Source organism: Chrysemys picta, chromosome 8 (genome assembly GCF_011386835.1).
Source record: "Chrysemys picta bellii isolate R12L10 chromosome 8, ASM1138683v2, whole genome shotgun sequence".
Lineage (NCBI taxonomy): Eukaryota > Metazoa > Chordata > Testudines > Emydidae > Chrysemys > Chrysemys picta.
The window spans coordinates 91011763-91300120 of NC_088798.1; the positions used below are offsets into that span (position 1 = coordinate 91011763).

The 288358-nt window shown below is 42.4% G+C and overlaps 3 protein-coding genes and 1 long non-coding RNA gene across 9 annotated transcripts; 3 read left to right on the forward strand and 1 right to left on the reverse strand.

The window, feature by feature from the left end:
* The first annotated feature begins 41464 nt into the window (after nt 1-41464).
* Nucleotides 41465-98453, forward strand: CPEB4 (cytoplasmic polyadenylation element binding protein 4). Of its 2 annotated transcripts, XM_005298066.5 has the most exons (9): nt 41465-42589; nt 54659-54740; nt 82662-82685; nt 84781-84954; nt 87996-88085; nt 88834-88952; nt 89622-89736; nt 90891-91072; nt 94000-98453. In XM_005298066.5, exons 1-9 carry the CDS (start codon nt 41465-41467, stop codon nt 94225-94227), a joined length of 2139 nt encoding a protein of 712 aa, XP_005298123.1. In that variant the 3' UTR covers nt 94228-98453. The 2 variants fall into 2 exon arrangements, with proteins under 2 accessions (XP_005298123.1, XP_005298124.1); XM_005298067.5 differs by lacking the exon at nt 82662-82685.
* On the forward strand, nt 42535-174879 carry NSG2 (neuronal vesicle trafficking associated 2). 2 transcript variants are annotated; one of them, XM_042850841.2, is made up of 6 exons: nt 42535-42589; nt 54659-54740; nt 132549-132699; nt 144900-145019; nt 171251-171361; nt 172936-174879. In XM_042850841.2, exons 3-6 carry the CDS (start codon nt 132571-132573, stop codon nt 173125-173127), a joined length of 552 nt encoding a protein of 183 aa, XP_042706775.1. In that variant the 5' UTR covers nt 42535-42589; nt 54659-54740; nt 132549-132570; the 3' UTR covers nt 173128-174879. The 2 variants fall into 2 exon arrangements, with proteins under 2 accessions (XP_042706775.1, XP_005298126.1); XM_005298069.5 differs by lacking the exons at nt 42535-42589; nt 54659-54740 and adding an exon at nt 131468-131720.
* On the reverse strand, nt 63405-68581 carry LOC135973179 (uncharacterized). Its single transcript, XR_010589883.1, has 2 exons — nt 65172-68581; nt 63405-64916 (listed from the first exon to the last, which is right to left on the reverse strand). It is a non-coding gene; the product is annotated as an uncharacterized LOC135973179 (long non-coding RNA).
* Nucleotides 109927-131583, forward strand: C8H5orf47 (chromosome 8 C5orf47 homolog). 4 transcript variants are annotated; one of them, XM_065554949.1, is made up of 5 exons: nt 109931-110771; nt 112174-112262; nt 114443-114545; nt 116710-116759; nt 122590-124476. In XM_065554949.1, exons 1-5 carry the CDS (start codon nt 109961-109963, stop codon nt 122671-122673), a joined length of 1137 nt encoding a protein of 378 aa, XP_065411021.1. In that variant the 5' UTR covers nt 109931-109960; the 3' UTR covers nt 122674-124476. The 4 variants fall into 4 exon arrangements, with proteins under 4 accessions (XP_065411023.1, XP_065411024.1, XP_065411022.1 ...); XM_065554951.1 differs by lacking the exons at nt 116710-116759; nt 122590-124476 and adding an exon at nt 131463-131583 and having other exon boundaries at nt 109927-110771; XM_065554952.1 differs by lacking the exon at nt 122590-124476 and having other exon boundaries at nt 109928-110771; nt 116631-116757.
* Nucleotides 174880-288358: the final 113479 nt, after the last annotated feature.

Consider the following 288358-nt stretch of genomic DNA (forward strand, 5'->3'; position numbering starts at 1 on the left):
TTTGCGGGAAAGATAAACTGAGCACTGGATCAAACACTGCCACTGAATTTATTAATACTTGCTATTGAAAAAGAATTAAAACCAACAGTGACTCTGTAGCACTTGATTTCTGCTTCCCTCTGTAGCATTTATTTCTAGTCTGTTTCAAATGCACTGAAATGGGCATATGAGATAAGAGGCAGAGCCTAGGATTCTTCAATAGGACAATTCCTACAGCACTCATATTTGTAGGGTCCCAGACACAATGGATGGGCTTACATGGAACCTAACCTGTCTGGGTGTTTGGTCCATTGGGTTTATTTATAGTCAGACCACTGCAAAAGTTTTTGGCACAAACAAAAATCCATACCAGTTAAAACTGTTGTGGTTTGTAAAATTCAGAACAGAAATAAACCCAAGTATTGTTAGAGCTTTTATTTAGTTTGATTTGGGCTGTGTTGTTCTTTTCTAGTCATACTAAGACCTTCTTAGAAACCTTTGCAGTGACATGTGGGAGGGTTTCCACTCTCAAAAGAGTAGAAGGCATTTACATGACAACTCTGACATTCAGAATGACTATATTACGAAACTGACCCAAGGAAACCAAAACGGATCTGGAGAGGGTGGGAAGACACTGACAGAAGAGCTGACACTGATTATTTTATCCCAAGCAGTCTTGGTCTTACGGCTGTTTCACCTCTCATATTTGAGTATCTTTTGTTGTGTAATGGTTAAATTTGGAGATGGGACAGAACTGGACCTTGGATATTGACCTCTCCCAATTTGGGAACAAGGGGACATATTTAAGGTTGAAATCCTGGGATCTGAGTCTGCCCTTATGTTTTCAGTTCTGGACCAGATCCCAAACCAGAAGGGGCCTATTTCCTGGACCTGGTTCAGACATGGCTGAAATCTCGCAAGAACAGAAATTTCTATGAGAGTTTGGCACAAGATATCGGAAGTCTCACAAGGCCAGTTATACACATGAGATTTCCATCATCTTGTGAGACTACTTCAAGAACAGCTTTTGAGATTTTGACACCATCAAATCTGAACCTGAATCACAGCCCAGATTTGGTTTCAGATTGAACTCCAAACCCCATCCTAAAATTAATCTGGACCTGAACCCCACTTCTCCAGCCACCATCTACTTAAAATATTCGGGAAGAAATAGAAGAGACAGAGAGAAGGAGAAAGACATAACATTTTAACTTCCAATGAAGAGTATTGTGTTCATGTGATCTTATATGTGTTCTTCGGCTTGCAAAGATGAACTCAAAGTCCATTGGGTGGAATTTAAACCACTGTTGCTGAGCTAACCGTAGGCATACGGCGTTACTATGGAAAATTCCTGATTAAAGTCTGCAAAGAATTTCCTATGCAGAGGCTGTTTATTAATAGGTACCTCAGCCTCGCATCTGACATTGACAGTTCTGCCCTTTAAACACATCATTTTGCAAGCAGCATGATAAAATGCTGCACTTTTTTTGCCGACGGAGAGATTGTCCCTTCCCTTCCCCCATGCCTCTCTCAGCTCTAACCCCTACAGTTTGCTTTGCTAAGCACAGGAACAAAAACTGCAACCATGAAATTATTTTAACTAGACCATAAAAAAAAATTTGCACAAGTGATGCTTGGAAAAAAAATCCTGGCTCTAAACTAACTAAACAGCACTATGTGTCCTTGTGTAGTTCCTGGTGTTTTTCTGGTTCACTCAGTTTCAATAGATACATAAGGACTGGAGCCAGGGCTCCTGAATGACTAGCTCAGAACAAAAGCAGGTCTCCTGAGTATTCTTGAGCAGCCAGCAAATTGAGGGAAAGTTATTTTGGGTTAATCAATGTACTTCAGTTGCAATCACATTTAGCCTCTAACAGAGAAGGCTGCAAACAAGGAATTACTGTTCCGGGCTCAACGATGGATTAGGACTGGGAAGTGTCACTGGCCAGACTATGCTCTCCTCAGTGCTTGTTTAAAATGTGTCCTGAATTCAGTTGTGTAATTTCAAGTATCCTCTTCATTGGCATTTTTCTCCTGCTTATTTATTTATTTATTTGTACTGGGAGTCTGGGAAATTATTGGCAGTTGGTTGGAAGTCCCAAGGGGGGAGAATTCTAGCCATGTCCTAGCTGGGACTGCCATATGGAGCCAGAGTAATTATGATCAATATTCAGTTTTCTGATAGTAAAACTTTGGATTATGCGGGAGAGGTCTCTAAATGCTTGTCGTTTAAATCACTTGGGGAAGGCAACATCATGAGCAGAACCTCCTGAGGGACAGGCATAATGGTAGTTTGAGTACTTTGGGCCAGATTTTCAGAAGAACTGGTCAGCACGTTGACTGATCAGCTCTTTTGAAAATCTGCCTCCAGATGAGGACGCTGAGCACTGGAAGATCTGGTCCTGAGCTCCTTTGCAAATCTGGTCCATGTACTAAGTTTAAAGGGGTCCTACTGCCTGCTGTTTCTGCCCCCATCACAAGATGTCTATGCAAATGCTATATAGTCCCGGAAGCCCCCCCCGCCTGTCATATTGGTTCCTAAACTGCTGCTTCTACTGTAGTGTCGTATCTGCTTCAACTCCTCCTTGCCATCCAAATATGTGCTATTCTACCACAAAACATGCCAGATAATGTAAACCCAAGCATACTGGCTGTACTACAAGCACAGGCCCAGCAGATATGTCTCCATCCCCATGCAAATCTGCATCTCCACCCTTTTAGACTGCTAACCATCCTTCTCTCTAGTGAAGATCTGGCCTCTTTAAACTTCCAGTCAACTTCTTGGTCCTGATGGGGGACAAACAGCCTGTTTCCACTCCCTCTTTCAAAGCCCAATCCTGCATGATCCTGAGAACTCTCAATTCCTGCTGAACTCAGGGAGCTGTTTGGGCTCTACGGAGCACCATGAATGAGCATTTCTTTACCTGAGCTGCTGCAATTTAAAATGGGATGTGTATATTTTAAGTGCTTTGCTGGAGCAAAGCCAAAGAGCTCACACCTTGCAGGTTCGAGCCCAAGGAGAATAAGGCTCCTGACCTCTGGTCTTGTGACTTACAATCTGCTGAAGGTGAGTGAAAACACATGCACCCCTCTCCCTCCCCCCCCCCCCCAGTTAAAATGTTGCTATCGTTATTTTGTTGTCTCTAGTACTCTAAAGATGGATAGGAACTTCTGTAGGCGAGGCCTTCTGTTTCAGAGATTTATAATCCATCTGTTCTGGGATTGTATGTGCTGTTTCCATAGTTCAGTTCCTTCTGTTAATTGTGTGTCGAGTAGCTGTTCAAAAATGTCTTTATCTGGATTTGCTTATGCAGTACTTGTAGAATTCTTGGGTGGACGCCATCACTCAGAATCCCATTACTTTCTCAAGCATGGCTTTCTCTGCTTATTGCATTCTGCAAGGGTTGCTTCAGCTCCTCTAATTCTGCGCTTAGAAGAGAATTAATTTTGTTATCTGTTCTCCCCCTTTCCTCCTCTTGCCTCAGCTTCTCCTTAAGTAGTTTCCTTTCAGTTTCTTTGGTAACAGTCCATTCAGATTTACCATTTTTTAGAGAAGAACCTGAACTAAAATTCCAGACCTTGAGCCTGTGCTACAGTTTGCTTTGGCTCTGACGTTCAAGTCTTCAAGTGTTGCTTTGTTGAGCCCGCATCAAAATGAGAAACAGAGATGAGTCTTGGACCTGATAAGTTTGATAGCCTTGCTCACTTAATTACAAGTGGTTTTTGAAGGCCAGTCCATATATATTTGAAACATGGAATGGTTTTGTGCATGGATAGAATGGCTTCCAGGTTGCTGAACGTTTGTCTGGTTTGTGGTGTCATGTTGCATGTGAAAGATTTTCTGGACTCAGAGAAACTCAGTCCTTCAACACCCAAATTTCCACAACATTTAGCTTTAGAAGCACCTATAAGGAAGCAGGGAAGAACACAGGCAAACCTGTCAGGTCCAAAGATTCAACTTGGCTTTTCCCTCTGATGTTATTGGTGTTACTCTGCCAACACTGAAAGACTTGACCCATTAAAGCAATGTCAAGCCCTGAACATTCAAAGCATTTCATAGGGTTGTTAGCTATGTGATTCCTTATAACCAATGGGAATACTGTATGCAATGATTTGAAAGTCTAGGGGATTAAAGTCTAACTTTAACTGAGATGAGACATAATATGCACTTCTGAGAACTGTTGCTCTGTCTTTAACTCCCCTTCCCCTCCCCTTCTATGAAAGTATAATGCATGGTGGTTAGAGCAAGGAACTGGAAATGCCAGAACTCCTTGGCTCTGTTCCCTGCTCTGCCACTGACTCACTGTGTGACCTTGGTGTTTGTCTCTTTACCTCTCCATGCCAAAATTTCCCCATCAGTAAAATGGGGATAATAATACTTACCACAGAGGGATTTTGTGAGGTCTAAATAACCAATGTTATAATAATAATTAATTTATTAATAATATAAGGATGCAATACAGCAGAGGTCCCCAAACTAGGGGGCACAGAGGAACATCATGGGGGGGGCGTGGCTGAGGCTCGGGCCAGTCCCCACAGGTGGCGGGGAGGGAGTGCCACCCAGCTCTGCTCCTGGCCCCAGCGCTGGCTGCCAGCCCCATGCCTGGGGACCCCGCTGCTGGCCCCGCACCCGGGGCTCCGCTCCCAGCCCCTTGCCCGAGGCCCTGGCAGCCGGCCCCACACCCAGGGCTCCACTCTCGGCCCTGCCCCCAGCTGTGACCCCAGCAGTGATCCCCTTACCTCTGTCTGCGTCCCCTCCCCGGCCCTGGCTCGGGGAGGGGGATGCAGACAGAGGTAAAGGGGGGCACGACTCTCAAAAGTTTGGGGACCTCTGCAATACAGAGTTAGCTGCAGATGATGTCCTGGGTGTGACCCTGGATTTTCTAGCTTTTAGCAATTTAGATCATGCATCTCTCTCCCCTTCATGTTATCTTAACACAGTTGTTTATGATTCTTAATACAATGAGCATTTTATTTTATTCCGATAGGTAGCTCTAATTAGATTAAGCTGCTTCAGATTAAGCCAGTCAGATTTCTCAACTGAAATTGACACGTTCATTCTTATTTTGTCTTCGTTATCGGATTAAATCTTGATCAAGGGGAATCATTTCCCGAGGCAGTTTTATAACAGGCACAAAACAAAGCTCTGTGCACTGTTCTCTGCCACTCATGTGGGAGGCATTGCATATTATAGCATGACACAGATGTTTACTGCAGTCATCTGCAAACTTGCTAGCCAGTGGTCAACAACAGCTCCCCATGACAGAAAGCTGTTGCCATCAAAATGTATTTTTAGACTTGTATATTCTGAACACCTCACAAACATTCATGAATCTAGCCTCGCTGTTCCACCCACAATTTTCTTACTTTTTGTCAGAAGAAAGGCTCAGGGGTGACTATGTAGAGAAACTGAACTCTCCCCACAGACTTTAAGGTGATCTCTTCAGGTCAGAGTTAAAGTATGTTCTCTACTGCCAACCCTCAAGCCTTTAAAAGTCATGAATGAGGCCTCCCAAAATCATGAGGTTGGCCTAAAAGTCATGAGATTTAAAAAAAAAAAAAAAAAGTTCGGGGTTCTTTTTATTTGCCTTCTGATTTTAAAGCTTTAGGGTGCACATAGGCCATGCTTTCAAGGTATTCCTGGTAATCATGAGTAAGGCTACGATTGTGTCACGAAAGTCACGGAAATTACGGAATCTGTGACTTCCATTGACCTCCGTGACATTTTCTATCCCGGGGCTGTAGTTCCCAGTCAGTCTTGCCCCCGCAGCTCCCAGCCCCCGCCCTGACGGGGGGACCCTACCCACAGCTGCCCAGTCATGGCAGGTGGCGGAGGGCTGGCAGACCTTGCAGCTGCCCCACTGCGGGGAGGGGCTGGCGGACCCTACAGCTGTCCAGCCGCGGTGGGCAGCCGATGGACCCTGCAGCTGCCCAGCCACAGCGGGCGGCAGGGGTTCTCCACGGCCTGCAGCTGGGGGACCCTGAGGCTTCCAGGGGCGAGGGGATCTCAAAGCAGCCCAGCCCCGCGGACAGTGGGACCCCAGAGCTCCCACGCACTGCAGCAGTGGGGGACCCGGGAGCCCCAGCAGCAGTGGGTCCTGAACTCGCCTACCCCTTTTGGCAGGGATCTATTTAGTTAAAGTCAGGGACAGGTCATGGGCTTCTGTGAAGTTTTGTTTATTGCCCGTAACCTGTCCATGACTTTTACTAAAAATATCTGTGACAGAAACTTAGCCTTAATCATGAAGGCTAGAAACTCCCCCCTCCCCCCCTTTTTTTTTAAAGGAAAGCTGAGACTCAGTTAGTTAGAAACATCCAGGAGCTGGGGCTTCAAGAGGAGCTCCAAATATCCCAAGTGCCAGGGTAAAACCACAAATTGCTGATGCTGCAGGTTGGTGGGGCATGTAGGGAAACATGCACTTCTGCCGGGGCTGTCTCCTCCTCAGAGTTCCTACTAGATTTTCAAAGGCACAAATGGGAGTTAGGTGCCCAAATTGTGCCGCTACCTCCCCTCTGCACCTTTGAAAATCTCTCCATAAAGCAGCTCATATTACTAACTCCAGCTGGTTATAATCCCATTTCAGATAGCCCTGCTCAGCATTGGTGCCCATGACAGCCAAAGTTCAAAGCCAGCATTGTAGGTTGGCAGTTGGCCAGAAGCATAACTTTCTCCCACCTCTGCTGAGGAAAGGGAAAAGCAGCTTGGTATTTAAAGTCCCCATGCCCCTCCTTCCACATCACTTCGTGCCTAGACACTCCCATATATTTGAGAGAGGGGTACCAGAGCCCCAAACTGCTCATTTGAGGCCTATTCCTTGGACAGCACAAGGAGAACCATGTTTCACTCCTCAGTCAAACATCTATGGGTTTTATCAGGGTTCAGTGTGACACACAACACTCACCACAGAGTGCAGGATTGGGGCCTAAAACAACATTCAGTGGCCTAGATACTGATATAACCATCCTCAGCACATCATAGGCTTGCTGCAGAGTGTTAAAAACACCCCCTCCCCAGCCCCCTTTTAAGGGCTATAATGCAGAGGAAACAAATAGGTGGGCCATGGACTTTCTCTGAATTATGTATTCTGAGAACAAAAGGTGCAGGAGGCTTTCCTGCTCCGTGCCATATCTGTGGCAGGCAAAATATGTTGAGCTTCTTATTGGGACTGTGCAGGAGGAGGAGAAGGTGACAGCTCTGTCACTAATGGACTGGTTTACCCAGATCTTTATTGTTTTGGATACACTCAGGGATGCTGCAGTGACTCAGACTAAATTGCTGCTTTGTCTGAGAGACATGTTTTCTCTGGGTAATGAGTCGATCTTAGCTCTGATTAGATTTCACTGCAGTAATAATAACCAATGAGTGTTGGCAGCAGTGGGGGTGGTAGGAGGGTTAGTTCAACATAAAACATGGAGAAGAACTTGCACTACAAAGGGATAGTAGGAGAAAATGAATTAATCACTACTCCAGCTGATCATACAGAGTTGCACTGTTCTTCCTTCAGTCAGACAATTCCTTCAGTCTCAGGCAGACTGGCCCCCAGCAGCACTGGGGATCAGAGGAAAGTACAAGTGATTTATACAGCCACATTTGCCCCGCCTCCTTACTCCAGCTGTGCCAGGCAAGGCTCTAATACAGCTGGGGGTCTGAGCCATAATATGAAACTCACCCAAGTGTGGAGGACTGGTGCAAGGCCCCCGGCATTAGTTAAACCCTGCATAGGGGCTGTCTGAGATGTCCGCCTACCGAACGCACATCAGTACAAAAGACCTCATTGAGGCTGGACCAGCATCAGGTCAGGATCTTTGGATCTGTGCTTAAGCAGATTCAGGAGCCCTAGTATCTTGTACAACCAGCATGATATGACTGTGATTGCTATTTAAGCCCACAGGGAATAGCAGGTACAGCAGAGACTGTCAACATCCCACAGCATGGCCCTGGGTTGAGAAATTGGTGAGGTGGATTTCACCCTCCGCTCTCCAACGTATAAAAGCCCAAGTTAATTTCATCCTCAGTTCTATATTCATTTTACATGTTATGGTTCACTAAAGTACAAGAGAAAACTCTGTCTCAGGCAAGCGTGACGTAAGAGTACAGCTGGGCAAATAATACGAGCGACATTTTCTGCTGCTATAAATTCAAATCGAAATCCCTCTTCAATCCAGCCATCTTCAGAACCCTTCTGTGATCACTCCCACACGATTGCATTGTGCTAGCACAGACGCTGGCAGAAAGTGAACATTAAGGTCACACAATTAAGTACTTGAGGAAAAGTCATCTTTAGTATGCTTTCCACAGGCATTCGCACTAGAAAACTGTTTCCAATAATTTTACTCAGCTAATCACAGAACAGAAGCAACAGCACATGAGTGATGTGGGCAGTCGCAACTTGAATACTGAATATCAGAAAGCAAGCCACAGTGTGAAGAAAATGCACTTTGTCACTATTTTGAATAATAAATATATCTGATTAAAACGTCATCTATCCATAGAGGTTCTTCAAACAGAGCTTGATCCTTGTTCACCCAGTGTGCCTGTGGGGGCTGCCCATCTCACAAGTTGCATTCTCTCTGGGACTCTGAAAACGAGAGGTCTAGCTCCAGCCCAGTGCCAAGATCAAGTCTATTTCAGGCCCATGCTTCAGGGCACAATTTACTGTTGAAACACACCCCTCAGGAGTAACACCAAAACAAAGCAATTCCTCTGACCAACAAGGCCAGGACCTCCTTGCTTTGCTTACAGCAAATGCCCATGAGAGGAGCCAAGTGTCAGCTCTCCAACTCTCTGTCAATATAATACTTTTGCCTCTCTCTATCCCTGGAAAGAGCATCCTTCCTTTAAATCCCCTGCTCAACCATGTGACTGGCAGGGAGCCCTTAACCCTTACCTGTCACATACCCTGTCCCAGGCTACTTGTCCCTTTCCTGTGCACATAGGGAACGGATGGAGTCTTGACTTCATATCCCCAATGCACTGACTAGCTCATTTGAGCAGGCACAGAGGCGGAGGTAAACTGATAGTCTGACCCTGTCTCTGGGTCACAGTTCAACCCTTCTGCTCCAGCGCCAGCACAACTACATGCTGCCTCCTACTCAGGGCACACTGTATTCTTACAGCCTGGCCCCAAAAGAAGTGAAATTTGTTTAATAAATGATTTGTTACAAATGATTTGCTCAGCTCTACAAAGGAGCCTGATGTGACATAGTAACTCCTCGCCCCAGCAAATATCTAGGAAAAGAACCCAATGTCACTTCTCCTTGTTCCCATAAACCATCTGGTGACTGTGCATAACTACCTCCTTTCTAAGCCTTAAACAAACATTTGGTCAAGGAGGCCAGGGCCTCCTTGCTTTGCTTACAGCAAATGCCCATGAGAGGAGCCAAGTGCTAGCTCTCCAACTCTCTGTCAATATAATATTTTCCACATCAGCCTCACCAGCTCCTGACAGGTCAGCACGTAGCATGAGTCACACAATGTGCAATGGCAGTTGGTGCTATCATTTAATGTTTTAAACTATGTTTAGTATCTCAAGCTTTCTGTGGCTTTGTGCATCTCCGTCTTGAAACAGATACAGGGATCAATTTTCTGGCTCATTTCTTGGCTTGTTGCTTCAGCCACACTGCCTCTCTCTTTGCAACCCTCTCCTGGCTCCCTGTTCGCCATAGAATCAAACATAAACTACTTGTCTTCAATTTTAAGGCCCTTCATGGCCTATTCCTCCCTACTAGTCATCTCTTATATGCTATTAAGATGCTGAATCCCATCTTTGCTTTGCCATAGATGCCAGTCTTCATCACCAGTTTGTTAAATTTTCAAACAAACACCTGGATGCTCTCGCTCATGCCGCACCTTATGCATGAGGAACCCCCTGTAGACATTTGCAGAACCACCTCATTATCCTCCTTCAAAGCCTTCCTTAAAATTCTCCTCTGCCAAAAAGCCTGCAAAATACTCAACAATGGTTAGGCAGCTGGTGTGCTATCAGGATAACCAGTATTGTCTCACCGTGTCCTTGTGCTTCTCCTGTCTGTTTGTATCCCCCGTTATCTCATATCTTACACTTAGATTGTAAGATCTTTGAGGCACCATCTTTTTGTTGTGGGTATGTAAAGTCCCTAGCACAACAGGGCCCTACTGCATTGTTGAGGCCCCTAGGCAACTACTGCAATATAAATATTAAGTAAGGGTCTGATCAAACTCCCACTGAAATCAATAGAAGTCCAACCAAGTGTTTCTTTCTCTTTCAGGTCACATCATAAAAGATCCCAAAAGCCAGTTTGTTACTATTGCCATCTTGCTTTTACCCATGTGAGCTCTGTCATGGTTTCATAGATAGAGGTTAATGCTGGCCATATGGAAGCTAGAATGCCAAGCTCTTACATGGTTTTGGTTTCTACTAATTTCTATACATTGTGATTTCTAGTCGTGTGTTTGGTTTCTTGTAGTTCTTTAGATTGTAACCTAGCCATTTCAGACTTTCTCAGGACTAGTCATTTAAGATACCAACCCTTGAAATTGTTACTGGACCTTCTGCTGAGAAGGAAGTTTCTTCTTTTGACACTTTCCTAAGACTGAATCTAGTAAGTTCCAGACCATTATCTCTGCCCCCCCCCCCCCAAAAAAAAGATAAAACCAAAAGCTAAACTAGTGTTAAGCTATCAGGGACCACTCCTCCATATCTCAGAGAGCTTTATTTGTTAGTCTGGAAGCAAATCAGTGCTTTCCCTAAAGGGAGAACATTGTTGTGACTTCATGTAATTGTTTTTGAGCCACTGCTCTTTAATTTAGCTGAGCTGCAGCCATGGGAACTCCACCACGCCTTCGCTCTAAGGGTATGTTTTAACTGTCAGCTCAGGAGGTCTAGGAGGTAGAGGGGTGTTTGTACATTCCCTCTCCTTGTGTTTGTTACCCACATAACCTAAGTGTTTCTCCTTGGCAGCTACTAACCTGGCACCCCACCCGTTCTTTGTAAGTGATTTTAGTGTGAGAGCACAGAGCAATGTGTTTTTGTATTTATCAGACTGCAGACTAACAGATCTGGGAATTAATCAACCTTTCATTTCTAACACTGCCTGAGGAAACCTGCAAACTTTAAACAGTTTTTTTGATCTGATATTTCAAATTCTAGAGAGTATTTTCACACATTTCTGAGGGCTTTGGTTTAGTTGGTGGGTAGTTTCATGTTTTAGCGTTACCAGCTATTGCTATTTTGGCAAAGTATCAATCGCATTTTCCATTGTGAATTCCCCCATTTTTTGCTGGGGTTCATTTGTGAGACAGTCAGGAAGCAATATCTTCTATCCTACAGAAAATCTCTTTAAGGCTGATATTTTCAGTACTGCTTAGGAAATCTAGATGTACAATTCCCATTGAAATTAATGGGAGAAGTGCATCTAAATCCTTTAGGCAGCTTTGAAAAAATCTCACTTTTTTGTAATAAAGGAATAATAATTTTTGGGTGGCTTCAGAAGCCCAATTTTAAGTCTAGAATTTTGTTGACTCTTGACCCTTGGTATAGTTTGGTGCCATCAAAAAACAGAGTACAGATAGGCTTGAGTAGCAAAATTTGGTTCCAGTTCTGGGTTTCAGACCCATCCCTCCTTCAAAATTCAGGAGTGGTCACATCTGGAGTTTTGGTTTAGCCCATTACACAGATGGGGCCAATAAAAAAATTGGCTTCAGATTTAGGTTTGAATTATGATTTTGAAGTTTGAGGGTAGTAGACTTGGGGTCTTGGTTTGAGCCCATCTCGAAAATAAACTAAGCCAAGGAGCTGTCAAACTGAAAAGCAAATGCTGTGGGGATGGGAGGGAAAGGTGAGGATTTTCCTCCCAATCTCATACTTCTAACTGTGAAAGGCTCTTCTCAGGACCTGTCAGTGGCTCTTTAACTAGGTACAGGAAGATCTTCCTTCCCCATCCAACCAGGAGATGAGTGGACCAGGTAGAGCAGGACAATTTTTTCAATAAATATTTTACTGGCCAAAAAATATAGTTTTGAGACATCCCAAACTGTTCACAATACAGGTCAAATTTGTCAAATGTTTTCAGACGAATAAAAATGGGGACGGGGGAATTTTGAAAAAGTCAAAATGGGTCGTTTTGACTTTTCATTTTGAAATGATTGTTTCCAAATTTAGCTGATTTATCTTTTTTTAAAAAAAGTTAAAAACATCCAGAAATGAAACACAATGTTTCATTTTGTTCAATCCTAAACTAAACTTTTTTGGGGGGGAGGGTTTCGTTAGCCTCTGAATTGAAAAAATCAATTATTTGCCCTGCTCTAGTGCCAGGCCTCTGCCAGTCTATGGAGTAAGAGTGCAGAATAGGGTTCTGTTGAGCAAGCAGGCAAGGCATGGAAACTCAAAAGGCAGGGGATGCTGCAGGTAAGGACAGAGGTTCACAAGCACACAGTGTGAATAAGGCCAAGGACAGGAATAGCAGAGGGTGCTATTATGCGTGACAGAGATGTTCTGGCAGAGCTGCATGGAGCCTTAGAACTGGAAAAGCAGGTTGAGTTGGGTGGGAGTTCCAGGACTGGAATGGTAGAAGGTGCTGCAGCTCAAGATTGAGGTACAGCAGCTAAACTGTGTTGGGAAGGAGTTCATAGAGCCTGCCTGTGCAGTGCCTATGATGATTTGCACAAGTACAATCCATTCCTCACTGCTCTGAGCACTAAATTTCATTGCTCAATCATCACATCCCAACCCCTTGTGTGCCACCCACCTTTTATGTCTTGCCTTTTACATTGTAAGCTCTGTTATTATTTAACATCTATATTGCATTAGTACCTAAATGCCACAGTTTGTGTTTGATGCAGTGGAAGGGAGCCAGTGAAGGGACTTAAAGAGACAGTGACATAGTCAGAACAACAAGACAAGGAGATGATCTTAGCAGCAGCATTTTGAATGGATATGAAAGGGGTGAGGTTGCAGGCACAAAAGCCAGAGAGGAGAAGATAGCTTAGTCAAGGCATGAGATGATCAGAGCTTGCATAAGAGTTTTAGCAATGTGGGCAGAGAGTTAAAATTGAAGCTTGGAGATGTTGTGCAAGAATAAATGGTAAGAATTAGACACAGCCTGGATCTGTGGGTCAAAGTAAAGGGCTGAGTCAAAGATGAAGCCAAGATTATGGGCTTGAGCAATGGGGAGGATGGTGGTGTCCTCTGAAAGAGAAAGGCGGAAAAGCATAGGGTTTGGGACGAAAGGTCAGGAACTTGGTTTTGGCCATGCTGAATTTCAATGGAAAGTTGGCCAGGAACTGTCATTTGTTATACCTGTGTACAGTTCCTAGAACATTTGGGCCGCGACCTGTTTGAAGCTAGGTGCTACTGGGGTGTTGTTGATAAGGGTAAGAACCACAGTGTGAGCCCTCCCAAACTTGGGGGCAGGGGAGTATTTAAAATGAAACCCAGAACTGAACCACCCCTCCTTATAATTACACAAAACCTCCCCAGTGCTTTTTTTCCCCGTGCTCAAGCCATCTGTTTCCCCATTTCACCAGAAAAAAGCTTACCCAAGGAAAGTATCACAGTACATGCTCACTCCAGTTACATTTACACTGCAAGTACAAGGAGTATACGTGACTTGGGTTAGCTCACCTGCATAAAATAGCAGTGAAGACACAGTAACTCAGCTTTTAATTCAGGTTAGCAGCTCGAGTTCAACCCCAGGTTCCCCTATAGGCTTGAACCCAAGCTAAAAGCAGAGTCTCCACTGCTATTTTAACCCAAGTTAGCTCACACAGGTTAGCTAACCTGAGTTAAGAACACATCTCTTTTTGCAGTGTAGACACACCTACACAAATGGGGTGGCTAGGTGGGAAAGTGAGCAGCTATTTAACATCCCCAGATTTTACTCTTCTCTGCGGTTAATATGTGAAAAAGGTTACTCAGTCCATCAGAGTTTTGCAATATTTTCACCCAAACCAGCGAAACCAACAGAAATCAAATTGGTGCCATCCCATTGCAGAATAGGAGTCCTGGCGACTGAACAGCGCGTAACCATGTTGGAAATCATTAAAGAACAAGGTTGCATGTGAGTGGTTTTAAATGATAAAGCTGTGAGGTCAGTCTCAGCCTAAAAGGGATCCAGGCACACATTGTACTGGGAAGAGAGAAAACTGAGCTAGCTACATGAGCATTCCGTACCTCATCATCACCCCAAGATGACTAGTGAGACTGGGGACAGTTTGAAGAGACCGAGGGGCATGGGAGCGGCAAAGAGGAAAAGCAGTCCTGTAAAATCAAAACAGATTAGGAGGTTGCTAAACCTCTTCGTTTGCACAGCTGTGCCAGGCCCATCAAAGACAAAGCTTGGCTCAGAAGAGAGGGCGTTGCTCTTGGTTAAACAGCCAGTTGATTTTTCAACCCTGAAATTTCCACAAAAAAATGACAGAACTTTTTTTTCAACATGAATTTTTTATTTGGCAAGCTTTTGATTAGTTCCTGATCTGTCACATCTCAAGACTTCAGTTCAAATTCTTCCACTGGATATACCAAGTGAAAATTAGTTAGTAGTGTCAGTATAGTTGTCCATCTATGCACATCACAAACTCACCATATACACATGGCTCAGTTGATAGTCTCCACTCAAGAAAGACCCAGGTCTGAAATAGCAGGATCTCCAGGGATATGTTGCAGGTCAGAGCTGACATGCACTGATCGAATGCTATTGAGTTTGCAGGCACAGGCTAGGAACAGCAATGAAAGTGCCAGTCTAGAGAAATGGCTCTTATTTCTTATGTACTTATACACCTGAGCACTTCAATCTTTAATGCAGTCATCTTTCCAACACCTTGTGAGGTAGGGCAGTGCTATTATCCCCACTTTACAGATCAGGAACCGAGGCACAGAGAAATGAAGTGACTTGCTCAAGGTCACACAGGGAGTCTGTGGCAGAGTAAAGAATTGAACCTGAATCTCCCAAGTCCCACATAGCACCCTAGCCACTAAACCATGCATGTTGTGGGCCAGGATTAAAACAATAAATTAAAACTATAATGCAGTCCTTATATATTCATTCATAGATTTCAAAGTGCTTTACAAAGGAGGTCAGTGTCATTTTACAGATGAGGAAGCTGAGGTGACATGACTTGCCCAAAGCCATCCAGGAGGCCAGCGGTAGAGCTGGGAATAGAACCCAGGTCTCCGGGTTCACTGCTGTATCCACTAGGCAACACTTCCCCCTGTTTTGTTTTAACTGTGTGCTATATGGGAAGACATGAGCGCACGACCATTGAAGCAGTGAGTACTTTGGGTCAAGGCAGAAGATCATCTTGTCCAGGTATTTATAGAGCACCCATTGACTGAGCTGCGAGTGTGGGAAAGCATACACAACACTAGGTCCTGTTAGCTTTAGCCTGTGCAAAAAGCCCCTTGCTTTTAGGAACATTAAATTAACTACAAAGTAAATAAATGAAAATGAAGAGTTCTCTCTTGCTATTGTGTTGCAGGCATCGTTTGTTAGATGCTGCTGTACTGTGGAGTCCTTATCTCTCCCTCCAGATAAACTAAATCAGGACTCCCGAGGCTGACTCTCCTAGAGTGTTCTCATCTGCCAGAGATTTAGCTGCCCTTTTCTTGTATGTTTTGCTAGAGAGTGATTTTTTTTAAATTTTACTTTAACCCCCAGCACACTCATCATTCACTTACACACTCAGGACATAAAGGACTGAGGAGGGATGCTCCAAGGTTTTTTGTTCATGTTGATGAACTTTACTTTCCATAGGCAGTGACAGGATCTCTGTTAAACACAGATGCTTCAGCCATGCTAAAAAAGTAGTGCCTTGTGTAGGGTAGAACCTTGAAAAGCTCATAGACAGATTGGTCACTCCCACCTCTTCCCATAGCATTACAGTAATTAGACTTAGCTCCCTCATCACTCTTGCTTTCAGTATTCTTGTAATGGGGCTTAATGAGCATTCAGCTGTTGAAACATGAATCAAACATACAAATTACACTTGAAGTCACTGGGGAAAATCAGCTGACTGTTATTTCGAGCCCCAGTGACTTTTCTCACTCTGCAGGGGTATTTGGTCCAGAGACATGGAAAAGGCAGGTCCCAGGTGGATAAATGAGGCTTGGATTTTCAGTTCAGCTGGAGGAAGATTTGGTGAGACACCATTGCTTTTTTAGCTTAAAGACATTATCTACTCATCCTGCTGATTTATTCTGTAAAGGGGGCTGAAATCTACTTTTAATTAAAGCCTATGGGCCAGAGCATAAATGTAGGACGTATGTTATCTTCTATGCACAATGGATCTCACTGATGCTAATGGGACATTTCCACAAAAAGCAAGGGTCAAATATGGCCTTTCTGTGATAACTCAGCTTTTAGATATTATTTAAGTACCTCACTGTCACATTCAGCATCACTCAGTAGGAAAATACACTCCACTTTTAGGACCACCACTATTTCTGCCCTTTATTTCTCTTCCTTTCCCACCTTCCTTTCAATGCTTCTCTTCTGCTTCCCTGTCTTTGTGTCCTGCTGTCTTGCTACCCTCTGCTTTTCTCTCTCTGCAGTCCCTCCAGCCCTGCCACGTGGCTTCCCTCTTGTCTCTTCCATAATTTATCTGCTGAAATGGTCAACGTTGAAATAATTTATACCAGGGTAAAAACTATAGTGCCTTCTCTCCAACTAGGATTTTACATTGTTAGCTTCCTCAGTATAAAAGCACACTTTTTTTTGCAGTGAAGAAAAAGCCTTAGTTCTATTCCTCCCTCCAACAGGGTTCTTCTTGAGTAAATCAGTTAATTGCTCCGTGCCTCAGTTTGCCTACCTGTAAAATGGGGATAGTACCCAAGTTCTACTGTTTTATTAGAAGAATGGAGAGAAAATATGTGAGACCAAACAAATGCAAATAAATGTTGAATGACAATAAATGATCTAAATTGTTGAACAGATATTTTAAAGTTTATATTAATAATATATATCTACTTTTTTTGATTGGTGACCAAGGACTATACAAAACAAAGTGACACCCAGCTATATGACATGTTGGTATATGTCCAGACTGCTGAAGAAAAATAATGTGTATATATCATGTACGTGTATATATACAGAAATGTCTAAATATGAATACTCATATACAAATACATACACTGTGGATTTGGGTAATCTATTCAAATGTTAAATAGTAGCAAAAATCCCGTATTCATTTTTGAATTTTCCAAAAACATATTCAGCTGTTCCATCCACCAGAAAACATCTGTCTCGGGAACTGGAAATTGGGGATTAACAAAATCCAGTTCCTTTCGAGGGTGATTTTGATCCAGCTGCACCCAGTTATGAAAGTTAAAACAAAAAAATCACAACAAAACAGCCATCACTTTAGGATGACTTTAGAAAGCAGCTCTGAAACCTCCTAGCAACAACTGCCTAATTATCTCTGCAGGTTGGTGTTCCTGTTCTAAGCTGCAATAAAGCACCCTGTCACCAGACCTAACTTTTACTGCTGTAATTCACAAGTGGGTATCTGCTACGCAGCAGGGGCTGACGGTTAACATACATTTTGCACAGAAAGTAGAGTTTGTTTTCAAGATCTACAGAACCTTGAACCTATTTCAGCACCCAACCTATGATGGTAATCAGTATTGTATGTAAACCTGTGGACATTTCATGAATCAAGATCACTACTGGAATTAACTGGGCCTTGGTCATTTACGAAGGAACAGCCTGGTGGATCTCTCCTGGCCCTATATGCCCTGTATTCCAGTCATGTGTACAGGTTTTAATTTCCTGAAGAATCATTTATGTTCTGCAGAAGATGGGGAAGGATGGTCGGGTGGTTAGGGTGCTAGCCTGGACTTAGGAGATCTGTCTTCGTTTCATTGCTCTGCCACAGACTTCTTGTGTGACCGTGGAACAAGTCACTTGGTCTCTCTGTGCCTCAGTTCCCTGTCTGTAAAATGGGCACAATAGTACTTCCTTATCTTACAAGGCTGTTGTGGGATTAAAGATTGTGAGGCATGCAGATACTACATAGAAAGAAGGCCATGCAAATATCATGGCTAGAGAGGAGGGCATTTTGTTCATCAGGCCTTTTATTAATAAATTGTGAGTTCTCTAAATTAAGGGTTGAAGTGGGCTGGCTCATGACAGCTTGGAATGTTGCTACTCTTCCTTTGTGTTTGCAGGGAGCCTGAGAAGCATATCTGAGAGAGGAGTGAATTGCTTCAATCCATGCCAATTAATGTTAACTCTGAATAGTAATGAAGACATTTTCAATATTGTCAGCATGATCAGGCTTTCCTATAAATTGTCACATCCTACAACTAAATTGTTAAACATCAAAGGCTACAGACAATTTTCTGCGTAGGTGATGAATTAACAATATTCCGACACTGGATAATGGGGAAAAATGGTTTGAGTACAAAAGTCAACAGAGTCTGCTGTCTGTAATTTAACCTGGAAACACAATACATCATACAAAGGAAATTGTATGGTTTAATGGATATGAATCTTTTATCTCTATTCAACGATGAGCCCGAGCTGCAAAGTTCACATCTAGATCTAGAACTTTTATAGAGTTTGGGGTTATCCAGACCCAGGAGTTTGATTGCACCAATTATACGGTGAGGGGCTATGTCAGAAGGTTTTTTTGTTTTTGTGGGGGGAGCAGATTTTTCTTGCAGTTACTGTGGTGTAAATCAGAAGTAATTCACTAGAACCAGCTGAGCAACACCAGTGTAAAACTGGCATAAATGAGAAGAGAATTGGGCCTGGATCTGAAAGTCATGGTGAGCATCTCATGACTTCTTGGAGGTCTCAGTCTAGTTCCTAGCAGGTCTACACTAATTTCACTTTCTCAATTATTTAAATTATTATTATGTTGGTTATTATTAATTTGTCTTCCAGTGGTAAATTGGGCCCCAACCAGAATTGTGGCCCCATTATGCTAGGCGTTGTACAAACACAGAGTAAGACTTAGTCCCTGCCTTGAAGAGCTCACAGGCTAAATATGGCAGGAGTGGGTGAGAAGGGAAGGCAGAAGGGGATTAGTTAAAAGAAAAGGAAGGGAGGTGGTCAGGGAGGAAAGCAGTGCTGGATTAAAGAATTTTGGGGCCTGTTGCTATGGAATTTGGGGGGGCCTCCACTTTCCTTAAACTAGACAGAGCATATGGGGGGCAGATATTCTGACTAGGCACCAAACCTGAGCGCTGCTGTGACCCCAAGCACCAGGTCACAATGCCACCCACTCAAATTTGGCCTGGTCGTTCCCCCATTATGATGGAGGGGCTACTGGGACAAACCTGAATGAGTGGAGCTGCAACCTGGTGCTTGTCCCCCACCCCATAACCATGTTTATGTGTATTGTTGATTTGGGTTGTGTGTTTTTGTTTTGTTTTCTGGTGGTTGGGGCCCTATGCAAGTGAATTTAGGGCACATTGGTTAATCCGGGCCTGGAGAAAAACATGGAGAGGTGTGTAGAAGGAGACTGAAGTGAGGTGCCTGTGAAGGAAGAGGAGCAAAACCCCACATCCCTGAGATCTCATAGCTGGAGACGTAACCATTCCAGAGGGATTAGGATTCTTTCACTCTATTTCAGTTTGGTGGAATAGCTTCCATTTGCTCATGTGGTGCTCCTAGAATTTCGGAGTTAAACCAAAAATTCTCCTTCCTCTATCTCCCTCTTTATTTCATAGAATCATAGGACTGGAAGTGACCTTGAGAGGTCATCTACTCCAGTCCCCTGCACTCATGGCTAGATTAAGTATTATCTAGACCACCCCTGACAGGTGTTTGTCCAACCTGCTCTTAAAAACCTCCAACGATGGAGATTCCACAACCTCCCTGGGCAATTTATTCCAGTGCTTAACCACCCTGACAGGAAGTTTTTCCTAATATCTAACCTAAACTGCCCTTGCTGCAATTTAAACCCATTGCTTCTTGTCCTATCCTCAGAGGGTAAGGAAAATAATTCCCCCCCCTCCTCCTTGTAACAACCTTTTATGTATTTGCTTTGCATCCCTGAGATTCCTCACTGAGAGTTGAAATGCCCACTGGCAGAAATTAGAGCATCCCTGGAAATGTCCAAATTTATAGTAGCCTCCCAAGAGTTGCCTAGTCTGGAGCAGCCAAGAATCTCCATAGTGGCATTCTCTATAGAGACTCCTCCTGCCCCCAAAATACTGACGCCTTCCCTCACCCCCAGCATAGCCCCTATGCTTGGATTTGGGTGGGAGCAATGTAGTACCACTTACAGCAGCCGAACTTTACGCTTGAACTGGCAGAATGCTCCTTGATCCGTTGGAGCACAGTTCCGTCCCATATATGCCATCAGAACAGCACGTAGGGGCTGGAGCAGGGAATTGAATCTCTCCTAATGAATCTGTTGCTAGGAGAGCACAGTATTCAGTTTATTAAAGTCTGTGGGTGTGTGTGGAAGGGATGAAATGTGTGGAAGGGGGGGGTGAAGCATTTTTAAGTGAGGTTGGGGATATCCTTCCCATCGAATATTAATTTAAATATCTGGCCTTTGTTGCAATCTGTTCTGTTGCTAAAGGCTGATATATTCTCATGAGCCCTAGGGATAAGTGATCTCTGCCAGGAATGATTCAGGAGCACTGAAAGAGACTGCAGAATCACCTGGACTCTCCCAAGCATTGGATGGCAGAATTTTAACAAGGAATTCCTGACAACTCCCCTCCAGCACATCTAAGTTTTTATACAATGCTCATTGCCTTGGTATCTGGGTGCCATGGTATCACCACTGCTTCCCAATCCTAAACCTTATGAAAATGATGAGATGAGACTCTCAACTCCATCTTTTATCCATCTCATAGGAAGGTCAGTGGTGAGGATCTAAGTGGACATCAGAGAGCCCAACCTCTCCCTGCTGGGATTGAATCTCTGCACCACTCTCAGGCTCACTCCCTTTCTGAAAAGGTCCCCATTTCAAGTCTGTGATGCTTTCAAGTGCAACAACGTGTGGGTGGGAAGCTCTGTATCAGCTACACCACTAGCACAGTCCTCAGGTATATGAGCCTGCAGAATAAAGAAATAGCACAACAATGCCTCATTGGAGAACAGCTTTTCCTGGAACATTAAACTAAAGAGAGAATGCTCAGGCTATGGTCTCTGTAGATTGTGTTCCTGGAAAAGCTGTTCAATTATTGATAAAGGTCCTACTGACATCACCAAAAGACAATGAGGCTCTTGCTTCCCTTTAGTAACTTCTTACTCAGCAGATATCACTTTTACAACTCGGCAGAATCAGGAATGCAGAGACATCAGCTGAAATACAATATTCATACTGCAGAGAAAGGACACTGTACAGCCTTTTTATTTTTAAACTGTAAAGAAAGAAATGTGCCGGCATAACACAGAGTGAACATTATTTTGCAAAATGCTATTACTCTGACCCTTCCTGGAGCTTTTATATAATGCTGTTAACAGCAAATTGTTGTTTTATTTTATCATTTATGGTTGATCTCGGGTTCCATCCACCTCCTTGCCCAGTATAGGTAAAGGAAGACCGATGCAAATACACTTGGCCTAATTCAATTTAGCAGGCACCATTCTAGCTAGTAAAGTTTGTCCCTGTTTTACTCAGGGTACAGTTCTGACATCTCTTGCGGGGGAGGGGCACTAGCCCTATGTGATCCCATTCCAGTCCTAGTTGACCAAAGTTAGCACCTTGAATTCAAACCTCTTTGAAGGGGTAGGGAACAGCAGGATCTCCAAACATGTCCCTCTAGATTCAGTTCCAGGCTGGATCTAGACTGGAATTTCAAAAGAACTTTGTGAGATTCTGGCACCATTGAACCTGAGTCCTGAGGCTAATTTGTCCCCAAACCTCAACTGTGAATGGCAGCCTAAAGTAAATCCACATACAGAGTGCCTTCTCAATCCACTTGTAGTATTCATTCACATCTCTGAGCCTGCTGGTGGCTGCCATACCACTAACAAATGTGATCACTGGCACCACTATGGAGCCTAATGACTGAGGGCTTGCCTACACAGTGGGGTAATGTGCTCTACGGGAGTATGATTTCTAAAGCACACTAATGTGTTGCACATTAATTGATCCATGTAGACCCTGCTGGTGCACTTCAACATAGTACTGTTAAAAACAATACTATGTTAAAGCATGCTATTTTAAAGCATGCTACGGAACTTTTAGTGCACACGGAACTTTTAGGGTCTGTATGGACTAATTAATTTGCAGCACAATAATATGCTTTAGAAATCACACCCCCATACAGTGCATTACTCCCCTGTGTACACAAGCCATGAGTCTCATTACAGAAGCAAGACATATGCTCCCATGCAGGCAGTGCTGAATGTCATGTAGGGCTTTTGTGTCAACTTGAAATCACTAGGCCTGAAGCCTTCCATAAGTTTCACATGTTGTTGCATCGTCAAGACAGCACAATAGTGTGCTCCAGCAGGGAGGGTCATCTTGGTCATGGAGTTTCACACCATGACTTCCCTTCTGCTTGAGAGAGCTGCAAAGTCAGAGGCTGCCAAACCAGCTGCTCTCCCACTTCCATTCAGGTTTAATAGCCAAAAGAATGTCTGCGTTTAAGCAACCTGTTTGCTGTTCGAAGAGTAAACAGCAAGGTTCTCCTGTTAGTGATTGCTCCTGTATTAAAAGTAGATGTAAACATAGCGTTGCCAATAATACTAGTCACAGGCTTCAGACCTTTTCCAGCAGAAAGGTGGATGCCATTGGGAGAAATGATTTTAAATAAAAAATATGGGCCGGATCCTCAGCTGATGTAAATTGGCAGGATCTGAGATTCTGGCCTAATATTTGTCAACACATATGATAACCTGTTAATATTAATATGTTCTGTTTTCCTAGCACCTTGCATCCCAAAGCATTTCACAAATGATATTCATTCAACCCCACTGAAATGCAGCCAGCTTTGGGGTGGATGAACGAAGTCAGGCAGATGACTCTCTGGTAGGGAGGGGGGGAAGGAAATTTTGGCCACAGACACTTGAACATTCTTGATTTTTCTCTCAGTGGTTTGGGATCTTTAATCTATGTGCAAAGAAGTCAGCACTTTGATTTCAGTTCTTATCTGAAAATATGCAAACAATAAAACAGCAGAGTACTCTATGTTGGAAAGATAAAGGGCTGAATCATGCCTGCCAGGATTTTGAACCTGTGTTCCAGTGAGCCTAGTTATTTGAAATCTGCTGTTCAGACCACTGAGCGTCCCTTCCAAGAATATTCAGTAGTGATGGTTGAAGCAGAAAAATATTCAGATGAACATTCAGATATTTTGATAAATGTTAGCCAAATTTATCTGAATCTTACTTTGAGAAACCTAGCAAGAACAAGCTTTTCTATGGCATCTCCAGCCGTAGAATCCAAGTTGGATCAGAACTTCAGTCAGAATAGTGCAGAAAATTAGAATGTCCCTGATGTTCCCAACTGAGAAGATCCATAAAAACTACAGGAAAAAGTTAGCCAATATTTTTAATCTCAAAAGAGAGACAGATGCATTTTATTTCACTCATTACAGCAGGGATCGGCAACCTTTGGCACGCGGCTCACCAGGATAAGCACCCTAGCGGGCCAGGCCGGTTTGTTTACCTGCCGCGTCTGCAGGTTCAGCCGATTGCGGCTCCCACTGGCCAATGGAGGCAGCGGGAAGTGCGGCCAGCACATCCCTCGGCCCGCACCACTTCCCACAGCCCCCATTGGCCTGGAGTGGCGAACCGCGGCCAGTGGGAGCCGTGATCGGCTGAACCTGCAGACGCGGCAGGTAAACAAACTGGCCCGGCCCGCCAGGGTGCTTACCCTGGCGAGCCGCATGCCAAAGGTTGCCAATCCCTGCAATACAGGTAAAATTAGGGTCAGTTTCTTTTATTCCAACAGATTTATCTGTCCCTAATGCTACCCAGGTTTTTCTCTCTATATGAACTTTCAGGTCATATCTACTGATATTTTTTTAAGTGCCCATTGCCATGGCAATCCCTTCAATCTCTGTACAATTCCAACAAATCAATATCCATCCTTGCATTATACCTACCAACCAACCAACAATAACTTAGCGATGGGCCATCTTCTAACATACATTTGACAAAAAAATTGTCTTATATCATGCCCTGAGGGTGACAAACTAAGTTTCATAGCCAAATGCTTTCCCCTGAAACTCTAGTCCCTCAAGGATACATAAGAGAGACCTATTGAACACTCAGCAGAATGGAGATAACTTGATCTGAAGCAGTGGAGATCTGATATGGGACAAGTAAACTGATTTTGTTAAAGTTTTTTTCCCCTGCTTACAAAACTAAAGCAGCTGCCAGGAACACATGGATGAACCACTGCACAGCTCTGAGCTTTGAGAATAAGGAATTTAGAGTCTGTGACGTTGTTTTCCTCTGTGTCATTCTTAGCTGACAAGTAGTAGCAGTTACCAGAAACCATCCTGCACTTTGTACTAAAATATAAACTGTGCTGAATACTTGTCATAGTCCTTTGAGCTTGCTCCTGACTACTGCAGAGTTTAATACTGAAAATGGCAGCACTAACCTGTCTGATGTAATCCATTCCATTACAGATAGTTACCGCATGCCATATTACAGTATAAAGGCTGAGGCTTAGATGCTATAAAGATGAGACAAGCCGACAAAACCAATGTGTTCAAAATGAAGGCTGATGCTGTGGGGTTCATTCCCCGGACTATACAGTCACATAACTCCTTTTGATGCCAGTGGGAGTATGTATAAAGCAAAATTCAGATGTAGTGTAAGCAGGAAGTCAATGAAGTTACTTTTGTTTGCAACATGACTGAATTTGGACATAAGTCTCTAACTTATGCTAGAGGTGCATAATTACAAATGTTCAGCATCCAAAGCCAGCTCTAGGATTCACATAAGGGGGGAGGAGGGAGTCTGCAAAAATGCTGACAAGGGCATCCTCTTCTCTTGCCTCACTGTTAGAAGGGGGGGCTCTACTCTCTGCCCTATGGGGAGGTGAGCATATAAGAAAGTCTCTCTTCCCTACTCCCCATCCTGTACTGTCCTTTCACCAGGGCCAGCAAGCAGCCTAGAAGAAGATTGTGGTCTGTGAGTGACTCAAAGTCTGAAACTCGTGTGCAACTGAGTAACATGTTAAGACACTTATTTTTCTCCTGGAGAGATCCTCACCCCCATTTCCCTCTCTCTGAGTCTTGGCCAGAAAGTGTTGTTTGAGAGCCATACTGAGCAGTTTTTTAATATTTAATGGTGTGACTTGACTAGATGAATTCCTAAATGTTTCCAGAGCCCAGTTATTTTCTCCAATCCACCCTCTATTGTGGTCTCTATCGTGTATTCTGCACTAATCCTGCTAGAATTTTCACTTATCTCAGTAGGTGCTCTGCCTGCAGAATGTGCCATAGAAACCTGCCTTTTAAATTATAGGTTTCCATTGAAGTTCACAGAGGATAAATTTGCCTCAGAACTTCAGGTTCTTGTGACTTGGAGTAAAAAACCACCCACCAACCCACCCAAACCAACCAACCAACTCCAGATAATGAGATCTAAATGCAGTGCTGTGTATTGGACAGAAACAGACCTAAGACAAGAAGTTTATTTCCCCAAAGTCTTTGAGAAGTTGGAGCTGAGGTTCTCATTTGGATCTATTTCTAATTTTGCATTTAGTTTATACTGGAAGTTTAAAATGGAGAAAACATGCATGGCATTATACATCCATTATTTACCTAATAAAGCAGGATCCAAACTGGCTTCTAGCTTTTTGCATTGGCTTCCATAGTGCTGTTGTCACAAATAATGTTGCTTTTCCAGTATATCAGGTAAGCTGATTTCAACTGCAGTTTCCCCTCTCCTGACCACCGTATAGCTGGCATTTGAAAAGATTCATTTCATGTACCTATTGATTACCTGACATGTTACTCTAATCTCTAGGAAATACAAACATACCTCCTATATCATACAGATGCCTTCAGATCCATTTAATTTGCTTGGGTAAATAAAGCATATTTTGCCAGGTTTTGTAAGTGTATTAGAAATGGGCCTGATTCTAATATCACACAGGCTTTACACTTGTGCAGTTCCAATGACCTTAGTGATATTACTTGTGAGCACATAAACAGAACCAGAATATCTATATATATTTTTATTTTTTTCAGGGACTAGATGCCTTAAAAGCACTCAGCTATCATGATCCCATTACCAGTCTACTGTAGGTGCCTAGATAGAAGACTGGTAATGGTTTAGGGAGTTTTTAACCATTAGGTCATTGTGTCAGCTCCTTCATAGTGATTGAAAGTCATTTCTTTCTGCTGCCTGTTCAGTGGTTTATGAAGTTGGTGGTCTCAGTCACTTCTCTGTATAGCATTCACTGACCTACAAAAGGCCTTCAACACAGTTAGCAGGAATGGCATATACAAGATCCTGTTGAAAATTGGCTGTCTGCAAAAAGTGCTCTCCCTATTTAAGGAGTTCCATGAGGGAATGAAGGCAACTATCCAGTATGAAAATGAAACATCGTCTGAGTTTAGCATTGATACTAGCAGGCTGTGTCTTAGCACCTATTGGTTTTGGCATCTTCTTTTCTATTCTTCTTAAGTACGCTTTTGGAAATAATCAATCTGGCATACTAATTGAATTGAGGACGGATGGCAGCTTGTTCAAACATCAGATGATTTCAGAGCAAAAGGCACGTCACCCAGTTCATTATTTGGGATCTGCTCTTTGCAGATGACACTGCATTCATCTCTAACTCACCTGATGAATTGCAGATCATGATGAATAAGTTCTCTGATGCAAGTATCAAGTTCGGCCCGGTAATCAGTATCAAGAAAACAGTTCTCAAGTCACAAGGCACCAACATCCCACCTAAAGTCTACATTAATAATGAAGCTCTGGACAACATGGATCACTTCTGCTATGCTGGCTCAACTCTGACCAGCTCACATAGCCTGGATAGAGAACTTGATGTGAGAATTGGCAAAGCCTCTGTCACCTTTGGCAAATTTACCTCATGTTTGGAACAGCAAACTGCTAACCCTGAACACAAATGTGTCCGTTTATCGGGCTTGTGTCCTGCGTAGCCTCCTTTTCAGCTGTGAAAGCTGGGTCACGTACGCCAAGCCGGAGCAGCTTCCAACTTTGCTGTCTCAGAAAAATCTTTGAAGTCATTTGGGACCAGTGGATCACTAATAACGAGATCCTTGAGAGAACCAAACAGCAGTCTGTGTAGACTATGCTGGATGCTTGCAGGCTTCGGTGGCTGGGACACATGGAGTGCATGCCTCAAGATCGTCTGCCAAAGGCTGTGCTCTGTGGCCAACTCAAGAACTGCTCGCAACACAGAGGAAGGCCAAAGCTCTGATACAGCGAAAGGTCAATCAAGGTCTCAAGAAATTCAGCATTCCCACTGACAACTGGGAGAACCCTGCCCTCAACTGCTCACAATGGAGAAGCCAAGTCAAGGCTGGTGCAGTCATTGTGGAGAGCCATCAGAGAGCCCAGGCTGAGGCCTGCAGGTGAGCTAGGAAGTAGAGTGTGCTCCAAACTCCATCTGGTGAGTGGACCTGTAGCCACTGTGGGAAGGTCTGCCGCTCATGCATTGGACTCTTCTCCCACACTCACTATCAAGCATCATTGTCTGACTGACTTCATTGTGTTTCCTTTCATCTGTCAAGATGTTGGATGGCCGTAGTAGTGGTCTCAATCAGTTCCTCATGGAGCGGTGTCTGTATCACAAATGCTAACAGCACAATGGCCCCCTTGTTGGCAGCATGAAAGGAGAGAGAATGGAGTATGTAGCCTACACTATTCTTAGTTGTTGTCAGTCCAGCTCAGAGAAATAATAATACTGATAGTTGCAGAGGTACCTGCCCACGTTCTATCTGTCATGTGGGTAGGTAGAAGATTCCATTCTTTAGGGTTTTCAATCCAGTACTTTTCCACCCACACAAAATTCAATTAGAAAAACCAAAACAACCCCTCAAAATGTATATCGCTCCGCTCCTTTGAAGCTTCTACTCCCTGCTAGTTAAAAATTCATTTGTAAAACTGTTTATAAAAGTACACTATTTACCTAGGCCAGAATCATCATGGTCTAATGTGTAAATGCTAAGGCTCATGTTCCATCAGAGCCATGTCTAACGCCCACATTGTGAAAACTTGCTGGAAGTTACAGTCACTTCCAAAATAGAGCTGCATCTATGCTAGGATAGTTGAGACCCATAATTTTCCACTAGTATAGCTCCACAGCTGGGAACAATAGCAGAGACAGTAGCATAGACAAAATTCAGTCATTTTTTACCACTGTGTTGTCTAATTCTGTGCTGGTAAAAAAATGCCTGTGTGCTGTCAACACTGTATCCTACCACCAATGAAACTATACCAGTGGGTATTTATGAGTCCTGGTTATTATAGTGTGAGCAAACTCTAGGTGAGCTAAGCATGGCAGATTCAGCCTCATAAATGTCTTAGGCCCCAATTCAGGAGAGCATCTTTATTCAGGACAGCACTTAAGGATGTGCTTAACTTTAGACACATGCTTAAATCCTATTGACTTTACTCAGACTTAAACCATGTGCTTAATTCCTTTCCTGAACTGGAGCCTTAAAGAATAATGTTGATACAGGGCTTATTTTTTGTTTTGTTTTAAGAAAGAATAAATCATTTGAAAAGGCTGCTTATGGGTATCACTATTCAAAAGAGAAAAACAATCCTTTTGTAATTCCCACTCCATAGCTAGAATGAAAAGATGTTTAAATGCGAGTTACGTAATAAGCAGCTAAACAGAGAAATATTCTCAGTCAATATAAGCAATGAATGGGCAATCATCACTCTTCTTTATGGCTAGCTGGCTAAAAAGATTGATTCAAAAAATTGTAGTTACAGTTTATGAGCCAGATCCTGATCTTGTTACACCATTGTAAATGAAGTTACTCCAGTTTTACACTGCTGCAACTGAGATTAGAATCTGGCCCTATGTAGATATTCATCTTATCTAGTTCTAAAAATAACATTACATTTCAACCGAAAGAGCAAAGAAAGAAAATAAATCCACTGACACCATAATTTGTCTCACTAGATCATTTTTATACTTGTGTTCCATTTAAAAGAATAATCTGTAAATTACTTATCAAGAAAAGTTATTTGTTTGCACTAATCAAGCCTTAAACTTAGAGGCATAATATGGAACTAATTATTTTTAACTAACTAATCAACATGCTTCATTCATAAGTTGGGATTTATCAATATAGCACATGAAAGGAGAGAACATATTATTATTTCAATTTAGATAATATGCAAAAAACAGTGTGTTTGTAATGACCTGCTTTCACTGAATATAATCAAGCTGCAAAGCTCTATTACAGGCTGGAAATAGCAGCAGCTTACTTTAATGAGATTTCTGGCTCTGGGCCCCAGCTGTTCTACGCAAGGCTCTCCCCTTGCTCTATGACCTACCAATATGTGCTGTCACCAGTAATGAGACAGGACCTATTTCCTAACATGGGGAAAAATTGGAAAGTGTGTGGTCAATCGACTACTCTGGCAGATACACACACCCTTTTCCCAAGCATGGAAGAAAGAGGGGAACATTTAATATGCAACATCTTTATCGGACCCCACCGCTTCAACTTGCATTAAGATAACGTTAAACCCATAAGCCAGAGAATTCAGTGTTCATGCTGAAACTCTATTCTTAACTCATCCCTGTTGCACATAGGTATTGCTGTTCATTAGGTACACACAGTATATGCCCCTCCCCTATGAAAGTCCCCTGACAGAGGACTCAAGTCTGCAAGGCATGGGGAAGAGAGGATGATTATCGTCGTAGCCTTAACTCGGAATTTTCTGGATTTGGTGGAATTATGTTAGAACAAGGACTGGGAACATGCCAGGAGCTAAAGTGCTTCATCTAATTTGCATAAAATGAGCAGATTGCCACTGCTTTTGTTTTTAATATGGAGATGAAGCCTGGAGACTACAGGTTCCAGCAAGCAATGCTGCATCTCTATCTGAGCAGCCTAGTCACTGAGCTCAAGCTAGAGCACTGCATCCTGGGACCTGACATCTCTGAAGGCTGTACCTCTGAAACAAAACACTGGGCTAGCCTCAGGTTCCACTGTAAACTCTGTGAACTGCATTTTGGTCATCCTTAATACTATTTTCACTGTTCTTTTTACGAGAGTTTCTTTATCATGTTCAAAGAAAAAAAATCCCTCTCCTGAAAGTGTTTGATAGTTTCAGATTTTTATTTTTTAAACATATATGTACCTCAAGGCCATAGCACCTCATTTGGAATCATTCAGGCCTTTCACTTGAATCCGTTGTTTAGGGACAAGAAGCTATCATATGTCAGTATTTCAAGCATCTAAAACCCAGAAATTATTCTATTGCCCTGCATACAATCCTCCTAGGAAAAAGCTGATGAACATTTTAGTCAGCACACGGGAAGGTGTGTGGATAACTGCACTTTGAAATTAAATGACTTGCTGCTTTTTAATTTGTCTTTTCACCCTTCCAAAATACCCAAAGGCTCTAGCCCATATTATAAACGAATGGGCTTTGAAATCTTACTTTGAAAAAGGAAGATGTTACTGAAGCTATGTCTACACTGCAATTGAAGATGTTATTGCATCGTGGGTAGACATATCTATGCTAGCTTTGATCTGTCTAGCAGAGCTAAAAGTAGCAGTGAAGATGTGACGGTGGAGACTTCAGTGCAGGCTTGACATGTAAGTATGGACCCAGGGTTCTGAAGTCCATGCCACTGAGTCTTCACTGCTATTTTTAGCCATGCTAGATAGATTAAAGTTAGCATAAGGTATGCCTATCTGAGCTGCAATCACACCTCTGATTGCAGTTCAGTTGTGGTGTAGATACAGCCTGCATTACATTGATGATAATACTTGGCACTTATACACTGTTGCTCTTTACAGGCATTGACTAATGACCCTCACAACACCCATGATGTATTCCTATTTCATTAATTATTCCTCTTTTATAGAAAGGTAAACAGAAACATTGAGGATCTAATTCTCCACTAGCATAAATGGGCTCAACTTCCATTGATTACACTGAACTGAATTTGGTTAAGAATACACACATTACTCTTGTCTACACTGAGCTTTTTTCTTGTCTACCCTGTTGCTCCCCCAATGGTAGTAATGCTGTGTCAGAGCTAGGATTTCTAGGATTAGGACTCAGGAATTCCTTCCTGTGGGGACCCTGCCCAATCCATAATGGTTAGATACCACAGTAATATGGCAGGTGCTGTATAAAACTTATGATTGGTAGAGCACAAGCTGCTGCATTTTTGGAAATTAAATGGCAAAACAGATTTTATTTCAAATTTTCTTTTAAAATATGTATTTTTGTTGGAATTGTTCTATGCCCAGTGTTATCCCAGAGAGAATTGTTATGACTGAGTGAAAATAAGAGTTTTCAACAGTCAGGTTGCTAATCTTTTAAGTGTAGTTGCATAAAGAACCCCACTGTCCTAATACTACCTATTTCCTCTTTTAAATTATTTATATATTTATTATATTTTACATGAGCTGTGGAACCTGGAGGCATTTTTGCAGTGTCAGGTCATTCTGAAGCACATTACATACAAAGAATCTACTCCATTACATTACAGGGCTAGCAAATGCAGTTGTATGTGATATTGTTCATTAATAGTGCATAATTACTGTATGTGAAATAGTTCTTTGGGCAGTGATGACATTTTTTCATAAGGACTTAAAGCTCCAAGGCAATGTTCTCTATTAAGGGGCTGTTTCACATATGAGGGTATATCAATATACAGTACCTTAATGCAATTGCAGAAAAATAGTGAAGGCTGCTTAGCCAAATGAAGCTATTAACATGTATAATGTATTTTCCACAAGATTTAAATCGTTTACTGAGTTTATAAAAATCACATTTCATATCTCAGCTCTGTCATTGTAATACCTAGTGAATATCTAGTGAATAGCAGTTGCAGCTACATCAGTTTCAGACAAATACTAATTTCCTATGTAGAGATGAATTTTTGTTTTTTCTCTGAAGCCTAAAAAATACTTGTGCACTCTTTGAAAATTGCTATAAAACCAGAATTTTCTCTAGATCTTGGATAATATTAGCTATTCCTAGCATGCCTGAAGATTTTAGCTCAGTCATCCTGGAGCGATGGTTGAGGACAAAACATTTTCTTTCAAATCTGTCAGTTGCCTTTAGCACTGTTGAACATGAGCAGTGCCCTATGTACTGTGTGGCACGTTAAACCTAAGCTATTTAGCGGAGACACCAGAACTATGCCCCCCACAAATCCTCTTACCTTCAATTATTCCTTCCACCCTCTGCAATCCAGTCCAATATGTACTGTATTCCTGATACTGTAAGTATAATTTTAATCTTGACACTTCATTCAATTAATTTCATGTCACCCCTAATATTTAAATGTTTAATGGGTTGCAGGCTCCTCTATGGTAAGGCATAACTGCCCCACAGAAGTTGCCAGAGGGGAAAGCTGGTGGTTTGGGCACATGGGTGGGGATTTTGACACCCAAGAAGCAAGAACATACGTGAGCTGTTTTTGGTACCTCGGATATAGTTGTGGCATCTGGTTCTGGGAAGGGGTTGCATCTCCTCTTTCCACTCCCTCTTTTGGACAGGGCCTTTAAATCTATGGGGAAACTGGAGATTTGAATTCCTTGTCACTCCACCCCAATGTCAGCTAATACATCCCACAATGATAAATGAGCATGTCAGCCTGATGTTTTCCTAATATTATTGGCAATAGTACACAATGCTAGCATTTAAAGTTTGTGTCCTTATTAACTGAGGGTTCACCTTTCTATCCAGATGTTACCATGGTATCTGCACTCAGTGGAGGCACTAGAATTTACAGTCCCCTGATTTAAAAGAGGGGACTGCTGATAGGGCATTTTCCATAAGGGGCGGGGTGGGGGAAGGAGTCTTTTGGCTTGAGAGGGCCCTGATTTTTTAACATCCAGGGCATACTGCAAAGCACATCTGTTCTCCTGGGCTTTTCTGGAAAGAGAGAGGTGAAGGATTTAAGGATTGTGAGTTGTAGGTACTGGGGTTTTTGGGCGGGGGGGAGGGTTGTGGTTTTTAGGAGGACCTACCACATTATGTTATGGCTTATTATGCCATTAAGTTGGTTGTGTCATATTCGATATTGTTATTTGGGGTATATGGCTTGGTTGGCAGAGTTCTTCTATTTTGCATTGAGAATATTTACTCTTTGTTGTGTTTTATCATTTGTACAGCACTAAAACTTTGGACAGGTGCTTTATTAAATCCAAATAAACCACAATCAAGGTTGTTTCTGAGTCATTAAAGTAAGTGAACAGATTTTTCTGCACCACTGCAGCTTTTCTCAATTTTTACTGTGACCCAAGTCACAATCTAACATTTATTGGGTGATGTGTTGCAGTCAGAATTGTCAGGATAAGGTTTGTACAAAGCAGGCTAGGAAATCTAATCCTCTAAGAGAGCAATACATTCCCCCTCATGAGTTAGCCTTGCAGTGAGGAGCTGGTCAAGGAGCTTGTGCCCCTGAAAAACTATTGTAGGAGGGTCCAACTCAGTGGTTAGCGCCATTGAAGACCCATCAACTAGAACTGTCTAATAATGCCAGTAGAAATGGTCTGTAGAATTCCCCCATATAAGTCAATAGAAACTGAACCCATTAGATAGTGGTAATACAGTAATTTGTTATGATACCTTACGGTTAAATAATATTTTAAAAATACTTCATTTCTAAAGCTCTTTCAGGAGAGAGGTGCTAGCTTCATACATCACCACTGAATTGCAGCCTCCTCTTTGATGGAGAGTGGCCGCAAACTTGCACATTGCATCTTACACAGTCTTGATGGTGGGGAAGGAAAATTTTAAAATATACTAGAGCAAACCTCCACTCTTGTGGTCATGGGATCTTTAATGTCCAGGAGGACCAGACAGGAACTTAGGGTCAGATTTTTTTAAAAGTTATTATGGTACCTAAAGATACAGATAGGTGCCTAGGTGCTTTTGAAAGTCCCAGTAAGCGCCTTTCTGCAGTTTTAGGTGCCTAAATACCTTTAAAAAAATCTGACTTTGTTTTTAAGGTTCCACCCAAAAGAGACCCATGTAATAAGTGTCAGGGAACTCTACAGGAGGAGGATGACGGACTGACTTGACCCTGCAAGTGTTTGGGTTTGTGGTTTGAGTGAGTCTAGATATTACAAAGGTCCTGCTTAGACTTCTAAGCAAATATTTAATTAGAGCAATAAGAATATGTATATATTGAAGGTTTTTAGAAATAACTGTCACTGTTTTAATATGTCCATCACTGCAGAAACTAGTAATAATATCTTTAGCTCTCAGTGGAGGCTGCTGCTCTTCTGATATTTCCCAGCAGGAACTACAGGCTGGTGATGTAGCATGTGATTTGGAAAATGCAAGCTCCTATTTTAACATTTGGGAAAGCAGGAGACTTTCAGAGTTGTTTCAAATTCTATAGCTGTTAAATGTGATTGATTTCAAAGTATTTATATAGCGTCTAAATTAATCAGTTAAAAAAACTCCACACAACTTATGTGGCAAATCATAATTCCTCCTGTTTGTTCATGCATTCCAAATAAAGCTCAGCTGCATTTCCTGAGCTTTTCTTACTTTACATCATCAAACCATCAATGCGGCAGCTTCCTTTCTGGTTGCTGATATTTATAGACACTACTAATTTTCTTTAGTGATTTATTCTTCTTTGCAATTACATGTCATGACTGCAATCTCTTCTATATCATTGTGCAGTTTTCCTTCAAGAGATTGTATAAAATGACGCAAATCCTGCTGGGAAGCCGATGCCATCAAAATATCACCCGTTGAGAAGCCTCCATCAGGTAGCTAGTGCCAGGAAACCGTGTTTTTCATGCAAGGTGATTAGCATCAGAGTTTGGAAGTTCTACTTGTATCACTAGTTGATCAGCACTTTGCTAATGCATTGCACGGGTGTGCCTGAATTTAAATGAAGGCCAGCCATGCAGTCCTTTTCCAACTGTTTATTCAACAATACATTGTTGGAGCCAGGTTCATTGCTTCTTGACAGAAGTGCTTGTTAACTCTGAATCTATGATGATGATGATAATAATAACCGAGTGACTGGAAAGTATAGAGAAAAATAGTGTTTAAAATTCAGACAGGCTTGCATAGGTTGCAAAACAGTAAACAAAAGGGGAAATTGTAACCCAGTAATTAGATGTTTGAAAACAATGATGCTTTTCATTGTATGTAAACAAATATATTTTCAGAAACAGGGTGTATACAATTGCAGAAAAAAGGGCTTGCTTAATAAAATGCATGAACAATACTGGATTTGTTGAAAATATCATGTCACAATTGGGTGACAGAACAAGTTCAAAACGGCCTTGGAGTAGGTGGTGGTGGATACCCCACTACTGAGTGAAACTCTTTGAGAAGTGTTTCTATGTGGTGATTTCCATCTTTTCCTCTAGAATATACATAACATCTTAATTTCTTTTTCCCTTTTTTGTTACTTAACTCTGAAAAATGTTTGTATTTATTTATTTTGATTTATAGACATGATGAAAAAGAACGCCTATCGCTAGATGCCCTTGACGTAACTCAAAGTATCAGTGTAGTACTTTAAGATCACTCATCACAATCCTCCACCCCATTATTTCCCCATCTCTCCAATTACAATCCTGTCCCCCACCCATTTTCTAATATCTGGTGGGAGGGAGGGAAAATGAGTCTATGGCAAGCACTGAAGTTCATCAACTTTGGACTATTTCAGACCATGATGGAGCAAATTCCAAAGTTGTGAACCCGTCACAGAGAATACCCTGCTAGCAGTCCCTATTATTTATAGCTCATCTGATCTCAACTGTAGCAGTGAGGCATGGGGACAGAAGTGATCTTTCAGGAACAGGTAGGTAGTTTTGTGATGGATATCCAGCTGCCCTGTAATAATTTGTGAATATTGTATACTAACCTGGTTATTGGGATACTTATTGTATTAATATATTGGTTTAGTTTAACTGTGGGCTGTAAGGAAAACAAGCAGGAAGGGAAGAAGAATAGCTCAGGATAAATCACTCCTCAGCAAACATTTGAGGATTGATATGGGCTCTGTTGCGTCTGGCTCGACCTCCTGTTAAGCCTACTGAACTGATTTTGTCCAGAAGCCGAAGAACTGACAAGAACAAGGGACTCTAGCTGGACTAAAAGGGGCTCTCTCTATCTTGAGTTGTTAAGGAGCTGGTCAGGGAAACCAGACTGATGCAGGCACCCACAAGGGTGTCTGAGGAATCTAGGCCTAGGATTATCACAGGATGATAGTGCGTTAGGTAAGACAGATGTGCACGTAGACTGTTGTTTTAAAATCCTTTTTATGCAGAAGGAAAAAAACACAGGTGCCAAACCCAGTTGGACCTGCTGAGTAAGCACAGTCAATACACAAGATTCTGTAGCCCAAGACTAGGCTAAGTATGGGAGAGTCACAGGATTGCACTCTAGAGGAGATAAAGGCATGAGGCCTATGACCTGAGAGGGTGCCCTCATAGAGATTATGAAGGGGGGAAGCCTAGCTAGCCCTGTAACCAGCACAGATTTGTTTATTTTTCATTTAGAAAATGCAACCAATACAGTCTTTATGCCGCATGTGTAATATTTAACATAAGATGACTTTTAAAAGACAGATATGGGAACAAAAGATTCCCTTCCCCCCTCCTCAGGATAAACTACACACCAAATTCCACCCAAGGAAGGCAAAAGCAATGAGCCCTGCATCCATACAGTCCATACACTGTTGCAGGGACAGATTTTCAAACATGTGAGGTATGCAAATATGTGTCTATTGTGTGCATGCAGACCAGGTAACTGCACTCAAATTAAGCACGGAATTTCACTTTGCATACTTAATGGCCTTGAAAAGCAGGCTCACTGTATGGAGGTTGCTATACAAGGTACAAGAATAATAACTAAACTTTTAATAAACATATAGGTATATCATAAAGTATGCTTAATTACTATTATAATATATATATATATATTGCCTTTCATCCCTAAGCTTCCTAAAGTGCTTTAGACACCAAGGACCTGATCCCGTAGTACTTACTCAGTAAAAACTCTTCACTAAAGTCAGTTAGATCCTAGGTTCTACTATATCTACTTCATACCAGTGCTGGTATTCAGGCTTAATAATGCTGTGGCCTGGGCATGGTAGTTCAAGAAGAAATTACAATAATGCTCATGAGGGCAGACTAAATTAAAATGGTTCTTTCCTTCCACCACTCCAACTTAGACAGTTGAATTCCAGCACTGGTATACAGTGGTATGAACATGGCTCAGTATTTTTTCTATCCCTGTATAAACACCCCTATTTTTAGCTCTCATGTTATAATGTCCTCATCTCATCATCCTGAAAGATCAGATTTATTGGATATTGCAATTTAAACCTCCACTTCCTTCCTCTACAAATGTAGCTAAGAATCACAACCCCTTTAAATTAGCCAATGCATGCACGGTGATTTCCATTTGCATTGATACAAGAACATCTGATCTGACTTCTGTATTTTCTTTATGGGTTTATAGGTTGATGGGGCAAGGGAGGGGAGGAGGGGGAAACACTTGCAGATGAAAGATTCCAGCTGACCTTTGAAGTCATCCCGAATAGGCACCGCTCACGTGCCCAAATGACTTCGTTATATGTTCTCAATGACATCTATGGATAGAGTTAGTGCCAGAAGGACAACACCATGGTGAACTGAAGGGGAGAGGACTGAACAATATGTGCTACAATGGGTTGCCATCTTTAATGAGAGCAAAATATGGCTTCTTGGGTCTCATTTTATACTGAAACTCTTTCCCTATTTTCATTCTAGTTTATTTGTAACTTATTTGCTTTCAGTGGGAGTAGTTGTGGTGAACATTTATTTTAAACCCTTCATCCTTAAATGTAATGTTTTTGTTGGCTTTTTGATTCTGAGGGGCCTGTGCAATTCCTAGTACCTGCAATCAAATTTATTGTACCTTCCTTTGTTTATATTCATGTTTATATCTTTCACTTGCAACTTTTGCCTCAGGGAGAAAATTCTAGTGCCAAAACACCACAAATTCTTGGATAAATTTTCAAAAATACTTAAGTGACTCAGGAACCTAAGTCCCAGGCTCATAAGTGGCTACGTCCCTTTTGAAAATGGGACTTAGACTCTTAAGCCAATGTAGCCAACTTTGAAAATTTGACACCTTGTCTTCGTATGCTATTTCTGCCATATAGAAACTAAAATGTTGAGATCAGATCTGATGGTATTTTGTCTGAATATATAACTCCTTGAAGCATTAAAGGCAGTGAGAAAAACACAAATATAACACCAGTGTCTACAGTGGGGTTTGTTTCCTGTGGAAGATGCATGTTCAGTCCTGTAAATTATTTCCTTTACCTTTTAAAAACACATATATTCTTCTGTAATAATACAACCCCCCACTCCTTCAAGCAGTGATATTGTAATGTTTGTGATGATTAGATACTGCAGATATGGGGCAGATAGATTCTAGAACAGAGCTTCTCAAAGCCGGTCCGCTGCTTGTTCAGGGAAAGCCCCTGGTGGGCCGGGCCAGTTTGTTTACCTGCCGCGTCTGCAGGTTCGGCCGATTGCAGCTCCCACTGGCCGCGGTTCGCCGCTCCAGGCCAATGGGGGCTGTGGGAAGGGCGGCCAGCACATCCCTCGGCCCGCGCCGCTTCACGCAGCCCCCATTGGCCTGGAGCAGCGAACCGCAGCCAGTGGGAGCTGCAATCGGCCGAACCTGCGGACGTGGCAGGTAAACAAACCGGCCCGGCCCACCAGGAGCTTTCCCTGAACAAGCGGCGGCCCAACTTTAAGAAGCACTGTTCTAGAATATACTTTAGTATTTATTTTTATGGGTTCTTTGTTGCCTTGTTCTTTCTCTTGTTTTATTCCATTCTTATTCACTTATCATCATGTCTGTGCCCTGCAATCCACTCTTGCGATGACGTGGTTTTGATTACAGGGAGGTAGAGTTGCAATGGGCCTGTTCACAGGGTGATGAAGTCCTATAGCAAAGTAGGTTTTGTAACGTACATCAGTCCACGGGGTGATAGGGTAGTGCAGGCAGGGAGGGATTGCTATATTGCTCAGCCCCTGTGGTTTCAGGGTTTGCAAAAGGCTTCTGCCCTCGGCAATGTGGGGAGGGAGATGGGGCTTGTAATGGGCCTGAGCTTTCAGGGTGTGGGTGTTACAATGAGGTGTGGTTTGCAGTGAGCCGAAACCCTCAGGGCATTACTGGGAGGTGGAATTTGCCGTGGCCAGAGCCCTCCGGGCATATAGTGAGACAGGGTTGGCAGCGGGTGTTACGTGCTCCCCAGGTTTTCCCCATGCAGTTCTATATCTTACTGGTTTCAGGCCTTTTGCCCCTTCGCCTCCCCCATTTAACAATGGAGTTTTGCCCAGGGACGTGCCCCCTGCTCGTTCTCATCCATGCAGGACAACAGAGAACCAGCAGTTACCGAGCGCTGCCATATTCAAAGATGGCTGCTCAAGGAGTACCTGCTTTCTTCAGTCCAAGATGGCCGTCCTGCTGGCAGCTAGCAGATGCTTGCCCCAATCCATGATGGCCACCAAGCAGGGAAGAATGCCCACCACAAAGATGGCGGTCGGAGTGGCACCTCTGTGCCCCTACCAAAAATGGCCGCCGCCCCTCCTTGAATCTCATGACGTCGCCAGGACGAGGCTTGTAAAGCAGGCGGGGGCGGGGCCTCCGCCTGAGGAGACGCGAGGGAGGCGGGGCTGGAGGTGTGTCCTCCCCAAACCGGAAGTGCCGCGCTGCCTCCCTCCAGCTGGTTGTCATTTCGCTCAGCGGCTCTGTCCTGAGGAGACGGGACTCGGCGGCGGCCGGGAGGGGAGGGAGGTACCGGCTGCGGCAGCGAGCAGGAGGCGGCCGGGGACAAGAGATTCCGTAATATCCAGACTCGCCGATTACTGAAACGCCTCCCGACTCCTCGGAGCCGGTCTCGCGCCCCCTCCCCCCGCGATAATCGATTGTTTTACATGAGGGGTAAGGGCAATCGCCTGCAGCTGCGAGGACGCGAAGCAAGGAAAGGACGCTTCGGAGCCGCCGCCGCAGGACCCCACCCCCCTGGTGACTCCAGCGGTCTCCCTCCCCTGCAGTCCTAATCGATCGTGACCCTGTCCCGTAATCTGCGGGCGATTTGGGAGAGCCGGTTAAACACCTTCCATGGGGGAGAGAGGAGCCTGGCCCCTCGCCGCCTGCACCATCCCCTCCCCGCTGGAGGCGGCTGCTCTCCTGAGGTAAAATCCCTCCTGCCTTCCCAGACGCCAGGACTTCTGAAGGGGGGGTGAGGGGGTACCCCATAGAGAACGGGGGCCTGGCGAGTCAGCCTCCCTGCACCAGCCTCTCGTCCCCTGCCGCATGCCGAGTCCCTGAGGTAAAATCCACCCTCCCTTGCAGACAAGGGCTCCCGCAGCTGAAGGAAGCCTACCTAGCTCAGTAAAAGGAGGCGAGCCCAGTACCAGAAACCACCCTTCCAGAAGCAGCAGCAAGACACCTCCCTCACCCTCCTCCTGCACAAGTCATTGCCTGCTCTCACCCCCTCCCCCGAATGCTGAATGCAGATTTCTAAGATGAAACTCTTCTTCGGACAGCCAGGACTCATCTAAAGGACACAAATATCTGATCATAAATAGGAGGCGAGCCTGGCGAGCTCAGAAACCCAGACCAACAGGAGCAGCATCAAGAATCTACCCTTCTCCTGCACAGCTCACTCCCCTCTCATTTCCAGAATACTGACTTTCTGAGATAAAAATCTTACCCCTTCAGTAAGCCAAGACTCCTCTAAAGGACACATACAAAATAGTATATATTATTATTATACACAATAAAGGCTTACCGAGCAGCAGCAGGGGGGAAAAAAGCCTCCTGCACAATTCACTCCCCCACTGAATGCTAAAATCCTGAGGTAAAATCTTCCCATATTCACAGCAAGGACTCTTTTGAACAGGAAACAAATATATATTAGATTATATAGAATTTATTAAATTATTCCAGACTTAATTTTTTTTTTCAGCCAAGAGGTGGAGGGACCAGACGTCATTGTTTCTCTTTTCCTCTTAACTCATTTATGGCCGAGTCAAGGCTGTTGAGGAGGAAAAAACAGGATAGTTAAAATCTCTTTGTATCTCTCCCCAGAAGATTTTTCTCTTATTGCTGTGCATTTCCTTTAGGAAAAGGAAACCTCTTATTTTGCTAACCAAAGATTTATTTTTCTTTTCCTTCTAATCAGAGAAAGGAAACAAACATAAATTGACACACATTAAATATTTAAAGAGATTTATCTTTGAAAGAATCAGAATTTATATCCAAATCAGAAATATCTAAGGAGTGTGTGGAGGAAGAAACTGGAATATCTAGATTAAAACAAGATATTTGCTAGTTCCTCTTTGGTGGAGGAGGAGAGAAACACTAAACGTTGTTTTTTACAGGAGAAAATCAATCCTAACTATAATAAATGGGGGATTACGGGTTTGGAGTGTTAGTGCAAAACAACACTGGGAATAAGTCAGCTTTTCCAGTGAGATTTCATCCACATCTGCAGCCTCCACACCATCATCAAAATGCAGCCCCCAGCCCTGCTGCTTTTATAAATAACAACACAGCTGCCAATGGCAGTAGTGCTGGGTCAGCTTGGCTCTTTCCTGCTCCAGCTGCCCATAACATTCAGGATGAGATTCTGGGGTCAGAAAAATCTAAAACTCAGCAACAGGAAAAGCAAGAGTCTCTAGAAAAACAGCAGCTTTCCCCTAGTCAAAGTCAGGAAGCAGGCATGCTGCCTGAACCTGAGAAAGCTAAATCTGAGGAAAATCAGGGAGACAATTCTTCAGAGAATGGCAACGGGAAAGAGAAAATAAGAATAGAATCACCAGTGTTAACAGGATTTGATTATCAAGAGGCTTCAGGGCTAGGTACTTCAACTCAGCCCTTAACATCCACTGCATCTTCTCTGACTGGTTTTAGTAACTGGTCAGCAGCTATAGCTCCTTCTTCTTCTACAATAATCAATGAAGATGCCAGTTTTTTTCACCAGGGAGGGGTCCCTGCTGCCTCAGCTAATAATGGTGCTCTGCTGTTTCAGAATTTTCCACATCATGTCAGCCCTGGCTTTGGAGGTAGCTTTTCCCCTCAGATTGGACCCCTCTCTCAACACCACCCTCATCACCCCCATTTTCAGCATCATCACAATCAGCATCAGCAACAGAGAAGATCACCTGCAAGCCCTCATCCACCTCCATTTACACATAGAAATGCTGCTTTTAATCAACTGCCTCATTTGGCTAATAATCTTAACAAACCACCTTCTCCATGGAGCAGCTACCAAAGCCCATCACCTACACCATCTTCTTCATGGAGCCCCGGTGGCGGTGGATATGGTGGGTGGGGAGGGTCCCAAGGGCGAGACCACCGCAGGGGACTGAATGGAGGGATAACACCCCTGAACTCCATCTCACCCCTGAAGAAGAATTTTGCAAGTAATCATATCCAGTTGCAGAAGTATGCTAGGCCCAGCTCGGCCTTTGCTCCGAAATCTTGGATGGAAGATAGTTTGAACAGAGCCGACAACATATTTCCTTTTCAGGTGAGATTCTACTCTGCTAATATACATGGAAAAAATGATTTGATTTAATTTTTATAGAAACGATAAGGGTTTTTTTTGTTTTTTACAATATAATTCAATTATCAGACTTGCATGGTTGAAAATGAATTTAATTGAAATAAAGTGAACATGTTTAACTTGTAATTCACCCTGTGACTTTTCAGTCTTCATGATCTCTGAGCTGTGAATCATGTATTTTTTTTCAATAGTGCTTGTCAGATAAATATCTATTTATAGCCCAGCGGGACATCTATTAAAGTTCAGTTCCATCGTGGTAATTAACATTACACGCAGTAAGCAATAACAGTTGGTGAACAAATGTTTCTGCTTTTTTAAAAATAACATAAAAAGGAGTGAAAAAATGAAATATTTTTTTTACTTTAACACTTATATCATTTCCAAATAGTTAAAATCTTGCACTATACCTTGAGAACAAGCATTCAGTAATCCTTAAATCTGTCGTCTGCCTTGCGTTGCAAAATAGTTCATGGATTTGCATTGTGACATGACTTAAATATTTTTTTTAGATTTTTTTTCCCCCCTGTACAATCGAAATTACTAATCTGATTTATTTTATTTTTTTGTAGTGAACTGCATAACGTTTTTTTCACCAGCAATGGTAACAAATATTGGTTAAACAATATTAAATCTTTACTAAAAATAGATCTGGACTGGTCAGTTGTTGGCCTGCACTGTGCTACACCTTATACTGTCAGGAGGCAGGTTGTCTGACTTTTCAGATTCATGAGAAACATATCTAGTTTGTGGAGGTTAAAATTAGCTATCTGATATTGATCCAGATATACAATCAACATTTGGATGGTAATAGTTGTCTCTGTATCTGACCACTAGTTAAGACCTAGCTTGGTAGCTTTCATATGTTTAAAAAAGACCTCATAAGGTGGATCCATAACACAAGGTTCCTTAATGTCTAGTGGCTTGTTTTTCAGGATCTTCAGACAAGGGCAAAAGTAAAGATTGCAAAATGATTGCAGTATTTCTAGCCATGGTGTAAGAAGCAGGATGACCTACTTTTACGTAATTTGGGGATGAAAGATCAGTAGATTAGAAGAACCTCAGAACATTTGTCATGGTAACTACAAACCCACAAAGAAAATATATTTAGATCTATAATGACCTTGTAGAATCAGAGGGAGGATCAATTCATTTCCCCTTGGTAAATTATTCAGTTTGTTTGGTTTACAGGGCCTATGCAGCCTTCTGAAAACAGCAGCAGCTGCTGGCAATACCTTTCATTAAGGATTTCTTTTTACTGCAGAATCACTAGCAGTTTAAACATCAGGTAGAGTCCGTACCCTTGGACTGCATGGCAATAATAGATCTTAATTTTAAGAGTTGGAAATAATATAAAGAACTGGTGTCCAATATACCAAATTCATACACTCAGACCATTAGCAAAGAGACACAGCTGGAGTTGGTCTTTTTTCAGCCTCACTGCAGCAAGACTTGGCTTGCTGTTTAATTCATTCTGTACCCTGACACGTAGCTGATGTACAGAGTGACAGAATGAGATCAAGTGTGTACTTGGTGCCGCATTTAAGGCCCAAATGTATATGTACTGATAGAAATGTGCTCCTTTTGGTATTGAGGAAATTAACAAAGCTAAATGATTCCTGAGTGTGGCTTTTGTATTATGTTCTAAATCTCAAAATATGTCTGATATTTTATCATGGCTAAATATAATTTCTACACAACATACTGGTGTCTGTTTATGTAAACAGTAAGATGAAGGTATATATGTCAAGACCATGTCTGACACTTCTTCATGCCAGGAAAAGGAAAGTGTTGGAGTGAAATGCTTTCCAGTCTCTTACTATCAGTTATGTTCTGTGATGAACAAGAAAAGGGCAGGGCAGCAAAACAGGACTCCAGCACTGCAGATCCAGAAAAGATGTTGATGATTTTCCTGACCATTTTGGGTAATTGCTTTTTATAACATTTGTGGTGTGAAATCCTTAATACCTTTGTGATCATTTTAAAAGGTGACTTCAGTTCTGAGAACACTGGGGAAAAAATTATGTAAAATTTGGCCATAGGTTTTTGTTATGCTGGATGTAGGGTTCAGATTGTATTCTTGTGTCAAATCAGTCATGAGGATTTTTGCTTATGATGGAATACGTGAATGTAGTTGCACATATATGTAGTGTCCTTGAGGAGGCAATCATGTTTTGTCTGAGACTTTCGTTACCAGAATCTTCTTAGATTGGTACCAAAATCTACCTTTGCTGCTGAAACAGAATGGAGGTATTTGATTAACTGTGACTGTTCCTGGTTCTCCCTTTCATTTAACATTTATTTTCTTATTTAAATCTGTTCATGAGTGTTGCTCTCATATTATGAGAATTAGCTTATTTAGAATGCAAGAGTATGGAAGAAGAAACACGAATCTTTGAGAATGTGATTTTTAGAAAAGGTATCTTTACTCAAAAGCTTAGTGAAATACAAAAGTACATATTGGAGCATATCTTGTGACAGAGATCCTATAGCAGCCGTACCTAAATGCTCATTTTTTATTGACGAGTGTTGCATATGTCTGTGTAAATAACTTACGTGAACAAATGTTGATTTTAATTGTTTTTCCCTCATGACTCTTAATGACTTGCCATGAGACAAAAATCCCTAATTTTTGTAGATAAAAATAGGGATGATTTCTTGTGTTGATTCGCTTGGTATTTTTGTAACAGCAAAGGTAGCTCATTCGGTATTGTGGTGGCCATGTACAAATTGGTTTGGTGTTTGTGATGCCTAGTAGTTCTATAGTACTACTCGTTTGAGGGTCTCAAAGTCTCAGAGCACAACTTGGGAGTAGACAAGATCCTCTTCTTACAGTTGGGGGATCCAAGGCACAGGAGGTTGAGTGACTTGCCCAAGATCAGCTGGTAGAGCAGTAAACAAAACCTAGATATTTTTACTCCTCATCTTGTGCTTTTACTACTATACAAAGCTTCCTCTCAATTAAAGCAGTTAAATCTGTTGTTTAAAAAAATTAACTAATTCCTTATTTTTTTTTTTTTAGCTTTTCAGAATTACAGACTTACAAGAGATCTGTTTCAAAAGAGCAAAGCCACAATTTGTCGTCATCCTTTGACCTCTCATTTGGAAAGTTGCTAGTTTTCAAAAGAATAAACTGTGCTCTTGAAAAGGGAAATGGCAGGTTCTTAGTTATAGTAACCTTCCATAGACATCTGATCAAATGAGTGAGTGGACCTACCTTGTAATATGAGGGATTTTCAAAAAACAATTGCTCTCAATTTTCCTCCCTGCGACACTGAAAGTTTAGCAGCTCAATGGGATGGTGAATTGTCAGTAATTGAACTGCGCACTGCAGCATTGTCCTCAGGATTGTACAGACTTTCCTCTTGCTACATACTTGCACGTTTAAAAAGACGAGCACTCTGCTTGTTAGGCAATCTATAAATCTTGCTTTGATAGGCATTTCCAGGTTTCAAGCGCTCATCTTCAAACATGTGAGGATGTTTGTAGAATCAGTCCTTGAAGGCACTAACAAGTTGAGCAATAGTGCTCAGCTTTCTGTAAAAAGTACTCAGACAAATTTCTGCATAGCTTCTTTGACTAGGACATGAAAATAAAAATTCAAATTGCCCATTTCATATAACTTTACACTTGTGGGCAGTTCACTGAATTCACTTGCTCAAAATGTTTTTTTTCTCCCCAGAGAAAGGCCTCCAGACATTTAACCCCATCCCAATCCATGGAGGTTCTGTGCCAAGGGGGCTTTCTCTTCCCCAAGGTAGATGTGGAATGTTTGTGAAAACACACATGATTACTGTAGTGTAAAATTAAAACTCCCTTCTGTAATCTGTTTGTACACAAAAATCCTGACTATATTGATAAGTGTATTAAAACAGTCCCATTCATAAAGCATTTTAGAACTAAAAATATTCTGTTACATGCATTTGTCAACCTTTCATCATAAAGGAATCTTGCTAATCTAATGGTCTTTAGTTTGCTCACTTCAGGATTTTGATTTATATATTTTTTTTATTGTTCTGAAGGAGCCTCTTGAGAGACTGAGAGCTGGTTGCATAAAATGATGAGGCAACCTGTTTTGTTGAAAAGGTTTACTTTTATTCTATCAGTAGGTTTTATTCCATAAAGTTAATATTTTAGATTAAAATACATGTATTTGGGTTTTTTAAATACCTGCTTACCCATTTTCTATAACTATATCCACTGCATAGTAACTAGTGTTTTGTATGCCATCCCCCAACTGATTTAGCTATTGGTCTGTGGAATTAAAAGCAGTATAATGTGGTATGACATACACAATTTAAGTACTGTGGAAGTTAACACTGTTCTTGTTTTATAAACTTACTACTGACGTTTATACTTAGGCTTCAGCCCTCCTGCATATTTCTGACCTCAGGGATTTTTTAAAAAGAGGGCCTTTGTTAGGAAGCTATTTGAATTATGTTTCCTAAGATTAAAAGAAGGAATCTTATTAAGCATTTTTCTTTGAAAATGAATTGCGTACACAGCAGGGTAGCACGGAGCAGAGAACATTGGGTAGTGTACAGTAGTAGACGCATAAAGAGGTTTATGTGCAGCAGAAGTGGGCTCAGGCATGTTATTTGAAATTTATAGACAGGACAGTGACTCTTCTTGATATTTAAAAACTCTTTCAGTTTGACAGAGCTTAAGAGCTTTTGTGGGAGTGAGCACTTTTGATTCACTTGAGTTTTCCAGCTTTCATCTTACTCTTCCTGGTGAAGCTATAAAAAATGATCAGATCAGCATACAGAAACATCCGTTCAGGAAAAACCTGTTTATTCAGTGCCTTGTTAATTCAGCGGTTACTGGATTGGGAGTTGGAAGACACCACTTACTGGGAGGGCTGGGTGGGGTGTATATAGCAGCTGAGTTAAGCTTCATCATTCTACTTCAGTATGAAATAAAAATGTGGAATTAATGTCCACTGCCTAAGGCTACCAAGACACTTGACTAAGTGTTAGGGACTCCTGGATATAGAGTTACTAGAAACTATAAAGGCAAACATAAAGAAATAAACAGGCTTTGGTTTATAATAGTAAATATTTACTTTACAGCTATGACACCAGTTATTTAAATTATGGTAACTAGGACAAGTTTTCAGAAAGCTTCAAACCTCCAAAGCACATACAGTGAATAGGAATTAGAGCCAATCTTTCTACAATTATAGTATGCAGCAATTCTGCAAAGGAAGGTTCTCCAAAGAACTAAACCATATATATTGAATAGAATTGATAGTAAAGTATGATATATGCAACTATGCTTGCCCCATAAATACTGCTTAATCATCATCTTCAATAAATTGCTTAAATCAACAGTTTACTTTGCATCATTATAGATGCCTGACTCTTCAAAAAATTCACATTTTGTAATATTGGGCACAGCCTTTGCTACAAGCAAATTGTCACACCCAGGCAGGCTTTGATTTTATACTGTTTGGCTTTCATAGCATTGGCAGACTATGGCTGTGATTGCCTCATCTTGGGACGCATTGAATAGAAACTCTCAGTTTCTGGAGTCTTAATTGGTCAGGCGATACTGATGGCATGGGTACAGATTAAATGTAGTTAGGCCTGTACTTCAGTGGTTGAATCCAGATCAACTGTCTGTGAAGCTCAGGAGAGTTTAGATCTAAGGTTTTGGTTCAGCTCCATGCTGAACATTCTCTTCCATGGCATCAAGTTTTCATGTTCAATTTCCAGTGCATATAGTTTCACAATATGAACTATACATAATTTATTCTAAATGTTTTTATTTTGTATGGGTCCCTTTGGACTTCAAGAAGGGAAGAAGATGGATCTTATGGAATCAGAATTGTATGACTTAATGGTTTCCTACTTATAAGCATCTCCATTTTAAACTTTGTCCTTACATAGTACCTGTCAACCATAGATTTCAAATTACTTAAAATATTCTTTATAGATAGATGTGGGGAGAACACGGGACACAGAGGTTAAGTGACTTGCCCAAATTCACATGAGTCAGTGGCAGAGTTGAGACTAGAATCCGGGAGTTCATCTCTCAATCCTTAACCACTAGATCACATGATCATGGTTACAGTATGTATTTTGAAATTATTTCTAGGCAGCATGAAGGAAACAGACCAGCAATTCCATTTCCTTTTTAGAGTGATTTGGCCAGATCTTTGCATAAAGTTCACTGGTATAGAATATCAGCGCTGTATTAATTGGGTGTGGCCTGCTAAATATTACCTTTCTATAATTAGTCTTCTAAGCAATGCTGTTTTTATATAAATTCCACTATTTCTTACAGCATGTAAATGTTGATACCTTAAAAGCAGCCTTTTGTATTGGGACTATAATTTGATTCTCATTAGGATCTTATTTCTCAAAGTCCTTTTTTGCCAAAGGTAAATATGCTTGTCCTTTGAGCCCTCCTACAAAGCAAAAGTTCAGATACCCTAATACAAACTCTTGAAATGCAAAGTTCTTCTTGGGATCAATTTAGGTAAGCAATATCAGCCACCAGCTAACATGTCTATAGCTATATAGACATTTTACTTTCTTTTGGGTGATCATTATCCCTATATCCATTCTTTCTCATTCATATATTTATTACACACAGATCACTAGTAGGATTCCCCTGGGGCCACTGCCAATGTCACTCAGTGAATTGGGCCATTTAGAAAACAACACCATGCTGTGGGATGAATCTCCCTCCCCACTGTATGCTTGAAAGAAGAACTACTCATTTTTGCTGATCACAGCATAGTGAACATTCATATGCTTCTCAAAGACCAACTTTTCCCCATATTTGGTTACCGAGTTAAAAATCAGTGCTTAATATTTACATGTTACAGCAGTAATGTTAAAGCAGTATTCAGTGTACAGTTACATGTCTCTTTGGCAAGATGGCCACCAATGCTAGTCTCACATGTTAATTTTTATCATTTTCAGATAAAGTACTTCTTGGTTTGTTTGCTGACCACCATGTGAACTTTTAGAACACTGCTCTGAGCAAAACTGGTGCTGTTTTCTTTTAAGTAATTGAGGATCGAATATCTTAATAGAGAAATTCTACTAAAAATAAAAATGTGTTCATGGTGCTTGTCTCTCTTCAGGCCATTGTACTATCCTGATACTTAGCCTGACAAATTGTTAATGGACCTCTCTGCACAGTGAACCAAATTTGCTGATATAAACACTGTGCAAGCTCACTGAAAATTGATGAGGTTTCAGAGTAGTCAGCACAGATTTAGGTCTCTATTCAGGAATCTGGGAGCCCTGTGATATCTGTTCTTTTCAGAATAGGCACCATCTACAATTGATTGAATAAACAAAGTACTGGGATTCACCCAGTAGTTCCAAAAAGTAAGTAAATCAATAAAATATTTGCTCTATCCACTTCAGGGATAAATCTGCTTTTCTGGTTTTATGCCTTGTTGCTGCCCTCTGGGTTCAAGGTGCTATGTGTATTTCTAGGCTAGTCTATCCTACCCAATGTACGGTAAATAATACATAATACAGGGTGGACAAAATGCTCATAATTGTGCAAACTGGCAAATGACATGCTGCGTTTTGAATGTCTTGCAGGTGATTGAGAAGTCATGCTGAAAGAAAATTGCAATTAAATAGCACTCAGGAAACATGGGTTGCTGTTGTGAGTGTGTCATAGTATAAATAGGGACATAGTCTGCTTAAATTCTGCAATTGGACAATAGCATCAGATGTCATGAAATAAAGTATTTGTACTGGGCTTGCCACCATAGTAACTGAGCAACTTAGATTATGATAACTAGAGTAGAGTATTGGTCTAGCTTCTACATTTTCACTAATAAGTGGTGCTTTGTGGCAGGCACATGATGCTAAGATGCATATTAACTTGGTTTGTGGCCTTTTAATGAATGCCCTCAATAAGCAGGGACCCCGAGGAGCAAATTTTTTCAAATGTCCCAGTAGCAAGACTTGTGTTTTCCCAGGATTGAGGCTCAGGCAACTCAATGCCTTAAGCTGACTAGGCCATTAGGCATTCCCTCAGGCCTGAGAAAAAAATTGCTTATCAGTTGTATATTGAGAATGCTCTAGATTGTTTAGAAATCTCATCGTGACATATGACTGAATGTGGAGGATAAGGGCCTCTTGGAATTCAGCATTTTGTATCACCCAGACTCTTCCGTCATCTAGGTACGACTGGAACCACGAGAGGGTGGCGAGGATGAGGCTCTGAACGTTTCAGAATCGTCTGCACCCTTCCATTGTGAATAATCCATTAATGGTGGCTACCAATGGGAACACAGCCACGTAACTTTATTTGGTAATCAAGATGAGCATGGTTTAGAACTGCGGGTGGGGAACCTTGGGAAGCTGAGCTTATAAGACATGGATATCCTCATTAAAAAATCATGTATCGTAAAGGGGGAGAATAAATGGGGCATGTCATTAAAAATGGAACAGGTAGAAAGTGAGCAGGCTCAGGGAAAATTTCCATTAAAGAATCTAGTTGTCCCTTTGAGGGAATTTCCAGTTTATTCCCTCTTTCTTCTCCCTTATATATGATTAAATACTGTCTCTGTTCTGAATGCCAAACACTGCCCCCCCCCCCCACTCACATTCCAACTGATGAATGCAAATCCCTCTCTGTGACATTCAATAATATAACATAATCTCAGCACAACACTAAAAATTTAGGGGAGAGAAGTTATTTTGGGGCTGACCCTACGGTTTGTTGGCAGCATTGCATGCAAAATAACATACAGAAGCTGCCTGGCAGTATTCTTCCCATTAAATGTTTGCCAGATAACTGAGATGTCATTGACAGCGTGGCAGCTGAAGGGTCTGCAAGCTCCTGAAATTCCATGCTCCCCCTGTTGTGAGATAGGAGCAGTGGCAGATGCACACAAGGGAGCTTCCAGCTGCTTCAATATTGGTGAGGCTGAGTTCTAGATCTATTGCTAAAGAGAGATTCAAAAAACGAAATAAGGTACAGAACAGAAAGAAATACATAGTGAGAAATGTTGAGAGATTGGAAAGTGCTACAATACATTTAAAAACAAAGAGTCCCCCTCCCCCTAAAAAAGACCCCACCCCCACACAAACAAAAACAGTCCTGAATGGAAGCAATACAGACAGTTTGAAAATTTAGAGATAATGTCTGCCTTTAGTCATTTCTGACTTGCATGGATTATACCTATTCCCATTCAAGTCAATAAGGATAAGGAACACCTTTTTACCTCTGTAAACTATTCAAATTGATTTCATGGAAATGTAAGGCTTATCTAGTATCTTATCTATATAGTGCTGCAGTGGCACAACTGCACCAGTGCAGCTGCACTGCTGTAGTGCTTAGTGAAGAGGCTGACGGGAAAGCTTTTCTTGTCGGCCTAGGTACTCCACATCCCTGAGAGGGAGAAGAGCTGGAAGAAGCCCTCCTGATGATATGGCACGTCTACACCAGGAGTTAGGTCAGTGTAACTGTCACTCACGGGTGTGGATTTTCTACACTGTTGAGTGCTGTAATTATACCAACATAAGTTTGTAGTGCAGACCAGGGCTTGGAGGAGTTAGAATTATAACTAGACTTTGAAATCTATAGGAACCAGGGGCAAAAATATCAAATCAAGAAACTAAAAGAACCAGTGAGGAAAGAAACAAGTGGGAGAAGAAACAAATGTGAAGCTGGAGGGAAAAAGTGTAAGGAACCAAATGTTCCTAAATTAGTATTTTTTGGTAGATACATGTGCTGTCTTGTAATACAGGTTAGTGAGAAAAATAAACACTGAAAAGATGAGGCAGATACACAGCAAATTGAATTTTGGCCATATTAGTATGGTAAATGTTTCTGTCCTGTTAGTGACCGGAGTACAGCTAACTTCGCCTTTTTGCCATACTTTCTGTAAGGATCATCTACATGCTACTGTAATGAGCTGCCTCTGGAGAGGAGTACTTGAACCATTCTGTGGCAGCAACACACAAAGTTGTGGGTTTTGGGGGTGGTTTTTATTTTGAGGGGGAAGTGAAAAATAAATTCCCAGTTAAAATTACTATTTTGTTTTTGGTAGGAATGTGACTTACTAAATAGGAATTAGGCTAGGACACCAGAGCCAACCACTTCTACTCTTAAAATACCACGGAGTATTTAATGACCACAAAAGGCCATGACCAGTTTCTCATTTAAAGATTGACTCTCCTGCAATATAGTGCCCAGCCAAAATGGCAGCAGTATTTCAATATTGAGGCAAATGAAAATATCAGTTATTGAATATACAGCACCATATTATGCGTTTTTTTTTTTAAACTTCTCATCCAAATACTGAGCAAATCTGGCTCTACTTACTTTGCAAAAGTTTAGCTTCGCATCTAGATGTAAAGAGAAACCTACATTGGTGGGTAATAATTGATATAGTTGTATACAAGTTTACTCTAATCTCCTATCTAGAGTTGCTTATAACTTTTCTTGTTTCTTTATGGGCAGAAACTTTCCGCACTTGGTCTTGGTTTTGGGTTAAAGGTGAATCTCTCTTGGAAAGTGAACAAAATATAACACTTGGGATTAGAGGTGGTCTCCTTTTTGAACACAGAAATTAAATGCAATGTCTGTTAATGCAGTTTAGCAAAATTCTACTTGCCTGTTTCCTTGGGAGGGGGTGATTGTGGGGAAACTTTTTTTGGTGATGACTCAATTATTTAATCATGGGGCAATATATGTTGTGCCTGGACTAGTGAACACTTGTAATTTTGCAAGACTCTATTATTGAAACATGAAAGTTAAATATAGACACTAAAATCAAGAAATTGAGAACCATAATGCTTGGCCAAAGTGTTTGGTGTTGGTTTGTTACTACGTAAATGACATACATTACTTTTAACTTGGATAACCAGAGAGGTGGCTTTGATGTGTGAACTTTGATCTTCTCGTCAGTTGAGCATTGGCTGTTTTAGTCAAGAAAGGGTGACCTATGAAATATGCTAAAGGATGATGCTAAGGAGAAATCCTTGGTAAATTTACTTCAAATGGATCAAGATGATGTGATGGTAATGTATACAAGTCAACTTGTCTCTAAAGTTTGTCTAGTGCTTTGTTTTTAAGTGTTCGTTTAAAATTGCAAAGTTCTGGGTGTAGAGAGTGAAATTTTAAAGTACAAAATGTTAACTTTTTACCAAAAAACGAGGCTGTTTGGCACCAATATTTGCAGTAAATGGAATTCTGTGAACTTCAATTTTAATTGTGCAGACTCTGAAATGACAAATAACTGTATAGCACTGGATTAACATCCATTGTATTGTAATAGCATAGTTTAAACTGGTAAGTGCTTTCCTTAACAAGGATGCTTTCTTGAACTGGGGTCTTAAATTGCAATTCGTTTCATTGCTTCAAACAGGATTTATTTGAGGGTGGAGAGTATTAAACTTGGCAAATTTTTTGGAGTAGTTCAGCCTCCAGACTTCAGCTGGCCTGAAAACGTCAATGGAAACTAAATTGATGAAGAAGGAAAACAAACTTTTGTGTTATTTGTTTTTCCATTTTCCAGCCAACTCTAAAATATACCTGAACACTCCTATCTTACATTACTTTTCTTTCGTAAAACAAACATAAAGCAACCCAAATTTTCTTGGCCTCTTAACAGTATCAGTTCTGACTGTATTTCTATGGCTGGCAAAATAAATGCTCAGTGTCCGTACGATAAACGTATTGTTTTTTTGTTTTTTAAAAAAGAGATTGCTTTGCAGTGAGCTTTAATACAGGCTGTCTTATTTTAATTAAATGTTTTAAAAACTACTTTTTGCAATGAGGCTTTTTTAGGAGTAAAACTGTACTTTGATTTGTTATCAGATATTTTGTTCATGGTGTTGCTAATGCAAAACTGAAACTTCAGATATGTATTTACTGTTACTCAATAAAAGCCCAAGAGTCTTGTAGTTTTACTTTAAATATAATTTCATTGTATATGTTTAATTCTGATCTAATGACGTAGGGTGGAGTTGAAACTTCTGCATATTTGAGGTAGCCTTGGATAGCATTTTGCTGTCTAAATTGACTGACTTTGTTTGTGTTTACTTGCAGGATCGCGCAAGAACTTTTGACATGCATTCACTGGAGAACTCGCTGATTGACATAATGAGAGCTGAAAATGATTCACTGAAAGGTAAATTTAGAAGGTGACTGTTTCCTGCAGTAAATAATTAGGATGATGTGCTTGGGCAGGATACAAAACTTGTCTTTTGTTAGAACAACTAAGTATGATTTGCATATTGCATGTTGGTCAACTCATCTAGGCCTCATTTTCCTTCTCTGTCAAGAGACGAAGGTGTCAATGCAAGTGAGCACCTTTGTGTGTCTAATGTCTTGATCAAGGACACTACAAAATGGAAGCACAAGGCATTCTTTTGTGTAATTGGCTTGAATTGTGTTGATTTTTTTTTTTTTAAATGCGCAGCATGTAAAAATTAAATTCCCAGTTTCTGGAATCTTATTCAGATAGGTAAAACATACCAACCTACTTGACAGTGTTTTCCCTCTTCAGCCACATATGCTCTTCTGTCTCTGCAAAAAATACGTCTTCGGTACTTATTTAACTAACCCAGTGTCTAATATGAGTACTAAGCTATTTCATCACAACTCTTTGTCTCAAGTAGTCTTTCCATTGACTATGCAACACACTTGCGTAATTATGTCCATTTCCCTTTTGAATTATAAGGTTCTCCTGATGCAATACTTTCTCCAGAGTAAAGATTGAACATTCTTGTGCTGTCTCTCAGGAATGAGAGATGCTTACATATATAGGAACAGTATACTTTGCAAGTGAAAGATTTAAAAAGAAATGAGTTTTAAGCTTCCCATGAAAGTGTTCTGAAAATATCGACTAAAGAAACAACTGTCTTCTGAAAATGCTTTTAATACACATTAATATATTGCTTAATAGAAGCAGCACATGCTGTAAAACCCTGAAGTTTAGTTCATTGCAGGTCAGTGCTAAACACTAATCTTACAATTTCAGTCTCAGGGTTACAGTTGTCTGAGTACTCTTATTTATCCACCGCAAGGTTTTTGCACATTTTTTTTGTTATTGACCTGAGGCCACTAACACAGATTTATGGTAGTCTTTAAAAATAAATTTCCCTGAACACCAAGGTTTGTGTTATTAATTGAAGTGACTTGCATTTTAGTAGTGCTTCTCATCTAATACATCTGTTAAGTACTTTGGGATTGTATACTAAAAGTCCTTGCATCCAGCTCTGGGGTGAAATGCAGCTACATGACAATTCAGTGCAGGAAATAACTTTCCAACTGAAACTACAAGGGAGTGCTAAGTAGGCAAAACTCCCACTGAGTTTAAAAATAAAAACAAAAAACTTTCCCCGTGGGGAGAAGGGTACCAGTGCCATTGGCTCTTTAATAAGGTTGCCAATTTTGGCTGGATATATTCCTGGAGGTTTCATTACATGACATAATCTTCAATTAAACACTCCAGGATAATCCTTGAGGTTTGCTACTCTTTAATAACAGCAAGTTGCAAGGGCCTTGTTGGTTTTGTTGTTGTTGTTGTTGGGTTTTTTTTTCCCCCCACAGGCCATCAGAGCACAGTACCCTGTGTATACCTTAGCATCATAATGGTGCCTTAGTTCAGTACTGAGTCAAAAGTCAAGTGTCCCACTTAAATTAAGCACCTGGAGTTTGCTTGGAGGCCTTTCATCCAGCTATGAGGTGGGCCCAATCCAACTTGTAGCTGATTAAATCTGACAAGCTCACAGTGATGTGGCTGCAGACCAAATTCAGCTTTTAAGGGAAATTTAGTTTTCTAACAAAGTAAGGTTGCTATATTGTCATGTTCGGTAATTAAGGGCAGTTTTATACAGTACTGTGATTGATTGGTTTAACTGCTTTGAAAAAGTCCTTTGGTTTTCAAATGGCTCTTTACTTTAAAGTGAAAAGTGTTCAAAGAGTGGAATAAATGTCAGCAAAGAATAGTGTATATTTCTGATGCTTACAAATTCTTGCTTGAGCTTGATTTGTTAATCCCCAGTGCACAGTCATCTATATTTGGTATAAAGCTCTGTGTATTGTTGCATAATCAGAACACAGCAACATCAATCAGATATTATTCTGGGAAATTTTCTACTGTATTTTCGTTAGTTGCTAGACATTATATTACTCTAAACTATAATATTCCTTTTTGATGTTTTAAGGTTAATAGCCCTAAAAATATACTTGCCTTAACAATGCTTCCATTTTATAGTACTTCCTGGGCTACGTTTTTAAGTTACTTACATGAAACTTGTGGTACATAAATCCCTGTTCTCTGCTATTATAGCTTAGCAGGCTTGTGCAGTGGTTTATTTGCTGTAGTATTTTAAGGAATGTGCCTTTTAAAAAAGAATTAGCTTGAATAATGTTGAAAAGAATCAGCAGAAGGTAAGAATCTTAAAATATGACTTGTGGTTGCCATTTTATAGTCTTGCTGTCCTTTTTTTAATACCTGCAGTTATGTAAGTTGATCCATAAAAATAGCTACGCAGTTTGTTTTTATATGGGTTACTTTTCATGGGCAGTGTTTTTAAACTAATTTGGATTGGCCTTCCATGTGAAGTGATGGAAGTTCCATTGCTTGAGACTTTAAAAATAGACTGGACAGAGCACTAGCAAACATACTGTAGGAAACAATCTGGGATTGGCAGGGAGATGGACCGGATGATCTAATAGGTCTCGTTGCTAACTTCTGACTCTTTGATAAAATTTAACAATGATTTACGTGTCGGTATTCTAAATCAGGTTACTTCTTCCCTTCATAGCACAATGCACTCCAGAAATAAGGAAAAATATTAAAATACACCAAGTGAGCCTTTTAAAGTCTTCAGACCTGGGGGGAAATATGTTTAGGGATTGGGAATCATAGTGTTGGGACCATTGTCTCAAGGTTTTGACAGAAACGCCTGTATGGTTAAGTGATAGCCTGACTTCATATTGGGATGTACAGGATAGTGGTAGTTTTTTGGTTTGGAAGTCTACAGCATAACAATCACAAAAACTAAACAAAAAATCTATATTCTGTTATGACTACTTAGTGATTGAGTCTTACATTTACTAATCTTGGGTTTCTTTATGAATAAGTGTAACAATTGTTCTTTGCTTGCAATATTAAGCATACAAACAAGGCAATGCTTTGTATTTTTGGTGGATCCTTGAGAAGCATTTTGAAAATAGCATTGATTCACTATTAGATTCAGTGTTAAAATCCTGATGAGATTTTTGTAAAATGTGATAACAAATATTTTTATTTGTGGCTGTTTCATTTTTTTTCTTCCTTGAATCCTATCCCCATTTCCTTTCCTGAACAGCTGCCATTTCAGTATGTTATTTTTATCCACGAGGGTGAGCGTGCTGACTTCTACATAGCCAATGACAATCTGCAGAAGCCTTTCCCTAGAGACTAATTGCATCTTCTTTATATTGTACTCGGCCTTCAGCTGAGCCGGAGATCCAGAGACTGATTTTTGAATCTGGGTCTTCCAGATTGCAGTTTGAGCATTGGTGTAACACTAGACGGCTGACTAAATATTTCCCTCTTTCATCTAGAATGAAATGTCTTTAAATGCTGTGTAGTGGCAGACTTGCTGCTTTAGTGACTATCCTGAACCTCTGTTCTTTCCAGGCTATGGGACTGGCGCTTATTGCCTGGAAGTGGTGCAAAGTGAAAGGGATTAGAGAAGCAGGCTGGCACGCATGCTTCCAGCACTGCAAAGCACTGTTGTAAAAGAGTCTGTCTAGAAACAGCCAAAGGAAAAGATGTGAATCCGCTCTAAAGCTGCATGAGAGAGATACATTGGAAAAATTAGGCTAAAGATGGCTAGGGTGAGAAAAAGCTAGGCTTTGGATAGAGTAGACTAAAACTGAAAAGGATTGGGTGCATGGGGGCGGGCGGGGAGGTAGATGTGAAGATGGTGTGCACATTGCCTGAAAATCGGATGGGGGGGGGGAAGGCAACCTGATGAAAATGGAATTCATAGACCTGATGTTTCTCAAAATGGATTATTTTGGGTTAACTGCTACATGTAGTAATATTTCTAGAACAATCATCAGCCTCTTCAAGTCCTGAAAAACTACTAGATTTTTAAAAATGGGTGACGATCCATAATGATCCTATGGAAAAGATATTTGTGTCAAAGGGTTGGGATGACTTGTACAGAGATTTTTCTGAATGGGAAGGAAGAAATTAACTGGCATTTTCTTGTGCAGTGTTTGGAATGTGGTTTGTTTTTGTGACATCCTATCTGGCTCCTCAAATATATGCTCAGATAATATATTTGACACAGAGTCATGTGTTAATGATCGCACAATGGTCCCCAATCCTGGTTGAGGCCTATAGATCCCACGGTAATATAAATAACTAATAATAATATATAAGGCTATCGTTCTGGCCAGATAAGTGAGTGACCATGCATAATCAGTTAAAAAAAAAAAAAAAAACACCCTAAGGTTTGATTTTTTTTTTGTCAGTATTCTAAAGGGATCTACAAAAACAGAAGTATACATATTTTTATGCTGAGCAGGGGTGTTAAACTTAATAGCCAAAAACAACTCATCTTTTCCTCCCTTGTTTTGCTTTGGGAGTGCTACACAGTACCCTTCTGGGATCCTGAGGGTATTCAGACCCATGCGTTAAGACCTGCACTTAATATAGCTTTATAATCAGTGAAGCCTTTTGTATTATATATTAGTTTGGGTGAAAGAGGAGCTGCAGAATGCCTGTCAATTTTTTTATAAAAAAGCTGAACTGATGATCCAATCTGTGCACCCTCTTCTCTGAGCAATTTATAGAAAAAAAGATCATTACTCATTTGAAACTGAAATACATAAAACTTAATATAAAATGCTGAAAAACTAACTGCCTCTTCCCCTCGTGTGGTATACTGGCCCAGTTTGTCCTAACCATGATTAGGAAGTACTTGTGAGTTATGCATTAAATGACTGCAGCCTGTAGGTCACTGGTGGTCATCCTGCAAGTTCACTTTGTCATAATAAAAATGAAGAACCCATGGGATTTCTGAGTTAATAGATAATATAATTTTGATTATAAGCAGATGAATTATTCACTTTTAAAATGGAAGTGAATGTAATACCTATAAGTTAGGGTCTAATAGACAAGTTAAGAAACAGGATAGACCTGACACTACATTGGTTTTCCCCTCACCATGACTCTGCCAATCCTGACCTGGGAACAAAGGATTCCAGTCCTATAACTGTCCATTGCAAATGGGTTAGGATGCTACTGCCGGACTCTTCATTTGTGACAGTCAAGGATTTGTACTCTTGCCAAATGTTGTTAATGTACTAACTCATCATTTGACGTAGTCCTTGAATTATTTACAAGCCTTTATTTTAAGTCCCTTTAGCTATTTCTAGTTTACATGTTTATTTCTACAACTTGTGTGGGTGTGTACATATTGTATGTATATATAAAATGAAGTGTTTCCTATACCTGTGTGTTGGTTCTCCCCAACCTCTCCTGTATATCTTATTGGCTCTTCCCAGAGCATTTAATTTAAAAATAGCTAAATTATAATCTCTTAAGAAGTAATTTTCTGTTTTGGTTTTTAACAAAATGAAATAAACAGACACGCTAACAGAAATCAAGGCCATGTCGGAGGTTTGATTTTAAACTAATAAAGGAAAAGTAATGACCAATCATCAGGTCTTGGCTTTCACGATACTTATGCCTATTATCTGGCCAATTTTTGACCACTCTTCTATTTAAAAAACAAACCCGAATCACCTTAGATTGTGATCATTTCACTTTTTTAAATATGGAAGAACTCAAAATTCATAGCAAGCAGAAAGAACAGAGTAGACAGGTGGAAGAAATAATGTTGGTACTCTGGTAAATGAAAGACTAAAATGGACAGCGCAAGGACTTTCTCTTTTTGACACTGGTTTAATATATTGATTGTTCCTGGTCCTCCTTTGAGACTGGTAGTCACGTGTGTATGACCCATATATAAACTGCCCTAAGATTTAGAAATCAAGAGGGAATTTGTTTTGCGCTCCTAAACAGATCCGAGATGAACTTCTTAGGGCATTTTTGCAGGATGGGGGAAAAAGGAGAAAGATAACCAAACCCCACTCCAAATTTTGCAATTTGACCTAATCTCGAATTATTGTAGATTAAAAAATAGGAAGACTGATGATTGCAAGTGATCTTTTGTCTTGATGTAGCTAGCTGTCACGGAATTTGGTCTCAATCTGAACTCGGGGTAGATTTGCACTGAAGAGATACTTAGCATGATGTACCATATGTAGAAAAAATAGAAATGGCATTGATTTTAATAGTTTTAGCAAGAAAAAATTCGTTATGCATCAGATCAGCTCTGGAAAAATATGCATGAGGCGGGTGAAGCTCACGGTGTACACTTAAAAAACAAAATCCACTCCCACTTTGTGAACCTACAGTGTGTAAAGTCATTACCCTAAAATTTCTATGAAGAAATAAACTGAAAGATTACTTAGGGCTTGCTTGTCTTTCTGGAAAGTGCTCAGTCTCCTGAGGTGGCTGGATGATACCAAGTACTGTGAACTGCAGGTGAGAGCACATTTTAATCCCAGAAAGAATTGGAGCAGCTTGTATAAGTGTTACAGTACCCCGAAATACAGTTTGTTATTTGAAAGCAAAGGGTTTTTTGTGTGTGGTGGTGGGTATGGGAGGGCGCAAAGACTTGGTGGGGAGTGTAGGAAGGAAGAAAATGATCTTGACTCCCCTGCAGTTACTGCTGTTATGGTATGTCCCAAATACTTGTTTCTTTCTGTGCCTGGTCTGTTGTGTTTGTGTTGCTGCTATTTTCTTAAGTGCCTGTAATACAAGGAGCAGTCCTAATTTGCGTATGAAGATTGTACAGCACAAGGTAACTTCTCTCTTGGGATGCAGGAAGAGGGTGTACTTGTGGGGTTGTGGTATCCCATGCAGTCACTGCAAAGCTTAATAATGAAACTGCAAATGTAACATTAGCTAGCTCTCTCTGGCTTGCTTTCAAACTGCTGCCAACTCGGAAGATTCCTGTTGGAGCATGGGTGGGGGCGCACACGTTGGCTTGTATGTGTAGTGAATAGCTCACTGTAATGCTACTTAAAGCACATCCCTTTTTGAAGTCCATCGTTAAAGGTGATCATTTGTTTTGTACTTCCTGGTGGCATGCTGGATTGTGGATTGCTATCATGTCAGTTTATGTAATGTAAACCTTAAGTAAAAATGGAGAAGCTTTTAAAAATGGCTGGAGTCTTGAAGTCACGTGCAAGCCCCATGATTATTTTTTTTCATAATGTTAGTCTCACTCATAACATACATGCACAACTGGCATTTCCACTAAACTATAAAACATACAGGAGATTAGAGAGAGGAGGTGAGTGAGGTAATAGCTCTTATTGGACCAACTTCTGTTAGTGAAAGAAACAAGTTTTCAAGTTTACACAGAGCTCTTCTTCAGGTCAGGAGAATAGTTTAAAGGGTCATCTTCCCCATATTCTAATTCAGGACTGAAAAAAACAAAAAATATTTAAGGTTGAAATTGATCTCTAATGTACGTAGTGATTACCTTTGTTTGGTGCCAGCACAGAATGAGACATTTGTCTCCAAAGAAAACAGGGCAAAATTCTGCTCTCATTTATAATGATGTAACTGTGAAGTCAGTGGAGTTAACTCTGAGTCTACATTGGTGTAAACTAACTCAGAAATTGTCCCTTAGTCTAAAAGATAGTTATGTGGACTAGAAGACAAGATGCTCTGGGAAAACCCATAGGACCTGACCTAGGTCAAGACTTTCAGAAGTGACAATGATTTTGAGTGCCTAACTTGAGACAAAATATAGGGACTGGATTTCAGAAAATGGTGAGCCTCACCCTCTGAAGATCAGGCTCCTTCATGGTATCTCAGATTAGGCACCAGATATTGAGTTAGGCCAGGGGTCGGCAACCTTTCAGAAGTGGTGTGCTGAGTCTTCATTTATTCACTCTAATTTAAGGTTTCGCGTGCTGGTAATACATGCTAAAATGCCCCATGTGCCCCCCCGGCTCCCCCCTCGCCTAGGGTTACCATATTTCAACAATCAAAAGAGAGGACGGGGGGGAGCCCCGCCCCCATCCCCTCCCTCCTACTTCACACCCCCTGACTGCCCCCCTCAGGACTGCCAACCTTGTTCCTTGTCCCCTGACTGCCCCCTCCTGAAACCCCCCCCCACCCTAACTGCCCCCCAGGACTCTACCCATCCCTTGACTGTCCCGACCCTTATCCACACCCTCACCCCCAGACAGACCCCCAGGACTCCCAAGCCCCATCCAACCACTCTCTGCTCCCTGACTGCCCCCTAGGACTCCCCTTACCATGCTCATGCCGGTCAGACGCTGGCTCCACGTGGAGGCAAAACACGCTGCCGGGCTGCTGCGCGCACAGCCTCTCCCCCGCAGAGTGCTGAGGCAGCGGGAGGGGGGGAGCTCCGGGAGGGGCAGCGGCTCACACTTCCGGGAGCCGCAGAACCCAGGCGCGGTGAGGGGGGCGCCGGGAGGAGGGCCTGCCCGGGCTGCGGCCTGGTCCCCGGGCTCTTCCCTCGCTGCACTCGGGCGCTGCTGCTCCCAGGAGTGTGAGCCGCCGCCGCCCCTCCCGGAGCAGGCTCAGGGCCCTGTGCCCCGGCGGCTCACACTTCCGGGAGCCGCAGAACCCAAGCACGGTGAGGGGGAACTGGGGGGGTGCGACTGCCGCCGGTCTGGGGTCCCAGCCGCCGGCCCCACTCAGCCTCCTGCCGGCCTGGGGTTCCCTTCACTCAGCCGGCAGTGGGTTGGGCGGGGCTGGCGGTCAGGACCCGGGCTGGCAGCCGCGTGCCAGGCAAAAACAGCTCGCGTGCCACCTTTGGCATGCGTGCCGTAGGTTGCTGACCCCTGAGTTAGGCTTTTAAAAGGCTAGCCATCATAGTGATATCTGAGCCTCCTTTCTACAGTGTCACACATGACCCCATGACCACTGTAAAAACAAAAAAAAACAAAAAAAACCCGGAACCTGACATTTAAGATGTTACCTTTGAGTAAAATTGTTTTGTATTTAGCAGACCTAATGAATCAGGATCATAACACAGGCCAAATTAACAAACTGAAAATGTAGGAGTTAAATTTTGGTTCATGTTTAAAAACACTATAGTAATTGTAAGAGGTAAATTACCTTTTATGCTAAGTTGATTCCTGAGTGTTCTTTGATGCTTAAAATACAGTTTTTGAGGTACAGTAGATCACTTGGGAGGAATTATTATTTTAATATGAGAGTTTATTCCCCCCTGTTGGCATTTTGCCTCTGACATTGAGAGTTTTGTTTGGCTCGTGCCAAACGTGTGTCCTTCATTTTCTTACCTTAATTTCTTCTTGAAATAATGTTGATTGGCAGCATTTGCTGTGCTGTTTTTAACAGAAATAAGTAATTTAAACTTTCCTTTTGACTACATCTGTGTTTTTAGAGCAATGGTCCTTGATGAATGCAAGTTTTAAACCAACCAGAGATTTATTCTCATGGCAGAATGTCTCCGTGAAAGTGTTTGAGCGTTTGTTAACTTGCTGCCTCAGGATAGACCAGATTAATGACCTTCTGCTTTTGAGTGAGAATAACACCTGCATTTATGCCATCTGATCAAAAAATTAGGAATGATCAAATCACATACTTCAGAGTGGGGGGAGGGATAGCTTAGTGGTTTGAGCATTGGCCTGCTAAACCCAGGGTTGTGAGTTCAATCCTTGAGGGGGTCACTTAGGGACCTGGGGCAAAATCAGTACTTGGTCCTGCTAGTGAAGGCAGGGGGCTGGACTCAATGACCTTTCAGGGTCCCTTCCAGTTCTAGGAGATAGAGCAAAAACTGATTAGTATTTGAGACCTGGAAATTCCTGACACCACCATGGGGCATTCCTGCACAACTGCCCGGTGGCTTTTTGGGCTTGATCTTGCTCTCACTGATATCGGTGTAAAGACTATTGACTTCACTGGTGGAAGATCGGGTCTTGTGTGTTTATTTCACCTTCTCCTGAAGCATCTAGTATAGTTACTGTTTTACTTAAGATCCGGGGTGAAAATTAAATGTACCCATTGGTTTGTTCAGATATGGCATGTGTACATAATATGTAAATTATCTTGATAATAAGCATCCATTGTGGTTAGTGGGAGCAGTTTTGTAAATCTTTGGTTAAGATCTTCTCCTGGCCACTTTTAGTCAGGTCTTTTAACTTGTTGAACCATGATTTTCAAACACTTTCCTTCTGTTTTTAAGGGCAAACCACACTTTCTCCTTTTTAAGACTCTGCTTAACTTCGGCCTGGTCCCCACTTAGTCCGGACTTCGGACTAAGGTACGCAAATTCAGCTACGTTAATAACGTAGCTGAATTCGAAGTACCTTAGTCCGAACTTACCGCGGTCCAGACGCGGCCGGAAGTCTCCCCCCGTCGACGCCGCGTACTCCTCTCGGCGAGCTGGAGTACCGGCGCCGACTGTGAGCACTTCCGGGATCGATCCCAGAACATCGATGGCGTGCCGCCGGACCAGCCAGTAAGTGAAGACTAGGCCTTCCTCTCCTATGTTTTGCCTAATCTCCTCCTGCTTCACCAAGTTTCTCTTGTGACTTCTTCCTTGATGGCCATTTCCCATTCTGGGTCATCTTTCAAGACACTCTAAGTTTGGAGCAGCACTCGCAGGTAATATTTGCCAGTCTCTGCTTTCAAAGAAACTATCAGACCACCTGTTTTGTAAAGATTTCAAATTTTCTCCACTCATTTTTGTTGAATTTTTCCACTTCTTTCTATGCTCATTCTGCATTTCTCATCTCTTGCCTTTAGACAGTAAACTCTTCAAGAGAGGGGCTAACATGTTTGACATGTTTTACTTACTCCACAACACTGTATACATCTGCAGTGCCATATATAAATTGGGTAGAAATAAAAAATAGAATTAAGACTAAAACAGTTGCATCAGATACATAGACCTGAAAATGAAGAGGAAATTGCAGAAAAAAATGAAAAAAGGGACAAATATTGAGATGAGAGACGATAGTAAGGACTAAGACAAAAATGCATGGGTTGCTACAATATTAGCAACGCATGTAAGAGAACAAGAGTCTGAAATATGCAAGTGATGGACTTGCACTTTCCTTTGTGCTCTTGTCAACTGAGAGAAAAGTCTAGGGACACAAAGCTGAAATGACTGTCTTGTTTCAAACTTCACGGACCGTGAAATCTGCATAGTATAAGGTAAAGCACACAAAAGACCAGATTTCACGGGGAAGACCAGTGTATCTCAAACTGGTGGTCCTGACCCAAAAGGGGTTGCAAGGTTATTTCAGGAGGGTCACAGTATTGCCACCTTTACTTCTGCATTGTCTTCGGAGCCGGGTGGCCGGAGAGTGGCAGCTGCTGACCAAGGGCCCAGCTCTGAAGGCAGCAGCACAGAAATAAGGGTGGCGATACCACACCATGCCAGCCTTACTTTTGCACTGCTGCTGGCGGCATCTCTGCATTCAGAGCTGGGCTCCCGGCCAGCAGCTGCCACCTTCCGGACACCCAGCTATGAAGGTATCGCCACCGCCAGCAGCAGTGCAGAAGTAATGATAGCAGTACAATAACCATGCAACACACCTCTTCCCTCTTCCCCCCCACCCCCCACTCCTTTTTGGGTCAGGACCCCTACAATTACAACACTGTGAAATTTCAGTAGGGTGGAAGCAAGGATGCATAGGGGAGCAAATGGTTGATTATAGTATAGGAGGCTGTTTGCTTAATATTAGCATAACCAGATGTCCCGATTTTATAGGGACAATCCTGATTTTTGGGTCTTTTTCTTATATAGGCTCCTATTACCCCCCACCTCCTGTCCCGATTTTTCACACTTGCTGTCTGGTCACCCTATGTAGTATGCATAGGGGCTTCTGGCTACCTAATTCTCTGCACAATTTTTTCCTCCCAATTTTATGTGGTGATCATGTAATTAAAGACTGCATCATAATGCGTTTGCGCAAGGGGGCCAAATTAAGGTTGCACCGGCAACTATAAATGTGCACTTTTACTTTTGAATTCTTGACTTTGCAACCTAAATAATGTTTTTTTTAATACATTTCCTAAAATTTTAAAAAGGAAGCAGGCAACAGTAGTTTGGAAACAGCAGTGATGTGTTTTGGGACCGCATGCCTATGATGTTTGTCAGGGGATAACTGGCTAAAATCCATTGCTTGTTGAGACGCTTACATTTCCTACAAGTTGTCTTCTCTGGTTAACTGAAAGAATAAACAAACTTATGCATTAGTGCACGTACACTTATCAGGTCACTTTTCGTTGTGTTTTGACTCATGATTTGAGTACTCTGATACCTGCTTTAGAAATTGAACAGTTTTAGTGATATTGGGGTCGGTTTAATTATACAAATGCTTACAAATCAATACCATTCATTCATTTAGTTTAAAAAGATGTAGACCTTGATGAACCTGGACCAGTATTCCACTTCTTAAAAGCCAACGGCATGTATACAGTTAAACCAATGGCTAAATCTTCTGGCATCTTTTTATGGCTACACTTCTTATCTCTAAAAATATAGTGTAAACTAGTTGTGATAGCACTCTTAGAAAGACCATATAAATATAATTTCAGTATTGGGTGATCTGTGTTTATATGCAAAGGAGTTACTATTCAGCAGATTGAAATCTTACATATGGTTCATTTATTTATGATCTCTTGTAATTTTAAGATTCCAGAAAATTCAGATCTTGAATTTGAGCATGTGTAGTGCCAAACTTAATTTTTTAGCCACTGAGGACATTTGTTATAAAGCTAAGATAATAATTTTTAATTAGGTGAATATGAACATGCAGTTTAAATTTTAAATGACATATTAAGAAATAGCTATCATCCTAGTGTGGTTTGTTTCATTGTTTGTGGAATACAAGTTGATTAGCTGTAATGCTGTGTTTTTATTAAATCTACCACCAACGGCTTGACTTCCAGATGTGTGGAGCACCCACATCTCCAGTTGAAGTCCAGTGAGAGTTGCAGATGCTCAGCACCTTTGTAAAGTAGACCATAGAAATAAGGAGACAAATTCTCTTTGGCTTATACCCTTGAAATTCCACTGACGATAATGAGGCCATGTAGGTATTTGTAAGAATGATTTGGTCCTTGGAACATGTGGAATTTTTGTGATCAAATAAGTTAAGGTATTTAAGTTGGGTATAAAACCTTGTCCCAGTAACATCTAAGAGTAGTAATGTTTCATGGAAATTTCCAAGCTGTGGTAAATGTTCCAGGACAAAGGTTTGGGCAGATAAAGCCCTGTACTGGGTTAAAACTGCAGTTTGTGGAAAGAGAGACACTCAACTGGATATCATGCTTGTCCTCAGTAGAATTAAATTGTTGGGAAAATTTTGGTGGTATCCAAGCCTCTCTCCACTTGCCCTGTCAAGGTTTTGAATGGTTGCCTGCATGGAAGAGTCTCTTTTATTTAAAAAAAAAAAAAAAAAATTATTCCAGTTTTGTGATGCAATTTACATGTGATGAGGAATGTGTGGTACAGCCAGTTTCTACATGAATTACTGCTTGTAAAATAACAGCCCTCTTGTCGTTGCTCGTTATTGTGAAAATGAGAAATGGGGAAACTTTGGCTGCAAACAGCTGGGGTATGTTTGCTGCTGCTTTTGCTGGGACTACCATTTACTTGTTGCTTTGGGAGTGAAATAAGAGGAAGCTGTAAAAAAAAAAACAGAAAAAAAAAAAAAAAAAACAGAAAAACCTCATGTAAAATTCCAAACTGCCCTGTGAGCATTCCTTCTACAGACAAAAGTAAGTGTATTTGAACCTACCAGTATTAACCATAAAAAATCCACGCTAGTTTAAATCCTGCAGCATGCTAGTACATGCCAACGTAAATCCAACTCTTGCTGTGAATCATGTGCATGAATTGCACTTCCAGTTATTCATTAAATTATAGGAAGGGTACCGCCTGCCCATCTATTTAAATTGTTTATTTGTTAGTATGGGAATAGACCAGCATCTGCTTGAGGAGAAATGCTTATATAGACTCCAGGAATAGTGAATGTGATCTAGGAGTTTGAATGGGAGGTTTGGGAAGAAGCTTTACAGCTTTTCCAAATGCCACTGGGGAACGGGTCTGGGGCTTGCCCTGCTCCAGCTGGGGAGCAGAGTCGAGGGCTGCTCTGCAGCTCCTGGAAGCAGCAACATGTCTCCCTTCCAGTTCCTACATTTAGGGGCAGCCAGGGGGCTCTGCCTTGTCTGCAGGCAGCATCCCTGCAGCTCCCATTGGTTGGGAACTGCGGCCAATGGGAGCTGCAGGGGCGGTGCCTGCGGATGGGGCAGTGCGCAGAGCTACTTGGCCGCGCCAGAGCCGGCGGGGGGACGTGCCGTTGCTTCCGGGAGCTGCTTGAGGTAAGCGCCGCTCAGAGCCTGCACCCCTAATTCCCTCCTGTGCCCCAACCCCCTGCCCCAGCCCTGATCCCCTCTGAACCCCTGAGCACCCTCCTGCACCCAAAACCTCTCATCCCCAGCTCCACCCCAGAACCCGCACCCCCTGCTGAAGTCCTCAATCCCTCCCCCCCCGCCCGCACCTCAACCCAGAGCCTCCTCCTGCATCCTGAACTTCTCTTTTCTGGCCCCACCCCAGAGCCTGCACCCCCAGCCAGAGCCCTCACCCCCTCCTGAACCCCAACCCCAATTTTGTGAGCATTCATGGCCCGCCATACAATTTGCATACCCAGATGTGACCCTCGGGCTAAAAAGTTTGCCCACCCCTGCTGTAGATCATATTCTCAATTATGAAACCATTTTTAAATAAGTGCATATATTCGTTCTAAAAGGTGTGATAATCTTTCTCTTCTCCCCCCTGTGTCATAAACCCAACCCCTTGAATCTCTGTATTTAAAAAAAAAAGTGGATATAGCAATAACACTTCACCTTCACATCATCTAACCCGTTCAAATCCAAAATTTTGTAGCATTCCGCCAATATGTGTGTTGTTTGATTTTATCACTTGGAACCACCACGGAAGTGTAAAGATAAGATCTACTTGAAATTATGTTCCCCTTCAGTCAATTGAAATAACTGGTATAATGTCACGAATTGTGAAATGATAGTGGTACACTTTGGATAACGTGATACATTATATTTTTAGGATGTACAGCAGATTTAAAAACTGGAGATGAAACTTCAGAAGAGTATTGAAGTGTACACCTCAGTTTGACACCAAAGAACAATGTAAAGTGCATTATAGCCTAGTCCCATGGTAGTCAATGTGACCAAGATTTGGCTCATGATCTCTGGTAGTTGTGCGGTGGCTGCAGTGCATGCAGACATCTTTTGGGGTTCAGTCCATAAAATCACATTTTAATATCAAGAAGCAGGATGTCATAATGCTAGTAATCTGGTGTTGTGAGGGACGGAGGGGGAATAAATGGTAGGTTCATTTATGTAAATGGCTAAGACGTTTATTTCTCTCTGTTTAGATCCCAATGGTATACTGAAATATAACATTACAAAATCTGCTCGGTATTGAGAAACTTTGAATAGGCAGACCAAAGCCCTAACAAATGAGAGCCATTTATTTCAACTTCAGTTTTCTAGAGCATTCCCAATTAATGTTAAATATGTTAAACTATAAGGTTTTCCCCAAAATTTATGTCCAAAGATCTTCTTTAGAAAATATTATTAAAATGCCGTTGTTCTGATCTGTGCCAAACAGTGAGGATCTCTTTCCCCTACTCCACAAAGCCAATCTAAATCAGACAAACAATTCAGCATATACTGGTAGAAAACAATGTTAGACAGTGCTGATGTTTTCAGAAGGATCAACCTTGACAGGCTTTGTGGAAGAAGTTTATATTCAGCAGGGATTTGGAAGACAGAGGTTGCTTAATGTTGAAATATAAAATAGACTATAGTGTGATGATAACTTTGAATTTAAAACCAAATAAGGCCCTCGCCCTAGTACCATTAAAATAAATATATATATATATATATATATATATAAAAACCCAGAAACTATTACAATATGATCTTGTCTGCTTAACACACTGGTTTTATAATACCTGTACAAGTTTGATCTCCAGCATGCTTGCCCCAAGAAAGATCTAGGATGGGATCTGATTAAAACTTATGGCACAGTCTTTCTTACATTTGGAGGTATTCAGAATCTCATGCCCGTTTATTCCATTCAAACCACCGACATATGACCTGGCATTTCCTCTTCAATGTATACGAAGAATTAGTAAAAACAATGAGGAATCCTTGTGGCACCTTAGAGACTAACAAATTTATTTGGTCATAAGCTTTCATGGGATATAACCCACTTCATCAGATGCATAGAGTAGAAAATACAGTAAGCAGGTATAAATATACAGAACATGAAAAGATGGGAGTTGCCTTACCAAGTGGAGGATCAGTGCTAACGAGGCCAATTCAATTAGAGTGGATGTAGCCCATTCCCAACAATTGACAAGTTGAAGAGGCAGTCCATGTGTTACTGTGTGACTCATCTAATTAGTTGCATTCAACTTTCCATAGGAAAAATATCCAGAAATATCTTAAACCCAAGACCTACTCAATCCAAGTGTTGTCTGTCTCCACAGTGACTATAATATTGTATTGTGCTCTTCCATAATAAAACAAGAGAGAAATTTCAAAACACCTTTTTCTCCTAGGGTTCTGCAGGATCAACAGCAGTATATGTGAAGGGCACTCTGCTGTTTATTCTGGAGCCAAACAAGCCCTACTTTTGTATTTATGGTACCTTTTTGGAGTTGCATATAGTGCTTCATATTATGAGTTTCCTGTAGGTATACATGGGTTTTCTTGCATTCTTAGAATTTGATGCCAATATTTATTTTACAAAACAATATGCACATCTTTCTCCAGTGTCCTAAGTTTGAAGACTTGTATGAGAAATCCATGTCATGTAAAGTCTCCTACGTGTTCCCTTTCAGCATTTCATGTGTCATCACTATTCAAACTAAGTCTTCCAGCCTTCTAAGTTAAGAACAAAAATCTAGGAATGCATGAAAATGACATTTTCATTTTGCCTTATGACAATTTATGAAATTTTCTATCCTAAATCCGATTAAAAATTTCATGTAAATAAGCATTCCATTGTAATGCCCATTTTATCAAATAGTGCACAAATTTATGAAAAAGTGTAACTTCCATGACAATCCCAGTTTGAGCATGCCTATGTATGTGTACACATGAATATCTGACCTGGAATATGAATGGCTGCTACAAATATCCAGAATAACTTCAAATATAGTTATAATGGAATATACAAATACTCAGAATAACTTCATTGGTCACACCGCATGATCCTGTCATTACAAAACTGAAGCAATATTTTACAAACATGGCATGTCAAGAAGTACATTAATACTAGGTTGGCCACAGTGTTTTGCAGCTTGCTTTTAGCCTTGAGCTGAGGTGGGCTGGTATAGCAGCATACCTGTTTCCATGGGTGTGTTTTTGCTTGCATAAGCAGAATCCCCTTCTCTCACTATTTCAGAAAGATTGGATTCATTATCCAAATCTTTTCCTCTGAAGTCCTGGTAGTAAACTCAGCTCAAGTTAAAATACTTAAGCTTGCAATATTAATAATTTTAAGTACAATCTTATCTGACTCATGCTTGCTGTTTCCCATGCCAGCTTTAAGGGAGTCTTCAGGGCCACCTGTTAACATAAAATATTGTTTTCAGTGATGCTGCAGTACATAGAATATGCATTTAGAGAGCAAATCCAAGGATTCATAGTAGATCAGGATGTATTCATCACATCTTGAGGCATTAAAACGCTATTTTCTGTACAGATAGCAAAATATCACTGAGGGATACATACTTGTCTTTCACGGTAACTTCAGTGGTAATTATTCATTTTTGATTGTGTAATTAAAAGGGATCTTCTGATTTTAAAAACAGACAACCAAATACAGCTTAAAAAGCATGTGTATACAGACCAAGACAGGAACTTTCAGCTGACATACACAGTGCTGTGTAAAAGGGAAGTGGTTGCCTCTTATTTGATGAGAGTTGAATGTAGATACTGTGAATTAAATAATTCTTCTAATCAGTGGAAAACTTACTTCCACTGACTAGTACTTTACTTCACAAGTTGCCTCTTGACTTCTGTGGAACTCCTCATGGTATAAGGTACTATTTAACATGAGTAGGAATATCATCGTAATCTGGCTCTTTAAAGATAATAGAACTACTCATGGAGTAAGTTGCTATGCAACGTGAATGAGTGGTAGAATCTGGCTCTCAGATTGTAATCTTTCTTCTTCCTCAGAAAACAACAGATAAGTTAAATAGAAATAAGAGTCTAGTCATTTTAGCACACTAAAACTTTTCTGGGTAATCAGTCAGGGCCCAAGTCCAACAACAAGAAGATCCTTGTTCAAATAGAAAACAAACTGTCCAGCCAATGCAGTGAATCTTCATATCTTCTCCCCCCCCCCCCCCAAAAAAAAACCTATTCAGAGAAGTAACTGAAAGCGAATTGAAATAAATGTACAGTATATTTTTTTCTAGAGGCAACCTTCCTATCCCCTGCTCTGACTTTCCATTTTAAAGCTTGTTCATACCTCTAATATTTTTTTGAGTGACGGCTGATTTTGAGGTGGGTCCTTGTTCTCTTTGAGTGATCTTCTGTCCCCAGGCTTTCACCTGCAAGTGGTGCAACCTATGTCTTATGTAATAAAGGACAGATTCAAACACTTCAGTGTAACATCAAGTTCTTATTTGCTGAGAAATTAGTAGCAAAATATCACTGCATTAAACAGAACTTACAAACGACGAGTCATTTGGGCAGCCCAGCTTGGTCACTCTTAAATGTTGAATTTTAGGGCCTGCATTAACAGTATAGTACTAAACATTCAGTTTAGTATAGTGCTTAGGATAGTATAGTACTAAGCATATGTAGGGTGGCCTTTAAGTACAAGCTTTCCAGTTTCTGAGATTTCTGCAGTAGTTCTAGGTAGTACAGGAGGTAATAAGCAGGGTTTTTTTGGGTGCTTGTTTTTGGGGTCACGTGGCAGGGAAGTGGTGTTACTTTTCCATACTCTTACCTACAAATAAATGCCCATGTGAGTTGCCAAAATTAGTCACAACTCATTGTAGATTGTACAGATGTTCAAATTATGTGTGCTCTGAGCTCCACTGGGGTCTTTGAGCTTTGCTCCTCCTTGGTGGGGCTTCAGAGGAGAGAATGATTAAAGTATTGGAAACATGCTTTATAGCGATCGACTCAAGGAGCTCAACCTGTTTAACTGGACAAAAAGAAGGCTAAGGGATAATCTGATCAGTTTATAAATCCCCACTGGAGGAAAATATTTGTGTTCTTCAGTCTAACAGCAAGATCCTGAGGCTGGAAGTTGAAGACAGACCAATTCAGACTGGAAATAGGGCATAAATATATAACAATGAGGGTAATTTAACCATTGGAACAATTTACCACGGCTTGTGGTGGATTCTCAATCACCAGCATTTTAAAATCGAGACTGGATGTTTGTGTAAAAGATATACTCTAGTTCAAACAGAAATTATTTTGGGGCAGTTCTATGGTTTGTGTCAAGCAGGAGGTCAGACTAAGTCAGTGGTTCCTTCAGGCCATAGAATTTTTGAATATGCCTGTGGATTCTGCTGTAGGTTCCTTGGACTTGGCTCTTTGATTTAAGGAGGAGGAGTGGTGGTATATCCCAAATGTTACCCACTGGTGGCACCAAAATGACATTTCACTCAGTAAACTACAGATCTGTAATCCTCTCTCTCCTTTCTTACGTGACGAATAAAATGATTAACAATGTTGACACTTAACTCAGATGTCCAGTGATAGTAATTTAATTCTTTAGTGAGGTAGATGGGGGCAGTTCACACTTCTCTGAGCTGTTGTTCCAGGCTCTTTGCAGATTCACACAGGCATATCTGTATCCGATTACATAAAAACTATAAACAGAGAACTTCATAATAACAGCTAGAGACTGTAATTTTTTTTAAATGAAAACTAAGATTCAGGAGAACAAGGCTTCAGAGCGGTGCCTCTAGGCCGATATGTTTCTGAACCCTGGGTGTTTAGTCTTTGCATGATACACTTCATATCTTTGTCTTTTGTTTTTAATTATATATTTACTCATTAAAAAAATAAATCATGGGGGCACCATTCGCAAAATCCTTACATTTTGACAGGATAAATTTGATTTAAATCAAATTGATTTAAATGATGATTGATTTAAATCACTAGTCAGGAAGACTCGATTTAATCATGGATTTCTACATAAAAGTGCGTTCTTGTTGTTATAACCAGTGGTTCTCAAAGCTGGTCTGCTGCTTGTTCAGGGAAAGCCTGCGGGAAGGGCGGCCAGCACATCCCTCGGCCCGTGCTGCTTCCCGCAGCCCCCATTGGCCTGGAGTGGCAAACCGCGGCCAGTGGGAGCCGCGATCGGCCAAACCTGCGGACGCAGCAGGTAAACAAACCAGCCCGGCCCGCCCTGAGCTTTCCCTGAACAAGTGGTGGACTGGCTTTGAGAACCACTGGTTATACCCTTAATACATATTCTTCACAACACAGATCGATGTAGGTTTCATTTTTAGAAAATAATCACTATACATTTTTAAGTGATTTATTTTGAAAAGTTTTCTGATTAGTTTTACAGCTATGTCAGATAATGAATGATTGGTTATTTAATTTACCAAAGGTAATTGAAGCAGATCTTTATGAAGTCACTGGGAGGTGAACTATCTCCAGTTCAACAAGTTAATCATTAATATTTGGAGGATTTTCTTGCCATGCTGTATTAGGAGGAGAACATCACCAGACAGACATTTAAATTGTGGTGTTTAACTAAAACAAAAACGTTATGTATTCTGGATTTTTTTCTTCAACAGCAAACATATAATATTTTATTAAAACAAGCATATGAATTTTTGAATTTAGTTAAACATTTAAGTTTTTTAAAATCAGGTTTATTTTTGTTAAAATTGTTTAACTAAAATAGTTAAATGAAATTTAAAAAGAAAGACTGTCAGCCGGGTCAACATGAGAAACTTAAAATATTGGCTTCTGCAACTAACTCAGTCGTCTTCACCTTCATTTTCCTGTTTGTTCATAATCTGGAAAAGAAAAATAAGCTTTCCTGCTTTTTCAGGTCCCAAATGATTTCCTAATTTGGAATGAATTAGTCCAAAGGAAGAAAATATTCTTTCTATACTGACAGAAGAAGTTACTGCTGTTAAGTGAGATTATCACTTCAACAGTTTCTGAATCCAAGTGCTTAAGTGACTTCCAGTTCAGTGGTGTGACTTTCTTTAAAACGTCATCAGCAAACATATTTCTTAAATGGTTCACCCTTAGCTCTGAAGTTTATTATAGTTGGCATTATGAAGGGATTGCTGGATGTCCATGTCAAAGCCAACTCCTCTTCAGCAGTTAAGGTTTGACCCTGGTATCGAGTATTGAGAATATTTGCAAGAAAGTGAACTGGAGATAGTGCTTGTCCCATTTGTTTTTTTTTTTTTAATGCTTGTAATTTAACTCTGTCATTGCATATTTCTCTTTAAGATCTTACTCAATTCCTTTCAAATTTCAACAGTAAAACAGCTATTTCCCTGCATTTTGTTCAAGGCCACAGATATAGGCTTCTGGGTACTCAGTATGTGTTCAACATTTCTCTTAAACCCAATGTTGAGAACTTTGGCTGTGACAGTGCCATCTATTTTTTCACTATTTTGTTCACAAACTGTCATCAGATTAGGCCAGTCCTTGATATAGTGTTCAAAACAGTCCACTACTGAGTTCCATCCCACGTCTCGTGGGAGAGTTAGCTTGATTCCTCTGACTTTTTTCAGAGCAACTGCTGCAAAGTGGTGGTTACGGAAGTTTTTTGCAATTTCAGCAGCATTAGCCTTTATTTCTGGAACACTGAAGTCTTTGGCTAGGAGGTGAATCAAATGAGCACTGCAACCGTATGTTATTAGCTTGGGACTCTTCTAAATTTCTTCTCATCTTGGATACATTTGCAGCATTGTCTGTGACCAAGCTGCGTACTAGACATTTGAATTTTTTTTCAGTTTGTTATAGCTTTTACTGCTGCTTCTTGTAAGTATTCTGCTTATGTGCATTTCTTGATGTATCAGTTGTTTCTGTAAGGAAGACAGTACCTTCTTCTGTTGTCCCACAAGCACATACAACAGGATCGTTGTGGACATTGCTCCATCTATCAAGACTCAGGTTAACAATTTTACCTTCTAGACCTTTTGCACACTACTCAATTTCTCTTTCATACACTTTATCCAGCAATTTTCCTGCGACATCTGCTCTGTTGGGTGGACTGTATCCTGGTCTTAATGACTGAACCATGTTAATGAAGCGTGGGTTCCCAATCATACGGCAAGGAGTTTGTTGCATAAACAAACTGGGCAATTTTTTCATCAATTACCTCCTTTTGTAATCTGCTGGTTCTTATCACAAACTTATCTATGGTTGATTCTGGATGATGTAGGGTTTTTTTGTTTTGTTTTTTGGCTGCAGGTGATATACTATGGCTATGTGACCAACATGATGTGACTGAAACACTATCATTGGCAGATAATTCTGAAACTATAGAAAATAATGGTGATCTTGAAGGTGGATAGTCTTCAGAATCCTGTATGTTGAGGATGGATTCTCCTAAACAAAATAAGTCAATGCAGTTACTTAATTATTACCATACTGCTCATTTAGTATTACTCATTGCATTCACTGACACTCAGTGCTACTTTAAAGGTGAAATTGTAAAAGGAAGATCTGCCCATTTCAGCTATTTATTTTTTTTATCATTTATGACCTATTATTTTTCTTAGTAATAGAAATGATTCTTGTTAAACAGATGCTGTTGGGTCACATTTGCCACTGTAGTCAGGTTGTGTAAAAACTTGATTATAAATCTAAGCTCAATGGGAATGTTTATCCTTTTTATTTTTAAAATAAGCATTTCTTTGCAGCCTCAGCATTATCCTAGTGCGTCAAGACCTCAAATTAACTAGAAACTTACTAATGAAGCAGATTTATTTCAGTGTCAGAACTAAAAAATGAAAAAGAAAGCATATTATGGACCAATATATATAGTAGAAAGTGGCAAGTGCCTTACGTTGGCTGGTGTGCTAGGCAACGAATAGAATCGCTGTCTTAAGGAGCTTTCAGACTGAAGACATGCGTGGGTACAGTACTCCTACAAGATAGAATAGTGTCATTTAGGTCTTGGCTAGAAAAAAAGTGTTGTGTTTTTTTTAACATGCCAGCTGACGCTTATTAAAATCCTAATGAAGACAAGGCAATTGTGAACTTTTTTTAAACGTGTGTTGGTCAATGTAAATCTTAGGCTGCCCCCTCAGGGTTTGTTTTGACCAGCTAACATACAGTTTCCTGTCTAAATTAGGATTTTAATTAGTTAGAGGACGTGTATAAAAATATATATTTTGTTTTCCTAGTGTAGATGTAGTGTTAAGCAGACAGGGTGGTGTGTGATCAATGAGGTTGGTGTGCTAAATGGAGCTTGTGTGTCAGTCCAACTCCCATCTTTGTGCTACCTTACATGTTGCCTCTTTTGCATGGAACAGCCTCCCAATGCTAGGCTGCCAGCCTTCTCATTCAGATCCTCATTCAGCCCACACATAAAACCAAATTCATTAGGGCCCCAATCTTGCAAGTTGTTCCGTATGAGTGTATATCTTTTAGGAGCCCCACAAAAATCACGAGGGGCTCTGCATGGGCTCAGGGCTTCTCCCGCACAGTGTTTGTTGCAGGTTTGGGATTTAAGGAACTTTAAATCCAAGGTGACCCTTTTATCTAGATTCTCCAGTGTATCTTCTCCTTTAGGGCTGTCTTCTAGATTGAGATCTCTGAGGCAACGACTATGTGTGCCTTATACAGGGCTGAGCACATTGGTAGCACATAATGTAATACCACATACTCATCTTGTTGGCGCTTCTAAAAGAAGATGGAAGGAGCTTGACATATGTTAATTGGGAGACTATACTAGGCATGACAGGTGGCATGGAGATGCCAGTAGACAAGAGGAACCATTGAAAGTCTCACGTGGGCTTGAGGGAGTGGAGGTGGGAGATATATGTGGAAACAAGGATCTAAGTGGACTCATTGAGGAGTGCTTTGAAGATGAGGAAGTGCAAAAATCATACTGTACTCAAATTGAAGGGAGGTGATTGGGGATATTGAGGGGGCCAAAGAACGGAAATGACTGGTTTTAGATTAAGTTGCTCACCCCTTACTTTCTTGGGGAAAAAAAATTGAGGCTAATAACAGTAAAAAAAATATTATATTAACTAGATCAGTGGTCCCCAAACTGTAGTATGTACTCCCCATAGGTGGAGTAGAGGAACATTCCCGGGGGGGGGGGGGTGTGTGGAGGAATATTTTGGGGGTATGTGGAGAACCCCAAGGCCAGCCCCCACATGGGACAGGGAGGGAGCACCACCTGACTCTGCTCCCGGCCATGGCCCCAGCCTGCCTGCAGCTCCCAACCATGGCTCCATTCCTGCTCCCAGCAGGAGCCCCATCTCATGGTCCCAGGAGGGAGTGCCACCTAGCTCTGTTCCATCCCCGTTCCAGGCCCCATCTCACGGTCCCGGCCGCAGCCCTGGCTCAGCTTCTGGCCTGGGCCAGCCCCCACGGGGGGCAGGGAGGAAATGCCCCCCAGCTCCATTCCAGCCCCATCTCGCCGCCGCGGCCCAGCTGAGACAGACAGATTACATTACAGGGAACAGTGACATAAAAAGTTTGAGCACCACTGGTCTAGGTGATACAGATGTTATGGCCCTCTTATTCAGAGCAGTGGGTGACCTTACATGCAATATAACAGTATATTGCAATTTTCTGGCAAAATGAAATGAGTTAAGGATGAAGTTTCAGCCTTCACTCAATTTTCTTGGGTATGAGCCAAGTCCTTGATGTTGTTTTTAACTTAAATTTTAGAGGAATTCGAGAAAAACTAGGGTAATCAGTGAAGAGGAAGCTGTACAAAGTAACACTGAAGTGGTCTTACTTTTTAGTGCTAACTATATAGACAGATCTCCTTTTATCCAAGAACTAGGAGACAGATTTTGCACCACTGGTAACTGTTTCCTTAAAGAAGGCTTTATTTGAGCTGAATCTTAGCTAGTACAGTTGCAAAGCACAGATTTCTCTAAAGCAAATAATGAAAGTCATGTACCGAATAAGGCTTTAGTAAGTTTTAGTCAGGCATTTTTTCAGTCTCCCCAAAACACAGCACTTCCCCCCCAAACATCCCAGAAAGTGCACAAAATACTGGGACATGGGCTCTGAGCCCAACAGGCAGACATGGTTTGTGTCTGCATTTCATTGGAATATCTTTATGAAATAAAATAAAATCTGTGGCTCCTAAGGAATATTTTGAAATGTCAAAAATAGAGTGGATTAGATTAAATAAATGTGGAAAACTACAAAGGAAAACTGCCATACTTTTAATTAAAAAAAAAAAAAAAACCAAAACAAAAAAAACCAAAACACAGAATCCAGGCATAGTGCTGAGTGATTTTTGAATGTATCTTGTATTTTCTTTTTTGGGGGGGGGGGGGGAGCAGCTTGCTGTCTGAAAAATACGGTTGGGTCTCAAAATCTGCTCAACAATATTCTGTACTGGAAATACCAACAGCTAGTTGCTGAACTGCATTTTTATAGTGGTAATGCTGAGAAAACGTGGCTTGTAATGATACAGGTGGCAAAGCAACAAGGAATCTGCTGATCTACACATCTCTGTGTCACGTAGACCCGTCTCAGGAATTACAGCTATGTTGAATAGCTAATTTTCAGGAGTCAGTGCACGAGATAAGTGAGTTTGTGTATATTTTGGTTTTGTTAGCAATTTACAGACCACAGGATTTTATGGTTTTATAGACAGAGTACACTTTGAAACCACTTTAGGTTCTTAAATGCATAAAAGCTTCTGAACTCTCTGTCCTATGCAAAGCAACTGGCAAGGTCATTGCATGGAAAAAAGCTTATCATAGCTTTTCACTCATTTGGGAACTATAGAAGCACCTTAGATTTCTTACTTCAAAAAAACAGTATTAATTACTATACAGAAATTATACTTGTAAAGACCCCAAAATGTAAGCTACCATTTTTAGCAGGAAATGTGTGCCAAGCACTTGTGGCTATATTCTCAACTGAGGACCAATGCTTAGCTATACTTTCTCATTGGGATTGTGTGTGTCGACTGTCCCCATCAAAAAAGGATCAGTGAAGTAAATGTAAAATAAACACCTAAGTAAACTGATTGATATGCTTTCTTGCACCTGGGTTAAATACCCATGACTTGTAGGGGGGTTAAAACGTTTAGATGCTGTAGCAAACTACGGCGGGCCCACGGGACCGTCCTTCCTGGCCTGGGAGGCTAGCCCCCAGCCCCTCCCCCCCGCAGCTTCAGCCTGCTCGCTCCGGCGCAATGCTCTGGGCGGCGGGGCTGTGAGCTCCTGGGGCAGCGCAGCTGCAGAGCCCGGCCTGACCCGGTCTCTGTGCGGCGTGGCTGTAATGCTGCCAGCCACCAGTGTTCCAGGCAGCACAGTAAGGGGGCAGGGAACGTGTGTGTGTGTGTGAGGATGTTGGATAGAAGGTGGTTGGGGGGAAATGGGGTTGAATGGGGGCAGGGGTCCCGGGGGAGGGGAGAGTCAGGAAGGAGGGGGGATTGGATGGAGCAGGGGTCCGAGGGGGGCCGTCAGGAATGAGAGGAGGGGTTGGATGGGGCGGCGGGGGTCCGGGGCCGGTCAGGGGACAGGGAGCGTTCGGGGGACAGGGAGCAGGGGGTGTGTGTGGATGAGGCAGGGGTCCTAGAGGGGCCATCAGGGAACAGGGAGGGTTGGATGGGGCAGGAGTCTGGGTGGGGGGGGCAGATAGGAGGTGGGGGCCGGCCCTCCACTCCCTTCCCTAACCGGCCCTCCATACAGTTTACGAAACCCAATGCGGCCCTCAGGCCAAAAAGTTTGCCCGCCTCTGCTGTAGCTACTTGTGTGTCTGCAAGATGAATTCTGAATGAGGAAAGAAAATAAAACTGATGATATATTCAGAACTTTTTATAGTACTCTCCAGGAAATTCAGACTTTAGAACAGAGTTGTTTTCCTATCTGTTGAGGATTTGGACTACATTATTATTTTTAAGTGTAATTTTGAGTGGGGAATCAGTTATTGGGCATGTTCTGATAGATGTAGAGATCATCTTAATTATTTTGGCAGTAGAATGTTCTCCACTTTCATCCCAGAAAGGCGCGCACACAAAAATGGAGGGAGCACAGTAGTTGTAGCTACCATGTATATACATGAGTTTTAATAAGGGAGTGCAAAAGGTTCTTGAACTGTGCTCCATAGATCTCTGGAGGTGTGCAGAGGGCAGTGGCCCACGAAGCTGTTACACTTCACCACTGTGACTGTCTGTCAGTATTGCAGCAGTAAAGCTTCCTGTTAGTAGTAAGTTACTCAAGGACTCTCTTAGGATTTGTGCTGGCTTTTTGGCAACCTTAACTTACAAAACGGTGCCTGCATTTTTTTTTAAATCCTGTATGACTTTATCAAGAGTTTTCCTGTAAATTCTCATGATAAAATTTAGGAGGCACTAAAATTGGAGGGGTAGGGAACGCAGAAAATGGCAGAATCAGTGTCAAGTAATTTTTAGTGCCTAGTACAATGAGGGGTGATCCATTACAAATCAAGTCATACATCCAGGGAGAGCAGTAAAGAGCACATATACTAAATAAGGATATAACCCAGATGCTAAAAGAATTGTATTAAAAAGCAAGTCTCTTTACTATTCTTATCTCCTTTGCAGATGTAATGTTAATTTGTGTAACCAAACAGAGTGGTGCAGGGAAGGTATGGGATTGTGTGTGTGTATAATCTTGTGGACACCATTTTAAGTGGTCTGCAGTATGGAAAGGCTTGAGAACCACTAAGCTAGTATAAAGGAGAATCTTTTGGTCCTTAACAATGTTTGAAAGGCTGTTTTCTTTCTCATTTAACATGCAGCAAGGACATATGGGAGAAGGCGAGGTAACAATATTCCTCTTTAATTTTCTAATGTTGACAATGTCTCCTGGCGCACATAGCACTAAGCTGTTATTAGAAAGCAACCTAAAAAGATAAGATTTGAAACCATCACTTTAACCCAAGATGACTTACTAGTTTGTCTGCATGCTGTGGTAAACATTTTAACTGAATGAAATATCTCCCCAGAATAGTACTACCTAGATTGAGCTGTGCATAATCCTATAGCTAAGTGTCATCTACATGAATTACTACTTGGGAGAGCTAAAATGCTGCTGTTTTCCTCCTGTTTTTGTTTATGAATGACAGCTCTGTAGAAGTGATTCCTATTATTACTTGTATTTAAGTGTGACAGTTGTGTTGGGCCCTGAATATAGGCCCCGTCCCATTGGATTTATAATCAAAGGCTTGGATCCTGTAAACATGCATACTGAGTAAGTTTATGCATATTGGTTTGTGGTTGTGTTCATCATGACTACCTAGATATCCAAAGTTACTCACATGCATAATTGTCTACAGGATTTGGGTCTTAATAGACAAGACAAATGAAAATGGATAATGCAAAAAATAAGGAAAAAACCACTGTAAAGCCTTGAAAGCTATAATGGTAGAAACTTAATCATAAAAGTGGGTGTGATTCCATTTTGTCAGTTTTCAAATGGTTCCTTGAGTAAAAGACATTTAAAAAAATAGATTGTTGAATACTGAAACTAAGACTGGGTCAGTATTGAGTTCTTTAATTTTCTGAATATATTAATTCCATAGATTAAGGAAGAAAATTGGTGAAGTGTGATCTCTGTTAGACTTTGACTTTGCCTAGAAAATGTCTGAATTTCAGAGGTGGTCAAATCTGCAGTCTCTAATAATTTGATTTAATTTTAAAATCAAGTAAATGTATGTAACCTATTTGACATTGCAAATGAAGGATAACAAAAGAAGATAAATTAATCCCACTGATAACCATTTTTATAGATTGTAGTGAATTCTGAAATATCATTCCCATATAGCAAACTGTAGACAAATGAAAAATTATTCTAGAAGCCTTAACATACCTCACATCTATTCGCTTGCTTTTTCCAATGTGTGTGTTAGTGGAGGACTGGCCACATATGTTGTGACTCTAGTTATTGTATTTTGTAATAAGGAGTAATATCATTGCAGGGATCAGTTTGTGTGCATTCATATGTATTGTGTTAGACAACTGTAAGTCAAAGATCTTTCGTAAAGGAATATGTAAAAAAAAGTTACAGCAAAAGGACATGTGACTGTCTCAATAGAGGAAGAATGCTTGCAACATGTTAGAAAACGAGTTAATGAATGAATCTTCTTGTACAATATCTCAGTAAAGTTGATCTGCTCCAAGAATGACACGTTACTTAAATGAGTCTTCAGTCATTATTCAGAGGAAATTACAGTGGGTCTTACTGTTTTTATCAGTGTTCTTGTTATCTACAAATGGATGGTTTGTGTTTTAAGTGTTTTGATATTGAGTGACCTAAAAGATTAATGCATTTAGCTGGTGTGGGAATCCTTTTTTCATCTGTACTGTGAAATTACCTTGTGCATGTAAGAAGTTGTTGTTTGAGAAATGGTATGCGTCCTAGATTTTTAGTTATGTATATACAATCAGGACAGTCCCTACAAAGTAGTTATTATGGTTATATAATGTTTCTTTCTGTGGCAAGTCTTTTCAAAATATGACTTACATAAAAAACAGGCAGCAGAATTAGGCAATAGCAATTACAAAACTTCTCAAAAATGAGCTAAGATGAGTTCTGGCTATGGAAAGATTGTGGATTTTCAGGACCTTTTTAAAATGCTGTTTGTTTTGTTATAAAATTTCTCTAATAAAAGATACTGCCTCTTTCTGTAGCTGTATAATTAACAAGGTGTTTGGATTGTTGTAGAACTAGAAATGGTAAGGTTAAATGAAATAAGCAGAATATCAAAATGATAATGTTTTTAGTCTTCCCATTACTCATTAAAGGGGAAGAGTACGAGAAGATGTACTGCTAATATTGAACATTATTTCTTTAATATTTAAATGGTATGTTCTTTGTCCTATTAGTATGGGGTTTTTTCCCTTCTTTTTTTTTTTTAGGTCAGTCTTCACTGTTTCCAATGGAAGACGGGTTCTTGGATGATGGACGTGGGGATCAGACTCTTCATAGTGGCTTAGGATCACCACACTGCTTCTCTCACCAAAATGGAGAAAGAGTGGAACGGTATTCCCGCAAGGTGTTCGTAGGTGGACTGCCACCAGATATCGATGAAGGTATTTTCAGAAACAAGCTCAGTCAGAACAACTCATGTTGACTTAATGATAAACTATAGAATGGACCCTGTTGTTAACAAGCTAAAGAATGATTATAATAGGAGATTTTTTTTTACAAATTGTTGGCCAGATCCTGAGCGGCACTGAACACCTGCTGTTCCCATTAGCCCTGTCTCTACAACTGCTTTGTTACTGAAAGATAAAAATATGAGCTCTTTAAAAAGAATAGTACTTTGGTTCTGAATTTGAGAATGAGGACTTAATGTGCTATAACGTTTTGTGATAAATCTGTTCTTTCGCCAGCCCCTCCTTTTAATTGTATATAGCCCAGACCTAGACCATAAAAAGAGGCAGATCTGTTTTAGGGAGCTGGCCATGCTAAGACCTTCATGTTTATGAGATTATCATAGAAATGTTCTTTGGTCAGCAGCTGTGGTCTTGACAGATGGATGCAATGCCTCAAATGCTTAAGGCTGTTGTATCTAATCTAGATCCAAAAACTTTCAACACTGAGAAAATACAAATCTTGTGACCGAAATAAATTGGTTTCGATTAGGGCTGTAGATTAATCGCAGTTAACTCACATGATTAACTCAAAAAATTAATCACAATTGAAAAAAATTAATCTAGATTAATTGCAGTTTTAATCGCACTGTTAAAAATATTAGAATACAAGTTGAAATTTATTAAACGTTTTGGATGTTTTTCTACATTTTCAAATGTATTGATTTTAATTACAACACAGAATACAAAGTGTAGTGCTAACTTTATATTTTTATTACAAATATTTGCACTGTAAAAATAACAAAAAATACTAATTTTCAATTCCCCTCATACAAGTACTGTAGTGCAATCTCCTTATTGTGAAAGCGCAATTTACAAAAGTAGATTTTTTGTTACATAATTGAACTCAAAAACAAAATTGTGTAAAACTTTAGAGCTTATGAGTCCACTCAGTCCTACTTCTTGTTCAGCCAATCATTAAGACAAACAAGTTTGTTTACTTTTATGGGAAATAATGCTGCCCGCTTCTTATTTACATTGTCAAAAGAAAGTGAGAACAGGCGTTCGAATGTACTTTTGTAGCAGGCATTGCAAGGTATTTATGTGCCAGATATGCTAAACGTTTGTATGCCCCTTCGTGCTTCAGCCACCATTCTAGAAGACATGCTTCCATGCTGATGATGCTCGTTAAAAAAAGTGTCAATTAAATTTGTGACTGAACTCCTTGGGGGAGAATTGTATGTCTCCTGCTCTGTTTTACCCACCTTCTGCCATACATTTCATGTTATAGTAGCCTCGGATGATGACCTAGCACATGTTGTTGTTCTTTTTAAGAACACTTTCACTGCCGATCTGACAAAACGCAAAAAAAATCCCATGTGAGATTTTTTTTAAACGTGAAAATATGCAATATTGAATTGGTATTTAAATATTAAATCACTTGAATTATATGTTCAAACTGAAAAACAGCTGGAAGATAAGGAACTAAGTTATCCCTCTTCCTCATGAAACCCATTTTAAAATATTCTTCTAATGGGCTTCAGAAACTTAAGAGTAGGAGTAATATTACCAGTAGTTCTATTAGGTTTGTACAATCTTAGGTTTTGGCTCTTCATTCAGCTCCATATGTAAAGTGTTGCTCTATTCTGTGCCAGCTTTTGACAGTGGTTATGTCCAGTGGTAACCTGTCACCGCAGTGGATGGTAAGAACTGAGTCAGGAATCAATCCAGAGGCACTTAATTTTGGTGAGAAGCCAAGAGTGTTTGGTGAATTCAACATGAATATTGGGGGTTGAGGGACACTGCAGTGTTTGTGTAAAGAAACACCCATGATATGCAGCAGCACTAAGGCCATAGCTACACTACCACTTATGTCTGCAAAACTTGTGTTGCTCAGGTGTGTGAAAAAACCACCCCCCCTGAGCAACATAAATTACGTCAGCGTAAGTGGTAGTGTGCACAGTGCTATGTCAGCGGGAGAAGCCCCCAGTGAGGGAAGATTGTTTTAATGTCTTTGAGGGAAGAGATCAATAAAAGAATAGAAAATGGGGGGAATCCAAGAAGTTACCTTGTAATTGCTATGGAAAAAATTGTTTAGTGTGATGAAGGGATGAATGACAAAACACTGGGAAAACATTTGTCTAGGTATTTTTAATATATTGTAGCACCTAGGTGCTAACATAGTCTACTTAAACCTTGCAGATGCCTCTTCGGTAATAGGAAATTTTATCCCTACTTGAGCTTTGTACACAGGTGTTTCTTGTTCAGAAGCTTCTTATTACTAGCAACCGTTCTACTGAGGGGAGAAAAATTACCCAAGCTCAAAAAGAACAATGCCATAATTAATGGAACATCTTTACAGGACTAGCAAATCTAAATTATCTTAGCGGAATATTGAAGTGGAAGGAGGATTTGAAATGGGTGCTGCAGTTGCTTCCTGTCACACTACTGTATGTGTTCTCTGCATTCTTTCCAATAGCTATTACATAACTGCATTCTGCAAGCATTACTGTAAGTTAGTCTGAGGTCAAACTCAGATAATGCAGACAGATGTGGCACAAGCATGTGATGTGAACAGGCTTGACTGGGCCTTGATATTCCCTTTTCTTTTCTCCAAACCATTTGTGATTGCAAGGCAGATTGGCAGAATTAACTGCTAAGCAGTCAGTCAAGGATTCGGACTTTGAACTCTTTATGTTGGAGAATGCCTAAAGCTAGGATATGGTAGCTATTTAGATTCATTGATTTCGTTCCTGTGACTTAGTGGGCTGCAAGCCTTTATTTGTAACCATTAATAAAGAGACAAAACCTTGATCTTTGAACTGTTTTCCTCACTATTTAATGTATGTTCTGACTTGTCATGAAGAGTCCCCTTCCCTCAGTAAATGTTTTCAGTGGACTGATATTTGTTTATAGGTTAGGAAAAATATTACCTGAAATCCAGATTCTCCAGGTTTTTATGTTCAGTGGGTTTTATGTTCAGTGAATTTTAACTTCTATTCATGCTTCTTTTTATCCCTCTGTTCCTCATCCCTCAGATGAGATCACGGCTAGCTTTCGTCGCTTTGGTCCTTTGATTGTGGATTGGCCGCACAAGGCAGAAAGCAAATCCTATTTTCCTCCTAAAGGTAACGATCATGATCTTAACATTATTTTAAGAACCATTGCAGAACCAGTGACACTATTTTTCAGTGTGAGGATTTGAAGTGTAATTTTCATTATGTAAAAGATCTTCATGTTCACTGCCCCCCATACTATGCTGAAAATATTCCCTAAAATCATGCTGTAACTCAAATCCTGCAGGATGTTGCAAGTAGGTGGACTGTAGAGCAGTGCATGATAATACACATTTAAAATAATTACTCTTATTTCACTTCCTGTCTGACTCCCCTTTCTTTCTCTGTGCCTCCTTCCTTTCATTTTTCTATTCTTTACTCTGCCTGACCTCTTATTTACTACATCATATGCAAAATGTTAAAGACTAGTACTGTGTAAGGGGAATGCAGAGCTAAGCAGCCCATGGAAGAAATTGTACCTCATATTCACAACTCGCCTGTGCTGGCAGGATGGAGCCAAGGCTCTATCCGTTTCCACCTCTTTGCTTGCTTCCTCCCCACCAGTGGAGAAGAGAGTACTGAGCACATAGCTCTTGTTTTCCCTCCTGCTTTTGGAGGCATGCTGGGAGACTGCACAGGGGAGCGTTTGTGTGTGTTGGGGGGTGTTTTACTGTTAATCTCTTATGTTGCTGTGTAATCACGTGGGATCAGCGCATAGTCTGGCCCTAAATAATGACACTGAATATTATAAACTATAGAAAACTAAATCTCTTGAGAATCTCATCAGGAATCTTGCAAGTCATCTTGTTCTCTTACCTAGGATATGCGTTCTTGCTGTTTCAAGACGAAAGTTCTGTACAGGCTCTGATTGATGCATGTATTGAAGAGGATGGAAAACTCTACCTTTGTGTCTCCAGCCCCACTATCAAAGACAAACCAGTAGGTAACATTTTCAAGTACTTTAGAGTTGGTATAAAATAAGGCTATAAATTGAGCACTGCAGATGTTCTGCATATTTGCTGACTTCAGTGAAACAGATTAGTGTCCTAAGAGGATGGTATGGTTATGCATTATGTACTGGTACTGCAGTGACTATGGGCCTGATCCAAAGCCTAGTGACTCGCACTCATTTCAGAGGGCTCTGGGTCAAGACCCTCTGTCGGCAGACATTGTTGCTTAGTAAATAAACACTGCATAGCCTTGCATGCTGGAACCTGTGTTACTGTGATAGTGATTAGCCTGATGTCTACAGTACAGCTTACTTTGTCAGAACAACACACATCGTGGATACATGTGTATTTATAAAGTTTATATAGCATGATTGAATTGTGATAATGCATCACATTAACAGGAAGAACTTGTATATCTCATACCAGTTAAATAACAAGGTGAAATCTGATCTGCTTAGGTCACCATTAATGGAGCATATTGGCATTAACTCCTAATTGGTAGTTGATATACAGTTTGAAAGTGAGTTCAAAGTATAAAGTTTTTTAAAGTTTTTACCATCAGGGAGGCTATATTGTAACTGACAGTTGATATTGCTAAAATACTTACCTCAACTCTTAATCTGAATTAAGAACAGTAAAAAAGTTTTTCTGGCCATAGGTTCAGATCAGGCCTTGGAATCTCAGTGATAGTGACTTCGTGATGGATGGTTCGCAGCCTCTTGATCCACGAAAAACTATTTTTGTTGGCGGTGTTCCTCGGCCATTACGAGCAGGTATAGTATATGTGTTGCAGCCTTTGGCATGTTATGCAATCAGCCTTATTACTTTGGGAGAACACTGGGAGTTATTTCAGTAGGACATTTCAGGAGAAAAACATATATTATATATGTAGCTGTAATGGGGCTTGGCCGCGGTTCGTCCCTCAGCAGGGCTGTGAGGTATCCCGCCACTCGCTCTCATTCACTGTCAGTCCTAGTCCTGCGGTAGTGGGGGACAGCAAACCCACTGTTAGGGGCTCAGGCCCTTTAGGCCGGGGCAGAGCCGATAGTTCTATACAGACGCCCAGGCCCTAGGTCAGGGCGGGGCATCAACCAAACAGTCAGGAACTCAGGTCCTTAAGCAGGGGCTGAGTCAATAAGCAAGAGGTCCCAGTCTCTCCAGGCTAGGGAAAGGGGGAGTCTGCCACCCAAGGGGTGGGTGGCAGGGGGGATGCAGGCCCTCCCACTCCAGTGCGTCCCAGCCCGGGGCCCTAGCAGTGGCGGAAACTCTCTGCTGTCAGTGGGGATCCTGGCCGCAACACACACAGGCTCTGGCAGTGCTGCAGCCAGACTGGAGTTGGCTGCCCCCAGGCTACTTCCACACTCCCCCTCGTAGGGTACCTGGTCCTCGGCGGTCTCCAGCAGCATCTGTTCCTCCGGGTAGGTGGTGAAGGGAAGGCTCGGCTGCTCCTTGGGGTAGCTGGCACGGGGCAGGCTCAGCCAGTTCTCCTTGGGGTAGCTGGCACGGGGCAGGCTCGGCTGGCCCGGTGAGTCCTCAGGCCGGCCGCGGCCTGCTGCAATCTCCCAAGTGGGAGCACGGCCACAGACGTCTGGTCTCTCCAGCGGCTGGTTCTCAACTGAGCTCTGCAGGCGGGCTTTTATGCTTCCAGGTCTGCGCCATGACTTCTATGGGGCGGGCGCAGGACCCAGTGGCTCCACCCACGTTGGTGTTAGGGGAGGTTCGTCCCTCAGCGGGGCTGTGGGGTATCCCACCGCCTCGCTACAGTAGCATATAGACCTATATTAGTGTTTGAAAAATGTAAGTATTGCTGATGCTGTGTAACTGTAACTAGAGACAGGAGTACAAATGTGCATATTCAATGCTTAGAATGGCAGAAAGGGGATTTAGAAAGTAAAAATCTACCTAACTGAGTGTTTTTCTGCTTTAGTGGAGCTTGCAATGATAATGGACCGGCTGTATGGAGGGGTATGCTATGCTGGAATTGACACAGATCCTGAGCTGAAATACCCAAAAGGAGCTGGGCGGGTTGCATTTTCTAATCAACAAAGTTACATAGCTGCTATCAGTGCCCGCTTTGTTCAGCTGCAGCATGGAGAGATAGATAAACGGGTAAGGGTTAAAGCACATTTTGTTTGTTCAGTGTCTTGTCTAGAAATGTATTGTTTCCATGTAAATATCAGTGTTTCATTGTGAAGACTATAAATGTTACATACAGACTTTTACTGCATGCTTAGATTTAAATTGTGCCATGCAAGCACAGTCCATGGTGCACTGGGAGGTAACCTAGAGGAAAAAAGTCTCCTTGAACTCCCTGGCGCACAGGGGGTCGTGCCAGGTGCTATACCCCTTCAGAAGGGTACAGAATACTCCCACTGCGAGGCTGTCTGACTCTAAAGGCTGGGGCAGAGGGATGGACTGAAGCATTCTTCAAAGAGGGAGCAGTTCTTGTTCTTTCCCCACCTCCACTGTGCACCAGCATAAAGGGTGTGTGTGTGTGTGTGTGTGTGTGTGTGTGTGTGTGTGTAAATAGTCAGAGGCCAGAAGGGACCACCAGATCATTGAGTCTAATCCTGGCAACCCATGCGTCAAGGGAAGGCAAAATCCCTCTAAGGTCACTTTGAATCTGATCTGGGGCAAATTCCTTCCTGACCCCACATGTGAGCTAGAACCAGCTAGCCAAGCACCTGAGAGAGACTGCTCGGTGCCGCCTCAGAGCACTGACCTACCCCATCCAGTGTCCATCTCCAACGGTGACCATCTCTGGTGCTTCAGAGGAAGGAGAACCAAAAAAAAATCACCCCACCCAACCACAGCAAAAATACGTTGAGGGGAGAAAAATCCCTTCCTGACCCCAGTAGGTGACTGCTGAGGCAGGAAATTTTGGCAATGTTCCCATAGGAGCATCATAGGAGTGCACTGTACAGCATACTGTAAATATTCTGGTATAGCCTCATAACAACCCCTCCCCACCTGCCTTAGCAGTTTTTAGTATTTTGTCCTGTCAAGTTAACTTTTTAAAGGAGACAATTAAAGAAGGAGCACAGTTGTCCTCATTCTAATATACCTGAAATTAGTGTGCCAGTTGTATCAACACTGTGTGCACCTCTGCCTGTTGTCTCTGCTTCATGTGTAAGAAACCCAGTTTGGTCATCTGAAAGGCTTCAGTGTTCTGGACTATAAATGAAACAGACTTTCAGGTCATTACTGCCACTCTTTGCTCCATTTAGTGCTACATCTCCAGTTTTTCTTTCTGCAATTGGGTAGTCTCTCATTTTCTCTTTGAAAAACTTTCTCTAAAACTCCAGCAGTCTCTCACTACCGTTGGATGACAGAACTGCTCTTATAATTTTACTTCCACTCTGGGCTCAAAGTCTGTGCAGACAGGTGATAGTCTTTCAGTGATTTGAGAATGGAACTGGGAATCAGGAACTCCTTTTTCCTAATATTAGTTCTGATCTGGATTCCGTCTATGGTTTTGAACAAATCACTTATGGCCCAGTTATGCAACCTCTGCTTGCATAAGTGAGAATGTGGGTGAATAGTCCAACTGAAGCCCATGGGACTGTTCATCTGAGTAAGTCCTTGCTATTATGAATCAGGATTTTACAATCCGGTCTATCACCTCTGCCTCAGTTTCTCCATTTGTGATTAAAAAGAAATGGGGGGGATGATAATAGATGCAGGGAGGATTCATTCGAAGAACTCTTTGAATGTGCAAATGGTAAATAAACTCTGAATGGTATTGTTACTAAATAAAACTAAGCACTGCTAGACTTCAGAGATGAGCATCAAAACATTCATCTTCTTCCAGATACACAGTACTGAGTAACACTGACTGCATATTTATGACCACCTCTTGGAACCTGGAAAGGTTCTCCCCATTACTCCTTCACTTAAGAAAAAGGAAGCTACAGAGTGTCAATAGGATTTTCTTCCCCAGCTTTCTGTGTCTAACAATGAGAGTGGCAAGAATATAGTTGACATCAGTTCACATCCTCCCTTCACATCTTCAAAAGGGAGCTTGTTGGCTCTGTGCTCACTTGTACTAATTTCTCAAAATGAAACTGGCAGTTCTGCTGGCTAGTTAGATATAGATTAAATTCTTAGTGGTGACTGGCTTCCTTTGGATGCAGGTGAGAGGAGGAACCACAATAGAGCTGGATGCAGCTCCCTGAATCTGGGGCCTATTCTATCTTGGCCCAGTCCCCAGTGTACTTTTAGAGCAGCCTCTCTGTGCTACTACAAAATATGCCAGCTGGTGGGTCCCCAGTGGGTCATCTTTAGCTGGGAATTGCAAGAGTGTAGCATGCTCTGACCATGGTCCTTTCTCTACCCCTCCTTGTTCCATATATAGGGATTGGCATGGGAACTATGTGTACAGTAGTCAGAACTCTTCCATAGCAAGAGAATCCTTAGCTAGGAAGATCTGTGTTCCTTTCTGCATTTTTTTTTTTCTGTGCCAGAGTGGCACATAAGGGCTAGATTACTGCTCAGAATCTTGTCCTTGATGTCAGTTGTATAGTTGTATTGTGTAATCTATCAAGTTCTAGTCTCACTAATAGTAAACAAGTAGATTAGTTACATCTCCTACTGCTGACTGGACTAAGTTGAAGTACCAAAGGAAAACGAAACAAACTAAATGTAGCATTTGTTGTTAAAGGTGTGAATGAAACTTGCAAATAAGTGGAAATATGGACTTTGGACTTTTCAGATGTTTGAGTGCTTAAGCTGCAATTTTAATGTTGTGTAAATAATTTACATTCCTGGCTGAAAGGAAATTTTGTGAACAATAATGCCTGTAACTATATTTAAAATAAATCCCCAGCATCCTCCTTTGATTTTAATATGAATCTGTTCACACACGTTCTGGAATAAAACGAGTTGATTCACCCATGTGCTGACAACTGCTTGTGCAACATTGATTTTCAGCAGCTAGTTCTTCTCTTAAACTGACTCTCAACCAAAAACGGCAAACATTGAGAGCATCACCTGCACAGCTACTAAGTATTGTAAACTTTCTTGTTTTTTGAATGCAGGTGGAAGTTAAGCCATATGTCTTGGATGATCAACTGTGTGATGAATGTCAGGGGGCCCGTTGTGGTGGAAAATTTGCTCCATTTTTCTGTGCTAATGTTACCTGTCTGCAGTATTACTGTGAATATTGCTGGGCTGCTATCCATTCACGCGCTGGCAGGGAATTCCACAAGCCCCTGGTGAAGGAGGGAGGAGATCGCCCAAGACATATTTCATTCCGCTGGAACTAAAAGATTACTGCAGTGCTCATATGCAGGCCTCAAAATAAGTGCACTCTTCTGTTATCCTGATCCCTCCCCACAATCCCCCTTATTCAAGATAGCATGTCAATTTTGTAGTAGTCTGTAATTTAACAATAGTATAATGAAAGAATGACCTATAATATGGGTATTTTGTAGAATCTTGTCATTGAAAACTGTATTGGGAACTCCTTTTCGTATTGATAACATGTTGCATGTAAGTTACATCCTCTTGTCTTTGGTATCAAGAGGACACTTACTTCATGCAACGTTTTCATAGAGGAGAGAAAAAAATGTTAAGAAAAGAGAAATGAAATAATAGAGTATTTTGTTTTTTTAATTAAATTATTGTTAATAAAAACATAAGAATACTTTTATTAAAATAACCATGCAACAATAACACTATCAGTCTGTTCTGACACTCCCCTCCTTCGCCCCGCCAAGGGAAGCCTGGTTTTTTTTTTTTTTTTTGCCTTTTCTTACTGTTAAATTTTACAGCAATGAAAGAAGCTAGCAACTGCCTAGGAAAGCGCATGTTTAAAGCAACAAAAATGCATGAGCAAGGTTAAAGCAGCATTAGAACAATTATTTTTACTTATGTTAAGGGTTTTGAGGCTGAATTTTTAGCACAGGATATATCTCACCATGTCTCCAACTTTCAACCACATCCAAAGTACTAATCAAATAGGCAGATCTTAGTATATTTTATCAAAACAATTACCGTTTAAAGGTTCCCAAATATAAAAGTTGGGTAAAATTACTACTGAGTGGAGTGTGGGGCGGGGGGAGTGCACTTATTACTTTTCATTAAAAAGAGAGAGAACTCAATTGTCTGGTTACTGCCCTAGAAATCCTACCAAAGCTAGAGTAATAACAACTAGTAAACTGGCATTTCCTCTCCTGAAGGACAAATGTATAGATTTTATTTTTGATGGTTATATATAACTCTATATGCTAATATACTAACATTCATCAGGGGACAGCCTTTGCTCTCCATTTTGACATGAAAAATAAGATACCTCAAGGATATCACTGATTTTATCTAAGTTCTGGTATTCCACTGTATCACAGACTAAAAATTGGCTGCTAATTGGTTTTACTCTTGGATGTAAAGTCAGTTTTAATATCCTCTAACTTAGCTAGCTATAAGGTAGAAAGCATAAATAGAACAAAGCTAAGTAGTCTAAGTCTGTTTTGCACTGTTTGCTGAACTAATAAGTGTGTAAATCTGTGCAAAGAGGCATATGCCTATCTTACTCTTCCTGTAGAGAGAATCCTAACTAAGAATCCTTTTCTTCAGAACTTAGCATGGGGAAATAAAGAATTACAGGTGTCTGAAGTGCCAACTTTGCTAAGTTAATGCATGCTTTATTATAAATAAACTCCAGCTTGAGAAGCATTAACACAATACATGATAACTGAATGCTTAGGGGTGAGGTGGGGGTTTTGTTTGAAATAGTCTCTTAATCCCCTGGAAGGGGCATAGACTTCCAAACTTGATTTTAACTAATGCCCTGGTCAACTTTTAAAATGATTGTGTAGCAGTGTGCAAAACAAACCAATCCAACGGCAATCTTCTAAACTGTCTGACTGGCATGGTACCATCCTAGATTCTCTCAAACCAAAGATTTGCCTCAGCGCTGCAGAAAACATCTACTCTGTGAGCCCCCTAACCCTCAAGATTATCTTTATGAGAAGCAGTTTTTATTTTCAATACAGGCTTTAATGAACTATACCTTATTAAGTTCCAAAGGTCAAAATGGAGACATTTGCTGTCTACTAGTCAAGTAAAGAAAGGGAGCTGCTTTTAATGAAATCCCTGAAAATATTGACAACAGTAATGCAAATGGAGAGTGCTCTTGTGTAGATTGTCAGGGACTTTTTTTTCTCTGAAGTCCATAATTATAGTTGGAATGTTCCTTTTAATTTTTTTAATGCTTATTAGATGGCTTGGGGTGTGCTATTGTGCCGATCCTACCCAGTAAACAGGTGAGATGGGTTACCATTACAAGAAATAACACTGTTTGAGAACTAGCTTTGAATAATAATTTTCCCTTTGTACATGACCTGCTGAATTTCGGTACAGTGTTTTTGTAGCTAACTTATTTTGTCATGCACATAATGTATATTTGTTATGCACTACTTTTGTATATCTTGTTTTTCCAACAGTGAGCATTTTTAGGCACACTTTTCACTGACGGGATATCTCTTTATGCAATACCTCAATTTTTCATATTGCAAAGAGTAGCTTTTTGTACTTTTATTACTGAGAGATCTTCATATACTTCATTTTTTAATATAAATAATTTTAATAAATTTTATTTTCTTATATTCTGCTTTTTATACATTTCAGTGCTCTGCATACATTTTGAATTATGGATGTTGTGCACTGGCAATGCTATTTTAGAATCTGCAGAGAAAAGAAAGCATGTTGCTTAAACATCTTAGCCCAGCACCATGTATTTGGTGTACATATAATTTAAGAAATAGTATATGTAAAGTTGAGAATTAAAGAAGAAAAAAAGCATGAAAGTGACAAATGACAGTCTTTAGACCCTCAAAAATTAAATGCATAAATGTAGTGTAGAAATTTAAAAGTAAAGTAACATCAAAATTGTCTACCGCTTCTTACTAGGTTTTTAAAAATTATACACAAATGCAGATGTTTTTGGTGAATGTTTAGCCATTTTTAATATTAACAAATTGATGTTAGGTGTTTGATGCAGAAAGGTGTCTGCTCTTTTAAATTATATTTAAAGAAATAAAAGCAAGCCTGCTATGTGGCAGGCATGTAATGTTAGTATGCATGACTAATGTAAGAAATTGTTATTCTACTAATATTCACTTGTGATTGTGTGACAAGCGTGTTTACAGATTATTTGGTTACACTTCAATTTACAGGGCATAAACAATTACATATATTACTCTGTACTTAGATAGTGATTACATGTCCTTCCGATTACATGGGATTTGTAGTTGGAGTTACCATGTCACTCCAAACATAATTAACATGCAATTAGTTTACAAATCTTAGGGTATCACTTCAGTTTGCAAAAGGATTAAGCCTGTAGTTCTATCACGCTGGCATGGCACTGGCCATGTATTTACAATGTAGTTACAGAGTAATTACATGGTTATTTTTGCAGTGTAAAATAAAGTGTTTCTGATTACTTTATATGTAAAGGACCCCCTCCCACCCACCCCCCACTGCCCCGTGCTTTTTGGTATAGTATATACTTCTCCATACACAGACCTCTGCAGAATGCAAATTTAAAACTTGCAGTGAATGAATCTAGCGTTTTATAAGGATGCTGTTGGAAAGACTTGATAATTCACCCCTTTTGTTTTTGAAGAGTTAAAACCTTCTGTTAAAAGGTGATTTAAAACTTGAATGTGATGAATTGTGGCAAGTTAACTTCAAGTTATGTGCAATACTTATTTCAGACTTCTGGAAGATCTTTGCAGTGTAATTCTTTGTTTTTAATTGCAGACATTTAAAAATGTCATTTTCTACTGTTCTAGTAAATCCTCTTTCTTGCTGGTGTTTCTAAAGAAAAGAATCAGAAATCAATCTTTCTACTAATGTAAATTTGAGATTATTTTTAAAAAAAAGGAATAAGAGGTTTGGTCATTTGCTTTATTTTATTATCTTATTTTAAAGCTACTGTGATTGATAGCATTGTAAGAATTGGGACAATATTGTATTCAACTGTTTTATTTTTTATATTTTTAAATTTTAAAGTATAATTAGTTTTTATAATTTTCATCAGATTTTTTTGTTATATTTTTTGGACGTGAAACTTTTAGCAAGTGGGTGTCTAGTTTTTACTAATCCCTAATATGTTTTTCCCCCAATGTATTGCTCATATTATCAGAAGGAAAAGTTATTTAAGTATGTCAGTTAATTGTACTACTTGGCTGAATTTCCATATAGTTTTTACTGTGTATGGGGAGGTTGTAGTATTTATTATAGCATTTTAAATAAGGGTAATTCATTTTTTATTAAAGTAATTTTCACATTTAAGTTCATATTTTTGTATGTTCTACTCTAAGTTATATAACACAAGTTACTTTTTTTTAAAGAGTTCATTTGTTGAAGTGCTAGTGGAAAATTAATGTTATTAAATAGTTTGCAAATGACTATTTATACCAGTATGCATATAATTTTTAAATATTTGTAATGTGAGATGTTGAATGAATAAAACTTTTAATTCAAATTTCTTCTTAACCTTTTTATTTTAAAACACTAAAAGCAGCAGCCATTTGTGGAAACAGTGTTTTACTGTTTGGCTGGTTGAAGTCGTGAGGGCCTGGAATGTGATTTTGATGGAGTGTACAGACATATCTGTGTATACAATGTGCTACATCCTTAGGGCCAAATCCTGCAGTCCCTACTCAAGTCAAAACTTCTGGGAATTAGAGCTTGATGGTATAGGGTGGTAAAAACTGCTGGTGCCCTCAGTGAAATCCAGCATGAGTAGAGGCTGCTTAACACTACAGAATCAAGCCCATAACTTGGGAGACTTGCCTGAGGAGGACTGCAGGTGTTAGCCATTTTGGATCAGGTTATCCTCTAACAGTGTGCTGTGAGAACAGTCTTAAGAGCTGAATAGTGGTTATATTTTGTGAATTGGATGCTTGTGGAAGGGTGAGATCACTGGCTGGAATTTCATGTGACTTTGCAGTGACCCTCAAGCAGACTCAGCACCTCAGTGCTTTATTTGTGCAGTCTTCAGCATGTCAACCAGGCCAAAGAGTAGTAGCCAAATGTTCAATCTCCTGCTTCCACTTGCTGCGCTTCTGCTAGTAATTAACAGGGACAGGGACAAAGACAAGCCCAGGACAAAGCAGAAATAATGGAATGTTTGCTGAAAATTAAACCTAACTGGGCAGGACCAGGGGGGAGGGATAGCTCAGTGGTTTGAGCATTGCCCTGCTAAACCCAGGGTTGTGAGTTCAATCCTTGAGGGGGCCGCTTAGGGAACTGGGGTAAAAATCTGTCTGGGGATTGGTCCTGCTTTGAGCAGGGGGTTGGACTAGATGACCTCCTGAGGTCCCTTCCAACCCTGATATTCTATGATTCTATGATTCTATGACCTAATGAGAACAGCCCTGAGCCATTGGCAATGCAGAGCCTCAGAAGTGACTGTGCAGACCATGTCACAAAGGCTTGGTCAAATCTGGGCTAGAGCCAATCATGGAATGGACAGACAAAGGCCCCTGTAGATTCACCTCAACCCCTAACATGCTTTGAAGCTCCTTGAGGGGGAAAAAGACTAAAGCTTTTTATAAAAAGCTTCAGACACTGCAGCGATTGATCCACTGGGGGTCGATTTAGCAGGTGTAGTGAAGACCCACTACATTGACTGCAGATCGCTCTCCCATGGAATCCGGTACTCCACCAGAACGAGAAGAGTAAGGGGAGTTGACAGGAGAGCGTCTCCCGTCGGCATAGTGTAGTGTGGACCCTGCGGTAAGGAGATCTAAGCTATGTTGACTTGAGTTATGCTATTAAGGTAACTCAAATTGCGTAGCTTAGATCGACTTTTCCCCCATAGTGTAGACCTGCCCTAAAATTTAGACATGTAGGGGTATAGCTTCTATTATCTCTGTCTCACAAGGAACATTCTGAAGGAGCCTCACAAGGGATTTTAATTGGCACCACTTCAGCGCCCCGGATCCCCCAAATAGCTTAAGCATTCTTACTGTGCTAAGAATATCCAAACTTTAGAGAATCTGAATTGTCTGGTAAGGAAGTTGCTTTCCACCTGGTGGAACCATGCATTGGAATATGTGTGCATGCCTCCCAAGAAAATACATAAACTCCCCAAAATAAGAGAATATTTTGCCAGCGAAATAATCAAATCCATGCCTTTTGTGATATCTCTGTCCCCACAATCCTACTCACTGCATGTAAATGAGCTGCTCATCTGAGCAATTAATTTCCTATACCACGATCTAGGTACATAGGTTTCAATTTAAGAGGATCTGTCCTGCCAAGTGCTGAGCATCGCGTATGAGGTACTGGGTAACTTTAATTTCCATTGGCAGCTGAGGCTGCTCAACACCCTGCAGGATTGAGGTCCACTCACATTGGCTTGAGAAAATGTGTACATAGGGAAAAGTTAATGCTTGTAAGCAATGTCCTGGTTAAGCAAAGTTTTCATTAATAGACTTAATACTGAGAGTCCCTCAACTAACTGGCTTGTCACGCATCCCCTCAAAACAGATACTTTAAAGACAACAGTCAGCCGTCTAATTGGGTCATAAGCACAAATTTACAGAAAAATCTGAATGTCTCCTTAGTAATGAATTGCTCATTAGAGCATTTTGTGCCAGCCAAATAGTCCCAGACAGCATCAACCTTTCTCTGGCATGTGACTTGGCTCTTTACATAAGTATTAATTATAGCTCCTTTCCCTCTGTTACTGTTTTGTTATGGATTAGAGGTAGTTTGACTTGCACACAAAAAAATTGTTAGCACACCAGCTTAACACCCACTTTCAAGAGAAAATAATCTTTTAGGAAGTGGGGGGGGGGGGGGGGGAGAGGAATGCTTTATCTACAAGTGATTTTTTTTGTAAATGTATAATGAACTTAAAGGAAGCTTAGTCTTCTGATGCTGTATCAATAGTCTTCCTTCCCAAATAGCACCTGATTCATAGGAATTCATATGGCAAAGCCATACGCAAAAAGTTATTGACTAGAATGGAAACACTGAACTAAACTGACGGGGGGGGGGGGGAGAGAAGGTATATTTTAGTTGTGATGCTAACTTTGTCTTTAGCTCCTTCCATCTGAGCATCTTAAAGTACTTTATAAACTTATTGAACTAAACCTCATGGGACTCAGATGTGGTACATAAGCACTATTACCTCTATTATAAGGAAGCTGGCACAATGAGTTGAAGTGACTGGCCAAAGGTCATACATGTTGCAAAATGAAAGTTGTTGCTTTTGCTAGTGTGTGTGTCTGTTGCTGAAGTTGACTTGCTCAGAAGCAGCTTTCTAGGGAAGCAGATATATCAAGGTCCTTTTGAAACTGATTCTGTCCTGAAACAATTAAAATGAAATATCATGGGCAGGCATTGGAAGGTGGAGATGCACATGATAAGTAGAACTCCCAACACCACCTCAGCACATACATCTTTGGAAAGTATTTTCCTTCACACAAACTGTTCATTGAACACAACAGTAAATCACATTTTTCTCTGGGATACCACATTCACTGACTGAACTGATGTTTTTCCACATCAGTTGAGAGAGATTCATTTTGGAGGGGAAGACAAACCTATAGTATCAGAGGGGTAGCCATGTTAGTCTGAATCTAAAAAGCAACAGAGGGTCCTGTGGCACCTTTAAGACTAACAGAAGTATTGGGAGCATAAGCTTTCGTGGGTAAGAACCTCACTTCTTCAGATGCAAGTCTGAAACCTATAGTGTAGATTTTCATCAAATGGTATATTTTAAAAAGACTCTTTTTGCTGCCAGACTGATTGCTCAGAAGAAACTGTTTAGCAAATGTCTGTCATGATTCTTCAGCTGCTATTTATTCAGTGCTATGAAAGCCTGTTCAGACCACAGTCCAAAAAGCTCACCGCTGGAAAATCAAAGACAAATAGCATCAGAAAGGACAGATGAGGGAAAAACACTGACATCTCTTCCAATGTGATGATTGGTATATAAGCAGCTGATTGATATATAAGCAGCCTCCAGGGTGAGAATATATATGCAGCTGTCTTCAGTTGTAGAAATTGAATTTGAAAAAAAGACTGAATTGATTACTTAAATAGATTACATCCTAAATCCCCATTTAGAGGTGGTTCTGGAGAGAATCTATCTGAAACTCTAAACGCTCTTTAATGCTGTCAAATATTGCCTGCTTTCAAGGCAAATTGTAGCTTATGTACTTACTTTTGCTTGGAATGGGAAGTCAAATTCATCACTGAGAAGACTGAGAAACCCCAGTACCCACCATGGCTATGGAATTGATGACAATTTTGTGCTCCCCTGCTGGCTTTATGGTAGTATTCTACTAAGATGCAGGTCTACATTTATGATACTGTTTCAAATATGTTAACATAAGAGGGCAAATTTCCAGTGGGCCACTTTAGTTGTCTCTGCAAAACATGAAAATCTGTTGTTTTTCTGACAAAAAACAGGTTGATTTTTTTTTAAGTTATTTTAGTGGTTGTGAAAGATACTGGCTTAATAAACTGAGATTAAAGTCCTCTGGCCAAAGAGCAGATCCACAACACAGCTAGTGGGTGTATAATCAACATGTCTAAGGGCTGCCCTGGAGGGACAACCTCTAAGGGTATTTCAGGCTTCATGCCTATTTAATGGATGGACTTTTAGTTGGAACTGTTAATAAGGGAGCCATTGTGGTAGTGGCTTTGTGAAGTGTTTACCCCTCCATTTGGAAATGGAGTGAGACTATCAACTCACTTCATATGTGACCATTACAAATGATCAGAGTAACAATTTTTGGTAGCAACTGATTACCTGAGATTTGAATGGGTATCCAAGAGCTGAAACACTCCATGTTTCATTACCAGTTCCTTAAACCATCCAGTCCACATTTTATATTTGCTAGGCAATCTCTAATACCAATCTATTCATTGTCAGAACTTTGTGAACATGCATTTTTCCTTTTGCATTAAAACTATACATTTTGTTGGTGCAGTGTTCCCTTCTTAGACTTCTATATAAATAAAAATCAATCACTGGGCATTTCCACAGCATGGAATGGGTCAGATTGCTTTTCATGCGGCATTATGAGTGAAGAATGGTGAAACTACTTAGATGGCAGAATGATAGTCAGTATATACAGAGCTGTGGCTGTTCAGTGTGTCACGTTAACTGTGATGTAGTTTTGTAATCTCTGAGGGGTATGAATTCACATACATTGTAATGCATTTAAAAGTTGTCCCATTTCAAGACCGTTTTCAGATGTTCATTTAATCCAAATCATCCCAATCTGCTGCTGAGTCGTATAAACTAATTTCTGTTCTGCAGGTGAAATAATTAAGGCTCTGGTTTAAAAGCACCCTATTCAGGACAGTACTTAATTTTAAGCACGTGCTTAAGTGCTGTCCTGTAGATGGATCGGTGCATATGCTTTTAAGGGCTTTCTTGGATTGGGGCCTAAAAATGTCCTTTTATTGGATTTATATTTGAAACTCAAATTTTAGTTTTGCAGTGCTCGCTGTATATGTGGCACTTCTAGGAGTGTTCATAGTATAAGCAGCATAGAATTGCCCCCAGCTTTGCTTCAGCAGGACCAGCTGTTCACAGACAGATGCTGCTCTTTACACATTGGCAGAATCAACTCAGTTCTCCAATCAATAGCAAGAAAACTTGCTCAAAGGTCGGTTTTTCAAGGGGGTGTCTTTTTGACTAGATGTTGACGGCAGAACAAAGCCACGATTGCTATAATTTTCTTTGCAGAGCTAGCTCCCGAGACTGATGCTCCACTGTGTTCTCTTTTGGCATCATCCTTATGTCATCTGAGAAATATGTGACGATAAGGATTTGAAACAGTACTGGGAAGACCTTTCATGGTTAAACAAGGTGGATGGTGGTGCTAAGGAACAAGTGTACTCACTGATATTTATTACTGTAATCAAAATCATCTCGCATATCCAGTCAGATGTATTGATGGCACAGGTCTCTCTACAACATTAGCCAGCAATCAAATTTGGGGCTGTGATCACGTCAGATCTCACAAGCTAAGAAAACTCAGACTTTTAGTACTTGAACAGAAGGCCCTGGAAAACCTAGTATACTGCCAAATGTAGCGCTGGTGATTTAGTGAGTCACATTCTGAATCTATACCCAAGAACTGCTCCCAGGATAGTGTTAAGAATAGCAGTGCAGTGTTGTGCCTCCTGTAAAAATTTAATTTGACCACTTGTGAGGTCACTGAGGATCTCATCACATTTTTTCCAAGACAAACAGTAATAAATCTTAGCACTCCAGCCTCCACGGATGTAAATGGGGGAGAAAGCATCATTATCCTCACTTTAGAAATTTGGAAACTAAAGCAGAGAGAGGTTAAATACCAGTAATTTATCCAAGGTGTCACAAAGTCTATGACAAAATTGGGAACAGAACTGTAGTTCTGACTCAGTCTTCTGCTCTAACTAATGGACCACAACTACCTCCCTAAAACTGTTAACCCTGGTGTCCTAGATCAGTGTGTCTCAATGACTGGGCCATGGACCCTGAGAGCTCCCTGACAATTTAGGAAGGCAGGAAGCTGGTTCCTAGTATCAAAAAAAAAAGTTGAGAAGCACTGCCTTAGATATATTCAGTTTTGGTGATCATTTTGTCTATCTAAATTCCCCTGCAGTTTCACTTGACTTTGGTATTTTTCCCTTATTATATTACTGATAGGCAGGTTTGGCAGAATTTGATTTTTTTAAAATATCTATGTTAATTTTTAAGCATTTTACCAATTTTTATTGATTTAAATTTCCACAGTTGTGAAAAATTTATGGAGGGCTGGACAGTTATTTAATTACAGTAGATATTGTGATTCAAAAAGTTAAAGCTTTATCACCATTAAAACACAAACTGTCAACATCATATGACAAAATATACCAAGTAAATAAATAGCCTTAAATCAAACTAAGTTTTCAAGCAGCATTTTTCTTTGTCTATCTGTATGTTTAGATTAGCGATGGAAATATTTTTGTCAGTTTGTGTGTGTATGGTGAAATCGACATTTACCAATCTAATCCCTCTAAGCCTACTCAAACTTCTAAACCAGAGGTGTTAAACTTCTTGTGAGGTGAGGGCTGAATTCCAGTTTTGGTTATAGTCCATGGGCCCACTTATTTAATGGGTGATTTGTAAAAAGATCCAGGGGAGGTTTAGGCTTTTATGTTCTAAATAAATGTTGTTGTTTACTGTTTGTTCATTACCTTTGTCATGTTCAGCATCACTTAGTGGGAAAATATACCCTTACCTTCCTTTGGCCAACTGCTAGTTCTGCCCTTTGTTTCTCCTCTTTCTCTGTTTCCTCTCTGTCTTTTCTATTGTTGTCTTTCTTTTATACCCATTGCTTTTCCTTTCCCACAGCAACTCCTAATTCCTGCCCCTTTGGATTCACAGTCGCCCTTTCCCCTGTTCCATGAATAGAGTTGAAAGAGGCAAGGCTGAAAGAATCAGTGTCTTTATTAGGCGGAAGGCCTTGTCCACACACCCATTTTGTAGCAGTGCAGTTATTTTGGTTAGGGGAGTGATTTTTTTTATATATATAGTTATACCAGTAGGCCCCCTAGTGTGGATGCAATTATATTGGTATAAAGGTGCCTCATACTGGAATAGATCATTCCCCTTCCCATATGGGAATGCCATACCAGTATAAAATGTAACTGCATCTATACTAGGAGTTTGTACTGCTTTAGCTGGTATAGTTAAAATAGTACAACTTTTGCATGTAGAAAAGACGTTAGTTCATGCTGTAACAAGATAAACCAGAAAGGGTGTGTGTGTGTGCGTGCGTGCATAGGTGTGTTCTCACCTCTCAGAACTATTGTTTTAGATTGGCAACACTGCACTGGTTTACACTTGGTTCCAATATGGAAGGCTTTCTTCACAACCATGTGTGCTAGAAACTTACTTTAAAAAAAATGAAAGCTGAGATTCTCCAGAATCGGTATATAACATTATCATTATTATTTGTATTACTGAAGTGCTTAGGGGCCCTAGTAATGGACTAGGACCCCATCATGCTAGGGTCCATATAAACATGCAGTCCCTGCCCGCAACGATTTTACAATTTAAATCTAAGACGAGAGATAGCAGATGGATAGAGAGAATAGGGGAGTACAGGGGAACAAATGAGACAATATTGCCTTGGGAGTGAAATCTCCCATCACTGGAGATTTTTAAAAGCAGGTTAGACCAACACCTGTCAGGGATGGTCTAGATCAGGGGTTCTCAAACTTCATTGGACTGTGACTCCCTTCAGACAATAAAAATTACTACACAACCCCAGGAGCGAAGCCTGAGCCCCTGGTTGGGGGGTCAAAGCTGAAGCCCATGGGCTTCAGCCCCAGGCAGGGTCCCTGAGTCCTGATGCCTAGGGCTGAAGACCTCAGGCTTTGGTCCCAGGCCAGAGCAAGTCTAAGCCAATCCTGGTGACCTTATTAAAATGGGGTCCCGACCCACAGTTTGAGAACCGCTGGTCTAGATAATACTTAGTCTTACCATGAGGGAAGGGGACTGGATTAGATGACCTCTCGAGGTTCCTTCTAGTCCTAGGATTCTATTCAGATATAAATTTCCTGTGTTGGATGGGTTGATACAACACTTTCTTACATTTGTTCCTATAGAAATAACTATTAGACCAAGACCACTGACCAAGCTCAAAACTAGTGTGGCTATTGCTATTCCCTCTATGGCATACATGTAAGTGGCTGCAAGCCTAAGCCTCAGACCCTAAGCACAGCTGCATCACTGATGCTTATAAACAGCGCTCTGCTCTGCTGCTGCTTCAGCTGAGTTGATAATGCAGCCTCCAACTAAAAGAGGATGAAAGAGCTCACCAGAGCAACTGTCTCCCAGCTGGATGCAGCCATCATGCTACATGGAGTCCAGCATGGCTGCAGTTTGCATGCATGTACTAAACAACTCTCCACACCGCTATGACTCCTGCAGAAGAAAGATCCCGTAATCTCAACTGTGGGCTTTCGCCACAAACACTATCAAATGGTAAATAGTTAGATGGAAATTACTTCACTGAAATTTTTTGGCTGAGAAATAGTGATCACAAAACATGGGAGTTTGCACTGCTCCCATATACATTAGCAAAAAGGTTAGTGAAAAGCTATGCTGTACTAGAAACTTAGGAAGGAAAAACAATGGTTAAGAACTAAACACTAACAAAGCCCCTTGTGAAGGAGGAAATCTGAATATCTAAAAACAGGTTAGTGTTCCCACTTCTAGAGATATTGGGAAGCATACTCCAATTTCGCACCTGCAAAACTGTAAAGACTTTATATGGTATCAGTTTTGCCTGCAAATTACAGCAGATGCAAAATGGGGTGCTGGATAGAGGTTTTATCAAAATCAAGTTTGCTTCTGGCAACATGTTGGTGGGAAGGATGGATAGAACTTGTCACATGAAGGATATGCATTGGAATCAGTGAAGAATGAAAGAACAGCATAAAGCACAGATGCTGACCATACCATCCATTTGGCAAGCCTCTTATAACTGTCATCCACAGAGCTATTGAAGGGACCATAGGAGGGATGTTGAGTGCCAGCTGGCAAACTGAACTCACAGTCAGAAATATGCATCATCAAGTTTTCATGTTAAGTGTAAAACAGTTCTGTAATCAAAATGGGTGCTCCTAATATTTATCGGTTGGGAGAAATGCCTGCTTACATGGCTTGGGACCTTTGTATCTCAGAACCCCTCCTTATACTCTCTAACCAGACAGTCTTAGATTTGCACTCTGAGATGGGAGCATTCTTAATGGAGCAGCCCTTAAATCTGGAATTGACAGAACTCAAGTTTAACTCCTCAGGAACTTTACTAGCCCTACCTGTCTGTCTGTTTGACGTGATGGGGAGGTATTTTTTTTTATTCCTTGATAGTAGTTCAGCTGATAATTGTACTGCAAGCACATGATCTCATTTTTATTGTATGTGTATCTGGAGGCCATAATAACTGCAATTAGCATGGGAAAATAAATATTATTTTGGGCAAAATATCAGGCTGTTTTCACAGGTTGTTTCCTCTTTTTCATGCACACGTACACACACACGCACAAAATGCCCTTTATCTACAATGTATAAAATAGCAAAAAATCCTGGGTACCTTGGGGAAGGATTTATTGTCTTTAATTATTTCATCCCCTGGTTCCCACAGCAACGCTGATTTAATTTAAATGGTGTTTTTTTACATAGGTAAGGCTGCCATCTTGTGGAATATTTTTGACCAACACTTTCCTTTCAACTGCACTGTTTATTTTGAGAGTCCAGGTGCTATTAAAATGGCTTTTTACACTTAGGAATCATAGGCCTCATCCAAAATCCACTGAAGTCAATGTAATGACCTTTAACTTCAATGGGCCTTGGATCAGTCTGCAAGAAAAAACAATACATTTTCAACATATTTTACATTATAAGTCTCATGTCACATTAAAAATACTATGGGAAGAGTTTACCTAATATTTGTTCCATTTAACTTATAATTTTTTTTGTTCTTGTGACCAATTAAATGCCTCAACTCTCTAAGAAATAATATTCATTGGTATTTTCAAAATGTTTACGTGACTAAGCAAAAGTCAATGGGATTGTGCTTTTATGTGCTGTTGAAAATCCCATCTGTTCTGGGAAAGTCTGATAAATGGCAAAACCCACATCTGCATATTAGAACATTTTCAAATGTAACAGATTCAGAATTGAATGGGAATCTTCTCACTACTGCATCATGCAACCTTTTTACCGTGGTTGCACTGGGAACACCACACTTTAATACAAATTTGGGCAGAAACCTACACACACAGGTTAAATCTGTTGTAGCTAGGGCAAATGAAAACTTTGCACTAATTAACAATCACAGCAGGTTAGGGTCAAGTTGTGGAAAAATTGGAAAGAGTCCAGCAGAGGGCAACAAAAATGATTAGGGGTCTGGAGCACATGACTTATGAGGAGAGGCTGAGGGAACTGGGATTGTTTAGTCTCCAGAAGAGAAGAATGAGAGGGGACTTGATAGCAGCCTTCAACTACCTGAAGGGGGGTTCCAAAGAGGATGGAGCTCGGCTGTTCTCAGTGGTGGCAGACGACAGAACAAGGAGCAATGGTCTCAAGTTGCAGTGGGGGAGGTCCAGGTTGGATATCAGGAAAAACTATTTCACTAGGAGGGTGGTGAAACACTGGAATGCGTTACCTAGGGAGGTGGTGGAGTCTCCTTCCTTGGAGGTTTTTAAGACCCGGCTTGACAAAGCCCTGGCTGGGATGATTTAGCTGGGAATTGGTCCTGCTTTGAGCAGGGGGTTGGACTAGATGACCTCTTGAGGTCCCTTCCAACTCTGATATTCTATGATTCTATTGGATTATACTGGTGAATTTTAACATTCTATAAAAGCATCCACAGTAAAAAAAGATGTCAATTGATACTGTTATAAACCAAAATATATACATAAATCAGTATGGCTCCAGGTGGTGGTAACATAAGAACCAGACTCAAGGTGGTGATAAACTTTGAACAAAGCCTTAAATAACATATCAGATTCAACCTCGTGGGATTTGATTCTAGCAGGGTGAGCAATATTTTGACAAGCGAGTAAATTATGACTAGCTTTTCCATCAACAGCAGCATCAGGGCAGAGGTGGGTGTGTGGATTTTGTTGCTGCTCTGTCAAATTTTCATGGCAATTTTGCAATACTGCTTGCACTGAATTCTTCCCTTAGTCATCATGATTCAACTGTGACCTGTTGAATCATGACCTACACACTTGTTACCCACATACAGTTAAGAAAATGGTTTATTGTCTTGCGAATCTGCAAGCCATAGCACAGAACTTGGAATTGAGTCCTGTATGCACTTGATAAGCTGATTGATTGTCCAGTCCCCACAATACAGACTCCAGTTCACCATGTCCTACTGCAGGACACAGAGCTGAGACCTGGCTCAGCGCAGGAAGCAGCTGTAGACCACAGGTAAGTGCACAATATAGCTACCCTGCCTCTCCCCACCCATGTGAATGGGCTTTCTCAGGGGCATCCCTCAATTTCTAATGGACTCCCCAGAATTCCAGCTTCCCCCTCTGAAGGGGACACTACCACTCCCAGTGTTCTTCCTTCCCGCCCCCCCCCCGCAATTCCTAATGGGTTCTTCTAAACGAGTCAGTCCCGCGGCCTCCCCCCGCCATCCCAATGGTCTCTCTCTCCCAATCCTAGTGGGCTCTCCCAAACAGGTCTCCCTCCCAAATCCAGTGGGCTCTTCCAAGCGGATCACTCTCCCCCAACGGTCTCTCGCCCACTCTCCTCGGTTGGTTTGGCCTAGAGCTGCCCCGAGCCGTGTGTTAGAAGAGCGAGCGCCCCCGCCACAGTATCCCTCGAGGATGAAGCCCCGTTCTGGCCGGGAGCGCATGCGAATAGTTTACGTGAACAGCTTCGGCACCCACCGCTGCGGCTCCGTGATCCAATATGGCGGCGGCCACAGGCGCCGTGAGGAGAAGGCCGCCGCTTCCGGTGTCGTAGACAGAGATATGTCCTCTACTTCCGGTTTGAGCCGGAGGCGGGGGGCGCCTTGCGTGGGGCTGAGGGGCGAGGCGGGTGCGGTTTCCAGGGAAGGTCGCGGAAGCCCTAGGTGCCCAATCCCGCCTGGCACCGGTCCGAGGGGAGCTGAGTCGTGTGCTGCCGCCCAGGGACCGAGCCAGGGTGGCCAGGCAGGGGGAGCCCCCAGTCTCCGGGAGAGGGGGCCGGGGCTGCGATGCACACAGAGCAGAGCCGGCGGCAGCGCGCAGACACCCGGCAGCCCTGCCCTCGCGCCCCCCGCCAGCCAGCGATACGGTACGCGCCACGCTGGAGAAGGGACGGGCTGAGCGCAGTGCCCAGTCGGCGCTGCCCCGTGTGCCTGTGGGTTGGCCCCTCGAGTTACGTGGCGATGAGGGTCATCGCCTCTGGCTCTTTGGCTGAGTCGGGAGGTGCCAGTGTCCCCCACCCCGTTGCGTGGCTGGTAACCGCCCGGCCCTTCCACACGCACTGAGGGACCCTCACCCTGCGCCAGGAGCAACAAAACTTGGTGCTGGGGGGTGGGAGGGAGAATAACGTTCTTGGCAGGTGAACCGAAAGTGACAAACCCCAAAAGGGCTTTTGCTCCAGACCCCGTGCACTGGTGAATGGCGAAGCTCCCGCCCCGTCAGGGGTGAAGGCAGGTTTGTCCTCTCACTGTTCAGCCTTCCACATTCCTCACCCAGCAGAACAGGGACCAGAGTCACTGAAATCCATCCCTAGGAGTTGGTGTGATCTGTCTTCAGCTCCTGGATCCTCTCCGACTTTGCCTGGTAGACCCTAGATGGAATAGTGCCGTTGGAATACTCAAACTCACATCCATGCATGTCTCAGTGATATTTTTCTTTGTGTCTGGGCCCAAATGAGATGGGGATAGGTGTCCCTTTAATCACTTTTTAAAAAAAACTTTTCCTGGTGTGTTACTAAAAAGATCAGTTTTGCTGCACAAAATAAATTGGAATGAAAACTGAGAACTTGTCTCAGCTCCCACGATGAGAGCCTGGGCCTTGAGGGAGATTCTGGGGAGAACTGGGAGGCTGTTTCTTAATTTTACAGAACTGTTAACCCTAGGAAGTTTTACAATGTCCTTGTAAAAAAAATTTAAGAACCTTTAAGGATGATAGATCCAGATTATCCATTACTTTGTATTTCAGAAATAAAGACAACAGTTCTACTAGTTTATTATCTAGTCTATTATTTACTATCACTTATCACCAGTAAGAGCAGTTAATAGAATTTGTGAGAAAGCTCAAATTAGGTTGATTACCAAGGTGAAATCTTCATTGAATATATTTGTACTGGTCTGCCAAAATAGTTTTAGTACTAGGAGCAAGCAAGATATCAGACTTCAGTATCACAGTACTGATTACCATCTTCACTTCAGCTCAAACAGGATTTTAGTGGATATTATCAAGAAAAATGAGAACTAGAAACCCATGGTATGTCACCTCAATGCCTGTCTACACTTTCAATTGTTATAGAGTATTAAGCTTTTTCTTAAGCAGTTTGAGATATCGGATGCTAATAATTGTAACGGAAGAAAAAACAAGATGATAATCAGAATTATGTGATATCAAAGTCTGCCAGTGCCTAATATGAATAATACTGTTTAACATAGAAGGATGGAGAATCCTCCCTAGTTTGATACATTCAAGCTCTTTAATTTTAATTTTTCTTTTAGGTGGTCTTCAAATGAATCAGGCTGATAAGTTTGGATTCCCTTTCACTTCTAAAGTTGTTAATAAAGTAATAAAACGGAAAAAGGAAAAGGTATAAAATATGGGACTAAAATGAATGAAAGCGTTAGCATTTTAGAAGATGAACTCCTGTTTGCACTGTATATGTGTGTGTAAGAAAGAGTAGGTGTGAGAGATGCAAAAGGATGAAACAATACTCTAATCTTACAGGAAGTTTCACTTGTAGGAATGAAAAATAGCATTATCTTCACCCCTTTAGATTTAGAGTTTAAATCTGCAAGAACTGAGAATTCTGGCCCCAGTCCAGGAAAGCACTTAAGCATGTACTTAACTTGAGCACCAGTAGTTCCTTTGATTTAAATGACCCTGACCCAGCCCAGGGCAGCAGGTTTGTAGGAATTTTGGTGGTGCCCAGAATACCCAGAGCCTGCCCCCCCCCCCCCCAACTCCACCCCCAATCCTGCCTAAGGCTTTGGGAGGGAGTTTGGGGGAGGAAGGGGGTATAGAGGGAGGGGGTGCAGGCTCTGGGAGGGAGGTTTGGGGATGGAGGGGAAGGGGTGGGGAGTGCGATGCTTATCTGAGGCTCCTCTGTGGGCCAGGGGGCTTCTGTGTGCTGCTACCCCCAGGCATTGCCCCCGCAGCTTCCTATTGGCTGCAGAGGTGCTTGGGGTGGGACACACCCACCCTGCCCCGGGGGTCACAGGGAGGTTGCTGACAGCTCCATGGAGCGAGCAAGTAGGAAGCTGCTCAGTGCTGCTGGTGGTAAGTGGGGGCCCCGGGACATTTTAAATGGCCCGTGGGATGGGGGGGGAGCTCGAGGACGGAAGGCGGGGCCGAGGCCTGTGGTGCCTGGGCCCATAGAACTCGCTGCCCATGGACCCAAATTCTGTCCCTACTTATATATTTTAGGTAAAGGGGTTGCTTAGGGAACAGATAAGCGAGAGCAACATTTGGCTATTAATATTATATTAGTAGAAATACAAAATTACATTCTGTGTCACAAATGTATTTCTGGTATTGTTGACTAGTTCACCCAATGCTTGAAGTTAAAAAGACACATTTTTTTTAAATGGTAACTCATGAGATTTACCATATGTGAGGTACAAATAACCAGCTATAATATAATACAGTAATGTCACCGATACATGATTTAAAACAAGGAGAAAACAACTGACTTCAGAGGTGAAGCTAACACTTGCTACACTGTCTCTTCTAGTTCATTAAGTCGTCTCCAAGAAGAACAAGGAATGTATTTTTATATTTTAGCACTGAAGCTTGATGAAGAAGGAATTACTAGATTTAAACCAGTGTCACAATGCCTGGTCCAAATATCACCATAACTTTAGCATGTTATAGCAATTTAGATCCTGTAATCTCCTATTTTTGATGTGTTAGCATATCTGAATTTGTTAGTGCTTCAGTTTTGGTATTTGTTATTATGCCAGTTTGAAATGTGCCAGTTACAGAGGGAATTTTGTACATTTTTCAACTGAAAAGGTCAGTAGATAACATAAAAGTAATTAATATTGATATATCAGAACAGGTCAGGTCATTGCCATGCTGGAATCTGAGTGCTAGGTCTAAATTGTACTGCAGGCAAGGGACTGGAAGGGAATGTGCTTGACCCCTGCTCGGGAACGGGGGGAGGGATAGCTTAGTGGTTTGAGCATTGGCCTGCTAAACACAGGGTTGTGAGCTCAATCCTTGAGGGGGCCATTTAGGGATCTAGGACAAAAAAAAAAAACCCCAAAAAACACACACACACACAACTGTCAGGGACAATACTTGGTCCTGCTAGTGAAGACAAGGGACTGGCCTCAATGAACTTTTCAAGGTCCCTTCCATTATCTATGAGATAGGTATATCTCCATCTATTATAAAAAGGATCATCTTGCATCTCTCTCATGTATTCCTCTTCTAACTGACCCTGAAGAGACTTTAATGGCCCCAGAGGGAGTCACATCCAGTTCTTCTCCTCTGGAAGGACAGGATCACAGGTGCTGGGTAATGAGAGATCCAGGGAAGAAAGGGTGAATGAAAAATACAGAGGAATAATCCAAACACTGATTTTAGACTTGTAAAATAAATGTGGTTTATGTTCATACATCTAGTCAATTACTAGAGTTGCAAACAAAGCAGATTGACTACACTTGAATGTTCAACACTGGAAAATTCAAAATCCTACTTAAGAGGAGATTTTAAAAACAAACTTTTTGACACTGTTCATTGAGAATGTTCTTCCTTTATTTTTAGTCTGAAGTCTTTCATGGAGTGTTGAAAGTAATTTCAAAAATGCTTGAAGAAAATGAAAAGTTTAGAGGCAGACTGTTGACTTGCAGTCAGTTTAATACTGAAGGTAGGTAATGAACCAATAACATATTACATTAGAGAATACAAATAGGTTCTTAATACATATTCATTGACTTAAGAGCTCCAGATTTGGGGTCCATTAAATTGTTACTTTTGGGTGACATGCTTTCACAACTCACAAATTATGGATTTTATTGCATACTTGGTCATTGTTACCTGTGTTTGAACTTCCCTCTGGTTCCATTGAGAGTCTTGTAGTAAGTGTGTGTAATTGGAAGGGGGTGGTGGCAGTAGCTCTTTACTACACAGTACAATATGAAAAACATGAATGTAAAAGCGAGTGGAGTCTGCACATTTTTCTGACCATGTAAAATATGTAATGAAACTATTGTTCACAGATGCCTGTACTAGTTAAGGGAAATACTTGAAGATGAATAATTTTTTTCACCTGCAGTATAAAATTGGAAATAGTTTGACTCCACGTAACTCATAAGTAAATTAGCTCCCACAAATGTGAATTGTAACCTAATTTAACATAACTAACAACATTCATCCTCAAGTTGTGGCCTGACCACAGCTATTTCATTAGTGGAAAATGACACAGGAATTAAAGCTGACACACTGAATAGATGCAACTTCAATTAGAATTGTTGTAGCTGTTACTACAATTTAAGGCAATACAGTATATGCTTACAAACAAAATTGGAATTTCCAGCTTGTCAATTTGATTAGTTTTAGGAAAGAGAATTTATCAATCCATTAAATATTATCAGTTAAATTAAAAGTGGCATATTCTCTCAGTGTGTCTGCTTAGCTCACATTAGTATTAATAGAAGTTTTTCTCATGTTGTGAAGACAGGGTATATATTAAAATAGTTGTAAGCCATTGTTAGTGGCTTCTGTTAGTAAACCTTTGTATATTTTATCTATATGAATTTTACACATATATGGTTCCAAAATGCTTCCATAGGACTGTACTCAATATAAAATGCTGCCTTACCATTTATGTGATAAGACTTATTGATGTGTCTGCTTACTTGTTTGCATTAATGTAATGTACACAATAAATATACAACTTTAGGATTGTATTTGACTTATGCCCACTGTGTCTCCTCTTTGCAAACACATGTAAGTGGGCATTGAATATGGGAGTTCAACAGAGGTCAGGCATAGAATCCTCTTTTCAAGCCTTTGCATTCCCTTTCTGTGGGAGGGGGTTTGGAAGATATTTATTGTTGTTCCACTGGCCATGTCTGTGATAGCTCCATCTTCTGTAGACTTGCCATCGAGGCCAACGTAAAGTTGTGCTCCTTAGCATGTGAAAGCTGTGGACCCCATACATAGCTTTTCCACACCTTGTCCCTCCTTTCTCACCTGAATCATTGTGGGTGTTCATTTGCACAGCCCTTATTTGGGCTGAAGGATTTGGTACTTATACAAGAAAAATAACTTCCCTAGTTTAATTTTTTTTAAAAGATGTATTACATAACCAGGGAGAAGGAGAAATTGAGCATGTAGTAGAGCTTTGGGAGGCAGTCATATGTTAGAGAAAGATCTTGTTGGAGTTGGAGCCTTTTAAAATTATGGCTGCTAATTTAGTCTTCCATTTGTGAAGGGGGTGGTGCTGTGAGCTTTCCCAAGAGGCTTGTGTTTATTTCAGGAATGAATGGATATGGGCTGTTTACTTCTCACCTGTGTTTTCAGTTGCCTGTCTCTTTTATCATCCGGGATTAGAGAACATCATTTATCTTTAGGTATAATTTGCATCCACTGAAACAAACTTTATGCTATCCTCAGTCCTAACTGCAACTTGTTTTTCTTAAGCTTTAATTGTGATTCTCATTAAGCCACATTTAGCTGAAATTCCTTTACCCTAATACCTCCTTTTAAACTAGCAGATTTTGCACAATATTGCCTCAAGGTGATGTGTCTACTATTGATCTAAATTTTTCATTAAACAAATAGCAAATATACATTGAAATAACAACTCTGAATCAACTAGCTTCAGTTTTGCTTTACAATTTTTTAAACTAGATTAATACAACCAACAAATTAACCTTGCATATCTCTGTGGATAGTTTTATTGAAAGATGAAAGTCTTTTGAAGTTTTAATACTACGTATTTCTTCAGTGGAAAACTAGCAATCAAAATCAGATACAGTACAAATGAAAATGGTGTCCCTGTGCCTACACATTGTATTCTTCCACAGGCAGTGATGTGAACCAAAGCTCACAGAATGAGGCTTCCTGCATGGACAGAGTAAGTAGTCAGTTAAATGCCAAGCAAGTTCAAATGGCAAAATAAGTGTTTAGTAAAATCAAAAATATATGCATAAAGCTATTGTTAAAAGATACAAAAGTATGACATCTTTATAAAATACTGTAGTCTATTAAATATAAAGCTCAAATATGGCTTTTAAGGGTCTAAACCATGGTTGGGAAGAGGAGTACGAGCATCAGCCACCATCAACAGCAGTGCTTTATACCTCTGAAAGACTGGGAAACAGCTCTTGCTATACCTTTTACTGCCTGGTTCATTTCTGCCAGTGTGTGTGTGTGTGTGTGTGTGTCAATGGCTGTGACCCATTCTGCTCAAACCCTCTCTGGGACTTCTAGTTTGCTGGTGGTGCTTACAGCTCTCTGATGCTGTTTATACATGCCCCTGTGCAGGAGCATGGGAAAGGTTTCATTGAGCTCTTTCTCTTTTGTGCACCGATAAAGAGTTAGCTATAACATGTTTCATAAATATGGGTCATTGTACTTTTTAAAGATCCGCTGAAGCACATATTTGTAAATAGATAATTGAAGTGCAGAAGCCAGAATTGTAGACATTTTGGAATTATTTTGTTTTACATATTTAGGCTCACTAAATTAATATGAGTTGTCTCTCCAAGGAATTACCTGGTATATAAATATAAAAGTTAAACATTATCAAATGCCATAGTATGTAGTATCAGTATTTTGAATAACATAAGTGCAGTGTCATATAAAGATGTATGTTTGTTTTAGTCAGAATATTCGGGCCATCAGTTAAATAGATATAATTCTAAATACAGTGGACTAGACTGTTGGTCTGATCTAGCTCTGTGTAGTGCGGGATCTGATTGGACGGGGTGCACAATGACTTTATCCATATCACTACACCCCTCTAATAATCCATTCTTAATCCCGGGAATGCCCAGAGGTCAATTTGGCTGTGCTGCAGCTTTGAGCAGCCTCAGAGTTGTTCTAATTTGCATCTGTCTGTAATAGCTTCAAGGGGCCATTCCAGTAGCCAATGATTACAGGAGCATAGCTGCACTCTGGCCATGCTATGTTTCCCCAAACACAACCCCTAGTTTGGGGGCTGTGAAAGAGTGAAGTATAGTGACAGCTATGCTAGTTATATAGCACTGGAGGATTTTAATACCAGGGGAGACCTCAGCAGACCACTTAAACCATATTTAAATCTGCTTTGTGCTGCTGGAGCATTGCAAATGAGACTTAATGTGGCTAGGGATCAGAACCAATATGTATGTGATAAGTCTCTTTATTGAACTGCAACATTTTTAGAATTCTCAAGTGTAAATTAAAGGAATCTGAATAAAGCCTTTAGCCTTTGTCATGTACTATAAAACTAATCTAACTGTTTCACATATTTTTATATTAAAAGAAATTGCTTCAGTTTTGTCATCTTTTTTTCTTTAGGATGAGTCCATCTTTGGATGGGTGTAGCAAAGAAATAAATGAAGATCCAGTTTCACGTGTTGCATTAAATTAGTGTTCATTTTAGATCTGATCTAATATCCATCTGACATTAATGAAAAGACTGACAATGATTTCAGTGAGCGTTGGATCAGAGTATATAGTTTGTCTGTCTAGCATTTTAGCTTGAGAGCTACATTTTAATATGGGTTCAATTAAACTTTTCAGTTACAGAGTATTGTTTTGTTGAAATCCTTATTAAGCATAATATATCACTTAGTCATTGCTAATTTTTGCAGGCTTTTTAATGAACATAGTGATGGTTTGCATTCAAAAGAATAGTAATATTTTATGTTAATTATATTATGAATATATGTTTTATAATCAGCAGCTTGTCAGAATTGTTAACAAACGTTTACTGTTTAGTAAAATAAAATTTCATACAAGATATCTCTGCCTAAAATGAATGAACCACTTTCATTCAATTGATTTAAATATTTTTATTATATTATATTAAAATAACGTACAATCACCCTTCTGTTCATTCATCCATTAATACACGAATCTCAGCAATTATTTCAAATAAGAATCCAGGTGAATCCTCTCTGCCTCATCATTCATCATCAGGCACATAATGATAGTTTCATAATCAAAATTTATTGTTTATCTGGGTGCCCTTAATAGTAACATGAGGTGATTTTCTTGTGTTATAGAATCTTAAACTTGAAGTTTTGATTGACTGGTGAAGCCTTTTTAATTGGTGAATTGGGTAAATGGAACAAGGAGATTGCAAAAATAATTTTTCTGTGTGTGTATTTCCTCTCTATAGATAAAACATTTATCTGTCATTCTTAGACCTTTCTTGTTCTTATGAAAGAACAGTTTTTCATTTCAAAATGTCTCAGCATTTGCAGATATAATGACTAGAATTTCAGCAGCATGGAGCTTTAATAACATGCTAGTGGTTGTATCATCAAGCAGCAAAGCACTTGGGAGGGTTTAAGCTCAGTTTTCCTAATGATAAACTGCAAGTAAATAACTAGACTGTACCTTTTTGATTGAGTACTCTGGCATTAAAGTTCTCATTATGAACAGTGATTTGTTTTATAATAATAATTTAATGTTACTCAAAATAGTTGACATTTCAGCTTGGGGAAAGAAAAATATTCGGATAAGCACATGATCATTTTTTCAGGAAGAGTAAAAGTTTGTAAGTCCCTTGATATTTGCTAATTATGCAGTGGTGTTGTAGCTGTGTCGATCCCAGGATATTAGAGAGACAAGGTTGGTGAGGTAATACCTTTTATTGGACCAACTTCTGTTGGTGACTGAGGCAAGCTTTTGAGTTTACACAGAGCTTGAATCTTTCCTCTCTCACCAACAGAAGTTGGTCCAATAAAAGATATTATCTCACCCATCTTGTCTCTCTATTTGCTTAATAGACATGTAGGGTCAGAATTTTTTTTTTATTGTTTATGAGTTGGTCATTCTATGTCTGCAGTTCTGATAATATGAAAAGCTGTATGAAGCTTCTTTAATGTAAATAAATCCCAGATTGTGAGCTCTAGAGTTGAGGTTATTTCTGAGTAAACTACTACTAACAGTTAGCATCCTTAGTGGCACAGACTGAATGGGTCCTGGAGATTAAACCACTCTTTCACGTTTATGATTGGTCTTTCTTGGGGAGGAGAGAAATATATTAGCCTGGTAATGTGAAGGAAGAATGCCCATGCTATTCATGTTCTTTGGATAATAAATATAGGCTTCACTCTCCACAGCTGTGCTCAATTGACTTTAAAAGGAAGAAATGACACTACATAACAATGGATCTGATTCTTCATTATTTTGCACTTTGTGTAGTCATTTATACCTGCCTGAAGTGGGTGTAAATAGCTGCCATTGTTATCCCCATATTGCACTCACTGTGCACACGGGTAAATGACTACACAAGGTGCATGGTTAGGGAGAATCAGGCCCAGTGAGACAGATCGAGCCTTTTGCTGGCACAGGTGTCAATTCAGGGACCGGGGGACGGTAGTTTGAACCTGCCCTATTCAGGGGCTGTTGGGATGAGCTAGTTTAGCACCCAGTATTATATACCAGTTTTAGTGTGGCTTCTGTGGGTCTTTACAGTGACACTAAACAGCCTGGGTTCATGTTGGCTATGGCCTCTCTACCTCTGGCATGCCTGTGCTCTGCTTCCACTCTACTCCCAGATCACTCCAGAATGCCCATTATGCCCAGGGTGGTATGTGGGTGTAGAGCACCCTTGCACTGAGGGTATTCTCTGGAGCACTTTGTGCTTGTTCTACAGCCTCTTTGTGTCAGCTTGGCTAGCACAAAGGGATTGCAAGGCAGTGCTGAATATGGCCGAGTATCGGAGCAGTAATGAAGTCTAGCTTCTGACACTAGTGACCTGATTTCAAATACACTGGTGTAAACAGGAGTAATTCTACTGAAATCAAAGGAGTTAAACTTCTGAAAAACAGGTTTAAAGAAGAATCAACTCCAGTATGTAGACCCAATGCAATGTGAAATCCACACCATGAACATCAACTCAAACACCTAAAGCACAGTGAACAATATTCCAGTTATAGTATTTTATGTTTCTTAATTTGAAGTGCTAAACGTAAACTGTAGATGAGAGAATGTGTATTGTGTTGAGTAATAACATACCCATGTGAACCAGGCAAATGACATCTTCAATAAGAAAAAAGAGTTGCCACCCACAAGAAATAAATTATTTAAAATAGATTCATTAAAAGGAACAAGGAATAAACAGTGAAACCTCAGGGCAGCAGATCAGAGTTCAGAAATCAAATGACCCTCCCCTGAGATCCCTTAACAATTCCCCCAGAAAAGAGAAGCAAATGCCATTTCATCTTCTTGTTTCTGGGTAGGAATAGTATTTTTCAGTTTTCAAACTACAAATCAGTTACTTTGACTTTTTAATAAGAAATCTAGACTGGCGCGTGCGCAGTGCAAGGTGATATATGAAATTTTGGGTAATTATCCATATTTGTGTATTGAGAAGCTTGATGCTTTGTAAAAGTTAGCAATTTGTTTTAAGATGGTAAATTCAGGGGTTGGTCTGAGCAGGTACCCCTTTGCATTCAATTTATACTAGTGCAAATGATTACAATAGTTACAGAGCAATGGATCAGTCTTTTGCATTCCTGAGTGAAGTTAATGGTACATGTCTGTTCTAGCTACTAGGGTCAGTCAGCAGGATTCCTCTGAACCTCCATACATGATTCTACAGCCTGAAACCCAGTCAGGATATTAACACTTAGCAATAATGATGTTAATTAAAAATTAACATTGTTAGCTGTTTGCTGATTATTTCAGCAGAAGCATTCAGCTGTTATGGGATTTTGAGCAGACTTTAGGACTGTGAGCAGAGCTTGCGATCTTAGGCAGAGCTTGATTAGAAAATCAAGGTGATTCTCAACTACACTGGACATTAATATACAGCAGGGGTCGGCAACGTTCGGCACGCGGCTCGCCAGGGTAAGCACCCTGGCGGGCCGGGCCAGTTTTATTTACCTGCTGACGCGGCAGGTTTGGCCGATTGTGGCCCCCACTGGCCGTGGTTCACCGTCCCGGGCCAATGGGGGCAGTGAGAAGCTGTGGCCAGCACATCCCTCGCCCACGCCGCTTCTCGCTGCCCCCATTGGCCCGGGACGGTGAACCGTGGGGGCCACAATCAGCCAAACCTGCCGCATCAGCAGGTAAATAAAACTGGCCCGGCCCGCCAGGGTGCTTACCCTAGCGAGCCGTGTGCCGAACGTTGCTGACCCCGATATACAGTGAACCATGCATTTAGGGAAACCTCCGGTTGGCAACCTCCCTGTTTTAACTTTTAAGTATATCCTCAAGGTTTCCAGTACATTTTGTATGACCTCTAGTTTAGCAGGCGATTGAGTTTTGTTGCTCCTTTCGGAGGTGGCTTAAAGCTGATTTAGTAGTGTATGTAATTTTTTGTGTATGGGTAGGTCCTGTAAGTATGAAAGAAAACAGGATCCAACTATTTATAGTTCTTATAAATATATTTGCAATGACATAAACAAAGTTTGTATTTTGGCTAGTATTGTAGTTGCATAAGTATTTATGTAACTATGATGATAGGATACTGGTTGCACAGTAACCAAGACAGCATTGCCTTGATTTGCTGAGCAGAATAGGTTTTGCTATGGAACCTTATATTCTGGGGAAAAGAGAAAAATCTCTGGAACAGCATTAAACCCAGTGAGATTTTTCCATAAGTATTCACAAGCAATCACTAATCAGTTGGTGACAGTGCCATGGGGATTAGATCTGATGAAGACAATGCATGTATGACAGTTTTACTACTGCCATTGTAGCCTGTAAAAATCAATACATATGTTTACATTTTCATTTGGCAGTGGCAAAAGATAAGGACACCTCTGAGGAAAAGGGAATTATTATGCCTTGATCCTGAGAGATGCAGAGTGCCTCCTGAGGCCTAAGAAATTCTGAGTGCTTTCACCTCCTATTGATTTCAGCGCTTCTTAGAACTGGACCCTTTTGCTTCTTCCACAGTGTATGTGGCATGTCAATGAGATGCTCTGTTGTATTGCGCTAAGTGTGTCTGAGTAAAATAAGTGGTTTTGCTCAACAGTGGATGTTGCTGGGTTGATTATGAACATGGCTGATTTGTGCATGTTATTGGTGTTCATGATGAGAATAAATTATTTTAACTATGAAAGTGTGGAAATTACCGCATATTTGGCATTGTTGTACAGACAAATAATGGAGAGAGATTATAAGAACAGAACTGTTGCTCAAAGGTTCATCAAAGCACTGAGAAATGCTGCTGCTTCTCCAGAATGTTGTCATCTATATTTTAAAGTTAATAATAAATGAACATTTAAAATGGCTTTTATTTCTGCTTTGTGTTTTTCCTTGGTGTCATTGTGTGTGTGACAAGAAGTCAGCACTGTTGCTGTAATTTTGCATGCTGGATGAAATGCTCCATAGATAAGCCTTACTTAAAAACACGTATATTTACTTTTTACTTTAATTGTTACACTGCATTTAAAAACTAGTGGGGTCCCTTAAACTAATTACAAGGTAAATCTTCCCTGACTATAAAACCAAGTAGGCTGTGGAACAAGCTCCCAAGGAAAATGGTAGAAGCCCCATCAATTGGGATGGTTACACTAGACTGGACAAAACACTGGGAAATGTGCAATAGGGAACTATCTTTTAGCAAAGCTTTTTCCACCTATAACATCTGTGGTCGATGAGATCATTTTAGCAGAAACATTCAACTATTCTGGGATTATTATTTTGTTTACATGCTGAATTACCACTTATTTCAGATAGAGGGCCAATTTCATACCTGGCATAAATCTGTTGACTTCAGTGAAATCAGAACAGAGAAGGGATACATTTGGTCTATTCTGCCTCCAGAAGTTCTGTACTTCTCACCTTGTTTCACTTAGCCTCTTGAATCCCTTTCAAAATTATTCTGTGTGGATGATTTAGAAGCAAAACTAATAATTCAGAGAATGGTCTCATTTTTCCCTATGAACTGTCATGTTCTGGTTTGTCTGAAGTTGCTCTACATTTTCAAGATACTATTCTAGGCATACAGAATTGTGGTTCTTCAGCTTTCAGAGTGCTACAGTGGTTTTTCCTTTCCCTCTCAGGAATTCCTGTTGCCTGTCCACACACCTCCAAACTCTTCCATTGGTCTCTTGTGCTCCCAAATTTCCAATGTATATTTGATGGAAATAATGTTGCTACATAAAGTAGTGCGCACAACTGTGAAGAAATTGCATTTGTGCATGAAATATATTTAATGAAAGAGAAAATGTGCTTAAACATTAATATATCATAGACCATGGGGGAAGATGGAGATTGAGAGTAGAATGATTTATATCTTGGGATTCTTAAACTGTGTAGAAGTTGGGCTATTTTGTAGCTATCACAAACTTGTTGACAAGTTGCAGAAATTAAAAATGTAGTGAAATGCTACATCTGAGACCCAGTTACAAATCTTAGGCTTCCTTAGTGTTAACTGGTAATGAAAGCAGTAATTCTATTCTGATTTGTTTAGCTGGAAATAGAAAACAATAGACTCTGGGTCTCTTATTAAAGGAATAAAAAGGGGCACATTTTCTGTTGAAGGAAGAATTGTCTTGTGTACCCATGGAATTTCCTGTTGATCATATTGCTGCTTTCTCTTATTGCCAATCATTGATCTGCTTTGTGTGGGTAGAAATGTTAGACATTGTATTCACTCTGTAGTAAAATCTGTAAGTTACTGTTTGCTTTGTTGTTTTCAGTTCGCTTTCCCTTACACTGCCTTAATGGTGTCTCTCTCTTTGGATCTTGCTGACAGCTTGAAAATGTCAATTTTCTATGAAGCACCCAGTTTTATAAGCTTATTACTGCCATTTCATATCTATTTGTGAAGATCAGAGTTGCCGATTTTCAAAGAAACATTTTCAAATGAAAATGAGGCTTTTACACTTTCTAAAGTAGCCACAGAGATTTCCTCTGTCTTGTGGAGGAAATTCTGCAATTTCCCTTTATCAGGTTGCCACATTTTTCAGATGATGGCACTGCGGAATTTCATTAGATGCATTCCCTGTGTATATTCACAACCATACCTACTTATTTTTAGTGACAAAAATGTTTTTACACCTGCCAGTCCTGGAGAGCTAAGGCAGAATGAGGGGTTCTATTCTGTCTCATGTATCCTCAACATAATTCTTTATTTAGTTCCAGTCAGTTACCTATGATATTGCAAGGTATAACTTCATGGAATTTAATAAACAATACTATTGGTAAATGCACAAGAAGGAGTGGAGTACAGTGTGCTGCCCCTTATCTGTGTTGGCCCTGACGGGAGTAACAATCAGGAAAAATATTTTAATACTAAAATGTCTGAATATATAAAAAGGGTCAATATGCCGAGTAAGCAGGTTCCATTTTTGTATCTGTATTCTTCATAGCACAAGCACAGTCTCAATGGGTTTGCAGAGGTGGTGCTGAAGGCACAATTTGAAAGGCATAGATATTCACAAATGTCACTAAAGACATCATTTGAAGGCAGTGGGGATGCTCAGGTGTCACTGAGCACATAATTTGGCTTGCAGGATCTTTGCTGGTGTTGATATACAGTGGTGCTGGAACACTTTATATAGTGGGGGTGCTGAGAGCCATTGAACCAAACTGTAAACCCTGTATATGATAGAAACCACTTCAAGACAGGGGGTTTTGCCATACCCTAGTTCCCTCACCTATGCTGATATATTCAGGGCTGCCCAGAGGGGGGGGCAAGTGGGGCAATTTGCCCCGGGCCCCGCAAGGGCCCCCATGAGAATGTCGGAGGCTCTCCCCCCCCCCCGCTTTCCCCTATTCCCCCGGTGCCTCAGCGCGCCACGTCCAGGAGTCGCCCTGGACAGCACTGCAGCCATGTGGCCTGAGCTCCTCCCGCTCAGAGCCACGTGGTAAGGGGGCGGGACTCCGAGCTCCGGGCCGAGCGGTGGGAGCTCAGGTCCAATGGAGCCATGCTACTGCAGCACTGTCCAGGGCCGCTCCTGGCAGGGCCGGCTCCAGGAGTTTTGCTGCCCCAAGCAAAAACAATTTTGGCCGCCCCCCACCCCGTTTTTTTCTTACCCCACCCCCAGCCCCGCCTCAACTCCGCCCCTTCCCCAAATCCCCAGCCCTGCCTCCTCCCCCCAGGCTCTCAAGCCTAGGAGGGAGGGAGAGAGGGAGAGGGAGAGGGAGAAGCAGCGCGTGCGCCGCGGCCACTCGGGGTCTCTCCCTCCCTCCCAGGCTCTCAAACCTGGGAGATTCTGAGTGGCCATAGTGCGCGAAACAGCTGATTCACGCGCCGCTGCTCCCTCTCCCTCCCAGGCTCTCAAACCCGGGAGGGAGGGGGAGATCCCGAGTGGCCGCGGTGCACGAATCAGCTGTTTCGCGTGCTGCTGCCGCTTGGGATCTCCCCCTTCCTCCCGGGTTTGAGAGCCTGGGAGGGAGGGCGAGCAGCGGCGCGCGAGCAGCAGCAGTGGAGGTGAGTTAGGGCGGCCGGGGCACATTTTTAGGGGCGGCATGGCCCGCGCCAGAATGCTGCCCCTAAAAATGTGCCGCCCCAAGCACCAGCTTGTTTTGCTGGTGCCTAGAGCCGGCCCTGGCTCCTGGACACAGTGCGCTGAGGCTCCAGGAGAGGGGGGAGGCAGGAGTAAGCAGCATGGTAAGCCCCTCTGAGCCGGACACCCCCCTGATCTCCCCCCACAGCCCCTCTGAGCCGGACACCCCCTGACCCAACTCCCCCCACAGCCCTGACCCCCAGCTCTAAGCCCAGCCCCTCTGAGCTGGGCACCCCTGACCCCCAGCTCAGACCCCAGCCCCTCTGAGCTGGGCACCTCCCGACCTCATCCCCCCACATCCCTGACCCCCAGCTCTGAGCCCAGTCCCTGTGAGCCAGGCACCCCCCCAACCTGAGCCCAGCTCCCCATGCTGCCCTGGGCAACAGCAGGGCCACCCCCAGACAGCAACAGCCCGTTGGCACCAACCATCACCCAGCGACAGCCCATTATGTAATTGCAAATGTATACATACCATTAAAGCATTTAATATTTTTAAATAATGTATTTTCGTGTATTTTCAAATTATTAAAAATTAATTTTTGAATGTATTTCATTGATTATTTTTTACATTTCCAAATACATGTTACTATAGTATTGCAACTTTTTTTTATGGAAGGGGCCCCCAAAATTGCTTTGCCCCAGGCCCCCTGAATCCTCTGGGCGGCCCTGGATATATTTGAAAGAGAGGTTTGACTTTGAGATCACAGGGTGAATTTGCAAGCTTGGAAGTTAGAAAAACATCTGTTTGCTTCATAGTACTCTTATCTGGAAATCACTGACACACACTAAACATGGAAAGCCATGATGCCATTTTAAAGGAATTGCTTCTCATAGTAGAAGTGCACAAAAGTTGACACAAAGTGATTACATTGTTTTATAACCATTCACTTGAGTATGTGGAGTGACTCGCTGGTAGAGGAGCTGTATATTTCCAATGTGTACTCAGCAGCAGATAATTACACTAAGCATCTTTAGTAATATAATGAGATACAAGGTATCTTCTTATACGTTCAGGTCTGGAGAAAAATTTCAGTGGGCTTTGGATCAAGCCCAGATATGTAAAATAGTCAGGATTTAACATGAATTCAAAATTAAGGAAAAGAAATGGCCAATTTCTTTTTAAAAAGTATAACTCTTATTACTAGGTCAAAAGGGCATAATCTCTCAGCATGAGAGATTTTTTTTCCTTTTGCCCCATGCCTTGTTCATGCACACTATTTAAACCATGTTCTGAAGACAAAATTATTAACTTTCTCATGGGCTTGTCAGCGGTACTTATCACTATCGTATCTGAGTGCTTCACAAACAGTTTATCTTCACAAAATGCCTGTAAGAGGAGAAGGTGGTATTATCCTCATTTTACAGATGGGGTGAGGTGCAGAGAGATTAAGGAAAAAAATATTCAAATTTTGGGTATCTAATTTGAGACACCCTAGGATCTGATTTTTCAAAATACTTAGAGCATTATATAACACTTCATATGTTTGAAGCACAGCTCCCACAGACTTCAGCTGCAGCTGTGAGTTCTCAATACTTCTGCACATCAGTGCCCAAAGTCACAAGGAAAGCAAGGAAATACAGTTAGTAACCGCCCCTGAAAAGTTTGATTTAAGTGACTTAACTAAATTCACACAGGAACACTGTGGCACCGACAGGAATAGAATCCAGTTCTCCAGGAAAGCATTCAAGTTGCTTTACTTATTTCACTGTCTTCTCTTCCTGCAATCTGCCTTATTCACTATGCACCTTCCAACTTCTGCAACAGATGGAGGGGTCTCACAGACCCTAGTAGTCTTCACTACATAACCCCGATTCAGCCCCAAAGCAGGTCCATCTTGTGCACTGAATGAAGTGGGCATCCTGTGGAAAAAACAGATATGATCATGTATTTAAAACTGCATCATAATGCATATGCACAAAGGGCTGAACTGGGGTTGCACAGACAACCTAATTCTGACATTTTCTAACTGAGGAGTAGGGGTCCACCTAATTGCTGAGAAATCACACAATTTTCATAGGTTGGTCACGGCATAAATAGCATATTTCACGGATGTGTTACACAGCCGCAACATTTGCTATTTATGCCATGACCAACCCCCAAATATGTGTGATTTCTCCTCAGCGTTATTCAAAATAGGGGCTAGGCCCCAAAACAGGGTTGCAAGCCTATTAGGAGGTCATGTTATTGCCACCCTTACTTCTCCGCTGCTGGTGGGTGGCGCTGCCTTCAGAGCTGGTTGCCTGGGCATCACCTGCCACTCTCTACTCTGCCTCCACGGCTGGAGACCAGATTTCACAGTATATGATGCAATTTTCACAGCCGTGAATTTGGTGGACCCTGACTAATGAGTGCTTAACTTTGCAACCTTAATAATGTTATTTAATGTAGGGTTATGTGTGCATAGTTTCCTGTTTGTTGTTGTTGTTTTGTTTTTCCTTTAATAAAAGCAAACTGAGAAAAACAGAAATTCCATCATGTGGCATCTTATTGACTGCCACGTGGGCCATCAGCAGGTTTGGAACCTTTAGATCCACCACATAGACTTCTGACTCTTGAGTGGCTGATAGCAGTACTAGGTTGTCATCCTCTGTGTGGACCAGAACTAGATGCAAATGGGACATTGCCACTGGGTTTCACAGGTATTTGCTAACAGCAGAAGAATAGTGAGATTCAGGAATTTGGATTTCATTTCAGCATCTGGAAAGCAGAGTGCTGTAGTGGGCATCGATCTTCTCTCCTTTCCTCCCAAGCATTCCCTTTTCTGCCCACTCCCCTCCAACCTGGTCTCTGTTCCAATCCTCTCTCTTCACCACTCCTCATCCCAGTCTCTTCACCTAGCTGGCCCCAGTCTTCACTCCTTGGACTACTCATCCTTGTCTGCACCTCCTTGCTCAACAAGTCTTAGTCTCTCCCCTACATACTCTCTGCCTCAATCTCAATCTCCCCACAGCTTTCCAGTCCCAGATTCCTTCCCAGTTGCCCTAACCAGCCCTCCAGCTCTTTGTCCCAGTCTCCTTGCCCAGCCAGTCCCATTTGTCCCTTCCTGGCTTTTCATCCAATTTTTCTCTCTCTGTTGGCCTCCAGTTGGATCCCTCCTGGCCCCTGTTCCCTGACCCCACTGGCTCCCTGTCCCAATCTCCTTCTCTAGGCTCTTCACCTAATCTCAGGGTTTGTGCCTTTCTTCCTCCTCCACCCCAGCTCCTTGTCCCAATCTCTTAGTCCAGCTAATCCCAGTTTTTCCCCTGCATTCTAGTTCTTCATCAGATCCCCACTCATCTCCTTCCCCCTGCCTCACTGATTCCCAGTCTGTCTCTTTGCCCAACCAGTTCCAATCTCCCCAAAGCTCTTCATCTGATCTCAGTCTTTCCCCATCTACTGGCTCCCAGTTTCCCTCCATATTTCCTTCCCCAGCTCCCAGTCCAAGTGTCCTTGCCCAGCCAGCCCCAATTTCCCTCTCCCACCTCAGCCTCCAGTCTCAGTCTCCCTGTTCCAATCTACTCTTGCCATCTCCCCAACAGTTCTGGCTCTTGTCTTCTCTGTATTTAAATCAGGCAGTCCTGGGCTCAGCTGGGCAGGGGGCGGGGGCGGGGGGAAATCATTGATAGCACAGGTGAGACAGGCTCCCTACTCTCAGGGAAGGTGTCTGGACCCAGCAAGCCTTGCAGCCCCCCAGAGATACACTTGCAAGGAAAGTCCTGCTTAGCCCTAGGCTTGAGCATGCCCAGTGTGGATGGAATCCTCTAGGAATTTAGCTGCTAAAATCCAAGAAGTGTCGACAGAAAATGTGTGAATTATAATTTTTCAAAAACTTTTTTTTGTCATAGTTGGGTGATTTTTTTTTCACAGGGACAGCAAAAGGCACAGTTTGGACACGAAGGCCACCCCCTGTCAAATGTCAAGTCCCTGCTCCAAAGCATAGGGGCATTACAACTTTTTGACGTAAAGGAGGCCAGAATTTTTCACCATGGGCAAAATAATGTATTTTCCCTTGCATGTTTCTCAGAAACCAAAATTAAAATAAACTAGAATACAATACAAAAAATTATTCAGCCGGAAGCAGACACCCTGCATGGAAAATTTCAGCCAAAACAGTTGAAGTTTGGTAAAGTTATAAGCAACTGAAAACAGGCTCTTATGATGGGAAGTGTTGGGCACCTTAATAATAGATAATACTAACAGCCTTGTCTATAATAATTCCTCCCTCAGGGCTTCTTGCACTCAACAGCCATACTTAGCACTTGGAATGAACTCACAGAACTGTAATGAAAGACTTTGTCTTGCCTGTGCCAAGGTGTCACTTAACAGCCTTATCACAACTGGGCTCCAAAAGGCCTTCGCTACACAAACAGTTCACATCTTTTAGAAGTAAATTTAGTACTTGTAAAAGATGCCAGATTGAGAGCCCTAGAGACAAAGCTTTATATTTATAATCAATCAGATAGGGCATGTCCAGTAACAGGGTTAGATTGCCCCATGTTACTCTCTGCTCCTAAGCAAAGTGCTTCAGCCCTATCCTACAAAGGCCACTTCTTATGCTCTAAATATTGTGGTGATGGGTGTATTTGAAATGTAGATAGATAGAGTTCAGTGTCTGAGCTCAGTCAGTTCTTAGCCTTTGTGCCTGTTAGTACCAAATGAGGTGGTGGTTATGCAATATAGAAACTGAATGAGACCTCCCATCATCTCATTTCACAAAAGGTTCAACCAAAAGGCCAGCGATCGTTATAACTTTCACTCAGTTCCAGTCCTGACTGGATTCGACCCAAGCACTAGGAAGTGAGAGGCGTTTCATCCCAGCACTAGTCCCTTTCTGGTTTCTTTAGGGGGCTAAATCCTGCAATCTCCACTCAAGTTTTACTAATTGGAGCCAATAGAAGTTTCCCCTAATTAAGTCTGGAGTGAGGGCTGCAGGATTTGGCCCTGTCTAGGAAAACTCCTTATTGTTGGCGTCCAATACATGAAATCACAGTTGCACAAACAGCAGTTTCCGGGCTTAGGTACCGCCGCGCAGCATCAGGGCACAAGCTGGAATCGTTGCTAGGGCTTGTATCTAAAACCTCTCCTCTCGTTCCCTGAGCAGGCTCCAGGTGGCAGTGGTGGGTAAGCGCTTTCCCGGCTGCCCTATATGACTCCAGCGGATTTTTTTCTGCAGCACTTGTGGCCATGCACTGAAACAGCAGGTGGTGCCAGATTCCACATGGAAGCTGCTACCCTAGTATTTGTGTGTGTGCGCGCGCGCTGCAGGCTGGCGCTGCTCTCAGCACTCCACTCCCCGCTTCGCCGTCAGTAGCGTTTGGAGCCAGGCGTCTGCAGACCGAAGCGCTGTCCCTTCAGCACCACCTTCCTGCGCTGGGAAAAGCCCAGTCCTGCACAACTCGGCCCGATCCTCCCCAATAAAGCGTGGTTTGCAGTAAGTACAGGGAGATTTGTGGCTATGGGGGAGGGGAGGTGTTTGTTGCTGGTGTGTGTTGTGTGTGTGTGTTGTACAACATCCCCGGTGTGCCTGTATAGCTTCACCACCAACAGCAGACAATGAGAGCTCAGCCTGAGTTGCATTGTGCCACAGTTTGGGGGGTGTCTGTCCCGCTCTGACAGGGGCTCAAGCTTGGGCGGGGGGGGTGTATTGAAAATCAGAAACCCATTCTCATATTCATATTTTGTCTTCTTTAAACAAAAATAGCCTATAGGAGAGCAGCCTCCAGCCTGTAATAGCAGCCCCATCATCTGATTAACCACAGGACTAGGGGAAACATGCCAGTTTCAGCAGCATTCTTTTCTGTGCACTTTTTATGTTGTCTGCTAACAAGGATTTTCATAGCTCCAGACACCAACAATATACGTGATGAAACAAATATTGGGCCAAGTTTATCCCTGGTAGAAGTCCATAGGCATCAGTGGATTTACAGCAGGGATGCATTTGGCCCGTGTGCGAGGGCTTTTTGCAACGCGGTCCTGATCTGCAACAATATTTGCGGTGTTAGTGGGATTGTGAGAGGTTTTTATTTGGACTCACTTTGGGCCTTTTGAGCAGTTTTTATTTGTTTAATGTACCTTAAAGTGAAGTTGTTCCAGATTTGATATGCTTTGTCTCTAGCAATCCAGTAAAAAAGCCCAAATGAGCAATGACTGATATGCAGAATTCAATAGAGCAGTGTCAGACAGAATCCTCTTCTCCATCTCCTTTCCCCTTCGCCCATCCCCATCCCCTTGTAACATCAGTCATCTTGATTTGTTTTAGGTCTGGAAAGTGAGGTCCAAGAATGGTGAAGCTGGGGAGTAATTTGAGTGACAAGAACAGCAAACCACCATCCAATGAAGATGGTTTTCAGACAGTTCCTTTGATCACACCCTTGGAAGTAAATCATCTGCAGTTCCCAGCTCCGGAAAAGGTAACCCTCCACCCCAAACAAACACAAAAAAACCTCACAAAGAGCAACCAGGTCTCTGCTTTTCACTGCCCTGTTCCATTATTGGTCTCTAACGGACATTAAAACGCAATCCTTCTACCTTATCAATGAAACACAATAAAAAAGGGTTTTTTTTGTTGGTGTTTTTTTTTTTAACACAACAGACTGACACGTGCAAACTAGAAAATGTTTCCTTGTGATTGCAGGTTGGGAAAAGGCTTAATATATTTTTCCTAAAAATGGCATTAAAATTAAATAGGAAAAAGCTTAGAATGCATCTGAACAACAAAAGAGGCATCATGTGAGCAAGTGAGTCTGCACCTGCATTGAGAGTGATGAGATGACTCTTGTGTAATAAACAAAAGTTGAAGGGTATCTCATTTTAATTACACAAATCAAGATTTGTTTTCTTAACTGTGGCCTTTCAAGGTCCATTTGATTTTAATTCAGTTTGATTTATCTGACTAGAACAACTGATTTCCCCTACAGAAAATGTGGTAATGGGTCATTCCATGTATTCTTTTTTCCCCATTGGCTTCTGTGAGGGAGCAGCTTTTTCTCCTAGCCAATCAACACTCACAGAATTTAAGTGCTGCACTAAAATGTTCAAAAATGGGCACCAGTGATTGGATGGTTTCTTTTAAGGTACTGTATGTACTATGAAATCATTTTGTCTGTTTATATACAGTGATGATATATGTCAATAATGTTACAAGGAAATAATGTGGGATACCATTAGGATATTCACAATGAGATCAAATGTCCAAGAGATTCTACTGTCACTGCTCCTTTTGAAAAAAAAAAAAAAAAAGGCTTGCTGCAGTGTGGTGCCTAGATAGCACAGCGATAAATGCCATGTCGAGACAAAAGACAGAGTGAAGGAGTAAATCTCATGGGATAATGATAGCAGCAAAATTATATATAGAAAATACATAACAATGTGTGTGCATATATTTCTAATACATACACATATGTTACGTATTTATATTTGTGTGTTTATATACATATAAGCAGATTATTATTTATTTATTTTCTATAAAGAAATATATATATATATATATACATATATATATATATATATATATACATATATATATATATATATATATCAGAACCGAATTAATTGACACGTGTTGGTGGAAACCAGAGATCCATGCCAAAATAGGGATAATGGGCTTGATTCTCCTTCCACTTGTGCCAGGGTCAATGCACCGGTGTCAAGTAAGAGTGACATAATTGAAATCAATAAAGTGATGCTGATCTGAACTGGTGTAAATGAGAGGATAAACTGGCTCTTTACCTCTAGTGCTGATAAACAACCTGAAAATTAATAACAAAATAACTAAAAAAGATTAACGTGATTTTTCAGAAATGTCTGAGAGGCTCTAGGGGAAATCAAGGATGCATAAGAGCAACTCCTTTTGATGCTACCACAAAGCAGCCGGTCAAGTTCAGGCACTAATTGCCATACAGTGTGGGGTTTAAATCGCTTAGGTAGTGGCTACCACCTGTAAAATTAAAAAAACAACATTAAAACTGATGGATTGATAATGAAAACTCTGATGATTACCATATTAAAATGATCTGTTGGTGAAAACCCATTGTAATGTATTGGTCTAAATGGATTCCCAGGCACTCTTTCTGTTTAAATGAATGTGCCAATAATGTGTATTCATCTCCATGCACATGTAGTTATTACACTTGTTAGTTGTGGCTCATACCCCTATGTCTTTTGTCCTACCCTTGCCTGAGGGCTGGAGCACCTGCCAAAGGACAAAGGCCCTGATCCAAAGGCCATTGAAATCAATGCTATTGACTTCTATGGACCTTGAGACAGCTTTGAGGTGTATTATAGCAGGAGTTAGCAGTAACAGAAAATCTGTTATAAAAAAGGAGAAGGTGCTAAAAATCCCCAACAATCCTTGTTACTTTATTATTTATAGGACAAATCCTGAAGGGTGAAAGTCACTCCATAGCAGAGGGCCTTTGTAAGGCCCTATTAATCAGCTGAACCTAAGGTAAAGAGAGTGGGGGTTAAGTGGTGAGGGTGAATTCCACCTTACCCAGTGTTTGCGCAAGCAAAACTCTCACTGACTTCAGTGAGACATTGAGCCTGAGGAAGGACCTTGGGTTGGCCTATATTTATGTTTGAATTTGTTTTGCAATCAGGGAGCAGGAATGTTTTCGATTTTATTGTAAAGGGAATTTTATTTTCTGTCTGTAACAGACGCAGTCTTGCCAGCTGTGGATTATGGCTTCTGAGAGTCAGAACATGAGCCAGGCTGGCTTTTGATGCCTCTTAAATGAGTGGTCAAAGGGGTCAAAACTAGTGTGCAGTGGGGGCTTGTGCATCAACAGACAAAAAGTCACTGCTCTCCTCTTCTTAAATGTAAATCAGTTGCTGCGTATTTTTAATCACAAGGAGCAGTGTTCTAGACCTCTGCCTTCCTTTGTTTGCCCATCAGTGCCATTAATCACTGCTCTGTTGCCAGTGTAACAGAGAAGGATATGTTTCAGCATCTTTCCTTTAAGTGAAGTCCTGAAAAACTTCTTTGGTTAATAAGCTCGCTGCTATAAATTCTCCTTCCTGAGCTTACCTAGGGTACTACAGTTATTCTCATGTAGGGCACCACAAGTTCTTAGGCTGACCCTGAACTCAGGTCATTGTATCAGAGGGGTAGCCGTGTTAGTCTGAATCTGTAAAAAGCAACAGAGGGTCCTGTGGCACCTTTAAGACTAACAGAAGTATTGGGAGCATAAGCTTTCGTGGGTAAGAACCTCACTTCTTCAGATGCAAGTAATGGAATCTGAAAAAGTGAGGTTCTTACCCACGAAAGCTTATGCTCCCAATACTTCTGTTAGTCTTAAAGGTGCCACAGGACCCTCTGTTGCCTTTTTCAGGTTATTGTGCACAACCTGTAGGAAATTGAGGCTATTTTCAAAGCTGATGGGATTTGGGCACCCAATCCTGTTCAGACCAAGACTGGATGTCTTCCTGGAAGACATGCATTAGCCAAGCACAAGTTATTGGGCTTAATACAGGGCTAACTGGATGAAATTCTATGGCCTGTGTGACACAGGAGGTCAGATTTGATGATCTAATAGTCCCTTCTGGCCATGAATTTCTTTCCCTCCCAAATTCAAGAGGTATCATGGTTTTGTGGTACTACATAGGTCAGCTCTGATGCTGGAAGAAACCTTTCTCCTTGGCAGGAGCAGTACATTTTATTTATCTGTCTTGCCAATACCAAGGCCTCTCAGAGTGAGAGACTCTCCATTATTAATAATCCTGAGAAGTAGTATTTTAAATTTTCATGATTTGCACTTTGCACCACCTGAACTGTAATATATTACATGTGCCTTGGCAGTGAAGTGGGAATTACATGAGGGCTGTGTGTCCTTTTCTAAATGAATAATTTAAAGTTTTCACAATGCCAGTTATGTTAAATGTTATTACTCATTTCTTTGGGGAAAATGCAGAGCTTAAGCACAAATATAAAGTGGCAATAAATGATATTACATTTAGCCAGGCAAAGACAAGACTTAGAATTCATATCAATTCATTTTCTGAATCTCCTACTTCATCTTTTACAGGAAAATCAGATTTTTAAAAGTTTCAGTAATAAATGTAATGTTTTTCCTTGTTACATTTCACATTTACCCCGCTCCTGCTTAAAACAAATGGTCAAATGGTTCTTTCTTTCTTTCTTTCTTTCTTTCTTTCTTTCTTTCTTTCTTTCTTTCTTTCTTTCTTTCTTTCTTTCTTTCTCCTTCATCAATTGAACATTTGGAATTCCCAACATTCTCTCTGCTGTTTATTCCCGCCCCCACCCCAGGATGTAGGGTATAGTTTTTAACATGCACACATAGCATCTGATCTGTTGTTCCTCACCTCAATATACCCATAAGCTGCCAAAGCCAACACACCATTACGCACAAAGGGCTTGATTCTGGACTCATTGCTGACAAAGATAATTTTGCTTTTGACTCCAGTGGGATGAGGATTAGGCCCAACATAGCAGGTGCATTTAGTTATAGACCTCTGTGACTATTTTAATAAAAGACCTCATCAGCCAAAATTCTGCTTGTATTCAAGGATGAATATTACCCACAGGAAATGGAACTGCATAGCATATATGGCTCATGCCTATCTACTTTGTCACTACTTTTAAAGGCCTAATAAAAACCCATTCTAGAGGGTTATTATTGATAGGTGTCACAGAAGAAATGTGTTTTAAGGAGGGATTTGAATGAAGAGTGAGAGGGTGATTGGTATTCATGCACAGTATCCAAACAGGTATGCTTCATGAAAGGATGCACAAAGATAAGAGCAGGGAGAAGAGTCATTTAGGAAGGAGGTTTTGGCAGAACTTGAGTAGCAGAAAGAGGAGTAGGAGAAGCGGAGGGCAGAGATGTCTGTGGGAACTGTGTGTTGCAGGACAGGAGCAGGTGCAGGAGACATTGCAATGCTTCAACAAGGTGTGAAAGGTGATAGGAAACCCGAGAAAAAGAGCAGACTCTGAGGTGACCTAACAGAGGTTTCAGATTATTGAAGCAAGTGAGAGGTGACATTTTTATACTGGTCAAGATGTCAAAAATTAGGGGAAAATAATTCAAATATTAGGAAACAAGATGTAAATATGGCATTTAAGATTAACTAAATTACACAAAGGTTTCTATGGAATAATGGCCATTTGTCCTCTACCTAGAAATAGGGCCTGGAAAATCAGTGAGTTTGAGCTCACAGAATTTCCTAAACAATGTTCCATTTGAGGAGCAGAATTTATTGCTTCTGGAATGGGCAGGAAACTTGGCCTTCTGAAGACACAGACTGCTTGACATCTGCAGAGAATATCCATGGATCTTGGGACATCTTTCGAGAGAGGGGTCATTGGCATGATGTCTCAGTACCCCCCACACTGCTTCTAAGCCTTCCCCGCCACACAGAGAATAGATTCATTAGGAATTGTGATCCCATGAGCTCCAGTAACTCATATTGCTCAAGTGAGACTCTTTGTCCCCGTCTACAGGCTGATCTTTATAAGAGGCTAATGAGGATGCTGCAGCTGTCAGCCAGTGGACTTGGTTCTTTAGCTCAAGAGGCAGAGGTTCATGCTTTTAATGGGAGAGTTCCTGGGTTTAATCTCTGATGGTGATTAATGGCAGTAGCCATAATCCCACCATGTCCTTGCCATAAAATCCTCCTTTATTTCAATGTGTGGAGGGTGATCTTACACTGCAGTATCCCAATCGGCTTAAGGGGGGCCATGCTATGGAGAGCCTCCGTCTCCCTGGTCTACCTTCCTGGTTCCTGATTCCACAGCATACCAAAGGCTTCCATGTGCTCAGATGGAGTGTGCCTTGGAGCCATTGTTATCCCATAATGTGCCACTGTCCAAGCTCTGCTCCACTTAGCTTTCTGTAGTGGGGGAACCTGAGAGAACATGGAGTGTTTAGAGTAGCAGTGTGGTCAAGTAGGTAGAGCATGGGTCTGAGAGTCATGAGAGCTGGTTTCTATTCCTGTCTCAACCATTGACTTGCTGGTATGACTCAGCAAACCACTTCCCCTTCTCTGTTTCTGATTCCCAATTTGTACGATAAGGAGAATGATTTATGTGCTGTTATGTAAAGCTCTATGGATGAAGAGCATGACAGGCCTGGTAAGCATTATTATTATAAATTGCTGAGTGAAGGTGACTGAAGCAATAGTCTTAGGCTCTGGTCCATCAAAGCACTTAAGGATATGTTTAACTTTGTACATTTGAGTAACCCCATTGACGTTAATAGGACTACTTATATGTGGTAAGCACATGCTTAAGTACTTTGCTAGAGTGGGGCCTTAAAGACTGCAAGCGATAGCTAGACTTTTTTCTGGAGAAGGGGGTGGGGTGTGGCAGACGGGATCCAAAGAAAGAGAAGTGCTTCCATGTTGGGTTTGGCAGATTTCTCCTCTTCCTAAAATGTCTTACAACCTATTTACAAACTTCATTTTGGAAGCAGCTTTCACAGGACAGTTCTACCATGGACACGAAGTGAAGCAAACACAGAATACTTTATTTCTGTCCTCTTTATTGCCTTTGCTATAAACAGCATCGTTCCTGTTTAGATGAAAGGTGGGGCCTGGCTGGGAAATGTAGTAAGGGGTTTGTAAACAAGTTATAGCAGCAATAACATTTTGCCTAAAGATCCTCTGAGTTGGCATTTGTCTAGACTCCACCTAGGGCACAGAGCTTGAAAGGGTCACAAAGCCTATAGATAAAAGTATAGCCAGCACAAAAGCTACACTCTGCAAGATTTCGGTGGGATGAACACCGTGTGTGAAGTTAAGCACATTTGTAAGTCTCTGCTAGATCGGGGTCTAGGTGAACCCACACAAAGGCTGACAAGTGTTAAATGGTACTTATTCAGCAATCGCAGAGGCTAAACTGATCCCACTGATTGATAGGCTGAAAATTATTTTTCAGTATGACATCGATGTACATGTTGCTTTACAAAATGGATAAACATGGATCCTCTGCCACAAACAGCTTAAGCCCAGATCCTCAAAGGAGCTTAGGTGCCTAACTCCCATTGATTCCCATTGATTTAAATGGGAATTAAGTGCCTAAATGCCTTTGAGAATCTGGGCCTTAGACTAAGATGCTGAGCTGCAAGCACAGACCCACGTGACCATGCTGAAGCCTACTGAAGTCGAGGCCAGAATGACAGAAGGAGATGAGAACATAGGGAGGCATGTGAAAGAAAAATGAGAGACAGGACTGTGTGGCTTTATGGGTCACTCGGGAGACTAATGCACATTGACAGGGTGCAGCGAAGACATTATTTATTTCTCTAGCTAAATGAGATTTTGAGTGAATGATTTTTGTATTATAAATGCACAAAGGGCCATAGTTAAGAAACCTCCTAAAAGAGTGGTAACCCAGTGCAGGGCAATGTTCTCTAGGGAAGTTGCCTTCCTCATAACAGACCATTTCCACTGTAACTTCACCAGAAAGAAGCAAGTAGGGAGCCTGGGAATTTCTTTTGTTTCATTTTGTATTGAGATCAAATACTCTTTGGGGCCCAATTCTCTATTCCTGGTGTCAGTTAGGAGTAACTGTTGGAGTCAATGGAGTCAAACTGTTGTAAAATGAGTGAGGGAAGAATGAGGCTCTCTATATTTTCTGTGTTTCATAACAAATAACTGGTGAGATATACAGTGCCTTATTTTTAATTCAAACAATGGGATCCTGGTCTTATGATGGAACTGCTTCAAGGACATGTACAAATAAATGATCTCTGATTACTGTATTGATTGTGGAGCTTCCACTGTGGGGATTTTTTATTATTACATAGTTCTACAGCCATTCGGCTGTAGATTCTTATAGAGTCTGCTGCCATTTAGAGAGAGAGAGAGAGAGTGAGTGTGTTCAACAAACAAAAATTATAAAAAAAATCACAAAGAATTTTGAATAAACAAAAATCACTCCATTTCTAAACTGGCAGAATGAAAATGATTTTCCATTTCTTTGTGAAAAATTGGTACCATGTTTCGACCAGCTGTAGTTTAGACCTGCTCCAAAGACATCACTATAGAGATAGATGCAGAGAGAGCCATATTAGGCAGCACTTGGTATGGTCTGTGGGAGGATTTCCCTGTGACGGATTGGATCACAGAAACCCCTTTGGGGCTGCCAACTGATGTGCCAAGACTACTTCTGCCCCTGCTTTCCTGCCCTGGCAGCTTGGGACTTCAGTGCCCTGCCTGGTTTGAGCCAGACCCACTAGCCTGCTGCAAACCCAGATCCAGGTCTGAACCACGTCCCCTAACAGCTGTAGACTTAACTGAAAGCAGCTTAAGAAGTGTTCTTGTTTTTAACACTTAGATGCCCAACTCTCAATGGGATCCAAACCCCAAATAAATCCGGTTTACATTGTTTACTCATACATTGTTCGCCCTCTATAACACTGATAGAGAGATATGCACAGCTGTTTATACCCCCCCCCCCGGTATAAATACATACTCTGGGTTAATTAATAAGTAAAAAGTGATTTTATTAAATACATAAAGTAGGATTTAAGTAGTTCCAAGTAGTAATAGACAGAACAAAGTAAATTACTAAACAAAGTAAAATAAAACACTCAAGTCTAATACAGTAAGAAGACTGAATACAGATAAAACCTCACCCTCAGATGTTTCAATAAGCTTCTATCACAGACTGGATGTCTTCCTAGTCTGGGCACAATCCTTTCCCCTGGTACAGCCCTTGTTCCAGCTCAGGTGGTAGCTGGGGGATTTCTCATGATTGCAGTCCCCTTTGTGCTGTTCCACCCCCTTATATTGCTTTGGCACAAGGCGGGAATTTTGTCTCTCTGGGTCCCCCCACCCTTCTAAATGGAAAAGTACCAGGTTTAAGATGGATTTCAGTACCAGGTGACACGGTCACATGTCCTGTGAGACCCCAAGCCTTCATTCCTCCCAGCCTGACTCACAGGAAGGCTTGCCTGCCAACAGAGCCATCCACAGTCAATTGTCCTGGTTGATGGGAGCCCTCAAGATTTCAAACCACCATTAATGGCCCACACTTTGCATAATTACAATAGGTCCTCAGAGTTATAGTTCATATTTCTAGTTTCAAATACAAGAGTGATACATTTATACAAATAGGATGACCACACTCAGTAGATTATAAGCTCTGTAATGATACCTTACAAAAGACCTTTTGCATAAAGCATATTTTAGTTACATTATATTCACATTCATCAGCATACTTTCATAAAATCATATAGAGTGCAACGTCACATTCCCTACCACCTGATGGAGCTCATTTGTATTGCTGGATACTGCTAATCTAACCCCAACTGGGTGATTTTTTACCCATGTGACTGGACACTTGGTGAACAAGGTGTTAACTTCAGCTCAACGCTCAGCACCCCTTGCATTGGCTTTAAGAATGGTTTAGGACTAGAGTGGGGAGATTACCCTTACAATGATAAGATCCACACTCAGCCTCTGTCTTTTTTCTGTCTAGTCATTTCACCAGCTGCCTAATCAAGATACTTTTGGAGAGCAAATATTTGACCTTTGGAATGTACCAGGTTGTATGTAATAAAAGAGCACTCCTAAATGCCTTTGTTACAGCTCTACCTCACCCCTGCGAATTAATCTGATCAGTGGAGCAATTAGGGCCCCACCCACACAAAGGTTAACTGCTAGAGCAACTAGCAAAGGAGGCTCAAGTAGTTTCTCTGGTAATTGAGGACTGGGATTTCTTTTCTTCCTCCTCCTGAGAAGACTGTTACAAAGTGGTGCAATGGACTGTTCAGTAGGTAGTATGGGCCTGGCTAGATTTATTTTCAACATCACACTTGATTCCTGGTTGTAGCTAGCACAGTTAAACCCTTATTATGGAAAGGTCCTTGGCTGAAGTAAAGCCGTGAGTAAGAAAACCAGGATGAATAACAAATGTGCAGGAAAAAATATAAATTATACATAGAAACAAGTAAGGTTCTTAATATTTTATTTTCTAGCTTTATAGCTCTGCATTGAGGCCTACTGTCCGAGCATAAGGGAAAATCCTCTTACCTATCATTATGGAATTTATCTACACACAAAATCTACATGAAACAAGTGAAAGGAATTTGAAAGAAGTCAAAGGGATTAAATTGAAAACAAATCAGACACTATGGAAGGAAAATGAACACTGTTGCATTACTTCTGCATTGCTGTCTGCAATTACATGAAAAAATATACGCAGCTGGAAACAGCGGAGTGGAGGGGATCTGGGTATTGTGGACAGTTGGTTTAAAAATAGAACAAAAGGTATTTTCTGAGCACTGGTGTGCAGGTGCTTATAGGTAGTACTCTATAATCTACTGTAGAGGCTTTACAAAGGGTGAAAAGGAAGAGTGGGAGTTAGGGCCCAATCTGGTGTGGGTTCGAGCATTCTCAGCTCTGTTTTGGCCAAAGCCTGAGAGTCTTACTTATTTTTAACCCCATTCTTACTCAGGCACATTCACACTAACTTCAGTGGGAGTTTTGCCTGAGTGATAACTGAGTAAGGACCACACAGGATTGGACCCTTACTCTACTTAGGGTGACCAGACAGCAAGTGTGAAAAATCGGGACGGAGTGGGGGGTAATAGGCACCTATATAAGACAAAGACCCAAATATCGGGACTATCCCTATAAAATCGGGACATCTGGTCACCCTAACTCTACTCTCCACTGCATAGAAGATGCAGTGTCACTTCAAACCCGCCAGGCCAAATTCACTCCTGGTGTTGCTTCACCAATGTTCGCGTAGTGCTGCCAGGACTCAGTTTGGGCTCACTATATTCTAAAAGGCTATTTTAATATAAATGTGTTTGAATCACTTCTTCTGACTCTTTTAAAGGCTGTTGTGATTGCTACTGTAGCAAATAATATGGAAAGGGATATTATTCAAGAGTATAAATATTAGCTATTAGCTACGTGCTTTGCATTTGAACCCACAGGGTGGTTTCCTCCTTTTCCAAGTTTCACATGATTTAAGTACAGAAGGAGAATCCTAGGGACACTTCCTGGACCAAATTAGGCTTGATATTCTTCATTTTACAATTACTGGCCAACTTTCTTCAACAGCTTTTTAGGGATTGCCAAGAAATTCCCATACTTTGAATGACCAAGTTCCTCAGAGTTCCAGAATTTTGTTCCTCACATGTGTCTTTTGCCTTTTTGTGGAAGCCCTCCTTTTAGAAACTTTATGTGCCATTTCTCTCTCCAATAGTGTTTTAGGGTTTTGTTTGTTTGTTTGTTTGTTTTGTTTTGAAAGGGATGGAGATGACATCTTCTCTCAATAGCTGTCAGGTTTCAGACAGTCTCTACGCAAAAGAATTAATGGACACAAATCTGACATCAGGAATCAAAATACTCAAAAACCAGTGGGAGAACACTTTAACCTGTCTGGTCATTCAGTGACAGACCTGCGGGTGGCTATATTACAACAGAAAAACTTCAAAAACAGACTCCAACGAGAAACTGCTGAGCTAGAATTGATATGCAAACTAGACACAATCAACTCCGGTTTGAATAAGGACTGGGAATGGCTGAGCCATTACAGACATTGAATCTGTCTCCCCTTGTTAGTATTCTCACACTTGTTATCTAACTGTCTGTCTGTACTAGGCTAGCTTGATTATCACTTCAAAAGTTTTTTTTTTCTCTTAATTAATTGGCCTCTCAGAGGTGGTAAGACAACTCCCACCTGTTTATGCTCTCTGTATGTGTGTATATATATCTCCTCAATATATTTTCCATTCTATATGCATCCGAAGAAGTGGGCTGTAGTCCACGAAAGCTTATGCTCTAATAAATTTGTTAGTCTCTAAGGTGCCACAAGTCCTCCTGTTCTTCTTTTTGAGGTTTCAGAGTATGTCTGTCTGATCTTCTATTGGCCAACTCTAGGCATAGTCATGTGTTCAGTGTGTAACATTTATTTTGGTGGGTTTAGTACAAAATACTTTATCTATCTAGTTATTCTTCCTAGATTTATAAAAAGGTTCAATATATCTCAAAGTTTCAGTGTTATTAATTTGACATTGTCCCTTTAAAATCCTGTAGCTATAGCACCTTGGATTATGTCTCATCATTCTTAAAAGCTAAATAGGAACAGGATTAGTCAGCACTTTATGTGAGAACTTTTCAAGAAAAGGTGGAAAGTGATATTGGTGGCTCAGGGCCTAATTGTGAGTGCTCAGCGCCTCACAGAATTGGGCTCTTAATAAGTTATGCTCTTTCTCTAGAGGGGCTAATGGGCTGTGCTGTTGCAAGTTCTGTCATTTGGGTGGGATATAAAAATTATGTCTTTGGTTCTGTAGCTATTAAAGAGCAGAAGTGATAACCTCAATGTCCTAGCACAACGTAAGTGATAATATATAGTCCATTGGAACGCCTTTTGCAGATTCAATTGGATGCGGTATTCTTTACTGTTGTGTAGTGCTGCATTAAATAGCTAATGTTTCATCTCAGAGGTGGCTGCATTTCAGTGATGGATGAAGTTATTTTATCTAATCTAATCTATTTTACCTAGTTCTCAAATTGTATTAATGTTTGTAACACATTTGAGAGTGGCCAGTGAAATGGCATATAGAAAAGCAATTTATTTAAGATAATAAAAATGCCTGCTTTGCACTTAAAGCTTAAAAGCATTGACATTTTTCAGGTGATTGTGAAAACAAGAACAGAATATCAGCCTGACCAGAAGAACAAAGGAAAACTCAGGGTGCCAAAAATTGCTGAATTCACAGTCAGTTTCACTGATGGCGTAACAGAAAGACTAAAGGTAAGAAATGGTCATTGCCTGCTACCTTAAGATGTCAGCTTTATATATTGCAGAATAACTGATACAATTCAACAGTGAAAAATCTCAAAACTTAATGCTGTACTCACTGCTGGGGGCAAAGAGAGTTTTGCCTTTATAAGGATTAGGCTTTGCAGTGTTGTTGTAGCACGTTGATCCCAGCATATTAGAGAGACAAGGTGGGTGAGATAATATCTTTTATTGGACGAACTTCTGTTGGCGAGAGAGACAAACTTTTGGCTTACACAGAGTTCTTCTGTAGGTCTAGATTTAGGCTGTTATTTTAGGAAAGAACACAGAAATAGCCTAGAGAAAGAGTTTTACTGTCCTGGGAAAAATTTTGAGATTTCAAACATTTTTCCCCTCTTGAATCATGACCAAATGTCAAAATCTCAAAATTTTTTGCAAACTGACAACCCCAAAATGTTTTGGGTTCAGGTCAATTGAAACATTTCGGTTTTATATTTTCTAAATGTTTTGTTTCTATCTTTATCTTTTTAATTAATACTTTAAAAAACTATAACAAGCTTACATTTTGAAACAAATCACTTTGAACTGAAAAAAAATAATTTCAATGTTTCAACACTTTTGAAACTTTCCCCCCCAAATTTGGATAAACTGAGAAATTTGTCGAAACTGACCCTTTCAGCGAATTGACATTTTCCAATGTCAAAAAAAAAGTCTTTTCAAAAAATTACCAACCAGCTCTACTCACAGCCAAAAAAGAGCCCCATCTGGTGAGGTATTGAGTGCCCTCAACTTTCCTTGACTGCAGCTGAATTGGGGAGGCTTAGCTCCTCCTAAAATCAGACCCAAAATGTGGCACAAAAAACATTAGAGCTGCTCAGAGGAAATATTTGAATTAAGCAATACACAATATGGAACGCAATCTTATAAGGTCTGATCCCACGTCTAGTAAGGTCAATTACAATTTTGTCATTAACTTAAATTGGGAACAGGATCTGGCCCCAAAGGGAGAAGACTTGTGTCTGGTCCAACAGTCCTTGTCCCTGAAAAGCTAGGACTGGGCTTGTAATAATGTAAGACTTTGTTCAATTCCTTGCTGTAGATTTCTGGATGTTACGTCACATGCACTCTCTGCAGTCCATTATTTTGCCCAATTGCACTTGTTTCCATAAGACATGAGTGTCTCAGCAAAGTCTGAAACTAAGAACAATGCAGACTACAAGTAGAAACACAATTTTGTTACAGCTATCCTCACTACCTCAGGAGACAAACATCACTTTGGACATCCCGGTATGTCAAAATGTAATACACAAACACACGATCCAATACAAATCAGTTTAATTGGTCTTTATTGCAGTTTGGGACTTGATGGTTCAGCTTTCTAGAATGTTCAATTTTTTTAACAGCGTTTTTGTAAAACACTTGAATTGTTTAATTTCTGCTTTTAATCAACGCACCAAGTAGCACACCTGGGTAACTCCATTGATTTGATCTGGTACATTTAAATCCGTGACTCATTTTCAAGTGGCCTATGAATAAATGTTAGCGGTCTCATGTTTTCAGGAGGCATGTTGCGCTTTGATCTCAGTTAGTTACATGGGGCCATATCATGCTGTTGATTTTTACTGCATTGATATTATCAATGACACAATTGCCTAGAACGTTTCATACCGATTTACCACCAATGGTGCCACTGCAGTGGTCCCAGCAACAGTGTAAATGCTACTATAAACAGGGCTCAGGAGTTTAAAATCCCGGGTCATGGAAACCACAGTATACATATCCCAGTGTGCATTATGCAAACCAGCAGTAGAAATAGATACTGTACCCAGGAAACAGATTTACAGAGGAATAAAATACAGCATCCTGTTTTCAAGATGTGCATTGTGCTAGAGCAGTGGTTCTCAACCTGCGACCTGTGGGCCCCTTGCAGCCCAATCAGCACAATGCTGGGGCCCATATGACATCCTCAGGACCATACAGGTAGTATTGGATGCAGCCCACATAACACATTGTGGGCAACATATGCGGCCCACAATGGTAAATTAGTTGAGAACCATTGTGCTAGAGGCACCTAATAAATGGAATTGTTGTCATTACTGTAAGAACTATGTGCTACCATCTATTTAGAGCTCAATCCTGTAGTCCTCAATCTGGAAACAGACAGTGCAAGATCAGATTTTAATTCCATCCAAGGATCTGGCCCTATTATTTAAAAAGAAACCAAGAACATTTGATCCTTCTGTTTTACACATGTTGGAGGCCCATGATTTATTATAATATATGGTTAAAAATATAGTCCGCCTAAGTGTATAAGTCTTGTTTCATCTTCTCCTGTTATGGGTTTCTTATTTTTCCAATTACTCAGTCCCCTGGCCTGCTTCTATAGCTTAGATCCTCCTCTTGAATTTTTTGTGCTCTCATCTTTGTATATCTGGTCCATCTCTTTCCCTCCCCTTGCCATCTGCTCTTGACCTCTTCCCCACACACAACGTAAGTAGCCTGGCCAAGAGACTGGCCATGGGGAAGCAGGCTGTGATACCAAAGCCCATGTCAGACACATCAATGTAAATGTTTAAACTGGCTTTCCTTTTGCTGCACTGGAGGGTTGCTGTGGACCCACAGCTTTTCCCATGCAGCCTGGCAGTGCAACGGTTTCCTTTTAAAGCTATTTCCTTTCCCTTAAATCCATATGATTTTCATTTTGTACTTTTCACTGTCACTTATTAATCACTCAGTGGATAAGACTATAAATCTCTACCCGCCTGGTTTTCATGAGGCTTCCACGTATTGTATTAGGTTTGTGGTATTATTTCCTAACCAAAATGAGCTGAGATAATAGATTATATTTTATTGCTTTTGTACTGGATTTTTTTCTATTATGCTTCATTTTTACATGGCTGCATGTTTTAGGAAAGTTATTAAAAATACCTCCCTCTGGTTATAGGCAGGTCTATTATCTGATACTGATGAAATCATTTTGCATTTGCTTTCTGTAAGAGGAAAGCACAGTAAATGCTTAACTTTTATTATCTCAGTTTTGGCTAAATTTTTAAAAGTTTTTTTTCCTCCTTCTTCCTTCCTTTTTTTTTTTAAATACCATATAAATGAGATCATCATTTTCTGTTACTGGCTAGTTGCTCTGTACAGCATTCCAGTGAGTGATGTCTTGGAAATATCATCCACGTGTTCTCATTAATGGGCCAATTAAAATTAGAGTATTCGTATACACGTGAACCAGATCCTCAGTTGTTAAACTGGAGCAGAATCTGGCCATATGTATCCTAGGCCAAATGAGTCATCCCATTGATTTCAACAGGATGAATGGGGTGGGGAAGGTGAGCGAGCTGTGGGTCAACAGCTGATGTGTGTGAGTGGGGTGAAGGTGAGGAAACAGGCAAGAAGGTAACCAGGAGATTGATCTCCTAATGCTCATGTACATGTCATTTTGCTGTTGGATTAGGCACTCGGTAAATCAAGCGTCAACTTTAAAGGATAAGAAATGAGGTGTCTTGCTTCTTGCTTTTCCCCCTAAGGGCAGTATTATCATCAGTTCAGCCAGAAATAAATGTTTTGATAATAAGGCAAAGTGAGACTCTATCATTAATAACCATGAGTGGAAAGAAGCTGCTGGAATTCCATGTGTATGATTGTTACCCACCTGCTGCTGCTGCTGCGTCTCCCTCTGCCTGTTAATGTTCCTTATCTAGTGCAGAGGTTCTCACAACAATTTTTTTGGTGGTCTCAGAGTGCGGCCACCAACACTTGCTGCTGGCCGTGCTGACAATTTTTCCTAAAATACTAAATTAACTTTAGGAAAAACAAATAAATATGCACCTATACATGTCCAAATCATTGTAATTTATTTATGAAGGGTTTATTCAGACTCAGTAATAAAAATAATTTACAGTTGTCCCTATTCTTTACTGGACCTACACAGAATAGAAACACAAATAAGGCGCTTTGCATGTTCTTGTCTTTTTGTTGTTGTTTCTTTTGCTTTTTTGGTTGCACTTTTTTTTCTTCTAAGACTTGCTAGCTGGTAGGTCTTCTGCTGTGAAAAGTGATATTTGTATGTTTGTTCATATCACTTTTCACAGCAGACTTACTCAGCCCCGGCAAGCCCTGGGACAAGTTTAAGTCCTGAATGGGGAGGTGGGCAGGGAGGCAGCGGGGCCAGGGACAATGGCAGGGGTGGTGAGCCTGGGGCCTGAGCCTGCCAGCGCATGGACAGAGCCCAAAGCCCTGTGGCCGAAGCCTGCCTCCCCGACCCCTGGAAAAGTGGGGAATTCACCAGCTGCTTGCACCTCCAGAGTTTTTCTCTCTGGAGGGGGGCATGGCCCAACCGCTGCTGGTGGCCCTGGGAGAGGGGCCACTACTTTGCCCCCCGACCCTATCAAAGCCCAGATAACTGTGGCCGCAAGGAAAGGCCCCGGTGGCCACATGCGGCCACAGTGGTCGCATTTGAGAAACACTGATCTAGTTTGTCAACTCCTTTGTGTTAAATTCCTCTCTGCCTTTGGTCACTTTGGTACAGGAAAGTTCACAGGGAAAGGAGGAGGTTTTCTGAAGGTTTTCATTTTTTCCGAGCCATGTAGTTACATCACAGAGAACTTTTTTCCTTCTCTGGGGAAGTTTCAGGACCATATGTACATGACAGTCAAATCCTCAGATGCCCTTTATTTTGCCTTACTGGATATCTTTTATTGAAGACGCTAATAAATTTGTAGACAACCCTCTAACATGAGCCTGCCAAAGTCAGAATCGAAGCTTATATATGTGTATCTTTCATCCATCTAGAACAGTACAGATCTGATCTCTTTAATTATCATAAAGTCTGACAGCAGCAACTGTCCCCAGGCGATGATTCTTATTTCAGTCTTACCTCTTCCTGGAATTTTAGATAGTTTCTGCAGCTTGTCACTTCTAATATATGAGATTGTGTTTCTTTATAGCTCAGTACAGTGTGTCCTGGAACTTTGACCAATTAGGCTTATTCTTCAGCTAGATGAGTCATCTCATCCATAGTTTGACAAATGTTTAAATAGCTATGTGTAGACAGGTTACAAGAAAATGATGTTAAAATAGCATTAAGCTAGAGCCGTCTATACACAAAAGGAATTTCTTTCCTTATTTCATCCCTTGCCCCTCCAGAGAAGAAATGACAAAATGTTTCTAAGCCAGTTGGCAGTGGTTTATGTGTCTTATCCCTCCTGGGCTGATACACGTTTATAGAGTGCCTCTCTAGGAAGTTTTTGAACTGGCTTAGGCTGTTTTCTTCTCACTCTGTGATATTGAGGTATTCCCAGCCCTCCACGAGATCCCACAGGTCCATCAACGAGGGGCGGGATGAGGATATAGTGATTACTTTGAAATACATAGCAATTATTTGCCATGCGGTCAGAATTGTGCTTATTACTATCCCTTTGGTTAGGTAACAAAGCCATGCTGCAGTAGATAAGATCCGGTAGTTAAATGCATGATCATAGAGGTGCCTTACGGCCCTGCCAAGACAGTGTATTGCTTTCTGGATGGTCAGAATGGATCCAGGCCTAGCTATATCTGGTGAGGCTCACCTCTTCTATAGCCTATGACATTGCAGATGATGGCGTTTGAGAACAAGCTGGTGATGTGCTAATATTGTACGGTAATTCTGAAGTGGCCATGTTAGCATCTTTCTATCAAACTCAGGACATGTCAAATGCTTTTCTGGTTTCAAGGCACATTATTCTTTGAAGGTTTTTGACTATTCGGAAGGGCAGTGTCTCCAATGGTTCCCTTTGGCTTTCTACCTTTTCAACCTTCCAGTTAATATAGAAGCCTCTGATTCAGTTACTGTTTGTACCCCATCTCCTCTCTCCCTTATTACAAGCAAGTAATTTCACTGTGACCAGTGTGACTTCAGTAATCACTAAACTCTTTAAAAGCTGTGGAGTGCTGGCCTTCATAGCTGAGTGGTTTAGTGCATCAGTTGCGGGGATGGACTGTAGATACCATCTATTGCAAGACTTCCACATTTCTTTGCTTTTTATGGATCTTCCTCTTGAGAAAGCTAAATTCATTGGTCTCCGGACATTGAAGTAATAAAACCACACTCTTGTATCTAACAGAACAAGGTTGAGAGTGGATAGATAGGGGAGAAATGAAGATATTTCAGATGTTGTTTTCTTGTGAGCAATTTATCTAGCTGGAAAATCAGTTGCACGTATTGATCATTGCTTCACTAAACAAGATTGGAAACTTCACCCTTTGCTATAAGATAGCGAGATCCATTTTCAGAGTCACTGGCTGTGTAATCCTTTCCTTTTGAGAATGCAATTACAATGCATTTCTTATCACTCCAAATCAAAAAAGGTCCAGAGATTGCTTGGAGGAAGGTATTTCTAATATGCAGTGGGATTAATGATTCAACTCACTTTTCAGCAGGTTCCCAAAGTGCAATGGAACCCATTTAAATATGCCTGTTACCTGAATACACATACCAAAGCAATGAGTTTCCTCTGACCCAGAGTCAAAGAAGCGAAATGAAACCACAGAGTCTATTTCAGAGTCATGTTTATTCACTAAAAAGTAAATTGCAATAAAAGCTTTTCCCTCCAAAGGAGAGAGCCTGGGTGCCTCAAGCCAAACCCTGCAAGGCAGACGATGTAATAATCTCTTGCTAATCAAAAGCGTGCATCTATTTAATGCCTTTGGTTCAGAATTAAGACTGGCTTTATATTATGGATTGATGACGGGACAGGGCCAAACATTCTGCTAGTATAAATGGGGGCAGCTCCATTGACATCAAAGGAGTTTCATCTACTTACGCCAGCAGAACATTTGGCCCCTCCAAGGGGTAGGTAGATTTTGCAGTGCAAGCACACTCATCTTGCAGGCACAGCATTTCTTAAGGAAAGAAAGAGTGCTTGGCTCATTCTCCTATTGGAGTGAATGGGGGAGTTTTGCCATTGACTTTAGTAGAGGCACATTTGGGTCCAGAATCTTTATTTATATATTTCTGTAGCTGAAATCTGCTGAGATTCCACCAAGAGTTTCTTACACTGCGTGGTGTAAAGAATTTGCTGTGTGAATTTTTGCCTGCCGGAGGCATGTCGTCCAAATTATTGCACCTTGATTTGTATGTTGATTTTGTAACATGTTGCATGGTAACGTGGACAGATGGAGGATCAGCTACACATCTATCCATGCATTTTTAAAAGGGCACATTGCCATTGCATCTGGGATACCAAGCATGGTGCTCTATTGTTCTCCCCGGTGAAATTCTGCTCTGCTCTGCTCCCTCAGAGGTGTGGCTCTCCCACATTGCCCTCCTCCACAAGTGTGTCATTCTTCCACCTCCCCTGCTGCCGGGTGCTGTTCTGCAACACTCACAGTAAGACATTGACCTGCCATGCTCTCCAGGTGCATCTCCATAGGATGGGAATGAACGTGCTCCTCTTCTCCATACGTTGCTGTTCTCCCACGCTTGCCCACAGGGTGCTGGTCTCCCACTCTTCCATGTAAGGCACCGCTTTTCCACATTTCCCTGTAGGACTCTGCTCTGTGCTGATATTCCATTCACTAACCTGCAGACAGATAATCACTTAAAAGAAAATGGTCTGGTGTGTGTCCTTGTACCCATTCACTGTAGATCTGTATTTTTAAATAAAAAGATCCTTTAATTACTAAGTTGCCACAGGGCAGCAGTTGGATGGGGGGAAAAGCTTGTGTGCGGGAGCTCTGCAGTTTCCCCTACTTCTTTTTAATAATAATAATAATAATAATTAATAATGATAATTAATAACAAAGTTACCATAGCAACTGCCACATCACGTATCAGATATCTTTGAGATGCAGGATGCTGCTGAAAGATCATATTACAGTCCCTAATGCAAATGGTGCTTCGGGGAGGGAACATGCTCTAATAAACAGAGATTTTTCTCACTTTAGTGATAATTGTTAATGCAACTGGGTTATTCTTTCCGGGCTGCACACTACGCATGGTGCTCTAATGTTCTTTATCTTCCAGGAAAGCCAGGGGCAAAATGAAGAGTTACAAGTGGAGGTGAATGGGTAACATGGAGACAGGGGAACAGCCGGAGTGAGTGTGATAGGAGTGAAATGCAAGCTGAAGTGAAAACTTGTTGTTACTCAGGGTACATTCAGCATAGGTAGTGGCGATGTGCTTTCCTGGTTGCTCAGACTGTGTAGAATGTCCTGGGTCTCATTAAGCTTCAGGATGTTTCTTTGTTAATCTGAGGTGAAAAACTTGAAATGTTAGAAGGTTTCGCTGCTTAGTTATCCATATTCTTTGGGAGTACTCATCTACTACCAGACTTAGCTGCCTGTCTTTGCAGATAAACCTCCTTCCCCAGCAGGCTCTGACTCCCTTCTACTCTATCTGACATTGGATGGTTGCCTGTTCACTCCCTCTGGCATATTCTTTGTGATGGGGAGGCCCCCAATGAATTTGAGTCTTCTTAAGAAGGTGACTGGGTGGCCTTTTCCCCGGGGCTCCAGCCTTAGGCTTTCTTCTAGGATGCCCAGGAGGAATTCTCTTCCACTCCGGTGTGATGGAATTACAGTGCCTCCATATTGAGTTGGCTGATTCCATCGGTGTCTGATCCACTTTAAGCTAGTGCAAACTAGATCCCGTGCAGCCCTGGGATGAACTTACACTCACACTCAAGGCACATGTACAAGGAAATAAGAAATGCTGCTGACCTCCTTTTTGCCTGAGACCAGCCATCATTCTTCCCCTCCTTTGCCCCGATTGTGAGGGGGACAGAAGAAGACTGGCATATGTGTCCCAGTTAGAGCTGCCAATTTTCTAATCGCACAAAACCGAACATCCTAGCGCTGCCCCTTTCCCGAGGGCCCCCCCCCCGCAGTGGCTCACTCTTCCCCACCCTTACTCACTTTCTCTGGGCTGGGGAAGGGGATTGGAGTGCAGGAGGGGGTGAGGGCTCTAACTGGGGGTGTGGGCTTTGGGGTGGGGCCAGAAATGAGGGATTCAGGGTGTTGGAGGGGGCTCCGGGCTAGGGCAGGGGGTTGTGGTGCAGGAAGGGTCAGGGCTCTGGGCTGGGGTGCAGACTCTGGGGTGGGGCCGGGGATGAGGGGTTTGAGGTGCAGGAGAAGGCTCCGGGTTTTGGGGGGAGTTCAGGGTTGGGACTCGCGGCTGGGGCTTACTTGGGCAGCTCCTGGTGAGTGGTGCAGTGGGGCTATGGCAGGCTGCCTGCCTGCCCTTGCCCTGACACCGCGCTGTGCCCTGGAAGCAGCCAGCAGCAGGTCCGGTGCCTAGGCGGGGGGTGGAGAGGGCAGAAAGCTCCGTGAGCTAGTCTTGGCCGCAGACACTGCCCCTCCAGCTCCCATTGGCCAGGAACCGGCCAATGGGAGTGCGGAGCCAGTGCTCAGTGCGGGGGAGCCCCATAACCCTCCCCCGTCTAGGAGCCGGACATGCTGGCGTGGCGTAGTGCGGTGTAAGGACAGGTAGGAACTAGCCTGCCTTAGCCCTGCAGCACCGCCGACTGGACTTTTATTGGCCTGGTTGGCGGTGCTGACCACAGCCACCAGGGTCCCTTTTCGACTGCGTGTTCTGATCGAAAACTGGACACCTGGTCACCCTAGACCCAGTCATTCTCACACCATGCACAGAGACAGAATGGTTTAGCCAGTTGTGGCAGTGACAATTCTAAGCTTTGAAGATGAGTTGAATGGGTGTTTGTGACTCACTCACTAAAAAGTAAATAGCACCACTTTTCCTATGCTCAGATATGTTAGCCTTATATAGTACTATCAGACGGGCAACTTTCCATTTGTCTGCATATCCATTTTTCCATATGAACACTTCCAGCTAACACCTCGCTTCCTGTTACAAAAAAGCCAAGCCAGGAACACCTCCATAAAGGTTCCGAGACTAAAATACACAAAATAAACACGTTTTGATTTGACTGGATTCTTAGATAGAAATAATTGGGGGCCGCCGTACAGACAAAAGAAACATAGGTCCTTGTATCAAAAGTAAAAACCCAAACAAACACAAGAGTTTACCTCATTTTCATGCCCATATTCTGCACATAAATTCTCTTGTACCAAAGTAATACTTAAATACCTCAGATGTAATTCCTGCTTTCAGTAAACATGAACAAATTAATCAGCTGAGCAGATTTAGCTGAAGAGTTTTTTGTTTGTTTGTTTGTTAGCAGAATGCTGTGGAGGAGAATGCAATTTCTGTTCAGACAACGTGTCTGTAAATTGACAACCACTGAGATCAGTGGGACTACTCACATGAGTAAGTGCTATTTGCATGAGTAAGAATTTGCTGATTTGGTTCCCTGAATCTGCATTCTCTGCAGAAACAATGGCAATCTCAATTGACCCTTCACTACAGTGTCATAAATACAGTACAATTCCTGAATGGGTTTATGTTAAAGGCGAGGGTTTCTGAGACTGGATGGGAGCCCACACAGGGTACAAATTTTAGAACATAATAGCAGCTTCAGTTTAGTTTGAATAATTTCATTAGACGGGGTCTCTTCGTCTTTAACAACCAAATGTAATATTTCCTTCTGGTATCTTCCCCTGGTTATGGCCCCTATTTGTAGAGTAATTTTCTTGTCAGCAGCTAGGGTGGAATAAAATATGTTTGAGCCTGGCTTAGTTTTTTTTCGCTATTATAGCAAGCGAGAACTAACGTAATGAAAGGGGCAGAGATGTTTGTTGACCCGAAGCCAAGGCAAAGTTTGTTAACTCTCACAAAATGCATTTCAAGTGCTGTATCCAAACCTCAAAATGCTCAAACTTGGACAAGGGAAACACTTCACCCTAGCTTTTCTGTACAATTTCATTCTACTTATCATAAAGCAGCACAGGCTGCTGACTGAGCTTTGAATAGAACTGAGCTCCCTCCTGTTAACACTTGCAGGCATATTAAACATGTTGGCCCAGATCCTCAGTAGGTGTAAATTGGTGAAGCTCCTTCAAAGACACCAGCTGAAATTTTTTAAAGTAACATTTGTATTTTAATACAGTAATACCTTACTCATTTAAAAGAAAAGAACTTTAAATTCTCCTATTGCCCAGGGGACGCATTTGTGGCCCAGCCAATTTGTAGTAAATGCAGGAATGTCTCTACACTATGTACTTTTGTGATGTGCCCACATAATAAGCATAGTTTTGTGAGAGAAATGGGTGTATTGGACCATGAATGCTGGTGCTCTATTAGTTTTATTTCCTGACCCATGATGACACATACAGATATGGAAATACATTTTAGTACCTCAGCCTTCTCAAAGGAAAAAACTATCAATTGATTTTTTTAAACCACCAGGGCGCCCCAAACAAAAACGCTTTAAAATATGCAAGAGTGGCCTTTGATTTCATTTCAAGTGAAAAGTCCACTGGCTTGGGGTGGGGAAAGTCATCTCATGCATTTAAATGTAACAGCTCGATTGTTCCAAGGATATTTAAATCGTTAAATCAAGGCCTCTGTTGCTATGGAGGATGTGCTAAATGTCAGAGTTGCATGCAAAATGGAAATGTAAAAAGTGACGGGAGCACAAACAACAGGAAAAGAAGCTTAGAAGAATATCACTTTGTGATTCAGCCCAGTGAAACAATACTGAGGCTGCAAACCCTGCTTAGGTAATTGCACTGTCCACACATGGCTTCATCAGGTAAGCTGTGTGAGGTTGCAATTTCTCAACTCGAAAAAATGGTGCACGAAGCAGCGGAGCAGTCAGATTAAACTGATCTGAGGCATTTAGACATAGCCCCAAATAAGGGGTAGTGCTAGGTGCATTGCTCCAGGGGGCATAATCAAGCAAGGATTATGCCTCAGAGGGTTCACTTAAACTAGGGGAATTTTTAAAAACTGGTTATAGCCTTAATGTAAAACTGCTTTTAGCTAGTTTAAGGATACCTGATCAGAGCACCTTAAACTGAGTCTAAAGAGTGGGGCACGTTCAGTCTTGTGCCAGAGCTTCACTCAGTGCAGGAGAGGAGGAGGCAGCATCAGGGAGCAGGTGCTAGTGCCCAGCTCTGAGATTTGCCATTGGTGGTGGAGTGGATCTCTGCTGCTCCCCCACCAGGCTCTCTACCACTTGTATTGTACTCCTACTCCTGTAAGGGGGTGGGGGCAGAGGCACCAGGCTTGGGTATGGCTCATTTGTGTCAGTAGGGAGTTCCTCTCTGAGTAGGGCCTTCTCGGCTGGCAATTTGTGGATAGAATCCAGCCCCTTGGCATGTCTGAATTGCACAAAGGATTCAAATCTCAGGAGAGAATCTGGTTTATTGTCTCTAACCATTTTAAAAATCAGTTTAGCTGATCAGGTTTTAACAGCAGTTAGAAAACTTCCCCAGTATCGAAAGGTCCATAAAGCTCTGGCATCATCTCTCTCTGGGAACAAGACAGCTCTGCACTCTTCTAAGCCAGGCTGTCATTAAATGCATGCTCCCAGCAGTGTTGGCTAGCTACAGAACTGTGATTGTCCCTTGCCCTTTGTGCAGGGTGAGCCAGGTTGTTGTGGGGAGGCTCCTTGTGTTATCTTCCTACCCTGTGCACCTCCGCACCCAGTCCCCATGACTTTTAATCCAGTGAATGCTTCTGTATGGCTTTCCCACTTAATTATTTAGTTTAGTTTTGTTGAGTATCACCAACAAATTTGCAGGTTATGGCCTGGTTTTCAGCATTGCAGAGCTCCCAAAAATTCCATTAGGCCAGTGGGAGTTGCAGGTTCTCAGCATCTTAGAAAATCTGGACACTGCCTACTAATATCAAATCATACACACATTGGGCTGAAAGGGACCTGGAAAGGTCATCTAGCCCAGCCCCTTGCACTGAGGCAAGATCTTGTAAACCTAGACCATCCCCGACAGGTGTTTGTCCAACCAGTTCTTAAAAGCCTGCCACAACAGGGATCCCACAGCCTCCTTGGGAAGTCTATTCCAGTGCTTAAATACCCTTATAATTAGAAAGTTTTTCCTAATATCTAACCTAAATCCCCTTTCTGCAAATTAAGATGATTACTTCTTGTCCTACCTTCAGTGGACAAGGAGAATAACTGATCACTATCCTCTTTATAAGAGCCCTTAACATATTTGAAGACTGTTGTCAACATAGTCTCCATTCCATTATCCAAGTGATTAATGAAAATATAGAATAGTGACAGACCCCTGCAGAACTCCACTAGATACATTCTTCCAATTTGACAGTGAACCATTGATAACATTTCTCTTTAAGTATGATCTTTCAACCAGTTTTACACCCGCCTTATTCTAATTTCATCTAGACCACATTTCCTTAGTTTGCTTATGAAAATGTCATGTGGGACTATGTTAAAAGCCTTACTAAAATCAAGATATATCACATTTACTGCTTCCCCCCCATTCACTAGGTCAATATCCCTGTCAAAGAAGGAAATTAGGTTGGGTTGGCATGATTTGTTCTTGACAAATCCATGTTCCTTTTTACTTATGACCCTTTGTCCTCTAGGTGCACTGATTGTTTAATAGCTTGTTCCAGTATCTTTCCAGATATCGAAGTTAGACTGACTGGTCTATAATTCCCCAGATCCTCTATGTTCCCCTTTTAAAAGGTTCAATGTTTGTTCTTCTCCAGTCCTCTATGAAGTGGATCATGGTGTTTTATGGGGAGAACAAAATTCACATCCAATAGGGTTATCCCAAGGCCCAAACACCATTTAGGTGCTGTTTAGCTGTGCACGACAATCTATCTTGGGTACATATATGGTCCCACTCACTGTAGTGTCTGAGCACCTCCAATACCCCTGTGTGGTGAGAAAGTACTATTATCCATTTTACAGATGGGAAGTGGAGGCACAGAGAGGCTAAGTAACTTACCCAAGATCACACAGACCATCTATGGCAGAGTCCTAGGCTAGTGCCCTGACCACTAGACCATTCTTCCTCCATATGTGATAGCCACCATTTTGGCTGACACACTGCGGATTGAACTAAGGACCACAAAAATTAAATGCCCGAGCTGCTACAGTTTGATCTAAAAAGGCAAGACTCCCTTGATGGGGCTGTAACAGACTAAGATCCTCTGTGGATTGGGAGCAGACGGGGACCTGTTAAACATACTAACCAGTAGGTTATGTATTCATCAAACTCTTTCACTGATCAAATTAATGTTGTTCTCTTACTATTCCTCAAGTGCTAACTGGGAGGAGCTCCTTTCCGAGTGGGTTTGAAATTGAAAATGGTGATTCTGTTTTATAGACCTGATACTGCAGCCCTTATTCATGTTAGCAGATCCCTGATAGGTTTGGGTCCTCAGTGAATAAGGGTATATGAGTGGGAGTATGACCTCCATGTCTACAGTAATGAATGCTGCTGACAGCTTCACCATGCACAATCCAACACAATATAAACAGGGAAACCGGAGAGAAGATTAAATTCTTGAGAGCGTCCAGTGAGAGATTGAGTTCTGTCAATCAAAGGGTTGGGAGAGAGACATTTTGTTGGTGATGCATCACATTCTCTCTTGCCCTCCCACTGCATTTAAAAGTGCCTTTGGTGAGCTGAGGCTTCTACAGTCCAGTCCCACGTGCAATAAAGGGAATGAAATGTCATGGATGAGACATTGCACAACATGATGGGATGTTATAGGATGCTGATAATGAAAGGTCAGCAATGGAAGGAAGTGTCCTTGTACAATAGTCCATTAATTGAATAACCTACTCATATTAGTGATTTAGAAAGAAGTCACTTCCACTCTTGCTCAGCACCTTTTTCTAAAGGTCCATTTATAAAAACTGTGCGCCATGTGTTAACTGGGAATTTGGATTAGAAAATAAAGTCATTACAGTTGGCATTCCTGAGCAACCAGCATGTGAGACTGGAAAACGGAGTTAAATTTAAGAGGAGAACTTCACGGTTTGATCATTAAGAACCCTAAATCTGACCTTGGCTGCACTTGTGTAGCTTGCATTGAAATCATCCTGTCCTCTGCACGTCACCATGTAGCTTAGCAAATCAGCACTGGCACTTGACATATGGCGTAGGATATGTTACTGCGTGCTTCAGCCATATGGAAGGCCAAGATTGAAACCATCTAACAGTGACTGATAAGCTTCTGCACATCAGTGGGATTTGCAGCATCTTGGTGCCATTGCTGGGTTGATACAAGGGCAGAAAGGACTCATTTTTGTCGGAAGGAAAAAAATCAGTTATTTTCTGCCTGATGTATCTGCAGTAAGCTATTTCTTTTGGGTAACAGAGGAGGAACTTTCTAAGGCACTCAATGCAAAATCTTGTAATTAAAGTGGAAATTAATTAGCGTTCAACATTTCAAGCCTCTCCATAGAAAATGGAATTTTAGAACTTCCATAAGAAACAGGGGCTTGTAAACTGAGCAACATATTTTCCGTTCAGGGCCTTTGACTTAGCACAGAAATATGTCATACAGACCGCAGCTGGCACCATGCACATCTAAAGAGATCTGAGGCTATTAGTGCCTAAACAGGCACTAGAAATTATGTTACATGATGGAGACTAGCTAATGTAATTGAGCCAGCTAGTTATTGTGTACATAATTTAATTATTTGACAAATTGCTTGGAATCATGGCGTTCTTGTTCCAAAACCCATGCTGTGCTCACAGTATTACAAGGCACAGGGCATGGGCAGTTATTGGTGGGAACACATATCTCAGTAGATGGGTGCTTCTTTCTTAAATTACAAAATAAAGAGAGGTATGGCAGCATTAGAGATTGTGGAAACCAGAGTGGTGGAGCCAGGAAAGGAGTCAGAGAGGACTTGACTGAGATGGAAAATTGGTACAGAGATGGTTGATGTTGCTTCAAGTACATATACTTGCTATTTTAGGGGATAATGTCATGGACATAGTCTCCTCCCCTTTTGTTGGCCCCACCCCATAGGATCTCTGGAGCAGTTGCTGAGGGGCTTCCACAGGATCTCAAGGGATGTGGAAGAATGATGGAATAAGCATGGCACATTTTCCCATCCTCTTGCATAGCCCTGTGTTCTCTCTGCTCACAGAAGCCAAAGAGAAGGTAAAGATAATCAAATCTTATGTTTCATGACATAAGTTGACTGCCATAGGGGTCAAGAAGGCTATTTTCCTCCTTGCACTGAAAATTGGTTAGATTCATTTTAGGGGATTTTTCCCTTATTTGAACGAGCTGGAACCAGATCAGCTGGACCAGAGGTCTGATTCTGTATACCGAACTGTATATTCCTAAACAGCACCCAAGCAAATAGGAAGAATCAATTGTGCCCCTTCTTATTTATCTTTTTAGTCTGATCCTTTCTTCCTTTCCTTCTCAGAGGCTTCATATAAAGCAAGAGTAAAATGCAGCTTTTTAAAAATCCTGATAAATGCAGCCAGATCAGTTTTCGCTTACAGAGCCGCTCAGATCATGTGACCAAGAGCATAATTCTGGCCCTGGGGTAGGTGGTTTCTACGTGATTGGACTAGATGTTGTATTAAAATCTAATTATCGGCTTGGAGAAGTTATGGGATGAAGGGAAAAAATTACACTCCTAAATTTTTCAGCGTTGACTGTAAATCCTTGTAATGAAATCATCCTGAGTTTATAGCGAGATGTCTTCATAGCCAAAAACTTCCTACTGACTAGAAGAAGCTCTGGGGATTGGTAACAATTGATTAACAATTTTAGGTGTGTGTTTGTGCAGTGAACGAGGTTGTCAATTGACTTCATAGGTTTCCAAATGGAATGGCATTAATTTGTCCAAAACTCTCATATGGGAAGAGACTTGTTTTTTATTGGCATTATGCCCCTTCTGTTAAAATTATCTTGGCAGAAATCCTGCAGATCTAAGTGCTGAAAGTTCTCCTATATAGATTCTTTGTTCTTGCATAAAGGGAGATTCTAAAAAAAAATTAGCTTTTCACTGCTGGGATTTCATGTGAAATGTCACATTAATTGCCCAGTGCTGAGGAATGTCATATACTCAGTGTCTTGAAGAGTTGAAAGCTCTGCTTCTGAGGTGGCCTCATTCCTTGGAAAAGTGGATGTGACGAGAGAGATTCAGAGCAGGGTACAGACTAGTAATACTAGGAACTACTCTGTAAGGGATCACAAGAGGCGTGTGGCCTCCAAAACCCACTGTTCCCAAATCATTCCCACCATGGCTACCAGTACCAGGAAAAAACACGCAGAATTTTCCTTCCCACTTATCCCCCTCCCAGTGACTCTTCCATGGAGGAATAACAAGGAGTCTTAAAGACTAACAGAGGAATGTTGATCTTTCCCCAGGAACTTGAATTCTGGTCTGCTGCATAGCAACACGAAGCTCTATGCACTATGCTGGTGTTAACTCATTTATCTGTGATGCTTCAAAGGCTGATTAATTCTATAGGTGGCAATTTCTGTTAATGGCCATTGTTCCTTCCTAATCTGACTAATCTCTGGGCTTTCGTAAACACAAGTTTCTGAACATCTGGAAGGGTGTAGGGAATAGGATATCTGTTTGCAAGGTTTAGAAAAAAAGTTCTCTTGGTAAGTATATCAAATGGCAGAACAGGTGTTAATAAAGGCCATACCTTCCTCACACGAGTGGAGATGAATGAATATGTTTTTCTGCACATTTTTGTTCAGATTTAACAGTGAATTTGCTTCAACCACATTTAAGCTATGTGATCATGTTTTACTAGAGGAGCATAGGATTTGCCCTACAGATCAAACCAGTGTCCATTTAAACCAGAATACTCTTTTGGTGGCCAGTCCCAGATGCTTCTGAGGAAGGTGAAAGAAGCTCCATAATGGACAATGATATAACAACCTGAATACGGTTAATTAATGATATAACAACCTGAATACGGTTAATTACTGGTTTATGCCCTAAAACATGTTATTTTACCCATTATATTTTCTTGATCCTAGTCTATGCCATTGTGGATAGTATCCATATCAATGTCTAATCTTTTTTGAAATCTTATTAAGCGTACACCAGTGATATCTTGTGGTGTGAGTTCTATAAGTATTTACATGTTGGGTAAAAACAATTTCCTTTAGTTGTTCAAAAATTGTAGCCTTTCCATGTCACTGGACCATTAGATATTTTGTATCTCTACTCATGCTGATTAAAAAAATTATTAAAGAAAGTGCATTTGAAACATGACTATAAGAGCTGCATGCAGTGGTGTTGTAGCTGTGTTGGTCCCAGAATATTAGAGAGACAAGGTGGGGGAGGTAATACCTTTTATTGGATCAACTTCTGTTGGTGAGAGAGACAAGCTTTCAAGCTTACATAGAGCTCTTCTTCAGGTTACAAGAGGAGCTCTGTGTAAGCTCGAAAGCTTGTCTCTCATCGACAGAAGTTGGTCCAATAACAGATATTACCTTCCCCACCTTGTCTCTATAAGAGTTACCGTCATCCATTCGGGAATACAATCATTGTTACATGACGTGTGTGAAAAATCTGTAACTCCAACACAGCTTGGATGTGAAATGGTAGTAGTGAACAGTCTGTGTCCAGGGCCGGCTCCAGGCACCAGCCCAGCAAGCAGGTGCTTGGGGCGGCCAAGGGGAAGGGGCGGCACGTCAGCAATTTGGAGGCGGGTCTGTCTCGGAGGGAAGCACCTGCTACCGAATTACCGCTGAAGAAGAAAGCGGCATGGTGGAGCTGCTGCCGGAGTGCTGCTGATCGCAATTGCGATCGCCGCTTTTTTTTCTTTTTTCTGCCGCTTGGGGTGGCAAAAACCCTGGAGCCAGTCCTGTCTGTGTCCAATCCATACAGTAAAAACAACATTCAACAAATATTTGCTGGCTCAATTCAAACAGCGCATGCATTTGAGGGAAATCCATACAGAGAGAAAACTAAATTGTCTGAACAAATTCTTCGTTGTGAATATCTGCACAGCTCTACATGCTAGTAATCCTACCAGGTTCCATGAAGTTACTCACTGGAGTAAGGCGAGCAGATTTGGCCTGTACTTGGTATTTCCAGTGAGCTCAAATTTCCTAAGTCTCTAAGACCCTGATCATGCAATGAACTCCATGCAGGTGAACAGCTGTGCCCAACTGGAGCCCCATTGCCTTCAGTGGGGTGCTGCACCAGCCCAGGGGCCAATCTGCAAGAGACCATTGCAGAATCAGGGCCTATATAAGATGCCAGGATGACTCGCAAACCCCCGCGCCCATTCAAAAACAGAAGATAAGTAGCCTGATTTTCAGAGATGCTGAGCACACACAGCTCCCCTTGATCTCAGTTGGGGCTACAGGAGCTTAGCACCTCTGAAAATCAGGCCAAAAGATGGAAGAAGCCACTGAGGAAAAGGCAAGGAATAAAAATGTAAGAAATCTTGAAATGTAACTGGTTATTAACAGAATGCCCTGCTGTTTAAATCCAGCAGTATTCTGGGTTTTGCTTTTAAATAAGGCTTTTCACTGTGACTAAAGAGAGACAAAGGGAATTTTTGGTGAAAAATCATGGGCAGCCAGCCCTGGAGACCAGACACAGTACAGAGGATGTTCAGACTCATGGTATGAGAGCCAGGTTACCAGAAACACCACCACAATTAGATATCATCTCACTACAGTAAAACCAATGGAAATCTAGAACGGCTTGTTTGTATTTGGAGGCTTGGGATTCTTTAGCTTTTACACAGGATCTTGGGAAAATGAAGCATTTGTTTTGTATTTGGAAAGGGAGGAGGGAGAAAGTGAATTTAGACATTGATCCAAAGCCTATTGAAGTTGATGGGAATCCTTTCATTGATTTCAGTGGCTTTGGATTAGGCCCTTAGATTCCAGGGGAATTCTGTGTGTGCGCATGTGTGTGCACATGTGTGTGTGCGCACGCACACATGTGTGCATGTGTTTTCTCCTACTTCTATTCCAGTAGAGTGATCTCCTGCCAAGGACCCCTTTTCCAACAGATTTTTGGGATACACATGTGAGGTGTGTGACATGCCCCAGGGTACAATCTGGACTGTGGAATTACTGTGCCCTCTTAATTCTCTGACTCAGGGTACCTCTCACACTGCTTTGCTAGTGACAAGTAGCCTCTTCAGGCTTTGTTCTCACACAGCCATTAGCAGGTGAAGGCATACCCAAAATTACACAAATACTCTTCCAAGCCACTCATGAACTGAATAGAGGGAGACCCCCGGAAATTCCCCCAGCCTTGCATCCCAAAAATGTACATCTTGCACTGCTCAAGACCTTCTTGATCAATGCAAGCTCATTAATTAGTTTGCCACTCCATCAAAGAGTAGCAGACATGTGCCAGCCTCTGCAACCTGAGCAGACCCCACAAGCACTTTAGACAAACTCACTGGTTGAGATTAAACATCAAAATAAGTTTATTAACTAGCGAAAGATAGATTTTAAGTGATTATAAGTGGGATGCATAAAGTTTAGAGTTGGTTACATAAGAAATAAAAAGTAAACACGCATTCTAAATCCTAAACGTTATCAGGCTAAACAAGATTTGAATCAAACAGGTTTTCTCACCCTACTGGACATTGCAGGCAGTTTTCAGTTCACAGTTCATACTAATTAGAAAGCCTTCTAGTTAGGATCATCAGTCCCTCCACCTCTGCAATTCGAGACTTTTCTTTGTCTTCCAAATGGTCTTGCTTTCAGGTGTCGAGATGGGGGAGGAGAGAGAGGCCCCATTGTGATGTCACTGTCCCTCATTTATACTTTTCTCCAGGTGCTGGAAAAATCCATGCTGAGTCATGGGGTTAAGCAGCCCCCATGGTATACGTGGTATACAATTCATTATGAATTGTAAATTTTTGCTTGCACCTTTGGACTACGTGAGGTTTGGCACATAAGGCCTCTGTGTTTATAGTTTTTTTGTCCTCTCTGAGGGGGTAGTCTGTGGGTGTTTCCCAGCCTCGCAACATTTCAGTAACAAACATGTAGCAAAACCTCATAACTGCATGGACACTGATGATGCATTTCAACAGGACAGTAGTGATCACTAGATTATGACTTTTCCAATGAGACCTCACCAGGCATACTTTGCACAAGATGTATCATAATTTGGTAAAAGCAGTGACCATAATGGTGTAGACTGTTTCACTGCTGGTCAAAAACTTCTCCCATTAGCCCAATCCTGCTGCCACACATGACAGATTCATGCCTGCAGTGCTTGTAGGTTTTGTCAGCTCAGTACATTTTATTTCCCCTAAGTGAGTGTTTATATTGCTTTGAGACTGCTGAGGTTCATGGTATTCATTTTTTTTAAATGTGGAGGTTTATTAGTTATTGCAGCCATGTGATTCTTTGGTATTTGAATGTTAATGAAACTTTGTATTTTCTGGAATAACTAGGGAGCTGGATCTTTGCTCAGGCTTGGCAATATATTTGTGGGCGGATTTTTTCTTCTCTTTTTCCCCTAGGTTTTAAAACCTTATGTGACATTTCATCCCAGATCAATTTTACATTATGTATCATCATGTATAATATTGTGTCACACTGTAATTTTGCAAGTGCATGAGACTGCAGCAGAGAGGAAAGTGGGCTCATTTATGCAAGGGAGGGAGAGAAAGGCTGGTACAACTGCCTGGTTCTAGGAGATTATAAATTGGGTGTTAGCATTTTGCTGCTACAATAGAACGTATCTAAGGAGAGCCTATTGTCATGAGAGGCTCAATTGACAGAGAGGAAAGGGACTGATAATGTCAGATTATTAATGATTTCTCATATAGCATATACATTAACAGGGTCCCAAAGAGCTCAGATACTGAGATTGGTTTTTCACTCTTAAGAAAAACAAGTAATTTGACCACCTTAGCTGGCTCAAAAGGTTAGAGAGGGACTTTGCCTCTGCCATCCTCATGGCCAGTTTCCAATATTAGTCTCTAGACTTGGGAGATGATGATCTCACAGTTTGGGGACTATCCCCCCACTCCCATTCTCTTCTGAAGTAGCAAATTAGCCCAGATACTAGGACTGGGCTTGAGAGAGCCTGGTTGGTCTGCCCTGTAAAAGGAGGGTATTGTGCTGTAGACATGGGAGGCAGAGACTGAATGGGCTTTGATGTAGTGAAAGTCCAATGAATGATTCTATATCCCTGGTGGGGAAGGTTGTGGGAACTGAAAAATAGGTCAGAGGATGAGTAACCTCTTGCTATGTAGAAACAGCAGGTTGGTTTTTTGACAAGTATGGTTTTCTTAGGTGTATTGATGCACATATTCAGTGTAACTTTGTGTCCTTCTTTGCTCTTACACTTACCCTGATCCCCTATCAGTCCCCTCCAATCAACCCAGAGTAACAGGCTTGGCAAGATTCCTGTGCTATACACTGCAAATAGTGCAGAGCAACAACGCCATATAGTTCAACACTTCATTCTCAGGACTTCTAACCAGCCTCCAGGGCTGCCCTCCAAACACTCCTATTAGCATAGCAACCTAGAAGTCTTGCCGTAGTGCCATCTCGCCAACTTCCAAGGGAGCTCAGTCACCATCGTTATCAAACTACCCACGCTCAACACACTGGCAGTTGTGATCATCAGAAGTGCAGGAGCTGTTTTAATGCCGTGGCTTGCCAGAGCTGGGATTTGGTGATTTTTCAGGAAGTGCTGTAAGCGTGATGTTTTCCCAAGCCTCTTGCTGGAGTGGTGGGTGAGGGGAAAGTGGTGGGTTGCAGATCTTTAGTGCATGAGAGTTTTTCTCAGGATACACATTTCTTGAGTATTTATTTGGATGTGTTTTTATTTCAAAGGTACCGGTAGTACTTTTACATTGCACCTGCAGAATCTGACAGGCAATTGAAAAAGCCAGTTGAACAGATTAGATAGTAAACTTTGGGGCAAAGACCATGCCTGCCTCTGTGTTTGCACAGCACCTAGCACCGTGGGGCCCTTATCCTGATTGGCTACTATGATGTCAACCTTTTCTATGCTGCGTCTTCCTTTTCCACCCACTTCCTTCTGGCTGGGATGTAGCCCAGACCCCTCCTGTTTAGCAATATGAAAAGGGCAGAGTGGCTGTTTCCTCCAGGCTGAGAATATCTGGGCTACCAGAATATAAATATCAAATAAATTCCCATTGAAATTCATCTGCAAATCCAATTCATCATATAGTAAAAAGAGCCAACATCTTCATAGCTGTGGGTAGTATTTTTCATGTGAATGTGCTGCGTTTCTACCAACCACCCCCGGTGCAGTACTGAATTCCCTACAAGTGATATTTGATTAGAGCTGGCAATAAGTATCTGAATCTTACCCCCGCAGACACCTTGTGCTTACGTGACCCTCTTTCAGCACATCAGGCCTCAAGGGGAAGCTTAGTTTGAAAAGTTCATTCTGGAGGGGCTATGACTTAACTAGATTAGGATGCCAGAGAAGGCTGCAGAATTCACTGCAATCCTTGTGTTTGAGCCACCAAACAGTCACTCTAGCCTCTATCTTGCCTGGCCTCATTATCTCTCTACATTTCATTCTAAAACTCTCTAATTTAACAAAGGGATAATTAATCACTGCAGATGAGAGTATTCTTTCCCGCCCCTCTCTCCCTTTTGATTTGGAGTGGACCGAGTTAGATTCCGCAGGGGACATGTGACATTAGCTGTACTCTTTCCATTCAACATTCTTACAACATCCATTGAAAAAGTAGCTTTGTATGTCTTGGCCATCGTAGGTGGCATTGCCAGGTTTACTGTAGCAGCATTTAGTATAAGTAATGGACCAGACATTGTGTGCTTGGGAATATACCTCACCATGTGGCACATCTTTCTGGAGTATTTACTAGGCCAGAAGATCTGTTCCTGATTTGCAAGCAATGCCAACAGCCTGGCTGAGCCCAGGTATGGATTCCTATCATACTGACCCTTAGAACTGCTAGAGAATTAAAGCAGAATACAGTGCGATCCAATAGTCAGCTTTTTTTTTTAAACTGAACTGGATAGTGCTACTATAGATTCTGAATTGCACACGCCTGTGCTTTATTGCATAGACTAGCTACCTTTCCTGACAATTCTGTCTATTTTGCCATAGCAAATGGTGCTGTATTTTCTCTTTTCTTAACATCACCAGGCTACTGTGAATAGGTTAAGGGAGCAGCTTCTAGGAGTAGATACTATGGGTGTGCACAATTAGTGGGGGCCCTATAATCCAAATAATAATAAAGTAAACAACTTGCATCATTGAAAGAGATAGATCTGAATATGTCTCTGTGTCTCCCTTTGCCATAGTAGTAAGCAGGAGGGCAGAACAAAGCTAATTATTGCCTTTGTTTCAGCGATTTCCTTACCCTAGGGTCCCACATTTGCTTCACAGAACACAGAATCTGTTCCTGCAGCAAGAGCCTTACAATCCCTTACCAGTGCAGGCAGCCACTCTGCAACCTTGGACAAGCATTAGGCCCCATTTGAGAAGCTGCTCCTGCCCTTTTCAGCCAGCCAAGCAGGTCGGGGAAGTGGCCATAAATGCTCTGCCTCCCAGGGGTTTTAAGCTTTAACTTCATTGCACTCCTCACCCCTGTCATCCCACAGAGCAAGAATGGGACCTCTGCTCTCCATAGTAGTGCAGTGGGCAGGGCCAGCTCCAGGGTTTTTGCCGCCCCAAGCGACAGGAAAAAAAAAAAAAAGTCGCGATCGGCAGCACTTCGGCGGCAGCTCCACTGTGCCACTTTCTTCTTCGGCGGCAATTCGGCGGCAGGTCCTTCCCTCCGAGGGACCCGCTGCCGAATTGCCGCCGAAGAGCCCGACGTGCCGCCCCTTCCCCTTGGCCGACCCAAGCACCTGCTTGCTGAGCTGGTGCCTGGAGCCGGCCCTGGCAGTGGCCTATATCTGAGCCCCAGGGATGATTATTTTTTAATGCCAATCCAGTCAGCATGATGCAACAGTCTTGACAGAACTGGGTAGTCATAGTATTGGCAGCACAAAGGCAGATTGCAGCGCTGAAGCCTTGCTTTGCTTTCTGCTGCCCACCTGCTGAACACCTGCTTGGATAAGCAAAACCTTTGGGGGATTAGTGCTATTGCTGATCTGGATGTTCACAGTGAAACCTGAATCCACGAGACTTTCCCCTGATTTTGGGTTTCATTGCAAACTTGAAACTCACGGCAAATTCGTCAGAAGATCGGGGAGCATTTCAGGGCCCAATCCAGGTCACAGTGGGAGATTTGCCTGATTTAAGACAGCAGGATCAGGTCCTCTGAATGAAGCGGGTAACTCCATTTCAAGAGAACCTGGGTGGTTTGGAGAAAATGGAATTGCACCAGGCAAGCAGAATGGCTCAGGTGGGGTAGCACACTCAGGAATGGGGGAACGGAACACAGAGTTGGGTCCAAAGAGGAGCATTGTGTGTGCTATCGTCAGTGACCTAGCCAGGAGCCAGCAGCCACACAAAGGGAAGAGAAGCATTGGCCTGATCACCACCAGATCTTCAATCTGCCTGAGCACACTCCCTGTGATCATCACTATACAGGACGTGTTAGCTGGTCCTTTGCCTGGCTCTTAAACAGGGCCGGCTCCAGCATTTCTGCCGCCCCAAGCAACAAAAAAATAAAAATAAAAAAAAAGCCGCGATCGGCGGTGGCAGTTCAGCGGCAGGTCCTTCGCTCCTAGAGGAAGTAAGGGACCTGCCGCCCCCGAATTGCCGCAGGTGCTGCCCCTCTCCCTTGGCCGCCCCAAGCACCTGCTTGTTAAGCTGGTGCCTGGAGCCGGCCCTGCTCTTAAAACAAAGGGCTGGGTCACCATTCTGCAGCTATGAACGGTAGGGGAAGACACCCCTTTCCCTCCCACCAGGAAATCTAGGCAGAATTTAACCATGTAACATCAGGCTGAATGTAACTTAGAAGGCATAGAAGTAAAGTGTGTCACGGAGACTTTATTCTTGTTACCCACTCACCTGCCCTTGGTAAATGGAAAAAATAGGATCTTACCAGGGCCAGGAGGCAACCTTGGCTACAGCTGGTTAGACAATGAATATTCCCCCAGTTTGTGACCTCTGATTGACACCAGAGGGCCCGTATGCAGATACTTTCTATTGATGCCAAGATCAGAGTGTGAGAACACAAAGCCTTTTAGAGCACTAAATCTCCTAGCGAATATCTAGAAATGTGTAAGGGATTAAATGTCGAAAATGCAACATCAAAGGTCTTGGGTCGAGGGGGGAAGCATGACAAAATTCAGGGATATTGGATGTAGCACTCATTCAATTACTACGCTTAGTTAAATACAGCACAGGGGAGTGAAGACTGCAGGCCATTTGAATGGTTGTTAATATATGTCATTTAATTGTGAGATTGCTCATATGCCATTTTAACATATGTAGAGTAATATTATCCCTCTTTTGTAGGTCACTATTCTCATAAGTCTGGCTCTTGCGTTCCTTGCCTGCATAGTCTTTCTTGTGGTATACAAAGCCTTTACTTATGATCACAGTTGCCCAGATGGATTTGTTTATAAGGTAAGAGATTCCAGCCAGATAGATTCTATCATCTCTGACAATTCAATTGACTTCATGGTCAGAGTCTAACAGAGCATTTACAAGAATATGTTGAAAAGTGGTCAATGTTTTGGAAAATGTGAACTTCCATCTGCTTCCATCATTTTATATTGTAATCCTCAGGATTAGATCTCTGTGAATGCCACAAACAAATGTTCCTAAATAATCCCTCATGTTTTGGAATGAATGCACTGCAGCTGAATTTTGGGTTTGCTTCCACAAACATTCAAGTGATTAAGTTTTTCTGGCATAAATGTTCATGCAAGGCAAATTTCAATGGTGCATGCATGAGCGTCCACTGATACTGAGTTTGAAATTTGCATGTGCAAGTATTTGAGAGGCATGCTTTTGCACCTCGTCCAGTAGGCCAACAGAAACAAAACCATGTGACTTGTTTGACCAATCACAGCTAACCAACAGAGTTTGAATGTCAGATAGTCATTGAGAACTGGTTGCTCAGTCCACAGAGTTAAAAAAGTTTGCAAAACAAATCATTGACTAATTATTTACAGTGAATAAATTCATAGAGGTCCTAATTCTTTGGGGATATTCTTTGAACAGGAAAAGAGGCTCAGTTAGTCAATATATTGTTCGTTGTAAATTATTCTCTTAGCGTACATAAAATCAGAGAGGAGATGAGTCATGACTTTTGAATTCTGAATGTGAATTTCCTCAGAGTTCATGCGCTTTGGATTTAGTGTTCTGCTCTGGTCTTGCCCCCCTTTAATCACACTAGAATGGGGTGGGGGAACTGGATGGCTCAGGGGCATGCTAATTATAAATGGGGACCTTCACCTCCAGGTCACCACTATCAGTCTGAGCAGGTTGGACCAAAGGTTCTTACAATTTGTTGGCTCTCCTGTGGCCTACACAAAGCAAATTGGTTTTCTCAGTACAGTTCTTAGTGGACAAGGGTCCACATTGCAGCAGTAGAGACTAGTTGGCAGCCTCAGCACAGAGGAGAAGCACAGAAAGGGCCATGGAGATTGAACTGGCCACCCATCTCTAGGGCTGGTCTTCCTGCAGGTCAGAGATAAGGCACGGCAGCAGGGTCGCACATAAGAAGCTTATATTGCTTCTGCCTGGCCTGTATCTGTTCTACGGATTAATAGAGAACGTCAGTCTGCAGGGCTGTCAATCCAACGCTTTGTGAGCTAACCAACGTCCTCTTCCAGTACCACTGCCAGATGCCTGATCTTAGTGCGTTCCAGTGCCGTGCCAGAGCAGCAGGATCCCCATTATGTAATTTTGGTTCTGTTTCACAGAATGAAACCAGTCTTAATCAGGGCTGCCAATTCCAGCAGCGATTGACATCTGTTGACCCTGTCTCAGTGCCCCGTGCTATCTAATGTTTCTGGGCATTCCCCAAGCTATTTGTCAATGGAGGAGCACATGTTTCCATTGGTGCAAGTAGCTCAATTGCTATGAACCAGTGAGATGAGTCAGTCGGCCACATGAGAACCAACTGGGAGTTTAAAATAAATGTTAAGTAATGTGACTGCTACTTACTTGTCCTGCTTTTTCCCTCTCTCCAGCATAAGAGATGTATCCCAGCCTCCCTGGATGCCTATTACTCAGCACAGGATTCCAATTCCCGGGGCAGATTCTATACTGTCATAAGCCATTACAGCATGGCTAAGCAAACCAGCTCACGGTCTGTATCGCCCTGGCTTTCTTCAGGATCGGTAAACCATGAAGCCAAGGCTGCCAAGACAGAAGGCCATTAAAACTACTCAGTGGTGACGGGAGGGGTTGGGAGTAGGGAAACAACACCGTGTCTATGAAGTATCGCTCTGCCTCAGAGAGGGCGCTGTGCTAACAGCACGACAAGAAGAAATGAAACTCAAGTGCAGGAGTCATCTCAATTGATATTTCTTTTCGTGCATTGTTCTCGTTGATTTGTAACCGGGCCAAGCTCTTGTACAAAGGCATGTTTGATGTTGACTGTAACTTTACGATGTAAAAATATTTTTAAAATCATTGCTTAAATATTTGTTAGAAAAATAAATGAAAAAACAAAAAAAGCAAATTCAGAAAACAACCAGAGAGGATGGAATCAAGCAAAGAGAATCTCCCAGAAACTGTATCTTTGGTAGAAAGTTGTGACCCTAGAGCAGTATATAATGGAAGAACATTTGAATACCTTGTTTGACATGCAGGGGTAGAGGGGAAGTCTTTTACAAATCACGTCACTGGGCAGTTAAACTTGCCAAAGCAGGGTCCTTCTACTGGCAAACTGAGCTGTACAAAATACGGTATCAGCATTAGTTTGTGGCTAGAGAAGTACACATGCATGTGTGTGCAGTCTGAGGCCTGAATTAAAAACAGAAAGATCTACGGATTTGGAATACACAGTCATGGTACTGGAGATCTTCAGTGGGTTTGTCAGGATTAAGTGTTTTGGACATAGAGCAGGAGAAGGAAGCTGTTGTGTTTAAATCTCTTCAGCACAGGACCGGGAGTCAGGCTGTATTCCCAGTTCTGCCACAGATTACCTGTGTGATCTTGGGCAAGTCACATGGGGCCTGATCCTTTGAGATGCTGAGCACCTCTTTGGAGAGCAAAGAAACAAATAACTTCATTGTAAATCTAGGATGCTTAGCACCTCACAGGAGAGGGTTAGCATTTTAAAGGATCAAGCCCCCTCTGTGCCTCATTTTCCCCTTGTCCTTATTCCATGGACACCACTTATGTGGGGATTGTGAGGGTTTGTCTGTTGGTGTGTAAAATATTTGATAGAAAGTGCTATCAAAATTCAAAGTATGAGTTGACTTATAAACCCGTGAACGTAAAAACAAACCCCAAGCCGAGTCCAGCCCTGTACAGTGTTCAAACACAGCCCAGTATCTAGCATGTAAATTGATCTGAGCAAACATGTCTGTTTTGTAAGACTTGAGCAAAAGGAATTTTCTTTTCCAGAGCTGCCACCCAAAACATAGCAGTGTGACAGTTAAAATACTTGTGATCGCAGTCAGCTTGAGTTCAAAAGAATAAGCACCAGGAGTAGGACAAGACAGATGTTTGGGTTTGGAGTTTAAGGTTTGCATTTCACCAAGCCTGCTGATCAGATTTGTGGGTATTGCGGGCTAGAAACTGGGAGCCAAACCCACTGGGCAGAGTTTTGTCCTTCATTCTACACATACAGCTCCTAGGGGTTTGAACGGGATTAGCCTGGTGTAAGTGGGGGCAGGACTGAGCTGACAGGAGTCATGATAAGCAATTGTATAGTGTAGCTAAAACTGTAGTGCCAAACCCCATCGTCTGACTCCCCCCCCCATATTTCACCTGTAAATTCATTTCTCACTTGAAATGTACAAACCCCACCACAGAAAAATCAAAACTCCGACAAACGACTGGACAATTTATAATTTTGTGGTGTGCGTTTTGTCAGTAGGTAGCAGAGACTGAAGTATTTTTTGGTGTAATTCTTGAACTTTTCTGACAGGAAAAATAAAGCTAGATGTGTCTGAGAGTCTCAACTGCCCTGAAGGGTTTCTTTTGTTTGTGTCCTGCTGTCATGCTGTGAAGAGGGAGCAGTGGGAATGTTTGTGTGCACGGACCTGCTGGGTGTGGTGGTGGCAGAGCTGTCTACTCTGTATTGGTGGAAATGGAAACGTTTGGAGGCTTCAGAGGTCATTCAGAACTCGCTTGCATGTATTGCTGGTGTGGGGAACCTCACACACTTTTATTTGTTTGCTTGTTTTTCAGCTGAAAAAAACCCTTCAAAACAAGAGGGGCTTGAATCCTTCTGGCTTTACTGTGGGTGCATCTACTGGATCATCTGATTCTCAGTTACATAAGACCCCCTTTTCACTGCTCTGGCAAAATAAAAGGACAGAAATATCACCTAGGACTGCTGCAGCCTGCATGGAGCTGGCATACAGGTTCAATACCATCCCTGATCCTAGTGTAGGGGGCAAGTCAGGGAGTATAGGCTGGAGGTGGGGAATAGAAAGTGGGGAGCAAGGAGGGGTTGTAGCCAGAGTACACTGTGCTATGGCTATTCTTTGCTGGGCCCTGGGAAGGATAGTGTACTTTAGAGCAGCCCTGTGGCTACTCTAATTTACACCAGGGTTGGGTATGCTGCCAACTGCTTCAAGTTCAGGGAAGGAGAGCACAAAAACATAAACAACCTCCATCCCACTCACCTTGTCCTTCTAATTTCTGCCCCAAACACAGAAAGGAGGAAACTGAGGATAGGGTACAACAATCTCTACAGGTTTGAAAGATATTACCCCCATTTTAAGTACGGAGAACATTTCTCAAATTGGTAGAATCTTTCAAGGAAACTTTGTCAGTAGTGTACTTTGGCCACCCTTCCATGGACACCAGGGAGAGTGTTGTCTATGTATGTACTGCTGTATTGGGCTCAATAATAATTAGCAATGTTACAAGAGAATGGTACATGAAACCATACATACACACATTACAAAAACTAGAGATGGGCTGTACCAAGAGCCTGGATCTGGCCACACCTGAACTTTGGATCTGTAGCCAAACTTTGTGGCTTTGGTTTCTAGCAAAAACATTTCCTTAAATTCACCCAGCAGCTCTTTGAAATGGAATGACACTGTCTTTAAAGTTGCTAGTTTCTGCAGGCTCATGAAATGCTTTATAATGTTCCAATAAAACCTCTGGCTGACTTCCCTTTTTGAAAAACTCAGTTGTGAAATTGAGCCACTGTAGAAGAGGAAGCACTGGTATTCTAGGTCACCACAGAGAACCTGTGAAATGCATTAAAAAGGATATAGTGTTCTCTTCCAAACGGAGTCACATCGTAATTTGACTGGTATTTCTATTGCATCTCTCATGGTAATACCTTAGTCCGCTGTTTACTTTGATCAAAATCCCAGGAATCAAATTATTTGTATTCTAGGGCGGAAGGTATAATTGGATAACTGAGTCAGTGGCGATAAAAAGTTTTTATTTAATAAAGGAAGAACCAAAATTGTATATGGAACAGAACAAAAAAGGGCTCCAGGGAGACACAGGGGACAGTAAAAGACAACAACAGCTAAAAGTTTAATCATTCAGCTCGTTGCCATTGACACGATTACCACGGTCTATGTTCAAGCTGCAATATAAATTCTAAGTTCGGCCACTTAGTTTAGTCACAGGAATGGGAAGAGACTCGATTGCAATTGCAGCATCTGTCCTCTCGTGTTTTAAACAAAATGTTTAAAAGCTGCCACTCCTTTAGTTTCAGGGGCTGGTTAGAGCATCTTGCTTGGCCAGGGTCAATGGGCTCTCCTTGTCTCAGCACCACACTGCTTGCTGCCCTTCATGAAGTCCAAAGTTCCCCGTGTCTCTGTAGAAGGGTGCTTTGTTCTGGGGAAGACCTCCTATGAAAGGACTAGGCCTACTTTAATTTGTTACGGTAACCTCCACTGTTGTATTTACGCACACAGTTATTTACCTGGGGCCTATTATCAGCATATCTGATGCTGCCAAAGTAGCACTGCAATTACTCTTATCAATAAACCTGGACTAATTGCCTCCTGGCTAAGTCAGCTGCTCAATATACTCCCCTTCCTGCTGCTTCCTCCGTTTGACTATTACTTTTCTTTGTGTTGATTTCTACACAAAATCCTCATTTCTGGGCCCTCTCTGCTCCATGTCCCCAGACACCTTGCTGGCTACTACTGGGGAGAGGGTCAAATCCGCAAACAAAAATCTTCCTCTGTGTGGGCCTTCAGCCAAGTCTGCCAGCTGTTTGCTGACCCCAGTGATCACAGGCTCAATCAGCAGGAGGTAGGCTCAGGTTGAGCATAAGCCCAATTTCCTGTGAAGCATCTAGATTTTGGCTAGCAGGGCTCCTACTCTCTCCTGGAGAAAGAAGAAGTGGCTGCCGCTGCAGTTCTAGGGAAAGCTGTTGGTTACTGTTTTCCAGAGGGAACTTAGAGACAAGTACCTCATTTGATAGCAAAAGGTGTTTGCAGTATCTTGCATGAGGGCCAGAAAAGGTGGAGGAAAATCAGATGTACCTTTAAAAATGAAAATTTCCCACATACTCTTCTTATTCTTATTTGTTTTGTTTTGCACGTCTACCCTTGAAAGCTTTTTCTAGTTTGCAATAGTATCCCAAATACTAAGTTTAAGGGGCCTACACTGAAATTTCTATAGTCACACTTTATATAATTAGTGTTTTTAAAACACCTGAAGTATTATAGTCAAACTGGATTAGACTGTTTATATACTAGATTTTTGTTTTTACAAAATGGAAAGACAAAATGACAAGGGAAAAATCCTCTATCCCTCTTTTGGCCTCAGTAATTTTTAAACACCTTGCACTGTCAGTAAGGCTGAATTCTATTCCTTTCAGCTGTATTTCATGACTATGTAATAAAGTCAGAGTTCCTTAGCATTCACCTCACCTGCTGCTGTGGGCAAGTGTCCTTCAAAGAGGCCTTTTATCCCCACCCTCATTTGGGCTTCTGACAGGGAGTGTGCAGACAAGTTAAGGTAAAATTATCCTTCTGCCAAAGAAGTTGGATGTTACTTTACTCAGGATTGTCACTGATGAGAAATCCATGTGATACTATCAGGGATAATAATCCTTTGCAGGTTCAAGTACAGGAAGGAAGTGAACTCAGTTAATAGCATTATGTCCTAACACACACTCAGTAGCCAGAGTCTTCAAGAGGATGGACAGGATTAGTGCTGAAGAGGCTGTTGTCCTGCAGTAGACTGAGTATTAATGGCAAAATCAAAGGAGATAGAAAAGGCACAATCTATTACAGTAGGTCATTCAGTCTATCTTTGCCATGCCAGTGCCTGTTGTTCCACTCCAGAGATGATTGCATTTCTGTGGTAAGTAAAGGGATCCCTTTATGTTGTAATGAAGTGGCTAGGGTGGACCTGCACAACTGTCTTCTACTGATGCAACGAGAACTGCCCAGCTGTGTGAAGGGTGTGTCATAGGACCTAGTCAGCTAACAGAAATTCTTCATTAGTGCAAGTAGCTGAGACCTGTGGGTCTGGAGCACGAGAATCCATGTGCACTGACCTTGTGAAGATGCAAGTGGCCACGGTGTGTGCTCTAATGAAAACCCTGAAGATTCAGGTGGCCATTCTTAGACTATTTACAGCATTTTGCTCACCTAATTTTCAAAGACTCAAGTGATGAGGCTTCTACTGAGCCATCTACGAATGATGATGAAATTATTACCCCTTTCCTGCATGTATATCTTGTGAGGACTGATCTCCAAGCACAATCTGCCTTCCCCTGGGTGTGAAAAGTCATTGAAAAATAAATTCTATTAGAATCTGCCAGGTACCTACCCAAACGTACAGGGTTCAAAGAGCAGAGTTCACGCTGGAGGTAATTGTGACACTCCAGTAAACCTGGCTGTCTAGTAAAGTTACTATACAGTAAGCTTTCATTTGACATGTGCCTCATTGTAGCGCACACTATCCCTAGTACCCAAGCCAACCTTATGTGAATGGGTGGAGGTAGTGGTTCAGCAAGACAATAGGCTTTTTGGAGCAGGGACCCCTGTTTGTTCTGTGTTTGCACAGCAGATAGCACTGTGTGGGTCCTGGTCCTTGACCAGGGCTCCGAGATGTTAACACAATATAAACACATTTTAATAATGAGGATTAACACTGCCTGCCAAGACATGCACTGTGCTGTGGCAATCAGTCGTAGCAGCTTGTGCTGCCAGAGCCCATCAGACATGGGTAAGTACTTGGGTGCAAGATCTCCAAAGAACACCTTGCTCCTGCAGGAACCGGGGGTGGTTATTCAGTCATTGGCAATCTTCCCCCAGAGTGAGTATTCAGCTATCGCTCCAGGATGCTTTATGAGTGCTGTGATGTCTTTTGAGTGACCATATAACCAAGGTCATAAAGATCTCAAGGCACTTTTCACAGAAAGCCAGGATAAAACCCATACAACTACCAACTCAGGTAATTACATCCTCCTCGCAGCTTCAAATGGAAATATTATACTTCATGTCCTGCCTTAAACTATTGCACAATTTTGCAGTGCAGTTGAAAATGGTTGCTGCGTTTCACCCCAGTGATGGCTGCATTTCAACAGCAGGAAAAGTGAGTTCTGTGTATAGTTTGTATGCCACATTATTAAAGCACTTGGGGGTCCTTTGGGATGAAAGGCAATTATGTAAACATAAAACCATTATCAGTAAATGCAAAGGGTCAAAAATGCCCTATGGAAATGTATTAGAAACAGCTTCTCTTTTGGTAATATAAATATAGCATTTGGCAGGGTTAATGGACCAGCTTGTCATGTGAACAAGATCCCTAATCCATTTGGAGGAAAAGGCTATTTTTATAGTAGGGCTTACAAGTACTTGACCCAATTAGTTCCCATTCAAGGTTACAACTCCCAGGGTTTGGATTAGGGCAGGTCACATCAGGGCAGTGACCCAACACTGTCCTGTGTCTGCCATCTTGTTCTCCAGAACCTGGGCATTCATTTAAAAGGAAAAGTACGTCTCTAGCTGGCACGATTTCCAAGGAAGCCTTGGAAAAGTAAAGCAAGTGTAACCAATGCAGAGAGATCTGTCGGCATCTGCAAAGCACCAGAAACAATAGCGCTGAGATGGGAAGTGCTCCAGCCATCTCAATGGGGTCAACTCAGATGCCTCATGATGATATTTTAAATAGCAACTTTATTAACTGTTTCACTGTTGATCAAAGGATGTTAGAAACGAGAGGGAGCATCACAGATCTACATATTCTACTATGAACTGCACCTCATTTTGGTACCGGAAGTGTATTTTTTTCTTAGTCTGACTCATGGAGCCAAAGGGGAGGTACAGAGTGTGGGGAGCATCTGAGCCTCTCCAAGGGGGAGCCAATCCCACAAAGGCAAGTGACACGCCGAAGACTCTCAACTAGGACAACCATCTTAGAGCAGCTAGGGTCAGGTTGGCTCTGGTTGTGGATGTGGGGTTAAATGGCTTCTGGAGTAGCTGCAGCAAAGCCAGGAGCAGAAGTCTGTCTGCAGATTCAGGCAGACATTGCTGCATCCATGACACTTAGGTCTAGTTTTAAGCTTTTCTTGGCAACCATGATGGCTGGAAACTTTTGTTGTTATTGTTTTAAATGAAAACTGAGGTTATGTCAGCACATGACTCTGGGAGCCGGGGCTCTGTTCTGTCTAGGCTTGAATCCAGCCCTTCCTAAGGGTGTATCGGGACCCTGCTGAGAGAGAGAACCACACCTGAGTAGCCCAACAGAATATGCATGATCACATGTTCACCATCCACCCGCTCTGCTGTGAGTGGCATTTCGTTTTGCCATCTCAAGTGGGTGGAACTTGGCTTGTGGATGGAGCATGGGAGTACCATCAATTCCTTCTCCCACATTTCAATCCCTGGCAACTGCAGTCAGTGTTGGTTAGCTGTGTTTTACCTCAGGTTGGTAGGGACTTGGAAAGTATTTTGTTTTTTGTAGACAAAAAACTTCATGCGAATCCTTTAGAAGACATTTTGCTCTCACTTTAAATTAGTTTTCATAATCACTGGAGTGTTAAGATATGCCAATACATGAAAACCATGATAGCATTGGTTTATACTATTTATGCTTGTCATATGCCATCATTTAAATGTATGGCGATGATAGGCCACAACCTTAGCTGGTGTAAATTGTCATAGCTCAGTGGCGCTACATTAGTTTATGCCAGCTGAAAGCTCTGGTCCCATGATAATAATGTTTTGTACCCATTCAGTGCCTGTCATCTGAGGTTCTTACAACAGTGGATAGAGATTATTCCCATTTACAGATGGGTAAACTGAGGCTCAGCACAGGCCAGATTTGGATCCCTTTAGCTCACACTGATACTATAATTTATTATTTGTATTGCAGTAGCTCCTAAGAGTGCCAGTCATGAATCAAGACCCCATTGTGCTAGATGTGGTACAGACACAGAACTAAAAGATGGTTGCAGCCCCAAAAGATTTACAGACTAAATAACTAATGCCACAAGTAGCCCCTTAGAAGTCAGTCAATGAACTTGTAAAGCAAAGTGCTACTCACTGTGATCACAATCTGGTGCACAGCAAGTAGTAGAGCTAGGAATAGCACTCGGTTCTCCCAGATCCCAATACTGTTATATCCCCATGAAACATCAAAGATCATTCTTCACCATCACAACGTTTCCACTGGCAGTGAGTTGACAAAGTACACAGCAGAAATCATAACAGAGCTCAACCAATAAATGAGTAAGCTAGACTGAAAAGTATATAATTAATTCTTCTTCAAAAACTGTAAATCTAATTTAACCCTCCTCCAATGGGTTAACAAAGAGCTTGTTTAAAAATGTCTGACCTAACCTTTAAAAAGAGAGGTCGCTTTCTTCTCTTCAGACTAAGTAAACAAAGGGGGGGAAATATCTATATTCTGTTTTTTATACTGCACCATTGTTTTCTGGATTTTTTTCCCCCTGCCAGATTCAATCTCTGTCACCCAGTAGTGATGGTCTATAATATTAAGAGGGATATTTTTTTTTCTTTTTCTCTTTCCAGTAACATTTTGGATTATTTGTGTTCCAAGGAGAAGGTTGCTGACTTTCATCTGGAGCCATATTAATAATTTGACAGACAGACAGAGCAGGGGAAGAGGCAAAGGGGGGAGAGAGAGAAATAAAACATTCAGGTCCTTGCAACAGCTGATATTAGTAGGTATCAGAGGCTGCTTCTGTAAGAAGTTTGCGTCCCATTAAAAATGCAGAAGGATTGGGAACCGTGGAGTTATCAGTTAGTCCGACAGAAATAAATTAAGGGTAGCTACTTTCCTTGGATAACATGTGAAAGGGCATTTGGCCAATCTGTTACTGATCCATTTGTCACAAACACACACACACACACGCGCGTGCGTGTGTGCAAAATTGGAAGGAGACATCTGAAGAAAACACCCACCCCCATTATTATATTAAAGGATATTGGGCCATATGCAGAGTGCTATAGCCAAGTCTCTGAAATGGATTTCCTGTTACCAGGGACTCTTACAGCTATTTTTATGGTATTGATTTTAAAGCAGCAGGCATTATAATGTTTCATTGCCTCGGGCCCCATATATGGTATTACCATATGTAACAATAATACCTAGAGGCCCCAGCTGAGATCAGAGTGGGCCCCACTGTGGTAGGTGCTATACAAATACATTGTAAGAGAGATCCCTGCCCCAAGGAGCTGATGTTTTAAATAGACAAGATAGCTGTATGAGGGGAAACTGAGGCACAAGAGGGGGACGTGGTTGCCCGAGGTCTCACACCAGGGCAGTGGCAGAGTCAGAAATAGAAGCCTGAAGTTGTAGTTTACAGCCCTATCCACTAGAAAACACTGCCTCTCTAAAGTATATGACTGTTTAAACAAGAAATAGGTACCTATGATCTATTTAACTGCCCGATTACCTTGGTACCCAAACACCTATTCCCCATATGTTTTGTTATGGAAAGTGTGTCTGAGTCTTTAGTGGCACTTGAACACAAAAGCCAATGTGGTTTACATGGGGTTAGGAATCCATAGGCCTGTTTCTCTTCTCTCACCATTTCTACAATGGAATAACACCACTGATCTCAGTAAATACTATGCTGGTGTGATTATGATCAGCATCAGGCCCATGAGTTCTAAGCCTTCCTTTCCCAACTGATTTGCTGTGGGGCTTTGGGCAAATGTGTTTCCATTCCCCACAGCTATAAAACAGGTCTCACAACACCCTTCTGCCTTACGGGATTGTGGGGAGCGGGGTACAGAGGGTTAATTTATTAGCAGACTTAAAGAGCTTTGAAGATGAAAAATACAAAGTATTGTTTTTATTTTTATTCTCTTCCACAGGCGGGAATGCCCCCAGCTGAGCCATGGTGCTGAACGTGCAGAGACCCTGTCAGTTCATATTTTGAACCATCCTGGGAGGCTGGGCTTTGTGCCGGCAAGTCTATTTCAAAGTGCAGCTCACCCCAGTGCTAATGATGCATGACGATGCTGGAGTTGTCTCTTTGTTGATGTATACGTTCTTTGCCATGCACTTAGGAACCAGCCAGAAGGAGGCAGAATGGCAGGAGTAGAAATGGCTGTTTGCTGTAAGAGGATGTCCGGGTGAAATGCTGTGCTGTGCCTCTAAGCCCAGGACTCTCACAATCAGAAGGGAGGCTATGGCGGCTTTAAGCCACCTTTGTGCCCTTCTGATCCAGGATTGTTCAAGGTGCTGCAGAGCCTCCTTGGGTAGTTTAGACAGCCTTGGAGGCTGCCTGTAATTTTCAAAGCATTTTATGCTATAGCCCAGCCCTGACATGCCCTCCGAGCACCCATAACAGGGCCTGGAAAGGGGGGGTCCTTGGACAACTGCCATACGGCTGTTCCTGGAGTGCATGTACAGGGGAATCCTCCCCGATCTGGAACCACAGCTTTTAGGGACCCTTGGGACCTCTCCAGCCTTTTTTACCCAGTGTAAAAGGGCCAGAGCAGGGGTGAGAATCTCGCTCTTGGCGTTTAGATGCTCTAAATGTTTTCCATTAATAACACGGATTATTCAGAAAAGGCTGAATCCTGGAAATCCGCCCCAATAGCCAGGTGGGATGCCAGGGTTCTCTGTGGGATTGGAAGGAAGACTCTCGCTTCTTGATCTTCTCCCTGTCTGCTAGAGCAGCTCCCTGCACCTGCAGTGTCTCTTGTGGTAGACCTAGGACTTGGTTGAAATGAATAATAAGGGATTTCCTTCACTGAGGCTGCTGGACACAGACCGATCCTGTGGTTCACTAGTTCCCTGACTGATGGCCTGGGCTGCTTAATGTTCCCATACAGGGTCTTCCTAAATCCTGGATTGAACCAGACTGTCATGGATGGGATTGGTGTCTGCATCCCCCTGTTCCGCTCAAGGTAGCGGCTGGTGGAGTAATGTAGAATGCTAGGGTGATGGAAGCAAACGTTGCTGATTGACTGAGAATCCTCCCAAAGTCCATCCCCTTGTCTCTCTGCATATGGAGGAACTGTACCTGTTTCTCTCCGTCTGGGGACCTCCTTACCTGGGGGCCAGCGGGCAGAATTTATCCCAGAAAACAAGGCTGAGGGAGTTATTTGCTTTAGTCCAGGAGTCGGCAACCTTTCAGAAGTGGTGTGCCGAGTCTTCATTTATTCACTCTAATTTAAGGTTTCGCGTGCCAGTCATACATTTTAACGTTTTTAGAAGGTCTCTTTCTATAAGTCTATAATATAGAACTAAACTATTGTTGTATGTAAACAAGGTTTTTAAAATGTTTAAGAAGCTTCATTTAAAATGCAGAGCTCCCTGGACCAGTGGCCGGGACCCGGGCAGTGTGAGTGCCACTGAAAATCAGCTCGCGTGCTGCCTTCGTCACGCGTGCCATAGTTTGCCTACCCCTCCTTTAGTCCTTTGCATGATTGGCGATCCAACATTCTACCTTCTTCTCCTTAAAACACCTTGGACTTGACTGCAATGTCACTGCATAGTAAATCAGAAGTAAGCTCCATTGAAGTCAATGGAGCATAAACACAATGTAACTAAGATCAGAACCAGGCCTTTACAATAACTGAACTGATGCATCAGTTCGGAAGGTAGATGACATTCAGAAACACTTTACCTTGCTGCTTACTCCCACTTCTCCCAACCAATATTCCACCTGATTAGAATACACAGAGCTTAATTACCTGTAACAATTTGTCTTTGTTTATTAAAGTAAATAAATAAAAGGGGACAGAGGAGATGGAGTAGCCTGCTAATTGGTTTTGAGTTGCTGGGAATTGTTTTGGTATGCTACTGTCTGACAACCAGCAAGACTGTACTGCACACGTACTTTGGTGTTGCAGCCAGTCCTCAACACCAGAACATCACTCAGCAGTACAGTAATTAACAGCAAGATGCATTTCCCCCCCACTCTCGACAATAATGAGGGAGAATCTAAATACAGCTATGAGGGGTTTTTTTTTCTTCTTCTTCTGACAAATAAAAATTCTGTTGTGAGACTTAAAACCAAACAGGGCTAAGGAGAGAGGCCTGGGGTGGTGGCCAGACCCCAGGACTGCATCCAGGAACGTCTGAGTTCTAATCTTGGTTATGACACCCAATCCCCATGTTACCTTTAACTTCTCTGCCTCAGTTTCCTTATGTGAAGTATCAAGATAACTATTCTCCTCTACCACATGGGATTTGTAAGGAGGGTTAATAAATATATAAAGCATTATGAAGATGAGTAAAAAAACCAGAAAATGTAGTGAAGTGAGCCTGGTAGCACATCACTGGATGCCACCTTAAGGTGGAATGAAATAATTGGGACATAGGTCATTTTAGGAGGGGCAGGGACCAGATTATTGCCTGCCCAGCAGTGTGCACAATGTGACACACATTTGTATAGGAAAGTTCTACAGAATATAAGAAAAAAACCCTTTTCTACAGGTGTTTTGGACCATCCTATAGAATGTAACCGAAAATTGTATCTCCTCATACAGAGTTCTGTAGGGTGGCTCCAAAATGTATAGACACAAGAGATTATTTATTTAGTTAGTTGAGTAGGTTTGTATTGTAACTTTCATGAAAGCTAATTGTTTTGTTCCCTGTTCAGTTCTATAGGACTTTTTCATAGGGGGAAGTGACAGAGGGTAGGGTATGTAAGCAGCAGGATGGTGGCAGCAACCTGTGAGCTACACAGCTATACTTGGCAAGACACAGGGGCTGGGGGCTTCTGGTTTGTGACCAAAGAAAAAGCACAGGCTGTATAGCAGCGGATGTAGGCCCATAAGGCAGAGGGGAGGCTGACAGACAATAGGGAGACCCATGATTCCAGAGGTGGATCTGCTTCTGGAGTCATGGGTCTCCCTATTGTCTGTCAGCCTCCCCTCTGCCTTATGGGCCTACATCCGCTGCTATTTCTGCCACCATCCTGCTGCTTACATACCCTACCCTCTGTCACTTCCCCCTATGAAAAAGTCCCATGGAACTGAACAGGGAACAAAACCCTAAGGCTTAATGTCTTCCCCCTCCGCCCGGAGAGGAGTGGACTTGAAGTGGCACCCTTAAGGACAATGGCAGCTTTGTACTTTCCTATTGGACAGCCTATCTAGGGGCTTAATGAGGAATTATTCTGTACATTCAATAACTACCCACTCAACCTTTGTTCCTAGGGTAATATTACCCTTTGTTTTCTAGCCCTAGTAAAGATTGCCCCTTTATTTATTGGGACCCACAAGGGCTGGAGCCCAGTGTTTGGAGGATCTGCTAAACCTGTCTTCTGTTTTGTGGTACATATAACATAACAGCCGTCGGAAAAGAAACAAAATACCATGAACTCACAGTGACACACAGTGAAGTGAGGGGTTGTCTGTGTGTGCGAGAGAGAGATTCTGAGGAACAACCCTGCATGATCTGGCTGAGCTAACAGAATGGTCTCCTCCCCTCCGCCCCACGCTCTAATTTCTAAGGTTCTATGACAAGGACAATGTGTAACCCACACACCTCCTGGGTGTGGTGTTCTGTCCCATCTACTTGCATCTGAAGAAGTGAGGTTCTTACCCACGAAAGCTTATGCTCCCAATACTTCTGTTAGTCTTTAAGGTGCCACAGGACCCTCTGTTGCTTTTTACAGATTCAGACTAACACGGCTACCCCTCTGATACCTGTCCCATCTAGTGGCACTGAGACCACTTAGAGAGATTAATGAATCTGCTCTACAGCCTTAGCTAAGGGCCATATGGCTCTTAGCTCATGCAGTAGAGGCTCATGCACTAACTTGCAGAAGCCCCAGGTTCAATCCCACCCACCAATGACTGGGGGCTGTAGGCATTACAAATAGGAAGTGCTAAGAATCTGGAGGTCTATGTTGCCTAAGTCAGTAACCCACAGTTCTTCTCCCCCCCCCGCCAAGAAACCTGGACCATTAGGGAAACCGGTGTAAACAACCCTGCCAGCCCTATGGAAGACTGTTTGGGTAATATGAGTCACAATCCCTATCTGGTGGCTGGACTTTGTCCTCACCCACTACTATTTCACATTTGGGGTTAATGTATACCTTCAAGTCAGCGGCACTGCTATGGGTACCTGCATGGCTCCACAGTATGCCAACGTTTTTATGGCTGACTTAGAACAACGCTTCCTCAGCTCTCGTCCCCTAACGCCCCTACTCTACTTGCACTACATTGGTGACATCTTCATCATCTGGACCCATGGGAAAGAAGCCCTTGAAGAATTCCACCAGGATTTCAACAATTTCCATCCCACCATCAACCTCAGCCTGGACCAGTCCACACAAGAGATCCACTTCCTGGACACTACAATGCAAGTAAGCGATGATCACATAAACATCACCCTATGCCGGAAACCTACTGACGGCTATACTTACCTACATGCCTCCAGCTTTCCTCCATGATCCATTGTCTACAGCCAAGCTCTAAGATACAACTGCATTTGCTCCAATCCCACAGACAGAGACAAACACCTACAGGATCTCTATCAAGCATTCTTAAAACTACAATACCCACCTGCTGAAGTGAAGAAACAGATTGACAGAGCCAGACGAGTACCCAGAAGTCACCTACTACAGGACAGGCCCAACAAAGTAACAGAACGCCACTAGCTGTCACATTCAGCCCCCAACTAAAACCTCTCCAGTGCATCATCAAGGATCTACAACCTATCCTGAAGGACAATCCCTCACTCTCACAGACCTTGGGAGACAGGCCAATCCTTGCTTACAGACAGCCTCCCAACCTGAAGCAAATACTCACCAGCAACTACACACCACACAACAAAAACACTAACCCAGGAACCTATCCCTGCAACAAACCTCGTTGCCAACTCTGTCCACATATCTATTCAAGGGACACCATCATAGGACTTAACCACATCAGTCACAGCATCAGGGGCTCGTTCACCTGCACATCTACCAATGTGATATATGCCATCATGTGCCAGCAGTGCCCCTCTGCCATGTACATTGGCCAAACCGGACAGTCTCTACGCAAAAGAATAAATGGACACAAATCAGACATCAAGAATTATAACATTCAAAAACCAGTAGGAGACACTTCAATCTCCCTGGACACTCAGTAACAGACTTAAAAGTGGCAATTCTTCGACAAAAAAACTTCAAAACCAGACTCCAACGAGAAACTGCAGAACTGGAATTAATTTGCAAACTGGACACCATCGAATTAGGCCTGAATAAAGATTGGGAGTGGATGGGTCATTACACAAACTAAAAACTATTTTCCCCATGCTAATTTTCCCCCTACTGTTACTCACACCTTCTTGTCAACTGTTTGAAATGTGCCACCCCGATTATCACTACAAAAGTGATTTTTCCTCCTGCTGATAATACCCCACTTCAATTGAATTGTCTCATTAGAATTGGTAAGGGAACCCCCATCTTTTCATGTACTATGTATATATATATCTTCCTACTGTGTTTTCCACTCCATACATCCGATGAAGTGGGTTTTAGCCCACAAAAGCTTATGCCCAAATCAATTTGTTAGTTTCTAAGGTGCCACAAGTACTCCTCGTTGTTTTAACCCCTACCCAAGTGTATTTAAATCTTCCTGCCTTCTGCTGCATACAATAAAATGACTGCAGAGATAGTGCCTTAAAACCGCCTTGAGACAAAGAGGGTGAATTGGGGTAGTTGGGGAAGAAGGAGGGGAGAGAGGAAGCAATTGAAAAACAAGCAGAACCTGTCTACTGAGAATTCCAGTTCAACAAAACAAATGGTCTCTTTACTGCACCTACTTAGAAACAATTACACACAAACCTTTACCGCTACAAAGCCGGAAATGCTGCTGCTATCGGTAAACCTTGGGTTGTTAACGCTGTATCGATTCTGTAAGTGTGTGTGTATGCGTGTAGCAGTCCCAAGTCAGGAATAAATATACTGAATGTTATAGTTATACAAGGCAAAGGAATAGCCTGATACACTGGGTGCAGGCCTATCTGGCTGCTGTTTGTATTTCATGGTGCTATTTTTGTTCCAATTTCAGTGCCCTGAGGGGCCAACTTTCAGATTTGAGAACTTAAATCAGGATGCCCAAGTCCACATTTCAGTTCCTAAATGACACTTCTGTAGGGCTAGATCTGCCCCGCATTAAGGCAGCTGTGCACCGCTTCACCAGAACTAAGATGCCCCAGAGCTGGGTCCCCAGCTTCAGGGGGTTCTCCCCAGTGCAGAATGATTGCTGTGGCTCCTGTGTGAGTGCAGGGGGTGTGGCTGGTGTTCCCCCACTCCCTGGAGAGCCCAAATTGCCATTACGGCTGTGTCCCTGTTACCCTTGGGGATACTGACAAGAATAGGGTTACCATATTTCCACAATCAAAAAAGAGGACACTGGGGGGGGGGGGGGGGGGGGAGAAGCCCCGCTCTAGCCCTGCCCCTGCCCCACCCCCATCCACTCCCTCCCACTTCCCATCCCCTGACTGCCCCCCTCAGAACCCCCAACCCCCCTGCTCCTTGTCCCCTGACTGCCCCCTCCTGGGACCCCTGCCACTAACTTCCCCCTAGGACTCCACCTCCTAGCTAAGCCTCCCTGCTTCTTGTCCCCTGACAGTCCCCTCCTGAGAACCCCCCCACCCTAACTGCCCCCCTAGGACCCTACCTGTCCCCTGACTGCCCCGACCCTTATCCACACCCCCACCCCATATTCACACCCCCGCCCCCAGACAGACCCCCCCAGGACTCCTATGCCCTATCCAACTGCTCCCCGCCCCCTGACAGGACTCCCAGAACTCTCTACCCATCCAACCCCCTCTGCTTCCTGCCTGCCTCGACCCCTCTCCACACCCCTACCCCCCTGAAAGCCCCCCCCGAACTCCCGACCCATCCAAACCCCCCCCTCCCTGTCCCCTGACCAGGGCCGGCTTTAGCAAGAGCCCAGGAATCAGGCTGCGCTCCGGCTGGAGCTCCGGCTGGGGTCGTGGGGCTTGGGGCCGGGCCGGAGATGCTTGGCCGGGGCCGGGCCGGCACGCTTGGCTGGAACCGGGGCTACCGCCCTGGGGCCCGAGCCAGGCCAGAGCCGCTGGGGCCGGAGCCACTGGGGCCGGGGCTGGGGGTGCTCGGCCGGCACCGCTCGGCCAGGGCCGGGCCAGCGTGCTCGGCCGGAACCGGGGCCAGTGCCCCGGGGCCTGAGCCGAGCCGGGCTGGAGCCGCCGGGGCCGGGGGTGCTCGGCCGGCACCATTCAGCTGGGGCGGGGCCGGGGGTGCTCGGCCGGCACCGTTCGGCTGGGGCCGGGCCAGTGCACTCGGCCGGAACCGGGGCCGGTGCCCCGGGGCCTGAGCCGAGCCGGGCCGGAGCCGCTTGGCCGGGGCCTGAGGGAGCCGCTTGCCGGGGCCGGACTGGGCAGTGCCGTGCCTCCCCGGAGCCCTCCTCCTTGCGTCCCCCCCGCCCCTGCTGCTGCCCGCCTGCCCCTGCTTGTTTTCAGACTTCCCACGAACATCTGATTCGCGGGAAGCAGGGGATGGAGAGGAGCAGGGGGGCGGAGCGTTCAGGGGAGGGGAGGAGAGGGAAGTGAGTTGCGGGAGGGGTGGACAGCTGCGGGGCCGGGCGGCGTGCTAAGGCTGCAGGGGATGGGGGGAGCTGAGAAAGGGCTTTGGCTGCCAAGCGGTGCTTGGCCGCCGCTTTTCGGTCTATAAATAGCCGACCGGGGGGAAATCCCGGACATTTTTAGATTTTTAGAAATCCGCCCCCGGACGGCTATTTAAAGAGCGAAAAGCCGGACATGTCCGGGGAAAACCGGACGTATGGTAGCCCTAGACAAGAAGCATAAGTAAGAGCAGCCTGACAGAGGTTCTTTGGCTACATAAGCCCTGTGGCTTGAAGCCTGAGAGTAAGGAGCTCCTAGTGACACCTGTTGGTGGACAGGGAGAAGAACAGCACAGAGTTGCTTGAGAACTCAGATGGACAGGGGGCCCATAGGGAAGGGAGCTGTCTGTTGCCATCTGTTATTGGGCAAATGAAAATAGCTGAATGGGCCAGGCCTCATTTGCATATCTGTGATGTGACAGTTTGGGGAATTCTGGTGAAAATTCATTTAAGTTTTAAGTTTGGGAGCAGTAAAGCATTATTATCCCTGCTGGGTAACGAAAGGATAAAAGAACTGCACCCGACACGCCCGGGGTGAGGGGTCGCTCTGAGCAAAACTGCTGTCTGGCTCAGATGGGTAGAGAAGCCTGGGCAATGCTAGAAAGAGGTAAAAAGTGATGGTTGTTGACTGTAGGAAGAGTTTCTCAACAGGTAAGAATACTGCTGAGGATTAGCTATAGCACTAATTTCTCTTTGAAGACTCAGGGGAGCATGATAGTGGATGGAGTGAAGTGATATACAACAAAGAGAGAGTTTCAAGCTGAGTAATGGTGCTGAGATGGTTTGGGCTGAAACAGGCAGCAGTAGTAGCTGCCTAGCTTGAAGGACTCTGGTGAGGGCCTCCCTTACCAACAGGACCAACAATGAAATCACTTGAGCTGGGTCAGGTGATGAGAGCTCCTGGAGCAAGCTAAGCAACACTTCCCCTAGGAGCTGGAGATGGGCCTGCCTGACGTTTGTCAACCCTGGACAACAAACTGTGAGTGGGGAGTAGGGGTGGAAGAAGTGGCTAATATGAGAATGCATTGCTTCAGTAGTCACTCACAGCCATGAGAGAGGGGTAGAAGTGAAGACTATTGACAAGACACCCTGCGGGGGGGAATCTTCTCTAATAGATATTGTTGGTTTATTAATTGCTGGTTTTCCCAAATTTATTCTGTGCCTTCTCCCTCTTAAGCCTCCCCCTGAAGTTATTTGTTTTGGACTCAGTGCTTGTGAGGGGAAAGTATTGCCTATCAAGTGTGTAGGAGAGGTAAGTTAGTTTTCGCAGGTTTCTGGATGGGGCACAAGCTGGTGGTGTTTTCAGAAGGAACCCTTAGATAATTGAACCTGGCATTTTTTGCTGCTGACAACAGGTGGCGGAGGGGTTATACATTCATTATCTTTCAAAAATGGCTTTGTTGTTTGATCTCCCTAATCTGGTATGAATTCATGAGTCAAAAAATATGAATTAGTGATGGGAAGAAACTCATGTGTGTGATAGCTCAAGCCTGGCGAAGATGATGTCTTAAGATTGTTGCATTGCCAGGGAATGCCGGTTATCTGATTTATCAAACCTGCAAGTGTGAACAAAGTCTTCCTCAAAACACTTCTAAATTTTGCAAAGTTCCTTGATTGGAAAATAACATTGATATTTAACTGGCAAATTTTTGATTGATTAATGACAGTTGCACCTTTCCTTCTACTGTATAAAATGTAACGAATAAGGAAAGTTTCTGCAGTATGGACTTAGGCATTTAAAACAAGTCAATTTACTGTCTGGTGTGCATTTAAAACCAGAAGGCAAAAACAAAATCTTCAGTTATGTTACTATTGTATCGGGGCTGCCCTTTTATGGTGGATTTATCTGCTGTGGGTATTACTGTTATTTTCAGTAGAGAAAGTCTATTCATAACAACTTGTATAGGGACTAAATGAAAACAGCCTCATTACTTGCAGAGAGAGCCTTTTTCAGCATATAATTGAGTAGAAGGATGGGGGGAAGTTTGATCTTGTTGTTAAAGTGCTGGATGGGGATTCACGATTATTTGTGTATGTAACATATTTTGTGTCAGGGATGTACATGCTGTGTGAATAACTTCAGTGACAGTCTAATGCCACATGCTTTACTGTGGTCTGATGAAAAAAGGACATCTGGGGTGGAAAGGGAAATGTAAATGAAAGGTGACTCTCTGAGGGAGCATTGCTTATTTCCAGGTTGCAGGACATACTCGGCAATGTGACGATATGAACTCCATGAACCTAGTCAGTTGCAATGGGTGTGGGAAAAGGGGCATGTGCAGAGTCTCTCTCACTGTCATAGAGGGTCTGTGTTATTTTTACTACAGCGTCTATAGCGTATTGCCTGCAGGGTGCTAGCGCGTGATATAAAATTTCAGTTTGAATTCTCATCTCTGGACTGTTTGAAAACCATTAGATTCAGCTTCCGCTAGAGAGAAGAGCATTGTAATTGAGATGAAATCGTCCTTTTTTCTGTTTACAGCATGTGTTCATTTGCCCAGGCAGAAACCATTTCCACTCTGCTTTCCACTTGTTTCTAAGGTCAGTTCTTTATTTTCTTTTTCTGTATTGGTGTTTTATAATAAGACAAGGCGCTCAAGGCGAATAACATGTTTCAAAAGCAAATAGACATTCCAGCCAGTTGAGGATTCCTTCAGAGATATGGAAATGAGGAAGCAAAAGCCTGGAATCTGTGGAGAAAAAAAGCCCTTCCACCTCTGGGACAAATGATCCTGAGAGGTGCTGAGCACCCTCACCTGGAAGGGGAGCCTGCTCGTCAGCTTGCATAGGGCCAGATGAAGCTATTCCAATTATACCAGCTGAGGGTCTGGCCTGTAATGTCTCGTACAAAGATCTCACTCAGTGCTGGGCTAGGACCCAGCCTAATGTTTATTTTCAGTACCTTGATTAAGACATGTAGGCTGCATTCCAAGTTCCATGCAGGTTACCTTTTATTAGCAGTTTTCCATCCCTCGAATCAAACAGGAATTCTCTAGGTCTTTTTCCATACGTTTGCACTGGTCCATCTAGCTGGCTAGAGGTCCTGGAGTCCCAACTCTACTCCCACCTTAGGATAAAAAGGGAGGGGATGGAGGTTATGCTCTCACTGGGGGAGCTCTCCTCCAAAGAAGCCATCTTTCTCTTGGATTCTATGTTTCTGGGAATACCACCTGCAGAAGGAGGAGTTACAAAACCCATCTTCCTGATAAAAGGGCCATTTCTTTTTATTTGGCCACTTAGAATTTCACCCGCAGTTTAAATCCAGTTTTGGTTGGAAAGAGACTTAGTGACGTTCACTGAAGCTTTTGTGGCAACTATAAAGACAATGTATGGTTAACAAACCTCCCCATTCACTGCTCAGGTTCTGTGTTACTGTGAGATAACAGGAGATGTATAGGCATTATTGGATTAATTATCAGTTGACTGGATCTGTACTATAAAAAGCAACAGCTACTATATAACCCAGAATGACTGTGAGCATCTACTGACAAATGGCTCTATTCAGAAATAAGAGGATGTTAGTGTCTGATCCCCTTAATGCAGGGCACACCAAGGCTATCAAATTTCTCCAAAAGTAATCCTACCTTGAGACTGCTGTAATGGAAAATTAGGACTGGTGAGGCATATAGAAGGGAATGGAGCTCTGGTGCCCAATGCTCTGAAGAGACAACACCCATGACATATGCGATCAGCTGGTGTTGTGTTCTCATTTTTGCAATTTAAATTTGGTCTGGCAATTTCTAGGAGGGTTGAAAGACAAGCATTTCAGATCAGCTGTTTGCTGTCTCATGCTCCATGTGGAATTAGTACATAAAGTTTCCTGAGATGAACACATACAACTAGTGTGTTTCTTTACAACTAGTTTGGGAAGGACATTCATTTCACACTCAGTATAATCCCATTTACAGGCCTGCTCAAATTGATTTACCTTCATGAGCAAGGCTGCAAGGAGAACTTGGGCAGGGTTTAGCCCTGCACCAATGGCACCTTTGTGATACAGAAAAAAATCCTCCTGGCTTTAAAGCTCGTGATCTCTCAGCCCTATGGGGTCTGGAAATCGGTGGCCAGATTTTCAAAAGAGGTCAGCATCCACTAATGGGGCCAGGTTCTAAATGGGAGCTGAGCTCTTTTGAAAATCAAGCCCAGTAGCTTTATCCCACTGGAAAGAGAATATTCTCAGCTTCCCCGTGGAACTCATGACATTCTCTTCTAACCCTGGAAGGGCCCAAAATCATGATCTTTTGTCAGGGGGTGAAGTCCTAGCCCCACTGAACTCTGTGAGAAAACTCTTATTGACTTCAGCGTAGCCACCATTTCACTCATGATGTCTTTAGAATAGAGTTTATTTTAAATCTTTGTTAGATGTCTCAATGGCTCCCTTGGAGCCCTGTGAGACTGTGCTCGTGGTAACTAAGAAACTGGCTTTACAGATGCAGGGATAAAAATAAATAGTACCAAGAATATTTTTAACTCTCTCAAACATTTTTCAAATTTGTTTTTCTGTAACATAGGTAGCATATCCAAGATACATGATGGAGTAAGGTGGTATAAAGGTATTAGCCTGAGTTTTGAATATCTCCCTTCTCACCAGTACTGAGTAATACACCCATTCCCAATTCATGGTGATAAACTTTTGTACCACCTTGCATTCCATACCTATTTGTCTCTCCCACCATATCTATAGTGATCTACATCACACAGGCATAATAGGCCATGCATCAATGGAGGATCTGGCCCTATATGTTTTAATAATTCACATCATTATGTTTTGTTTTGTTTTTTACCTTGACTCTGCATTCTTATAGTCACCTGCAGGTTTTCCAAATTACAGTGTAAACTCTGAACAGTTGCTTCACTAGACTGTAGTAAGAGTTATTATTTTAATGCTACTCTATTGTATTTCTTTCTTGGAGAGAACGGGAACTGTTTATGCCAGTTATAGCACTCTTTAATAGTCTTGTCCATTTTCAGCAATTTTCCCACTCTGGCAGCTGAGCAAACTGAAAGAAAATGATCTAATTTAGTGAGGCATAGAATAAAGAGTAACTGTATTTCTAGTGTCCATTAATATATTTTCTGCTGCCAGTATTTATATTTTGTCCAAATATCAATGAGAGATACTAGAATGGACATTTTTATCCCCGGCCAATTATACTAATGTTTAAGTTTAAATCTGTGATGCTCTAAAAATTAGAGGGGATCTTGTTTATTTAAAGGAACGTTGATGAGGCCTGAAAAATGATCTTGTTTCCCCTGATCTTGTATTTGTTTGCTAAGTTCATGTGACTTGTGAGTCCACCATCCCACGTTTCATTCCTGAGGGAAAATAATCCCAGTTCAAGTAGCCAAGCATTCATGAACAGTCCTACAATAACAAAACGGTGTGCAGCTTAGCCTTCACTAGCACTGCTATAATAACTGAGAGATGGAAGAAACCTTTGGGTAAGAAGCTTTCATTTTCAGTCTGAAGCTTCCTAAAGATCAGTATGAACAGTGGAGGAAAAATAGGATTTTAAAATTGGGGAAGCTGCTTTGACAGTATCCTTTTCACATCACTTTTTCCAAGTTCAGAAAAGTTTAACACTTCCACCCACCCTTGGAGGGGTTTAGAAATGAGTGAAAGATTTTTTTTTTTGTTGCCTTTGTTCTTAGTGGATGTGCCACATGACTGATATAAGACTTAATGTCTTCCAGCTGTTAATCAAAATGATATACAGGATATTAAAGACCATTTGTGCTGCTGTTAACTACAGGAGGCTCCAAATGCACTCGGACCGCTGTCTTTTCCAATTAGACTCAAGAGAAACTATGTGCATACAGTATTTCTATCCCAGGACAGCCAATTGATTCAGTGGGTCACAAGGGTTATGGAGGAAGGAAGCTCATTCCATTGAGCTCTGTGCTGTGACTCTGGTGCAGCAGAGAACTAGAAAAGGCAGCCGTGCTGTATCCGTTGCCCTCTTCACCGTCAATTCTTGCCAAAGAAAGCAAGGGGTTTCCTGCCCAAGACTGGCTCTGCCTTTGAGGCTGACAAAGAAGTTGGCTTCAAGTGGCCTTGTCTCTGGGGTGCTATTGTAGCCCATCCATACTTGATGGAATCACCCCACGGAAAAGCGATGGGGGTGTTGCAATACATGCTGCAGTAAAATGGCCACCGGAGTTGAAACTTAAAGGAGAGAAGAGGAAGTGTGCCACAACTCACATCTAATCTTCCAGATCGCTCATGTGAAATTGAAAGGTTTGTCGCATACATACAAGGGACAAAATATATCCATGACGTACAGCTATGGAAAAACACACTCAGAACCCACCCCAGGAAATGAAAACATGATTACATTCTGGTAGCAGCTAGAGACCCTGACTCAGTGATGCTGGAACAATTTATATAGTGGGGGTGCTGAGAGCCTTTGAACCAAACTCTAAACCCTGTATATGATGGTAAACCACTGCTGCACCCCCAGTTCCAGCATCTATGCCCTGACTGAGATCATATCCTCACAGCACTACACACACACACACACACACACACACACACACACACACACACAGAGCAACTGACCCAAAGGGCTTACAGTCTTAATAGACAGACAAAGGAAGTCCTATTATCCCCATTTTAAGATGGGGAGCTGAGAGACAGAGAGGTTAAGTGACTTGTGCAAAGTTATATAGAAAGTCTATAGCAAAGGCATAAACTGAACACAATCTCTTCAATCCCAGACTAGTGCCGTAGCCACAAGACCATCCTACTCCTCCTTGCTATAGTCAAACACGAGCACTGCACATGCTATATCCTGCAGTCAATATGACACAGCGGTGTGGAAGCGCAATAAGGATGCTAAATAAAGCCTCAAAAACCAGGAAGTGCCCAAGATAAGATCCTGCACAGCCCCAACTGTGCCCTCTACTTACTACCTATGCAGAACAATACAACCTTTGAGTGCATTTTATCCCCTCCACCCCCCCGATCTCATTCAGTATGCAGGCTAGATGGTGCATAGTAAATGAGGTAGCTGGTCAATATTTAGGGCTTGTCTACACAGGGATACTTAGGGAAAGAAATCTAAATTAAGTAAAGATGTGAATTTAAAGTGGATTACTTAAACTCCATTAAATCCCAGTGTGGACATTCATTCAAAATTAAAGTGGCCTTACTTTGGCTTAGTTTAATTCACTTTGATTAATTTGGATTAATTCACCTTTAGTTAATTTAGATTAATTTTCCTGAGTGTCCGTGTGTAGATAAAACCCTTATATTTATCCTCAGTATTCCTTGTACATCTTCTAACTTATGCAAGGACCCATTTGTGTAGTTACTTTTCAGAATAAAAATGCATTCGGTTGGGAAGTCTGGGCCACATGTGGACAGGCACTGACACTGTACAACTAATTTGCAGGCACCGTTATTGGACTTGTCGTTATAAAGGTATTTGTTCACATCTAATGGGCTGCTAAATATGGATTTGGGTGTGTGCTGCATTAATTGCACTAGCAAGTGCGATGTGCATTTTTGAGCATGGCACTGGCCTTCTGGTCTTTGAAAGTCAGGCATTAGTAGCCGTTCTAGAAAGCAGGATTATCATAAATGGGCAACATGGGAAAATTATTATTCCCATGAGACCTACATATTTGCTTTTCCTGATTTCTTCTGATTCAAATCTATAACATTAATATTACATAACCATAAAGTAGAATTATTATATTTTTATTTTATGGTGAGCAAAAAAGAATTACCCCCCCCCCGCCCATTCATAATAATTACACCATTTAAATAGTTCCCAAATAGTCTGGATGAATACACTTTTAAGTGATTGGCATGGGGGCTAGTATAATGAACACCATAATAAGCACCATAATAAGATAACAAAAATAAGAAAACATATGTACATGCATTTCATGGCAGTGCATCTAGTGATTAGAACTAGGGACTGAGAACCCAGCCAGGAATCCTGATTTTGTTTCAATCTCTGCCACTGATTTGCAGTGTGAACATTACCAAACCACTCAAACTACCTGTGCCTTTCTTTCCCAATTTGTAACCTGAGTATAGTGATAACATATACATGGCTTAATAGAGCTGGCCCCTTCATTAGGATTTTCTCTGGGAACTGATTTAGCCTAAATAATTGTGAATGGTAATGAGTGTTACGCTCTGGGGACAGCACTAACAAATTCCACTTTGCAAGGACATATTTGGATAGTGCCATATTGTTTAAGTGGTGTTTAGCCACTTGTTAAATAAAGGACCAAGGCACAGATTCTCACACTTATTTCACATCGTTTTTGGATGCCTGTCATGCAGCATCTAAGCACTGTACAATAAACAACACACAAAATGTTAAAAATAAGTCCGAGTAGCCCACCCACTCCAAAAACTGAGCGACCGAGATCTCCAGACTGATTTTTCAAGGAATAAGAAATTAAGATGAAAGGTGGGATTATTTTTGTTCCTATATAAAATATTATGTAATTTACTCAGTTTAGTCATTTTTTTCACCATTTAAATAAAAAGATCATTTTTAAAAAAGGTGTCGTCTTTTGGCCCCAATTCAACAAAGCACTTAACCATATGCTTACGTCATCCTGGAGTCCATTTAACACATGCTTAACTGCTTTGCAGAATCGGTCCCCTAATTCAGATGATAAACTCTGACATAAGTGGGTTCTCCTAACTTAATAAGGATTCTTTGGGGATTAGTTAAGTATAGCTTGTAAAATGCTTTGACATCCTCACAGGGAAGGTGATACTGATGCACAAAATATAATTACTCAGAGGCCTGGGGGGGATAGTTTCTAGCTGAGTGAGAGCGGGGGAGGAGGGGTAAATCAGGTCACAAAAATAGCTACCCTGGTTAAACTCACTGTAAGGCAGTGTTTCCCAAACTTGGGACGCCGCTTGTTTAGGGAAAGCCCTTGGCGGGCCAGGCCGGTTTGTTTACCTGCCACGTCTGCAGGTCCGGCCGATCGCGGCTCTCACTGGCCGCGGTTCGCCGCTCCAGGCCAATGGGAGCTGCTGGAAGCGGCGGCCAGCATGTCCCTCGGCCCACGCTGCTTCCCGCAGCTCCCATTGGCCTGGAGCAGCGAACCGTGGCCAGTGGGAGCCGCGATCAGCCGGACCTGCGGACGCAGCAGGTAAACAAACCGGCCTGGCCTGCCAGGGGCTTTCCCTGCACAAGCGGCATCCCAAGTTTGGGAAACACTGCTGTAAGGAAATGGGAGCCGGGATAGAGCTCCAGACCTGAGGCAAACCACTTGGGTAGTGCTGTGTAAAGCCTCACCTCGCATGATTAAATACAGGGCACAGCCATGCAATCAGGAAAGCGTTGTGGGACCAGAAGTGAAGCAGGGATCTGGGAAGCAGCAGAATGTTTCAGAGCAACAGTGTCAGAGGCTTGTGGAGGAAGCATTGCTGCCTCTGCCAGACGTGGATGATGCAAAGGGGAACCCAGGAAACAGTCTTGACTTGTCTGTAAGGGCCTGCTTGTTTGGTGACTGGGAAGAAAGTTGCACAGGATGCGCAGATAAGCTGTCCCAAGGAACGCCCCTGCAGAAGTCTTTCTTTTACTCCGTGTTTCCCATCTGCAGCCACGGGCAGTGTGAAATGCAAGCCAAAGCAACAGAGTAACAAAGTTATTTATGTTAACTGAGCCCAGTAAAAACCCAGAGGTGACTGAGATCCATAAGTATGTAAAGAATGTCCACACTGATATTTGTGCTTGTTTGTATTATGACAGCACCTAGAGGCCCCAACCAGGATTGGGGTTCCACTGGGCTAGACGCTGTGCAAACACACAGTAATAGAGATTCCCTGTCCCAAAGTGCTTCGTCTAAACGTCCAAGATGAAGATGGGGAGGGAAACGGAGACAGTTTAAGTAGCTTGCCCAATGTCACACAGCAGGACAAAGGCAGAACTGGGAATAGAACTCAAGTTTCCTATCAGGCCTAATAATCAAGTAACAGAGCTACTAACACAGCTGTAACAAAAGTGGAGAGGATATGAAACAAAATTAACGGACATAGTTGACATTTAGGGTGTCCCATCTCTCCATCAGTCGGGCGGCACAACTCACTGCTTAGAACACCTGAGTGTCATATTGAAAAATTGTTACCACTGAGGAAATGATTGATTGTCGTATTGTCCTTGAAATGGTTGATTTCATCCATGTAGAAACCATTTTTCTGGCAGAGCCATTTTGCTGTGTCCATAGATGGCACCCTTTGCAGCCATGCACCCTGAGACTCTGGGAGCAGCTGCCCAGCATTGTCGTAATGAATAGGGGCTTTTGGATAGCTTCTAAATTTGAGACATCCCATGCTGGGATGAACTTAGGAAGAAGGAATACTGTCTGAACCAGAGGAGCTGTCATGCTTGTGGCTTCTGGCCTACAGTATAGGAGAGCACAGCAAGACTTGAGATGAACATCTCAGAAAGACTTGAGCGGAAGACTTCATTGCAGCCAACCGGTGCTTATAAAATAGCCCGGACAGTTGCTGTTTGAAGAGAAGGTATTGTACAAGCATTGTAAGCTCAAAGCACTCTAAGCAATAGTTTGTTGTGGTGCCTTTTCATCTAGTGTGGACAGGGCCTTTGAACAATATCCACCCTCAGTGAAATATAATTCACTCTAACACTCTTCCTGCCCATGACAATTTCCCTGTGTTAGAAAGAAACCATATGATCTTTTCCCTCCTCAGTTCCGTTGTTACAATCTGTCCAGCCCATCAGAGCCAAGCACCAGGATTGTACTTGCAAAGACACTAAGCATCAAAGTTAACAGTGGAGCTTGGAATTTCAAAATGAAAATGTAAACCATTCCCCTGAAGCTTTCAGGATGCTGAACTAGGAGCATATAGGTTTATCTCCTGGTCACTTTGATTGTTTTCTTTAGAACACCCAATCCTGTGAGGTGCTGAGTGCATTCTGCTAGGAACTGAGGGTCTTAAACTTCCAGTGAAGCTGCTAGGAGCAGAGGAGATGCTAAAACACACATAATGGGGTCCCATAGTACTAATTTTGACATTCTAAAGAATTCTTATAGAGAAATAGCCTTACAAGGTAATTGACAGATCGTAGGACCTCTTGCGTATTAAAAGCTCAAAGTACCTGATAGACCAAAGGGCTATAAATTCAGCCACGTCTAACATAAATCTGGTGCATTAAAATAAGAACCGAGAATAGCAAATGGGTTTACAGTCTGTCACACAATACCTCTGTGCAATCTTCCCCCCCCGCACCTTCTGAAATCTTATTAACCTAGAGATTTTTCTTTCTTTTTGATTGTTTGGTTCCTACCAAGTCCAAATAAGTCTAGGATGTGCAATGTCCCAGGAAACCCTTTGGAAGTATTTCATATACGCTGTTTAAAATACTTGCATAGAATAACTGCACAGGGCAGGAAGAAAGCATCTGCTGGCTTTCTCTGATTTTGATTGTTCACTAGAAAACTTAAATTTATGCTAGGCTTACTTTGCATGAAAATATTGAAAGAGAAAAGAGAAATTCTCCCTTCCTTTGTCCTGCCTATTTAGATTGGGTGGGGACTGTCTCTTACTATGTGTATGTACAGTGCCCAGCCCAACAGAGCTCTGATCTCCATTGGGCCTGCTTGGCATTATTATTATAATAATAATAATTTCAGTTACATTGAGATAAAAGTAGCTTGTTGAAATTGTCAAGGAGCCCGACTTTGCATTGCAACACGTAGCCATAGTTCCATCTGAGGGATTCTGATGATATCATGGTGCCCTATGCAGATAAGTGATATGGCATTCCTAGCTACTCAGTGGCTGAGAGAGGTGCTATTCCAGTGCACAGGCACCCTGTAGCAACACTATAGTCTATTTCCATGAGCCCTAGAGGAGAACTGCCCTGATCTACCCATAGCAATGTGTCTGAGCACAAACAGGAAAGCAGGGCGTGAGTCCATATGCCACCAGGTTCCCAGTGTGGCCTGACATATTACTATATATTTTGCCTCCCGCCATGCAAGTAGGGATTGCCCCTCATTTATCCTTTCCCCAAGCTAGTTCCCCAATCTTCTTCCCCCACCCCACTTTACTTTGTATTGCCTCTTGCTGATGTTCCCCCCCGTACCCCTTCCTACCACCCACACTGTAAGAAAGCAAAATCATTCCAGGCAGTCAGAGTTTGCGCACCATTGCTGCACAAGGTCACTGAGATGGCACAAGCTGCCTGCAGCTGTTATGCAGGAGCGCCACCAGCTTTTCTGCCGCCCTAGGCGGCGGAAGCTCCCGCTGCCGAAATGTTGCCGCCCCCCAAATTGTAGTGTCCTAGGCAACCGCCTAGGTCACCTAATGGGTTGCACCGACCCTGCTGTTATGGGGACATTTTGCAACAACCTATTGCAAAAATGTCAAGCCAAAAGGAGATTTGTTGTGAATGTTTTAAAGTGGGCTAAAGGACTTTTCTTAGGCAGTCTCTCTGGCAGCCATGCATCCAAGTCATGAAGTTCAGATCCTGACCTGTATCCAAATTATGACTTTCCCCAGAGTTTTTAGGGTGTTCTGGTTCAGTCCTTTGAAAAGGTCCAGAGGCTCTGCTTGTTTTCCAGCAAGTAAGGAGTTAAGTTCCTGCTAGGTCCCCTCTTAAAGACAGTAAAAAAGCCAGGGCTGATTATGGAATATCAAATGAGGCTTTAGCAGAAAATATAGGAACTCTATTAAAATTGGTTATTTTTTATTTTATTTTATTTATATTATAGTAGCCTTTAGAAACTCCAGTCAAGCTCTTTTGTGTTAGGTAGTGCTGTACAAACACATACGCCTGATTTAGTTGGGGATTGGTCCTGCTTTGAGCAGGGGATAGGACTAGATGACCTCCTGAGGTCCCTTCCAACCCTGATATTCTATGATTCTATGATAAGCCAATAAGCTTACAATCTAAACAAAGGAGACAGACAAAGGGCAGAGGAAAGGAGATATTATCCCCATTTTGCAAATGGTGAACTCAAGCACAAAGAACTTAAGTGATTTGTTCCAAGTCATGCATGAACTTTGTGATAGAGCCAGGAATTGAAGCCAGATCTCCTGACTCCTAATCCAGGGCCTTAAGCAAATGGACATCTTGTCCTTCCCTGATTTCATCCCATTGTCCCCCACACTCATTGCTAAAATAGGTGCAAGTTATGAAATTCTTACTTAATCTGGACTCCCCTGTATTTCAAAGGGGATTCAGTTCCAGTGCACCAAGATCTCTACTTGGGACTAATTATGAAGTCATTACCATGCCTCCATCATAATTATAGGTCAGAGCATCTGGGAAAAACTCCCCATTGATGTCAATGGCAGTTTCACCAGAGTGAGGTCAGAAGGACTTGGCCCTACATTTTTGTTATCAGTAATTCATAAATGATGTATTGTTGTTTGTGCCATGGAAATATTTTTCTGTTACTCCGCAGAATCACTTTATCCTCACGCAACCAGAACCTCTGCTGCATGAGTGATCTTTGCATGTGTACACTTAAATCTGGAGCTGTGACGAATAGCTGGGAGGGCGACCGGATCATGGAGGAAATTGGTTTTCTTTCCTGACATCTCTATTTTCTTATCAGATGCTTTGGCAATCTTGGTGTATTCAGTGAAGACATCTGTTTGCATGAAATGCTACAGCATGCACCTGTCTTCTGGAATGTGAGTGTGCGCAGATGTCATTCGGATTTGCTCTGTCTCTCCATTAATGGACATTTTGTCATCCATGTGGGGATGAACTATATATCTTTCCTATTACAACGTGCTAGAGATTCAGGGCCAGATCCTCAGCTGATATCAGTTGATGTAGCTTTGTTAGAGTCAGTGGAGCTACTCTGATTTACACCATCTAAGGATCTGGTCCTATGTTTGGAACTGAGTTTCCAAGAATGAGCAATGAAATAATGGCCAGTTGGCTGTAGAGTGGCAATGCTAACTTCAAAATTTTTGCTTTGATTTTTATTTTTGCTATCTTGGTATTTAAGTTCCAGCTATGGCATTATATACAGGACCTGGATGTAACAAGATGGAATGAGCAATGCACATTTAATCTGATAAATAATCTAACATTTCCGTTTCCTTCTGCAGGATGAAAATCATTAAGAGTTTTTTATATTTATTTTCAAATGAACACCTCCTAGGCTTTTCTAATGCTCCCATCACTTATTTTAGTATCCAGAAGCCAATATAAATAATCCCTTCTGCAGAGTATCTTCATCAGACTCCAAACATTTTAAGAAATGAAGAGAATAAACTAGTTATTGTCTGAATAATCACTGGCTTATCGATGGAGACAAGCACATTCCCGTATGATGATTTTCCTTGCTCTGTGGTGATTAGATTATGATGAAACGTGACATTAAGTGATGAATTTGGTACAGCTTTAAAAAAGTGGCTATTCAATTATTTTATTTTTATGTGCTGGTAGAATGCATTAGCCCCATATGAAGGATGCTGAAGAACACTTGAAAATCTAAATGCTGTGAGAGATGAAGGGGTCATGTACACACCCTCAGACATGCATGTCATCTTTGTACCTTGTCCTTACTTTTTGGAATTCATTGGAACCTGAAACTAAAGGAAAGTGGTGAATGAAGGCTGCATTTTGAGTGACACTGGGGTGAATTTACAGTGAATTTGGGATAATTCGTGGGTTCAGGTCAAGTGGATAATATATGACTGAACTGATTTTGCATAGTACTGTCAACTACATGTGAGGCCAGATCAAAACTTCAGATTAAGCCACCACTGGGGAGGAGTTCACAATACAAATTATGCTCTAGATCTGAATTTTGAAAATGGCTCATTTCTTTAACCAAAACCTTGGAGCTGATCATCCCCAAATGTTGGGGTGTTAGAAGTGTCTACTTTCAACCAGAAACCAGGACAAATGTGGCCATTTTGGCTGAGTTACACTTTGTTTATTTGGGTTCATTTAAAGTTCAAAATGAAACTCGCAGGAGGAAAATTCCACATGGGTCAAAGCCAAAAAAAAAAAAAAGCCTTCCCAGGAGTGAGGCCTTCTGAATCAAACCCACTACATTTACCGAGTTCAAATAAATGTTTGAAAAAACAGCCAGAATCTCAAACCCAATTTCCCTTGAACATTAGGGGTGTTCAAACCCTGATCCAGAGATTAACATCACGACCAGAACACTGAATCCAAACCCTTTTGATGAGCCCTGAACTTTAGGAAAGCTCAGTTTTTGATCTGAGCTTTACAGCCTAGTCTCTGTAACGGAACCCTGAATTAGGGGAAGTACAGAACCAGACTCTGCGCCTCAGGCCAAGCCCCTGGAATAGTGCGATTCTATTTAATCTCCATGCACCGTTCTACTTTGTGCACACGCTATAGTCCTGAGATCATCAGTCATGCACTAGTTGCTACAATAATCCTGAATCTCTCACCCCCTTTTTGCACTTTTAAGCACAACACATAAGTAGGGAGACAGCAAAAAAGAGAACAGGAGAAGAAGAGAACTGTTATTGGGGAGCATTATTCCCATCCCTTTACAATGGCTTCACCGGCTGTGTGCACCATGGTTTTGCAGCTGGATGTTTAATCAGTTTCTGTATCATGCTTCCAGAACTCTTAGCACCCCCCCCCCATTGGAATTGCTGCCTGATCTGGTGGGGGCTGCCAATCAAAAAGCTCTGTGTTGAACATAGCAGGTGCTCTGTATGGACCACAGATCCACAGGCAGCCCACATGAGCCACTGGATGAACCACATTGACTCCTCCCCTTGCAATCCTCTGTCTCAAGGGTGGGTAATCAAGGAATCCGGATGTAATGAACCAGGAAACAACTATTGTGGCCTCCAGAAGATCTCCACAGCCATTTCCATCTAGTCTGCAACTAACTATTCCATCAAAGATCCAGGCCAGCTTTTCAGACATGTTCTTGTCTATTCATGTAATTATTCTATTTCCCAGCTCTAACCGTTTGGAACAGAAACGGGGTTCAGGGCCAAGCTACATGTTTGATTAGCTAGGAAAGAGCCTGTTAGAGAGCAAAATGCTCAGTCACGGTAGCTTAGCACAGCAGGCTAGAGAGAGACCGAGGGGGTTGGTAACTGGCGAAGGCCTTCATGCTGCACAGTGAGGTGGGAGAAATATAGTGTGAAATGCCAAAGGCAGGGCAGCCAATGCTCCCTCTTCCAAGCTGCTGCCACTGTACCCTCTGCATCCTTTGAGCTGTACATTAAAAATCAAAGCCCCGTCAGTGCTAACAAAAACCAAGGCAAAGTCCTGTTAGAGCAGCTGTTACCAAGAGCTTTAACATGTATATTCCCATTAGCAAAAACTTCATTTGAAACCAGCTGAAGTTGTTTATAGGTGATGTTCCCACAGGGCAAATCCTGCCAAGCAAGGAAATGCCAAGTTAAGGGCTGCCTCTTAACCATAGCCTGATACACAGTCAGCACATTTCCATAGTCCATGGCAGACTGTGGGCCTCTCCAAGGCATGTCCTTTTGTCTCCAGTGGAGAAGGAAACACACGGCACACAACTCATTCATCTCCCTCCGGCTATAGCGCAAAACCTTAACTGAGAGATCAGCAGCACTAGAAGATATTCCGCAGTGACACACACATATAGGTTATGTATGTGATGTATTATGAGACTCCAGGGGAAGGCTAGGATCTCCTTTATTAAGGAGGCACAAAATGCATTTGGTGGTGCTCTTCCCCTGGCTTGCCCTGATCTGTCCTAAGCAGCTCTGGCAGGGTGGCTCCTGACCACATGAATGGATGGTACCACTATGCATGACTTTCTGTGATAAGCAGGGTTTCACCCACAGTTAGTGGACACTGTGGTAAGAGAGGTGCTCTCATAGGTGATCGGAACCTCCTTTTCTAATAAGCTATCCCATTGTCTCTTCTAGCATAGCCCTGTTGCTTAACTCCCACTTATCCAATTGCTTAATGAGTCAATCAGACTTGGTGTCATCTGAGTGATTTCAATCATCAGGATTCTTCTGTGTATAAAATATGAGCTATTAGAATGCAATGACATCCTAGCAGAACGCAATGCTGTAGCTGGGAAAGATGAGCCTGTGTGACCAGTACTGCGGGGAACCTTTCAGAAAGGGACAGTTCGGGCATGTCGGGGCACGTGGGCGTCCAAGGGAGTTAACACATGCAAACAAGGTGAAACTGTTTCTTTTAAATGAGGGAAGAAATCAAAGGGAACAAAACATGAAATAGATTCTTGATAAGGCAAGTAATTAAATTCTTGGCTGCTGATTGACACATTTTAGAGAAATGCTGTTCCTTGGTTTTCTCCGCTCCTTCCCCTGGCAGGTGGTTGGTGGGGGAGCCAGGCAGCCCGCATCAAGACTTTGAGGTATAAGAGGTGGAGAGACACAGAGACTAGGATCCTTTTGGGAAAGTCTCCTTGTTCAGTGTGGCCCCCCTGCCAATCCCCATTTGCTGATTGAGTTTTGCTCTTTAGAACATGAATGCACAGGACCTGCAGCTCATCATCAAATATTAAGGTACCCCGTTCTTTCAGATTTCTTGGGTGTTCAGTTTTTTCCTGGATACCCTGCCATGTCTCAGCTCTCACTCCCCTCTGTTTTCTGCTGGCAGTTCACTGACTGCAGCATTGCAGTCTGCTCTGCTGCAAGGGTCTTTGACTAATAACTGATTACACTTAGCTCCCTTGCTGTTACACCACCTGTGCTCTCCAGCCTTCAGCCTATCAACTAGAAGCTCATACATAACTCCCTGTCTGCAGGGAACTGCCTCTATTTCATGCCCAAACCTCCCAGCACAACTAACCTGTAATTTGCTCAGCCTGTAAAGCTCCCTGAAACATGCTCTGCTCTGCGCTCTTTTGAGCCCTCGGAGGGGCCCCCCATTTTCTGCTTCTTCCACTCAGTCAACAAGACCCTGTTCTCACTCTTCAGCCCTCAGCACAGGGTCAATTTCATCTGCTGTGTCCAGGAACATCCTTCTCCTCAGGGCTATTCACAGGGATAAAGGAAATGTGCTAATCAGCATCTATGGATCCCTTGATCAGTAAATATGTTGCCCTTTGAGTTTTTAAAGTAGCTAGAGGTGTCAAATCCCCTGGAGAGGACAGTCTAGGCAGCCATGGCTTTTAGATATGAAAAGCAGCTAGAAGAAAATGCATATTAGCAGTGTAGGAAACATGGAAGGCTGGCAGGGTTTATTTTTTTTACCATAAATATTTTTTTCCTACCTCACTTAATGTTTCTGATGTCAGAAACCTACAGTAATAAAAATTGAATCAATAGCGCATGTGTGGGGAATTTGAGTTGTAAATTGCAGCTACTCCTTGTAATGAAGGACAGCCGAGAAGGATGCTACAGTATAGCATGGAATGTACTATCTCTGTCGGCTGCTGTAGCATAGAATGTATTATCCCTGCAACTTTCATTGCCCCATGGAATATACTACCTTGAAATGTATTATAGCATGAAGTATACGAACCCCGTAGCATGCGTTGCCGTATTACATTTGCTATTCCTGTAACTTGTATTAACACATGTGAATGTATCATTCCTGCAACAATATAGATATGGTATGAAATAGCTAACCCAATATGTTCTGGCATGGAATATATGAACCCTCTAACGTGATACAGAGCATAAATATTTCCTGTCTAATACTATTTTTTCTTAACCTCTATGTTGATTTGAAAGAACAGGAGACAGACTCAGAATGGAACACATACTGCCCATCTATGAATGCTGCATATTAGACGTAGATGGGTGTTGATACCTGACTTGATACTATCAAAATACACTACGGGTAATGAGGTATCCCACTTAGTATAGTATTCCAAAGAGCTACAGCTTGGGTGTACTGTTGTGATGCCAAAAGCATGGCTGCATGGGGTTTGAAAAAGTCTGATCTCATTAGCATTCATCACACATGGCCAGAGCATGAAGGAGAAGCGATAAGAGGAGAAGAGGCTTGTTGTGCTCCCACAAAGAACAGTTACTTTTAATACATAATAATAATAAAAAAAAACATTTCCATTTGCAGGTTAGGGAAACAAGAAGCAGGTTGTAGATTACAAGACTGTTCTGACTGATTGGGGAATTAACTCACACTTAAGAAAAGGGAAAAATAGCGCCTTTGCTTTTCATGTCCCAATCCCCTTTCTCCAGTTTACAGGGCTCATGTCTTAATTTTAATTCTGCAATCCCCAGACACTTTCTCCCTCCTTTTTAAATATAAGTCTTTTTATGCCTGCTTTCAGCTTTGCATGCATTCCTTGCCCGATCTATTCCCTAGACTCTCTCTTTTGCAGACTTCTCACTATTGTTAGCTTTCCTCCCAGCTTCCTTTCCTGCGGAGACTCCCACAAGCCCTGGGTTGCAATTCAGGAAATCATCCCTATTCAGCAAAACACTTAAGCACATGCTTAACTTTAAATATGTGTGTAACTCCCACTGACTTCAAAGTAAACCTTTTGCTTCTCTGACTAGGAATGAATTTAAGCATTTGATTAAGTGCTTGCTTGAATGGGAGCCCTTGTGCATTGCAATCATGGGCCAGACCAGTTTCAGCCATTCAACTGGTGATATTGCTTCTCTCCTTTTGAAGAGAGATGTGATATAAATAATCAGTCCCCCAGTAAATGAAGCTAAGTGGCAAAGCTTTAACAGTCTCCTGCCAGGCTCAACAGTCCAGTGAGGCACAACATGAGCAATTTAGAGATTATAGTAAACAGAGAGACTGGTAACAACTTTACTGAGCAGACCAGGCTAATACAGCACTGGACTCCGAAGACCTGGGCTCTATTCCCAGCTCTGCTACTGGCCTGCTGGGACACTTTGGGCAAGTCCCTTCACCATTCTGCTCCACAGTTTCCCCATCTGTAAAATGGGGATAATGATTCTGACCTCGCTGTGAGATGTACTGGTGAAAAGCTCGAGATAAAAGTTGGTGGTTATTGTTGGTGTTAATAGTGACACTTTCCAGGGATCTCTAGTTGGCTGCTAGAGTATGGGAAATAGCTGAAATACAGAACTGAACTAAGTTTCCAGTTCTGTACTTATAGAGGTCTATATAGAACTCCTGCAAACAATGATTTTACCCCGCTGTGTCTATTAATCATAAACGGTGTACTCAGCAAGGAACACATTAGCAAGAATAGAAGGAGCCAGTGCTGAGTGACCAGAAGTTCCTAGAACTTGTTTTAAGCCTTCTTAGATTATTCCAAGAATTTGTCAAATGTTTATGGCTGTCTTCAGGTCTTCCCAGTTCATGCCTGTATCCAGTAAATACTTAAGCATGTGCGTAATTTTAAGTGCTTGAGTAATTCCACTGAAGTGAGTTGGGCTACTTAGTTATACATTTGCTAAATACTAAAGATAAGCCAGAGCTGCAGAAGTAATACATGCGAGTATTGTGTGTGTGTGTGTGTGTGTGTGTGTGTGTGTAAATTCTCTTGTTAATCAATCAAAGCTCCATACTATATAAGGCAGGGGTTCTCAAACTGGGGGTCGGGATCCCTTAGGGGGTTGCGAGTTTATTACATGGGGGGGTAATGAGCTGTCAGCCACCACCCCAAATCCCATTTTGCCTCCAGCATTTATAATGGTGTTAAATATATATAAAGTGTTTTTAATTTATAAGGGGTGTTGCACTCAGAGGCTTGCTATGTGAAAGGGGTCATCAGTACAAAAGTTTGAGAACCACTGATCTAAGGACAGGAAAATATGAAGTTCTGCAGTCTTCACCAAGAAGTAGATTTCTGTGACTTTTGCATTGAAAATATATACTTGAAATTCATGTATTATTTCATCAGGGTTCTGCAGCTTGCCCTGTGGCAGTGCATGATAATGACAGTGGCGGATCAGGAGAGATTTGTTTAGTCTTTTTTGGAGGAATTTGTGCTAGAAACTTAGAGTTGGGAGGTCAAAGGAAAACCAGCCAACCAATAAATACAATGAACAAGTTACTTTAAGTAATTATCTGCAGAGCTAGGAACACAAAATCTGAGAATGCCTGTGAGTTTACATTGAGCACTTAATGAGGGGATTTAGTACCAACTCTAGAGATCGTGACACACAGCCGTTGAGAATATGATTAGGCTCAACAGCTACTGTACCTGGGATGCTGAAATTGATATTCTCCACCTATTCAGAGTTATCTAGATTTCATTTCATATCATGCCTCTGACCAGAATTGCAAGAATAATAGGAAAAAATGCTGTTTAAAAAAAAACCCAAAATGAATAAACTAAGTCTATTTCTGATCAGACTGTTGATTCTCTTTTATCTAAATTCCTGTTTATCTCATAAAAGCTGTAGGCTTGGGTCTTAGGAACCTCTTGAAAATTAAATACAGAAGGCTTTGGAAGACTTTTACCATTATTTAAATCTCACAACCCTTTGCTTTGTGGAGGGGCCACTGTTATCCCCATTTTACAGATAGGAAGTCTGAGGCACAATAAAGTTGATTATATATTTAAAAGCGTACATGCTGGAACTGAGTATGCTAAGTGGTGGGGTTCCCCGGAGATCTCTTCCACTTGGCTAAGTGCCTAACCCAGATGCATAATTCCGAGCTGTGCATATCTTGACATGTGCAAATCTGCAGAGCAAATGTGCACCTCAGACATGTAGTGAATGGCACTGAGGGGTGCACACTTTTGTGCATGTACTTTAACAATGACTTGCCCCAAGTTCACAGAGAAAATTGATGGCAGATAAGAGAAGAGACCCTGACTCCCTGGTCTAATCCACCATTGCACTGCACCTGGTGTAGTCATTTACAATGGTGCAGAGTAAATAATTTGATGGCATTTTACAGCCACCTTGCATTCATTCATTCTGGAGTAAATGACTACACATAGTGCGGGGCAATCAATGGTGACTTGGTCCTCGATCTGCCGCTAAAACTATTGCGTAAGTTTCTTTGTGGAGTTGCGCTTCTTGAGGTAAGAGCCTTTAGAAGAAAATATAATTAAGGTAACATCCATAGGTCATCTTAGGCAGTCAGAGGGATGTAAGAAACAAAATGTTGATGCACGGTGAGCTTATATTGTCCTACATTCAAGCTATGGACTCTTCTTGTAGCATTAGTTGTCATGGACTATTTGGTCAATGAGATGTATGACTGCCAGTGGAATGACTCACTAAGTAGCTGCCAGTTAACTCCACTATCTCTAAGATGCCAATAAAATGTATTCTAGGTTTTAGAGCAGGTGGATCATCTCAGGGGAAAAGGCAGTGTTCTGGGCTTTGTTAGTTGACTTGGGAATGGAAGCTTTTTCATTGAGCCATGAGGAATAACTGTGGGTGAACACTAAGGCTACATCTACACTACAGGGGGGGGTCGATTTAAGATACGCAAATTCAGCTGCGCGAATAGCGTAGCTGAATTCGACATATCGCAGCCGACTTACCCCGTTGTAGGGACGGCGGCAAAATCGACCTCTGCGGCTTCCCGTCGACGGCGCTTACTCCCACCTCCGCTGGTGGAGTAAGAGCGTCGATTCAGGGATCGATTGTCGCGTCCCAACGGGACGCGATAAATCGATCCCCGAGAGGTCGATTTCTACCCGCTGATACAGGCGGGTAATGTAGACCTAGCCTGAGATGGTGCTGCACATTTAGCCTAGGATTCCATAGAGGCAAGAATATCTAGTGTTTAATGGCCTGGCATTGCCCTTAACGAGAACAGAAAAAGGAGGTTTTGCAGAGTTCTCAACAGGCAAAACAGAGTAAGTGCTTTCCAGTGCCTGACTTGGTATCAGAAAGGGGAGATAAAGTATCAGGTATTAGCTCTATTGTATTGTTGTAAAGCTCAGTATTCTCCTCTAGGATGTTGGCCCTGATTCTGACCCATCTTACTTTTGTTAGGAAAAATCTGTCAGGGTAAAACTGTTGTATGTGAGATCAGAATCTGGCCCATTGTATTGAAGGAGAGTCTGATAAGCTCCTGCTAGCAGCAAATGGGAAGCAGAAGGGAAGGAAGAAGAGAGAACTTTGTGAGTGATGACAGCAGAATGGGTGGATAGAGCTATATATTATGGATCAATGTGGTAACTATTTTTTTTATAGCACCTTCCACTTGAAGATCTCAAGGTACTTTGCCAACACTAATTAATTCATCCTCACAGCACTCATTCAAGGAGGATTTTATCTCCAATTTCCAAATGGGTAAACTGAAGTACAGAACGTTTGAATGAATTTTTCATTATCACACACTAAATCTGTGGCAGTTAAAGATCGAATCCAGATCTCCCAGTCTTGTGCTTCAACCACAGGATCATCCTTCCTCTATAGTATGTAGGGTATCTTGTAATCCGTATATCCCTAGTTTTATTTCATTTGTCATTAACCAGATTTGTTTTGAGTTCAGTCCCAGGGGATTTGTGGTGCACCTTTTTGAGTAATTTCAAGTGTTCTGATTTATCATGAAACCAACCTTGCTTGAATACAAGCTTCTCCTAAGAAGGCACAGAGCATTTTCTTTAAAATACCTTTTCCTTAGGAAAAATGGGAAGGAATCAAAGGAAGCAAGCGAGCAGGGCACTTAATTTGTTCCTGTGAAAACAAGATTCTATGGAAAGTCAGAGTCACCAGGAAATGGTACTTTTTTGGACCTTCATTGATGTTATGATTTTCAATTAAGCTTATGGAAAAGAAGCAATTTAATCATGATCTATAAGTGCCTATATAGGGAGAAGATTTGATACTAGAGGATTCTTAATACTAGAGGCATAACATGGCTGGAAATTTAATTCAGCAAAGATATAATTAGAAATAAGATACTTTTTTTTAACAGCAAGGATAACACTGGAACAAGTTACAAAGGGATGTGATAAATTCTCCATCATTTGGAGTCTTTAAATCCAGATTATGTTCTATAAAACAAACCAACAAAAAACCCCTCGCTCTATTCGTGTTCTTTCTCATCTTATTCTTAGATTGTAAACTCTTTGGAGCTATCTTTTTGTTATTTGTTCTTACAGTGTCTAGCACAATGGAACCCTGATCCATGAATGCCTCTTCCCCCCCCCCCCCCAGGCATTGCCACAATACAAATAAAAAAACAATAATACTATTCAACCACAAATAGCTGGGATCTATACATGAGTCTGGGGGTGAAATTCTATGGCCTATTCTATGCAGGAGGGCAAATTAGATTATCTTAATGGTCCCTTCCATCCCTAAAATCTATGCCTGCATAAATCTGTGTTTTTAATTTGGCTATTGTAATGGCTGACCTATGGGTGTGCTGGAAGACTGGAAACAAATAAACCTAAAAGACTTGTTGAATTCTTCTGTTAGATTTTATTTGAGAATGGATTGGTACTAATGAAATCGGGGAAACCCAGGAGCGGCGCCAGGGTTTTTGCCGCCCTAGGTGGCAGCGCTCCTCCTCTGAGCATTCAGGGGGCCTGGTGTCTTCAGCGGCGGGGGTCCTTCCGCTCTGCGTCTTCGGGGAACTTCAGCGGCGGGTCCTGGAGCGAGTGAAGAACCCGCCGCCAAATTTCTGCCGAAGACCCGGAGCGGAAGGACCCCCCCCCACTGAATTTCCTCTGAGGGCAGGAAAATGCCGCCCCCCAAATCCTGCCACCCTAGGCGACCACCTAGGGTCACCTAGTGGAAGCGCTAGCCCTGGGGAAATCGCAGTGTACATAGAAGGTTGAAGGTTTCAGATTCCCTCTCTATTTGTGTGCTAGCCCTGTCAGGCTTAAAACACCTCAGCATTATCTATGTAGGTGGTTCAGTGGGATGTTAGAATTAGGAAATGAACTTCTGCCATCATCTCTTCTCTTCTCTGCCAGGAGATTCTGAGGTGTGAAAAGGCCTGCTCTACAACTTAGTCAGCCCCCTCAGAGAGGTTATGGAGGAGGCCAGTTGAAAGATGAAGGTGTGAAGTATCTTCACCCAAGCTTCAGAGCATTCTTTTTGTATTTACTCCGTTTTGACAGTCTCAGACCTGGGGGGAGAGCATGTTGGCACAAGTCAGGATCCAGAAATCCAGGTAATATGACAACAGTTTTCAAGTCAGTGTTGCAGTGTTTTACGCTCTTTCTCTCAGTACCCTTGTGAGCACTGACTGATAGTATCTCCCAGTACCTATCCATGCAATGGTAGAGAATGTCCTCTTTAAATTCATCATTGCTATGCATTAAGAAAGAGTTGGCTTTATCCCTTTGGGACCCAGTTTGGAATCCAACCTGAGGTTATAAATAAAATGAATTTGGTCGAGTTCAGTCAGCAGGGGACTCTAGCTTGATTGTGGAGCTATCATGCTCCATTATGGCTGGTGGGTAGTCTGAGAACTAGAGGAAGGTTTGAATCGAGTTTGTACAAAAACTGAATTACCCTTCATCTCCTTAAAAGAAAATGGCTTCACCATGTCAAAAACACTGTCTTTGATTGAAGGATGCCACTTTCTAGCATTACCAATCCCTGACCTCTCCCAAACACAAATATTTACTTCAGGGGAATTAAAAAGAAAAGGACAGGCTGAATATTTTTTAATCAAGATCTAAACATCTTAGATCACTCTCCGTTCAGAGCTGTTTAAAAGTAAGATTGAATTCCCAAACAGTAGAAAACCACACCACATCAGTGAGTAATTGGGAGCTATAAATCTCCTCAAGGACTTTTTTCCCCTCCTGATTCTACTCTCTTCCCATTACCAGTTCTGGCATCTATGTATAGTAGTGATGTAAACATCAATATATTAATGTCAAAGAAGCATACAAAGTGAAATTGAATGCCAACAAGTATAAAGGAAATGCAACAATAGCTTTCCCATTGAATCCTCTGCAGATTCCAGAGAATGGATAGACTGTCAGCTCATAATCAGGAACCCATTTTCACCTGAAATTTGAACTATTTCTCTCTTAAATGGTGATTATTTTCTGATTCCATTACCAGGTTCAGTCTTGACACACTAGTACGATTTCTTTATCTCTCCTTTAAAATGTGACTGTATTATACAATGTAAATGAGAACAGACACATTTTCCACTGGTGGCTTTTTATGCATGTGATTTATTAAAAGTCCAAGTAATTTTTCAGACTACAGCAAAATGCTGCTGAACGTGCAACACATTTGTATTGTGCAAGTGCTCCAAACAGATATCCAACAGCATGCCTTGGGCACACACAACAATGTAGCACATGTTAATGGTTAATTGTTAATATATAACAGAAGCATCTATAACGCTAGGAACAGTTATACAGTTCCAAGAGGTGCTGAACTTGACATTGACCACCATCTTTTTCTGACAAAAGTGCACCTATAACTTTGAAGACAGACAGTTAATGAGCTGAAACAGAGCTTTCCATTCTGAATTGCTTAAGGCCATCAAACCATTAGAGGCTTAAGTCTCACTCCTTCTGACTCTGATGTGGAATGGTGTTGTTTCAAGTAATGAGAGCTGACCACAGCCAGCTCAGTGAAGGACCTCAGCCCTTCGAATGCCATTCGTGGATCAATGAGAAGAGACTCTCAGCAATGGAACTAAGAACAAAACAAGGCTACAGTTTGAGTCTTCAAAGATGTGTTTACTGGGAGCAAAAGTAAAGGCTCAATGAGTTTGACTTTGGAACATCATGAAGTCGTTTTGTAAAAAAATAAAAATAAATAAGGAATCCTGATGGTCGACTCAGCCAGTCAGTTTAGAAAAGGCTGCTGGCAAGCACGTTCTCTGTGTCTTTTATTCAACTTTTTGTTGTTTTTAGGGAAAGGGGGCACCAGCTTGTCCAGTAAAGAATTGGGATGGCAGCATCAACCAGCATCTGCAAGATCAGTTGTGTCAATGGGAAGATCATTTCATGACACTCCAGCTTGGTAATGGAATGGAAAGCTGCGTTGGAGTTGATGGCAGATAGGAAACCATGTTGTGTATCTCCATGGGAATTTGGCCAGGCTGTGTTCTGTAACCATTGTTAAATATTAGCATTGATTGGTTAATGGATAGGCTTAAGGAGGCAGCTGTTGGTGGTATTGAGCTGAACACCTTGCTGCTTTGAAGTCTCTAATACACCGATGGCATGTCATGTTGGCTCAGTTTGGTGGATCGCTGAAGCTGATGGCCGATCTGGCTGGGCAAGAAACAGCATGAGTTGGTTTGGTTATTAATCAGGATAAAACTAACCCCCTGACCATTACCATCAAGCAGCCTCCAGTTCCAGAGTACAGCCAGCTCAATATTAATCCATCCAGATGGGACATTGAACAGGTGGCAACTGTCAAATATCTGGGCATCGTCCTAGAGAGTGCTGGAGCATGTTTGAAAGAGGTGGATGCTTTTATAGCAGCAGCTGCTGCCATGTTTCAGGCCTTTCAGTGACCTCTGTGGAGACGTCGCGACATCAAATATGCTACATAGCTGCAGTTCTATAGAATCGCATTTATATCAACTCTGTTACAGGGAAGTGAAACATGGATGCTGAGGAAGACTGAAGAACCCTGGATCGATGTTTCAGGTTCTTTTTTTTTTTTTTTTTTTTAATTTGTCAGCTGCTCCATATCCAGTGAAGGACAAAATCAGAAATAAGGATTTTTGAAGCTGAACCCAGTGACCACCTCCATCAACACAGGGTTGGTTTTGGCAACTTTCTTGATATGGACATATTATTAGAATGGAAGGTTAATGAACTCCAAAGTGTGTATTAAGAAATACTGCTATGTGACTGGCAGTCACATGGGCACTAAAAGCTTCGGTGGTATAAGATTGCTAGTGATGGACCATAAACTGAATATACAGCCAGACCATCTTAAGGACCTAGCCAGAGATTCATCCATGTGGCACTTGATCCTTTTGGAATTTGCCCTGATGATGATGAGGGGAGTTATGCGCCCAACTCCAATTGAAAGTCAGTGCATTGATAGGTATTGATTCATTCATGTCCATCAAAATCCATATTTGAATGCCCCATATATTTAGATCTGGGACGTTGGTTACCCCTAGTCTAGGGATTAGGGGCCATTTCACAAAATTTGGATGTAGGTTCAGATTATAACCATCTTGAAAGATCAGGGATATTCAGATCTGGAGTTTTGCTCAGGCCCACCCATAAATGTTGTATCCTGTCTACATTTTCTGGTCATAGAAAGAGAGATGACAGGCTGAAAGCAGGTGTGGAACACATCTAGTTTAGGACTGTGTTAATTGAAAGGTTCACTGCAGATTGCCAGCTCTTTAACAAACCTGAGCTGTTTAAATCCATATGAAATTCAGGATCCCTCTTATCAGCTGTGGAAAGCTTTAATGTTTTGTAGCATGTAGAATTTCTTTCTCGGATCAAAATGTTTCTTAATTTCTCCACCTGATACAATTTCCCTTGTTTATAGAAATCTTTTCCTTTTTCTAGCACCTTTTAGATATAATTCAACGCTACTGATTTGGTTTCTCATTTGCCATCATACTAAAATTACCCTAATACTTGGGATTAAAAAAATATACTGTACAAATGCTGGATAATTGACTTTGGGGAACAATTTTGCATTGGTGGGGAGATGGACCAAGTGGTCTCAGACATTTTCCCATCTCTAATTTTTATGATCCTTTGCCACTGTCTTTCTGGTTGACCTTGGGCAAGTCACTTAACTGCTCCATGTCTCAGTTTACCTACCAGTGAAATGGATATAATAGTTCAGTAGGATGTTGGGAGACTTAATTAAATATTGCAAAATGGTGAGATCTTTGGATTAAAGGTACTATAGAAGGGCCATTTATGATGATAAAAACAAAGTCTCTCAAGAAGTATGTTTCCACTGAATTCTTATTGGGCACTTGCTAAGAGGTTTGGCTATCTTTACTGTATGTTTGCAATCCTGTGGTCCTCTTTGATGCTGATTATCTGTTAGTACTGCTTTCAGAAAAAGTGCAGCTAAAACAATGTTAGCTGGGAATAAGCCCTTGTTTAATGGCATGTTCTAACAGCAATGACTCACTTAGCTGGAGAACTCTAGCACAAGATAATTGACCTTGACAACACAGTCATGCACCCTTGCCTTTGGTTTGGGCCACATAACTAAAATCATGGTCAATTATAGAGCCTGCAAGAGTGAGCATAAAGACTTAATTAAAGAGTAGCAAGAAGTGGACACATAAGAAAGATCTTTGAAATTAAAGTCCAATAGATTGAGTCCAGTTGCAGTGAAATAAACAAGCTCTTAATTACATAGAGTTGGAATAACGGTCTCCATTGGACTGACAGAGTCATTACTTTCTAGTGCCTGAGATCTCCAGGCAGCAAAGGTAGAGCTGCTCTTTAAATAAATAAAGTAAACAAATTAAATCTGATTAGGTTTTCCTTACATTACAAAAAATGTGCATTTGCTGAGTACAGAAGATCCGTTTTTGCAGCTACATAGTTCCCTCAGGGTGAGCTCCAACATATGGGTTACCAATGCATGGTTTGGGGACAGCTTATGGCCCTTACATTGTTCACATGGCACAGGGAAAAAAAAATCAGTACAGCAATGCATCTCTCTATGGGCAGGAGAGAGGGCTTTGTGGTTAAACCAGTGGATTGAGAATCAGGAGATCTGGGTTATACTGATTTCATTTTATTCCTGCCACTTCAAGAAAATTCCTATGCGATTTTCGGCAAGCCACTTAACTAGGTCTCAGTTTCTCCATCTGTAAAATGGGGATAATACTAATTTACCTCAAAGGAGGGTAGCAAAGCTTCACTCTTTAATGGTAGTTTTGAGATCTTAATTAGGAAGGTGCTATAGAAATGCAGAGCAATGTGACAATTCCACAACGGGTTGGTTTTGTTGACTTTGTTACAGAAGATAAAAATTAATAAAATGCAATTCTATCATGCACCAAATGGCCTATGGGTACAGCATTGGATGCTTACAGTCCATGAAAGTGACGTGAAGCATGAAAGGAATTTCTGGATCCAAGCCTTCTTGCAATATTCAAGGGGGAGAGAGAGAGAGAGAGAGATGCTTAGAGATGATTTTCTTTATTCAGTGTGACACAGAGATAAATATTCAACCCAAATAATTACAGTCAAGAAATTAAAGTCCAATGTAAAGGCAACATATATGCATGGCAGTTTCATGGAACCATTTTGATGACAATAAACATAATGTGTTCTGGGAATTACAATACCCAATTATTTCAACCAACACCTTTTTCAAGGAGAGTGATTTTAATTTTTCCCTGCATCTCCACACTGTGGCTGATGAATGATAAATATAAAGCAAATGACAAAATTCTGTGTTGTATTCTACTATACTTCTTCACCCCTGCAGCAAGTGAAAATATTCCTTACAACTGAACTCAGATAAGCTAGGATCCAGCAAGCCATACTTTTCACAGAAAAACATGGCGTGTGGGAGGGGAAGGGACACTCATTGTCACATGGCTACCAGCAGCAATGTTGCAAGGACCCAGGCAGGATATTAACTGTTTCACTGCAAAGTACCTTCCATTTTAGGATTTCAAAACATTGAAGTTCTTACTCAGTTTTTACTTTGCAGGAGTAATTACCAAGGGCTGGATTTTGCCACCATTACCTACACTGAGTAGTAGGTGACTCTCATTGAAATCAATCCGGGGCTACTTACAACATAAGGTGCTACATAATATGAGTAAGAGTGACAGATATTAGCTATGAGTAAGAATTTCAGGATTGCCCCAGTTTTGCATTAAGATGGTGGAGACTGGTTCAGAGTGCTTGAGAAATGGGAATTGTGTAAATTACCGGTATTTTTGCCTGGCTGGAAACCGTATTTAATTGTGGCTATCAAGGCAAAAATACAGGCCATTTACCAGACAGGTCTCTTCTGCTCCTAGAAGAAGGGTGGCTGTGGCTGCCACCACCCCTACCATAACTAGCAGGCCAAACCCTCCAAATCCCAGCCAACACCAGAAAATCTCTCTGTGTGAAATCTTAGTGTTCTGGATGATCTGATGTAGCTTAGTGTGGGTATTGTGGCAAATAACTTTGGTCAGACCCTATTATGCCGCCTTCTGGAAGCTTTCACAATGCAATATGGATGGCATATGTTCAGAAAACTCATCCTTGAGTGACATGGTACCAGTGGAGTTGAAATTTGGTGCAGAACAGCAGTTGGGCATTGACACACAAATATCAGGGAGAACGCCAAAGCAGCGCTAATGAGATCACGTCCTTCCCTATAAACATCCTCTTCCTCTTACGGACATTCTTGTCATTTTTCTCTGTAACAAAAGAAATAAAAGTTTGCTGAAGGTCACTTTCTTTGTTTACATGGACTAGTACTCTTGGTTTGCTGTATAAAATGAGAGACAAGTGTTGGGCAATTTCCATGGAAGAGTATAAATTGCCTACATATGTGTGTGACATCACCTTTACCAAATGCACTTTTGTGAACCAGAAGACAGACAATGAAAGCCAGACTCCCAGTGATATTTCAGCACTACAGGAGATGTTACTAGGTATTGGGGATTTTTTTCTGTTATATTAATACAGCCACAGTTATGAGCCAGACAAGTCAGCTCATATACCAGGCTTGACTGCCAATGCCACTAGCTCCTTCCCCGGGGTTTTCCTATGTCCTTAGTTCTCTCTGGACTTTTTCCAAGGGGCATCTAGATCTTGATCTCCAAAGTGCTAAGTTCCTTCAACCTGTGTTGACATGATTGGGAGTTGAAGGCAGTTGGCATTTCATGAGACTGGGTCCCTACTTGCACAAACCCCTTTTCTGAAATTAACATATGATCATGTTTCTTTCTTTAAAAAAAGCCTATGTTTCGACTGACAAGATTTATGTAAACACCTGTATACAGCAGCAGGAAGCCATGCTCCATCCCAGAGGGGTCCCGACTGCCGATAGGGTAGTGCAGTCTACTCTCCTTTTACTATATTATGATCTCTAATTCTGTAGCAGAGAATCTATTTTACCCAACCTTGTAGTGAGCAGCCTGCGATGCACAAAGTGGACAAGGTCATTACTTTATGTTCACCAGTTTGTCTTAAACAAATATTCGTGAGCACTGCTCCCCTGGGTAACATTACAACAAGCAGCAATTTTCCAGCAAGCTTAAGAGTAGATTGCTCCTGCAGCATCACTGCGCACTGAGGCACTACTGTATTTTATATGATGTAGGTGATACATTTACTGCATTCAAAAGGGAGGGGAAAGAAATATCCTACTGACATAGTACATGCATAAGAATGTATTAATCTGATAAAGCCTATATCTCATCTGAACATCTTGCTTATGGGGGTGGTGGTGTCAGGGAGCTTCCTTTTTTCCTATATCCTTTTATGGAGATCCATGAACCCCTCCTCTTTCATCCCTTATCTCATTTCTTGAAGCCCTTTGTCGTTGCTAGTATCATTCTGATGAATTCTTCCATTGGGACTCCCTATGGAGCAGATCAAATTTTGCTCCCAAGAGGGTTTGCTGTTGAGAGATGCAAGGCACAATTCCTTTCCAGCTCCTGTTGTATAAACTGAGACTGAATCTTTGGCTCCTACATGGAGGATGCAGAGTCCTAACACTAGGCCACAAAAGGGGCAAGCCCATTAGTGCTATGGTTCCTATATCCTCCCACCCACTGCCAGGTGTGACAAAGTTCCTCCTCTACTTTGGTGGGTCCTGCGCTTATTGGTGGATTTGCTCGCTTCACAGATTCACCCTGTGGGTCAGGAAACAGTCCAGAGACCTTCCCCTCTGGTAGAAGCTATAGTCCAGGTCAATTCCTCCTGTGTTTGATCAGGAGTTGGGAGGTATGGGGGGAACCCGGGCCTGCCCTCTACTCCGGGTTCCAGCCCAGGGTCCTGTGGACTGCAGCTGTTTAGAGTGCCTCCTGGTACAGTTGCACAACACCTACAACTCCCTGGGCTACTTCCCCATGGCCTCCTCCCAACACCTTTTGTCCTCACCACCGGACCTTCCTCCTGATGTCTGATAACACTTGTACTTCTTAGTCCTCCAGCAGTACACCTACTCACTCTCAGCTTCTTGCACACCTCTTGCTCCCAGTTCCTCGCACACACTTCCTCCCCCTGGCTTGACTGGAGTGAACCCTTTTATAGCATCAAAGGGGCCTTAATTAGAGTCAGGTGCTTAACTGCCTCACCTGACTCTTAGCAGGTTAATTGGAGTCAGGTGGTCTATTCGCCTGGAGCAGCCCCTGCTCTGGTCACTCAGGGAACAGAAAACTACTTATCCAGTGGCCAGTATATCTCCCTTCTGTTACTCTGCTGTTCCCAAATGGTCTGGGTCTATCACACAGGGAAACAAAATCATGGTAAAGTAGGAGACCGCATGGATTGGGGAAAAATTATATGAGATGTTTTCTCTCTGCATAGTTGTTTTCTTCTGTGCAATATCATCCAAGCCCACTGTTCTCATGGAAGAAAGCCAGAAAGCAGAGGGGCTGGATAGGTAGGACGCATTCTAAACAACATGTTCCCCCTCCTCCACAGACTGAACTGTGCATAACATTGAGAATTAGTTAATGTAACTTGAAATAGTCAAAATGGGAATCTTGGGGCATTCAGAGAACTTTCTCTGTGCTGTGCTGATTGGCTGTTTGTGCCAACCTTCTCCCTCAATCTCTTCATCTCGGTTCACTCCACACCTGCCCTTTTAACCCTCTTCTCCCTGCCCTTTTCCTTTCACCCCCTTTCCTTTAGTGTCCCCTCTCCCTCACTTTCTTCCCATTTAGCTGATCCCCCTCCTAATTAAATAACTATTAAAAACAGGCAAACAAAAACTAACATACCCTCTGCCATCCTGACATAGTTCACTCTGCTCTGTCTAGTCTAAGTAGATCGTAAGCTCTTCGGGGCAGGGATTGTCTGCTACGCTGTGTCTCTACAGTGCCTAGCATAATGGGGCCCTATGCTTGGGTGGTGCTTAGGTAGTATAATAAACATGATAAATAATCCTTCCCAAGATGTGATGCCCAGAGCACAATCCCACATCCATCAGCTGTTGCTTGGGAACTGGGATGCTGAGGTGAGGTATGGAAGGTTGGCAGGGTATTCACGGGTTGGAGCTAGGGTTTATGGAGGATCCTCAGCCTCTAATCATTTCCCTGTCCACACCTGTTGTCCCTCCTCATGCCTGCCTGGGGACTATGGCAGGGTTGGGCAAACTTTTTGGCCCGAGGGCCACATCGGGGTTGCGAAACGGTATGGAGGGCTGGGTAGGGAAGGCTGTGCCCCCCAAACAGCCTGCCCCCCACCCCTATCTGCCCCCTCCCACTTCCTGCCTCCTGACTGACCCCCTCAAAACCCCACCCCCTATTCAACCCCCCCTCCCTGCCCCTAACCGCCCCCCTGGGACCTCGCCCCCTATCCACACACCCCGCCCCTTTCGGAATGCGGCCCTGCAAACATGGGCGGAGGATTCAGGAGGAGCAGGGGCAGCCACGCAGCCGGAGAGAAGCGGCGCTTTGAAGGGGAAACCACCGCTTCTCTCTGGCTGCGCAGCCTCCCAGTACTCCTCCTGAGTCCTCTACCCGTGCTCCCCTGCCCCCGCAGTGCAGCCCCTCCCCCCCACGGGGGATGCGCCGGTGCTGAGCTGCCAGAGTTCCCGGCCCTGGGTCCCCTTGTTGTTGGGGGGGCCAGGGCACCCTGTTTTCACTTGTAAATCTGCCCCTGAGCCACGCCACCTGGATGGAGCCTGCTGCGCTGCCGGCACGGCGAGCTGAGGCTGCAGGGGAGGAGGGGCCGGGGCTCGCCGGGAGCTCAGAGGCCAGGCAGGATGGCCCCGCAGGCCGGATGTGGCCCGTGGGCTGTAGTTTGCCCCCCTCTGGACTATGGGGTGGAGGTCAGAAAGCAGCCTATACTCATGACTTCCTTGTGGTTTTGGATGATCTTGTTTTATGTGCACTCTTTATTATGCAGTAATGGTTAAAATAGCCATAAAACACTGTTTTGTAGCTGTTTACATGCATAGACTGCAGCTAGGGTTTCCCTTACTGCTTAGAGATGACAGACTGATCAATTGGGAGCTGGAGTTTGGCTGCTGCAGAGATACACGTTTCACACTAATGAAAGGATCTTCAGGGAAATAACAGGATGTTTAGCAAGACAATTAGTATGAGAGAAAATGAGCAGAAGTAACTGTGACGGTGCATCCCATAAGGCTTTATGGAAATATGCTTATCAATGTATATATATGACATAACTGGAATATGTTTTATGCTACATATGCCATGTAACATATCTCTGTAAAGGTTATGATCTACTGAATCTATTCAAACTATTTGTATGCATGTGTCATTGTTGTATTCAAAGTTATGAATGTTGGCTGTGTACTTGCTTGATTTCTAAGTAGCCTTAATAAAGCATTTGGTCAGCTTCTTGAGAAAGGAATGTGCAAATTAAGTGCCCAATCAAGAAGCAATTAACAGACAATGAATCTTGGAAGGCTCCAATCCACATAAGACGTCTCCCTGAGGACGTTCGGGGTAGCCTGTAAACAATGGCTGCTGCCTTTAAAAACTGAGTCATGCATGGACATGTGACTTGCCCATGTGACTCCAAAACTCCATCTTGGAGCTGGACTTTGCTTAGGAGAATGGAGGGGGGTCTCCACCCACAAGAGAAAGTCTATTTAAGCCCTGGAAGACCCCTCCATTTTGTCTTCAGCTGGCTAAAGAGAAAGCCTCTCCACCCCCAACGGTACCTGAAAGAAACTGGAACAAAGGACAGTAACTACAGGGGGTGTGAGTGATTGCTGGACCCAGACTAAGAGGAGACTAGTCTGTAAAAGAAAGCTTACTGGAACTCCTCTGAGGGCGAGGTTTTATCTGTATTCAGTTTTATTACTGTATTAGACTTAGACTTGCGTGTTTTGTTTTATTTTACTTGGTAATTCACTTTGTTCTGTCTGCTATTACTTGGAACCACTTAAATCCTACTTTCTGTATTTAATAAAATCACCTTTTACTTATTAATTAACCCAGAGTATGTATTAATACCTGGGGGGGGGGCAAACAGCTGTGCATATCTCTCTCTGTGTTACAGAGGGCGAACAATTTGAGTTTACCCTGTATAAGCTTTATACAGGGTAAAACAGATTTATTTGGGGTTTGGACCCCATTGGGAGTTGGGCATCTGAGTGTTAAAGATAGGAACATTTCTGAAGTTGCTTTGGGGCACGTGGTTCAGACCCTGGGTCTGTGTTTGAGCCAGACACGCCAGTCTGCTCCACAAGACAGGGTGCTGGAGTCCCAAGCTGGCAGGGAAAGCAGGGGCAGAAGTAGTCTTGGCACATCAGTTGGCAGCCCCAAGGGGGTTTCTGTGATCCAACCCATCACAGTAACGATCCAGGGAAGGAAACAAATGACATTGTTATAAGAGATCTATCTCGCTATCACGTGGATGGCTTCAATCACTGAGGTATCTGATCTCTGGTTGGGGTAAACTTCCACTGTCTAAGATACTTACATGTCCCCCATTACTGTAATATCTGATACCTCACCATCTTTTAATGAATTTATCCTTACAACATCCTTGTGAGACAAGGAGGTGTTGTATTCCCGGTGTGCAGATAAGAAACTGAAGCAAGGAGAGGCAAAGTGACTTTCCCAAGGTCACACAGGAAGTCTGTGACAGAGCTAGGAATTGAATCTCTGGCTAGTGCCCTGCTCATTGGACTCTCTTTCCTCATCTTTCCTCTTCAAAATGCTAAAGATTAAGGGAAAAGATGGGTGTAAGAAGGAGCAGCTTGTGATGGAGAGATATGCTCTCTTATGGGATTTGGAGTGTGGTGCAATCAGACAGCGATGATCAGTCAACTGCTTTTTATTCCCAGACTGCACTCCTTGTACACCCGGCTGAAACTCCCACTCCCAGGAGAAATGAGTGTATAAAGGATGCAGGGTCGGCCACTAATTCAAGTGGGATGTCTTAATACTAGTTTCTAATCAGCTCTGACTGTACGGATGATGATTTCTTGTTTTCAAAAGCTTGCAAATCACAACAGGAAAAGGACCCCCAGCATTTCAGATTCATCGTTCACAAAAGAAAACCCACAGAGTGACCAGATGTTCAGTCATGAGTTAAGTAATGAGTTTAGGTAAAATTTACAGGGAGCTTTGAAATTGGATGGTGCTATATAAATGCATAGTCTTACTGCTATTCAGACTGCTGCTTGTGCACGCTGGCAGACAGCAGCGACTTGCGCAGATTTTTGTTCAATACGGATCTTGGTAAGCCTGGGGCTGTGTGTATTATGGGGAGTGGCTGAGCACGTACAGTAGGGTCTGGGTATTGCTTAATACTGGATCAGACCAGTTTGAGACTAGTCTGAGATCAAGTGTGAGATGTGCCTCATTAGCATTCACAAACTCATCTGGACTAGAGACTGCACTTCATTTTCATGTAAGAGTCACAACTGAAAAAGAGGGGGGGGGACTTTAGGGGCATTTGTAACCCAAGATCTTCAACTGTGCACACCTACCACCTTGTCAGCCTTTAGAATGCACCAAGGGAAAAGCTGAAATAAATGGGCTACTAGGACCAAAAGCTCAATCTTGGCAAAGAAATTTCATGTAAAAGGGCTTCAACAATATGGAGTCAGTCCAGTTTAAGATCTAGGGTGAAGGATCTCCTATGATACACTCCCAAGCCAGCCTATGTTTATGCATAAGCATATAAAACCTGGGTATCATTCGAAAGTAAGATTAGTGTTTCAAAGCTAGTATGTCTGACATGCTGAAATGCTTCCCCTCCTGCCCTGCCCCCTCACACCTATACCTGCTAGTGGACTGACAGACATGAGGCTTAATTCTGCCAGATTTGTCTGCCCTGACCAGAGTCTGATCTTCATACAATTCTATCCGTTGCTGAATAATTGATGCCCAGGCAGCCATGCATTTTTCATGCTAAGGTTTTTAAAGGCCACTGGAGTGGTGCATGTAAATTCAATTTCATTTTCTCTGCCCGCTAAACAGCCAAATTATTATTAACATCTGAGCTGCTGCACCAGTCACAGAATCTGCTGCTGCTTAGACACTGCCCCTCCCACCCCTCCCCGATAAAGGCAAAAAGGGAGTGAGATGATCTGACTTTTTTTTTTTTTTTTTTTTTTGCGCTGTGGCACAGCACACATCTGCGTGCATGAAGCAGAGCAAAGTGACTGGCTTGCGGGGTTGATATTCTTCTGGAAACGTGCTAATCCCTTCCAGAAAAGCAAAGGGTCTTTACTTGTAGCTGTTGACTAATCTGGATGTCAGAGGCTCAGAAGGGTCTTCTAGGGGCAGCTTTGTCAGGCAAGTGAGTGAAGGGCTCTGAGGGAAGAAGCGAGAAGCGGTGCTGTGAAACCGGAGCTCAACAAACAAGGATAGAAAGCAAATCCTGCAAAATGGGGCCAAAGGTGTGACTGTTAAACCCTTCAGGTTAACTCCCTGTGTCTTGGAGCCACTCTAGCCAGCGTTCCCTACTAGAGCAGAGTTCTTTATGGCGAGGTAGCACTGAAGCACAGAGTAGTGTTCAAAAAATATGGGGGACTTCTTTGCACTAGCAGGGTGGTGGGAGAGAGGATAGTGCTGGGGGTGTTGGGAATAGATGGCTGGTTAGTTTCTTCCATCTCTACTAGAAATCATTCATGAGAGCTCATTAGGAATAAGTGCAGAAGGGGCTGAGTACACCAGGCTAAGCAACCTTTTCCTTGGGAAATGGGACGTACTCCCCACCATCCTGTGGCATGAGATTTACCAGGCAATTATGCTTCTCTCTTCCCTGAAATGTACCGTCACATAGTCTGCTCCACATGTCCATTAGACTTCCCAAGCAAGGAGTGCGACTCTCCCGGAGACTGTCACTGTATATGGAAAATATAAATGACCTTAAATACCTTGCAGTCCTTACTCCCAGTGAACTAAATGGGAGTTTTGATTGAGATGTCAGGACCTGGAACAATATAATTGAATGGTCGACAGTTACCATCTATGTGATCAGGACTTTACCCTGTGACATAATGTATTAGCTTTTATTCTTTCTGTTTAATATTAACCTGCCTGGTTTTTAAGCAAGTTAGGCAAACAATGGCAGGAACAAAATCCATGCACAATTATGTCTGCAAACTAGGTAATTGCACCTGCCAGGGGCTAATGGTGTTTATTTGTGCATTCAATTTCCTGATTTGTCCCCACAAGATCAGTAATTATATGTGTGAATTGGGGCCCTGATTTCCCCCCCCCTCCCCCCCAAAAAAACCCCCAAATGCATGATTCCCACTGTAGTACATTTCAAGGTAAGCACAGGCTTAAATGCTAGGAAACTAGGTTTGCAAACACAGGCCTAACTTGATGAAATCTGAAGCCTAAAGTCTGCTTTTAAATCATGATTTAAAGAGCTTTTTTCAGATATATATATATTTTTTTTACTCCACTGCTTGTTGGGCCTTTTCATATGAAGTGAATGCATGAACTGACCCCAGAGGTCAACAGAGGTGACATTCTCTTTTTGCATAGAGCTGTGGCTATTGTCAAGGAAAGACTCAGGGTTGTCCATTTGCACGGAGAATCAAATAATATTTATTCAATAAGAGGAAGAGGTCCATAGAGATTGAGATCACTGAAGGGATGAATGGAAAGGGAACCTGCTGCTCAGCTGTCTTCATTATGCTTGGCTTGGGGAACTGGGAATAAGCAGGAGGTCTCATTTACTAGCAATCCGAGCATGGTATAATCTGGTTTTATGCACAGTTATTAAAAACAGTAAAATGAATCCACCCATGTAAGTCTAATTTAGCATTTATTCTTAAAGGAGCAGTCCAAGTTTAAAGATTCTGGCTAAAGCCTTGTGTATATATAGAAGCCTCATGTAAATTCATCTGTCCAACTGAAAAAGATCTGAAACAGCTAGTTGTGCTGAATGCAAATGCTTTTAAAGGACTCAGAGACATACTCAAGATAAATTATGGGAACGAATTGCTTGCTTTTCCAGATCAATGCAAGGGAATCCCTTGGTGAACAGTGCATAGATCATTTAAAGAACCTCGAGCCCTAAATTCAATAGGATTCTGCTGAAAGGTACGCTGCTGATGTGAAGTGTTGTTAGTAATTTTGGCATCAAGGAATGAGTCATTTGCACATATTCCATGGACTTCCATTGCCCCTTTCATCTGAGACTTTAATTTATGGGCCTGTTTAACTGTAATGTGAATTTAGATGAATTTTTAAAAAATCTGGGGTAAGGATGGAAAAGGGAAAATGCTGCCTATTGATCTTGACAACTCCATCAATGGCACATTTTAATCGACAATTAAAATGATGAATCAACAGATACCCAGGGCCTCCCCTCAATGTTCTGAAGCCATGTGTGAGGTTTTGTACTGCTCTATTGGCACTAAATTAAATAAATTAATGGAGATATCCTATTTCCTAGAACTGGAAGGGACCTTGAAAGGTCATTGAGTCCAGCCCCCTGCCTTCACTAGCAGGACCAAGTACTGATTTTGCCCCAGATCCCTAAGTGGCCCCCTCAAGGATTGAACTCACAACCCTGGGTTTAGCAGGCCAATACTCAAACCACTGAGCTATCCCTCCCCCTATGATGCTGGGGTATCCACATCCATGACTTGCTGGAGAATTGCTTTAGTTGTTCATCTCCAGCAGGAGATTTTGTTATATACTGTGACTAGTTCAGAGCAGTCAACATCATGCAACTCCAATGGTCTCTTTATTCCAGGAACTTCTAACGAGCATCATGGATCATACCCTGGGATGAATATGTACACATTCCATAGGCAGACAGTGGGTTACTATACCTAACTTCCTCTTCTGCTGAGACCTGGTTTCATGTCCAGGCTTAGTACACAAATGAAATACTCTGAGAGAATGCTCTCAAACTAGTCTCGTGAGGGCTGGATGGTGGTCCTATCTGAATTCAGCACAGTTGTCAATCTGTGCAGTGAAGAGGCTGGGGACTGGGCTTGAAAGGCTGTTTAAAAAATAGCATCATAATGCTTAGCATTTTTTATTGGTACTTTTCATATTTAGATCTCAAAGTGCTTCACCAAGGGAGGTAAATATTATTCCTATTGTACAAAGGAGAAAAGTGAAGCCTGGTGAGATTAGTGACTTGCTCAAGGTCACACATTGATTCAATGCCAGTGACAAGAACAGAACCCACGTCTCACTCCCGGGCCTATGGTCTAACCACTAACTACACTACCGCAGTTTGCAGGTAAGGTCTGAACAGGCCGGTAATGCAGTTGAGGCAGTCCTGGGCAAGGTGCACTCCAGGTAATTCATAGTCACCATTCAGTTAGGGGGCAGCATTGTCATGCTCCTCCTAAATTAAGGCTCAGTCCTGCACCCATTGAAGTCAGTGGTGCAGGATCACACCTTAAGTCCTGTCAGGCAGGTTCTCCTTACTCTGAACGTGGAGCTTCTCTGTGTATTAAGAAGGTGAGAGAGACAAACCATTCTGTTAGTGTCCAGTATATATGGATCATTACAAGTGATACTGAAAATGTAGGCATTTTTCTTTAGAAAACCCCTTTTTCTCCCTTACCAAAATGCCATGCAAGCCCCGCTTTCCCTCCCACTCATGCCAGTGGGACCTCAGCACTCAGGAAAATCAGACCATATATGCTGTCTACACGTTGTACTGAAGAATTGAAAAAAGAAACAAAATGTAGGTGCTGATATAGTCAATGTTTTACCGTTTTCTTGGGAACAGAATGACTCCCCCCACTCACAATCTCCACCCCTCTCTTGTCAAGAAAAGCATGAGTCCTCTCTTCTTCTTCTTTGTTTTGACCAGTGACAGCTTCAAATAGCTGCATCCTGTTGCTAGGTTACCAGTCTGTGTTCTGCAAATCCCACATACCTTTTGTTAACCTCACATTAAATTGCAGATCACATATTGTGCTATTTTTAGTTTGGGGGGGGGGAGGAGAGGGAAATGAGGAATGATGCATATACCCATTCAAGTGCTAAGATACCTCTGGTCATTTGTGTATGTGAGTGGTGTTCCCTACTTAAATAGGTAGTGGGTATGCGGTACATTAATGAAATATCTGCCTGGCTAATGAACATCATTAGGTGACACCTTTTGTGCTGTTTAGGGTCCTTGATAATTTGTCTTCTGTTCAGTTAATAGCCAGAAAGGGCTGGAAACAGATCTTTGTTATGCACTGATCCATCAGGAAGTCCATAAAGACCTGGCAACAGTGGCTTGGCATTTACACATCCACAAAATGCTCATCCATTACTTGGATTCTGATTCTCTCTCTCTCTCTCTCTCTCACACACACACACACATGCACAATCTCTGAGAGAGAGAGAAATGGCTGCAGAATGAATAATTTTTTTTATAGCAAAGGCTGAATTTAATTATCAAATCCCTTTAAAACCTTCCACAGTCAGTAGCACAGGGCAGTGCAGTGATGCTGTTGTAAACTGTAGTTTCTGGGACCGTTGCAGTGAAATACTATAGCAAATGTAATACACCTCAATTAATTAATAGGAATGACAATAATGCCTACCACTTATATATTACATTTAATAATGTTTTAAATCAGAATCTGTCTGCTTGTTACAGATGGTGAAACCGAGGCACAAATAGGCAAACATATGACTTGCCCAAAGCCACACCCTGAGTCTGTAGACTAGATCCCAGGGGCAAAATCCTGCCCCCATCAAAGTCAATGACAAAACTCCCATTGACTTTAACAGAGACAGGATATCACCCCATATCTCCCAGTTTCCTGTCCTAGGCTCTGCTCACTGGACCATGTTGCTGCCGAGAAGTTCAGGGATAGACTTTGGTGAAACTAATTTATTCTAGAGCTTTCCTCTTCCCCTTTCTATCCCCTGGCACGTCTTCTGTCTTTCATATTTTTTTTAAAAGGGTGCAAAGCATTGTACTGTAATGGGGGTTGTGCTACAACAATGGGGTATTGTAGAAAGACTTCTGATCAAGGTGTCTTCAACTCTTTAAAAATGAAAAAACAGCATTATTTTTAAAAGCCACCCTACCTTTCTTTTGTCCACAATTTTTGCCAAAAGGTAAGTGTGGTCAACATTCTGGATGTGCAAACAAGGCCACGCAGCATCAAATGATCTCATTGTGATTTCAAATCAGGTAGATAGCTGCTTACATGACATCAAGAAGTGGGTGAAAAAAGGGGGCCGGCGAAGGCCCATTTGAAGCTCAAAAACAAAAGACCAGCTGAAACTCCCAGTAAAGTCAGTGGGAGCTTTTCTATTGGCTTCAAAGAAAGCTGGATTCACCCTTAAGTATTGCCAATTATATGCGAAATAAATGTCTGGCATAAAACTGAGGGACAAGCCTAAACAAGATCTCCTGACCTCATTCCCTCTGTTCTTATGAACATGAAACAACTACCCCAGCTTTAGAACTGTCCCCTCCACTTGGCGTCAGCAGGAGACTTAATATTGGCAGTAGCACTAAGGGGCTCAATCCACAGCAAAGGGATTACTTCTATTTTCTCAGCAGCGGTTTCAAGGGAAATAAAGGTGGAAGCACCTAAGGAATTAGCATTATGAAAGATATCTGAACTAATGAGAAGAAGAGGGAATGGGCTAAGGAAAAGGACTGCACTGACTCTGTGCAGCATTCAGGGAAATGGTGCTTTTTATTGGCTTGCTCTCCTTTTGGAAATTCAAAGGTCCTTTTTATATAGCAACTTATCTCCTGTCTGATTGAAGAACAAAAACACTGACATACTGTACCAAATTGTTTTTCCCCTTTGCTTTCTTGTTTTCAATTGAAGAGATGCTCAAATCTATAATGCGTTTTCCACCTCCCTCCCCAACCCCACTACAAAATAATTAGAGACGAGTTAGAAACAAAAACAACCCAGAGTAGTAGAGTTATAGACTGTGCTGTAGAGCCCTGGTGGAATTTAAAAAAAAAATCTTCTCTAGTTCTCCTAAGATCAAAGTAGCAACCCTTGAAATTTAATGGTTGGGAACTTCTGAGAAAGGAGGTTGTTAAACCAGTCCTGACTTCTATGTCTGTTTTATCAGCCAGGAGACAGCGAGTTTTTTTTTTTAACTAGATACCAACTTTTTTTCCCACTAAGGTTGTGTGTGATGGTTTCTGAACATGTTCCCCAAGGCTAAAGGTCTGTTCTGAACCTACTAGTGCACTTAAAACGGCACATGCCTCCACAAATACAGGTCCAGGTTTCTCTTTCTGTATTGCTTAAGTCCACTGGCTTTTGTTGTATCACTTCCAGCTAAATTTGCACACATTGCAGGCTAGTTAACTAGTCAATTCCACACATTTTCCTAACCCTGTTCTTTGGAGCTTTTGTATAGGCCCTTATTCATTGTTAGCTGCTGCAGAGCCTTCTCAACCCCCGTTATTCATGTTTGCTTTCATGCAGATTCAGTTGAGGTTCCAGTGCCAAATTCAGAACTGGCAGGCAGGTGTAAATTCATTGGGTCCTTTTACTCCAAGGCTAAATTAAGCCTGGCATCATGTCTGACACACCCATTTTGTGGATTTTTTTCTCCCCACCCTCATTGTTCAGAACACTATCTTGGGATCTGGAGAACACAAATCTCTTCAGGCTGATCTTGTCCCTCTCTACATGGCAAATAAACCTCTTCTGTTTGGTTTTTCTGCTAGCACTGAAAAAGGCCGCCTTGTGTTTATTCCTCCGTGCACTAACATTGGGTGGGTGGGGATGATCGGAACCCCAGTAGCCAGGGCCGGCTCCAGGCACCAGCTTCTCAAGCAGGTGCTTGGGGCGGCAGGTCCAGGTATTCGGCAGCAATTCGGCGGACGGTCCCTCACTCAGCCTGGGAGTGAAGGACCTCCTGCCGAATTGCCGCCGCAGATCGCGATCGCGGCTTTTTTTAGATCGCGATCCCGGCTTTTTTGTTTGTTTGTTTGTTTTGGCTGCTTGGGGCAGCCAAAACCCTGGAGCCGGCCCTGCAGTAGTTTGCGGGAGAAGGGTTTGAATAAATGTCTCCAATTGGAACTACTCTGGATTTTAGAGACACTGAAATTAGAGATGAAATAGACCTATTGGCCATTGAGTTTCTCTCCCTGAAAATGGTGAAACGCTCCTTATTTTACATTTATTCACTAGTCCTTTGTTTAATCCTATTCTGAATGTGCCAAACAATGGGGAGTCTCCCACTTCCCTGGGGAGAGTATTCCATCAAAACAACCCCCCCGTCCCCTTTTTTTTTGGCCTGACCTATTTAGCGTCCTATAGTTTTGGGAGGGCTGCAAGAGGGGAGTGTGTTTGGAGAAATGGGACCCAAATCTGAATGAATTCTAGTAGTAAGTTCACAAAACCAAAACCCAACTGATAAGGTGTCTCCCCCCATTCTCGCCAACTCCATGAGTGACTTTACTCCATTAGCTGGAACCTGCACATCTCTTTGGAGCTGGCCACATGCTAACAAAATGCCAGGCACTGCTTCATCTTTGTATTCTGTCCCTGTGGTTGGGAGCTCACTGCAGAAGAGGGTGTTACAGGCAAGCTTTGCTGCACACATTGTATTTTTATGTGATACAGCAACACCAGAATGGAGATTGTTTTAGGTGTCTTTTTAAAAACAAACATTTCTCAGTAATAGAAGATGGATTTTTAAAATAAATAGTTGGATTTTTTTTAAAAGTGGGTATTTCAAACGTGGAAACCATTATCCTTTAGATTATTACAATATACCAGCAGATCACATTTGATCTTTAAATGGGTTGATAGTTTCCTTGTAAAGTCAGCTAGCAGCACCCATTCTAGGCCAAACACTTTTTGAAGGACACTAACAAATAGTCTTAGATGTAGGGGTAGATTCTCCTTTGCATTTTGGCCCCTTTGTGCAGAGGGGCTGGAAAGCATTCAGATCTGGCCAGCTGATAACTTCCCTGGCATGGGGAAAATTGTCAGCTGGCACAGAGCTGGTCAGCTCAGCCCTGTGCCATCCCCACTTGGCCCTAATGCAGGGTGTTTGTTGCGGTAGGTAGGGGGGCATAGCCTGAGTGCCCTGTGCTTTAGCACTGCGCAGTTGATATATGTTCCCTTAGGCACTGTAGCCAGATGGTGCAAATTAGCACATCCTCTGGCTGCTGTAAAGAATGCCAGAGCTCAGGGTGGTACAGCGCTGCCCAGAGACTCAGGGATTCATAATTGCTGCCCCATCTGCCCTTCTCTCCTGCTGTAATGAGAAGTCTGGGCCTTAACTTTGGTTTGGATTTTAGGATCAAATGTCAATTTTGGGGGGTGGGGAGCCCTCAGCCAACCAAACAACCACATTGACACCCATAGACACACAACAACACTGCCCAGAAACCAACCAAACACAAACAACGAAGGGGTTTTTGCAAAGCCTAATTTGAATCCTCGTTCTTTGGATTTGTTTTCATTTTAAGGAGAACAATCCTGTACAGCACTGTGAACCTACACTACAAAAGTGTTGAGTTAATGCATGAAAAGCAGAAAGTGGCCAGTAGCCTGCTACAAACAAAAGCACTACCAACCAATGTAGTTTAATTGCCCATGACAAGTGAAATGTAAAAAAAAAAAAAAAAATGAAGAGGACAAATGGTGAAATGTAAGTCATATTTTTAATATTCTTTCCTTTGTTTACTAATCTGTGGTGGGGTTTGTAACAGAAGGAAGGAATTTGTTGAAAAATAGATGAGTTTTATGTTCCCTGGGTCTCTAAAATGTATATGAAATATTCATGGGGGTGTGGGGGAGGGAGACTCCAAGCTTGCTCTGCTGTTCAAATGAAATGAAAAAGACAATAACTAGCCAGAGATCTTTTCGTCCCCGTTCAGTGTTAAAAAGAAAATAGTGCTTTTCTGTACTCAGTTATTCCAGTGATGAGGGCCATATAAAAACCTAACCTAGATAGAGAAATTTCCAGCCTTTTAAAAATTCTCTGCAGCTTGCAATTACACATAGTCTAATTTATCACAGATGCCAGATGGCACAGCTAACATATTGACAATGACTTAAACAAAAATAAAATAAAAATGGCTGACCCGTTCTGTTCCTCACATCCCCTCCTCTTTCCCCAGAAAACCTTCCCTTCCCTCAGTTTCCTTTATGGATGGTCTTTATTTAAACCTGATATTTTGAGAAAGTCAATCTAGAAAGACACTCGCTCTGGTTTAATGACTTCAGGATCCTTCAATAGCAAAGGGGTAAAATAATTCAGTTTAGGACCTGATCCTGCAACAGACAATACTATCAACTGCACTGGAGTGTACATGGAAATGTAGGGTACATGAGCACTTTGCAAGGAAATAAACACTTACACTGCAGATAGAGCATAGAGGGTGGCATTGAGGTTAAAAATTATTGCAGGAGCTAAGCTATTTCTCATCTAAGCAACAACATTGTTAAAGATCCAACATCAAAAAGAATTTTTAATTTTACTTGCTTCCAGCTGTTGGTTCAGATTTAAACGAAACAATACAAACAAACACCCAGAAACCAGCCGTTACAATTGTGACACTTGTGGCCAGACTTCAGGTCATCTCAGTTCCCAGCGGCGGAGCACTGTTGAAAATCCGACCACTTATTTTGGTACCTAAGTGGGAGCTCAGTTCTCTTGAAAGTCTGTCCCTAAACAGTGTTTGAAAATCTCATTCAATATCCAGAAATTAAAAAGAGAGCCATACTTTTATGGCTGAAACTCTGGCCCCCCTTGAAGTCAATGGCAAAACTCCCATGGACTTCAACAGGGTCAAATCAGACCTTATATGTCTATTTAGATTTCTATGTAGACCTGGTTCCAATCTACCTGCTTTAGTTTATTTGATATTTCATCATCACTGATTTGATTTAATTTTTTTCATCTATCATTGTCACAGCTTTTCCTGTTGCTCCTCTTTGATTGATCCCGATAACCCTACCTATCAGGCTATTTCAGGTTAAAAGCTTTCATCTTTTTTCTCTCTTTAAATGCACATCTAAAGGGAAAAAAGAACGAATGCTGCAATCACTCTAACAGCCTTTAATTTCACCCCTTGTATACACTGCTGTTCAGAGAATAAACACTGAGCCCATCGTAACAAAGCTATCACCTAGCCTCAGGTTGTTCTGCTTTTTAGTTTGTCCCCTATTCTCTCTCTCTCTCTCTCTGTGTGTGTGTGTGTGTAATGGGGAGTGGGGGAGAGACCGTACAGACAAAGAAAATACGACACCTTACACTAGCAGTTCTGCATCACTCACAGGGACTGTCACTACTATAGCTTGTTGGGTAAATGTTGGCATATTAATTCACCATTCCCTATTTCACCATGCCAAAGCATAACCAATCGATGTTCACCGATTTATTTTTAGTCCTATTTTTTGAAAGACATCTCCCCCTGCCTCTCAAAGACACACACATTTTCTTTGCTCCTATAAACAGAAAGCATTTGCTGCACTGAGAGGTTTTCCCCTCAATAGATTTAGGGCTAATGTTTCTAGGACTCTCTGAAAGGCTAATTTCTCCTGGGGTCTTTTGTTGGGCACTGAGGAAGGAAGCTATGGGGAGCATGTTATTCCCAGGCTGCTCTGTGCATTTGCAATAATTTGCAGACGGGTGCATGCGTGCGTGCGTGTGCACACATGGAAATAACTTGCAGCCTCATAGTATGAAATGGGAAATTGACACAGCACAATGTTTGGCTCCTTGTAAGCTGAAATAAAGCAAAACAAAAGAAATAGTTAAGAAAATAACTTGGAAGGTGGAATGAGTCAGTCATTGCTGTAACAACGTGTGTGAGACCGAATGCGTATTTGACATAAATATAACCCAACTGAGATAACATGTCCCTCCTGCTTTTAGAATAGCAAAACATAATAGTGTCTGTTGATTTCTTTATTGCTCAACTGATCATACTTCATTTCAGACTCATATTTACCCCTCCCCTCTCCGTTCCAGAGGGGTGCTATATAGTTTTAGTGAAGTGCCTCCAAGTAGGGGCCCAAAACATGAGGCCCTTACTTTGGTCCTGATCATTGCCTCCCATGGGAATGTCACGAACCAGGATGTGGGTGGTTGGGACTAGTGGTTGGAGCAGGAGCCAGGCCTAGTGGTCAAAGCAGTCGTCATGAGTCAGGAGCTGGAGTCAGGAATTAAAGCTGGGGGTCAGAGTCGGAGTCAGGAAGCCAGAAGGGAAACAGGGAGATGAGGCAGACATGGGAGCGATCGCAGCTCTGTGCATAAGCATTGAGTAGTCAGAGATCAATTGTTGCTGTTTGGCTTAAGAACAGCTTTGCTGACTTCCTCGGCCAAACAGGTGAAGTGGCCAATCAGGGTTAGCTGTACTCATAAGCAGCCTGGAGACTGTGACAAGGGAAAAATCTAGGAGACTGGGGTATGGAGGAGGAAATCTTTACATGGGGCCCTCACATACTTCCTCTATGACTGTTACGGGGTGCAGGATTTGGCACTCCTTTGGAAAAGATCTTACCTAGATCCTGTGGATACCAGGACATCTACATTGAGGGCCTGGTGCCTCCATACCACTGGTTCCCAGTTGGTTCTTTTTTCTCATGTGTAGCTCCTTTGAAGCCAGACTACAAGGGACTCCCAAAGCCATGGTTGCTTCTGGGCCCCAGATGAGGGCTCTGCAGAAAAGACAATATTAATGCAGCATACGATATCTTTCCCTAGGAATCTCTGCAGGGCTGGAGAGTCAGTGTGCCTCTGCATTGACCCCAGCCCACCCACCCTCTGCATGCTCCCCCTATAGGGTCCCTGTGAAACATCCTTTGCAAGATGGATGGATTGGGAATGGTGTTGAGGTGGCTGACCTCCATTCATTGGAGAAGAGGGGAAATATGCATGCAGTGTGTACCATCTATATACATATTGGGTCTGGGGGGAGCCTCAACTGACCAGAGTTTGCAAAACCAAATCCACATCCCAGCCTCCAGAACCCATCTTTTGTCTTAAATAGAGAACACAGAAGTGGAGATGCTTAGTGGCAGATTAATAGTGGTTCTTTTGGGGGGAGGATTTGGTTTTTGCACTTCTACACTTTCAGATTTACTTAGTGTCACCAAGGTTGTGAGCGATTTTGAATATTGAATGTATTGGGAATTTGTAATCTGCTCCCGGACTTTCCCCAAGCAGAAGAAGAGGCTAAATTCACTGAGTGAATAATTAGCTTAGCTCTAATGATAAGCCCTTTAGCAAAAGCAAGGGTGACGTGGGCCAGCTTTTCAGTCTGTTTAGGGAAGGAATACATTTCTAATTGGTGCACATACCAACTGCATGGGCAAAGGGCTAATCGGATGCACTTATACCTGCACTCATGGTTAGGGCTCTGTGTTTATCACAGAGGTCGTGGAAGTCATGGATTCTGTGACTTTCCGTGACCTCTGTGATTTCTGCAGCGGCTGGTGTGGCTGACCCCAGAGCTGCCCAAGCAACTGGTTCCAGGGCCAGCTGCTCAGGTAGACCCGGGTACAGCCACACTGGCCGCTGCTCAGTGGTGACCACCTGAGCAGTGGTGGGTGCGGCTAGCCCCAGGGATTGCCCAAGCAGTGGTCCCTGGACTCAGTGGCCTCTAGCAGCTTCAGGGCCCCCCCCCAAAAGTGACCTCCCAGGGTGTCCCCCCCAGCAATGGCACCCACCTAAGATTTAGTCCGGGGTATTTATAGTATAAGTCGTGGACAGGTCACGGGCCGTGAATTTTTGTTTATTGCCCATGACCTGTCCATAACTTATACTAAAAATACCCACGACTAAATCGTAGCCTTACTCATGGTAACTGCGTGTGCAAATGAGATGCACAATTTATACAGGTATTTGCACACCTCGTCTAAAAATCTTGTCTCCAGTTATCTGTGCTCCTAATCTTAATTTCCTCTTGTTCCCAGATATTGCAGGGAGCATATGTACAGCTAATGGCATTACATACTTTTTTGCAATACTCAGAACAATGGGGTAAGAGACAGACAGATCAGTAGCTATTAAACTATGAATTTTCCTGCCTTTTCTTTGTTTTCTTTTGTTTGGGGCACAGTATTACTTAGCAGTAAGTAGGCTCTTCCCCCTGCCCCCCATTGAGCTTGTTGTTGTTTTAATAGTGCAATACTCTAGTTATTAACTTCTGCCACCATAACCATGCTGCGAATGTCAAGGCTGCCTATGTAATGTCTGCATGTGGGTGGGAGAACCCTTTGAGAGAAGGAACGAGAGCGAAGAAATAATGCCATGAATAATTGCCTTGGCATCCTAGAGAAGAGAGGAGGAGGTTTATGCCTGGAAAACAGCTTGTCATTTGCCTTTAATAAGGAACAATTGCAAACAGATTTCCCGGAGACACTGGCCACATATTGAACTCATTAAAAATCATGTGCTTATTGATCGTTGCTTCCTTCCTCCTCCCAGCTGCATTTCCTCCTGTATTTGGAGGCCCAGGAGCTTCCTCCCAGAGCTCAAGCTTGCAAAGCATAATCAAGGGCCAAATGTCACCACAGGGAATAGGGCTGGGGAGGGTGGGTAAGGCATGCGTCAGTGGATAGAGCAGTCAGGAGTGCTAAGTTCTATTTACAGCTCTGCAACTGACTTGCTGTGTGACCTTGGGCAAGGAACTTAGCTCCCCTGTGCCTCAGTTTTCTCATCTGTTAACAATGGGCTAATGCTACATATGCACCACTGCCAAATTCTATGAGGTTTATGGCTGAAAAATTGCAATCCAGACTAATGGCTCTCCGATGCTACTGGGAATTGCATGGTAAAAAAACATGGAGGGTTAGACTGAGAGAGAAATTATGCCACACTCTTCCAGCTTGGGACTTAACATTCATAGCTTGTTTCAGGGTAGCAGCCGTGTTAGTCTGTATCCTCAAAAAGAACAGGAGTACTTGTGGCACCTTAGAGACTAACAAATTTATTAGAGCATAAGCTTTCATGGGCTACAACCCACTTCTTTATGCATCCGAAGAAGTGGGTTGTAGCCCACGAAAGCTCATGCTCTAATAAATTTGTTAGTCTCTAAGGTGCCACAAGTACTCCTGTTCTTCATTCATAGCTTGCTCGCTCACTCTCTGCGGAAAGGAGTTTTGGACACCAGAAGGTGATTGGCCCACTTAGAACTGGTTTTGTTTTCATTGACCTACAGCCAGGCTGATGTCCCTGGACAGCATAAAGTACCTACTTTACAGAGCGCCATCTGTTGGGGTTTGGAGGAAATTAACCCTAGATTGGGCCCATATTGATGTTTCTTTTTCTTGTTCTCTCTTTTAAAATGTTTCCTCCTAGCATTACTTTGTAACTTGCTGGATGCACGGTCTCCTGCTGAGCAGAAATGCACAATCATACCCTCCCTCCCTCCCCCTCAGCCCCACTGAAGCAGGGAGTGTTGCACTTCAGGATTGAGGTGTGCTAGCAGAGCTCTGTTGGGGATAGAAATGGAATTAAAGGGAGCATCAGCCTGGAGGCGCATTGGTAGACATGTTGAGGCTACACAGAAAGTGTTCATGGTACCGGGGATACGTACCGGAATCTAGCCAGTTCTGTGAATCTCTTCACTTTCTTGAACACTAACAAGGCCAAGATTTTCCACGACTAGTGGTTTTGATTCAGTTTCTGAGACCCATTAAAGGGCCTGATTTTCAGAAAGTGCTGAGCAAATCATTCTCCTTTAAGGCATCAAATTGGCATCCGGAAATGAACCCCTACCCGAAGTCACTAGTCTCTTGTGAGAATCTTGCTCTAAGTTCACTCCAAAATATTTTAACAAGAGAAATAAAAAATTAAAATGGGAAGGGGTAAACCTTTTCCTTATTGGCTTTCACCTGCAGCAATTTATCGCTATCAAACTGCAGAGTAAAGTGTCTCTGGAAAGAGTTAATTTTGTTTTCATATTTTTTTTAAAAATAACAATTTGTTGCCGCAGTGAAGAGTGATTGATAACAATAATTACTGCAGGAGGATAGTGCTCAGTTGCTTTCAGTCAGACATGGAGAGCACAAATCAGCTAGTCCAGTTTTTTTGAGAGCTCATAATTAGGTTCTTATAATTACCCACCCTGCTTTTTTACAGATGGGGAAAAAATGGGTTTCTGAAGTGTTGGGGAATGTTTTACATATTCATGGAAACGGACACCAGAGTGGCTGGTTTGAAAGTATTGGGTGGGGAGTGGGAAATATAAAACAGAAAAATCCATCTGAAGTTATCGCGCCTTATGTACCACGTTTCTTTGTATTTCTCTTGTACAAGTGGTTTTTTCCCCCTACTTGCCATATACAAAATTTTTTATTGATCTAAAATTGTATTTAGTTTAGTATCGTCCAGATCTCAACTGTGTATTCCTGGAAAGGTGGGTGGGGCTTATTTATAACCTTGGGCAAATCACTTAATTGCTCCATTACTCAGTTTCCCATCTCTATATTTGTCTGATTCTCCTTTCTCCCACCCTCTGACTGTCTTGTCTATTTAGACTATAATGTCTCTGAGGCAGGCACTGTCTCCTACTCTGGGGCTCTGATCTCAGTTGGTATTACTGTCATAAAAACAAAACAGCAATGATTATTATCATCATCATTATTAGACCTGGCCTGTACGCGCATGCAAGTGAGGTCCAGGGAGAGAGCACAAGCAGGTGCCTATGTACAAGAGAGAGGCAAAATTTCAATGGGGAAAGGAGCACAGCAAAGGTCCTGTTAGCAGCCACATGACCAAATGGTATTTCAGCAGTGTTGGAGGAACTACCATGTTGTAATGTGGCCTGTCTCTTATGGAAAAATCCTTCAGGATTTTCTAGGGAGTGACAACTTCCCATAGTCGTATGCAGTGTTGTTGTAGCCATGCCAGTCTCAGGATATTAGAGAGAGAAGGTGGCTGATAAAAGATATTACTTCACCCACATTGCTTCTCTACCTTCCCATTGACATTTTTCAGGACCAGCCTACATAGCAGGGGTATAATTCTCTATTTTGTTTAATTCTCTGTTAATATATGGGCCAGATCCTCAGCTGCTGGTTTGCTCCAGCCAAGGGATTGGCAACCTTTGGCACGCAGCCTGCCAGTAGGGTGACCAGATAGCAAGTGTGAAAAATCAGAACGGGGTGGGGGGTAATAGGAGCCTATATAAGAAAAAGACCCCAAAATCGGGACTGTCCCTATAAAATCGGGACATCTGGTCACCCTACCTGCCAGGGAAATCCGCTGGTGCGCTGGGCCAGTTTGTTTACCTGAAGCATCTGCAGGTTTGGCCGATCACAGCTCCCACAGGCTGTGGTTCGCTGTTTCAAGCCAATAGGGGCTGCGGGAAGTGGAGCGGGCCGAGGGATGTGCTGGCCACTGCTTCCTGCAACCCTCATTGGACTGGAACGGTGAACCACGGCCAGTGGGAGCTGCGATTGGCCGAACCTGTGGACGCTGCAGGTAAACAAACCGACCCGGCCCACTTGCGGATTTCCCTGGCAGGCCGCGTGCCAAAGGTTGCCGATCCCGGATCTAGCCCATAGATTTTTAGAGTAGTTTCTGTAGAACTGTATGGGATGTGTTCCTATTAAACTCTATAGGCTTTTTCCATGAGGCCCCAACATAGTAGGCTTCCTGGAGTAGGCAGGCCCTAATAATCAGCCATGTGGGGCTTTGAGTACTAGTGTGAGGATATCTAAGATGAAAGAATACGGCTTAGTCTCCCTTTTGTCCTGGTCTGTGAGTAGGGAGGGTTCAGGATTAGTGTTGTACAGAATGTTCCCAAGGAATCTCCAAAACCAGGCAAGTTGCACATGGTTTGGGTTTTTCGACAATCCCAATTCTCACCCAGTTTTGCTGACAGGCCCCCCCAGACTGACTGGCTGGTTTTTGCATTAAAGCCCTGAGAAATTTATGGCCACCTTAGCTGAGTTTTTTTCTCTGAGCTCTTGCGTTGTGAGCTCATTTCTGGTGGAAAGCCATTCAGACAGTAGAAGGAGGTGGCTGTATGGTAATCATTTGTGCACGCAACTGTTTTGAGAGAATCCTACAGAATACCTAGAACAGTGGGTCTCAAACTTTTTTACTGGTGACCCCTTTCACATCGCAAGCCTCTGAGTGCGACCCTCCTAATAAATTAAACACCCTTTTAAATATATTTAACACCATTATAAATGCTGGAGGCGAGCGGGATTTGGGGTGGAGGTTGACAGCTCGCAACCCCCCCCCCATGTAATGACCTCATGAGCCCCTGCAGGGTCCTGACCCCCAGTTTGAGAACCCCTGACCTAGAAAGAAAAAAGAAGTCCGGGCAGTAAGTAGGGGTGACAGAAAGCATTCCTCTGTTGGGGAATGAGTGATCAGTCAGGATGGCTGACAAAAACATGGTGTGGGGGTTTAGCATGATAGAGGTCTATAAAATCATGACAGGTGTGGAGAAAGTAAATAAGGAAGTGTTATTTACTCCTTCTCATAACACAAGGAGTAGGGGTCGCCAAATGAAATTAATAGGCAGCAAACAAACCAAAGGAAGAATTTCTTCGCACAATGCACAGTCAACCTGTGGAACTCTTTGCCAGAGGATGTTGTGAAGGGCAAGACTACAAAAGGTTTTAAAAAAAGAGCTAGATAGATTCATGGAGGATAGGTCCATCAATGGTTATTAGCCAGGATGAGCAGGGATGGTGTCCCTAGCCTCTGTTTGCCAGAAGCTGGGAATGGGCGACAGAGGATGGATCACTTGATGATTACCTGTTCTGTTCATTCCCTCTGGGGCACCTGGCATTGGCCACTGTCGGAAGACAGGATACTGGGCTAGATGAACCTTTGGTCTGACCTGTATGGCAGCTCTTATGTCTGTGGGATACTGAAATGCACTGGAGCTCAAGCCACCTCGAGAACCACAGCACAGTTGAACCAGGGGTACCTATGTTGTTTATGTGGTACTAATATTGTTATTGCTGCCGGTCAAAGGAAGTTGAAGTAGTGAAGGTGACATTGAAGTAGCATTAGGATCCTGTCTTAAAGTGAGAAGAGAAAATAGATACCACTCTGTGTTAAGGCTGCCATTCACTCCATTATGCCTAAGTACTGGAGAGCTCGCCAGTCAGGTCTCAGAATATTCTGGACAATACCTGCTTCAGTATCTATCAGGAGTACAATCAACAGGCCTGAGATGACCTGAGCTCCCAATAGTTCTTGGTGCCTGGTCTCAGGGCTGTCAGAAGGCGGCGGCTGCTGCTGCTGTTTTAAATGTTGCTTCCGAGTATTAATTCTAATAGAAAGATTCATCTGAGAATCTGTTCTTGCCTTGTAGGTGTCACGTTAACTTTACATCAGAAATGTTCTGTCTGTTCAGGCCTCAATGGAGGAGTGTGCTTGGGGTATAGTTTCAGTATGGTGTACCAGGTTTATCTTGGCAATTGAAAGGTACTGAGCACCCTCAACTCCCATTGATTTCAGATAGGCTTTCTCTAATAACAAGCTAGCTCAAGCCACATTAAAGTGCCATGGCTTCCTTAAGACTAGATCCAAAGCCCACTGAAGTCAACAAGCTCTCAGAAAGGACTACATAGGCTTCAGTTTTACTTTAGGAAACCTGTTTTGCTCTGACAAAGAGTTGAAAACAAACAAACGTTACAAAGTCACTTAAAAATTCAGATATCTCCTTGAATTTTGCTCTGTCAATGAGATGCTGTAAATCCCTAGCTTCATGAGTCTGCAGTCTAGAAGGAGATGCAGGAGAGGGCAATGCTAATAAGGTGGAACTTTTCCCAGAACTCCTCTCTGAACTTGCAGATGAGTCCTGAACAAATAATCTGTTTACCTTTGTTGCTTTGGGTACTTTGCTGATACAGTTTAGCAAATATTGGCCCCTTTTTGGAATATGCATTAAATTATTTTTAAGTTCCACAGCCACTCGTCCCAGAGGTACGCTGGATAGAGCCAACCAATAGAGCCAATTCTTTCCACAAATTTTGCTTTTCGTTTTCTCCAGTTAATGAAAGAGCTACAGACAGAGCGCAAAATGTTTGGATTTATTTGTTGTTCTAAATTGTCTGTAAACGTCTTTCATGAATAATGAAACTGGGTTGTAGCTCATTTCACAAACAGTTCTTTTGTGAATAGTCGCAATTCGCTATTCTAAATTGAGGTTGTGGTTGTTTGGTTAGTTAGAAATATTACATGGTACTTTCTGTTCCCAGACTGGATGATTTATGTAACTCACCAGTACACCATGAATTGTGATCATAAATGTCACAACTGCTGAGTTAATTACGAGCCAAACTGGGGAAAAAAAAATCTAAATGTTGATGTGTGTTTAATAGGTCTGATTCTCCACTAACATGGGTGTAATTGTGAATGGGAGATAACTTCACTGATGTTAATGGAGTTACAGTAAAAAACTGGTATAAGCGAGAAGGGAATTATGGACCATCTTACTCAAATGTCTCCACAGATGCTGTCTAAGAAATACTGAGCAATATATATAATGACAGACAGAGAAATGACCTGTGAGAATTTGCAGATAGTCCTGAGTGCTCGCATATCAGTAGAGATCAAACACAAAATGGTTCAAAGGGGTTGATCCAAAGGCCTTTTGCTTTAAATCTGAATGAATGGCTAGAGACCATTTTTCTCTCTACTTGATCAGCTGTAATACTAGGGAAATGGGTTTAGAAAGGATAAGCATTGGCCCAACCCAGAGGCCCATCCCCACCCATCTTAATCGTTTCCCAAGGTTTACAATGTCCTCTAACCCAGTTATTTTTTTGTACCCATTTCGGCTGCCCTTCTTCAGGAGGCTATCAGCTGATTCTTCCCTCTAATCTGGACCTCGTAATTTCTGTCATTGTCCACCAACTTCCCCTTCTGTGATGAATCTGCTGTTGTGGCACCTGGGCCAGTAAGAAAATAAAATCTGAGTAAATATAACTTGGTGGGGAGGGGAATAGGTAAGAGAGGTCTAGTTGTACACACAAGAGGTTTTCTCATCTCTGTGTCTACACAGTATCGCCAGTGCCTTTTTTTTTCTTTTTTGGTTTGGCTTTCTATATTGGGTTTATCTTTATTTGTTACAAGAGTGTGGGGCAGAACTAGAGAGAGAGAGGGCTTTAAAGAGGAGAGGGAGGCTGTGTGTTGTATGGAACCAGAGAGCTCATTCCGATCCCAAGAATATTAATTGTTGAGGCTCTGTAGACGTAAGCACATGTGTATGTGGTTGGATAAAGCTCCATTATAACTTCCCAGCAGGAGGTTTCCTCCCCTGGTATTTGTATCCGTCAGCCAGTCCCTCTGCTATCCAGACAGATACCAAGAATTCTCACATCACTGGCATTCTTTCACGCTCCCAAAGTGGGGGTGGGGGTGGGGGTCAGGGAGAGGTGACAGCTCTGATCCGTGCATATGTGCAAATGGGATCATCAGAATGCCGAGCCACTGGAAAATACATGTGAGTTCATCAAATGCAGTTCCAGCTTGCAGGTTATTGATCCCGCTCCCCATGACCCAAATGGAAAAAGAGTTGCTGGCTTCATTTAACAGAATGATATGAATTTTAAAAAGTGCCTTTTAAAAAAAGTCTAAAATGACTCTCTTTAAATGGAAGTGCTGCCTGTAACTTGACAGACTGTTCCCCCCGCCCTCCTATGCCCTGCTAATGAAATTCCTGAAGATATGATGGGTGGTGGTTGCTATAGTAACTTAGCACTGGTAGAAATTGTAACCGTTTAAGACTGCAGATTTATTCATGCGGCTTGTTAGTCAAACTTGATGCAATAACAGCAAATTAATATTTCTGTCTCATCAGGTTCTTGCAGCTGCGCCTTTCCGCAGCATCTTTGGTGGGGAAAAAAAATGACAAACTCTGTTGTCATTGACCAAATTGTACATTCCCTCCTCTGGCAAAGGGCTTGTATTTAGTGACAGCTTTACCTGCTACAGAGTGAGGACCTGGGCCTGTTCTTGCTGTTAACAATGGGAGTATTGCCATTGACTCCCATGGTGGCAGGAGCAGGTGCTGAGTGAGGACTGTAGGGAGAGCCATCCTCTTTTATTCCTCTTCCCAGTGGAGACTTGTCAGGATGGGTGTGGTAGAGAATGGATTCCCTTTAATCTGAATCAGGCGTCTCATCTATCCAAGGGGCTCTAACATCTTTGTGTCAAACATCCCTTTTTATGTTGTCCTATAACATAGGACAAAGCACCCTGTAAATATTAACTGATAAAGCCTCACCTGTGGGACAGATAAATATTATTCCCCCCCCGCGCCATTTTAATGGGGGAAACTGAGGCAGAGAGGCAAGTGACTTACTCCAGATCACACAGCAAGTCAGTAGCAGAGCTGGGATCGGAACTCAGGACCTCTTCCTAACTCTCAGCCCCTGCTTATTCCTCCAGACTGCACCGCCCTACTGTGCCAGTGTGAACTTTACCTACTGCTCGTGCAAAATGGCTCTGATCACAACACTACATGGCAATTTTGCCTACCTATTTTCAGATATCACCAGCCTATATAGTTTCTTTCAAATAATCAAAAGCAGGAGTGCTGCATGTTCCATGGCATAATATCACAAACAGGATTATGGCTACAGAAAGGGTGATAAGCAGCAGGTGCAAACTCCTAAGAATAAGATCATCATACAGCTTCTTATTCATAATTTATCAAGTCTTTTGTCATGGACTGCCTGAGTTGCTTCAAGACTGTAGGGCTGTTGAGGCCAAATTTTTAAAAGGGCCTCGACTCCAGGATGTACATGAAGATGAGATGTACCTCTCAAGGCATTTTCTCCAGGTCGTAGACTATAATGAATTGACTAGTGCGCATATACAACATTGCTCTCTATTGGGTGGAACCAGAACTGCTCAGCTGTGTGTCATTAGTTCTTTACTGCTAAAAGCCAAGGGAGATAGTCACTTAGCTAAAATGGCAGGGACCTGAGCTCTTGAAATGTGAGGATTCTATTTTTGATGGCACCATGGGGTACAGACATAGTGGCAAATGATTTCTCTAATATTTGTGATTGTCTCAAATTAATTGGTCTTTTTTTTAAAGATTGCTGACATTTTTCATGGATGATTTTGCTTATGACAGTTCCCACAATGTGCTAGGTGCTTTCCAAACAACAACAAAAGGCCTGGTCCTTGCCTCAAAGGGCTGACAAGCTAAAAGATGGACAGAAAAACAGACCAAAGGAAGGGGAAGGAATCTAGCATAGGAGTAAAGTGGACAAGGTGGTAATTAGACCTATTATGTCACGGTTAGGGTTCAGTATATAATTATTTGAACCAATGTCATGAGTTCTTTTTGTTTAGAAAGATACAGTATATAGATTGTGGCTCACTCCCCACAACTTAGAATCAGAAGGTTTCTTGTAGGCAGCCCCATAGAAGTGGGATTTTTAAAAGGGGTTGAAAGTGGAGAGGATAGGGGTTTCGCCAACAGTTCAGCCAGGGGCATTCCATGCACAAGGGCCAACTCAAAAAAATAATAATGGGTATGTCTACGCTTAAATCACTACAGCAGCACAGCTCCAATGCTGCAGTGGTGCCACTGTAGCACTTCAGTGTAGATAATACCTCCTCTGATGGGAGGGGTTCTCCTGTCAGCAGAGACAATCCACCTCCCCGAGAGGTGGTAGCTAGTTCAACCGGAGAATCCTTATGTCAGCCTAGGATTATGTACACCGGGGGTTAGCTCGGCATAGCTACATCTCTCAGGGGTGTGGATTTCCCCAGTTTTAGACCAGCCCAACCTAGGTACACACACCAATTTTTTCTCTCTTGTCTCCATAAATCCTTTGCAGTTTTGCAGAAGGAATCATTGCCAGTGCCTCTTTAATGACTCTCCATTACAGGGCTGTAGAGAAGCTAGACCCAGCAGGATTATTCACACTGTCTATGCATCATAAAAGGTGGAGAAGATTAAAAAGTGCTGAGGGGATTTTAATTGGTGAGGGTTATGTTAATATAATTGGACCTGTGTTTTAATGGAAAAACATGCATTTCTGTCAAAGAATTAACAATCTAACACCGACTTTAGCATTCCTCCTACAAAAGTATGGTGTGTGTGTTTACTCTGATGAAAATGAGCAGATTTAACTTGGGGTCATTCCCTCTCAAGGGACTCTCTGTGGACTTTGCACTAGTGTGTAAAGATTCTGATTCTTCACATGACTGAGCATTGCTGACAGGTGCTGAGTATCCTCAACTCCCATTGACTTTAATGGGAGTTGAAGATGCTTGGCAACTCCTGCAGGTGTTTCGGATCCTTGCAGGGCTGCGCCCTAAGGCAGGGCTACTTCAGTACCAGAAGAGAGAGACCCACCCTACCTTATCTTTGAGGGGAGGCAATGGAGGTGGAGTGTTAGAGACAACATTTTGAAACTGGAGTGCTTATCAGTTGAGTCAAGATGGAAGTCAATGCATGTCTGAAAATCAGGCCATCTACTTAGGTGCACATAAATGCAGATTTGTGTGTCTAACATTAAGCACTATGTCATGGCTTTGGGATACTTCAGGATGAGAGCAGCTTTAAGACATCTTGGACAAAATTCTGTGCTAATTTATACTTTCTTCAATCCCATTTACTTTATTGGAGTCCCTTACGATGCAAGTCAGTGCAGGATCTGTCCTATGGTCATTAGTAAAAAGAAATTAAAAGGCTTTAAGAAGCAGACTGATTAGGAAGTGAAGTGATCGCTAGCAACTATTGTCAATGCTGCACACTTGGTTCCACTTACGAGATTAATTCCTGTAACAAAGTGGATTATTTTAAATGGATATTTCAGATGATGCCCCATGCAAATATTCATGCTTTTTTTCTGAATGCTTCACAACCACATACAGGAAACGAAGGACAATGGAAATAATCAAAACTCAGACTAAACTGCACAAACAAATTAATGGACTTTTGTTATAGCTCATAGGAGTACAACTGCATCTCTCTAATCTTATGAGTTCTTTGTGAGAATCCATCTCCTTGCAAACCTGGCCTGCCCATAGGATCCGTCAATTATACTTTTTTTTTTTCTTGGGACTGAAGGGCCTCCTGTTGAAAACATTGATTTCACTGGTGCAGCACTGAACTCTAATTCAGCAAAGCACTTAAGCACACATTTAAGCACATAAAATATGCGTAAGTCCATCCCCATTTAGCAATGTATTTAAGCATGTGCTTAGGTCCCAGTAAAGTCAAGCTTAAAAGAAAAGTTTAAAGTTAACCAAGTGCTTTGCTGAATAGGGACTGTGAGACTCAATTCTGCATTCTCGTTATCTGCAGTAGGCCCATTAACACCAATGGGGCTTCTTACTTGGTATAGTAAGCATATGCTTGGTAGTGTTTGCAGGATTAGACCCTTTGGCCTTTGACACTGTTTGTGTTTTGGGGATGGAAAAACTAAAAATCGTAAGAGATTATGAAGGGAAGAATTTTGTAAAGGGCTTTCTGAGAACATATAAAACTTTTTCTTATATGTTTCTTCATCACATCATGGTGCTCGCACATAAATTCACAAGCCCTGGACTGTTTAAAATATTCCATCCATAAATCTTTGATTTAGGGCCTCCTACATATATGGAGTTTGGATTATTTATTTTTCCCCTTATGGGGAAATGTAAAGCTTAAGAAAAACTCCTTTCATTCATATAATGTAGGTGATAGTTGTAGGTTCTGCCACTACTACTTATGCTGAGTAGCATTTACTCACATAAAAGTCCCCTTGAATTCAATTGTGTAAGTAATACTTGCTGTGGGCCACTAGGATGATCAGAGGAATGGAAAACCTGTCGTATGAAAGGAGACTAGAGGAGCTCGGGTTGTTTAGTCTGACAAAACGAAGGTTGAGGGGGGATATGATTGCTCTCTTTAAATATATCAGAGGGATAAATACAAGGGAGGGAGAGGAATTATTCCAGCTTAGTACTAATGTGGACACGAGAACGAATGGATATAAACTGGCCGTGGGGAAGTTTAGGCTTGAAATTAGACGAAGGTTTCTGACCGTCAGAGGGGTGAAATATTGGAACGGCCTTCCGAGGGAAACGGTGGGGGCGAGGGACCTGTCTGGTTTTAAGATTAAGTTAGACAAGTTTATGGAGGGAATGGTTTAATGGTAAAACATATTAGCTGAGGAATACCAAGCAATGGCTAACAAGGGTCAGGCTGGAGACTCTTGCCCACATGCTCGAGGTCTTACTGATCGCCATATTTGGGGTCGGGAAGGAATTTTCCTCCAGGGTAGATTGGCTGAGGCCCTGGAGGTTTTTCGCCTTCCTCCGCAGCATGGGGCAGGGATCTCTAGCAGGAGGGTTCTCTGCCAATAGAAGTCACTAAGACACAGGATTTGGGGACTTCATCAGCAGAGTCAAGGAAAGGGTAGGGACGGTTTTGTGGCCTGCAGCATGCAGGGGGTCAGACCAGATGATCATAATGGTCCCTTCTGACCTTAAAGTCTATGAGTCTATGAGTCTGTGAGTAAGGTGGTCAGGCTCAGGCCCATAGATTGGTATTTTTATTCTTTCAGAGTGACACAAGATTGGCACCTGTACAGTGTTGCAAAAAGCAAGTAGCGACTGTTGCCAAAGACTTGCTGGTCTCTAACTGGGCATTTTGGGGTGGATGAATGGGTATGGCTCAAATGCATCTGCATTCCCAGTGTTAATTCCTATGGGGTCTGAAATCAGAATGCAGGTTTCATTGGCAACACTGCTAACTTGCCAGTGGAATCTGTCATCTGAGCATCTGTGGTAACCAACAAGTTTACAATTAAAACCGAGCCAAGGTTTGCACCTGTCAGAAGTCATTTTACATGCCATGCATACATTTATTGCCATTGCTGTGAAAGCAGTGTAATAGGTTTCCAGTAGTCCTGATCGGAGACCAAAGTAAGACAATAAAATAATTACATATTTTTTGTAGAGGGTGTGTGGTTGGGAACGGGTTGAGGATTACAGCTGGTGTAGAATGTTATCCAGCCCAGGTTAATATATATTTAGCCAGAAAGAAGTTGAGAGGAAATCATAGTCAATATTATCTTAAAGGGGCAATGTCAAGCAGTTTTCAGGCCTCAAATGGAGGCTATGAAGTTTACTAAACCCAAATGGCCAAGATCAGTGGTGATGTAAACAATGATGTGTTACACTCCATGGGCCTGATTCTGAACTCAAACCAGTGTAAATCAGAAGTAATTTTACTAAGGTCAGTGTAATTACACTGGTGTAAAACCAAAGTAAGTGAGATAAGAATCCGCCTCCATGAGTAAGTTGAACAGAAAACAAAGGTAAGTAATAAGGGAGTAACTTATACTAATACACACAGTGTAGCTGTACCTGTGTTGGTCCCAGGATATTAGAGAGAAAAGGTGGGTGAGGTAGTATCTTTTATTGGACCAACTTCTGTTGCTGACAGAGACCAGCTTTCAAGCCACACAGAGCAATTCTTCCCAGACCAGAAGAGGAGATCTGTGTGGCTCAAAAGCTTGGCTATGGCTACGCTACAGCTTATGTCTGCATAACTTTTATCACTCAGGGGTGTTAATAAACCAGCCCCTTGAGCGGCGTAAGTTACATCCATGTAACCGCTTGTGTGCACAGCGCTATCTCGACAGCAGAGCTTCTCCCACCAACACAGCTTCTGCCATTTCCGCAGGTGGTTTTATTGTGCCAACGGGAGAGCTCTCTCCTGTTGGCACTGCGTGTCTTCACCAGACGCGCCGCCTAGACGCAGCTGCATCAGTACAGCTGCAGCGCTGTACGTGTAGACGTGCCCCTTGTCTCTCTCGCCAACAGAAGTAAGTTCAATGTAAGATAATACCTCCCCCTTGTCTCTTATACTAATGTGGCATTCAGTGAGTGTGCGAAACAAATATAACTTCCATACCGTCGGCAGATAGAGGTGTGTAGCAGTAAAACAATTCTCAGGGCCATATAGGATAAAATGTCTGATTCTCCTCTTATTTACATCACAGCCTAGATTTACACCCGTGTAAGAGGGGAGTTGTGTTCAGAGGTGGAAGGTTGGGGAAACGAGGTCTGAGGCAACATCATACCAGTACTTGGGAACCAAGAAAATGCAACTGCCTAGAAAACAGAGGGATATGGACTAATCCAAACTAATGGAAGTGCAAACACACAAATCAATGTAATAAATGGCCAAGAATGAATGATTTCAAAATATTTCATTTTTAACATAGGCAAGGGTGTGTGTGTATATATATACTATCAAAATAGAAGTCATATACATATTTGTACATTATATATATATATATATAATGTACAAATATGTATATGACTTTTATTTTGATAGTCCTTTCCATACAGTCTCAAATCACTCTGATTTCAGTAATACCAGCTGTCTGTACCCTCCCCGCCAAGCATCACATCTGAAAAACATTTCTTGTCATTGGGCAAAATCAGGAATTCTCACCACTGAGCAGATTGTCACTATTTCTGGAGGTAGGGAGGGGGGAGGCGGGGAGGACTGGGCAGAGAAAAAAATGATTAATTGGCAGAGATGACACAGTTTTGCTCTGGGCCAAATTTATGATATTCTCAAGGAAATATCAGCTTATCATATGTGAATAGTAGGCAAAACAGATACTTGGAAACATTTGTCCCGGGTAGAAATGTTGCAGATGTCCCAGGGAAACCAACCCACAGCAAAATATTGATTTTTCCTCCTGTGAAAGCTTTTCTGAGCTGACCTTCTGTTCTGATGTGTTCTGGGTAATTGAGGCAAGGGAGGCATGTTTCGGGGCAAATCCAAATGGGCCAGTGGAGTTGTACCTGCTGACATGAGGCCTGAGTTTTGCCCAAGGTGTTTTATTGCGTTGGCCATACTGCTGCCTTCCACTGAAATCCGTGAGAATGTTAGGATGTTCCTGAAAGTTTCACCAGCACAACAAAGGAGTCCTTTTCATTGCTGGCGTGAGTGCACCTCTACTGACATCATTGAAATTGCATTCTCCTTATGCCTGTGGCAAATTTGGCTCTGTGTGTTCTACTTAGGTGTGTTTGGAAAATCCAGACGCAGAAGTGAATTCTTTCTGAACCTCCTCGGAAAGTTCAGCAGTACAGCAGGCCATTTTACTCCAGCAGACACAGAACCAAGGAAATTTTTCCTGGATGTACCAGGAATGCATATCAGAACAGGTATCTTCCAGCTGGACATGTAGAATCTGGAGTGATCAGCAACTCCTACCTGAACACAGCAGGAACACTTTTTAGTAGTCAAAGTCTAGCAGTTAGACAAATAGCTCCAACTGGAAAGGGCCCAACCCACACACGTTTAGATCCCGGTTCGGAACACACTCAAGTTTAAAGGTGTTTGGATCCAGATTTTGGGTTCAAGATAATCTCTACTTAAAATAAACTTAGTGTTTTGGGGTTTTGCTATTCTTTTTCTGAGAGATGTCTGGGGCTTGTTTTCTCCAAGTGGAATGTTATGGCCAGTAGCTCATACAGCAGCAGTTCCTATTTCCTCTGTTCTTTGAACTTTCTCATCCCCCTGTCCACCATTTCAATCATCAACTGTAATTACAACTTGATACAGTAATTCCACCACATCATTACAGAGCCTTCCAGCATGCACCCACCATCCCCAAGAAATTTTGTTCCACATCGGGGTTAGATATATTGGACATCATCTTACCATTCCCCAAAACAGGCTGAGAGCCATTGGAACTACTTTCTAAATATTAAGGAAAGAAGGCGCATCATTAACTCATTGTTAGTGCTAAGCATGCTGGGCATGGGCTGCAGCTCATCATTTTATTATTAACTGACCTGCCAGCAAAGTCCCATATCACTGGGACAGAGTAAATACAGATTCATAAGGAAAGGGAAAGAGAAAATCAATGTTTGGGAATATATTTAATCTTCTCTTCAAAGGGACTTCATAAAGATATCTGTTTAGATTTGTGTAGTACCTAGCGTTGTCATAATACCAGCTGCACTGACAGTCAGACACTAAGGGTATGTCCACCCTGCAATAAAACACCGGTGGCTGGACTGTGTCAGGTAACTTGGACTCTTGTGTGTCGGGCTGTGAGGGGCGAGGGCCCCAGAGCCTGGTTTCCAGCCTGAGCCCGAATGTCTACACTGCAATTTGGTAGCCTGGCAGCCAGAGCCCATGTTAGCTTACATGGGCCAGCCATGGGTGTTTTATTGCAGTGTAGATGGACCTTAAGGGCACAGAACTTTCTCTGGGGTGGTCAGACTGTGGAATGAGCACCCCCCCCCCCAAGAACTAAGAGCCATGGTCAACTTTCAGCTCCAAGTGCCAGGCACTTCTCTAATATAAACTCACAGAAACCGGTTTATATATTGGCATATATATATAATGAAAACAATCCCCCCCCCCCAGCACACACCCTGCCAAACCATGACGGCCCACTGCACACACTTCTCCCTCTGTGGAGAGGATGAGAGAATAAACAACACATGACAAATGTGTAGTCACGTTGCTTAATGCATTACTGGAAGGTGCTCAGATGCTATGGTGATGAGGGTGATATAAGAACCCATATAGAATAGAATGGAAGGACTGGATATTGGAATTGGGAAAAGAGGCTTTCAATTCTAAGTTACTATTCTTTTGATCTTGGCAAACAATATAGATCCATACAAAGCCTTGATAATACTTGAGGCTTCTATAGAACCTTCCATCTGAGGATCAGAAACCACTTTGAAACGTAAGACGAGGCTGCTAGGAGTGGCTTTCTGTCCCCTTGTAGTGGTGGCTAGGCCAGGTAGAGATTGATGAGCCTGTTACAGCCTTGGCTAAGAAACCTGTGTCTTTGAGCTCAGGCAGTAAAGGCTTATGCCTTAAGTCCCTTTGTGGATCTAGCTTTTAACCACTCTGGGTCCTCTGGATCTTAATCACCTAGGTGCCTAAAAAAGCATTTAAGTCCAACATCTAGGCCAGACTGGCATTTGCCAACTCCCAACTCAGCTGCGGTCTAAGCCTGTAGGTGCTTTAGTTTGAGCTGGTGGCCAGGCATAAAACCACTTTGGTCCTGACACTGCTGAGCTGCCTGACACCGTCACTCATATTCAAGCCCCAACGGGATTCTCAGACTAGGGGTTCCCCTGCCTAGCTTGCCTGTTGGGCCCTATCTGGTAGGCACGCTCAGAGCATCCTAACCAGCACAAAAGTTAGCCATGGACAAGATGTTTTGTGGCTGACTGTGTTTCATTATATACAATAGCCTTGTGGGTGGAGCACTCGCCTGAGATGTGGGAGACCTAAGTTTGAATTCTCACTCTGCCTGGTTTGGAGCACAGACTTGAAGCCAGGTTTCCCACCTCCAAGGAGAATGTCCTAGCCACCAGGCTATTCTGTGGTGGGTCGCTCTCAAACTCTGTGGTTGAAGCTATATCCATTTTGTATAGCTAAACATTCACTGGAGCAGGGACTTGAACCTGGCTCTCTTGCATGCAAGGGGATTGCCCTAACCCCTGGGCTATTGGCTATAACAGGGTAGGTGGGTCTTTCTCCCATGAGAATGGGCTGACTTGGCTCAGCTTCTCAACTCTAGGGCTCACATCTGTGAATACTAAGCAGCGATAGGCACCTAACTATCCTAGGCCCCACGCCCTCTTTCCTTGACATTTCCTACTGGCTAGGTTAGGCACCTCCCCACTCAGCTTGCTGGCTTCTGTGAATCCCTTTCTTAATTTCCTAACTCTCCCAATACAGTGCATGGGGAGTCTGAGTGCCTAACTGAGGGCTGTGAATTCCACTGGGAAGCAGAATGCCTAGGAGTTAAGCATTGTAACACCTACGTACTTTTGTGGCTCTAGTTCTAAATGATTTTCCCAAGGTCTTGATTTAGGAAATCCATGGCAAAGCTAGGAATGGAACTCAGAAAAGAACTCTGTCTTAACCATGAGACTCTCCTTTCTTCCTTAAAAGAAAGGAGAGCAGAGACATGAGTTCATACTGTCAGCTCCCTTTACAGCCCTCCTTCGTCTTTATTGGCCACATCTTCCATAGACTTCTGGAGCTCCCCAGAAAGAGATTCAGGAGTCTAAAACTGCACAGCCCCTCTCCCTTCCCACCATGCCCCTAGACAACTCCTATACATTCCATATGCAAATACACATCTGAGCCTACCCATCAAGCTGGATCACTGTATGGTACATGACCAAAGTCATCACCATCTGGTGGCTGTTTGGCCATAATGCTAGCTATGGTCTCAGGCCATTTCCTATTGCACATCCGCCCACATCACTGCTGACACTTATCTCAACAGAGAATTGAATTAAACTTTCTGCTCACATGACTGGCTGGGTAGTTTGGGGGAAACTTGCTCTGTCACTGACCTTCTTATTCCACGCTAACAGCAGCAATGAAGTCACAGGTTTGTCACCCTTACTGTATGGTGAGGAAATATAGAGTAGGGTTTTCCCCCCCAAAAGTTTCATGTACATACTGCACTAAAGGCTGATGGCTGTACATAGACTACTAAAGTTTGCAAGTTGTTGGCTGATAAAGCTTAACATGATTCACAGGTTATGTTGTCCAGTAGCCAATGTTAACTGAACAGTGCAGGAATATGATGCAATATCTACTTGAAAACACCAGTGGCAGGTTGGGGAAGGAATGAGGAGGACAGGGGAGCATATGGATGGGGAACTGTCATCTTCTAGGGGTTGCTTTAAATAAAGAATCCAGCATAATCCGAGACTGCTCCCTCGCTTCTGTCAAAATACAACAGAAGGGACTCAGCCATTTCAGGAGGCTAATTATTCTGGAAGGCGCCGCTCTGATCATTTGACAAAAAGCCTGTGATGCATGTTGATGATAATTATCACTTGCTCGGTGTCCTAAAACGTCTCTTATAACTGTCAGGCACATCAGATGAAGAGGTGTTGAAACCAACTCCAAAATACAGTGAAAGAAGCTGTGACCATTTCCACGCCTGTTATACTGTTTGCATTAATATATTTAATTTATGCGCTTGGTTGCAGAAGTATGCAAATTTATATCCAAATTACACAGAGGCCTGAGATGCAGTGACTATTGCAACTATCCGTGTCGGACAGTGTAGGGGCATCTCTAGTAAGGTATAGAAAAGAGCAGAGCAGAAAGAGTCCATAAGTCTCCATGCCCAAGAGTTTCCTGCTTGCATATAGGCAGTTCAAATACTCTGCAGATGGCCAAGGTATAAAAAGGGAGATTAGAATAGAAAATGGGGCTCTTTTTACTTACTGCTTCTTATCCTATGGAGCTTCTCACTTGACTCTGTTTTCTCTTTCTTGAGTCACAAGACTCACTCTTTCTCTGTGACTCAAGGTCTATGGGATGGCATTACCAATTCTAACCAGAATGGATAGTTTTATTATTAAGGTCAACAGTGCTGTTAAAATGCTTCAAGGCATCAATCCTATGTTCCAAATTTATAGCAACAAGAAATAAATTATCTGATCACTTAACCAGCTGGCAGAGAGACAGGAAATGGACTGGCTGGGGAGGCAGGTTTATTTTCTCAGTTTGTTTTTTTTTAAGAAGCCAAATGTTTGGAGGCATAAATCTCCCTGTGCAGCAGACAGAGCTGAAGAAGCCTAAACATTGTGTGAAATGTATTTGCACATGACTTTGTAATTCCAGCAAAATCTGTTTTAAGCAGCCACTCCAGGCTATAAACAGAAACTGGATACTTGAAGGTTGTTTTCTGTCTGGTACTTATATGTGGCCTTTGTTAATACAGTATCTGAATACCTGGATTTTAGCCTCACAGTATCCTAGTGAAGTATTAGCCTCATATTAGAAGTGGGAACTAATACAGTTAAGATCAACTACTACTACTACCATGCTCACGTTCACACAGGCAGTCTGGGGTCGAATTAGGAACAGAACCAAGGTCTCTTGAGTCCCATTCCACTCCCTCATCACTAGACCATTTTTTTTGTGTGCACTCCAGTCGCTTTTGATGAAGGTGGAGGTGTATGCAATGAGCCAAACTGCTCTGTTATACCAGTGTAACAGTTTTACCCTGATGTAATTTTTTCTATTTTCCATACACAGAAAATAAAATGTACTTTCAGACTTGCTGGCTTTTAGCTGAACAAAGTAACAAGGAAAGAAAGAACAAATGTAAGCCTCCTATAAGAGGTTGCAGATAAAGGTGGTTTCTTGTGCAGGTTTAATTGTGTAGAACTCTATTTTGTGTTTAATAAGCATTTCATGTGGCTTATGTTTTCTGATAAAGGTGTCTTTAGTTATTTAATACAAATTCTTGGAGGTGCAATAGGTTAGTGCAGAGGCCTTTCACTTCTGAGGAGCTGGGCTCAGATCCTAGCTTTTGTCCCAAGGAAAAATGGGTTTGTTCATTAGCCTTGCCTTGGTCCCTCTCCTTTGCACATCACACAACTATTGCTAGACACAGCAGGATTCTTTCACTCTGCTTCTAAGAGCCCCAGAATTGTTATAAACAGGTGGTGGGTTCAGATTAGGATTGAGAAGCACTGATATTGCAGGGATGAAATAGATGGAGAATGGAAGGTCAGGAAAAATGGTGTGGGGGAACAAGAATGAAATATCACAGGTGCTATAAGCCATTGGCAGAACAATGCTGGGGAAGCTTGCACAATACTTACACTCACTGTTCCTGAGTGTGGAATTTTGTACAGTATTTATACTCACTTTTATCATGCTTGTAGCTGTGAGCAATAAAATGCACTGATAATTTAAAAATGAAAATACAAGAAAAAAAATCAGTAGAAAATATTTGAAGGCTGATGAGAGAACAACACCAAAGTGTAAATATAGGCCTATGAATAGGCTTTTTGAATAATAGGATAGCTATGCAATGGTTTCGGAGGAATAAGCAGTTTGTCAGGATACGTCCCCTGACTGGCTCACTCAAATTCTAGTTACAATGTAACTGGTTTGGTATAGAACTGCTAAAAAAGATTTAGGAGAACTGAATAAAAATGTTCTCTGCTCTATAAAATGTTACTGCTTTACCTTTACTGTCTGGATAGCAGAATAAACGAGAGCTACAAAAGATACTGTTAGAACTACCAGTGCACATCCTTTTCAGCCCCTGAATATACAATACACTTCTGTTTACCAGAATGGCCCAGGGGACATTTGGAATTTTTGGATAACCAGGTGTTTAGATAAATGGAAGAAGCTATTAACTAGCATCGGGCTACATAGGAGACCCACTGTACATTCAGATAAGTGTGATTTTTGGATGAAGGGAATTTGGATATCTGGAATTATACTGTGTGTGTATAAATATCATCTTTATGATGGAGAGAAATTGAAGGGAGAGGGGAAAGTGAACAGCCCTGAGGGTCTCAGAGATACCTTGGGTGGTTGGCAAAGGGCAGGGCTTGAGATACTTTTGCCTGTTAGGCTTAGGTATTTTATACAATTAATCCAGTCATGTGACTGCATATTTCATTTGCAAAAATAAAACATTTGTGCTCCACTAGGTCTTTACAACCCTACCATAAAACTATGCACCAGAGAATTCATTTTACATCTGAGAGCATTTGAAAATAATGTCACTGTTGCAATATTTTTTCTGGTTGACTCTGTTATGGAAATATATTTCGTGTCTATGGACTTTATCGGGAACTAGAAAGATTTGCCAAGTTTGGATCCCTGAACTAATGCCTTCTTCCCTGATGCTAAACAGATTAATGATAGCATATCAAAGAATGACTAATTAGGGTAGAAGAGAAGCTTCATCACCTTAAACTGGATCTCAAAGGGATAAATTAGGCTAGTACGTTGCTCTGGTTTGGACAGAAAGGCTGATGATTAGAAGGGGAATAGAAGTGAGGAGTTTTGGCATTTGGTATTCATGTGCTGGGTGGCCTTGGGCAAGTCACTTAACATCTCAGGGCCTCGGTTTACTCTTCTGTGAGTTGGCAATATCACTTATGACTATGCTGCCCTGCAGTTTGGACTACGGGGTGTAAATAGTGCACACCAAAGTGCTGCATTGCAGCTCCCCTGTGTGGATGCTGTGGGTGCAAACTAAAAGGTTCCTAGTTTACATTCATGTAATCCTCTTTGAAGAGGGCTACTTCAATGAGTACTAGGAACCTTTAGTCCATGCCCGCATTATTCACATGGGGGAGTTACAGTGCAGAACTTTGGTGCGCACTTCTGTTCAACCCCCCCGAAGTCTGAATTGTGGGATAGCATAGACAAGCCCTTAGTTAATGTCCCATGGGTTTTGAGAGAGAGATTCAGTTGATTAAAGTTTGTAAAGCAATGGATTCTTGGATGAAGAGGTACCATGTACGTGCAAAGTATTATTATAATATGAAAGCCAGGGTAGAAATGAATAAAACACATCATGCCGTAGTATGCTAACTAGATATCCAATCACAAAGGTTCAGAAGAGTTCTTATATTAATCAAATCAACTTGTCCACGTTCCCCATTATTTCCTGAGTGCACAATCCAAGGTTTGGGTTGAATGCTTCACTGTGTGATCCAAATTTTAAAGTTGGAAGCTCAAGTTCGTTCATTAAATACTGCAATAAAAGTGTCCCGCTGATTAAATGCTCAGTTATTGTGATATACTGTACATGCAAATTGACTTAGAATGGGGTATTCATAATTATCTAAGCGCCTTAGAAACACAACCCTCATTGAAAATCAGTGGGACTTGTGCTCCTAAATTATTTGGAGCACAAATAATGCTCCAAATGTTCTTGTGTGTTCTTGAAAATCCCACCTTTATGCAACAAGCTAGCTGTGTCCTTAATTAGCTATTTGTGTGGGCATTTATTTATTTGTAGGCCCAATATGTGGGCAAGACCCTCAGCTGACATAAATCAACCTAACTCAATGGAGCAATGTCAATTTACACCAGGTGAGGATCTGCCCCACAATAGTCATGCATGCAGATAAATATCTTCCACCCTATGGAAAGCTGGTTTCCAACCATTTGCAGTTATTGTCTATCTCATTCAGTATTGTGGTCGAATTGCTTTTTCAAGCACTTGTGTTTTATGGGGATATCTTCTTTCCTCTGACAAACCCAAATTCCTTCAGGAGCAATCAGTTGTCATGACTCCTCTGTTTCTGCTGCTGCTGCCACCGCCCAGTGGTAAGATGAATGGAGGACTAAAGGAGACAGAAGAAAAGCCTAATTATAGCCCAGACTCTATTTTTCTCTCTAAGGTAGAAGGGAATGTAAATTATCATTCCTGGATACAAAATCAAATAGAATTAGTTATCTCCTGAAATCCCCACTGATCTGGCCACTGCATAGCCAAGCCACTGTGCTGTCTAATTATCCCAATGACACACAGCTGCAGGAGGAGGAACTCCCAGGCAGGGCAATAAACGAGAAGCAAAAAGGAGATGGCTCAGAATATTGATATGCGCTGTTTCCCAGAAAGATTTCAGAGTGCTTTTTCTGTTGTTGTTTTTTTAATTTTGAATTAAACCATAATTGTAGCAATTCACTGCTGGATTCTGAACAAGCCTGCTTCAGGGAGAAATGTGAGCAGATGACCTTTCGTAGAGAAGATAAAAACAAGGATTTATGATAAGGTTTAGATTGTAATAAGGAAAGCCTGGTCTAGAATTTCAGGATTCTCTGATGAGATTATTTTTTGAGGAGCCTTTATCCCTTCAAATTCTCTGGTTGTCCCCTCAGCCACAGAAATCTTCTCCATTTCTCCTCCCTCCATCAGTTTTCCCTCTGCTTACTCTCTCTTCCTATCTGTGGGGGTGAAAGGGGAGCAGACAATGTGTCCTCACATGATGGCCTGGAATATGCTTTAGATCTATCTAGTTGTATGACTCTATCATCGAAGTATCTAGGGGCCTGGGAAACATTAAGGGTGAGATTTTTTCAAAGAAGCCTAAGGAAGTTAGGAGCCCAAATCTCAATGCAGTTCAATGGGATTTGAGTGTTTAGGTGCTTTGAAAATCCAAGGTTTATCCTCACCACACTCGTAAGACACTGATAAATATTATCACCCCCATTTTACAGATGGGAAAACTGAGGCAGAGAGTGTGACTTGTCTAACGTCACACAGGAAGTCTGTGTCAGAGTTGTATGCTTGATTAGATCACTGATTCAATGCTTTAGCCAGAATACCATCCAATTTCTCAATGCTCTCTGTGCCCTGATGCTGAGATTTTAGGTGGTGTCTCTTCATATTCCAGCCAGTGGGGTGGAGAATAATGAAGGAAACATTAGGCAATTCTTATACTGGTTGGAATATGAACAAAGCCAGTTATTATTTTATACCAAAGAACAAAGCAGAAAATGCAACTCAAACTCAATCTCATTGAAAAATAAGCTTCCACGATGGGAATTGCATCATTATCCTAGCATTACATCAATTACCTGCAGTCTGTATCACATGTTTAAGCTGCTCACAACAACTCCTTGCAATTAAAGATAGGCCTGAGCCAAACACTCAGATCTGGGCAACCCCTAACTTTGCAGATATGCAGAATACAAGCCCAGACCTGCATTTAATTTTGTCTCTGTCTTTATAATGGTCTGAACCAAGCCTGTGATCTTTGTGCTGTTTTGAAACCCAGATGCAAATTCTGCAGCTAGAGCCCATCTCTATTAATAATTCTGGACAGAGAGAGGCAGGGGAGCTTTTATGAATATACAGCAAAAGGATGAATGTTAAATCTTTAAGCAAGGTGTCGCTCTTTCATCTCCTGTTTGATCATCGGTGTGTTTAATGTTGTGCATTAATCGGACAACGTGCCTTTTCTTCAGTAATACCTGTTGCAGGCATGTCAGCCATGCACAGTCACTGCATATCCATGACATTGCTGTGACTTGGCATGAATGACCGAGCTGTAAGAGAAGAAATTCTCCAGTGGGCCTGTGATTTTTCTCCCATAGAAAGAATTGGCAAGTGGATGGAAAAATCAGGGGGAAATCCATCTGCAATGGATTTAGGGACATTTCTATACCAGGGCTTAGAATGAGGCACCAAAAGATTCAGTGTATCATAAACTGCAAACATGAAATACAGCAGGAGAGCTACGTCCTCAAACCACAAAACAACCCTCCCTACAAGCATTAAACCGCACCTTCGAATACACTGAAAATAAATCCTCTTCTACCTCTGCATACAAATGCAGGGAGAGGTCAGGGAGTCCAAACTCTGTGTTGTTGTAAACATCTCTGGTGAAACTAGGTTAATACAAGTTTGCAGGCTGACATTTCTATACAAACATACAGAATTGCAGCCTGCCGGTCTCCTCCTCAAGCAAACAGCCAGTGCTGAACACTTAATAAAAAGTTGAGTTATGCCAGCTGTGTACTGTACATAGACAGCAAGTGAGGGTAAGAGTTTTGGGGTATGTTCTCCGTGATGGTTTCCTGCACCTTCCCCTCCCACATTAACATTTGTGTGTGTGCATAAAGGAGAGAGCATTGGACCTCTCTGTTTCCAGCCTGCCAGGCGGCCGTGCTTACCTAGGGGAGTAGGTGTGCTGGACTGAGGTAGTAGAGATTATTTTTGATCTGACCCTTTATAGAATGCACTTTTCAGTTTGAATTCTAAGCAAGGAAAGAGAAGTGAAAAGACCTTGAGGGAAAGGTCAGCTGTGTAGATTGTGCCAAATGTGTGGTTTTTTCCCCCTCCAGGCAGCATGCAAAGAGTTCTTCAGCAAACTGCTAGTGGGGGACTTTCAGTCATCTGCTGAAAAGGTTTTCTGCCCATATTAATTAGTCCTTGAAAAGGAGGAGACAAAGTGCTCGGAATAGTGATTCCTCTTACTGAACTGTCAAATGCATACACATACACCCCTCCATGAACACCCACACCACACACATACTTACCCGCACATGCAGACATGTATGCTCATGGACACCACACATCCACCAGCCTCCTATATATATAGCATGCTATCTATCTATCTATCTATCTATCTATCTATCTATCTATCTATCTATCTATCTATCATGAATGCAAACATACATGCACAAATAAAGACACAAACACACATACATGCATGTACATACACATGTGCACTCAAACTCAAATCAGGACTCCTGGAGAAGATCATACCCACCATCTGCCATAGCCCAGTGAACAGCATATTTGTGTCCTCGTACTGTTTCAGAAACATGCCACCAGTACTTAAAAGGACGTATAAGAGATTAGTTCCTCGCCTCTTCTCTTGCTGAATAACCCAGAGTCTCCATTTAACCTTAACTTCTCTTTTCACATCAGCTCATTATTTTAAAAATTACCCTTCTGTAATATATTCTGTGAACAGGCTGCTTTTTCTTCTGAGCGGATTCATACAGTCAGATCTGATAGAACCTAAAGTTATAGGTTTTTTATTTCTATCAATCTTGGTCCTTTTATTTTCAGTTGGTACTTCAAAGAAAACTCAAGAATGAAATTAATTAGCCTCTGGTAATGGGGATTATCGTTTTATCTGTGTAATAGAATTCCATCCTCACAAATGAGATGCAGCTTCCTTCCTGCACAGCTGCAGTTCAGATATCTGTAACAGTGCTTGAAGGATAAAAAATGATCACTGCTGCTCTGCCCCTCATTGGGACTAGACATTAAATTTATTTCTTTTGACAGCTTTGACTCTAAAGTGATCCACTCAGCTTGAGGTGCTGGGAAACTGCAGCAGAGTATATGCCTTCTCCCCCTGCCCCAAGTATGATGGTAAAAAATGGGCTAAATGAATGCCGCTGCAGAATAATAAATGGTTTTAATGGTGACATTTCCTACCATGTCAGTCATGAGCCACTCATGATGGAAAATGGAAATTGTATTTTTTCCACTCAGGCAGATTGCATACGGAGTTCAGACAGGCTTATTTTATACTCATCACATTAGCTCCTGATGTGTAGCAGTCATTATAAACATGGTACTATTTCCAATGCAAATTATGACTTGCAATGCCATTCATGACCCATAGAGGATCTAATGACAAATATGAAAATCACTTATGCCTCAACAAGGCATATGCTAGACCGGTGAGCGAGGGCGCTTAGCACTATGAATACTAGCCTCGATTTGCAATTCATTTCCATCCGACAGTGGTTACGTGCCAAGTGGGGGCTTCGACAGCCCCCTCTCTTTTTGCAGAGTCCCTGATTTCTCTTTACACGAGAGCGGGAGCCATGCAATTTGAAGCCTCCATGGCAGTGCCTGGGTTTCACGTCGTTAAGTGGCTTGAAATGCCATTTCATGGCTCCCTAGTCAACGTGGTTGGAGAAGCTGATTTACATGACTGCTACAATCCCATTGAGCAGCTACGTGACTTTGCTTCAGTACAGTGAAAGCACTTTTTGCTCACTGCAGAACATCACATGGCTTCCTTTTCTCTCTAACGTTTCTGTTAAAAGTTAGATCATTCTGAGCTCTGTGTGTCTGGGGGGAGGAGGGGGGAGAGGAGAGGACTCCCAGAGAGGACAGAGAAAGAGAAGGCACTTGAGAGGAGAGATCTGTCACATGACAAGTGGTGAGGAACGAGTGGGCTTCTTAGACCCATGCTGATGGGGAGAGGAGGAGACTCACTGCACGATTGAAGTTAATGGGAGCTTTGTTATTGACTACAATGGATGCAGGATCAGGTCCTCAGATGGGTAGGGGTAGTAGACAGTGCATGCAGATATATTTACTGCAAGGTCTTTATCTGAACAATTGATTTTTGCATGGTAAGCCTTGGCCATTCCCTTTTTAAAGTCTGTCCAAATCACTTGAAGCCTAAGCATCACTGCTAAACTTCACCCCATAGTCTTACGGAACATGTATCTGGCCCTGCAAGAAAGGAATGTTCTGAAACACTGTCACTTTGTGGCGGCTGAGAGATATAGCACCACAAGGTGTATTTTCATTGCTTCATGTGGGGCATAAAAATAAATTCCCTTTATAGAGTATCTTGGAGCCCGAACTATACATACCGCCCCCTTGAAGGGCATCAGCTTCTGAGCCATAGCTCAGCAGTCATTTGGTGCACTGTGCAGTATTGGAGGGAAGGGAACGTTTTGGCCAAGGATGCTGGATCTCAAAACAACCAAGAGGATCTTGGGTGTAGGTTAGCTATCTAATTCTTATACCACAGCATCATTGTGTATTCTTAGCACCTTGCCTATACAGACAAGATTTTGGTTTTCAAAGGCAGTCTGACAACCCCCCACAAAATTAACTGCGTTGGGGCTCAGTTGCCCCTGCTGGGATTCAACATGAGATTTTAAGGAATTGGGGACTTAAAATCAGTAAGCCAGGTACTGCATTCCCGTTGCAGTGAAGGGGTTATCAGACAGACTTCTGACCCACTTCCTTCCCAATACAGAAACTCTGGGAACATTTCTGCAGACCTGCAATATGATGTTATTATATTAGTGTCTTGGTGATGGAAATGAGTCCACCCACTCAAGCCATTTTTACTTACTCCATGCTGCTAGAACGTTTTATCTTAAAGACAGTTACAGTTTGTCTTAATTTCATAATTCATTTATGTGCATTAATCCTCAAACTAAATTCCAAGTGCTCAAAACCAACCACCTGAATCTTGCTAATTAAGATGAATTGTTGTGATGCTTTGAAGATCCCTGGGAAATGCATTTCATTGCACTTTAGAAAAGGAAAAACAAAGCTTGCTTCTGTAACGCTTATTAGCTTTGTTATTTCAGCCCTTTATTTTCTTGGCTCCTTCCTGGTTTCCAGAATATATATATGTGTGTGTTTATATATATATATATAGTCTTACAGGTTATGCATATATGCATATATATATATATCTGACTCAGGCATGCAGTAAGTGAAGCAATTTAAATTCATTTTCATAGCAAGATCTCAGGATAGGTACATCCTTGCTACAAACCAATCATTCTAAAAGAGTTAATGGAGCAAATACATCCCCTTATGTAATTCCCTTGGCTTTAGTGGAGTTATACGAGGGTTGAATATAACCTTTGTTTAAGGATCAGATGCTCTCAAGTGTTCTGGTCCCTTTATGCTACTCTCCCATCACAAAGATGCCAGAAAGAATCTGGGGCTGGCCTGCTGAGAATTCCCCCTGTGTAAAAGAGCTCTTAGCTGGTGCACAGCTAGTTTACCTGGTTGCTTTCACTACCCAGCCCCACTGTCAAGGCATTCAGTGGTGGAGTGAGGGCATGGCATAAGCACAATGTACTCAAGTAATCCCCAGCTGATGTCTAGTTCCTTTTGGACTAGTCCTAGCTAATTCCCAGGCTGTTCTAAACTCTCCAGGGGCCATGCTGCAATTGGCTGCCTGACAGCCCCCTGATCCCTTCAACAAATGGAGCTTGGCTAAAGAGGAAATCTCAACCTAATTATTTAGTGATCTATAATAAAACACCGCCGTGTGCATCATCACCATATCACTAATGGCAGATCATGTGGATGACAGTTCTCTATTGATCCTAAGAGGCACCAGAGTTATTCACTTAACCAATAGCTTAAGAAATGTTTAAACCTACACTATTCTTAACCTGTAAGACTATTAAAAAAGAATAATTGAGGAGGACAAAGAAACTGAGTGGACAAGGGAAGGGTGTGGGAAGAAAAAGGATCAAGCTCATCACCGATAAAAGGATGTGTCTTAGGTGAAGTGTATACATGAATGACACTTTTGGAAAAAAAAAATCTCTCCCTTGATCTCTCATCCCTAGTATACCCACTGGATGTCCATTTCTAGAGCTGTCAAATCAACATCTTTCATGGGCACTACACTCGCTGCCACAAAAGGAAAAATAATCCATTTGAAAATGCCTCACATGTCTTGTTTTTTTTTTTATTGTCTCTGGAAATGTTTAGACAACTAGATCTGTAACACACTTGTAAGGTGGTAGACAAATACTGTCTGTACAAGTCCAGATAATACTGGGATGGTGCCGTGGGTTGGGGACCTTGCTTCTGGGCCTTGGATATTACCATTCTGACTAATCCCTTTGCCTGCTCCAGGCTGGATGACCTCTACCTGCTGAAAGAACAGGAGTACTTGTGGCACCTTAGAGACTAACAAATTTATTAGAGCATCTTCATGAAGAAGTGGGCTGTAGTCCACGAAAGCTTATGCTCTAATAAATTTGTTAGTCTCTAAGGTGCCACAAGTACTCCTGTTCTTTTTGCGGATACAGACTAACACGGCTGCTACTCTGAAATCTACCTGCTGAGTTTTCGAACTTCAGCCGGAAGAGAATGGTCTCCAAGGACATCTTCAGAAAAATGGGTGTGAGATATTTGCAGTGGGAGGTCCTTGACTTTGGAATGTGGTTCCTTTCTTGGTCTGACATAATTTAGAGTTGGTTGGCCTTACAGGCTTAAAGTGGTTTATTTTACAATTATTAGACATGGGCTGTAGTGTCAAGTTTGGACACAAATCTGGATTCAGATGTTTGATTTGTGTAAGGCCCAGTGGGTCTCAAAGCGAGCCCTGTACAGTTTCCAGGTAGTGAACACTTCTACAGTGCCACCCAGCAGCAGCTGTAAGCAGTTTGCACTCCATTTACCCAAGACCACTGCAGACACAGACCACAGGAAGTCCTGCCTCAAGGAGTCTGACAGGCAGCAGCCTCATGGTTCCTGATTGGCTTTCTTCCCTATATAATCCCAAGAGGGTGGTCCAGGAAGTGTCTAGGCAATATTGTGGATCTCCTGTCACTATCATGCCCATTCCTGCTCTTGAAATGCTGGCTTTGATCTCTGCTTGATTTGGATTTTGACTCCTGACATGGACTATGAAACCTGACTCTGCTTTAATCCTTGATATTGACACTGGCCTGGAACTTGACTATGAACTCCTTTGCTACTCTCAGCCTCAGGTTTGACCTTGCTATGATCCTTGGTACTGACTGCCCTTGTCAGGGTGCTGACAACTGGGCTCATTGGGACCACCTGAAAAACTCTGATTTAGACTTGGACTTTTCCAGAATTTGGGGTTCTTTGGAGTTGGGGTTTGTTTGGGCTCACCTCTAAAAATTCTTTCACTAAATTATTCAGAAATTAAAACAAAACCAACTGTAATAGCTACAAACAGGTTGGGATCCAAGCCGTGAGTCCAAATACCCCTGAATGGTGAGAATGTTTGGATCGAGACCCAAGTTGTGTGGCTATTAATCATTATGTTTGTGATGAAGGCAGGGACGGAGGCTAACTTTGCTGGCTGATTGTGATAGAAAATAGACACTATTCTGAGAACTGAGATGATATGAATGACGGTGCAAAAGCATCTTTCTCAGTGTGCCAACACAAATTTGGGAAGTGATATTGGACCAAGTCTCAAAGGGCCAGATTCTGGTACCCTTACTTACTTTGAGTAGTGTCGTACTCCGCAAATAGTTCAGTTGATTTCAGTGCTCATTCTGGCTCAAAATGAAAAATATAAGAACAAGTGGGGAGCACTAAATGATGCATGATTAATCACCTCAGCATTTATAACTTTGCTCATAACATACTATTCATGATTCCAGTGGTTCAATAATATACAGTAAAAATAATTTGTGTTGCAACTGCAATAAACTTGGATCTACAATGCGGGGTATCCCTAATAAGGAAGGATGTTTGAATTCTTTGTGCTGAAACACAAAGAGATCTCAGAAGCATGCTGAGGCCAACATTCATCAAATGTTGTCATTTAACACAAAGAACTTCAACCAAAAAACCTGCATGTATAAATTTTAGCTTAACTGAAAACCCAGGACAATTTTTTTGCCAAAGGGAAGAAAGGACTAAATGGTGGTGGGGGGGAAAGACACTTCCAAGCTTTGAAGAGGGAACTGCTAACAATTGGGCAAAAGAAATAGAGGCACTATAAAGAATTGACATGAGTATCCATTTCATGCTGAGCATGTAATGGAAATTAATTTTCTCCTGGAAATGGACCCGGTAATTAGACGTATATGTCACCTTCTGTTTGCCACATAATCACAGCTGAAGTTTCAGTTCTGGAAGAAGTCCTCCTCTCAGTGTTTCTTTCACTAAAATGAAAGGCGAGACATCTATAAATTATCATCAGAAAGAAGCTAATGGATGCTGACAGCTCTCTAAAAGCAATTTTTGAGTTTTCTTTTCTGAGTGGATGCTAAACACTGTCCAGTGAAATTCATTAAGCAATCAGCATCCTCCTCCAAAGAGCTGACGTCAGTCTGCAGCCTAGGAGCTGCAATTATAATCCTATTCAAGTGGATGGCTGCTTAGTTACGGCATGATGTGGAATCCATAAGGTCTAGCTGACACCAGCTGCCCTCCTTCAAAGAGTTTATAGTGGAAGGTGAAGAATTAAGACTAGTCAGATCTAATCATTTTTAACCTTGGAAAATCTTTTACAGGGTCATATGATTCTTCCCCTCCACCCTGTATTTCATTCCTTTCCTCCCTCACAGGAAAGAAAATGAGTAATGCAATCAGTTCAAAGTATGAATAAACATCTGAACTTCTGAATGCTTATCTGAACTCTAGACTCTCTGAGCATCGCAGAGCCGTTCTCACCAGTACAGAGACAACAAAGCCGCGCAGCCTTTTTCTGCTTCTCGCATCTGCCAGCTAAGTTCCCAATTCTAGAATCTTCACAGGCACTGACAATGTCAAAAGTGAAAAGAATATATCAAGGGCCAGGCTGGGCTTGTGGAGAGCTGGCATTCGGAATGTTGTTCTCAGCAAGTCACTATCGCTGCTGGGTCCCAAGTAACCAAATCTCCAGACCTTGGGGATGTTCAGTTGGCTGGACCCAGATCCATTTTCTGGTGTCTGAGCCATTTTTGCAAGTAGAAATTTGGCTCTTCCCCATCTAGATGTACAGATATCATGGTGATGAGCACCAAATAAATGGCTGTACTCTATATAATAAGATTCCAGGATTGTCTCCTGTCTGTGTCACTCTGAAAACTGTTTAGTCAGCGTGAAGGGATAGGAACAGCTACAAACGTGGCAGAGAGCTCTTTTTGTTCAGAATATCACCAGGTTCAATCATTGCTTGGATCTGCAGTGTGATACCATCCAATTTCTAAGTTCTCTGCCATTTTGACTTCACGAATTACACTTGTGTGGTAGTATCCCTCTCAACGGAGCCATCCACCATGGGAACCGGGACAAGTGCTGCAGGAAGTGCGGGTACATCACCGAGACCCTGCCCCACATCCTGTGCAGCTGCAGGCCCCACGCCAGAGCCTGGCAGCTGCGACACAATGCTGTCCAGGACCACCTAGTGAAGGCCATCGCCCCGCGCCTGGGAGAGATTGCCGTCAACTGCGCCGTCCCCAGCACCAGCAGCCCGCTGCGCCTGGACATCGTCGTCACGGACGAGGATCGGAAAAGGATCATCCTCGTTGACGTGACAATCCTGTTCGAGAATAGGACCTCGGCCTTTCGCGAAGCCTGAGCCCGCAAACTCGAAAAGTACGCTCACCTGGCTGACACCCTGCGGGCAAAGGGCTATGAGGTGTACACCGACGCTCTGATCGTCGGGGCCCTGGGTGCCTGGGACCCCTGTAATGAGTGCGTATTGAGGACCTGCGGGGTAGGCTGTCGCTACGCGCGGCTCATGCGATGTCTAATGGTCTCGGACACTATCCGGTGGTCCCGAGACATTTATACAGAGCACATCACCGGCCACTGCCAATACCAAGAGTGAGCCAGCGTGACTTCACGAACCCACAATGAGGAAGAGACCTGAAGACTTCCTCTGTTAGACCTTATCCCCTGAACCCACTGAACGAAACTGAACTCCACCATATGAGGGTCATCCTATCCTCATTACCCGGCCCACTTATCTATACCTATGATTGCCTGTAATTCCTGTATGAGTGATGTACCCTCACTGCTTGCTGACTATACCTTGATCCATCCACCTCGTACCCCCCCATTGGGGATATTGCAGACTGTATGTGTTATATGCTATCCAATGTCAAAATACTAACATCCCCCAATACTCTGTATGTTACCCCCAATGACTAATAACTGAAGTTTCAACTCTCTGTATCATCTATTTGTAAACACTTCCTAATAAAATTTTAAATAGAGTATTGTGATATCAGAGGCAGCTTAACAAATCATCACCCTTAGTCGACAGCTGAATTGCAGGCAATGAAACAATTCCATTGGTTGTATGAGGGAGACTGCACAGCTGATGGAGTACTTGGCCCAACTGCCTCACCTGTGCAACAGCATGGGCTTTCAGCTTCTACTAGTATTAATAACACCCTGAAACCTCCTGCCCCGGGCACCCCCACTAACCACTGATGTCTCCTGGCCCTCCAATCCCAGGAAGTGATAGCTGGCACAAGCATCCCCCTTCCTCCCTCTCATCCCAACTCTCACCATACTGTAGGATGAGCCCACTGCTGATACCATGCACTGGAACTACACATCACAGAAGCCCTGTGGGGATAATAGTAGGTGGGTGAACACTGCAGTTCTGAGCTGAGGCCCAGTGGGAAGGAAGGTGCTGGAAGTGGGAGGATGGGGGAAGTGGAAATATAATTCTCATGAGATTTCTGCCATTTTGTTTCAGATGTTAGAAATCTCAATGTGGACCAGGATTGGGATAAAATTTCACCGCTAAATTTAGACTTTGGTGGTATCCAGATTGGACCATTATGTATGTAACTTGCAGCTGAAATATTTCATAGGCTGTTGTGCTGAAAGAGGATGACTTTGTGATCCAAGATGCTGTTTTATAAATGCCTAGGAGCAATGTTATTGCATGTATGTTAACCTGAAGGCTGAGGGACAACTTTTATCTGTACCTCATATTATAGCTTCCATTAGTCTTTCATGACACTTTACAAAAATGACTTGCATTTGTTTGATGAATATCTAGTACGCCAGGCATTCTTAGCTCCTTTCCTTTCCAAGGCATTTTGCTAAAATTGGCTGATATTAATTTTATTACATAATGGCCTGATATTTCTATTCACTGCATTGTACCATTCATCATACATGCCTGATCATTTTTTGTTTTGTTTTGAGACAAGCTCAATGATCAGACTGCTGCAAGTGTTCATTACCTATCTACTTTGTTTCTAAATGTTAGGTAAGCATATATTTAAAATATACAGTATTCCTCTAATAAACATGGATATGCTCTTCTTTTTATGAGTGCTTTCCCAGCAAATCCCACTTACACTAGTATTTATTATCAATTACTGCATATCATAAGAACATAAGAATGGCCATACTGGGTCACCCCAAAGGTCCATCTAGCTCAGTATCCAGTCTTCCAACAGTGGCCAATGCCAGGTGCCCCAGAGGGAATGAACAGAACAGGTAATCATCACGTGATCCATCCCCTTTCGCCCATTCCCAGCTTCTGGCAAACAGAGGCTAGGGACACCATCCCTTCACATCCTGGCTAATAGCTATTGATGGACTTATCCTCCATTAACTTGGCTAGTTCTTTTTGGAACCCTGTTATAGTCTTGGCCTTCACAACATCCTCTGGCAAAGAGTTTCACAGATTGACTTTGCGCGGTGTGAAGAAATACTTGGTTTTGTTTATTTTAAACCTGCTGCCTATTAATTTCATTTGGTGATCCTAGCACTTGTGTTATGAGAAGGAATAAATAACACTTCCTTATTTACTTTCTTCACACCTGTCATGATTTTATAGACCTCTATCATATCCCCCCATCTCTTTTCTGAGCTGAAAAGTCCCAGTCTTATTAATCTCTCCTCAGATGGAAGCCATTCCTTACCCCTAATCATTTTTGTTGCCCTTTTCTGAGCCTTTTCCAATTCCAGTATATCCTTTTTGAGACGGGGTGACCACATCTGCATGCAGTATTCCAGATGTGGGCATACCATGGATTTATATAGCAGCAATATGATATTTTCTGTCTTATTATCTATCCCTTTCTTAATGATTCCCAACCTTCTGTTTGCTCTTTTGACTGCCGCTGCACATTGAGTGGATGTTTTCAGAGAGCTATCCACAATGACTCCAAGATCTTTCTTGAGTGGTAACAACTAACTTAGACACCATCATTTTACATGTATAGTTGGGATTATATTTTCCAATGTGCATTACTTTGCATTTATCAACATTTGAATTTCATCTGCCATTTTGTTGCCCAGTCACCCAGTTTTGTGAGATCCCTTTGTAGCTCTTCACAGTCTGCTTTGGACTTAACTATCTTGAGTAGTTTTGTATCATCTGCAAATTTTGCCACCTCACTATTTACCCCTTTGAATAGTACTGATCCCAGTACAGACCCTTGGGGGACACCACTATTTACCTCTCTCCATTTTGAAAACTGACCATTTATTCCTACCCTTTGTTTCCTATCTTTAACCAGTTACTGATCCATGAGGGAACCTTCCTTTTTATCACATGACAATTTACTTTGCTTAGGAGCCTTTGGTGAGGGACTTTGTAAAAGGCTTTCTGAAAATCTAAGTACACTATATCCACTGGATCCCTCTTGTCCACATGCTTGTTGAGTCCCTCAAAGAATTCTAGTAGATTGGTGAGGCATGATTTCCCATCACAAAAAAAACATGTTGACTCTTCCCCAACAAATTATGTTCATCTTTGTGTCTGACAATTCTGTTCTTTACTATAATTTCACCCAGTTTGCCCGGTACTGAAGTCAGGCTTACTGGCCTGTAATTGCCGGGATCACCTCTGGAGCCCTTTTTAAAAATTGGCATCACATTAGCTATCCTCTAGTCATTTGGTACAGAAGCTGATTTAAATGATAGGTTACAAACCACAGTTAGTAGTTCTGCAATTTCACATTTGAGTTCCTTCAGAACTCTTGGGTGAATACATCTGATCCTGTTGACTTATTATTGTTTAGTTTATCAATTTGTTCCAAAACCTCCTCTAATGACAACCTCAATCTGGGACAGTTCCTCAGATTTGTCACCTAAAAAGAATGGTTCAGATTTAGGAATCTCCTTCACATCTTCAGCCGTGAAGACCGACGCAAAGAATTCTTTTAGTTTCTCCGCAATGGCCTTATCGTCCTTGAGTGCTCCTTTAGCATCTTGTTTGTCCAGTGGCCCCCTGGTTGTTTAGCAGGCTTCCTGCTTCTGAAGTACTGTACTTAAGGAATTTTTTGCTATTACTTTTTGAGTCTTTGGGTAGCTGTTCTTCACATTCTTTTTTGGCCCTCCTAATATATTTTTATACTTCACTTGCCAGACTTTATGCTCCTTTGACTTCTGCTGAGCTATGATGCCTCTGAGGATCTGGGGCCAGATTTTCAAATGTATTTAGGTGCCTAAAACTGCAGGTGGGTGCTTAGTGGGATTTTCAAAAGTGCCAAAGAAGGTTAGGTACCTAATTCCTGATTGAAATTAGTGGGAGTTTGGCATCTAACGTGCTTATGTGCTTTTGAAAATCCCACTAGGCACCTAGCTGCATTTTTATATCTTTGAGAAATCAGACTCCTGGATCGTATTTTGAGTCAGTAATGCTGTCCATCCAGAAGGATCACAGAGTACTTCACATGCAATAAATATTATGGGTTGTTCCTTCCACCATTGAAATTCAGCCTTTTCTGGGATAGAACACAGCACAGATATTTGACAGAGCACATCATTTTAGGACAGGACGTGAGGAAGGACACCATGTCCAACTGAAATAGGGGGAATTTAGGGCAGCAGAATGTAATCTGGCTAGAACACCAATCCTCACCTTATCATTCGTGGGCAGAATGCCACGGGATCTTTTAAAGGCCATGAATGGCCAAGACATTTCTCATTTCATGAGGGATCACAGGGAGAGAGCTGAAAATAGCTGTGTAGACGTTGGGCTTGAGAGCCTGAGCTCCAGCCTGAGTCACAACATCAAAGCAACATCTCTGCAGCTATTTTTAGCACACTAGTGCAAGCCCCGCTAACACAAGTCTGTTGACCCAGGCTAGGAAGCTCGCTCTCAGAAGCAGTGTAGCCATATCCTTGGAGGGAGGTGAGGAACGAATTGAGACTCTGCAATCTCTTGGCAACAGGGGCGAGTGAGTGGATTTACTCCTCAGACTTTAAATGGATTAGGTTTGTAGGTGATGCTAAGAATATAGGCATTTTAATCCTTTCAAGGTACTGTTCTGCCCATCCCTAACACCACGCTGGAGCTTCAGAAGATCAGTTAGTGTGCAACAATAACAACAAAAAGGGTCTTGTGAGATGGGAGCTATTTTCATGCACCATGCTCATTTTCTCCACCAGGTGTAAGCTTCCTATTCCTCATAGAAATGCATCCCTTACAGCACTGCTGAGGCAGACTCTGGATCAAACCACCGAAAGCCCTGGGAGCATGTGGATCAGGCTTGGAGATCTTCCTAGTACAGGTTATGCCATCTCCAAAGGACATTCTGCAGAAGAATAAGTGTATAATAAAAATATGAAGAAACTAGATCAGATTTTTCCAAGGGGATCTCCTGTATCATGATTTGTACTGGGCACAGATGCCACTAAATCATTTGAAATAATACAGGGAGTTGGAGAACTGCAGCACCTGTCACTTCCTGAAGACAATAGTCATGTACTAGTCCCAGTCTCTAATTCAGATCAGCAGTCTAAACAGATGAATGAGCCCAAGCTGATACAGAGCAGTTCCTGAAGGGCATCCAACCTGAAGATATGCGCTCTTGAAAGGATAGGCATTCACAGCTTTGCTTACTCTTGTATTTCTCACACAGATCCTAGTCATGAAGCCATGTAACAACCTCCTTTTCAGGCTGCATTAAGCACGCCTAGTCTGCAAAGGTCTAGAGAGATGGGGCAGCTTTCAGTGATGTGCTGTGTCATCTGCTCACAGTTGCAGCAGTCATGTAGAAGGCCATCCCTGAAGGACTGTGCTGTCTTCATCAATTTTCCACAACCACTCGCTGGGCCAGTGATATCCAGAGCACTCTGCTGTCTATTTTGGCTCACTGTAGTCTCACACAGTGAGCCTAAGGGCACGCTACAAAGAGCTGAATGTCTGCTCAAGTAGTCACGTGTAGGGATAGCTTTGCAGTTGTATCTCTAGTTCAGGAGGACAATAGGTAAACCTGTCATTAGGTGACTAGGATGGAAAATATGATAAGCTGTCATTTTTGGAGTTGTTTTAGAAAGACCACCCAGCCTCAGCTAGGAATCCCAAGGCTGCTGTCATCTGAGAAACCTGAACAGGGAAGCTGTAAGAATGATGTGATAGAAGCTGGATAACTGATTTCTCCTCTAGTAACAGATCTTTTAGGTCGATGGGGTCACCACAGTTTAATGGTAAACATGAGTACAAGCTTTCCTTCCATTCTCCAGCCCTCAGGAAGTGCTACAAGCTCCCTACTGCCAGTGCAAAGAGAGTGGAAGAAAATTGCTAAGAGCAAGTACTCTTGACAGCAGATCCCAGAAGTATAGCAGGAGAATCAGACCTTCTCTGTGACGGTGAGAGGAGGGAGTGGGGGAAGAGAGGATGATTCAGAGGAAATAATTATGATTGCCGCACAGCCTAAAGAAACTAACAGGATGATGTGAGAGCAGCTTTAAAGAAGAACTGATGACTAACATATATGATACAACTGGATACAGCTTGCATGGAAGAGCAACTAGCCAGAAATGCCATGCACCTGGAAGACAAACTGGTGACACATGACTTCATAGAGTTTAAGGTCAGAAGGGACCTTTAGATCATCTTGTCTAACCTCCTGTAGAACACTGGCTAGTCCATTTCACCCAGATACCCCTGCACTGAGCCCAATAACTTGGGTGAACTAAAGCATTCCAGTCCTTAGGAGACTAAACTGTAGTGTGTCTCAGGAAGAGAACCTGCGAATGGCTCAGTTATCTTGTCAGTGTTCTTTGCTTACAGAGTTAAACTAGATGAGATGTACCTGATGAATAACATCTAAGAGGACTAGCAGAAGGTGGGAGAATGATCCTATGCCCTAAGGGTATGTCTACACTACAAAATTAGGTTGATTTAATATAAGTTGATTTTTTTAGAAATCGATTTGATACAGTCGATTGTGTGTGTCCCCACTTAAGACCATTAAGTCGGTGGAGTGCGGCCACAGTACCGAGGCTAGCGTCGACTTTCGGAGCGTTGCACTGTGGTAGCTATCCCACAGTTCCCGCAGTCTCCGCTGCCCATTGGAATTCTGGGTTGAACGCCCAATGCCTGATGGGGCAAAAACATTGTCGCAGGTGGTTCTGGGTATATGTCATCAGGGCCTCCCCCCCGTGAAAGCAACGGCAAAAAATTGTTTCTCGCCTTTTTTCCTGGGTTACCCATGCAGACGACATACCATGGCAAGCATGGAGCCCGCTCAGCTCACTGTCACCGTACATCTCCTGGGTGCTGCTGGCAGATGCGGTACTGCAGTGCTACGCAGCAGCAGCTCCTTGCCTTTGCAAGTTAGCAAAGACGGTTAGCAGCTGTATTGTACCGTCTGCTGCTGTCTCCTGGTTCCTCCTGGCCGGCCTTGGTGAGGTCGGTCGGGGGCGCCTGGGCAGACATGGGTGCTCCTGGCCGGCCTCGGTGAGGTCGGTTGGGGGCACCTGGACATTAATGGGAGTGACTCCAGGTCATTCCCTTCTTTACGTTTCATCTAATGGAGATTCAGTCCTGCCTGGAATATCAGGCAAGCCTACCAAAGAACCAGAGAGGCAAACGGCCACTCCGTGTCAGAGCCTCAGACATCCCGCTTCTATGATGAGCTGCATGCCATTCTAGGGGGTGCCCCTACAACTACCCCACCCCTGTGCTTCCCTCCTTCCCCACCCCTCCTGGGCTACCTTGGCAGTTATCACACAAATGGGGGGATGAATTAATAAAGAATGCATGAATTTGAAACAACAATGACTTTATTGCCTCAGCAAGCGGAGATCAAAGCGGGGAGGGGAGGGTGGTTGGCTTACAGGGAAGTAGAGTGAACCACCATTCTGCACTTGCTCAGCCTGTAGTTGAACTGCTCCTTACTAGTGTCCAGGCTTCATGAGCCACGGGAGCAAGGGGTAGGCTGGGGTAGGTGTGACTGCGCGGTGCTGTTGGCTGGGAGAGCAGCCTGAGGCAGAAGCCTCCAGCTCGCATGATATTCCAGGCAGGACTGAATCTCCATGAGATGGAACTTAAAGAAGAAAATGACCTGGAGTCATCCCCATTTTTGTCCAGGCACCGCGGACCGACCTCACTGAGGCCAGTCAGGAGCACCCATGTCTGCCCAGGTGCCCCCGACCAACCTAACTGAGGTCGGCAAGGAGCACCCACGGGACGATGTTGACAGTTAGCAGTAGTATTGTACTGTCTGCCGTACACAGGGCAAGGCAAGGGGATGCTGCTGTGTAGCACTGCAGTACCGCGTCTGCCAACAGCACTCAAGAGACGTATGGTGACAGTGAGCTGAGCGGGCTCCATGCTTGCCATGGTATGTCATCTGCACGGGTAACCCAGGAAAAAAGGCGAGAAATGATTTTTTGCCGTTGCTTTCACAGGGGGTGGTGGTGGTGGCCTGACGACATGTACCCAGAACCACCCGCGACAATGTTTTTGCCCCATCAGGCATTGGGAGCGCAACCCAGAATTCCAATGGGTGGCGGAGACTGCGGGAACAGTACAGTGAGCCAACCCTGTAAGCCATGTCGTCAGTCGCAACTCCCTCAGTGAGAGCAACGGCTGAGAATCATTGCGTGCCTTTTTTCCGCGCAGACGCCATACCACGGCAAGCATGGAGCCTGCTCAGATCGCCCCGGCAGTTATGAGCACTGTAAACACCATGTGCATTATCCTGCAGTGTATGCCGCACCAGAACCTGCAAAAGCAGGCGAGGAGGCGCTGGCAGCACAGTGACGAGAGTGATGAGGACATGGACACAGACTTCTCTCAAAGCATGGGCCCCGGCAATTTGCCATCCTGGTCGCAATGGGGCAGGCTCATACCATGGAATGCCGATTCTGGGCCCGGGAAACAAGCACAGACTGGTGGGACCGCATAGTGTTGCAGGTCTGGGATGATTCCCAGTGGCTGCGAAACTTTCGCATGCATAAGGGCACTTTCATGGAACTTTGTGACTTGCTTTCCCCTGCCCTGAAGTGCAAGAATACCAATATGAGAGCAGCCCTCACAGCTCACAAATGAGTGGTGATAGCCCTCTGGAAGCTTGCAACGCCAGACAGCTACTGGTCAGTCGGGAATCAATTCGGAGTGGGCAAATCTATGGGAGGGCTGCTGTGATCCAAGTAGCCAGCGCGATCACTGAGCTGCTGCTATCAAGGGTAGTGACTCTGGGTAATGTGCAGGTCATAGTGGATGGCTTTGCTGCAATGGGATTCCCTAACTGTGCTGGGGCGATAGACGGAACGCATATCCCTATCTTGGGACCGGACCACCAAGGCAGCCAGTATATAAACTGAAAGGGGTACTTTTCAATTGTGCTGCAAGTACTGGTGGATCACAAGGGACGTTTCACCAACATCAACATGAGATGTCTGGGAAAGGTACATGATGCTCGCATCTTCAGGGACTCTGGCCTGTTTGAACAGCTGGAGAAAGGGACTTATTTTCCAGACCAGAAAATAACCATTGGGGATGTTGAAATGCCTAGAGTTATCCTTGGGGACCCAGCCTACCTCTTAATGCCATGGCCATACACAGACACCCTGGACAGTAGTCAGGAGCTGTTCAACTATAGGCTGAGCAAGTGCAAAATGATGGTAGGATGTGCCTTTGGACATTTAAAAGTGCGCTGGCGCAGTTTACTGACTCGGTTAGACCTCAGCGAAACCAATATTCCCATCATTAGTAGTGCTTTCTGAGTTCTCCACAATATCTGTGAGAGTAAGGGGGAGATGTTTATGGTGGGGTGGGAGGTTGAGGCAAATCGCCTGATCGCAGATTACGTGCAGCCAGACACCAGGGTGGTTAGAAGAGCGCAGCAGGGTGTGCTGCGCATCAGAGAAGCTTTGAAAACCAGTTTCATGACTGGCCAGGCTATGGTGTGAAAGTTCTGTTTGTTTCTCCTTATGAAAACCTGCCCCCTTGGTTCACTCTACTTCCCTGTAAGCCGACCTCCCTCCTCTCCCCCCTTTGATCACAGCTTGCAGAGGCAATAAAGTCATTGCTGTTTCAAATTCATGCATTCTTTATTAATTCGTCACACAAATGGGGGGATAACTGCCAAGGTAGCCCAGGAGGGGTGGGGGAGGAGGGAAGCACCGGGTGGGGTGGTGGAGGAGGGAAGGACAAAGCCACACTGCACTTCAAAACGTATTTATTGAATGCCAGCTTTCTGTTGCTTGGGCAGTCCTCTGGGATGGAGTGGTTGGGTGCTCGGAGGCCCCCCCCCCCCGCGTTCTTGGGCGTCTGGGTGAGAAGGCTATGGAACTTGGGGAGGAGGGCGGTTGGTTACACAGGGCTGCAGTGGCGGTCTGTGCTCCTGCTGCCCGTCCTGCACCTCAGCAATACAGCAGAGAATATCAGTTTGATCCTCCAGTAGCCTGAGCATTGCTTCCTGCCTCCTTTCATCACGCTGATGCCACCTGTCATCTTGATCCCGCCATCTTTCCTCTTGCTCCCACCACCTGTCCTTGCGTTCATTTTGTGCTTTCCTGCACTCTGACATTGTCTGCCTCTACTCATTCTGCTGGGCTCTTTCAGTGTGGGAGGACTGCATGAGCTCAGAGAACATTTCATCACGAGTGCATTTTTTTCACCTTCTAATCTTGGCTAGCCTCTGGGATGGAGATGATACGGGGAGCGTTGAAACATTTGCAGCTGCAGGAGGGGGAAAAAAAGGGAGAGTAGTAGTATTTAAAAAGACACATTTTAGAGAACAATGGTTAGACTTTTCACGGTGAACCAAGCTGTTAACCTTACATAGCACATGTGCTTTCTTTACAAGGTCGCATTTTGCCTCTTATATTGAGGGCCTGCCAGTTTGGTATGAGAGATCACACACGCAGGGGTGGCGGGCAACAGAGTTTGGCTTGCAGGCAGACATGGTAAGCCACAGTTTTTTGGCTTCTTTAACTTTAATAACATGTGGGAATGGTTTCAAACAGCAGGCTTTGGGAGTACATCCAGGAGAGCTTCATTGAGATGTCCCTGGAGGATTTACGCTCCATCTCCATAGACGTTAACAGACTTTTCCAGTAGTTGTACTGGCTGCGAGTGCATCCCAAGTCTTCAGAGCAAATTAATCATTAAACACGCTTGCTTTTAAACCATGTACAATATTTACAAAGGTACACTCACCAGAAGTCCCTTCTCCGCCTTCTGGGTCCGGAAGCCAGCCTTCGGTGGGTTGGGAGGATACTAGATCCAGGGTGAAAAACAGTTCCTGGCTGTCAGGTAAAATGGTTTCACCACTTGCTTGCTGTGCGCTATCTTCAACCTCCTCCTCCTCATCTTCCTCGTCCCCAAAATCCGCATCCCTGTTGCGTGCGAATCCATTGACGGAGTCCACGCACAGGGCTGGGGTAATTGTAGGGGCACCCCCTAGAATAGCATGGAGCTCATCATAGAAGCGGCATGTCTGGGGCTGTGACCCGGAGCGGCCATTTGCCACTCCGGTTCTTTGGTAGGCTTGTATCAGCTCCTTAAGTTTCACGCAGCACTGCTGCAGGTCCCTGTTATAGCTTCTTGGAGATTTTTTCAAATGTTTTGGCATTTCATCTTTTAGAATGGAGTTCTGATAGCACGGATTTGTTTCCCCATATAGCGATCAGATCCAGTACCTCCTGTTCGGTCCATGCTGGAGCTCTTTTGCGATTCTGGGACTCCATGGTCACCTCTGCTGATCAGCTTGCCACGCTGGCCAAACAGGAGATGAAATTCAAAAGTTCGCAGGGCTTTTCCTGTCTACCTGGCCAGTGCATCTGAGTTGAGAGTGCTGTCCAGAGCGGTCACAATGGAGCACTCTGGGATAGCTCCCGGAGGCCAATACCGCCGAATTGCGTCCATACTACCCCAAATTCGACCCAGCAGGGTCGATTTCAGCGCTAATCCCCTTGTCGGGGAGGAGTACAGAAATCAATTTTAAGAGCCCTTTAAGTCAACAAAATGGCTTCGTCGTGTGGACGGGTGCAGGATTAAATTGATCTAACATTGCTAAATTTGACCTAAACTCATAGTGTAGACCAGGGCTCGGATTATATTCCACATTCCAGATCCAGGCTAGGGTCCCTCTCAAAAGAAAGCAAAATCCTTCTCAACATAGTCGCAAAACTAGAGATTACCCAGAGTACAGAGGGCATATCTTTATTCCTGTTACTAATTTCAATTAAAGTGTTCTAACACTTGAGTCTGTTTTGGCTTCACATGTTCTTCTGTCTCACAGCTCTCTTAGGGTACGTCAACACTACCTGTCAGATCGGCAGGTAGCGATAGATCTATCGGGGATCGATTTATCACGTGTGGTGTAGACGTGATAAATCGATCCCTGATCGCTCTCCCGTCGACTGCTGAACTCCAGCTCGGCGAGAGGCAGAAGCAAAGTCGATGGGGGAGGCGTGGCAATCGACCCCGTGCCGTGAGGACATGAGGTAAGTTGAACTAAGATACGTCAACTTCAGCTATGCTAGTCTCGTAGCTGAAGTTGCGTATCTTAGGTCGATCCCCCCCAGTGTAGACCAGGCCTTCGCTTTTATTCTTACTTGAGTCTCTTTCTTCCATCTTGCCAGCTTCCCTCAGGTTCATGGCTTCCACAAACTTCCTTTTCTCTTTATCGGCACCTCTCTGCTACCCCATTCCGCGTTCATTCTCTCTCTGCGTCATTTAATCTTTCATTTTTATATTTTGGATTCATTTCACTTCTCCATTTGTCCCTTATTCTTTCTCACTCTGATTTTGATTATCCCTTTCCCTCCGCTTCTTCCTGGTTTTATAGCCATTTTGGTATCTTTTTTTTTTCCTCTCTGTGTGTGGTATCTTCACCTCTATCTGCCCCATTTTTTCTTCCCTTTTGCTCTCTGTATAATGAGAATGTAGCTGTTTCACCACCCTGCTGTTTCCTTTCTATCTCTTCCCAGTTCTGTACCATTTCTGTTTCCTGAGTGTGCTCTCCATTGGTGAGCTTCACTAGAATGAGCTTGGAACATCTACTCCAAATAGTGCATTAGAAATTCCATGAAAATAACCAGTTTGGTGGTTTTCACACTGATTTATCTGGACTTTATATCACATTCAGTGCCAGGTTAGCTGATGATGGGACATCATGTTGTGATGTTTGCATTGCCATGGAGTTGATTTTCAGTAGCTGGTGCAGGACATAGGGATGAGGAGCTGATTTTAAAATGGGCCATTCTCATACTTGCCATTTAGCTGCATGGCAACTATCTGTTCCTCTGGACTACATTTTGCAGATGTAAAATAATGCAATTGCCGCGCAGCCTGGTTCAGGGGCAGAAGTCCGCTTGAATCACTTTAGTTCTGTTTATGTAGCTGTGCCTTATCACGTGCATTTATCCTGACCCTTCTGGTATGTGGCTGTTACCAGGTAATTTTTTTGTTTACATTTGCTGTATCCTTGTGTGATATTTGTACCTTGTCTGCGATGCTTTTAATTGCAAGCTCCTGCCTTCCTTTGGGTGACCGAATGGTTCATTGTAAGTGTGTCCTTGTCACTGAACTTAGTTGCAAGATCTACCTGCAGGTTGATTTAACAGCCTGAAAAATGGTCCCTGGAAGGGGAAGCATAGCTCTTTAATTATGCGTTGCCCTTTCGCTCAGAAAGTAAATCTTCAACCAGTGATGGA

What these genes read in the sequence shown, in the direction of transcription:
- C8H5orf47 (XM_065554949.1), top strand. Translation starts at nt 109,961, where the DNA reads ATGGGCTTTCTCAGGGGCATCCCTCAATTTCTAATGGACTCCCCAGAA. An exon ending in CAGTCAGTTTAATACTGAAG is followed by an intron (nt 114,546 to 116,709) that starts GTAGGTAATGAA and finishes ATTCTTCCACAG; the next exon opens with GCAGTGATGTGAACCAAAGC. An exon ending in AGGCTTCCTGCATGGACAGA is followed by an intron (nt 116,760 to 122,589) that starts GTAAGTAGTCAG and finishes TTCATTTGGCAG; the next exon opens with TGGCAAAAGATAAGGACACC.
- NSG2 (XM_042850841.2), top strand. Translation starts at nt 132,571, where the DNA reads ATGGTGAAGCTGGGGAGTAATTTGAGTGACAAGAACAGCAAACCACCA. An exon ending in AGTTCCCAGCTCCGGAAAAG is followed by an intron (nt 132,700 to 144,899) that starts GTAACCCTCCAC and finishes GACATTTTTCAG; the next exon opens with GTGATTGTGAAAACAAGAAC. An exon ending in CAGATGGATTTGTTTATAAG is followed by an intron (nt 171,362 to 172,935) that starts GTAAGAGATTCC and finishes CCCTCTCTCCAG; the next exon opens with CATAAGAGATGTATCCCAGC.
- CPEB4 (XM_005298066.5), top strand. Translation starts at nt 41,465, where the DNA reads ATGGGGGATTACGGGTTTGGAGTGTTAGTGCAAAACAACACTGGGAAT. An exon ending in ATCCTATTTTCCTCCTAAAG is followed by an intron (nt 88,086 to 88,833) that starts GTAACGATCATG and finishes TCTCTTACCTAG; the next exon opens with GATATGCGTTCTTGCTGTTT. An exon ending in ATGGAGAGATAGATAAACGG is followed by an intron (nt 91,073 to 93,999) that starts GTAAGGGTTAAA and finishes TTTTGAATGCAG; the next exon opens with GTGGAAGTTAAGCCATATGT.